The 288,358-nt window shown below is 39.4% G+C and overlaps 1 protein-coding gene across 6 annotated transcripts; it reads right to left on the bottom strand.

The window, feature by feature from the left end:
* Positions 1-271,491: 271,491 nt before the first annotated feature.
* Positions 271,492-280,238, bottom strand: LOC147608238 (very-long-chain enoyl-CoA reductase-like). Of its 6 annotated transcripts, XR_015264436.1 has the most exons (9): positions 279,911-280,234; positions 279,739-279,821; positions 279,557-279,642; positions 279,028-279,067; positions 272,984-273,363; positions 272,418-272,786; positions 272,217-272,307; positions 271,829-271,897; positions 271,492-271,712 (listed from the first exon to the last, which is right to left on the bottom strand). XR_015264436.1 is itself a non-coding variant. In XM_086788961.1 (8 exons), the coding sequence occupies exons 3-7, from the start codon at positions 279,623-279,625 to the stop codon at positions 272,239-272,241; spliced, it is 927 nt and encodes a 308-aa protein (XP_086645087.1). In that variant the 5' UTR covers positions 279,626-279,637; positions 279,739-279,821; positions 279,911-280,238; the 3' UTR covers positions 271,492-271,897; positions 272,217-272,238. The 6 variants fall into 6 exon arrangements, 5 of the variants coding, with proteins under 5 accessions (XP_086645087.1, XP_086645086.1, XP_086645085.1 ...); XM_086788961.1 differs by having other exon boundaries at positions 271,492-271,897; positions 279,557-279,637; positions 279,911-280,238; XM_086788960.1 differs by having other exon boundaries at positions 271,492-271,897; positions 279,739-279,815; positions 279,911-280,233.
* Between the last annotated feature and the right edge of the window lie 8,120 nt (positions 280,239-288,358).

The raw sequence follows: 288,358 nt of genomic DNA, 5'->3' as shown, positions 1-288,358 counted from the left end.
CTAATCAATGGGTCCGACCAACTTATTAGAGTTAAACAATCTTGTCCATACAGAGATTTGAAAGGGCTCATCCCAATACTTCGGTAATAAGAAGCATTGTAGGCTAACTCGACTAGGTGCAGATAGCTTAGCCACTTCTTGGGTTTCCTGTCCCACAGTATGACCGAAGTATATCTTCGATTACGTGGTTCATCCTTTCAGTTTGACCATCGGTCTCGGGATGGTAAGCTGTGCTGAGATCCAAGAAAGTTCCTACTGCTTCAAAAAATGTAGTCCAGAATCTTGACGTGAACTTGGGATCTCGATCACTTACTATTCTCCTGGGTAGGCCATGCAATCTGAAGATTTCCTTGAGGAACACTCTGGCCACTACCACTACAGTGTAGGTTTCTTTTACTGGAAACAGATGGGCAACTTTGGTTAGTCTATCAACTACCACAAAGATGGAGTTGTAACCTGATTGCACTGAAGGTAATCTAGTAATAAATTCCATACCGATACATTCCCACTTCACTTCCTAGGCACTTTTACTCTCTCGGCCTTGACTTTCTGACAGGTCAGGCATTGATGTACATGATTAAGTACATCCTTTTTTAGACCAGGCCAAAAGAAGGTTTTCTTCACAGACATGTAAGTTTTGATGAAACCTGGATGTCATGCAATAAGGCTGTCATGGGCTTCATTCAGAATTTCACCCTTAGCTCCCTCATCATTGGGAATGCATAGCCTGTAATTGTAATACATAATTCCTTCATCGAGGCTGTACCCTTGAACTCAGTTCAACTCCTATGGAGTTTTGCTTTCCTGTGCATAAGTAGGGTAGCAATAGGGCCAAAGAATCTATCCTACATGATCTTCTCTCTTGCTTCAATAATCAAAGGATTTGATCTTCTCTCTTACTTCAATAATCAAAGGATTTGAAACTACAGTAGTTGCAAGCAAGGAGGCTTTTCTGCTGAGGGCATGTGCTACCACATTTTCTTTGCCTGGGTGGTACTTGATTTCAAAATCAAATTCCTGCAGGGTCTGCATGCACCTTCTTTGGTGCATGTTGAGATCCTTCTGAGTGAAGATCCACTTTAAGCTCTGATGATCTGTCATCAAAGTGAATCTTTGACCCAGTAGGTAATGTCTCCACACAACTTCAGGGCATATACTACTGAAAGTAGTTCCACGTCATGGGATAGCATAATTTCTCTCATGCGTTCTGAGTTTTTGGGATTCATAGGCCACTGCATGACCTTCCTGCATGAGTGCACCTCCCAGGGCAAAACCACTGGCATCAGTTACTACCTCAAAGGGTAGAGAGAAATCTAGCAACTTTAGAATGGGATTGGTTATCCCAAAGTGGTCTTCAGCTTATCAAAAGCACTCTAGCACCTCGCAGACCATTGAAACATGATATTCTTCTTGAGAAGATTAGTCAGGAGGAAGCTATGAGAGCATACTTTGGTATAAAAATTCTATACCAACCAGTCAATCCCAAGAATCCTCTGACTTCTTTCACTGTCTTAGGTTTAGGCCAATCTATGACTGCTTGGACTTTTGCAAAATCTGGGGGAAACTCCATCTTTGGATACCAGAAAGCCCAAGTATTCAACATGGTCTCGGCAGAGAAAGTGCATTTTCTCTTTTTTGCAAAGATTTAGTGCTTCCTTAGAATCTCAAGAACTTTTTTGACATGAGCTTCATGGTCAGCTGCATTCTTTGGGTAAATCAGAATATCATCAAAGAAAACAAGAACAAAACTATCCAAGTATTCTCTGAGAATGTCCTACATTAGGCGATTGAATGTAGCTAGGGCATTTGTCAATCCAAACGGCATGAAAGTGAATTCATAATGCCCATACTGAGTATTGATGACTCTCTTCGGGATATCTTGCTCATTAATCCTGATCTGATAATACCCTGATTTGAGATCTATCTTTGTGAAGATCTAGGCTTCTGGGGATAGGATACTTATTCTTAACTGTCAGCTGATTGAGACCTCTGTAGTCCACACAGAGTCTTAGCGTTCCATCTTTCTTTTTCTAAAAGAGAACTGGCGCACCCCAAGGTGAAACACTGGGTCTTACAAACCCTTGTTCTAACAGCTGTCTAAGCTATTCCTTGAGTTTGATGGCTTTAATAACGGGAGTTTTGAGAGTATTTTTCTAAACTGGTCACACGTTCTTTCCTCGAAACCGACGGAGGAGTTTGGTCTTGGTCACAGTCTGATTCAAGGTTGAGCCGGATAAGAGTTTTCCTAAACTATCTTTCTCAAAACGGTTTGATAATTCGGTTACTATTTTACAGAATTTCTTTCTTTGAATATTCACTTAACTGATTTCTAAATTCCAGTGAGGAATAAATTAATCATTTATCTGAATATTTCGATCTCGATAGATTCCCTGATTTTCTTTTTACAATCTGTGAGAATATAAAACGATAGAAATTTCTCTCTTGGAGTATTTAATTATTCATTTATCAAATACTCATAGATTTTGAACATAGAATTTAAGAGAATTCTAATTTTGATATAAAAATTCTTTATGTATTTATTTATGCATAAAAATTGACTTGAATGGGAATAACACTTTTATAAAAAAATACTTTTATGCATCTATTTATGCATAAAATCAAATTTGATAGGAATAACACTTTAAAAATAAAAAGAATTTCTTTATGCATCTATTTATGCATAAAAAATAATTCTTATAAGAATAACGCTTTTACAATTAAAAATAAATTCCATTATGCATCTTTCTATACATAGAAATTAAATTTAATAAGAATAACACTTTTTTAATAAAAAAATTTCCATTATGCATATTTCTATGCATAAAAATCATATTTAATGAGAATAACACTTTTATAATTAAAAACAATTTCCATTATGCATCTTTCTATGCATAAAAATCAAATTTAATGTGAATAACACTTTTATAATTAAAAAAATCCATTATGCATCTTTCTATGCATAGGAATTAAATTTAATATAAGAATAACAATTTTATAATAAAAAATTTCCATTATGCATCTTTCTATGCATAAAAATCAAATTTAATGAGAATAACACTTTTGTAAGATTCCTCCCCCAGCCCCTCAAGATGTCCAGTATCTTCCCTCTTGTAATCAATCCCCTCTTCAGAATAATAAAAGATCTTGTTTCTACCTATTTTGACAGAGAGAGAAAATGTTTTGGAGAGAGGTTATTTAAATTTTAGATATTTTTGGATGAAAAAAATTATCTCTTCTTTTTAAAATAAATTCCCCCAAAATAAAAGTTTAAAAAGAATTTCAGAAGGTGCATTAGAAATAAATTATAATTTGTTCAAAAGGCCTTAGCCTAAGGGTTCAAATTTTCTGAAAATTTTGGATTAAGGTTCCTATGGACCAATAAGATTAATCCAAATGTAGGGAGGATATAAATTAAAGAATAGAAGAAAAATCTCCCAAAAATGAGTAAATACTCACATAAGATGAAGAGTTCACTAAGGTTAAGGTTATTAGTTAAAAAAGAAGATATTTAGAGGAAATGATGCATTTCTGACACCTCAGTGTGGGGAATTTCCCTCATGAAGGAGGCGCCTATTTCACATGTGTGGATGAGTTTTAAACTCACAAATAATGAGATATTTTCATCTCTCCTCTCTCCTCTCTCCTATTTCAACTAGAACCAAAAAGTAAGCTAAACTGACCTAAAAATGGTCAAAAAGTGACCAAACTGATCTGGAAAATTCTAGAATTAGTTTGCTTGGTTAGAGGCTCACTTTTTCCTATAAATAGAAGGCTCTCCCTTTGTAAAAGAATAATAGTGTTTTATGCACTGCTACTCTGTTCCACCCGAGAGCCAAAAACAGTGAATTTATTGATAATTCATTAGTTTTTGACCATTTTTCTCTTCAAAAGAATTGGTGGCCACTCTTGTTGCAAACAAGAAAAGATTCCTCAAACCATCAAGCCAAAGGAAAGCTCACAAATATTTATGTAAGCTATAAATCCTACTTTTTCTTTATTCCATTTAATGGTTTTCTAATTTTTGTTTTCTTTAAAATGAAAAATGATGTTATGCCTTGTTGGAAAGGCTTCCCCCTCTCTTCATTCTTGAATTCAGTCTTTCTTTATCCTCGATATGTAATCAAATTGTTGGAATTAAATTTTTCATATTGTTTCTCTTTAAAAAGTGGAATTTGATTAGTTTAGAATCCTTTAAACCATTTGGGATAATTTCTAAGTAACTTGAGAATGAAAAAAATTGAAAAATGGTCAGCCAAACAAAGGAGGTTACGGTAAAATTTTCTTAAATTTTGTGAAATAGGTTTTATGTCTATTTTATTCAAAAAGAGTAATCCCCTCCGTTTGTGTATTCTAAAAGTGTTATTTTCATTCTATGCATAAAAAAGATCCATATTGAAAATATTTTTATTATAAAAGTGTGATTTTTATTAGAATTAATTTCTATGCATAGAAAGATGCATATTGGAAATATTTTTATTATAAGAGTGTGATTTTCATTAGAATTAATTTCTATGCATATTGGATAATGTTTTTATTATAAAAGTGTGATTTTCATTAGAATTAATTTCTATGCATAGAAAGATGTATATTGGATAATTTTTTTATTTTAAAAATGTGATTTTTATTAGAATTATTTATTTTTATTTTAAAAGAGTTATTCTCATTAATTTTGATTTTATGCATAAAAAGATGCATATTGGATAATTTATTTTTAATTCAAAAGAGTTATTCTCATTAATTTTGATTTTATGCATAGAAAGATGCATAAAGGAATTCATTTTTATTTCAAAAGAGTTATTCTCATTAATTTTGATTTTATGCATAGAAAGATGCATAAAGAAATTTATTTTTATTTCGAAAGTGTTATTTTTCTTAAAATTGAATTTATGCATAAATAGATGTATAAAAGGATTTTTATAAAAGTGTTACTCCCACTAAAGTTGATTTTTATAAAAGAATGAAGGGATGGATAGATGTGATGTGAATCAGATAAATGTGAATGAATGAATGGATAGATGTGATGTGAATTAGATAAATGTGAATGAATGGATGGATAGATGTGATGTGAATCAGATAAATGTGAATGAATGGATGGATAGATGTGATGTGAATCAGATAAATATGTATGTGAAAGGATGGATGTGGATGTATGTGAAGAGTAGAAGTGGATGTATATGAAAGAATAGATGTGGATGTATGTGAAGAATAGAAGTGGAAGTATGTATGTGAAAGGATGGATGTGGATGTGTGTGAAGAATAGAAGTGGAAGTATGTATGTGAAAGGATGGATGTAGATGTATGTGAAGAATAGAAGTGGATGTATGTGAAAGAATGGATGTGGATGTATGTGAAAAGATAGATGTGAATGTTTATGTGATAGGTATGGATGTGGATGTATGTGAAAGATTATATGTGGATGCGTATGTGATAAGTATGGATGTGGATGTATGTGGATGTGAATGTGATGGATATGAAACGAGAATTGAGGCGATGAGATGTGATGTAAATTGGATAGATATGAATGATAAGAGATGTGAATGAATGATATGGATGTGAATGAATGAGATAGCATGTGAATCAAGATGTGAATGAATGATAAGGGATGTGAATGAATGTGATGGCATGTGAATCGGGATGAGAATGAATGGTATGGGATGTGAATGGATGTGATGTGATGTGAATCGGATTGTGAATGAATGAGATGTGATGTGAAATGGATGTGTTAAGATGCGATGTAAACTGGATAGAGGTAAATGTGAATGTGAAGTGATGAGATGTATGGGTAAATGTGAGTGGATGAGATCTGATGAGGTTAATTGAGGAAAGAAGTGTTGAGATGGAAAATGATGTGATTGGATGAGAATGTATGGGTAAATGTGAGTGGATGAGATCTGATGAGGTTAATTGAGGAAAGAAGTGTTGAGATGGAGAATGATACGATTGGATGAGAATGGGAATGCTTATAATATGAATGTGGATTAAGTAATGTAGATTGATGTGGAAAGACGAGAGTTCGTTATAGAAATTGTATTTATGACCTATTTTTAAATAACTATTTTATGTCAAGAATGCTGGGGAAGCATTTGGACCATCTTGTGAATGAGGTCGTGGAGACCTTGCTGATAAAGTCACAACAGCTGACGGAGAGTCAACGGAGGACGTCTCGCGTAGCAAGGTCACGCGTCCGAGGTCTTGACCAGCCTCGGTTCGATTTAAATGGTGAGCTTCTGGTACGGTGGATGAGGGACCAAGGAAGAGGCCTATGAGTGAAGCACTAGGTGACCTGCGAAGGATCCTAGAGGGTGCTGACCATACGGTGCTCAGGCTCTGGGTCGCCGAAGATACCCACAAGTACATCGGGGAAGATATTGGAACAAGGAGTAAGAGTTGTTTTCTGAATTCTAGCATGGATCTGGTTGATTGACCTTGCTGGTCCTCAACGGATGAGTCCATGGCTCTTTTATATGGATCCGTTGGTTGATCTTGCTGATCTTCAAGAGAGATTCCATTTTGATATGTGAATATATTGTCGGTTACTATGAGCTAGGAACTATTGAAAAGGCCCCTGAGTGGACAGGTGGTGAGCGTTCTGGTTACCAATGATGCCATAGGTACACCGATGAAGGAATGACTGGAAATAAGGATTCAATAGGAGATTTTGAGGATTATGATCAGTGACACAATGGTTTCATTAGAAGATTGTTTTTAGAAGATGCTGATTCTGTGAAAAAGGCAATTTCATATTGGGTGTGTAAGTGGTGTGACTAGTTTTAAGTTTGCATGAATATTTGGCTAGGGGGCCTCGGAACTCTTTTCCCTGGTACCAGGACAAAACCTTACCAAATTCCTAATTGGATCCCATCACTACAGTGGTTGGGCGGTTGGCTAACCCATGGGACTAGATGGGGTTAGGCTGGACTGATGGATCCCTAAATTGAGACTCAATTCTATTATGGTACGATAGATGAAGTAAATCCCGGACAAAAATTATTCTATGGAAAAGAATCAACGGTTGTGCCTCTTAATGAGGAAAAAAGTGTTGGTCTCTATGATCCAAGTGCAATTTTTTCCCTGATCTGACTATGGAACTTATGGGTTTGGTCAGATCAGTTCAATTAGTTAAGGCTTTTGACTATGTTAGAGAAAAGTTATCCTAGAGGAATTGCCCGTGCTTTCCGGGCAAGGGAAGTTTTTTCCGGGTTCGGTTTTGGAAGAACCAATGGATTAGGATATCCGTGGGCGAAGCCGCAAGTGTGGGACCCTACCCCGCGCAAGAAGTGCTACTTCCGCAGTAGTACCCCTGAATTCGTTGCGCAGTGGGGACAGGGATCTCACAGCTAGTATATCAGAGCAATTTTGGCTAAAGTGGATCAACCGAGAAGCCAAGAATGTCATAAATTTATGAAGTAACACTAAAAGGTTGGAATTGTGTGATGAAACTCATACAAATTGTTATTCAGAATGAAATTCTTAAATTGATAATTGGGTCTTCCGATGGAAGTACTGCAATTGTATGGAATCCCTGACTTGCTTGAGACCTAGACATGATGGTATTTACCTTATAGTTCCAAGGGCCATGACTACCCGTATATACCGAGGGTATAACTGCAGCTCTTTACTGGCAGTATATACGAGTAAATCTAAGACTTGAAATTATAAGCATAAATGCTATCCAGATGATGAATTTGAATGTGGTTGATATGATTTTTAAATTTCGGTTAAGAACTAATGAGTTTATTTGGATTCTGATTGAAAAATGATGATTCCTGAATTTTGGTTGAAATGTAATAAACTGAGAAAAACCACAATGAGGATGAATGGGACGAGTCTCTGTGATGATGTTCATAACTGGAATGACGTTAATGACTTCACCAAATCACTATGAGATTAGTGGATTGTGTTCACAGAAAGATGCATAAAGGAATTCGTTTTTATTTCAAAAGAGTTATTCTCATTCATTTTGGTTTTATGCATAGAAAGATGCATAAAGGAATTCATTTTGAATTCAAAAGAGTTATTCTCATTAATTTTGATTTTATGCATAGAAAGATGTATAAAGAAATTTATTTTTATTTCGAAAGTGTTATTTTCCTTAAAATTGAATTTATGCATAAATAGATGTATAAAAGGATTTTTATAAAAGTGTTATTCCCACTGAAGTTGATTTTTATAAAAGAATGAAGGGATGGATAGATGTGATGTGAATCAGATGAATGTGAATCAGATAAATGTGAATGAATGGATGGATAGATGTGATGTGAATCAGATAAATGTGAATGAATGGATGGATAGATGTGATGTGAATCAGATAAATATGTATGTGAAAGGATGGATGTGGATGTATGTGAAGAATAGAAGTGGATGTATGTCAAAGAATAGATGTGGATGTATGTATGTGAAAGGATGGATGTGGATGTATGTGAAGAATAGAAGTGGATGTATGTGAAAGAATGGATGTGGATGTATGTGAATTTAGAATTCTCTTAAATTTTATGCTTAATCTATGCATGCATTAAGCTCTATACATGCATGCTTAGTGCCGGGGTATGGTTTAGTTTAGGCTAGCGTGGCTCGCATAGTGCTTTATACATAAGCCTCATGCATAGATTTATGCATAAGGCCTCATCCATAGCTTTATGCATAGACTTTATGCATAAGGCCTCATGCATGCTTTATGCATAAGCCTTATGCGCATAAGCTTTATGCATAAGCCTTATGCATAAGATTTATGCATAAGGCCTCATGCATAAAGCATTACACTTAAAGCTTTATGCATAACACTACAAGGGATCGGGCTTATACCCGCGCTCCTAGCCGCTAAAAATGACTTGTGAAAAAAAGTAGCGGGCCCGTGTATCAGCGCATGTATCATCGCGAGCAGCCACAGACACGCGTGTAAAAGCGCGTGTACAGGACTGTTCAGACGTGCTGATACACGGGAGTATACACACGTTCTGTCAGTTCCAGCTGCATTTAGACGCGCTGATACAAGCGTCTATACACGCGTTTTGTGAATCTAGATGCACTTATGCACGCGTATTTCTCAGGTTTGACGCGTTTATACACGCGTATTTTACAGATTATCCACGTATATACACGCGATTGTTTGCAGTTCTGACGTGTTTATACACGCGAATAGAGAGCAAAAAAAAAAATCCAGAGAGTGCTATTTGGTACCTGAATGCTGTTCGTAGATGTGATGTGAATCAGATAGATATGAATGAATGGATGGATTGATGTGATGTGAATAGAGGTGATGAGATGTGAAGTGAATAGATGTGATGTGAATCAGATGAATGTGAGTGAATGGATGTGATGTGAATACAGGTGATGAGATGTGAGGTGAATAGATGTGATGAGATGTGATGTGAATAGATGTGATGAGATGTGATGTGAATCAGATGGATATGAATGAATGGATGGATGGATGTGAGTATTACTAAAGAAATGAGATATTTTGGATATAATGATTCAATTTTGACACCATGGTAAGGAGAAGGAGGGCTCTTCAAGGAGGCGCCTATTTCACATGTGTGGTGGAGTTTTAAACTCAAAAATATTGTGATATTTTTATCTCTCCTCTCTCTTGGATCAAACCAAATCAAAAGGGAGCCAAACTAGGTCCAAATCATGTCCAAATTCAGCCAAATTGAACCTGGAAAATTCTAGAAACTATTTGGACTTGGTTAGAGGCCTCTCTCACCTTTAAATAGATTCTTAGTCCTTTGTAAAAAAATATGAGGACTATACCATGCCAGTATTATACTAAAATAATGATATTTTCTATTATCCTCTAAAAATCCTCTACAAATTGAAGAGATCGGAGTTTATCTCTCTCTTCAATATTTCTTGGAGACTTCATCAACATACCAAACCAATTGATTGGTTGGGGGCCTCTACTTTGATCAAAGAATCAAGTAATCGAGGAGATAAATTGTGGTTTATGGTCTTTTTTCTTTAATCTCCAAATGTTTCTCTCTTCTCAACCCCTCTCTCAAGCTTGAGAAGCATTCAATTGAATGGATTTTTAATACAATCGAAGTTCTTTAGTGAAATGTGGTGATAAAACACATAAATTTTCATTTATGCTTAAATTAAATATTTTTTTTAAAGCATGTCTCTCTCTCCCCCAAAGAATGGTCATTCCTATGACCTATTCTATATTCAAATGAAGCTTCTCATTCATGAAGCAATTCTCTAATATAAAAGTAATTTCTATACTTGTCAAATTAGAGGCCAAATAAGTGGCTTTTTAATGCTTTTATGCTATTTAAATTATGGAGCAATTAAGAATCAAGTCCATAATTAGATATTGATCCAATTAATGGTTATTCTAATCATAGGGATATTACTAAACTTTATTCTTTTTAAATTATTCTTTTTAAACTTTACTCTTTTTAAATTATTTAAGAAATATCAGTAATAACAGCGGAGCTAAGGTAAAATTTTTGAAAAAAATAATACTTAAATCATTTTCATTCATAATATGAAAAGAGGACTTTCTACCATATTCTAGGATTAATCATACTAGATTAATTGAATGATTCTTATTATAATCATGGAAAATTTGATTTTTATGTTTATGCGTAAATAGTAATTAGCAAAAGAGGAATTTCTAGTAATTCACTTTTTTTTGTTAAAAGATGAATTCTTATGACATTTGGAATTCCATCATTGAGATGGGAAAAGAGAAATTCCTAGCATATTAGAATTAATGAGTATTTTAATTAAATTCAAAGATAGAATTTAGATAAATTTATTTTATCTATGAGAAGTATTTTTATGTTAAAAGAGAAATTCCTATGACATTTGGAATTCCATCATTGAGATGGGAAAAGAGAAATTCCTAGCATATTGGAATTAATGAGTATTTTAATTAAATTCAAAGATGAAATTTAGATAAATTTATTTTATCTATGAGAAATATTTTTATGATAAAAGAGGAATTCCTATGACATTTGGAATTCCATCATTGAGATGGGAAAAGAGAATTTCCTAGCATATTGGAATTAATGAGTATTTTAATTAAGTTCAAAGATGAAATTTAGATAAATTTATTTTATCTATGAGAGATATTTTTATGTTAAAAGAGGAATTCCTATGACATTTGGAATTCCATCATTGAGATGGGAAAAGAGAAACTCCTAGCATATTGGAATTAATGAGTATTTTAATTAAATTTAAAAGAAATTTGGGTAAATTTATTTTAATATGAGAAATATTTTTATGTTAAAAGAGGAATTTCTGTGACATTTAGAATTCCATCATTTAGATGGGAAAAGAGAAATTCCTAGCATATTGAATTAATGGGTATTTTATTTTAGATGAAATTACTTTATGAGAAATATTTGATGATAAAAGAGGAATACCCATGACATTGGAATACAATTAATTAAATGCAAAAAGAGGAATTCCCATGGTATTTGTGATCCAAAAAATTAAATGAGAAGAAGAGGAATTTTTATAATTCAATTTATGATTATTTATCAAAAGTGGAAATATGGGTAGAATTGATTTCTGTAAATCCCATGAATCCTTTTATTCAAAAGAGGAATATTGAATAAAATTCATTTGAGAAATTGAGAATGAATATGGAAATAGTCGTCGAGAGAAAGAACCTTCAATTAGGCCAAGCAGTTGTTGGCAGAAATTTAGAAAAAGTCCCATTATCGGGATCAACCTCGAAAAAGCTATTAAACAGGAATAGCATGTGAATGGATGAGATAAGGTGAAAATAGGATGGGATAAGATGTGTATGGGATGTGATAGAATGTGAATGGATGTGATAAGAGGTGTATGGGATGTGATAAAATGTGAATGGATGTGATAAGATGTGTAGGGGATGTGATAAGATGAAAATAGGGTGTGATAAGATGTGTATGTGGAAGAATGGATGTGGACGTGTATGTGGAAGAATGGATGTGGTTGTGTATGTGGAAGAATGGATGTGGATGTGTATGTGAAAGGATGTAATATTGATGTGAGTGAATAAATGAGATGTGATGTGATGTGAATCGGGATGTGAATGAATGAGATGTGATGTAAATTGAGATATATGTGAAATGAATGAGGTTTGATGGGATGTGAATATGGGTTGATGCGAGTGGATGAGATGTGATGAGAATAAATGAGAAAAGATGTGATGAGAATAAATGAGGAAAGATGTGATGAGATGGAAAATGATGTGATTGGATGAGAATGGGTATACATATGAATTGGATATGGATTAAGTAATGTGGACGGATGTGGAACAATGTGAAAGATGAGAGTTCATTATAGGAACTATATTTATGACCTGTTTTTAAATGACTGTTTTATGCTGACCAAAAAAATGCTAGGGAAGCATTTTTTACCGTATTGTGAATGAGGTCGTGGTGACCTAACTGATAAAGTTGCAACATCTAACGGAGTGTCAATGGAGGACGTCTCGCGTAGCAAGGTCTGCACCAGCCTCAGTTCGATTTAAATGGTGAGCTTCCGGTATGGTGGATGAGGGACCAAGTGGCCTATGAGTGAAGCGCTAGGTCACCTACTACGAAGGATCCTAGAGGGTGCTGACCATACGATGCTTGAGCTATACGTCACCAAAGATACCCGCACGTGCATCGGGCAAGATACTAGAACAAGGAGTAAGAGTTGTTTTCTGAAACCGGGCATGGATCTGGTTGATTGACCTTGCTGGTCCTCAACGAATGAGTCAATGGCTCTTTTTTATGGATCTGTTGGTTGATCTTGTTGATCTTTAATGGAGATTCCATCTTGATTTTTATAAGTGAATATATTATCGGGTACTATGAGCTAGGAACTATTGAAAAGGCCCCTCAGGGACAGGTGGTGAGCGTTTTGGTTGCCAATGATGCCATAGGTACATCGATGAAGGAATGATTGGAAATTAGGATTCAACTGGATATTATGAAGGATTATGATCAGTGACACTATGGTTTCATTAAATGATTGTTTTAAAGATAGCTGAATTATGAAAAAGGCAATTTCATATTGGGTGTGTAAGTGGTGTGACCGGTGTTAAATTTGCATGAATATCCGGCTAGGCGGCCTGGGAACTCTTTTCCCTGTACCCGGGACAAAACCTAACCGAATTCCTAATTGGATCCCCTCACTACAGTGGCTGGGTGGTTGGCTAACCCATGGTAGTGGATGGGGTTAGGCTGGACTGATGGATCTGTAAAATGAGACTCAATTCTATTATAGTATGATAGATGAAGTAAATCCCGGATAGTAATTGTTCTATGGAAAAAGAATCAACGGCTGTGCCTCTCGATGGGGAAAAAAGCATTGGTTTCTATGATCCAAGTGCAAGTTTCTTCTTTGATCTGACCAAGTGACTCACAGGTTCGGTCGGATGAGTTTGGTCAGTAATGACCTTGACTACGTTAGAGTACAATTATCCTGGAAGAATCGCCCGTGCTTTCCGATCGGGGGAAGTTCTTTTGGGTTTGGTTTTTTAAGAACCAAGGGATTAGTCTCTTGTCTGGATATCCATGGGTGAGTCCCTGAGTGAGGGATCCTACCCCGTGCATGCAAGAAGTGCTACTTTCGCTGCTAGCACTGAGGGGGTAGGGATCTTTCATACACCGATGAAGGGAAAATTGGAAATTAGGATATTTTGGAGGTTTATGATTAGTGATACTATAGTTTCATTAAAAGATTATTTTAAAGACATCTGAATCTATGAAAAAGGCAATTTCATATTGGGTGTGTAAGTGGTGTAAGACCATATTAGGTATTATGGGAAAAATCCCGCATTATGGGAATTTTGAAATTGAGAGGTTTCATGTATTATGGGAATTTCCCACTTAATGTGGAAAAAGTTATTGTGGAATTTCTTAATATAGAACGGAGGAAGGTAGTGTTGATAATCACCGTTTAAACCAAAAAAGTGGTATTAGTATTTGTGTATAAACATATTTGAAAGGAGTTTGATAATCATGTAGGAAGGTGGTGTTGATAAACACCATTAATATTTGATAAGCTTTAGAGCACACAAACTCACTAGATTAGAATGAAAAAATGTGTGCCAAATACAAAAGATAAATACACACCCCAAAATGAGTAGATAAGAGGGTGTACATATGCATGGGGGAAAAAACCTCCTAGTGAGGGAAAAAGTGCCCGGCGGTCCTAAGTGTGTTCACACACATCACTACCATATAATGCTACACTTCCATTTGTATTTTTCAATGAGAGTAAGAGGCAGTGATGATGAGTTGTGTGTAGGGGTTTAAGGAGTGGGGGTTGGAAATTCTCCCACATATATGCACTACAATTGACCAATCAATAGTTCACTTTGTATCTTTGATCCACCTACAACCAAGAACTATTGACCAATCAATAGTTCACTTTGTATCTTTGATCCACCTACAACCAAGAACTAGTGATTCCTTTCATGTTCTTGTAGGCATATCCAGGAAGTCTCCCACCAGGTGCTTATTATCATAGTATATGTCAGTTTGTAGTATTCCAAGTATCTTTGTATTCCTACCATTGATACCTTTCATTTTCAAAGAGGTATCTACGAGTTGAGTAAAAGAGATTAAATTGATACTAGCTTCAGTATATCAAGCAACACATTGTAGAAAAACTACCATAAGGGCTAAAAAACTCTATGGGTGTTTGAACAGATTAAATTGGTACTAGCTTCAGTATATCAAGAAACACATTGTAGAAAAATTACCATAAGGGCTAAAAAACTCTATGGGTGTTTGAAGAGATGCTATATGTGATCATATGTTCCTCCTTCAACCTCTCTGACAAAGGCTTATGCAATTTTGAGGCTAGCTTCTCATCGTTTTTACTGTCAGATTTGTTGCTCTCTTGCTTCTTGTTTAGCATGGATCCTTTTTCAACTCAGCTTTTTCCTTGAGTACTTTATCATGTGCAACTCACGATGAGGCTTCTTCGGTGTGAGAGGACCATAATACTTTTTAAATTTACTCCTATTAAGGAAACCTACTTTTTAAATTTACTCCCATTAAGGAAACCTACTGTTTTAACTCCATCTAGAGTTTCAACATGCATGGTACCTTATGGCATTTCACAAACTTTAAATCATCATTTCCTTATATATTTGAGTTTCTTTTTCTCACTTGCAGACCCTATACATAAGTATAAGATCTTGAATTTTAATTTCTTTATCCTTGAGGTTATTATGAACCCATTTTTTATGGTGATCATTTTTAGTTCATGTTTTGCACATCAATTTGTCTTTCTTCCTTAAGTTGTTCAAGAATGAACAATTGGTCTACCAACATATTACCTTCAAATCTCTCAGTTATTTCTACACTTAAGCTAGGTATCATAAATTCCCAAGGCATTACTGCCTCAACCCCATATATCATCTTAAAAGGTGTGCAACCAATTATAACTTTGTAAGAGGTGCGATAGCCCATAAAGAGCTTAAATTTCCAATCATTGCATTGAGCCTCAACAGTTTAGTTAGTATAGAAATAAGGACTTTGTTGGTGCTCTCAGCTTGACCATTTTCTTGTGGGTAGTATGGCATGGATTTATGATGTGCCATCATGAACATTATGGTAAGATGTTTAATTAAATCATTTATAAAGGTCTTCCCTTGGTCACTTTTACCATTTCAAAAAGATAGCCAAAATGGGTAATAATGTTTTTGTAAAGAAACTTAGTTGTGTGGCCCGCAACATTTGCTATCCTCAAAGCTCTTGCTTTGGCTCATTTTGTGACATAGTCTATAACTATTCAAATGTATCTTGCTTGGTTGCTACGTGTGGCCAGACTAATGGGTCCCACAAAATCAATGTCCCATTTCATAAAGGGTTCTAAAACTTAGACAGGGCAGCACAAAGGCATTATGTCCTTTTTCTGGTTTGGCACATCATTAGCAATTGTCACATTCTTTGATAGATAATGCATAATCCTTAAAAAATGTGGGCCACCAATACCTAGATTGAAGTATATTTCTTGTAGTACTGTCTGCTACTACAAAGTGCCCACCATCTACCCCTTAGTGCATTTTTTTAAAGATGTATAAGTATTCATCCTCCCTAGGCAGCATCTTAGTATTTCATCCTTGCTTCTTCTATAAAGGGTTCCAACAATTAATTGGGTAAGGCTCTGCTTCTTTTAGCAATTTCCTTGTAGATCTCACCTTAACTTCTTCAGTTTTTAAAAACCATTAGCTAGAAGTTTGATGATTTTATCACTCCACTCTCGTATAGCTTTAACCTTGAACAATTTAGCATTAGGTAGATCATTATCTACTCTAACTGGTGCTTCACCATTAGGTACGTGAGATAGATGATCAGCTATGATATTATTTTTGCCAAGTCTCACAACCACTGTAAAATAAAATTTAAGAAGGATCAACAACCACTTGGCGATCCTCTCCCAGTGGGGCATGGTTTATTAACAAGGTATAATAAGGCTTGATGGTGGTCAATGTAGAAAACAAACTTATTATATAATAGGTAATGCCAAAATTTCGTCATCGCATATACCATAGCTAATCCTTCACATTTTGTGGTGGTATAGTTTATATTAGCCTCACACAATTGTCAAGGCTAGAAAAACTTATATGGTTATCTACTAGTTTGTAATGGTCTCTTCTCACCACATTTACCTTCTTGAGATCGATACTTCTCAAATTTTCATTCTTTTTGGTACAACCACAATTGGTGAAACTCAGTCAAAGTATTCAATCTCATAGATGAATCCACATTCAATAAGCTTGTCGATCTCTTCCTTAACAATTTTAGTATACTTGGGATTCATAAGATAGTGGACAAGTCTAGTGTTTGGTACCATGGGGATTGATTTTCTTGTCCTTATCCTTGACTTCTAGATCTCGATCCACTGTTAGAACTCTCAGAGGCATTCTTTACTCCTATAACAATAAACTAACAAGCTCTTGATAGTAGGTAAGAGGGGTTACATTGCCTCATAGAGAAAGCGGGAGATAAGTATTGAAACCCAAATAAGATTCATGAAAAGTGTTAAGGGTGATTTCACCATTTCCTTGTCAAGGATAATCTTATAAATGTTGAGAAGTTGTTCTCTTAAGTCCTCCTGCAATTTGGTTGTGTTCATTCATGGACCCCTTCTGCATTATCAACAAAAGCAACTGGTGCATTTTTTTTGCTTGATACATAGTTTCTAGAGTGTTTTATACAATCATGGATGGATTACAAGAGAGAATGTGTAGAATAATAGAGCTTTTAGCTGATAAGGCAATAAATACCAAAGTTCTAGCATCATGTGAATCCCATCTTCTTTATCAGTAATAGTTTGAGGGACTTGATATTGGGTGTGTTGGCCCTTATCCCTTTGAGGAGTAGCAAGACAATTGCACAAGAGCGGGGCTCGTCTCACCACTCACAAAACTTCATAAGCCCTTTGCAACAAAGAAATTTCTAACCACCATAAAACTCCATAGGGAGTAATTCAATGAGAATTTAGTCCACATCATTTCCACTAAAGTACTACCTTTAGCTATAGGTTTTGTAGTTGTGGTGCTACTATTACTGGCAAAATAGACTTAGAAGCTGAAGTTCTGACTCCCTTTATCATCTAGCTAGATGGAATTAGCTGTGACTTAGACTCCATTGTCAGTGACCTTATTAGTAGCCACCTTGGTTGCATCAAAGAGAACTCAGAACTTTGTAGGTTCTTCTCTCTCAACTTTGTGTAGCTAATGAAGACATGATCCACAAGGCTTCTTCATGATGCAAAAACTACTTTAGGAATAACCTTCTAAGACCCATAAAGCTCAAATTCTCCTTAACTCTGAGGGTTCGATACCATCACTAGCCTTGCCACGTCTAGTGTAAGCCTAAAGGCATTGGTCTTTGCAAGCTCATTCCTCTCACCTAGGGCTTTATAAACTTGACCAAGAATGTTGAGGTGTCTTCTAGGATCACCCTCTCCATTAAGTGTCGTATGTGTGAGCTTTACAATCTGTGTAGCCTTTTTAGAGCTATTCCATCTATTATCTCTCATGATAGGTGCTATACTCTCAACTATTACTCTCCCCAATGCTTGTACAAAATCTATTGGATCATTTGGTAGTGCAATTATTGGAGTAACTAGTACAACAACAGCATGTAAGACCGTATTAGGAATTATGGGAAAAATCCCGCATTATGGGAATTTCGAAATTGAGAGGTTTCATGTATTATGGGAATTTCCCACTTAATGTGGGAAAAGTTATTGTGGAATTTCTTAATATAGAACGGAGGAAGGTAGTGTTGATAATCACCGTTCAAACCAAAAAAGTGGTATTAGTATTTGTGCATAAACATATTTGAAAGGAGTTTGATAATCATGTAGGAAGGTGGTGTTGATAAACACCATTAATAAGAAAGTGGTATTTGTTTCTTTGCAAGGACATGCGCCAATTGAGTTGTACACTGCACAAAATTTATGAAACAGTTGAACAAATAAGATAGAAACATTATTATATCAAAAAAATGTAGGAGGCACAAAGAAAAATTTCATTCAATAAGTGAAAATAAAAAATAAAGAAGATAACAAAGTACATCCCTTTTGGATATTAGAGTTATATTAACCTAAAAATCCACATTGTCAATATTGAATCCACAAATGCTACTCCTCATTGAAGGAACCATCAATATGAGCTTCATCCTCACAAGCCAAGCCTAAGCATGCTTTGCTTTACGGGCTTCCTTTTCTGGTATCTTGATTCTTTTGTATGGTGGTGGATTCCTTGGTTTCCACGACCAAAGAATTGCATCAGCATTTTCCCATACTTGTTGTTCTGCCTCATTAATTTGCCAATATCCCTTCCAACAATCAGCATAAGCTTGAGCATCTATTAAACCTTTCTTCCTTGCACAAGGTCCCCAATATTGAATCAAGAGTTTCTTGTAATTTGGTGATGTAGGCTCATCATCAATATCCTATTCAGCCATAGCAAGCCAAACTGGATAGATGTTTGTGTCATCTGGGTGCAGCATGACAAAGTGTCCTTGCTGAACATGTAGCATAGGGTTAAATGCCTCCCTTGGTTTATCCCGTGTGCAGGCCCACAATAATGATCATTATGTTCTTCAATACCTAAGAATCTTTGTGCCTGCAATTGTTCAACATTCATATCATCTAATTGATGGGACCCTCATGCTATCAATCATCTATGTGGATGACTTGATTATCACTAGTGATAGTGATGTAGGCATACATGATGTCAGGATGCATTTGAAGCAGAAGTTTGAGATGAAGGATTTGGGTGAGCTGCGGTATTTCTTGGGCATAGAGGTGGTGAGGTCACCTCATGGCATTTTGCTATTGCAGAGGCAATATGGCTTGGACATGTTGTCCAAGTATGGTATGGCACGCTATAAGCCTATTTCAATGCCATTGGGAAGAGCACAAAGCTTTCCCCCACAGGTGAGATTTTGGAGGACCCCATTGCATACAGACGCATAGTAGGTAGTTTGATCTACATGACCATTACAAGGCCAAACTTGAGCTATGCTGTTGGACTTGTGAGTCAGTTTATGCAAGCCCCTAGGAAGCCACACTTGGATGCGGCTAGACAGATTCTGAGGTACATAAAGTCCATAGTTGATTATGAAGTTTTCTATGAGGCTGGTACAGAGATATAGTTGCATGGGTACATAGATACTGATTGGGCTAGTAGTATTGTAGATAGGAGATCTACTAGTGGTTTTATGTTCTCATTTGGGAGTGCTGCTTGAGTTGGAGCAATAAGAAGCAGCCCAACAGTTGCCTTGTCGAGTACAGAGGCAAAGTACAGGGGTGCTGCTATGGTAGCGTGTGAGATAGCTTGGTTTCATAAGCTACTTGGTGACATGGGAGAGTCCGTGGATTGGGCAATTGTCATATATTGTGACAACATGAGCAGCATACAGTTGGCTACTAGTAACCCACTATATCATGCTAGAACGAAGCACATTGAGGTGCATTATCACTTTGTGTGGGAGAAGGTTCTAAACAAGAGATATAGGTCTGGTATATGCCAGCATAGAGGATCAAGTGGCTGACATCTTCACACGAAGGTATTGGGCACAGAGAAGCTCCATAGGTTTAGGAGCTTACTTGGAGTGTAGTATGTGAAGTTGAGCTTGAGGGGGAGTGTTGAGATATCGAGCTCAACTAGTTCTACGGGCGGACATTGATGACCCGCTTGGGTGATAGCTTCCGCATCTACACCAGTGGCATGGTTGGTGAGATTATGGGTGATATGTGGCCAGTGGGATGACAGGCTGTGTGACAACCATTTTGGATTACTAGAGACTGGCATAGTTATAGTGCTAGCTCATTTAGTTGGGTTCACATTATGGACCAACCCTTATATGTTGTAGTAGTTTGAGTACTAGCCCATATAGTGTGTACTATTATCTTTATGTTATGTTGGTGGTTGAGTAGAGAAGAAGAAGATAGAAGAAAATTCAGCCATCCATCTCTCTTGTGTCTTGCTCTCTCTTGTGTGTGTGTGTGTGTGTTTACTAGAGAGCCATTTCTAAGAACAAGAAGACTCAACGTAAAAGGGAAACTGGTCACTACAGATGGAAAAAAGGGAGATACAAGACTAGAACACTGTTTTGGACAAAATAGGTAATATTTCTTGAAAACAAGGAACATTTGGCATCTTTCAAAGATTCCATTACAAAAGTTCACTTTTTTACCTCTTTTTAAAAAGTGGTCTACGCATGCATATAACACTACCAAAAAACGATAATATTTTAGGCACTCTGCATTTCTTACAAAAATAGAAATGAAAAAAAGACTTCATTTTGCTTACTTTTTGAGATTATAATTGAAAATCTAACAATAAGTTTTTAAAAAACATGCCAAAATAGACACAATGTTTATTATTTCCATCTTCAATCCATTTTAAAAATGATAGAAGTATAAAAAGAAGCTATTTTCTACATATAGCTTATGGCATAGTTATGGTTCCTTATAATCATTGCTACACCATCACTAGTTGATGTGCCTTTCCTTGAGAAGGTAGATGAGGCATCCTCTTCTTCACTATCCACAAATACATTTTTTTTCTTCTATGTGTACACTTGAAGCTTAAACTCCTTGGGTTATCTACCATGTTAGCATGATTAAGGATGTGCTACAGAGTGCAACTATAAAAAATTATTTATATAATTATATTACAAAAGCGTTATCTTGATACAGTTATTATCTTAATTATAAAAACCTATTTTGGCTCTTGATGAGAGTAGTATTAAAATAAATTTTGAAGCTCTTGAGTATCACAATTTCTTAATTGATAATATATACTTTTTTTAAAAGAGTTCATTACGTACAGATAAATTTTAAAATATCATGAATAAGATATTTAAAAGTTGTCTAATTTTGAAAAATAATTACACACTCATTTTTAAAGAAGACGTGTCCTTGATGTGACAAAAAGGGGTTAAATGGTAATTTTAGTTATTAAATGAGTTTAGAAAGCATGAAAAAGCTTGCTTTAAAAAACAAAAGTTTATACTTTCCAAAATACTTTTTTGTAAAATATCAGGCAGCTTATGTTCAAATCCTAGTAGTTACTACACATGGTAAGGATGTCTTAGCTACAATATTTGCGGCCAACTTAATGCTGAGTAAGAACATCTCAACTAAGAGTTGATGTTTTTTATCAACTTGATACAAAACATCAACTTTTATGAAAATTTGATATTAAGTTGATGTCAAACATGAACTTTTCATGCAAAACATCAACGTTATATGCAAAAGATCAACTTTTTTACAATACTTGATGTTTTGTATATCAACGTTTTGCAAAACATCAACTTCCCACAAAACTTGATGTTTTGCATCAACTTTGATGCAAAACATCGATGTTTTGTGGAAAAGTTGATGTTTTGCAGATCAACTTTTTCATAAAACTTTATGTTTTGCATCAACTTTAATGCAAAATATCCAGTTTTATGAAAAAGTTGATGTTTTGCATCAACTCGATAACATCAACTTTTAGGCTAAAAGTTGATGTTTTGCATCGAGTAGATGCAAAACATCAACTTTTCCACACAACCAAATGTTTTGCATCAAATTTGATGCAAAACATCAACTCTACCACAAAACTTGATGTTTTGCATCAAGTTTCGGATGCTCCGGAGAAGAGAGTTAGAGGATCGGAGGTCAATTTTCACAAACTGCCTGTTTTAGCGATTACGTTTATACTTTCATGCTCAAACGACCTATTCCACAAATTTTGAGTACCAACACGACTATGTTTTGAATGAGATGTGCAAACGTCACAAAGTGATTAACTGCATCACTTTGTGACGTTTGCACATCGCATTCAAAACATAGTCGTGTCGGTATGCAAAATTTGTGGAATAGGTAATCTGAGCATGTTAGCATGAATGGAATCGCTAAGACAGGTCGTTTGTGAAAATTGACCTCTGATCCTGCAACTTTCTTCTCCGGAGCATCTGAAACTTGATGCAAAACATCAAGTTTTGTGGTAGAGTTGATGTTTTGCATTAACTTTGATGCAAAACATTGAGTTGTGTGGAAAAGTTGATGTTTTGCATATCAACTTTGATGTAAAACGTCAACTTTTAGGGGGCTATTTTTCTTAACTTTGAAATATTTTTACATTTTTAATGAGAATTGTTTTTATTGTTATCACCAATAAAATCTTAAAATTTAAAAAAAATCTTATAAATTATAGAATTAAAGAAAAAATATGTCGAGGATAAGGTGATATAGATAGAATATAAGTTTAGGGCTAAGGACCTGAAAAACACATATGGTAGCAAACTTTGACTACAAATTTGGGAGGAGGTCATTAAAAAAAATGTTTGTCTAACACCATGTAACCTTTGTATTATAAATAATATCGCTACATAGTAAATACCAAAATATCATGATAGTAGAAGAGCTAGATGAGATAATCCATGATGACCTCTAATCCATTGATTTTAACCCAGATGTGCAAGGCTCCATTGATTTAGAAAACCACGAGTCAATTGATTCGTCATCCTAATTTTTGTTCTACAATTCAAATTTAAAGCTGGAGAATTATAAGTAAATACACGTGGTGGGACCATCTATGTCGAGGAGGGGGTACATTGTGGAGATATCGAGCTCATGTAGTGAGACGGTGGACAACCCGCCTGGGGGATAGGCCCCACACTTACACCATTGGCATGGTTGGTGAGATCATGGGTGATATGCGGCTAGTGGGATGATAGGCTATGTGACAGCCATTCTAGATACTGGCATAGTTATAGCGCCAGCTCATTTAGTTGGGTTCACACTATAGAGAACCCTAGTATGTAATTGGTTGAGTACCTTTTCATGGTGTGTACTCTTATCTTTGTATATGATGTGTTGAGTACTGTTGTGTGAAGAAGAAGAAGATTTTCAGCCTCTCACCTTGTGTGTTCTCTTTTAGGGTTTTGTGAGTGTGTGTGTGCTTGCAAGAGCTCAAGCTCTCTTCTCCCCTGCATCTTTTCATGGTATCAGAGCCTGTTGCTAAGGGCAGAGGTGTCAGCAAGAGAAGCACAGGAAGCGGTACGAGGGCAAGAGCTTCATCTACTCTTCTCTATTTGTGTTGGCGACTACACCCTTGTCGCAGGAGCTCTACGGGAGGCACTGACAAACGATCTCTGATTGAGGAGCTTTCTTCGCGGGAGTAAAGCTATAGGGCAACTATACTGTCCTATCGGACCTATCAGATAGAAATTTTTCAAGCCAAAAACGTGTTACGTGCGCGTTAGGACCTCCGTTATTCAGAAAGCAGGCCATTTTGAGCACTGCATTAGGAAATTTTTGAGGTCATTTTTGGGCCTTGTAAGGAAGTTTGACTAGAATATTCCCTCCAAAAAGGGGGCCACCAGATAAAATTTTTGCAAACAAACTCCAAATTTCTTGGACCTTACATATTTAGATTCTACTCTTCAAAAGCTATCCATTGATATATAACACGATAGGGTTCGGAGAAGGGACAAGATAGATACCTAGAAGATTCCTTTTTTCCTCAAGAAGATTCATGTTACATATTTAGATTCTACTCTTCAAAAGCTATCCATTGATGTATAACACGATAGGGTTCGGAGAAGGGACATGATAGATACCTAGAAGATTCCTTTTTGCCTGGGGAAGATTCACGTTACATGTAACGTGAATCTTCACGTTACATGTAACGTGAAGATTCCTTTTTGCCTGGGGAAGATTCACGTTACATGTAACGTGAATCTTCCCCAGGCAAAAAGGAATCTTCTAGGTATCTATCATGTCCCTTCTCCGAACCCTATCGTGTTATACATCAATGGATAGCTTTTGAAGAGTAGAATCTAAATATGTGAGGTCCGACAAATTTAGAGTTCGTTTGCAAAAAATTTATCCAGTGCCTCTTTTTGCAAGGAATATTCCGGTCAAACTTCCTTACAAGGTCCAAAAATGACCTCAAAAAATTCCTAATGCGGGTAAGTAATCGATTCTAATATGCAGAACTCTATTTTAAGAACTACAGGAAGACAGATTGGTTGTGCAGACATTGTGTGTGCTACAACGAGGTCAACAGTTGCCATTGGGGGGGTGTATGTATGCACATTGAGGTCACTGGTTATGACATTGGAGTATAGTACAGTACCGTTGCAGAAAATACAACAGTTTGTGCAGGACAAACCAGCGTGCTGTTTCTGGTAAACTTGTGTCTGGCAGCAAGATGTCAAATGATGGCATAAACCAGATTGTTGCTGAGAAGCTTGACAAGAACAACTTCCACGCTTAGAGGTTCAGGTTGACAAATTTCCTGATGGGAAAGGGTTACTGGGACTACATAGAAGGTGAGGATGAAGAGGCACCGGAGATACCGGTGATCAATCCAATGTCATTTTGTAAGTCAAGTTTATTTTTATGTCACAGGCAGCAACAGTTTATAAATCTACAAAGGTCACACGTGTTCTCAATCTTGAAAAATATAGCAAAATTCATGTCATTTTTAAAATTATACATGGAATTCTAGATGTGTTTTCAAAAAACTATGTTTTAAAGCCATTTTTAAGATTTCACACATTTTGGGAGGGAATCTTTTTAGGTAACCCTCGTCAGTTGTTGCATATTTTGCTTGCAATAGTGTTCTAGAAAGAATGAGAGATAGACACTTCGATAGAAGGAATGTATATAGGGTGCAACCATTGTATGCTCTCAACTGATAGTTGACAGTCTGTCATAAAACTTGTTATAGTGATAATACTAAGAAAATGGTAATCTGTGTTGGGTAATTGCTCTATATTAGTATGCAATACTTTCAAGCTGTAATTAAGAGCAATCTTGCCATTTCATTATTCTGTTATATTACTCTTTGCGCTCTGTATCTTGCCATTTCATTATTCTTCTGTATTGCTCTCTGCACTATGTGTATTACGTATACAATATCTCTGTTTTACTAAACAGAGATGTGTGTGGGAGAGTGAGTGAGATGTTTAGTGGAGAGATGTGGAGTGAGAATTAAAAGAGTGAGAGTGAAGTTTTGCTCAAAAGAGTGAGATGTTTATTGGAGAGATGTGGAGTGAGAATTAAAAGAGTGAGAGTGAAGTCTTTCTCAATAGAATGGTGTTCTATGTGTCCTTGTGACCACTTGAGAGTTGGTGTTCGTACTCGAAAACTCTAGTGGGTGACTGCAAGTCTCCCATGGTATTGCCTGACTAGTCTGTCACTTGAGAGTTGGTGTTCATACTCGAAAACTCTAGTGGGTGACTGCAAGTCTCCCATGGTATTTCCTGACTGGTCTGTCACTCAAGACTATTGTCTTGCCATGCTGCTAAGAGGCAAATCACTAAGAAACACCATCCCAGTGCAGGATGCAAAACTTGTGATGTTGATACAGGAGAGCCTATGTTGAGACATCAAGCTCATCTAGTGAGGCGGTGGACACTGATGATGACCCACCTAGGGGATAGGCCCCACACTTACACCACTGGCATGGTTGGTGAGATCATGGGTGATATGCGGCCAGTGAGATGACAAGCTGTGTGACAGCCATTCTAGAGACTGGCATAGTTATAGCGCCAGCTCATTTAGTTGGGTTCACACTATAGAGAACCCTAGTATGTATTTGGTTAAGTACCTTTTCATATTGTGTGTATTCTTATCTTTGTATATGGTGTGTTGAGTGTTGTGTGAAGAAGAAGAAGATTTTCAACCTCTCACCTTGTGTGCTCTCTTTTAGGGTTTTGTGAGTGTGTGTGTGCTTGCAAGAGCTCAAGCTCTCTTCTTCCCTGCATCTTTTCATGGTATCACAGCCTAGTTCATGCTAAGGGCTGAGCTGCAAGCAAGAGAAGCGCAGGAAGTGGTAGTACGAGGGTAAGAGCTTTAACTACTCTTCCCTATTTGTGTTGGGACAACACCCTTGTCGGAAGCTCTATGGGAGGCACCGGCAAATGATCTCTGATTGAGGAGATTTCTTCACGGGAGTAAAGCTATTCAGGCCAAAAATGCGTTTCGGGCGCGTTAGGACCTCTGTTTTTCGGAAAGCATGCGATTTCAAGCACTCAGGGTAAGTCATCGATTCTTTGCAGAACTCTGTTTTAAGAACTACAAGAAGACAGATTGGTTGTGTAGACATTGTGTGTGCTGCAAGGAGGTCAACAGTTGCCATTGGGTGTATGTATGCACATTGAGGTCACTGGTTGTGATATTTGAGTGTAGTATAGTACCGCTACAGAAAATACAGTAGTTTGTGCAAGACAAACCAGAGTGTTGTTTCTGGTAAATTTGTGTGTCTGGCAAGATGTCAAATGATGGCCTAAACTAGATTGTTGCTGCCCTGAGAAGCTTGATAAGAATAGCTTCCATGCTTGGAGGTTCAGGTTGACAAATTTCCTGATGGGAAAGGGTTTCTGGGAGGGACTATATAGAAGGTGAGCATGAAGAGGCACCGGAGATACCGGAGATCAATCGGACTACTGCAGATGTGAAAGAGTTCAAGGATTGGAACCAACGAGCCAAAAAAGTTATGTATTCTCTATCAGTATACAGGAAACCATGATTGGGCACATACAAGATGCCAAGTCCACCAAGGAGGCGTGGGACACCTTGGTAAAACTCTATGAAACGAATACCAAGGCACGAAAGATACAGTTGAAGAATGAACTTCATACTATGGAGAAAAAGAGTATGTCTGTGAATGACGATGCATTGAAGATCAAGGGTATTGTGGAATCCCTTGCATCATCTATCGGCGTTTCAGTAGATGATGATGATAAGGTGGAAGTCTGTCTACGTGGTCTCTCGGGCCACATTACAAGGCATTCAAGACGTCTATTCAGACTCAGGAAAACATTCCCAATTTCACAGATTTGGTGTCTATGTTGATTATAGAAGAGAAGAGCTTGGGTGATGATCAACAGTCTTCACAAAACAAAAATAGTTCAGAGCAACAGGCCTTCTACACAAGTTTAGGAAAAGGATGAGGTAGAGGAGGCCATGGACGCGGCCAAGGAGGTGGCCGAACAGGTAATCAAAAATATGGCCATAGCAGCAGCAACAACAACAGTCCCAGAATTCACAAAAACAACAACATGCAGGTGGAAGAGGCCAATTCAAAGGCAGGGGGAGTCAAAGAGGTCATGAAAATTGGCAAAGGAAGTATAATGATACACGTGGATGCTTTTATTGTGGTAAGCCTGGACATGTGCAGGCAGATTGTTATAAGAAGCAAGATGACATGCAAAATGGGAAATTGCAGCAAAACAACTATGCATCCTCGAGCTGAAACAATGAGGATAATGAAAGGTTGTTTGTTATGCAGCATGTTGTTAATGCCACGTTTGAAAATGTTGAAGCAGCACATAAAGATGATGTATGGTACGTTGATTCAGGTGCTTCAAACCACATGACAAGTTGTGGGGAGTGGTTCAAGGAGATGAAAAACCTTGAAAGACCATGTTTTGTGGAAACAGGGGATGACACTGCTCATCCAATTGCCCATGTTAAAGATTTGCCATTGTCTATGCAGGATGGCAAAGTTAAGTACCTTGTCTTGCAGATGATTGAGCAGGGTTTTCAGGTTCGGTTTAACCCCGATGGTTGTTATATTGAAGACTTTAAAGACAAGTGAAGGTTGGTTGCAAAAGGCAACAGAGTGGACAAAATGTTTACATTGAATGTAAACATGCCTGAAGTGAGTGTGCTACGATGTTTGCAAATGGTTCAGGAATTATTGTAGACATAGACATTTGGCATAAAAGAATTGGATGTGTGAATGTGCAGAGAATGAAGTCTATGCAGACTAAAGGAATTGTGATAGGGCTGCCAAAAATTAAGGTTGAAGGTATGCAAAAAATATGTGAAGCATGCCAATTTGGAAAGCAAACAAAGCATATATTTCCACGTGACAAAAATGCACTAGATGTTGTGCATTCAGATTTATAGGGTCCTACAAAGACCATGTCTATGGGAGGCTGCACAGGTATTATGTGACATTTATTGATGACCACACAAGGAAAGTGTGGGTATACTTCATGAAGGAGAAGAGTGAGGTGTTCACTTATTTTAAAATTTTAGAGTTATGGTTGAAAAGAAAACAAGAAATATATGTAAAGTGCCTAAGGTCAAATGGAGATGGAGAGTACTTCTCAAATGGAGGTGGAGAGTACTTCTCAAATGAGTTCTCTGAATTTTTGAAGAAGAATGGTATTTGGAGACAGTTTACATGCAGATACACTCTGCAGCAAAATGGAGTTGCTGAGCAGAAAAAGAGGCACATTGTTGAGATTGCGCGAGCATTGATGGGAGAGAAGAATATGCCGTATAGCTATTGGGCTGAGGCTGTTTCTACAATAGTTTACATCATGAATAGGACTCCAACTGCAGCCATACATGATGTAACTTTAGAGAAGAGGTTTACTAGCAGAAAACCTGATTTGTCTCATCTTAAAGTCTTTGGATGCATTGCATATGTGCATGTGCCAGATGAGCTGAGAACTAAGCTGGATGCAAAAGCTGAAAAATGTGTGTTTATTGGGTATTCCCTTGAGCAAAAGGGATACAGGTGCTATAACCTTACTACACGTGAGTTGAGGGTAAGCAGGGATGTTGTTTTTGATGAGATGAGCAGCTGGTACGCTACTGAAAAAGAAGCTGTTGGGGTTGACGTGAGTGGAAATGTGGTTGCACAGAATGCAAGTCAGCAATCACAGTCTTTGAGTCAACCAGGAGAGTCCTCATCTAGTGGTTCAGTTGATAGACCATGGAGTGGCAGGCTACATCATAATACCAGTCCTGCAAATGTGATTAGTACATCACATAAAGGCAAAGAGAAAGTGGTTGAGCCCTTAGTATGCCTAACATTTCTGCAAGGCATTCTCATGCTAATGGAGAGTCTAGTGGCTTAGAGAAAGCCTTGATGAGGATCTTGGGATACCAGCTATATGAGAACACCTAGTGTAAAGAAGGCTTTGGAAGTATGAATGCAAAGCTGCGAAGATCTGGCTTAGAGAAAGCCTTGATGAGGATCTTGGGATACCAGCTATATGAGAACACCTGGTGTAAAGAAGGCTTTGGAAGTATGAATGCAAAGCTGTGAAGATCTGGGAGAGTGAAGAATCCTGTGCAGCGGTTTACCTATGATGGTTATGTGGCACATCACTATGCATACATGGCAAAAGTTGTGCACGTGTTGTAGAGCCCACATGCATTGAGGCTGTTGAAAGTGTGTGTTGGGAGAAAGCTATGGATGAGGCGATGGATGCACTATATGGAAATGAGACTTGGAATTTAGTGCAATTGCCTGAAGGCAAGAAAGCCATTGGATGCAAGTGGGTGTACAAAGTAAAACATAACAGTGATGGAAGCATAAGCAGGTACAAGGCTAGCATTAGGGGAAGGTTGAGGTCTATAGGGGCCCTTTAAGATGCCATGTGATTAAAAGGTTATTAAGGAAAAGAGCCAATCGTGTGATGCCATGTATACAAAAATGTTCGGTGATTAAAGGTGGTCAAAAGATTCTCTAGAAGATGCCTTTTTGTACTTTTCATTTCCAAAAAGTGGGGGGAAAGTTTTTGAAATTTCGGACGTCCATAACTTCTACATATAACCTCAAAATTTGTCGGAGATTATAGATCCAAAATCTACTCGTCGAGCTCTTTCCATAGATATGTCACATGATATAGTTTTGCTCGCTCGATTTCAAATTCAATTTTGGCGGAAAACTTTGAAATTCAAACTTCTAGCCGTTTGAAGAACAAGAAGGTATCTAAAGTCAAAGAAACTTAACGTTTTAACAAAAAGTCATTAAAATCATAATATGGCAGCTTAAAGGGCCCCTATAGACCTCAACCTTCCCCTAATGATTGGTAGCCAAAGGATATGCACAGACATATGGCATTGATTATGAGGAAACTTTCAGCTGAGTTGCCAAGATGGCAACAGTGAGAGTTGTGATAGCAGTGGCTGCGTCGTCAAAGCAATGGTCTTTACATCAGATGGATGTAAAGAATGCATTCTTGCATGAGGATTTGCAGGAAGAGGTGTATATGTTGCAGCCACCTGGTTATGAGGATGTGAGTCACCCCGAGCATGTTTGTAGGTTGAAGAAAGTAGCCAATGCAGATTTCTCGTTGTATGTGAGACACAGTGATAGAGGGGTTGTGATCATTTTACGAGGGACCATGATGCATAGATCTTTGATGTAAAGATCTTGCTTAGATAGAAGTTTGAGATGAAGGATCTGGGGGAGCTCAGATATTTCTTGGGCATTGAGGTGATTAGGTCACCACATGGTATTGGATTACTGCAGAGAAATTATGGCTTGGACATGTTGTCCAAGTATGGTATGACAAGCTGTAAGTCTATCTCAGTGCCATTGGATCAGAATGGCAAGTTGAGTGCAGATTCAGGAGAGATTTTGGAGGATCCTACTATGTATAGGTGCATAATAGGAAGCTTGATCTACATGACGATCATCACGCCAGATTTGAGCTATGCTGTTGGGTTGGTGAGTCAGTTTATGCAGGTTCCTCGAAAGCCACATTTGGATGCATTGAGACGCATACTGAGGTATGTGAGTTCTACTTTGCATTGTAAACTATTTTATGAAAATTGGGACAGATATATGTGTACATGGGTAGACAAATGTTGATTGGGCTGGTATCTTAGATAGAAAATCTACTAGTGGCTTCATGTTTTCTTTGGGGAGTGCTGTTGTAACTTGAAGCAATAAGAAGCAGCCTACGGTTGCTCTATTCAGTACTATACAGAGGCCGAGTACAGAGGTGCTGCTATGGCAGCATGTGAGGTAGCTTGGTTGAGAGAGCTACTTGCAGATTTGGGTCTATCAGTGGATAGACAAGTTGTCATTTTCTGTGACAACATTAGCAGTATACAGTTGGCCAAGAACCTAGTTTTTTCATGCTCGCATGAAGCATATAGAGGTCCACTACCATTTTGTCACAGATATTGGCAGGAGACATTGACCTTATTTATGTCAGCACACAGGATCAGGTCGCTGACATCTTCACCAAAGCGTTGGGTATACAAAGAAGCTCCGAAGATTTAGGGCTTCGCTTGGTGTACATGAGATGGAGTTGAGCTCGAGGAGGAGTGTTGAGATATCGAGCTCATCTAGTGAGGCGGTGGACACTGATGACCCACCTCGGGGAAAGGCCCCACACTTACACCACTGGCATGGTTGGTGAGATCATGGGTGATATGCGGCCACTGAGATGACAGGCTGTGTGATAGCCATTCTAGAGACTAGCATAGTTATAGCGCCAGCTCATTTAGTTGGGTTCACACTATAGAGAACCCTAGTATGTATTTGGTTAAGTACCTTTTCATATTGTGTGTACTCTTATCTTTGTATATGGTGTGTTGAGTGTTGTGTGAAGAAGAAGAAGATTTTTCAGCCTCTCACCTTGTGTGCTCAAGCCAACTTGTATCCATTAATGCAAGAGTAGCTACTTTGAAAGAAGCCAAGGTTTTAGTAGCCAATTCATCAGCCTTTTGATTATCCTTCCTGTTAACATGCACAAATTTACAAAACTCAAAATCTTCTTTCAACTCCATTGCCCTTTTATACAATTCTTGGAGATTAGGACTCCTTGCCTTATATTCTCCTTTCATTTGTCGGATGACCAATTGCGAATCCCCTTTAACCTCTACCTCTTTGATTTCATCTTTTATGCAATCTTCTAATCCCCAAATTAATGCATTGTACTCAGCCACATTATTTGATATAGCCTTTGGAAATTCCCTACCCTTGGCCCATACCTCTTTTCCTTTTGGATCAAATAAAACTATCCTCCCAGCCCCAGATTGCCTGGAGGGGCTAAAGGCTCCATCAAAATGCATAGTGAAAGCAGTTGGTGGTGTCTCCAAATCTTCATATACTTCTTCCTTTGTTCCTGTTCCTTCTTCCTCTTCCTTCCTTGTAAGCAAATCTGCAAGAGAGGCCCTAGTGGTGTTTTCTGTAATAAAAGTGAAAGAGAATTCTTGAAGCTCGCAAATCCACTTTGCAAACTTCCCTCCTACAGGATTGGGTTTGCGGACCAAGAATTGTAAAGAAGGTTGAGAAGTGAGGAAGAAAAAAGGGCAAGGTAACAAGTATGACCTGAACTTCTTTACTGCAAAAACAAGAGACAAACCACCTTTCTCCATTTCACCATACCTCTCCTCAGCATAGTCAGTTGTCGGCTTGCATAATACACTGGTTGCATATGCCCTTGCTCTACCTTTTGCAAGAGTATAGCACCCACTGAATGTGATGATACACTTGGGTTCACATAAAAGTCCTCCCCCCACCTAGGAGGCTGCACAATTGAACTTTGACTCATGCATTCCTTGAGCAAACAAAAAGATTGAATTTGATCGGGTCCCCATTGGAAAGAAACATTCTTCTTTGTTAACAGATTTATAGGATACATCTTCTCAGAGAACATGTCAACAAAGCGTTGGTAATACTTTTTTTTACCCAAAATCCTCCTTACCTCCCTCACATTGGTAGGCGGTGGGAGGGCCACAATTGCCTGCACCTTCTCAGGATCCATATCTATGCCTTCTTCTGAGATAACATGTCCCAAGAGAGAACCACCTTCCTTCATGCCAAGCGGCATTTTCCAGGATTAAGACACCCTTTTGCATCATCAATACTTTGCAAGGCCAACCTCAACTTTTCCAAGTGATTCATGTGGCTTGAATAAATGCAAAAATCATCCAAAAAGACCCTTATAAACTTCCCCAAGTAAGGTGCAAATACCTGACTCATGAAGCGTTGAAAAGTTGATGGTGCATTGGTCAAGCCAAATGGCATCACCCTATAGGCATACACTCCCCAAGGGGTGATAAATGAGGTTTTCCTTTGATCTTCTTCACAAATCCAGATTTGAAAGTATCCAGAATATCCATCACACACTGAATACAACTCATGACCTACAACTTGATCCAAAATCTCATCCTGAAGAAAGGGTAGAGGATAATAATCCCTCTTTATGCATGCATTCAGAGGGCGAAAGTCCACACACACACGCCATTTTCCACCCTTTTTGGGAGTGACTACAACTGGGAAAATCCACTCTGAATTCTCTACTGGAAAAATAAATCCATCTGCAAGCAAATTAGTTACCTCCTTCTTAAGCACCTCTGCTTGCACTACTCCCAAATGCCTTAGCCGCTGTACCACTGGCTTACTTTGGGGCTTGAGGTCAATCTTGTGCTCTACTAGGGTAACTTGGCGTACTTGTGAGTAGCTGTGCCAAAAGGTTAGGAAATCCATCCAACATTTTTAAGTAATTCTCCCTTTCAGTACCTGCTATGGACTCATCAAGAAGAAGTTCATTTTGTTGGTGAAGACTAGTGAGGTCCACATCTCCTTTCTTGCACATGGTTGAAGAAGCTTCCCCTTCCAAGGCTCCCTTGTCTTCTCAGCATCCCCTCGATCCCTTCCCAGGAAAAGACCAAATGCAACTCCCTCCACCTCCCCTTCTGAGATGGAATCCTCGGAGCTACCACTTGTCTCCTCTTCATCGGATGACTCTGACTCTGAACTTTTGGAAGTTGAAGGTTCACCTCTTACCACTTTGCGACGATGACTCTTGATGTTATAGTGGACCTTCTTATTCTCACCTTGTAGAATAAGATCACCTGTCTCCCACTTTTGAATTGCCTTCACTTGGCGAAGCCATGGCCTGCCCAATATCAATGGGTAAGCCCTAGCATCAGGCTTTGTAGGAATGACCTGGAAAGTTGTAGGCACAGAAATACCACATACATCCACTCCCAAATTCCTGACAATTCCTAAGGTTTTCACCCTAGTGTTATCAACAAGTTTGATGCGATAGGGAGAGTTAGAAGAAGACAACTTTAAATTGACATCTTTCATTGTTTTTTCACTCATGACATTGATTGACGCTGTGAGATCCCTGTTCCCACCGTGCAACAGATTCGGGGTACTAGCAGCGGAAGTAGCACTTCATGCGCGGGGCAGGGACCCACACTCGGGGCCTCGTCCACGGATATCTGGACAAGAGACTAATCCGTCGGTTTTTCCAAAACCGAACCCGAAAAAAACTTCCCTTACCCGGAAAGCATGGGCGATTCCACCAGGATAACTCTTTACTCTAACGCAGTCAAGATCATTACAGATCAACTGATCTGACTGCACCTTTAACGGTACTTGGTCAAATCAAGGAAGAAACTTGCACTTGGATCATTGGGATCGACGCTTTTTTCCCCATCAAGAGGCACAGCCGTTGATTCCTATCCATAGAACAATTTCTGTCCGGGATTTACTTCATCTATCGTAATAATAGAAATTAAATCTCGATTTACGGATCCATCAGTCCAGCCTAACCCCATCCGATCCCATGGGTTAGCCAACCGCCCAACCACTGTAGTGATGGGATCCAATTTGGAATTTGGTTAGGTTTTGTCCCGGGTACCAAGAAAAAGAGTTCCAAGGCCCCCTAGCCGGAAGTTCATGCAAACATAAAACTAGCCACACCACTTACACACCCAATATGAAAATTGCCTTTTTCTTAGCATCAGCTAACTTTAAAACAATCCTTTAATGAAACCATAGTACCACTGATCACAATCTTCCAATTTATCCAGTTGATTCATAATTTCCCATCATTCCTTCATCAGAGTATCTATGGCATCATTGGCAACTAGAACGCTCACCACCTGTCCACACAGAGGCCGTTTCCATAGTTCCTAGCCCATAATACTCGGCAATATAATCACTTATCAAGATGGACTCTCGTTGAAGATCAGCAAGATCAACCAACAGATCCATATAAAAGAGCCATGGACTCATCCGTTGAGGACCAGCAAGGTCAGTCAACCAGATCCATGCCCGGTTTCACAAAACAACTCTTACTCCTTGTTCCAATATCTTCCTCGACGCACGCGTGGGTATCCTAGGTGACCCAGAGCCCGAGCACCGTATGGTCAGCACCCTCTAGGATCCTTCGCAGGTGACCTAGCGCTTCACTCATAGGCCGCTTCCTTGGTCCCTCATCCACCGTACCGGAAGCTCACCATTTTAATCGAACCGAGGCTGGTCAAGACCTCGGTCGACCTTGCTATGCGAGACGTCCTCCATTGACTCTCCGTCAGCAGTTGCAACTTTATCAGTTAGGTCTCCACGACCTTAATCACAAGACGGTCAAAATGCTTTCCCAGCATTCTTGACATAAAACAGCCATTTACAAACAGCATTTACAAACAGTTTACAAATACAATTTCTATATTAACTCTAATTTTTCCACATTATCCCTCATATAATCCACATTACTTATTCCTCATTCCATTTATATGTGTACTCATCCAATCACATCATTTTCCATCTCTTCACTTCAGATTCCTTCACATCACATATCATATATTCACATCCATACATCCACATCCACATCCACATTCACATCCATACATCCACATCTACATGCTTACCTCCATTTTCACATCCTCATTTATACATCCACATCCCATATCCACATTCATACATACACATCCATATCCACATCCACATGCATACATCCACTATCACGTCCTCATTCATACATCCACATCCACATGCATACATCCACTATCACGTCCTCATTCATACATCCATATCCACATACATACATACATCCACATCCACATTCCCATTCACATCTATACATCCACATCTACATCCACATGCATACATCCACTATCACGTCCTCATTCATACATCCACATCCTCATGCATACATCCACTATCACGTCCTCATTCATACATCCATATCCACATACATACATACATCCACATCCACATTCCCATTCACATCTATACATCCACATCTACATCCACATACATACATACATCCACATCCACATTCCACATTCACATCTATACATCCACATCTACATCCATATACATACATACATCCACATCCACATTCCACATTCACATCTATACATCCACATCTACATCCACATTCACATATATCCACATCCACATTCCCATTCACATCTATACATACACATCTACATCCACATACATACATACATCCACATCCACGTTCCACATTCACATCTATACAACCACATCTACATCCACATTCACATACATCCACATCTACATTCACATTCACATCTATATCCACATCTATATTCCCATTCACATCTATACATCCACATCTACATCCACATACATACATACATCCATATCCACATTCCACATTCACTTCTATACAACCACGTCTACATCCACATTCACATCTATGCATATACATCTTCATGCATACATCCATTTTCACATGCATACATCCACACTCCCATCTCCACATCCACACATCCACATACATACATCCATTTTCACATTCCCATTCATATAACCCCATATGCCTTCATATCTAATCTTTTATATCACCTCCATTCTCACCCTATCACAACCCATATACATCTTATCTCATCTCATACACTTCTTATCTCATCCCATACACATCTTATCACATCTTAACTCATCTTATATGCATCTTATCATATCTTATCACTTCCCATATCTTTTATGCATACTTCTATGCATGAAATTCAATTATGCTAAAAGTAACACTTTTAAAATAAAATAATCATCTCTTATGCATACCTCTATGCATGAAATTCAATTATGCTAAAAGTAACACTTTTATAATAAAATTTTCATCTCTTATGCATACCTCTATGCATGAATTTTAATTATTGTAAAAGTAACACTTTTATAATAAAATATTCATCTCTTATTCATACCTCTATGCATGAAATTCAATTATGCTAAAAGTAACACTTTTGATATAAAAATTTATCCATTATGCATACTTCTATGCATGTAAATAAAAATGATAAAAGTAACACTTTTGATATAAAAATTTATCCATTATGCATACTTCTATGCATGTAAATAAAAATGATAAAAGTAACACTTTTGATATAAAAATTTATCCATTATGCATACTTCTATGCATGTAAATAAAAATGATAAAAGTAACACTTTTGATATAAAAATTTATCCATTATGCATACTTCTATGCATGTAAATAAAAATGATAAAAGTAACACTTTTGATATAAAAATTTATCCATTATGCATACTTCTATGCAAGTAAATAAAAATGATAAAAGTAACACTTTTGATATAAAAACTTATTCTTTATGCATAATAAAAAAATTCAATTTCTCTATGATTATAATGAAATTCTTTCAATTAGTCTAGGATGATAATTCCTAGAATATGGTAGGAAGTCCTCTTTTTATGCTTTGAATGAAATTATTTTATGCATAATTTTTATAAAAATTTTGCCATAGCTCCGCTGCTATGACTGATAAATCTCAATTTTTCTAAGAGATAATGCTTATTATTAAGAAAATAATTAAAATAATCTCTAATTGGATTATCAATCCATAATGGATTGAATCATTAATATATATAAACTAAAAGCATAGAAAAAGCCATTAATTTGGCCTCAAGCATAGCTTAATCTTGGGTTAAGGAAAAGCTTTATGAAAAGCTTGATTTGGATTGAGAACGGTTCATGATTATGACCATTTCTTGAGTGAGAGAGAGAATTTACATAAAAATCATTAGAATTTAAACATAAATAAAAATTAACTTCAATAGTATTATGTAACTCTTCACTACTATTCAAACTTCAATAGCATTAAAAAAAAACCATACCAATTAAACTTCTCAAGCTTGAGAGGGGTTGAGAAGAGAGAAACATTGAGAAATTATAGAAAGATCAATATTCACTAATTACCTTACAACTTGCTTGATTCTTTGTTCACGGTAGAGGCCCCCAACCAATCAATTGGTTAAGTATGTTGATGGAGCCACTAATGGGGATTGAAGAAAGAGGGAAGCTCCAAAAACTAGTGAATTATTAAATGAATTTACAGTTTCTGGCTTAGGTGGAGTAGAGTAACGATGCATAAACACTATATATTTTTCAACAAGGGGGAGGCTTCTATTTATAGGAAAAATTGAGCTCCTAACCAAACAAACTGATTCTAGAATTTTCTAAATCAGTTTGGTCAATATTTGACCATTTTTAGATCAGTTAGGCTAACTTTTTCGAACTAGACTTGAATGAGGAGAGAGGAGAGATGAAATATCTCAATTTTTATGAGTTTAAAACTCATTCAAGCATGTGAAATATGCACCTCCTTTAAAGAACTCCCCTTCCTTACATATGTGTCATAATGGAATCATTTTAATATTGCTCATAGTTTTTTTTTTACTAATAAACCTTGTACATTTTCAACTCTTCATCTTATGTGAAATATGCACCTCCTTTAAAGAATTCCCCTTCCTTACATATGTCATATTTTTAATATTGCTCATAGTTTTTTACTAATAATCCTTGTACATTTTCAACTCTTCACCTCATGTGAGCATTTACTCATTTTTGGGTATTTTCTTTTTACAAGTTGGATTTATCTCCTCCCTACACATGGATTGATGCTATTGGTCCATAGGAACCTTAATTGGACCATAGTCTAAAGATTTCTGAAAATCTAGACCCTTAGGCTAAGGTTCTTTATAGCTATTTTCAATTAATTCCAATTGCACATTGGAAAATTCTTTTTGAATTTCTGTTTCAGGGGAACTCATCTGAATTAGAAGAGATATTTTTTCTATCCAAAAATATTCAAAATCTGAATATTCTCTCTCTAGAATATTTTTCTCTCTCTAGGCTAAAACAGATAGAAACAAGGTCTTTATATTTCTGAAGAGGGATTGATTACAGGGAAAGATACTAGACATCAAAAAGGGGGTGGGGGAGGAATCTTACATTCTACCCCACTTACAAAAATACGAGATGTCCTCATCTCGCAAACTGGGATAATTTCACAAGATGCACGAATATGAGACTTAGAGAAAAATTTTAATCAAGATTAACCACCAAGATAAGTCTTAAAGAGAGCAAGATTCAAAATACGAACAAGATTTAAACTTTATTCATTCTCGGAACTTATACAGTAAAGATAGAGGAACTCTTTACACTTCCATAAGTCCGTCCATTATATGGTCACAAAAGCAGTCCTCACAAGCTGCACAAGTATAAGGTAACTCATCTATGGGAATGATTCTGTGGGTTATTGCTACGCCTATCTCAGTGGTATGAGGTGTTCTAAGAAAAGGACCTCTGAGAGGCAAGCCAAAAACGGGGTAAAGGCATATCTTCTCATGAGGAAGAAAACACGCCAGTAAGAAGACCCGCTCAGAAAACCCAGGATGCCTTGATCTCATGACGCAGTAGTATCGGGGACCCAAACCCAAAGCTTCAATAACCATGGCTAAGCGGACATTGTTACGAAAATGTTGCTGACCCCAGGGTGTTACCCTAGTTATGTCTTGATAGGTCCGCCATTTGGTCTGCGCTACAGAAGTTCCTAGGTGAGGAAAAAGTGAGCGCTCATACTGTTCTATAAAATCCTTCTTCACAGACTCACTTGCGTCTTGAAGGTGAGGAATCATTATGGATAAAACTAGTTCTTGTTGCCAAGCCATGAAGGAGATTAAGAAAGAAAGGAGATCGATGGGAGTAAGATTACTGTGAACGACAAGTAAAAGTTACGACTTATATAAAGGAAGGAGCTAGCGTAACTTAGAAGCCAACGGTAACTTGCCACTGAAGTTTTACCGTCTTTCCATGATTTGGGTTTGGCACATTTTTCTATAGAAGGCATTCAGAACTTTGAGATGAGGAGATAAAAGAAGTTCGTAAGCTAAATCACCTACTTCCTTTGGTCCACAATATCTGGGAGATAACTTCTTATACTTCCCAAGAGATAAAGAACTTCTTTTGGGCCGTACTCGAGACCAAAACCTTGATATCCAAAACATCGATTCTCACTTCTGAACTCATTGTTCTGAATCCTTAAAACAGGTGGGACTCTTGAGAAGTATTCTAGGAAAAGGGTCTTCCTTTGTTAAACAGAACTTTCTTTTATTTTAGAGAGGGAATAATTATAAGATCAGAAAGGGAGATTCTTACTCTTGTATACCTCGAAGGCTGGGGAGGAATCTTACATTCTACCCCACTTAAAAAGTGCGAGATGTCATCATCTCGCAAGGTAGAGGACAACTCTTTTTCTTAACATCCAATTTTATTTTAGGGTTCCTTATATTCTGGTCAACCCAACAGAACGCTGGGATAAATATCCCTTATATAGAACTCATCATTAATATTCAGATCATATCATTCATATCTTTAACATGATAATGGTCCATTAGACCGAAAAATTTCCTTCTGAACATTCCTCCACGGGAATTTCAGTCAAGCAAGTTCTCAATTTGTCATCCCTTAACTTGATCTACTGATCAAGTGTTAACAGTAACAATTTGACAGCACAACCCACTAATCTCATAGTGATTTGCTGAATTCATTATCATCATTCCAGTTATGAATATCATCACTGGGACTCGTCCCATTCATCCTCATTGGGGTTTTGTTCAGATTTTTATATTTCAACTAATTTCAGAAATCATCAATTTTCAATCAGAATTTTCAATCAGAATCCAATTCAATTCATCAATTCTCAAACAGAATTAAAAATCAGATCAACCACATTCGAATTCATCATCTGGATAGCATTAGCGCTTATAATTTCAAGTCTTAGATTTACTCGTATATACTGTCAGTAAAGAGCTGCAGTTATACTCTCGGTATATACGGATAGTCACGGCCCTTGGAATTATAAGGTAAATACCATCATGTCTAGGCCTCAAGCAAGTCAGGGATTCTATATAATTGCGGTACTTCCATCTGAAGACCCAATTACCAAATTACGAATTTCAGTTTGAATATCAAATTGTATGAATTATATCACACAATTACAACCTTTTTGTGTTTCTTGATAAATTTCTGACCTATTTGTCTTCTCAGTTGATCTTTATTAACCAAATGCTCTGATACCAACTGTGAGATCCCTGTTCCCACCGTGCAACAGATTCGGGGTACTAGCAGCGGAAGTAGCACTTCATGCGCGGGGCAGGGACCCACACTCGGGGCCTCGTCCACGGATATCCGGACAAGAGACTAATCCGTCGGTTTTTCCAAAACCGAACCCGAAAAAAACTTCCCTTACCCGGAAAGCATGGGCGATTCCACCAGGATAATTCTTTACTCTAACGCAGTCAAGATCATTACAGATCAACTGATCTGACTGCACCTTTAACGGTACTTGGTCAAATCAAGGAAGAAACTTGCACTTGGATCATTGGGATCGACGCTTTTTTCCCCATCAAGAGGCACAGCCGTTGATTCCTATCCATAGAACAATTTCTGTCCGGGATTTACTTCATCTATCGTAATAATAGAAATTAAATCTCGATTTACGGATCCATCAGTCTAGCCTAACCCCATCCGATCCCATGGGTTAGCCAACCGCCCAACCACTGTAGTGATGGGATCCAATTTGGAATTTGGTTAGGTTTTGTCCCGGGTACCAAGGAAAAGAGTTCCAAGGCCCCCTAGCCGGAAGTTCATGCAAACATAAAACTAGCCACACCACTTACACACCCAATATGAAAATTGCCTTTTTCTTAGCATCAGCTAACTTTAAAACAATCCTTTAATGAAACCATAGTACCACTGATCACAATCTTCCAATTTATCCAGTTGATTCATAATTTCCCATCATTCCTTCATCAGAGTATCTATGGCATCATTGGCAACTAGAACGCTCACCACCTGTCCACACAGAGGCCGTTTCCATAGTTCCTAGCCCATAATACTCGGCAATATAATCACTTATCAAGATGGACTCTCGTTGAAGATCAGCAAGATCAACCAACAGATCCATATAAAAGAGCCATGGACTCATCCGTTGAGGACCAGCAAGGTCAGTCAACCAGATCCATGCCCGGTTTCACAAAACAACTCTTACTCCTTGTTCCAATATCTTCCTCGACGCACGCGTGGGTATCCTAGGCGACCCAGAGCCCGAGCACCGTATGGTCAGCACCCTCTAGGATCCTTCGCAGGTGACCTAGCGCTTCACTCATAGGCCGCTTCCTTGGTCCCTCATCCACCGTACCGGAAGCTCACCATTTTAATCGAACCGAGGCTGGTCAAGACCTCGGTCGACCTTGCTACGCGAGACGTCCTCCATTGACTCTCCGTCAGCAGTTGCAACTTTATCAGTTAGGTCTCCACGACCTTAATCACAAGACGGTCAAAATGCTTTCCCAGCATTCTTGACATAAAACAGCCATTTACAAACAGCATTTACAAACAGTTTACAAATACAATTTCTATATTAACTCTAATTTTTCCACATTATCCCTCATATAATCCACATTACTTATTCCTCATTCCATTTATATGTGTACTCATCCAATCACATCATTTTCCATCTCTTCACTTCAGATTCCTTCACATCACATATCATATATTCACATCCATACATCCACATCCACATCCACATTCACATCCATACATCCACATCTACATGCTTACCTCCATTTTCACATCCTCATTTATACATCCACATCCCATATCCACATTCATACATACACATCCATATCCACATCCATACATCCACATCCACATGCATACATCCACTATCACGTCCTCATTCATACATCCACATCCACATGCATACATCCACTATCACGTCCTCATTCATACATCCATATCCACATACATACATACATCCACATCCACATTCCCATTCACATCTATACATCCACATCTACATCCACATGCATACATCCACTATCACGTCCTCATTCATACATCCACATCCTCATGCATACATCCACTATCACGTCCTCATTCATACATCCATATCCACATACATACATACATCCACATCCACATTCCCATTCACATCTATACATCCACATCTACATCCACATACATACATACATCCACATCCACATTCCACATTCACATCTATACATCCACATCTACATCCATATACATACATACATCCACATCCACATTCCACATTCACATCTATACATCCACATCTACATCCACATTCACATATATCCACATCCACATTCCCATTCACATCTATACATACACATCTACATCCACATACATACATACATCCACATCCACGTTCCACATTCACATCTATACAACCACATCTACATCCACATTCACATACATCCACATCTACATTCACATTCACATCTATATCCACATCTATATTCCCATTCACATCTATACATCCACATCTACATCCACATACATACATACATCCATATCCACATTCCACATTCACTTCTATACAACCACGTCTACATCCACATTCACATCTATGCATATACATCTTCATGCATACATCCATTTTCACATGCATACATCCACACTCCCATCTCCACATCCACACATCCACATACATACATCCATTTTCACATTCCCATTCATATAACCCCATATGCCTTCATATCTAATCTTTTATATCACCTCCATTCTCACCCTATCACAACCCATATACATCTTATCTCATCTCATACACTTCTTATCTCATCCCATACACATCTTATCACATCTTAACTCATCTTATATGCATCTTATCATATCTTATCACTTCCCATATCTTTTATGCATACTTCTATGCATGAAATTCAATTATGCTAAAAGTAACACTTTTATAATAAAATAATCATCTCTTATGCATACCTCTATGCATGAAATTCAATTATGCTAAAAGTAACACTTTTATAATAAAATTTTCATCTCTTATGCATACCTCTATGCATGAATTTTAATTATTGTAAAAGTAACACTTTTATAATAAAATATTCATCTCTTATTCATACCTCTATGCATGAAATTCAATTATGCTAAAAGTAACACTTTTGATATAAAAATTTATCCATTATGCATACTTCTATGCATGTAAATAAAAATGATAAAAGTAACACTTTTGATATAAAAATTTATCCATTATGCATACTTCTATGCATGTAAATAAAAATGATAAAAGTAACACTTTTGATATAAAAATTTATCCATTATGCATACTTCTATGCATGTAAATAAAAATGATAAAAGTAACACTTTTGATATAAAAATTTATCCATTATGCATACTTCTATGCATGTAAATAAAAATGATAAAAGTAACACTTTTGATATAAAAATTTATCCATTATGCATACTTCTATGCATGTAAATAAAAATGATAAAAGTAACACTTTTGATATAAAAATTTATTCATTATGCATACTTCTATGCAAGTAAATAAAAATGATAAAAGTAACACTTTTGATATAAAAATTTATCCATTATGCATAATATAAAAATTCAATTTCTCTATGATTATAATGAAATTCTTTCAATTAGTCTAGGATGATAATTCCTAGAATATGGTAGGAAGTCCTCTTTTTATGCTTTGAATGAAATTATTTTATGCATAATTTTTATAAAAATTTTGCCATAGCTCCGCTGCTATGACTGATAAATCTCAATTTTTCTAAGAGATAATGCTTATCATTAAGAAAATAATTAAAATAATCTCTAATTGGATTATCAATCCATAATGGATTGAATCATTAATATATATAAACTAAAAGCATAGAAAAAGCCATTAATTTGGCCTCAAGCATAGCTTAATCTTGGGTTAAGGAAAAGCTTTATGAAAAGCTTGATTTGGATTGAGAACGGTTCATGATTATGACCATTTCTTGAGTGAGAGAGAGAATTTACATAAAAATCATTAGAATTTAAACATAAATGAAAATTAACTTCAATAGCATTATGTAACTCTTCACTACTATTCAAACTTCAATAGCATTAAAAAAAAACCATACCAATTAAACTTCTCAAGCTTGAGAGGGGTTGAGAAGAGAGAAACATTGAGAAATTATAGAAAGATCAATATTCACTAATTACCTTACAACTTGCTTGATTCTTTGTTCACGGTAGAGGCCCCCAACCAATCAATTGGTTAAGTATGTTGATGGAGCCACTAATGGGGATTGAAGAAAGAGGGAAGCTCCAAAAACTAGTGAATTATTAAATGAATTCACAGTTTCTGGCTTGGGTGGAGTAGAGTAATGATGCATAAACACTATATATTTTTCAACAAGGGGGAGGCTTCTATTTATAGGAAAAATTGAGCTCCTAACCAAACAAACTGATTCTAGAATTTTCTAAATCAGTTTGGTCAATATTTGACCATTTTTAGATCAGTTAGGCTAACTTTTTGGGACTAGACTTGAATGAGGAGAGAGGAGAGATGAAATATCTCAATTTTTATGAGTTTAAAACTCATTCAAGCATGTGAAATATGCACCTCCTTTAAAGAACTCCCCTTCCTTACATATGTGTCATAATGGAATCATTTTAATATTGCTCATAGTTTTTTTTTTAACTAATAAACCTTGTACATTTTCAACTCTTCATCTTATGTGAAATATGCACCTCCTTTAAAGAATTCCCCTTCCTTACATATGTCATATTTTTAATATTGCTCATAGTTTTTTACTAATAATCCTTGTACATTTTCAACTCTTCACCTCATGTGAGCATTTACTCATTTTTGGGTATTTTCTTTTTACAAGTTGGATTTATCTCCTCCCTACACATGGATTGATGCTATTGGTCCATAGGAACCTTAATTGGACCATAGTCTAAAGATTTCTGAAAATCTAGACCCTTAGGCTAAGGTTCTTTATAGCTATTTTCAATTAATTCCAATTGCACATTGGAAAATTCTTTTTGAATTTCTGTTTCAGGGGAACTCATCTGAATTAGAAGAGATATTTTTCTATCCAAAAATATTCAAAATCTGAATATTCTCTCTCTAGAATATTTTTCTCTCTCTAGGCTAAAACAGATAGAAACAAGGTCTTTATATTTCTGAAGAGGGATTGATTACAGGGAAAGATACTAGACATCAAAAAGGGGGTGGGGGAGGAATCTTACAGACGCACCTCCATCAATGTATGCATTAGAAATTGTTTGCCCCTCAATGATGACATCAATCATCACAGGCACATCATCTCCTACATCAATATCCACCTTTTGAACCATAGGAGTCCCATTATCCCTCTTCTTCTTTTTCTTAGATTCCCTTGTGCTAGCCAGCTTACCCCATTTCTTTCTAAGCTTTGGAGAGAGTGCCAAAAGCTGCCCAAATGTGATTTGTGCCGTTTTCTCCCTAAGATCTGTTAAGAGGTCATAACTAAGAGATCCGTGTCCAAGAGGAAAGTCAGATTGTCCAATTTTTCTCCTAGACGACTTCTTCTTCTTCTTATTTTTCTCCTCTTCTTCAGATTTATCTTCTTGTTCTTCTTCTTCCTGACTCCTAGTTTTACGATCCCTTTTTGCCATTAACGGCATCAATGTTTCCTCTTCTTCTTCTAAGCATGTTTCCTCTAAAAGTGCTAAACTTTTATCCTCTCATTTCCTCAATTTTGGACACTCAGTGCAATAGTGCCCCTTCTCTTGACATTCATAGCATGTGACACTACTTCTATCCCTAGGTTTATCCTCAGCTCGTGGAACCCTAGGTGGCCTTGCATTGACTAAGTGTAAGTTAAACTTCAAATCAAAAAATTTTACCATAAGTTGTGCAATGATCCAAGGATGGAGCTTGTACCTGAGATGTTGAGGCTATCTCTACTTGTGGTGGGGTTGGCACACTCGGAGAAGATTGGAATGTGGACTCAATATGAAGAGTGGCCTCCTTCTTCAAAGCAATACGAAGAGCCTCTTTAAAATTAGTGGGATCTTTGCTAAGAACTTTTCCATGCAAGAAGCGGGGATCCAAATCCCTGATAAACTTGCTCATCTTAAGGTGCTCCATTGCTAAAGAACTCTTTGAATCTTCCATAGAAGGTGAAGAAGAAGAAGCAATAACATGTAAAGCAGCTTGTTGATATTTGATGAATAAGGCTTCATACCTCACTGAAAAGGCAAAAACTGACTCTCCTTCCTTTTGGAAAATTTGATCCAATTGCAATAGTAAAGCATTTGGTGACTCCACTGTCCCAAATCTCTCCTTCATTGCTTTGGTCAACCTTTCCCAATCATTCTTGGACTCCTCTGGCAAAGCCTCATGCTGCCAAGTTAAGGCCACACCCTCCAAGAGATCTTTCCACATACTCATTACCGCTAAAACCATTGGTACCTCCAAAGGAGGGCGGCAATAAGGCAAGGGCTACCTTGAGAAGTCACAGGTCTACCAAGATAATAACTCCTTATCCCACTTATCATGAATCATCAAAGAGGTCCAAAATTGGGCTGAGCATGAGGAGCTAATGCTAAATGAGACATTCACATGTAAAGAGAGTGTTTGAAATAAGGGGTTGAAGATAAGAGAATGGCAATGACACAAAATGCTCAATTGAGGAGGCTCATTCATTGATTTGAAAGGGAGAGGAGGGCTCCTTTTATAGGTGGAGAATCACCCTCTCTTCCATTGTTACAAATTACAACATAAAAATCTTCAACCCTTCAGTGACATAAGGGTAGATGTCACCGTCAATTGTCCTCTTAGGCTAAGTCTTCTATTGATTATAAAATTGAAGACTTTTTGACTTTGAAAGTGTGATGAGATAATAGCCAAGTCCAAGTGGCATGTAGGTGGAGATCCCACTTACACATGGCGAAATTCTCCTCTTCCATGTAGGCATTCTAGAAGAATCTTTCCCAATTATGCACCTACACACACTCCTCCACATGCCTTCCACACTCCCCAACTTGTAGCCTTATGGTAAATACCATATTAATAATACAATTAATCCATGTGAGCATGAAGGCCTACTTTTATTTTCCACATTACTAGCCTATCTACCATACCAAAGTATTTATCAAGCATACTTGTGGCATTTACAATGTGTGCACCCTAAATCAAGTAAAACCATTATATTTGAAGATAGAATGCTGCAAGCTTCCACCTTATTAAATTACCATTGAGAAACCATCAAAATATGCACAAAATTGAAAATGAAAGATATCAATTTTTTATGTCACACTACCCCAGGCCTTACCAACCAACCCAAGGCAACCACTGACTTTGCCAACAACTACTCTACATAATGCACCTCAACCAGGCAAATAAGTGGCCCAAAGACGAATCCTTACGGTACCTGAAATGCCCTTAACACCACCAGTTCTCCCACCTCAACCCCCATCGCCAAGAATTACACTAGCACGTCAGCTAACCCTAACAAAAATCTTCGAAGAAGGTGACGAGGGGGAAATTCCAAAAGTTCCTAACTATGAAACCCTTGAGGCAACAAGCCCACCCTCTCAAATGTACCTAGTGTACTTGGCCGCCCCAATGCCAAGGGCCAAAGACATGAATACGATGGCAAAATGACCACCTATGTAGTAATATCATTGCACAGGGCCTCATTGAGTGGTTGAGTGTCCTATCAAGAAAGGGATGGTGAGTACCTCTGTAGGTGCTCCTGCATTAACTCTCTTATGTGTTGGGTGTGGAATTCACCATATGTAAAAAGATTGTCCGCTAAGATCTAGAACAATGGGGAAGGCTCGTGAAGCTAATCCGAGCACCAGCATCAACCTACTGAGTGTGAGAGATGGCATCATCCACACGGTCCCTCTCAACGCAGTAACCCGATTACAAAACTGACAAAGAGCCGTAGTTCATACTGCAAAGCAGAGGCATCCACCTCAAGAGACTAGGGACAAGCCAAGGTCTTATCCTCAAAGAATGTACCTGAGCAAGCATGAGCGACTACACACTTAAAGAAGAAAATCGCAAAGATCGGCAAGGGAGACTATCGTGTAGTTATCCAAAGCGGTTCGGCGGAAGATGGCACGACAATGCATGCATCAACGTGAGACCTGCGGACAAAGCTCATGTATATTCTAGAGAGCTCCTAGACAAGTCACCCCCACAGAGGCCAACAAAAGCAGCACAACCCACCACTACAGCATCTTCCCCCCACAAGGGAGACCAGGTAACCGAATATCTCAAAGAACTAAGGGATGACCACCTTAAGAGAACGGTGAAAATTGATGGTTATTCCCGTGATGCTTTGCGGCATAGATTGGTCCTTTTTCTTCCTCCACTTCCTCATCTATAGTGACGGCTCTAGGTGCTGCAGTCCGAGGTGGAACTCTTTCTCTTTGGTTTTCCCAATTCTGGGAGGGAGTTCAGAGACTGCTTTGCATGGAGGCTGTAGGCTGAGTTGGCACTCTTCTGGGGTTACCTTGATTTTAGCACGGGGGACCCTGATTGAACTCATACGAAGGAGTCTATCTCTGAATTATATGACCCTAGCTTCCTTGGCCCACAAAAGGAGATGGGCAATCCTTGAGCTAGTGCCCAAACCCCTCACATCCAAAGGTCTTCCTTCATTTCTGAAACTTCCTGACTCCAGATTCTGGTTGGGACCTTGGTGTCTCATTGGAGGCAAAAGGTTGGAAGAACTTCCTGGTGTCTGGAATCTCTTAAAGGATGAGGGAGCTGGCTTTGTTGGTAGGACTTTAACGACGATGAAGGCTGTGGTTTAGCTCTAATAATTCATTCATCTTGGTTTCTAAAAATCCGGGGGGACAAAATCTCTTCCTTAGATAAGCTTTAAGATCATTCCAGGACTCGGTATTCCTATCCAGATGATTGGTGTCGCAATGGTTTCTCCATGCCACCCTGGCTGTTTCCACAATTTTTAGCCTAGCAAGAGCCATTTTGCTCCTCTCGTTGTATCCAATAACATCAAAATATTCCTCCATGGCTTCAACCCACTTCTCCACAACCTCAACCAAGTTCTCCCCTTTACCTTTGAAGGGTCCTCGTTGAGTTCTGTGAAGAGCCTTGCGAACGTCGGGGTCAAGCTCTTCCTTATCAGTGAGGGGGTCTGGCTGGCGGCCACGGTTACCTCACCTCATGATTCTGCCAAAATGATACATTATTAAATTTTTATTTTGATTTCATCCATGAGATCCTAGGACTTAAGAGGTTCGAAAAATAATTTCTTAAACAAGATAAACAATCTTATTGGAGATCTATGACATATGTCCGAGTAACAGATTTTTCTTCATCAATTCATCATATAATAAACAATCACTTATACAACAGGGATTTTTTTTTCCCACAAAACATTTCTTTATTTATATAAAGGTTGCAATACGTACATAGAGCATCTCAGCTCCAGAAAGTCAAAATCTCCTTGGGAGACACATAAGACGGGGATACTAGGCTATAGATATGCACTGATACAAATGTTCTCTTACTGTGCCAAGGGTGCTACTATCTTCTCCTTATTAGGAATAAAGTGACTAAGAAGTCTGTAGATATGGGAGGAAAGTCTGAAATCTCGAGGCGTAGGGTGATATAAAATAACACCATGTATCACTTTAAGGCTCATCAGAATCATGGCTAATGAGATATCCTGCCTTAGCATCACACGCTGGTCGCAGGAGGCGTGGACATACTGCCCTGCAAACCACTTGTGTTGCCGTCTCTCCATTGGGTCAAGGAAATATAAATCCTTGAAATGGCCTATGATTATGGCTTTGGCTCATTCGAGTTGTAGCAAAAGAGATGAGATGCTCGAAGGCGAAAGCAGTCATATCTTGTGACTAGGTGAGGTGAGGAATACCGGATAAGTGTGGAACTTCCATCTATAAAACCAAATTCTTTGATTAAAAATCTTCATTATAATGAAGCTTAAGGAATGAAAATACAATGCGTAAATGCTCTGTTTGAGTTTTTATTAGCTCCTTCGACAACATCACTGAAGAGACAATGGTGATCAAGTGCTTCTAACGAGTTCATCTGCCACTATGATCAAGCCCAAACCTTATCGTGATCACGAGACGATCAAATTCTTCAACTTGATCATCACACTGTTGGAGGCCTTCGCAGGCTGGGACCACTACCTTGAAGGCTGGGACCACTACCTTGAAGGCATGCGAGGCTTGGGCTTTGACATCAACAAAGGGCCAACACTAAAGCATATTTTTGGATACTATCAGCGCATCATGTGGATGCCCACCTGGCACCTGCAGACTTTTGAAGATATGATGGAGACAACATTTTGGACCAGCTAGAGAGTCTTCCATCGAGCACCCCCTACTCCTATCTCGCACCATAGCTTTATCCGCCCATATTTGATCCGCTATCAATAGATTTCGCCCAGCGAGGATAGACCTGAATTAGGGAGAGGGTATGTTAACCACTCTGGTTATAACATTACTTTTCAAGTGTGGGGTGGTTGCACGATCAAGGTGCCTAGTTTTGTCCAGGTAAGCACCCTGTAAACAGTTAAAAAACTAGCATTTGTTTACCTTTAGTGGCCAATCTTTCCTAGCTAACGAAGGAATCTCATTTCAAGTTGTTTTGTTTGAACATCACATGTAAAGTTGGGAATATAGTTGCATAATCTAATTAAGCATTAGATAATCACAAGTACTCATTTCCTTAGGTACAAAGTCAATGTATACACCCTATCCTAAATTTGGACAGATTCCATAAAATGCTAATATCTTTTACATATTAACTCATACGAGATTCCCACTTTTTGGACCTTAGATCTTCACATAATATAGAGCTTAACTTGATTTTTTGAGACTTTTAAGCTATTTATCTATTTTCTTTAAATATTTCAAGGTCTTTAAAGTTTTATAATATATGCCAGTTTTTGCACGCACAATAAAGTTCTACACTTAAACTTCTCAATCTTGTAGATCAAAAGAGTGGTAGATAGTGAGACATTAGTAGAATGTGGTGGTTAGGAAAAATTACAAGTCCAATGGTTGGAGTTTTAATGTTCTCTTTTTCAAAATTCTTCCAGGCTATCAGAAGACTTGCAAATATTAATAATCTAATTAGTAAAATTACATTTTTGATGTAAATCATCTAAAACCATTTTGATGTAAATCATATAAAACATATAGAGACTAGTGTACTTGTATTGGTGCATCTATGGAAAAAATTTTGGATGAGTCTAAGTTTTCAAAGATCACTTTTAATCATTTGATCATATTTTTTATTAATTAGACTAATTCTTATTAATTTACGTTATATTGGGTTAATTTGAGTGCATGTGTATTTTCTATTAGTTTCTTGATCTCAGCTAAAAACACTATTGCGGGCAAAATAGGTAACTGACGAGGGTTACCTAAAAAGATTCCCTCCAAAAATGCATGAAAGCTTTAAAATAGCTTAAAAACACACTTTTTTTAAAAGCACATCTAGAATTCCATGTGTAGATTAAAAAACTACATGTATTTTGACACTTTTTTCAAGAGAGAACATGTGGTGACCTCCATAGATTTATAAAGTAATAATGCTTGACATAAAAACAACTTAACTTTTAAATGGGATAGTAGAAGTCTCCACAACTTAAAGAAATACCAAAAAAATTTAAATTAAAAAATATTTTATAAATTTCATGAATGAAATAGACCTTTTTTAATGAACTTTCTTGGAACAAAGTTTACCACTATACATAAATATACACATTATTTAACAAGTGATAAAAAAAGATTAGAATAGATAACATCATAAGCTCTATAGTTTATAAAAACCCTACAATCAAGCTTGAATGTATTTCTAAACCTAAATAGCAAAGCCAATACAAATAATATAAAATAAACGTTCTTCATAGAAAGATGAGATGAAACTTCTTGAAGGTTTCTAGAGCAATAAACTGAAGCATGTAAAGTAGGAAAGTCATGATAAACTAAATTATGTAAAGTAGTAGACTCAAAAATCTAAACATCTAGGACTTGATCTGGATATTCCTCTCCTTCTTTATTGGATTGGTGATCATTTTCTTCTCCTTGGGGACCGGGGAGCATCAAAGTAAGATTTTCATTTTCTTTAGAGATGCTAATTCCCCAGGCTCATCAGAGAGGGGAGGCATAGATTCTTTTGATGCTGGGTGGCTAGAACTTCTCATTAGCATCAATGGAGACTGCTCCAACCTCTTGATCTTCATTTGGCAGTTCCATAGCACCCTTTACACGCATAGGAATAAAGGCTACTTGGTTCTCATCTTTTTCAACTGCAATGCAGTTTCTCTTTCTCTTAACTGCACATGTCACAGTTGTACCTACAATTTTAAAAAAATGAATATAAAAATGAATATAAAAACTAACATACAATCAATAATAAGGAATTATATATTTTAATATGATTTTTTAAAGAAAAAATAAGTGTACACTAGTTCCAGAAAACAAGTCAAGTATCCAATCATCTGGCGTAGAAAATAGGTCAATCAAATGATTAATCAGGCGTTGAGGCTTCTGGTAGGGATTCACCAAGGCTTTGGACTCAGTTGCATGCCTTAGTTATCTAGTTGTTGGGGGAAAAGAAAGCACATCGGAGCATCCACCAGACTCATTGACATGTGCTTTAACACGTCTTTGCTCAATGTCATCCCAATAGCCAACCGCCGTGATCATTTCAAAGGAACTTTTGAAACAAAAACCAGGAACATGATCTATATTTGTTTTGACCCTACAATCAAATTTAGTGAAACATAAATTTAAAGTGTTTGAATAATAATGAAAAGAAACTAAAAACATAAGTTCTTGAAACCATACCAAACAAGAGACTCCAGACCATGTGCTTCTTTTCTCAGAGCTGCAGTACTGATGTGCAGCTTGGCTAGTGCTATGAAAGATCACAAATCTCCACATATTCGATGTAGTTACTACTTTAAAATTTTGTAATATCTTTTAAATTTCTTGATAGGTATATTCTCTCTCATCATTCGTAGAACCACTAATATTAAAACCATATGGGATATCAGCAATAACAAGACTATAATCTTTCTTTGGAATGATATTCTGAAGATTATTTACATCCCCACAAATCACTTTATAGGATGCTGCTTTACTTTCCTGTCCAGGGAAAGAAAAAACTCTTCTAGTTCATCTCCTTCAGTTGGAGCAACATTTCATAGAAGGCGTCTTGTTTTCTCTTGTGAGTGACGAGATCTTTCAAGGTGCACAAGAAAGTTTTGTGGACACTCTGATTCTTCTTGAAAGAGTCCCTCTAGCCTTTTTTAGTTGGAGGCTTCTATTGTTAGTAGAAAGTTAATATAGAAGAATATAATATTTAGTGCTGGTTTATTAAGACGTAACAACAATACTTGCATACCATCACATTTGAATCTTTAATATAGAAACAAAAGAATATTACCCAATCTTTGAAGGATAAGAAAAAATCTTTCAAAACTTCCTAAGAGCTAGACTGGGGATACTCTGCACGTACGTCATCCCAAGTGGTGCAATTTAATTTTTTTATCATGACCTCTTGCATCTTCATATGAACTTTATGGCTGTAAGACACATGTAAAGACAATATAAATAACTCATTTACATCAAGAAGATAAAAAATGAATAACTAAAAACTTTTACTTACTTTTGTAGCTCCAAAGACATTTCATCAAGTCATAGCTCCTTCGAAATGACACGCGATAAGACAGAAACTAGGAGTGTTTGATCCTTCACTCCTTGAAGTGCTTGCCGTGGATTTACTCTTAACCTGGTTGATTGTGGAACAAAAATTCTAATAACTAGATCAAGGAAAGTTGATAGCCAAATCTGAGCAAAAAGAGACCATCTTGTTTGTGGAAATCTGAATAAGATGTGGAATGATGTGAAATAATGTGTTCAAAATGACATGGAATGAGGAGGAAATGGAACATTGAGTTGGAGTTGTTTTTTGAACACGGTCATGGATCTGGTTGGTTGACCTTGCAGGTCTTACGGATGAGTCCATGGCTCCTTTTTGGTAAACTCAATCTCATTGATTGATCTAGCTGATCTTCAATGGAGAGTCCATATGGATTTTATGGATAGAAATTGGAAAAAATGGAGCTTGGACCCTGGAACTGGAATACTAAGGATTATGATGGAAACACTGTGGTTTTATTGCAATTCTGTCTTGAAAATAGTTGAATGAGAAAAGGCAATTACATATTGGATGCGTAAGTGGTATGTCTATTTAATATTTTCACATGAGTGCCAGTTAGGGCTTGGGAACTTTTTTTCCTAGTGGTTGGGCAGTTGGCTAACCCATGGACCAGTTGGGGTAAGGCTGGATCAGTGGATTCCTACAATAAAGTTCAATTATGTTCAAGTTATGATAGTTGAAGTAAATCACAGGATAATTCTTGTTCTATGGGAAAGAATCAACGACTGTGCCTCACTTGAGGGGAAAAAAGCATTGATCTCTATGAACCAAGTGTAAGTTCCTCCTTTGATTTGGCCATGTGACCTGTGGGTTCAGTCAGAATACAAAGGAAAGTTAAGGCTCTTGACCCCGTTAGATAAATTTTTGTTAGAAGATTTTCCTAGAGGACTCGACTATGCTTTCTTGGCGAGGAAAGTTTTTCCAGGTTTGGTTTTAGAAGAGCCGCCGGACTAGTCCCTTGCTTGGACATTCGTGGGGCGAGGCCTCGAGTAAGTTGCTCTACCCTACATAGTCGGTATTCCGTTGCATGTATTTTAGAGTTAAACAACAGGGTAGGGGTCTTACATATATGATCTTTTTGTAGGGAGGATGAGTATGTTTTTTATGTATTCGCATTGGGAAGTGCATGCATAATGAATCTTGCAAACAAATGAAAGACAGTGGAAATGGTTCTAAGTTCACAAGAATTACTTCAGATTAAATCAATGTGTTCAAGCTTTGTTGAGGGGAATCTTGAAATTAATTCATAATAGGCTAGAATCACAAAGCAAGGAGATAATTTTGTTTACAAATGAGAAGCTTTTGATAGAAGGCCTCACACCAGAGCATGTAGCTACACTTACAAAGGAGAATGAAGGAGCAATGTTAGACTTTGTTGATCAACTTCTTCCTGATGAGCCAAACACAACATGTGTTTAAGAAACATATTTAGTTCTCATTTTATTGGTAGGATAGTGTTTTCCATTGTGATATGTAAGTAAATTTTCTAGGAATATCATGAGTTAGATTTTTATTTATGTATGGTACTTATGATCTTAACTTAGTAGAAAAACTTCTAGTTGATTTTGTAAAATTCAAAGACACTATTATTGAGCTAATTTGACTACATCATAATTTGTTCATTGTTGTAATAAAGTAAAATAATTCCATGTTCACATTAGATCAATTAGACCATGTGTTTATGATTTTTTATTGACCCCAAAACAAAGATTTGGACACATTCAAATTTAATCCTTACATATAGTTGATCGTTTGGGTATGTCAATAAGGCTACATAAAGTTTATAGTCATACATAAGATTTGGACAATTGGCCAAATCTATAGCATTTACACCCATGAATTAGATTTTAACAAGTGACTAAATCTAGAAAGTCATATCCATCTATAATATTTGACCTCTAGTATTACCCACCCTTAACATAGATTTAGACAAGTAAAATTTTGAATCAAGCCAATAACACCCATGCACAAGTAATTGAATCAAGCCAATAACACCCATGCACAAGTAATTGAATCTAGCCAATAACACCCATACATAAGATGTCTATTGTCATCTAGTGAGATTTGGACAACTGATGCCTCATGATATTCTTCGATGGCTTTGCTCCCCTGGTTTAGCTCTAAGAATTCATTCATTTTGGTTTCTAAAAACCCGGGGGGACAAAACCTCTTCCTCCTTAAATAGGCTTTAAGATCGTTCCAGGAACTCGGTATTCTTGTCCAAATGGTTGGTGTCACAATGGTTCCTCCATGCCACCCTGGCTGTTTCCATAATTTTCAGCCTGGCAAGAGCCATTTTGCTCCACTCATTGTAGCGTGTGACATCAAAATACTCTTCCATAGCTTCCACCCACCATTTCTCCACAGCCTTGCCCAGGTTCTCCCCTTCTCCTTTGAAGGGTCCTGGGGATGAGTTCTATGAAGAGCCTTGCGAACATCAAGTCAAGCTCTTCTTCTTCAGAGAGAGGGTCTGGCTGATGGCCACAGTTTCCTTGCCTCATGATTCTGCCAAAAATGATATATTATTAAATTTTTATTTTGATATCGTCCACGAGATCAAAGACTTAATAGGTTCAAAAAATAATCTCTTAAACAAGATAAATGATCTTATTGGAGATCTATGACATATGTCCCGTAACAGATTTTACTTCATCAATACGTCAATAAACAATCACTTATACAACAGGGAATTTTTTCACAAAACATTTCTTTATTTATAGAAAGGTTGCAATATGTACATAGAGTAGCTGAACTCTAGAAGTCAAAATCTCCTCTCGGGAGATGCATAAGACGATGGTATTGGGCTATGGACATGCCTTGATAACAATTGTTCCTTTACTGCCCCACAAGGGAGCTACTATCTTCTCCTTAGAAACAAAGCAACTAAGGAGTCTGTATATTTGGCAGGAAAGTTTGAAATTTTAAGGCGTTGAGTGGTATAAAATAGCACCATGTATCACTTTTAGCTTCATCAGAATCATGGTCAATGAGAGATTCTACTTGAGCATGGCATGCTGGTCGCAAGAGGCATGGACATATTGCCCTGCAAACCACTTCTGCTGTGCTGCTGTCTCTCCGCTGCTGGGTCAGGAAAATATAGATCCTCGAAATGGCCTACGAGTCTGGCTCGGCTCGTTCGAGTTGTAGCGAAAGAGATGAGATGCTCGAAGGCGAACACAGTCATGTCTTGTGACAGGGTGAGGTCAGGAACACCATATAAGTGTGGAACTTCCATCTATAAAATCAAATTCTTTGATTAAAAATCTTTGTTATTAATGAAGCTTAAGGAATGAAAATACAATATGTAAATGCTCTCTCTGAGTTTTTATTACAAATTTCTGATAAGAATTCATTTGTCCTTATTAGCTTTCAACAAAGCTCTGATACCAGCCGTGAGACCCCTGCCCCCTCCGCGGTGCCCCCTCCGAGAGGGTGCTAGCAACGGAAGCAGCATCAGCCTCTCGCACACGGCGGGGATCCACACTCGGGGCCTTGCGCACAAATGTCCAGACAAGGGACTAGCCCGACGGCTCCTCTGAAACCGAGCCCAAAAAAACTTCCCTCGCTCGGAAGGCACGGGCAATTCCGCCATGAGAAAATCTTCTATAACGGGGGAATTATTCTAACGAGTCATACTTAAAAAAAGATTCTAATTAAGCATAAATGTAAACTTTTTATGATTAATCATTAAAATTCTTTTGAGAGCTTCATTTGCATTGAAAAAAAATCATTCATTTGAATACTTCTCAAGCTTGAGACGGGTTGAGAAGTGAAAAACATTTAAAAGATTAAAGAAAAACCATAAAGTCACATCTTACCTCTTGTTTTGCTTGCTTCTCTATTCTCAAAAGAGGCCCCCAACCAATCAATTGGTTAGTATGTTGAGAGGAAAGCTCCAAGGAAGGTTGAAGAGAGAGAGAAGCTCCAATCTCTCCAAATTTAGGGGATAATAGAAAATATTTCTAATGTAATACTAGCATGATCTAGTTTACAGATGAGGATACAAAAGAATGAGGGTCTATTTATAGCTGAGGGAGGCCACTAACTGAGTTCAACTAAGTTCAAGAATTTTCCAGCTTCAGTTTGGCTGAATTTGGACAAGATTTGGACCAATTTAGCTCCCTTTTGATCCAATTTGATTTGGACCAGTTTAGCTCCCTTTTTGATCCAGTTTGATCCAAGAGAGAGGAGAGATAAAAATATCTTAATATTTTTTAATTTAAAACTCATTCACATGTGTGAAATAGGCACCTCCTTGAAGTCCCCCCTTTCCTTACCAAGGTGTCAAAATTATATGTTTACTCCAAAATATCTCATTTTTTTTAGTAATATCTCATAGTTTCTAACTAATAAATCTTGTACTCAGTCAACTCTTCATCTTATGTGGGTATTTACTCATTTTTAGGTATTTTCTTTTATTCATTGGATTTATCTCATCCCAACACTTGGATTAATCTTATTGGCCCATAGGAACCTAAATTGGACCATAATCCAAAATTTTTAGAAAATCTTAACCCTTAGGCTAAGGTCTTTTAAATCATTTTTAATTGATTCCTAATGCACCTTGGAAAATTTATTTTGATTTTTTGTTTCAGGGAAACATATTTTTTATATTTGTAAAATTTATATATCCAAAAATATCTCAATATTGAATTACCACTCTCTAGAATTTTTCTTCTCTCTAGACAAAAACAAGGAAAATAATATTTTCTTGTATTCAGAAATAGGAAATGGGATTGAAGTAAAGGCTTATTCATTATTTAGGCCGAGGAGAAATCTTAAGCAGGCCTTGAGAATGGCACCACTGCCATTCTTTGAATGTAAAGGAGTTTGGTAGTGGTGCCATTCTCCCCATGAACTGATGGGAGGCCTTGAGAATGGCACCACTACCATTATTCCTAGAATGTAAGAGAGAATGGCACCATTGCCATTATTCCTTGAATGTATGGGAGAATGGTAATCATGCGCCAATTTTCCCTTCTCAAGAGAGGTGATGGGAGGACTTGAGAATGGCAACCACTGCCATTCTTCCTTGAAAGTAAGTGAAATGGCAATGGTGCCATTCTACCCCTCAAGATGATGGGATGTGAGGCCTTGAGAATGGTAGTGGTGTCATTCTCCCCTTTCAGGTGATGGAAGGCCTAGAGAATGGCACTGGTGCCATTCTCCCCTTCAATCAAGTTTATGGGAGGCTTTTAGAATGACATCACTCCCATTATTTACTTGAATGTAAGGGGGAATGGGCCATCAAGCCTTGAATGTAAGGGGAACAACATTGGTGCAATTCTCCCCTTCAAGGTGATGTGAGACCTTGAGAATGGCATAATTGCCATTCTTCCTTTAATGTAAGGTTTAATGGCAGTGGTGCCATTCCCCCCTTCAAGGCCATGGGATGGGTGGCCTTTAGAATGGTACCACTGCCATTCCTTGAATGTAAGGGAGAATGATAGTGGTGCCATTCTCCCGATGCAGCGTTGGGAGGCCTTGAGAACGGCACCACTACCATTATTCCTAGAATGTAATGGAGAATAGAATCACTTCCATTATTCCTATAATTTAAGGGAGAATGGTAATGCTGTCATTTTTCTCTTTAATGGAGGTGATGGGAGTCCTCGAGAGAATGGTATCACTGTTTATTATTCCTTGAATGCAAGGGACAATGGCAGTGGGGCCATTCCCCCTATTCAAGGTGATGGAATGCCTTTATAATGGTACAACTACCATTCATCCCTTCAAGGTGATCAGATGGGAGGCTTTGAGAAAGACACCATTACCATTATTTCTTTAATGTAAGGGAGAATGGCATTGGTGTCATTCACCCTTTCAAGGGATTGGATGGGAGACCTTGAGAATTGCAACCACTGCAATTCTTCTTTGAATAGAATCACTAGAATGTAAGTGGTGCCATTCTATCCCTCAAGATTATGGGATGGGAGGTCTTGAGAAAGATAATGGCGGCATTCACCCCTTTCATGTGATGGAAGGCCCTGAGAATAGCAGTGGTGGCATTCTCTCCTTCAATCAAGTTGACGGGAGGGACTACTACTGATAACCAACCTTGAATGGAGGCTGTGAGAATGGGAGTGGTGACATTCTCAATCAAGTTGATGGGTGTAACTACTATTGATTAGCCTTGAATGTAAGAGAGAATGACAGTGGTGCCGTTCCTCCCCTTTCAAGGTGATGGGATGCCTTAAGAATGGCACTAGTGCCATTCTTCTTTGAATAAAAGGGGGGAATGGTAGTGGTGCCATTCTGCCCTTCAAAGTGATGGGGAGCCTTGAAAATGGCACCTTTACCATTTTTTCATGAATGTAAGGGAGAATGGAAGTGGTGCCATTCTACCATTTAAGATGACATCAAGGTGATGGAAGGCTCTGATAATTTCAATGGTAACATTTTCCCCTTTAATCAAGGTGATTTGAGCTTCAAAATAACATCACTGTGTTATTCTTTTTTAAGTCCAAGGGAGAATGATAGTGGTGCCATTCTCCCCTTCAAGGTGATGGAAGGCCTTGACAAGAGCACAACTACCATTCCTTGAATGTAAGGGAGAATGGCAGTGGTGCCATTCTCCTCATGAAGTGATAGGAGGCCTTGAGAATAGCACCACTTCCATTCTTTCTAGAATGTTCTAGAATGTAAGGGAGAATGGCAGTCGTGCCATTCTCCCCTTCAACGCGATGGTGGGAGGACTTGAGAATGGAATCCACTTCCATTCCCTGAAAGTAAGGGGGAATGGCAGTGGTGCCATTCTACCCCTCAAGATGATGGGATGTGAGGCCTTGAGAATGGAAGTGGTGCCATTCTCCCATTTCAAGTGATGGAAGGCCTAGAGAATGGCACTAGTGCCATTCTCCCCTTCAATCAAGTTGATGGGAGGCTTTGGAAACTGACATTACTCCCATTCGTCTTTGAACGTAAAGGGGAATGGGCCATCCAGCCTGTAATGTAGTAAGGGGAATGGCAGTGGTGCCATTCTCCCCTTCAAGTTGATGGGAGACTTTGAGAATGGAACCATTGCCATTCTTCCTTTAATCTAACACTAAATGGCAGTGGTTCCATTCTCCCCTTTAAGGTGAGTGATGGGAGGCGTTGAGAATGGCAGCAGTGCCATTCCTTGAGTCTAAGGGAGAATGGAAGTGCTTCCATTCTCCCCACAAAGTGATGGAAGGCTTGAGAATGGCACCACTTCCATTATTCGTAGAATGTAAGGGGGGATGGAAATGGTGCCATTCTCCCCATGACGTGATGGGAGGCCTTGAGAATGGCACCACTTCCATTCTTCCTAAAATGTAAGGGAGGATGGAACCACTGCCATTCTTCCTTGAATGTAAGGGAGAATGACAATGGTGCCATTCTTCACTTCAAGATGATGTGACGGGAGTCCTTGACAATGACACCACTGCCATTCCTTGAATGTAAGGTAGAATGGCAGTGGTGCCATTCTCCCCACCATGAAGTGATGGGAGGCCTTGAGAATTGCACCACTACCATTTTCCTAGAATGTAAGTGTGAGTGGCACCACTACCATTTTCCTATAATGTAAGTGTGAGTGGTGTTGAGATATCGAGCTCTAGTGAGGCGATGGACACTGATGACCCGCCTGGGGGATAGGCCCCACACTTACACCACTGGCATGGTTGGTGAGATCTTGGGAGATATGCGGCCAGTGGGATGACAGGCTGTGTGACAGCCATTCTAGAGACTGGCATAGTTATAGCGCCAGCTCATTTAGTCGGGTTCACACTATAGAGAACCCGTGTATGTATTGGTTGAGTACCTTTCATATTGTGTGTACTCTTATCTTGTATATGGTGTGTTGAGTGTTGAGTAGAGAGAAGAAGATTTTCAGCCTCTCACCTTGTGTGTTCTCTATTAGGGTTTTGTGAGTGTGTGTGTGTGCTTGCAAGAGCTCAAGCTCTCTTCCCCCCTGCATCTTTACATGGTATCAGAGCCTGGTTCGTGCTAAGGGCTGAGCTGCAAGCAAGAGAACCACAGGAAGCGGTACGAGGGTAAGAGCTGCAACTACTCTTCCCTATTGTGTTGGTGACTACACCCTTGTCGGGAGCTCTACGGGAGGCACCGGCAAACGATCTCCGATTGAGGAGCTTTCTTCGCGGGAGTGAAGCTACAGGGCAACTATACAGTCCTTCGGACTACAATTTTCGGGCCGAAAACGCGTTTCGGGCGCGTCTGGACCTCCGTTTTTCAGAAAGCAGGCGATTTCGAGCACTGCGGGTAAGTCATCGATTCTCTGCAGAACTCTGTTTTAAGAACTGCAGGAAGACAGATTGACTGTGCAGACACTGTGGGTGCTGCAAAGAGGTCTACAGTTGCCATTGGGTGTATGTATATGCATTGAAGTCACTGGTTGTGACATTTGAGAGTACTACAGTACCGCTGTGCAGAAAATACAGCATTTGTGCAGGAAAAACCAGAGTGCAGGTTCTGGTAAAATTGTGTGTTTGGCAAGATGTCTAATGATGGCATAACACAGATTGTGGCTGAGAAGCTGGATAAGAATAACTTCCATGCTTGGAGGTTCAGATTAACGAATTTCCTGATGGGAAAAGGTTATTGGGACTACATAGAAGGTGAGCATGAAGAGGCACCGGAGATACCGGATATAAATCCGACTGCTGCAGATGTGAAAGAGTTTAAAGATTGGAACCAAGGAGCCAGGAAAGTAATGTATTGGCTTTCCATTAGTATACAGGACACCATGATTGGGCACATTCAGGATGCCAAGTCCCCCAAGGAGGCGTGGGACACCTTGGTAAAGCTGTATGAAACAAATACCAAGGCACGTAAGATACAGTTGAAGAATGAACTTCATACTGTGGAGAAAAAGAGCATGTCTGTGAATGACTATGCGTTGAAGATAAAGGGTATTGTGGAATCCCTTGCATCTATTGGTGTGTCAGTAGATGATGATGACAAGGTGGAAGTCTGTCTACGTGGTCTCGGGCCACAATACAAGGCGTTCAAGACGTCTATTCAGACTCGGGAAAACATTCCCAACTTTACAGATTTGGTGTCTATGCTGATCATCGAAGAGAAGAGCTTGGGTGAAGACCAACAGTCTTCACAAAGTAAAAACAGTTCAGAGCAGCAGGCTTTCTACACGAGTTCAGGAAGAGGACGTGGTAGAGGAGGCCGTGGACGCGGTCAAGGAGGTGGCCGAACAGGTAATCAGAATTATGGCCAGCAGCAGCAGCAGCAACAACAGTCCCAGAATCAACAACAACAACAACAACACGCAGGTGGAAGAGGCAAATTCAGAGGCAGGGGGAGCCAAAGAGGCCGTGGAAATTGGCAAAGGCAATATAATGATGCACGTGAATGCTATTATTGTGGTAAGCCTGGACATGTGCAGTCAGAATGTTATAAGAAGCAGGCTGACATACAAAATGGGAAAGTGCAGCAAAACAACTATGCATCCTCAAGCAGAAATAATGAGGATAATGAGAGGTTGTTTGTTATGCAGCATGTTGTGAATGCCATGTCTGAAAATGCTGATGCAGCACAAAAGGATAATGTATGGTATGTGGATTCAGGCGCTTCGAACCACATGACGAGTCATGGGGAGTGGTTCAAGGAAATGAAAAACCCGGAAAGACCAGGTTTTGTGGAAACAGGGGATGACACTGCTCATCCAATTGCCCACGTTGGAGATGTGCCATTGTCTATGCAGGATGGCAAAGTGAAGTACCTTGCAGATGTACTTCATGTACCGAACATAACAAAGAATCTGGTTTCAGTTGGCCAGATGATTGAGCAGGGTTTGCAGGTTCGGTTTAACCCTGATGGGTGTTATGTTGAAGATTTCAAAGACAAGTGCAGGTTGGTTGCAAAAGGCAACAGAGTGGGCAGAATGTTTACGTTGGATGTAGACATGCCTGAAATGAGTGCTGCAATGTTTGCAAATGGTTCAGGAGTTGTTGCAGACACAGACATATGGCATAAAAGGATTGGTCATGTGAATGTGCAGAGATTGAAGTCTATGCAGACAAAAGGAATTGTGACAGGGCTGCCAAAATTTAAAGTGGAAGGTATGCAGAAAATATGTGAAGCATGCCAATTTGGGAAGCAAACAAAGCATGTGTTCCCACGAAACAGATATGTGAGCAGAAATGCACTAGATGTTGTGCATTCAGATGTATGGGGTCCTACGAAGACCGTGTCTATGGGAGGCTGCAGGTACTATGTCACTTTCATTGATGACCACACAAGGAAAGTGTGGGTATATTTCATGAAGGAGAAGAGTGAGGTGTTCACTCACTTTCAGAATTTCAGATTTTTGGTTGAAAAGCAAACAGGAAAATATGTCAAGTGCCTAAGGTCAGATGGAGGGGGAGAGTACTTCTCCAATGAGTTCTCTGAATTCTTGAAGAAGAATGGTATTCGGAGACAGTTCACATGCAGATACACTCCGCAGCAAAATGGAGTTGCTGAGCGGAAAAACAGGCACATTGCTGAGATTGCTCGAGCATTGATGGAAGAGAAGAATATGCCGCATTGCTATTGGGCTGAGGCTGTTTCTACAGCAGTATACATCATGAACAGGACTCCAACTGCAGCCATACATGATGTAACTCCAGAGGAGAGGTTTACTGGCAGAAAACCAGATTTGTCTCATCTGAAAGTTTTTGGATGCATTGCATATGTGCATGTGCCAGATGAGCTGAGAACTAAGCTGGATCCGAAAGCTGAAAAATGTGTGTTTATTGGATATTCCCTTGAGCAAAAGGGATACAGGTGTTATAACCCTGCTACACGTGAGTTGAGGGTAAGCAGGGATGTCGTCTTTGATGAGATGAGCAGCTGGTATGCTGCTGAGAAAGAAGCTGTCGGGGCTGATGTGAGTGGAAGTGTGGTTGCACAGAATGCAGGTCAGCAATCACAGTCTTTGAGTGGACCAGGAGAGTCCTCATCTAGTGGGTCTGTTGATAGACCATGGAGTGGCAGGCTGCGTCATAATACCAGTCCTGCAAATGTGATTAGTACATCACGTAAAGGAAAAGAGAAAGTGGTTGAGCCCCTTGGTATGCCTGACATTTCTGCAGGGCATTCTCATGTTGATGGAGAATCTAGTGGCTCGGATATGAGCCTTGATGAGGAGCTTGGGATCCCAGCTATGAGAACACCTGGTGTAAAGAAGGCTATGGAAGCCATGAATGAAAAGCTGCGAAGATCAGGGAGAGTGAAGAACCCTGTGCAGAGATTTACATATGATGGTTATGTGGCACATCACTATGCATATATGGCAAAGGTTGTGCAGGTTGTTGAACCCACATGCATTGATGAGGCTGTTGGAAATGTGAATTGGGAGAAAGCTATGGATGAGGAGATGGATGCACTATATGGAAATGAAACTTGGGATTTAGTGCAATTGCCAGAAGGCAAGAAAGCCATTGGATGCAAGTGGGTGTACAAAGTTAAACATAACAGTGATGGAAGCATAAACAGGTACAAGGCTAGATTGGTAGCCAAAGGATATGCGCAGACATATGGGATTGATTATGAGGAAACTTTCAGCCCAGTTGCCAAGATGGCAACGGTGAGAGTTGTGATAGCAGTGGCTGCGTCGAAGAAATGGTCTTTACATCAGATGGATGTAAAGAATGCATTCTTGCATGGTGATTTGCAAGAAGAGGTGTATATGTTGCAGCCACCTGGTTATGAGGATGTGGGTCACCCCGAGCATGTTTGCAGGTTGAAGAAAGCCTTGTATGGCTTAAAGCAAGCACCAAGAGCATGGTCTGACAAGATTTCTGAATATCTTGTCACTATTGGCTTTCATGTAGCCAATGCAGATTTCTCATTGTATGTGAGACATGGTGATAGAGGGGTCGTGCTTGTTGTCATCTATGTAGATGACTTGATCATTACGGGGGACCATGATGCAGAGATCTTTGATGTAAAGATCTTGCTTAGACAGAAGTTTGAGATGAAGGATCTGGGGGAGCTCAGATATTTCTTGGGCATTGAGGTGATTAGGTCACCACATGGTATTGGATTACTGCAGAGACAGTATGGCTTGGACATGTTGTCCAAGTATGGTATGACAGGCTGTAAGCCTATTTCTGTGCCATTGGATCAGAATGGCAAGTTGAGTGCAGATTCGGGAGAGATCTTGGAGGATCCTACTATGTACAGGAGCATAGTAGGAAGTTTGATCTACATGACGATCACCAGACCAGATTTGAGCTATGCTGTTGGGTTGGTGAGTCAGTTTATGCAGGTTCCACGGAAACCGCATTTAGATGCAGTGAGACGCATACTGAGGTATGTGAGGTCTACTTTGCATTGTGGACTATTCTATGAGACTGGGACAGAGATATGTGTACATGGGTACACAGATGCTGATTGGGCTGGTAGTATCTCAGATAGAAGATCTACCAGCGGATTCATGTTTTCTTTGGGGAGTGCTGCTGTGACTTGGAGCAGCAAGAAGCAGCCTACGGTTGCTCTATCGAGTACGGAGGCCGAGTACAGAGGAGCTGCTATGGCAGCATGTGAGGTAGCTTGGTTGAGAAAGCTACTTGCAGATTTGGGTCTATCTGTGGATAGACAAGTTGTCATTTTCTGTGACAACATTAGCAGTATACAGTTGGCCAGGAACCCAGTCTTTCATGCTCGTACGAAGCACATAGAGGTCCACTACCACTTCGTCAGAGAGAAGGTCTTGGCTGGAGACCTTGACCTTGTTTATGTCAGCACAGAGGATCAGGTAGCTGACATCTTCACCAAAGCATTAGGTACAGAGAAGCTCCGCAGATTCAGGGCTTCGCTTGGTGTACATGAGATGGAGTTGAGCTCGAGGGGGAGTGTTGAGATATCGAGCTCTAGTGAGGCGATGGACACTGATGACCCGCCTGGGGGATAGGCCCCACACTTACACCACTGGCATGGTTGGTGAGATCTTGGGAGATATGCGGCCAGTGGGATGACAGGCTGTGTGACAGCCATTCTAGAGACTGGCATAGTTATAGCGCCAGCTCATTTAGTCGGGTTCACACTATAGAGAACCCGTGTATGTATTGGTTGAGTACCTTTCATATTGTGTGTACTCTTATCTTGTATATGGTGTGTTGAGTGTTGAGTAGAGAGAAGAAGATTTTCAGCCTCTCACCTTGTGTGTTCTCTATTAGGGTTTTGTGAGTGTGTGTGTGTGCTTGCAAGAGCTCAAGCTCTCTTCCCCCCTGCATCTTTTCAAGTGGCACCACTGCCATTTGTCCTTGAATGTAAGAGAGATAGGCAGTGGTGCCGATTTCCCCTTGAAGGTGATGGGAGGACTTGAGAATGGAGCCACTGCCATTGTTCCCTGAATTCAAGGAAAATGGCAATATTGCCATTCTATCCCTTAAGATGATGGGATGTGAGGCCTTGAGAATGGTAGTAGTGTCATTTTCCCCTTTCAGGTGATGGAAGGCCCAGAGAATGGCATTCGTGCCATTCTCCCCTTGAATTCAGTTGATGGGAGGCTTTGAGAATGCCATCACTCCCATTCTTCCTTAAATGTAAGGGGGAATGGGCCATCTAGCCTTGAATGTAAGGGGAATGGCAGTGGTGCCATTCTTCCCTTCAAGGTAATGGGAGACCTTGCGAATGGCATTACTGACATTCTTCCTTTAATGTAAGGCTAAATGGAAGTGTTGTCGTTCCCCCCTTCAAGGTGATGGGATGGGTGGCCTTTAGAATGGCACCACTCCATTCCTTGAATGTAAGGTAAAATGGCAGTGGTGCCTGTATCCCCATGAAGTGATGGGGGGCTTCAGAATGACACCACTACCATTCTTCCTAGAATGTAATGGAGAATGGCACCACTTCCATTCTTCCTATAATGTAAGGGAGAATGGCAGTGATGCCATGCTCCCCTTAAATTAAGGTGATGGTGGGAGGCCTCAAGAATGGCACCACTTCCATTCTTCCTATAATGTAAGGGAGAATGGCAATGGTGCCATGCTCCCCTTAAATCAAGGTGATGGGAGGCTTCAAGAATGGCATCACTACTATTATTCCTTGAATGCAAGGGAGATTTATAGTGGGCCATTCCCCCCAATCAAGGTAATGTAAGGTCTTTAGAATGGTACCACTACAATTCACCCCTTCAAGGTGATCGGATGGGAGGCCTTGAGAATGACAACACTACCATTATTCCTTTAATGTAAGTGAGAATAGAAGTGGGTCCATTAACCCCTTCAAGGCAATTGGATGGGAGACCACCTTAAGAAGTGTAGCCACTCCCATTCTTCTTTGAATGGAACCACTGGAATGGTGGTGGTGCCATTCTACCCCTTAACATGATGGGATGGGAGGCCTTGAGAATGATAATGGTGACACTCTCCCCTTTCATGTGATGGAAGGCCCTGAGAATGGCAGTGGTGCCATTGTCTCCTCCAATCAAGTTGATGGGAGGCTTTGAGGATGGCATCACTCCCATTATTCCTTAAATGTAAGGGGGAATGGCACCACTACTAACCAGCCTTGAATGTAAGAGGGAATGATAGTGGTGCCATTCCTCCCCCTTTAAGGTGATGGGATTCCATGAGAATGGCATGATAATGGTGCCATTCCTCCTAGAATGTAAGGGGGAATGGAATTGTTGCTATTCTCCCCATGAAGTGATGGGAGGCCTTGAGAATGGCACCACTTCCATTGTTCTTAGGATGTAAGGGAGGATGGCACAAGTGACATTCTTCCTTGAACGTAAGGGAGAATGGCAGTGGTGCCATTCTCTGTTTCAAGGTGATGGGATGGGAGGCCTTGAGAATGACACCACTGCTATTGCTTGAATATAAGGAAAAATGGCAGTTGTGCCATTCTCCCAACCATGAAGTGATGGGAGACCTTGATAATGGCACCACTGCTACCATTCTTCCTACAGTTTAAGTGAGAATAGCACCACTACCATTCTTCCTTGAATGTAAGGGAGAATGGCAGTGGTGCCAGATTCCCCTTCAAGGTAATGGGAGGACTTGAGAATGGGAGCCACGGCCATTCTTCCCCTGAAATTAAGGAAAATGGCAGTGGTGCCATTCTACCTCTTAAGAAGATGGGATGTGAGGCCTTCAGAATGGTAGTGGTGTCATTTCCCCCTTTCAGGTGATGGAAGGCCTAGAAAATGGCATTGGTGCCATTCTCCCCTTCAATTAAGTTGATGGGAGGCTTTGAGAATGACATCACTCCCATTCTTCCTTGAATGTAAGGGGGAATGGGCCATCAAACCTTGAATGTAGGGGGAATGGGCCATCCAACCTTGAATGTAGGGGGAATGGGAGTGGTGTCATTCTTCCATTCAAGGTAATGGGAGACCTTGAGAATGGAATTAGTACCATTCTTCCTTTACTGTAAGGTTGAATGGTAGTGGGTGGTGTCATTCCCCCCTTCAAGGTGATGGGATAGGTGGCCTTTAGAATGGCATCATTGCCATTCCTTCAATGTAAGGGAAAATGGAAGTGGTGCCATTCTCTCCATGAAGCGATGGTGGCCTTGATAAGGACACCACTGCCATTCTTTGTAATGGAGAATGACACCACTTCCATTCTTCCTGTAATGTAAGGGAGAATGGCAGTGGTGTCATTCTCCCCTTAAATCAAGATGATGGGAAGCCTCAAGAATGCCATCACTACTATTATTCCTTGAATGCAAGGGAGAATGATAGTGGGGCCATTCCCCCCATTTAAGGTGATGGAAGGCCTTTATAATGGTACCACTACCATCACCCCTTCAAGTTGATCGAATGGGAGGGTTTGATAATGACACCACTACCATTGAACTTTCTTTAATGTAAAGGAGAATGGTAGCGGTGCCATTCACCCTTTCAAGGCGATTGGATGGGAGACCTTAAGAATTGTAGCCACTACCATACTTCTTTGAATGGAACCACTGGAATGGCAGTGGTGCCATTCTATCCCTCAAGATGATGGGATGGGAGCTCTTGAGAATGATAATGGTGACATTCACCCCTTTCATGCGATAGAAGGCCTAGAGAATTGCAGTGGTGGAATTATCTCCTTCAATCAAGTTAATGGGAGGCACTACTATACCAAACTGGCTTTGAATGAAAGGCCCTGAGAATGGGAGTGGTGCCATTCTCAATCAAGTTGATAGGAGGAACTACTACTACCGACCAGCCTTGAATGTAAGAGGGAATGGCAGTGGTGTCGTTCCCCCCCCCTTCAAGGTGATGGGATGCCTTAAGAATAGCACTAGTGCCATTCTTCTTTGAATAAAAGGGGGTAATGGCAGTGGTGCCATTCTCCCCTTCAAGGTGATGGGGAGCCTTGAGAATGGCACCTATGCCATTCTTCCATGAAATGTAAGGGAGAATGGCAATGGTGCCATTCTACCATTTAAGATGACATCAAGGTGATGAAAGGCCTTGAGAATTGCAATGGTGCCATTGTCCTCTTTAATCAAGGTGATGGGACCTTAAGAATAACATCGCTCTTATTCTTTCTTGAGTGTAAGGGAGAATGTCAGTGGTGCTATTCCCCCCCTTTAAGGTGATGGAAGGCCTTGACAATGGCACCACTACCATTCCTTGAATGTAAGGGAGAATGGCACTAGTCCCATTCTCCCCATGAAGTGATAGGAGGCCTTGAGAATAGCACCACTTCCATTCTTCCTAGAATGAAAGGGAGAATGGCAATCGTGCCATTCTCCCCTTCAACGCGTGATGGGAGGACTTGAGAATGGCATCCACTACCATTCTTCCTTGAAAGTATGGGGGAATGGCAGTGGTGCCATTGTACCCCCCTTAAGATGATGGGATGTGGGGCCGAGGATGGCAGTGGTGCCATTCTCCCATTTCAAGTGGTGGAAGGTCTAGAGAATGGCACTAGTGCTATTCTCCCCTTCAATCAAGTTGATGGGAGGCTTTGGAAATGACATCACTCCCAATCATCCATGAACGTAAGGGGGAATGGGCCATCTAGCCTTTAATGTAAGGAGAACGACAGTGGGTGCCATTCTCCCCTTTAAGTTGATGGGAGACCTTGATAATAGCACCATTGCCATTCTTCCTTTAATGTAATGCTGAATGGTTGTGATGCCATTCTCCCCTTCAAGGTGAGTGATGGGAGGCGTTGAGAATGGTACCACTGCCATTTCTTGAGTGTAAGGGAGAATGGAAGTGGTGTGTCAGGTTCCTCCTCAGCCCCTAAAGATGTATAAGTTCTCCTCTCAGTCCCTTGTGATCATCCCCCTTTTCAGAATACAAGAAAACATTGTTTTTCCTTGTTTTTGGTCTCCAGAGAGAAAATATTCTAGAGAGAGGTAATACAGTTTTGAGATATTTTTGGATACAAAGGATACAAAGTTATCCTTTAAATTTAAGATGAATTCCCGTGAAACAAAAGTTTAAAAAGAGTTTTCCCCAATATGCATTAGAAATTAATTGAATAAGTGCATTGGACACCTAAGCCTAAGGGTACTCATTTTCAGAAAATTATGGATTAAGGTCCAAAGAGTGTTCTAATGGGCCAATGGAGTTAATCCAAGTGTTTGAATAAGATAAATGCAAGAATAAAAGAAAATCCACCAAAAATGAGTAAATTCTTACATAAGATGAAGAGTTGACTACTAGTACTGGTACTTAATAGTATAAAAATGAAAATTTTGACACCTCGAGAGAGTTAGTGGAGCGCATGAAGGAGACACCTAGAATCCTCATCATTTCCTCAATTTTGAATTCAAAAAAATGATATATTTCATCTCTCCTCTCTCCTCTTCCTCCAAACTAGATTAAAAAGGTGGGCCTAACTAGTCAAAAACTTGTCCAAATCGAATCAAACCGAAGCTGGAAGCCCCTAGATCCTACTTGGGCTTGGTTAGTGGCCTCCCTCACCTATAAATAGAACCCCATTCCTTTGTATTTTCATCTTAGTGTATTTACATGCTATTGTAATTTTTATTTTAGTGTAACTCCATTATCCCTCTACCTTGCCTCTCCATTGTGAAGCTTTGGTGCTTCTCTAAGCCTCTTCTTCTCTTGGAGATTACCCTCTTCTACTTGGTGGCCAAGCCTCTTCCTTGAGAGGGCTACACATATCACTAGAGAATCAAGCCAAAAACCAAGGGTAAGCCTAAAACAATGATGTTTTACTCTCTTCTTAGATGGTAATCTTCTTCCCAACCTCTCTACGTGCTTGGGAAGCATTCTAATTCATCGTTTCTTCTTAAAACCATGCCCTTATTGATTTATGTTGTTTAAATGAATTAATGTTAATTTCTTATGCTTAAATGTATTGTTTTTTATTTGTAATCTCTATTTTTGAAAGAATACTCACTTTTATTGTTAAATAGTTCTTGGAAGGATAGTCCTTAATTCTAATCTCATTTTCTTACCCAAAACTCTAAGCCTAACAAGCTAAAGATGGATATTAAACAATTTTATGATTTTTAACCTATTTAGAATGAGGTTAATTCATTTAAGCTTGTTTTTTATGATAAGAAATTTCATATTTTTTCCATTTTATAATGAAAGAGAGATTAGGATAACATTCATATATTTATTTTCATATGGAAAGTGATATTTAGATATTTTTAAAAATAAACAAGATGCTTAGATGCAATTATGATTATATTTATGCTTAGGTTTATGCATAAAGCATTTTTATAGTAAAAGGGGAAGTACCACCATATTTTTATGCAATTATGTTTATGCATAAATTTAATAATGCAAAAAGAGAAATTTTCACGATATTCTATGCATAAACATTTTAAATATTAAAGGAGGGGTTTTGTTACATTTTTGAATATACATTTATGGATGCATAAATATCTAGATGTCAAAAGAGGAATTTTCATGATATTATATGCATAAATATTTTAAATATTAAAAGAGAAATTTTGTTATATTTTAAATATATATATTCATGGTATGTATATACATGGATATTTTTATTTATCAAAAGAGAAATTTCCATCGTATCTTTAAATAGAAATATGCATAATTAATTTTGGTATCAAAAAAAGAATGTTTCATCATATTTCTATGTAGATATTTCTGGCATGTTGATGCCTAGGTTTAAATGGAGAAGAGAATGTTTAAGAATATTTCTATGCGAATATTTTAATAAAATGATGTATGCATATTTATTAAAGGATAATTTAGAAAAAGAAATATACTTGTTAAATTCCATTATTCATGAGAGTAGAATTATTTATAATTCTATTATATCCAAGGAAGAATGAATTTTTATATTATTGGATGTTTACCTTTATAGAAATCACAGTTATTTTATGAGATAAATGGAGAAATATTTTTAGGAAATAAATCTAGGAATAAATTCAAGTAATTCTATGCTAGACCATGACCACTTGAGAAAGGTGGGTCAGTAAGATGCCTGCCCATCTCTTGAATCATAAATTAGGCCAAGAATAGTGACCATTCCCATTTCTTCAGTACGAAGAAGCAATAACTGTCTGATTTAAAGAATTTCTCCTAAAAACCTGAAATCGTCTAGAAATAAGTTAGAAATTCATTTTAAATTGTAATTGATGGATGGATCACCCGAGATACAAGATTCGTGATTTCCATTAAGGAAGTATAGGTAGTAAATGAGGGGTCTTGTGGAACCAGTACTAGAGATGTTTTCTCGTGAAATGGTTTTCGTGAGATGAACATAAACTCAATGGAAAAATCCTGCTTGCATAGAAACTCTGTTTTTGTAAAGGACTGTTTTAATGATAAAAGAGGAATTCCCATGGCATTTGGAATTCAAACATTTAAATGCAAAAGGAGGAGTCTTAACACTAGTTTGGTACCAAAACAGGACACTTGAGTGTCCTTTTTTGGGGGTTGCAAAAAAAATCAAACTCCTAATGTAGGCTTTAAAAATCAAAATGCTTCATTGGGCATGTAGAACATAACCCTATGCTTATGTAAAAAATGCTAAACATGTAAAATACCTTTTTATTTGGAAGTACATAAGCAACAAAGTAGCATATGTCTTGAAAATGAACATTTTTCAGGATTTTTCCAAATATGCAAGCATCATTCTCTCAAAAAAAAATCCAATGATATCAATAGCATTTTTCCCAAGATATTTTGATAGCATACATCAGTCCAAGGAGGTAGAAGTTCACCAAAAAAAATCATTTTCCTTTCCTAGAATTTTTTCCAAAAAAATTGCATAAAATCAGCAAAAGTAACGCATATTATCAAAACTCAATCACGCCACTAAAAAATAATGTATCCCTATTAATGAGAATGTTGATTATTGGTTTTCATGCTTGAGATGAGATAAATAAGCCATAATTTGATATGTATGACACTAACTTAGCCTCCACTTAAGTAGGTTCTTATCACCTAGTTCTAAAAAAACTATAAAAAATAAAAATGCAAAATTTGATCATCTTTTATAAAAAACTAATCATAACTATGCTTGCACAAGTAGTCTACACCTATAGTTACAACAAATAATGCACTTATATAGCTTTCCCCTTTGATGAAAATCAAAATTAGGCTCATAATTAGACATTTTATGTATTAAAAACAGGTTGCGCAAAAGGCCATGTATGAGAAGAGGCCCAAAAAGTGGCTCTAAAGTTTTGGAAAATTCAAAACAAAGTAGTATTTACCCTATATAACATGGGTGCACCTCAAGTTTTACATTATTAGCTTGCATATGGAAGGAGAAAAATTCATGCTCCACCTGTATAAAAAACGTCATTTCAATATTAGCGAGTCAAAAATTTATCCAATAATTGTCGTTTGATGATTCCAGGATTTAGTTTACATCATGGGCTTTCCATCAAGCCAAGTTTCATGATCAAACTATGTCCCTTCTAAAAGCTATGTCCAAATTACTACTATTTTGAAAACAGCAAAAATCATGCGTTTTATCAGCATGTGTCTAAGAAAATTAAAATATTGCCTTGCAAAAGCTAAGAAAAGTGCAATTTAAAAAATCTCAAGGATTTTTTGGGTCTTGAGGAACATCTGTGGATGTTAAGCATTTCAAAACTCTTAATAGATTGCCCACAAAAATTCAAGAAAAATGCTAACTTTTCAGGACACTTTAGTGTCCTCAGGACACTTTAGTGTCCTCAGGACACTTAAGTGTCCAATTACAGAACTAGTGTCAAGCATATTTAAAAAAATGGACAATTGTATTTAATTAAAAGATAAATTTTTATGGTATTTTAATTAGAGAAAGATTTAAATTAAATGTTGGTGACAAAAGAGGAATTTTCACCATAATTCCACCTAGAAAATTAGGGTTGATAATTAAATTGGTAGAAAAAATATTCTTAGATATTTTAGGTGGATAAATCACCAAATTGATATTTACCCAAAATTAGATTAATGGAAGGAGAGTATTTTTATAAAAAAACCCGATATTCTCATATAGAACCATTTCTTAGTCTATTATGGTTAGGAAGGAATGAAATCCATAAAGTTGGAATTCTCCTTACGGTTAGAAGTTCAGTAGATTTTTATCTGAAGAAAATCCTTAGGAATCAAAGTTGCGAATAATTTTGGTTAGACCACGACTGTGAGAGGGGCGGCGAGTAAACTACTTACCCATCTCTTGAATTTGAATCAAACAAAAACCTCGTGTGACCAATTGCAATTCTTGACAGAAAGAATAGACTACCATTGAATTAGCATAGTTTTCCCTTGACCGAAATCACCAAGAATCTAGCTGGAAATTCAGTCAAATGATGGGTAGATTACCGTGATGAGAGATCAACGATTCTCATTAAGAAAATCTGGATTATGGGAAAAGGGTTTTGTGGAACCAATATCGAACTGGGAATTCTACTTGCATAGAACCTCTATTTTCTTTTAAAGGACTAATTTATGCCAGAATGTTGGAGGAAGCATTTGGTATGTGATTAATTACCTTCTACAGCATCAAGACTTGTTGATTTACTAATTTCTCTCTCTCATTGACATCCATCGTGTAAAAAACTATTAAGTAAATGTTCTTACAAATTAGAGACTGCTGAAGTTCACATGTGAATACTTAGGATTTTTGAACTTGATTAGTGTCAAAGGATTCGATGATGAAAGTAGCTTCACTCGAATGGAGCCAAAGGATGTTGGGAAAATACCGGGAGAAACCCACCAAACATCGGAAATATCGGGAGAAACCCACCAAACAACCTCCAGATAGATAAGAATAGCATCATTTTCCAAACATACACACACCAACACGAAATTATATTCTAGCTAAAAACAATAACATTTAATCCAACAAATGACCATCACCCTTGAAACAAGGAAACTTGAAAGATGTTATATTCCAGTGGTCAAAGTGCACCTAATTTGCAGCTAATAACAAAAAAGGACCATTGTACAAGCCATCAAAAAAGGGACATCAACAACATCTGCACATTATGTTAGCACATTGAATCTTCTGTCATCACTCACTAATAAACACAAGTGCTTGAAACAACCCCGCCTTAGTTAGTGATGCCTAGTGCATGCAATTATGAGCTATTGAATCCAATCAAGAACCTACAAGTAATCACATTGAATCTTCTGTCATCACTCACTAATAAACACAAGTGCTTGAAACAACCCCGCCTTAGTTAGTGATGCCTAGTGCATGCAATTATGAGCTATTGAATCCAATCAAGAACCTACAAGTAATCAAAGTACAAGTTATAGCATGGTATGTATGCCAAGGGCTTGCCCTCTCATTTTTAAAAGCATTCACGCATGCACCACATAAAGTCTACTATTGACACATAGTAGCTCACACCCATTGCTCTTGACCCCTCAGTACTAACGTAAAAGATGTGGATTTCATTGCTTGATATAATGGCCCCACGAATAACCTATGCATCCAAGATTCTTCCAATTTCACCCAAGTCATCAATCATGAACAAAGGCAAGTGGTTGCAAACAAAAACTAAGGCACACCTTGTTTCTCTCCATGCTGATGCAATGTCGTTGCAGTGTCTTCCATGCTCTAGCCATGGTCCCAGTTAGCGGCAAAGCAATCTAGGAATGCATCCCCATGATCAGTGAGAACGTCCCGAGTAACCACCTGCCATAGTACAAGCTCACAATTGGCATATATATAAATGGACGACAATGTTTAAGACAATGAATATATAACGATTTCACTACTCAAATCGAGCTATAATTTTCTCGTGAAAGGCTTGCTATGCTCAACAGTATATAGGATGGGATCCTTATCTGCATCCAATTGTATGGCAAGGTTTCCTCCTATGGTTTTGGATCCAAGAAGATATCATTTGCCCACCTCAAAACCTAAACAATTTGTAGATACATCGCCTCCCCGCCTATCATACTTTGGATGACTAGACATACTCTCACTGGGGTGTGTGAAGATAGCACCAAAATAGAGACCTATGTGCACACACTAGTAAGTACGTTAGGGAGGAAATCATTGAGATTCACTTTAATAAAAACTAGAGAATCCTACACTTGCTCTTCTTAGCCATCTTCTAACATGACATACACATATTGCGGGAACTGCAAGAACAAAGTCCTTTGCAATGTGAAGTTCCAAATTCTTGCCTCCCGCTCCCCAGGTGCTCTGCATGTAGAGTGCACACCATAGTGCCTTCAACCTGTAAGAACTCTGTAGCAAGCATAAAAGACCACAAGTACCTCCCTAAAAACATTCCATAAATCTTGGCTTGGTACGTGGCATCGAACTCTGATTGCAATGCGTTTATGTTTAAGAAACATATTTCAAAATCAAAACATGGTTTGATAAAGAGACGCACACAGCTTCAGCCACTTGGATCTATTAGGTCTTCGATGAGTACGTGCTTTCTAGGCCCATGCATGATCAATGTCATTGAGCTTTGACAACAATGATTGTGGATCGGCAAGACCCACACATTGCATCATAAAATATATCATGTGTCATTGTGTTTAGCACCTAGCACATAAATGGTAGTGACCCTAAAAATTTTGCATGCATTTACATCCAAGATAATGCTCTAGGGTGCTGGAAACTAGACCATATCTGGAGTCGGACTATAATGGGAAACAATTTTATCCATGTCCACTTCAAACAATGATGCTCAATCTGGATTTTGGTTAAATATTTCTTCCTCTTCATCCACATCAACTCCTTCTAGCCAATTCAATCCTTCAGCACAAAACTGGGTGCACAGATTGTTGTAACATGTCATGGGATGCCACTTGTACTTGAACTTTCCTTTTCCAATTTCAATTGTAATCTCTCAGTTGTGTAATTATGTCTAATCTTTTCTTGCCTCACCCAATAGTATGGGGTACGATCCGGCAACTCCTTCCATCTTCAACACAATGAAAGCTACTGGGAAATCACATCTTGCTATCTAGATTTCAGAGTTTCAGATTAACCCAAGGAGCTTCACTCTTCGTTAATCTACCATTCAGATGAGGAATGGAGCCAGTTCCAATTCTTGGTTCAGGAAGCCCAGTTCTTGACGAGTTTTATCTAGTGATAATATTCACTCTAGATACACCATCAAGGACCACACCTTTGATGGTCTTTCCCTATATCTGAATGGTTACTTCTGGAACTGCCTCATCCTAATCCGCACTTGGCTGGACTTTAAAAGCAGAATGATCCTCTGACTTCAAAAGTATGGACCACTAGGGTTGGAACCTCAACAAGACAATCTTCTCCCACAAGCTTCTAGATTAACTGTGTTTGGTAATTGGGTACCAGAGATAATAATTGATCCAATGTCATATCCAACTTCATACTCTTGAGATATTCCTAGAGATCGTACTTAAAAGTGACTTTCTTTCCACATTCAAATTTTTTCTTCTTTCCAGACTACCGAATAGTATCATTTTGCTTTGGCTAATTTATCGTCACACTGAGGTCTTCTCTCCTCTGTGGTTGAAGCTTTCCACTTCCTTGCACTTGTAATCACGCCTATTTGGCGGAGTATTGTTGTTCACATCTTTCCTGCATCCTGTGAGAACTGGCACTTTTTGGCCTCCTTTCTCCAAATGGACTTCTTTTACACATTCTCGGTGCGTACTGGCACTTTCTAGCCTTCTTCATCCTTTGTCAATTCCTCTCCGAGGTTAGCTTCTTCCCGTGCCATTTCACGACTACTTCTTACATTGGCCTTCATCGGGCTTTCTAGAAGAAGGAATGACAAGCGTACTTGCCTTATTGTGCTTCACTAATGGCAAAGTTAGGCTTGCCACCACTGGAATTTGGGACAGAACCTGCTAATCATTCCGCATCACCCCTTGTGCTTCTTGCACTAACATGGCAACCTGTTCCCAAGGTCCACACAATCCATGGGTTTTTCCTTTGCCCTTGGCAGCAAAGTATTATTTTCTTTCATCACTAACTCTTATGAACGTGTCACTGCTAGTATAGCCATTTTTGGATTGTCTTCCATTAGAATACACTCAATTTGGACCATATTAATTGCCAGAGCCTAAGAAGTAGACCCCTCTGCTTGATTTTGTTGTAACCCCTCTTGATGGTGCTTCCAAACTAGACATTCAGACTTACGGGCGGTGACCTAGGGCTTTACAATGTAACACTGAAAATTTCCCTTGGGTACTCCTCCGAATCTATTGTGCCCATAGGGATGATGCATTAGTGCATTAGCATTTTCTAGATTGACGGGCACCACTTTTACTGGACAGAAACGCTGGGTTGCCGTGGACTGGCTCGTGGTGGACGATAAACATGACTGTTGTATTGGCAAACTTCTATGCTATGTGTGTTGGTCACGTAGATTGCACAATATGGGGTCATCTTGCACTCCTCCTTAGTATGACCTTTATTGGAGAACTTGGTACACCAAACTCCAAGATGAAATCTAGATCTAATCCCTCCCGCACTTTCGCTAGTGAACTTTACTAATACCGCCACCAATCATTCCATCGACTTCCTTACCAGCTTCTAGCTCCATTGCTTTTGGCTCTACTACTTGGAATCTGCATATCTAAATCCAAATCCGAGTCTGCATCCAAAGTTTCCTCCACTTACAGGCCATCATCCAAGAAATCCAAGTTGTGCTTATGCTTTCCCTTCTCAGAAGTGTGACTTGTTAAATTGCGCTCAGCACATCGGCGGGGGCGGCTTCCCTTCTTAGAAGTGTGACTTGTCAAAATGCACTCAACATGTTGGGGGCAACTTCCACTAATGCATCAAAACACCCAATTGTAACATCTTAGTTGTGCTTATGCTTTCCCTTCTTAGAAGTGCGACTTGTTAAACTACGCTCAACACATTGGGATGGCTTACACCAATGCATCAAAGCCCCCAACTATAACATCTATTGAAGTGATAGCAAGCTTCAACTTCTTGTACAAACCATTCCCCCATAAAGTTTAGTAGGCCAATCCGTAGGATCCACCCAACTCCAAAGAGTATGAAAATAAGTCGCACAATCCTCCATATAGGCAACTGCTTCTATTCCAACTAACAAAGCTTAGAACCTGAGAAGAGGTCTTCTCTTTGTGGAAATAATGAAGAAAAGCATCGTGAAGGGCCTCAAAGGTAGGAAAATGTGTAGGACCATATTGAGCATGCCAATTGGTTTTCTCTACCATCTAAAGTGCCACTAAAAGCATTCCGCTTGGTAATTGTGGTGGGAACAGTGGGTGGCATGCCATTAGCACACTAGATATTATCAAATTGGTGACATGGATGTCCCGATCTTCCTTTTTCTTGCCATTGAACTTTGGATACTTTACGAAGACCCAAAATGAGCAATTTTGATAGGTGGCAAAGTGGTAGTACTAAGGCCCAATGGAACACCAAAGCAAGAGTAGCGGTGCCAAGACCCGTTCGCATGAGGAGGAGACCGTGCACAAACAAGGCTATCTAGTCATTTGAGATAACTTCCAGATTCTTCGTTCAATGGAGTTCTCCTCCCATGCATCTTTGGGATCCTAATTATACTGGGTGACTGGCATCATCCAAAGGATCAACTAGTGAGATGAGGCAAAGTCTCTCCTGGCATGAGTGGCATAATGTTGCTCACGGTCGGTGGTCATGTAGTCCACGACGATCAAAAATCATACCCTTGCTTACCCCAAAGAGTTTCCATATCATCCAGCTCTTTTTTAGTATTTGGATCAAAGACCACATGCATGCCACTCAATAAAGGAAAAAACTAACAAAAATCATCAAACCACATGGCACAGGGAATACAATGTAAAAATTCATGGGCATTAATAACCCAACCCATTGGAAAAATGAATGGTTTTGAATTGAATGCGATCAATACCCCAATGACTAGCTAATTGGATGCTCGAGTGAATTCAGTGGGACAACGATCAGCGTATGATAATGCAAAGGCATCGACAAAACCATAATCCATACATAAACGGGGATAGAACCTAATGATGCCACATTGGGATGGATGATTTCAACATTTATGGTCTCTAAAAGGCCAGAAACTATTGTGCGCTTTTTGGCATAGGTAATCCCTCAATCAATGCTAGATCCATGCATGGAAAATAGCATGCTAACAAACAATCAGAACCAAGAGAATCAAACGGAAATCGAACAAAGTAGGATCGCCACAAAGTGTTGGGGAAAGCCAATGTACACAATTACTCATGTTAATGTATAATAGATACAGAACATCAAAAGATAACATTACAAACAAGTAAATACAAGGCAGGTAATCGGCAAACCATCAGTGACTGCGTATATTATTGCTTCTCTAAATGAATGAATGAGTGAATACATAAGCAGTGTGCTTTATGCCATAAGATGCTAACATGTGTGCTACAAAGTGTCACATACATTCACTATGTTGGTTAGATCCTCATATTCAATGAATAAGTATTGAATGACTAAGGATAAAACTACGGGTTAACAAAGGAAAAGACAAGTTACCTTTTAGTGACAACCAAGGAAGAGGAAGAAGGTGAGGAATATGACAAGGATCAAGAGAAAGATAATGAAGTTGTCAACAAGAAGATGAGGAAGAAGTTGTTGCTATAGTGAGTATGAAGTAGATGAATATGGTAGTGAGTGATGACAACCCACCATATCCCTTTAGTGTGTAGCACATGAATCACAGATCCCTAATCAGGGCAAAAAAAAAATCACATTTATTTCTCATAGTCCCAATAACATTATTATAAGCAAGAATAATATTTAATAATAATGTTTTGTATACAGAGAAGCAATGTAGTAGGTGCGCAAAGGAATAAACCTCCTAGGGTGGTTCACCATCCTCTAAGAGACTTCTTCCGAGCAAATGAGAAATTGAGCGGTGGTGGCAGGGCGTGGCGGGATCCCAAAAATAAGACCAATTTAGAAACGGGTCTTTGTTGTCCCCTTGAAGCGTCAAAATCAATTTCAATTTTAATTTTTTACACTCAAAATCAATTTAATCGCAATCACCCATTTATGGACACATACTATATGAAGAGGGCATTAACAAACAAAGTGCAATTCTAAGTGAATTCATAAGAATATTAAGCTACATCAAAAATGACCTCGGAAGATACGTCAACAAACACATAAAACCGTTGAAGTAGCTAGTAAAAACTATGGAAGACAATGTCCATAAGCTTAACCATAGATAATCATGTAGAGTCACACTCATCATCATAAACAAATGGTGGATGTGGCGTCACTCCTTATGTTCCATCTCAAATATTGGGTCATCACCTCCACATACTTGGGCAGCCAGCTTTGCATTGAATTCAAAACAAAAGTAAGTTTTAGGCATCACAAACAAGTTTGCACATGCTAATCCCTATCTCACACAACCACGCCATCAAGTTGTATCAACCATACCTCATTATAGAGATACGACCAATTTACTATCACCACATACACACAATTTACTCACAACATATCATCATTAATAAGGCTATAGTAACACAACTATGTTGACCATTCAGTGAGTCAACAATCACTCAAATCCATAATCAAAATCATAACTTCATAATCATAGGAATCCATAATGCAGACCATCATGAAATCCACTACAAGAGAAAGCCAAACAACTAAAAAAACACAAACAAATAGTCACCCCACTAAAACTATGAAGAAGGTGTAGATACTCACTAGTTGTATGGATTACCTCCCGCACATGCATCAACCTCATCTCGTGTAGCCTACAACCTGCTAGCCTCCCCATGTCTTTCCCACTTACTTAGTAAGAAGAAAAGTCTATAAGTATAATGAAACAAGTCTCTCATCCTTGTCCATAGAGGCACACCCACAGCATGTCTTCAAAGATACCTTGAGAATAGGGGTTGTACCACATCCTAACTCAAGGAAAATACCATCATGATGGCAAAATACCTCAAGGAAGCAAGCCATAAATTTAATTCTCCTCTCCCTCTCCATGAATCTCCTCCTTGATAGGCTACTGATGAGTGACACCCCTGGAAAATTGTGGTATGCCACTGAATCTAAAGGCTATATATGTAGAGCCTCAAATAGTGGCAAACTCTCCAAGCAAAACAAAGGAGGCACCATCCCTCATCTATAAACCACAAAGGGCATAGAGGAAGCATACTGCAAATTAAGAAGCACAAATTCTCAAACCAATGATAATTCCTCATTCGTGCATTAATCATAGAGTTGCAGGCAAAAGAGGCAATACTACCTTTGTCTGGAATCCTTCACTCTCATACTGCCCATACGAGGAGTGATGTATGACAACAATCCGCGGCGCCATATCTCTAGATTTGATATACGACACGACCAATCTACCCAATCAATAGTATCCCCTATAACCCAATGTGAAAAAGATGATTGCATTACAACGTCTTTCAAGTTAAAAAATTCAAAGGAAGCAGGAAGGTGGAATGCTCATGGACTACCTCCCATGGATGCGTGAGGGAGTGTTAATACATCTAAAGAAACTCTATATATCACACATGTTCCTCTGTGATAGTGTCCCAAAAAAGGAGGCCTAAATACGGAATTGTGTAGAATACCTCCAAAGGGGAGGTCCAAAAACACAAAATCCGCTGCCCAAGACACAGACCTCCCCTTTCTAGCATACTCTCGACCGTGTGCTAGCCTTGTTTTTTACATTATATCTTCACCTATCCATATAATTTTTCTCTCATCCCTATTATTATTTGGTGAAAGAATATTAGATCTCATAACATATGGAACAATTTGCATGTTATCTTCTTTTGGTGCCAGCTCATCATCCACCTCATAACTTCTACCTACCAGTAGAACCATCAAAAATTTGGCTTTGAACTTCTTCACCCACATACTCTTCTTCTTGGAAATCTATCTCTACCACTCTACTAATCTTCTCTAAACTATCTGATGGTAGAGGATCATGGTCTTTATTCGTTTCCCCTCTTTCCTTTCTCCCATGCTTGTCTCCACCTCCCCTAAATGATAGACATAATTCAAATGTTATGAACAGAATTGGAATTGGAATTGGAATGTAACATGGCATACATATCACATACATATACATTAGAGCATTCCAAGAGCTTACAACATTAAACATAAAAAGATAGGTGACATGGTTGGCAATCATGGCTACCCTTGTTCTAGCATGTAACAAGCAAGTTACAAGGCAAATCTTACTTGGTCAATATACTACAATAGTTGAAGAATCCACCATATGTGACATTTGACAATCCTTGGCCAAACTTAAATATGGATTCACTCTCTTGAACAACATATGACAAGGTAGCGGTGCAGGCTCCCTTGGCCATTTTGTTGTGGAGCATGTGCCATAGACAAGCTTTAGGTATACGCCATGGCTCTCTAGAGTCTAGAAATCAAACTTACCACCTGTTCACATGTTCACATGACTATTCCAAAACCACCATAGATAAAGAGTCACCTAGCTTAAAGAATCCCATGTCCAAACTCCAAGCTCAACACATAAGTCCTAGCCACTACCACAAGAGACAATCTAGAGCCCAAGCGCTCAAATTCAAATCTAAAAGGCTAGAAGCATAGAGAAGAAGGCTCATAGTCGCACAGTAATGATTTTGATGTAGACGAATGTCTAAATCTCAACAAGGTGGGATTGACCAATCTTGATCAATGTTGATGATTCCTTCATTATTTCTATTACATGGAGTTGCTTCAGCTTCATATGTTTTTGCACTTAATACACAAAAAAGGCCATGAAGGGGTCCGCGCAGCAAGGTGAGACTAACCAATGTTGATCAATGTTGATGATTCCTTCATTATTTCTATTATATGGAGTTACTTCAAGTTCGTATGTTTTTGCACTTAATACACAAAAATGGCCCTAAAGGAGGCCACAATGGCGTGGCCTCCTTCAGGGCCTATTTTTAATGTATTCATCGATTCTAACCCTAAAGTTAATGGAGATTTATTCCTTGTATTGGCTTGAGATAGGATCATTTTGTAGCACATGAGATTTATTCCTTGTATTGGCTTGAGATAGGATCATTTTGTAGCACATGAGATTTCTCCCTTAACAAGGCTATTGCACATGAGATTTCTCCCTTAACAAGGCTATTGCACATGTGTTGAAATATACAAGTAAATGGGTGTGTGCAGGAACAAGCCCTTAGCAAGTTAGCAAGAGGCTGTATAAAAGAGAGTCTGTAAATGAGTGGGTAGTAGTGAAAAGGTGAGTGGAATCTACTCGGAGAGAATAAAGGGTAGCGTGAGAAGATCTAGGATGTGTGGAGATATTCTCGAAAAAGTGAAGAGGTGGAGAGAATCAAGCAAAAGGTGTCCCCCCAGATGTAGGGAGGTGGCACAAATCAAGGAGACATCAATGGGATTAGATGCTTGGCATCGTGTGGATGTAAACACTATAAATTGGGGCATTGGCCTAATGAGTATTTGCTGGTTTTTGAGTATCCATGCCTACATTAAGCTATCAGTTAATTGCTTAATAATCTTATCTTAATCATCATCTAATCACTTGCTAATGATGTTGATTCTTGCATTTGATCCACCATAGCTCATCACATTGCTGAAAATTAAATGTGGTATCAGAGCCTAGCTTAGGATCCATCCAATTTTTGTGAGCCTATTTATCTTGCTAATCACCCTATTAATCTTAATCAAGAGATAATCTCATTTTTAGTAAATTTTCAATTAGTTTCTGTACCCCCAGCTGGTAGAGGATCTCCCTCTCCCTCTAGCCTTAACATTAGGCAAATCCCTCTTAGCCACCATAGATAGGTGAACTCTCTATGTTGAAGCCTAGCTCATCAGTCCGTCAAACCGCCGCGCAGAGGAGGGCATAAAATCGCAAAATCGCTGGTGCCAAAATTCTGAGGAAAATTGAAGATCCACTCTTACACAGAAGCAATTGGCCTGATTCCTCTTGGCTCCAGGGGTTTTCAAGGGTGCTCTACATGCGGGTGATCTCAGATTTGTGAAATTACTCAAGGAGAAGTGGCATCAAGCTCTGCATCACATCTAGAAGTGACTTTGGTAAAACAGAGATTAAGTATTCAATGTTTGGTCAAATATTTTATTTTTTAGCTTGATCCTCTATTAGACTGACTTCTATTATTGCCTTTGAAAGGAGTTGAGCTCATTTGAACTCTAAGGCCCTAGATCAAGCCTCCTTGCATACTCTATTTTTTACACACAAAACAGGGATTATTTTACTAATCAGTGATTAATAAGCCTCCTCGCACACTCTATTTTTTACACACAAAATAGGGATTATTTTACTAATTAGTGATTAATAAGCATGGGTTCAAATTTGCCATTGGGTATCTGATACACATCCCTGTCACTTCAGATTATGGTGATAAATATGTTGTAATCATCATTTAACACCATATTTGAGTTGTAAAAGGGTAGACATTGTCCTTGAATCTTGACGTGGATCAAGAGGAAAGACCCCCTTCACATTATCACGAGCACAACATAAGAAATAGCTAAATTTAATGGGGAGCAGTTTCATACATGGCAAACAAAGACTGTTTTTTCTCATGAGAAAAATTCTATGGGGGCTAGTTGAGGGAAGAGATGAATGCCCAAAGGAGATTTGGGAGAATGAGTGGAAGATCAAGAATGAGAAAGCATGAGGACTCATTGCACTGAGTTTAAATGATGAAATCATTCACCACATCACAAGGATACAACAGGGAAAAGTTGCATGAGATAAACTCAATAATTTTTTTGGCACTCAAGCAAAAAATTCAAAGATAAATCTGCTAATGCAATTCTACAGACTTGATATGAAGGAAAGTGAACCTCTAACCACACACTTGAACAAATACAAAAGCATTAAGCAACAACTGCAGCCATTGGTAAGAAGGTGGAGGATGATGAGGCACTAGCAGTGCTTCTGAAGAGTGTGGACAAAGGAGAATATGAAAACATTGTGGTAACCTTAAAGAATGTACCAGAATTGAAGGTACATGAGATAGAAGGAGCTCTACTAGAGCAAGAGACCAAGGTCCAAGAGAAGAAAGGGGTGGACCCTACAACTGGAGAGGAAAGAGCTTTCTACACCCGAGGAGGATTCTCACGAGGACAATGACGAGGACGAGGGGACGAGGAAGAGGCAGGGGAGGAGGAAGGACCTTCAGTTTTGCCACAACTATGGGAAGCCAAGACATATATCTAGAGACTGCTATAGTAAACCCAATGAAGAAGGATCGACATCAACAAACTTCATAGACACTCCTAAGGAAGTTGAGTCAGATCATCTTTCTTGAGAGAGAAAGAGAGAGAAACCCCACAACCCAATGTAACCTACCCCAACTGAGTAAAACCACCTCTGAGCCATCAATGATCTAGGCCATGTGGTAGTTGTTAGTGTGAGCACTTTAGTCAAGGTCACAAAGCACTTGTAAACCTTGGACACATAGAGAGAGAGTGTCAAGGACTATGAGTTAGGGACTTGATGCACTGGTCGCACGGGCTACCAAGTAAGAGGGAAACTTGGTATAGGGTCCAGGTGTGATAGGATTATTCACTTGAGGAAAGGTTGGAGAGACGGAAGACTCTCTACACTTGTAGTAAGAGTAGCATGATCCGTGTGTAGCTCAATCCAATGGGATTTTCATCCCTTTCGGAGCTAGGGATTCAACCCGTACCGGTGCACGGAAGCTTATCCACGAATGGAGAGAATGCTATGAACACCACTACCTTGACATAGACTTTACACACACAAGCTCAATCTTGCCATAGCTCATTCACTCATCATCCCACTCATTCATGCATCCAATACAAGAAGAAAGCTAAGCTAATGCATACACAAGCTCAAAGCATCCTTCATTCTCTAGCACTTACTTCCCTAGCATGCACACAAACCTTGAAGCTTAATGGAACTTGAATTAAACATGCATTCTCATTCACTACTCAAGCAATGCCTTGCCCATGGATAAGCTACAAGCTATGGAGAAGCTTAAGCTTGAATCCACTACCACACAAAGCCTAATAGAGAATCCACAAGCATCAACAAAGAAGCATGCACACTAGAGAATAGAAATGAGAAGAGAGAAAAACATCATCTCATTGCATTGAATTAGAAGAGCATTGCTCATACAATAGTGTAGATGGGGAGAGAGAAGAGCTTGCACCTCTATGAACAAGAGGGAGAGCTAGTCTCAAGAGAGCTCAAACATGAGTTTAGCCCAATGTGTCCATAAGCTCTCAAATGAGCCACTTTTTATACTAAAACTCCTAAAACTCCCAAAACTTCCCATGTGGGATTATTCTCAAGCCCACTCCCACACTCACCTACAACATGGAACTTTTTACAAGAGCCATAAATAAGAATGTCAAGTCTCTTGTTTTCCTGCTTGCATCTTTGTGTTGCATCCTTGCATTGATCACCACTCGTCACGCAACATTCCCCCCTTTCTATTTTGCGCACGTCCTTGAGCGCGTAGATGCCAAGGAAGAGTAGCATCTCCAGTGTGTACCTGCAAGCAAAACGATAGGTGGTTTGTGTGTTCTTTTTTTTTTTGAAAGCAAAAGTACTGACAGACAATAACGAAACAAGCAATTTTACTGAATAAGACATGGCAATAAACGTCCAATTAGCTAGAGGAAGGAAACATTGAAGCAGTGTAGAGATTGAATAGGTTTGTTCAAGCCTTAATAATTACTACTTGCAACTAACTAAAGTAAAGAATGTTTTATGCCAAATGTATTGTTCTTTTCCTAGAAGGCAAAGACAACAGTTAATCGAGGGACTATCAATTAGTATACCTAGCCTATGCTAAGTCAAAGATGTCGGTTCAACACTAATAAATCTAACATAGTTATGTATTGGCAGACTCTTGATATTGCTTAGTGTTAAGGTTTATTATTTTAAGCACAACGGCGACCATCCTGGATTAGACAAGCATTTCTCTTGGTGCCTTTCTGTCCTTTTTCTTTCTTTCTTTCTTTCTTTCTTTCTTTCTTTTTGGAGAGGGCTTTCTTCAAGAGTATGTTTGTGCACCCGCGGTATGGCTATTCCTTGCTACACAAGGCATTGGTCTGGGAAAGGTATAGACCTCCCTCGTCTACCATGAATAACAAGGCAATAGGCCACAAACATATACACTTTTCTTTTATTTTTGTCATGCAAATTTTTGTTATGGAAGGTTTATTAGATTGTCCCTAAGCAATGTCCTAGTAAGGGCAAGATATCCACTGACGGTCCTATGATTAATTTAGTCTCTTTGTCCTATGTCTGGAACTCTACCTTTAGCACAAAACACTAATTACTTTGTATTGCTAAACGGGTAAAAACAATTATGGTCAAACTTATACTATCAAGTCTAAAGCTACTAAAATGCTATCCCTACTCTAGACCAAAGGAGATGCATATTGCCATGCTTAGTAAAGTGAAATTTGTAAACAATCAAGCAACAAGAAAAATATAGAAAACACTAGAGATTGGCATGAGTTCACCTGTTTCTGTTAAAGCGTTGGTTGGTGAAGAATTATTTGCACTTGATTGTATGACTGTCAGTTAGCGATACTGAAGCGGAAGATGTAGTTTGGTGCTTGTATCTGTTTTATTCCGACAAAACAAACTAAACAGAAATTAAAAGGACAAAAAATAAAAAACATTGGTGCTAAACACCGGATTTGGCCGAGGGGAAAAACCCAATGGGAAAAAGTGCCCTGGCTTCTAGTTCTTATTAAGAGAGTACAAGTGCTAGTCTTGCACTGGGGGTGGAGTTTGATTAGGGAAAGAGTAGAATGCCGATGACATTCCAAATAGTTGGAGTTGTAGTAAGAACGCTCTTTCCTTGATAGTCAGGGAGTCTACTTGTGTAGGAGCCTGATTGAAAGTTGTCGGTTTTGTAAGACAAACTTTGACATTGCTTGTGTTTTGAGGAGGAATAGACTCTGAACTTGATTCGGTTGCAATGTCCTCCTTCTGATGTGTTGCCTCTGAGATAGAAGTGGGTAAAGGTACCCACTTGCCTTTTTCTTCCCATGTCAGTTTGGAGTATCCCTTCTTGTTCGAGACCTTCTGATGATGTCCGATTGATGCGTCAGCTTGTGTTTCCACCTGGACTCTCTCAGGCTTGGTAAGGCATGGTTTCCAGTATTGATTTGGTTTCTGTAAGTGAGGTGGTATTGACTGCTTTTGTTCTTGAGTAGATTCAAGAACATTATTATGTTTTGCTACAGTTGTCCCTGCATTCTTTTTTGGTAGCCACAAGGTAGTAGCACCTTCGTAGTAGCCTTGTGCTTGCAGAACCTTCTTTGGGATCCACCGTTGTTGAGTGGTCTTGTTGGAGGTGGAACTGTTGGTTTTGGTGAACCTCCTCTTTAGCTTTGTATTCCTTGGATGTTCCTTGGCAGCATTGGGTCTTGGCTTGCGAGCTGCTTTAGGTAACCAGATTTGAATTCTAAGTGCTTCCCCCCTTCCGTAGCCTTGTGCATATAAGAGAGATGTTGGCACATGTCGTCCTTGAGTATTGTCATTGTCATTATTCACCCAAATCATTGGATCTTTTGAGGTTGTCTCTATCACAGTGGTGATGGTCTCCACCTTTTGAAAAGATGGGAGTGCCGAAGCACTTGATTCAGATACCATATCTCCTAGCAATAATGATTTGTGTGCTTCATACCTAGGGGCTTCTTGAGGTTCCTCTGCATAGATCGGTCTTAGCATTCTTACGGGAATAATGTCATACCCATCTGGATCACAGAACTGTGTTTGCCTTGGCAATGCACAAGTGTCTATGGTAGCTAAAACATGGTTCCATTCTAAGGGATCTATCAAGTTCTCAGGAAAAGGTATAGGGATATACGCCTCATCCGTCACACTTCTGTCTATGGTAACATTTCCAGGTTGCAAGTCTCGACAAGATGCTCCACAGATCCATAGATCAGCTCTTCCTTCAGACATAGTTGCTCCCGATGCTTCTGAAGAAGCGGAATCAAACTCATCCACTGGAGAGTGCGTCACATCTCGATAAGCGTGGTTTTTCAGATTCACCCTCGTGGTTACATTCTCATGTCTGAGGTACAAGTAATTGTAACCCCAGTCTTGAATCATTTTGAATTGGCGCATGAATGGCCTTCCTAGGATCACTTCGGAATTTGTGTTCTTGCCGAAGTCTACGATAGCAAAGGTATGTCCGTACTCAATGCCACATGACTTGACTATAACGTTCTCAAGCAATCCTATGGGACTCTCTAGATTTCCGTCTGCCAATTGCAAATTCATCCTTGTACTTCTAATCGCAGGTTTTCCCCACATTTCCCATACAGTTTTTGTTGCTATACTCACCCCTGCTCCGCTATCTAGAATAGCTATAGATTCAATCTTGTTGATCTCCACAGGAAACGTAGTATTTCCTTCATCGTCCTCACAATGCTTGCCAACTTTGTTCACAGGAACCGGAATTGTTTGCTTAAGCATAAGCTCAGAAGCCTGCTCAGAAGCCTTTGTCTTCAACAACTCCTTAACCTGTATGTTCTGGTTCCACAATCCTTGCTCAGTTAATTGTGTAGCCACTTCTCCCCACAATCTTGGCCTAAGCTTTAAGAACTCTGCGAGTGGAATGGTACATGTAACTAGTGCCGACATTAAAGCTTGTAAACTTCCTATGTCTTGTTCCTGATGAGGTTGTCGTGTCATTGATGGTACTCGCATGATTTGGCTATGTGCCTCATACAGTCCTAAATATGAGGGCATTGTCTTGCATGTGAGCTTGTTGCTCCGAGCTGAGACAACAGTCTGAGCATCATCTGGTAGAGATAAAGCATCTAATTCTTGAACCCTTTGATTCGAGAATTCTACTATAGATAAGGGTGGTGACTTGTCAGAAGATGCTAGATCCTCAACTTGTTTTTGCACCACTTCCCACATCTCCCTTGCTACTGCTTCCTCTATTTCAGGAATTTCATCTCCAAAATCCACGGTAGTCAATGGTTTTGACTCGTCTGCATTGGTATGAGGTAAATCATCTCCTTCAGGCATTTCTGGGAAATGTAGAGATACAACTTCACTTCCCTTTTCCATGCTTGGCGTGGCTTTTGGTATCGTCTCTAAGTTAGGCTTCAGAGAAGCAGGTCCTCTTGCGTACATAGGTGGTGGGCCGTCTTGCGTACATAGATGGTGGGCCGTCTATTAGAGTCTGAGTATCCCTAATCAACTGCTTATGGATAGCCAGGTTGATTGTCTCTTCACACGAGGGTTGGGATATTCTTGCAGCTTCTTAGGGAGCTCGGTCAGAGCTGTGATCCTACTATTATACGCTTGAAGCGCTGCATCTAAAGGCTCATACACCTTGTCCACAAGGACTGATCCTCCTGAGCTTTCCTCAGACTCGGATGCTTTTCCCTTTTGCTCATTTTGAGTTTTCTCTCCGATTTGTTTCCTTTTCAACATTCCTTCTAGCTCTTTTGGGATAGAGTTTCCTCCATCAGAGCTCTTCTGCTCCTTCGACTTCTTACTCCCCTTGCTGCGTGGTTTACGTCGAGTTGATTTCTTTCTCTCTTTTCCATCTTTGGATAGAACCTTAATCTCAGAGGGTTTCTCAACAACCTCTTTGACATTCTTTTGCGCTTGGGCTCTAGTCACTACTCTTAGCGACACTAGTTTGTTCTCCTCCTCAGATGTCGTGGGTGATGGAATCACTTCAACATAGTTGAGGGGGGCGCTTTAGCTTTTTGTGCTGCCAGATCCGCAAGCTTCAACAAGCAATCCTTTGGTAGATGGTCAATGCTACACCCTTGGCAAAACCTCTCTATAGGTGGAAACGTAGATGTTGTGCCTATATTAGCTAAGAGGGGTCGTTTCTTGTTTGGACATTCTCTCGCCCAATGTGGTCCACCACATTCGTAGCATGGTCCTGTTTGTTGCGTGGGGTATAGTCTCTTTGTAGGATATGGTCCTGGATAACCTTGAGTCTTGGTTGGCTGAGATCCTATAAGCATCACAAAGAGCTTGGGTCTCCATTAAAGTCATGAACTAGGCTTGGTCCGGTTGGGTTCTCAAAGTAGGGTTCGACAAGAGGATGCTCTACTTCGATGTAGCATGGTTGAGAGCTAACCATCTCCATACCTAATTCAGGATTCTCATATTCCACATATCTAAAGGAAGCTATGCCAGGTGGAGGAGGTTGAGCTCCTAGCACCGGCCATGCTTGCTCTTGAGCAACTAAGGTTCTCTCATGGTTCACAACTTGCTGTCTAGGTGCAGAGTTGGCTACTTGTTCCCTTTGTATCCTTGCAATATGATTGCAGTCCGAAGTCACATGCATGTAGTTCCATTTACAAAGCTGGCACCACTTCTTTGTTGGTTGATTGCCAACCAATGGTGAAAAGGTTGGGCACTGCTCGATTTTATGGCTACCTCCACATCCTCCACAGACATAAGGACCTGTAGGTATAGTATGCATGTACGATGGTTGGGGTCGGTAGGAAGGTCTGTAGTATTGCCCCATCTTTTTCAATACTATCTCGGCAATCTAATCTGGATTAACCAATGGCACACTAGAGTCAGAGCCCTTCCCAGAGCTACGTTTATCATCCGGATGACTATCTTGGTTTCCCATGCCAGTCATGTCAAAGTTATCATCATAATCCATGGCATCCATGCAACACTCATTGAAGATGACATGCTTCTTTGCGTACAAGTGAGCGTGAAGCGTCTTGTTTCGTAAGCCTTCCAGGAAGATAGAAATTAATCTTCCTTGGCTTGGCTTCTCATCGTCAGGGAATGGATTGATGTACTGCTTTAGCCTATTTACACAATCTCGCACAGATTCTTGATCTTTTTGCTTAAAAGCGTAAATTTGAGCTACCACATTGTGCTTAATTCCCATTTTTGAAAACGCAGCTATAAAGCTCTTTTCCAGCCCATTGAAAGATCGCTTTGCCTCAGTCTCTAAAGTCTGAAACCATGATAAAGACTTACTCTCTAGCGTCAAACCAAATCCTTCGATCTGTGTATGCGTATCCGTGACTTGCTCCGCATGTATAGCTTACTTAAAAGCTGCTATATGGTCATATGGGTCACCAGATCCGTCATACTTCTTGACAAGCTTTTGCAGTGCAGATGGTCTCACTTTTCTAGAATATTCATCGTCATGTCTCCTATATGAGTCTCGGCCTCTAAATCTAGGCTCTTCAAATATCAGTTCACTTGGTCTATGGGGTTCTCTTGGCGGTACATATCCACTTGCTCGTGGTCTTTCTTCTCCCCTAGATTCTCTAATAGCCTCGGGTCTCCTCGTAGGATCAATCGTTGGAAAGACTGGTCCTTTAGCAGTTGTTCGCATGGAAGGTGCTGGTCGAGCCACACTTGGGGTTCTAGCCCATGGTAGTGCTAGTGTTTCTCCTCGAAAGGCAGATTCATCTGGTCTAAGGTAGACACCTCAGTGAAAAGGGGCCTTCCTTTCCATGTCATTTCCCTAACCTCTGGCCATTCAAGGGTTCTAAAGTCGTTCCCCCATCTATCATGAACATGCTTAGTGAAACCTTCTAGATGCTCTACAGTTATTGTGTGCGTGACTGGAAGCTCTAAGCTCAGGTGCTTAGTGGTTGCATAGTAGGTTTCTTCCACATCCCTATACACCTCTTTAATTGGGTCGTCTTGATAGATTTTGACTACTGGAATTTCTTTTACTATGTCCCATGGGTTTTTCTTGGTCTCTTTTTCTTTTCCAGTTCTCTCTCTATCCTCCCAATTCCTGTCGGAAAACAATTCTTCAAGTAAAGAAATGGGCGTACTAGGTCTACGCGATGTTCCTGGCACATTTGGGTCCGATGGAAGCTCCTTTTTCTGCTTTGCTTGTGCGCTAGGTTGAAGTACACCCAAAGCATCCACTTGTTTAGGATTTTTGGTGACCTCGTAGCGTACTCCATTTCTACCCATGTACATATCGTCTTGGTAGTTTACCCATGGTGTTGGTTCAAACGCAGAATGAATGTCTGCAATTTTAACAACAAACCGGCTCATTGGATCTTTGTAGATCTCACCGCCATGCGCGTTTGTATACAAGAAATGGAGTCTCATGTTGTCAATCAATTCCCCATCTAGAATTTCAAATGAATTAGAAGAATCTGCCATACCAATGGGTGTGGACGGTCTATTCATGCCAAATGACTCATTTATGTCCATTGAAATATCACTCTTGGTTCTTGAGAGACTCTCTGTTTGAGACTCCGAAGATGTCTCGAGAATGCTCTCCAAGTTGCCAACAACCGATTGAGTGCCGCTCCCTTTATTTTTTTATTTTTTTTTAAAAATATATATATAAATATATATATATATATATATATATATTTTTAAACCCTACCTAACCACTAAATGCAACTAACATGAATATGTGTGTAACTATCTATTTTTTTAATTATATTTTTTTTAAATAATTACACAAAAAATAAGAATTATGCTAAAAATACTTATTATGCAGATCACACTAATTATGCAAAAAATTTACAAAAATTTTAAAAAAATGCAGAATATGCAGAAAATATGGACTCAAAATAAAACACATAATTTACATATTTTTTTCTTTTTTTTTCTTTTCTTTTCTTTTTTTTAATTATTTTTATTATTTTATTATTTTTTTCTTTTTTAATTTTAATTTTTATTTTTTTTAAATGCAAAGAACATGAAAATTAACCAAAAAAAATACTAACCTTATCTTTGGCGCCTTATCACTTCCGGGATTTCTGCAGTCGCCTTCGCTTCCTCCCTCGTCTGCGCTTTCTTCTGCTACAGCCAACCACCACCGCCAACAACGCCTGGGCCTCCTCAGCTTCTGCAGCCGCCTCAGCTGCAACCGCCTCCTCTCCCACTACACCGGCCTCTTCACCTTCACGTCTCCTTCACGATGCATGGTTTCTTTGTGTGTTTTTTTAAAAAAATATAACAAAAATAAAAAATAAAATTTGCGACCTCTCTCCTCCTCTTTTTTTCCTCTCTCCCTTCTCTTTCCCTCCTTCCTCTCTTCCTTAAGCGGCCTTCACACTTGAGAGCCTATGGAGCTTGCATAAGCTATGGAAGAGCTTAGCAATGCACCCAATAACATTCCGCAATGCTCCATGAGAGCTACAACCCATCACAATGCATGGTTTCTTTGTGTGTTTTAAAAAAATAACAACAAAAATAAAATTTGCGACCTTATCCGGCCCCTCCTTTGTCTTTGTAATCTACCTTTTTTCTCTTCTAATCACTAGCTCCGAGATTCCACACTCGTGCTAACCCTAAACCTAAAAACAAAAAGAATTAGTGGTAGTAATGCAAGCTTCTCAACCGGTTTTGAGTCTTCTCCCCGGCAACGGTGCCAATGGAGAGACGGATGACTCTCTATACTTGTAGCAAGAGTAGCATGATCCGTGTGTAGCTCAATCCAATGGGATTTGCATCCCTTTCGAAGCTAGGGATTCAACCCGTACCGGTGCACGGAAGCTTATCCACGAATGGAGAGAATGCTATGAATACCACTACCTTGACATAGACTTTACACACACAAGCTCAATCTTGCCATAGCTCATTCACTCATCATCCCACTCATTCATGCATCCAATACAAGAAGAAAGCTAAGCTAATGCATACACAAGCTCAAAGCATCCTTCATTCTCAAGCACTTACTTCCCTAGCATGCACACAAACCTTGAAGCTTAATGGAACTTGAATTAAACATGCATTCTCATTCACTACTCAAGCAATGCCTTGCCCATGGATAAGCTACAAGCTATGGAGAAGCTTAAGCTTGAATCCACTACCACACAAAGCCTAATAGAGAATCCACAAGCATCAACAAAGAAGCATGCACACTAGAGAATAGAAATGAGAAGAGAGAAAAACATCATCTCATTGCATTGAATTAGAAGAGCATTGCTCATACAATAGTGTAGATGGGGAGAGAGAAGAGCTTGCACCTCTATGAACAAGAGGGAGCTAGTCTCAAGAGAGCTCAAACATGAGTTTAGCCCAATGTGTCCATAAGCTCTCAAATGAGCCACTTTTTATACTAAAACTCCTAAAACTCTCAAAACTTCCCATGTGGGATTATTCTTAAGCCCACTCCCACACTCACCTACAACTTGGAACTTTTTACAAGAGCCATAAATAAGAATGTCAAGTCTCTTGTTTTCCTGCTTGCATCTTTGCGTTGCATCCTTGCATACTCGTCACGCAACAGAGGTGTTGAAATATACAAGTGAATGGGTGTGTGCGGGAACAAACCCTTAGCAAGAGGCTATAAAAGAGGGTCTATAAATGAGTGGGTAGCAATGAAAAGGTGAATGGAATCTATTGGGAGAGAATAATGGGTAGCATGAGAAAAAAAGAATGTGTGGAGATATTCTGGGAAAAGTGAAGAGGTGGAGAGAATCAAGCAAAAGGTGTCCCCCCAAATGTAGAGCAGTTGGCACAAATCAAGGAGAGATCAGTGGGATTAGATGCTTAGCATCATGTGGATGTAAACACTATAAATTGAGGCATTAGCCTAGTAAGTATTTGCTGGTTTTTGAGTATCCATGCCTACATTAAGCTATCAATTAATTACTCACTAATCTCATCTTAATCATTGTTCTAATCACTTGCTAATGATGTTGATTCTTGCATGTGATCCACCATAGCTCATCGCATCGCTACAAATTCAACAACATGCTCCACAAAAATATGGCCAAGGGAGGCAACACCGGTGCAGCCTCCCCTAACTGTGTTTTTTTGTGGGGAGCACATGGCATACCCTTGTCGTATGATTCCATGTGATAGTTGAAGGCAACATAAAAAGTAGCAAAATTTGCACAATACAAAAATCTCATTATATTTTTTCATTTGTGTTAGCATATGATATTTCTCACTTAATAAGACTATGGAACATGCTCCACAAAAAATCATGTCCAAGGGAGGCCACGCCGATGATGCGGCCTCCTCTAATCGAGGCCCTGACTATGTTTTTGGTGGAGCATATGGCATAAGTGTTGTGGATCAAACACATGAAAAAACATAATGCGATTTCTGTATTATGCAACCTTTTCTACTTATTATGTTGGCTTCAACTATCACATGGAATCATGAAGCAAGGCATGATAAGGCAAGGCTAAAGGTCTTCAAAGCTGGTAAAGAAATATCGTGGGCAAAAGTTGTGCACGAATGAGTTGACGTCTAACAGAGGCTTTGAATACCATGTTGGAGATTAGTTGGTTGTGTCAGCTGCTCGAGGTTAGTTGGCCATGCAATGTGCTCCACAAAAAACATGGCTAGGGGAGGCCACACCCCGGTGCGCGGCCTTCCCTAGCCATGTTTTTTGTGGAGCACATTCTCGGGGGCTTAGCGTGGCCTCCCCTAGCCGTGTTTTTTGTGGAGCACATTCTTGGGGGGTGCACTATAAAAAAAAACATGGCTAGGGGAGACTGCACCCCGGTGCAACCTCCACTAGCTATGTTTTTTGTGGAGAAAATTCTCGGGGCTTGGTGCGGCCTCCCCTAGCCATGTTTTTTGTGGAGCACATTCTTGGGGGATGCACTATCAAAATATCCTATATATCAAGTGCGTTAAAGGAGTATTTAAAAAACCCCTTACACTTACATACTTTTATGAATAACATGACCCCTTTTTCTAAACGAACTCTCGTCTATAAATTTATGAAGAAAAAGGGAACAATGTGGAAAGATGGGAGTTCGTTTAGAAACTGTAATTATGAAACCTGTTTTTAAAAGACTGTTTTATGTCAAGAATGTTGGGAAGCATTTTGACTATCTTGTTGATTATGGTCATTTGAGAACAACCTAAGTGAAAGTTGCAACAGCTAATGGAGAGTCAATGGAGGACATCTCGCGTGGCAAGGTCGGCCGAGTTCTTGACCAGCCTCAATTCGATTAAAATGGTGAGCTTCTGGTATGATGGGACGATGGACCAAGGAAGCGGCCTATGAGTGAAGCGCTATGTGACCTGCGTGTGAAGGAGCCTAGAGGGTGTTGACCATACATTGCTCGGGCTCTGGGTCATCGAAGATACCCACGTCGAAGATACCCACGTGTGCATCGAGGAAGAAAATGGAACAATGAGTTGGAGTTGTTTTCTAAACACGCGCATGGATCTGGGTGATTGGCCTTGCTAGTCTTCAACGGATGAGTCCATGGCTCTTTTATATGGATCTGTTGGTTGATCTTACTGATCTTCAACGGAGAGTCCATCTGTATTTTTCTTATGTGATTATAATTCCGGGTACTATAAGCTAGGAACTATTGAAAAGGCCCCTGAGTGAGTAGGTGGTGAGCGTTCTGGTGTCGCCAATGATGCCATAGGTACATCGATGAAGAAATGATTAGAAATTAGAATTCAAACTAGATATTTTGGAGGATTATGATCAGTGATACTATGGTTTCATCAAAAAATTGTTTGAAAGACAGTTGAATCTTAATGATTTTAATTAGCTGTCACATCCCATATCATTCATTTACATTCTGATTCACATGACATCACATCTCATCCATTCATTCACATTTATCTTATTCACATCACATCTCATCACATGTATCCACCTCACATTCTCATCACCTCTATTCACATCACATCCATCCATCTAATCATTCCCATCTATCTGATTCACATCACATCTTGTCACATCTATCCACATCACATCTCATCACATCTATCCACATCACATTCTTATCACTTTTAGTCATATCACATCCATCCATCCATTCATTCACATCTATCTGATTCTCATCACATCTATTCTCATCACATTCATTTCCATAGAATTTAAGAGAATCCTAATTTTTGATATAAAGATTCTTTACGTATGTATTTATGCATAAAATCAACTTCAGTGAGAATAACACTTTTAACAAAATCCTTTTATGCATCTATTTATGCATAAATTCAATTTTAAGGAAAATAACACTTTTAAAATAAAAATAAATCCTTTATGCATCTTTCTATGCATAAAATCAATTTTAATGAAATTAACACTTTTGGAATTAAAAAAAATCTTTTATGCATCTTTCTATGCATAAAATCAAATTTGATGAGAATAACACTTTTGGAATAAAAATAAATTCCTTTATGCATCTTTCTATGCATAAAATCAAAATTAATGAGAATAATTCTTTTGAAATAAAAATAAATCTTTTAGAATGCACAAACGGAAGGAATTACTCTTTTAGAATAACCTACTGATAAACTTTAGTTCCACAAAATTTAAGAAAATTTTGCCATAACCTCCTTTGTATGGCTGACCATTTCTCAATTTTAACATTCAATTTATGACTTGAATAAACTAATTTGAATTCTAATATCTCTAATCTACTCCATTTTCTAAAACTTTCTAGGATTAAGAAGGGCTGAATTGTAAAGAAGAGAAGGGGGTGGCCTTTCCATGAAGGCATAGCATCAGATTTAATTCAAACATTTTCAAAGCATAAAATTTAAGAAAACCATAGATTTAAAATTCACAATAAGTAAGAATTAAGCTTACATGGAGTTTGTAAGCTTTCCTTTGGCTTGAGGGATTGAGGGTTCTACTCTTGTTTGCCGCAAGAGTGGCCACCAGTTCTTTTGGAGAGGATTTAGTCAAAAACAATTGAATTATCGAGTGAATTCAATGTAGTTGACTCTGGGGAGGAGTAGAGTAACAGTGCATAAACAATATTAACCTTTTTCAAGGGGGAGGCTTCTATTTATAGGAAAAGGTGAGCCTCTAACCAAGCAAACTGATTCTAGAATTTTCCAGATCAGTTTGGTCACTTTTTGACCATTTTTAGGTCAGTTTAGCTTACTTTTTGGATCTAGTTGATGAAAATATATCATTATTTATGAGTTCAAAACTCATCCACACATGTGAAATAGACGCCTCCTTAATGAGGGAAATTCCCCACACTGAGGTGTCAAAAATGCATCATTTCCTATAAATATCTCTTCTTTTTTAACTAATAAACCTTGTCCTTAGCCAACTCTTCATCTTATGTGAGCATTTACTCATTTTTGGGGGATTCTCTTTTATTCTTCAATTTATCTCCTCCCTACATTTGGATTAATCTTATTGGTCCACAGGAACCTTAATTCAAAATTTTTAAAAAATCTGGACCCTCAGGGCTAAGGTCCTTTTTACCTATTTTCAATTTATTCCAATTGTACACTGGAAAGTTCTTTTTGAATTTCTGTTTCAGGGGAAATCATTTTAATAAGAAGAGATATTTTTCCATCCAAAAAAATCTAAAAACTAAATAATCTCTCTCTAGAATATTTTCTCTCTCTAGGCCAAAACAAGTAGAAACAAGATCTTTTATTATTCTGAAAAGGGGATTGATTGCAGGGGAAGAAACTGGACATCTTGAGGGGCTGGGGAGGAATCTTACATTCTCTCCCACTTGAAAAACGCGAGATGTCCTCATCTCGCAGGTGGAGGATGATCTCTTTCATCTTCATCTTCTTCTTCAATTACTTCCAGCGTTACTACCTTGGAAGTGGACGGCCGATTTGGAAACAACTCTCTTTAACTTCCCCTATTCTGAGGCAAAGGTCTTGCATTACTTTGGATTGAAACTACGGGTTGGTTAGAGGGTCCCTGATTTTGGCGGAAAGAAACCTGATTACTCTGGAAGGAAGGAGCTGGAGTCTGGAATCTTGATCCCTAATTTCCCTGCCCTGAAAACCTTGATCCAAAAGGATTTGGACAATCCATACTGTGATGTCCAAATCCTTGACAGTTATAGCATTTCACTCCCTTGTTCATCAAGGGTGGAACTTCTGAAGTTGAATTCCAGGGGATTGAGTTTCGAGAAAAGAACATTTCTTCCATTCGGAAACTTCCCATATCTTGGGCTTGACCCTGATATCTCTTAGGCGGTGGAAGGTTGGAATCACCTTCTGGAACTAAAAACCTTTTGAAAGGTGATGGTGCTGGCTTCGGCGGAACCTTGACATCAAAGGCCTTGGAGAAATCCTTCGCCATCCGCACTACTTCGGCCATGGAAACTGGCTTGGCATTCTTCACCAGGATATTCAAAGGTTCGTTCAGTCCCCGAATGAACCTGGCCATCAGCTGTTCTTCATCCAGCGGTGGTGAGTATTTGAGGAGGAGAGCAAACACTTGGTGATATACTTCAATAGTTCTGCTCCCTTGGGTTAACTCTAATAATTCATTCATCTTTGTTTCCAAAAAGCCGGGGAGGACAGAACCTCATCCTTAGGTAAATTTTGAGATCTTTCCATGTCTGGGTATTCCGATCTAGACAGTTCTCGGAGTGGTTTCTCCATGCCACTCTGGCTGTGTCTACTATCTTCAGCCTTGCAAGAGCCATTTTTCTCTTCTCATTGTACCCGGTGACATCGAAGTACTCTTCCATTGCTTCGATCCACTTCTCCACAGCCTCGCCCAAGTTTTCCCCTTCACCCTTGAAAGTCCAAGGCTCTGCGAGCTATGAAGAGTTTTACGAACATCCAAGTCAAGCTCTTCCTCATCAAGTTGGGGGTTATCATCATTTCTACCACGACGACCTCGATCCATGTTTCTATCTCAATACGAAAAATCTTGTTAAGTCCCTTTATTTATGATTCAAATCCGATTTTTGATTCATCTGATTCTGGGGTTCTTTAGATAGGTCGGCTCCCCACAGAATCATGGGATAAAGATACTCGCATTATCAGATAACAATTCATTCAAAACATATCATTCATATCTTTAACACAATAATGGTCTATTAGACCGAAATTTCCATCTGAACAGTCCTCAGTAGCAATCTGTCAGCACAATCCACTAATCTCATAGTGATTTGCTGAAGTCATTAACATCATTCCAGTTTTTACGAGACGAACATCAACACAGGGACTCGTCCCATTCGTCCTCATTGTGGTTTTGCTCAGTTTATCGCTTTTCAACCAAAAATTCAGGAATCATCATTTTTCAATCAGAATAGCTCATCAGTTCTCAACCAGAATTTTAAAATCATATCAACCACATTCGAATTCATCATCTGGATAGCATTTTAGCTTATAATTTCAAGATCTTATATTTACTCGTATATACTACCAGTAATAAAGAGCTGCAGTTTTACCCTCGGTATGTACGGGTAGTCACGGTCCTTGGAACTATAAGGTAAATTCCATCATGTCTAGGCCTCAAGCAGGTCAGGGATTCCATACAACTGCAGTACTTCCATCTGAAGACCCAATTTAAGAATTTCATTCTGAATATCAATTTCTACTAGTTTCATCACATTTCCAACCTTTTACTGCTACTTCATAAATTTATGACATTTTTGGCTTCTGGGTTGATCCACTTTAGCCAAATTGCTCTGATACCAGCTGTGAGATCCCTGACCCCACCGTGCAACGAATTGAGGGGTGCTAGCAGCGGAAGTAGCACTTCTTGCGTGGGGCCGGGTCCCACACTCGGGGCCTCGCCCACGGATATCCGGACAAGAGACTAATCCATCGGTTCTTCCAAAACCGAACCCGAAAAAACTTCCCTTGCCCGGAAGCACGGACGATTCCTCTAGGATAACTTTTCTCTAATGTAGTCAAAAGCCTTAACTAATTGAACTGATATGACCGAACCCATAAGTCCCATAGTCAGATCAGGGAAAAGATTGCACTTGGATCATAGAGACCAATGCTTTTTTCCTTATTGAGAGGCACAGCCGTTGATTCTTTTCCATAGAACAATTTTTGTTCGGGATTTACTTCATCTATCATACCATAATAGAATTGAGTCTCAATTTAGGGATCCATCAGTCCAAGCCTAACCCCATCAGTCCCGTGGGTTATCCAACCGCGCCCAACCACTGTAGTGATGGGATCCAATTAAGAATTTGGTTAGGTTTTGTCCTGGGTACTAGGGAAAAGAGTTTCCAGGTCCCCTAGCTGGATAATCATGCAACTTAAAACTAGTCACACCACTTACACACCCAATATAAAATTGCCTTTTTCTCAGCATCATCTATCTTTAAAAATAATCATTTAATGAAACCATTGTCTCACTGATCATAATCCTCAAAATCTCTGGTTGAATCCTTATTTCCAATCATTCCTTCATCGGTGTATCTATGGCATCATTGGGCAACTAGAACGCTCACCACCTGACCACTCAGGGGCCTTTTCGATAGTTCCTAGCTCATAGTAATCGGCAATATATTCACATATCAAAATGGAATCTCCGTTGAAGATCAGCAAGATCAACCAACGGATCCATATAAAAGAGCCATGGACTTACCAAGAAGGTTAATCAACTAGATCCAAGCCCGAATTCAGAAAACAACTCTTACTTCTTATTCCAATATCTTCCATGACGCACGTGTAGGTATCTTCGGCGACCTAGAGCCCGAGCACCGTATGGTCAGCACCCTCTAGGATCCTTCGCAGGTCACCTAGTGCTTCACTCATAAGCCGCTTCCTTGGTCCCTCATCCACCATACCGAAAGCTCAAAATTTTAATTGAACCGAGGCTGGTCAAGACCTCGGCTGACCCTGCTACGCGAGACGTCCTCCATTGACTCTCTCTCCCTCAGCTGTTGCAACTTATTAGATTAGGTCTCCACGACCTCATTCACAAGACGGTCAAAATGCTTCCCCAGCATTCTTGACATAAAACATTCATTTTAAAAAAAACAAGTCATAAATACAGTTTCTAAAACGAACTCTCATCTTTCCACATTGCTCCACATCAACCACATTATTTAATTCCATAACCATTTCACAAGTATTCCTATTCTCATCCAATCACATCATTTTTATCTCATCATCACAACTTTCCTCAATTTATCCTCATCAGATCTCATCCACTCGTATCTACCCATATCCACATCTCATCACATCACATTCATTCACATCTCATCCATTCAAACCACATCACATTCACGCACAACTCATCCATTCATTTTACCTAACATCTCATTCAATTTCTTTGTGCATCTTTCTATGCATAAAATCAAAATTAATGAGAATAACTCTTTTGAAATAAAAATAAATCTTTTAGAATGCACAAACGGAAGGAATTACTCTTTTAGAATAACCTAATGATAAACTTTAGTTCCACAAAATTTAAATTTTTTTTGCCATAACCTCCTTTGTATGGCTGACCATTTCTCAATTTTAACATCCAATTTATGACTTGAATTAATCCAATTTGAATTCTAATATCTCTAATCTACTCCATTTTCCAAAAATTAAGAGAGTAAACAATGAAAAGAGTTTAATCAATCATTGAATTAAACTTTCTAGGATTAAGAAGGGCTCAATTGTAAAGAATAGAAGGGGGTGGCCTTTCCATCAAGGCATAGCATCATATTTTAATTCAAACATTTTTAAAGCATAAAATTTAAGAAAACCATAGATTTAAAATTCACAATAAGTAAGAATTAAGCTTACATGGAGTTTATAAGCTTTTGTTTAGCTTGCAGGATTGAGGGTTCTACTCTTGTTTGTAACAAGAGTGGCCACCACTTCTTTTGGAGAGGATTTAGTCAAAAACAATTGAATTATCAAGTGAATTCAATGTATTTGACTCTGGGGAGGAGTAAAGTAACAGTGCATAAACACTATTAACCTTTTTCAAGGGGGGAGGCTTCTACTTATAGGAAAAAGTGAGCCTCTAACCAAGCAAACTGATTCTAAAATTTTCTAGATCAGTTTGGTCACTTTTTGGGTCAGTTTAGCTTACTTTTTGGATCTAGTTGAAACAGGAGAGAGGAGAGATGAAAATATCTCATTATTTGTGAGTTTAAAACTCATCCACACATGTGAAATAGGCATCTCCTTCATGAGGGGAATTCCCCACACACTGAGGTGTCAAAAATGCATCATTTCCTCTAAATATCTCTTCTTTTTTAACTAATAAACCTTGTCCTTAGTCAACTCTTCATCTTATGTGAGCATTTACTCATTTTTGGGGGATTCTCTTTTATTCTTCAATTTATCTCCTCCCTTCATTTGGATTAATCTTATTGGTCCATAGGAACGTTAATTTAAAATTTTTAAAAAATCTGGACCTTTAGGCTAAGGTCCTTTTTACCTATTTTTAATTTATTCTAATTGCACACTGGAAAGTTCTTTTTGAATTTATGTTTCAAGGGAAATCATTTTAATAATAAGGGATATTTTTCCATCCAAAGATATCTAAAAACTGAATAATCTTTCTCTAGAACATTTTCTCTCTCTAGGCCAAAACAGGTAGAAACAACATCTTTTATTATTCTGAAAAGGGGATTGATTACAGGGGAAGAAACTGGACATCTTGAGGGGCTGGGGAGGAATCTTACAATAACCTAGCCTCAAGATAACATAGCCTTAGCTTCAAGATAACATTAAGAGACCATGGCCTAAGGCCCCTCGTGTGACCCTTGGATTCCTGACCCTAACCTTAACCCTTAAGGTTAGTCCTAACCCATGCTCGCTTGTTCCCATGCTCTCATGCTCCACTAGAGCTTGTTCCCATGCTCTCATGCTCACAAGCCTAATGTGGGTTAGTCCTAACCCATGCTCCACTAGAGCTTGTTCCCATGCTCTCATGCTCACAAGCCTAATGTGGGTTAGCCTCCTAGTATATGCACACATAATGTGCATATAACAACTGCCATTGTCCCTTACATTCAAGGAAGAATGGAAATGGTGCCATCCTCCCTTACATTATAGGAAGAATGGATGTGGTGCCATTCTCAATGCCTCCCATCACTTCATGGGGAGAATGGCATCAATGCCATTCCCCCTTACGTTCTAGGAAGAATGGAAATGGTGCCATTTGCAAGGCCTCCCATCACTTCGTGGTGGGGAGAATGGCACCACTTCCATTCTCCTTACACTCAAGGAGTGGCTCGCCTTGAAGGGGATAATGGCACCACTGCCATTCAGCCTTACATTAAAGAAAGAATGCAAAGCCTGGATGGCCCATTCCCCCTTATGTTCAAGGAGGAATGGGATATGTCATTCCAAAAGCCTCCCATCAATTGATTGAAGGGGAGGATGGCACGAGTGGCATTCTCTGGGACTTCCATCACTTGAAATGTAAGAATGGCACCACTTCCATTCTCAGGAGCTCACATCCCATCATCTTGAGGGGTAGAATGACACCACTTCCATTCCCCCTTACTGGCACCACTGCCATTTCCCTTACATTCAAGATTGGATGGCCCATCATTAGGAACTCAATGGAGTCTTCTTGGGCCCTTTTATTTGGCAGTTTAAGGGAGTCAAACCTTTTCTCTTAAGAAGAAACGTTTTCTAATTAGAAGCTTCAAAACGGCTACTTTATTCGAATTTGAATTTTGGGAGGAAAATGGAATTTAAAATCTAGCAGATAAAACCATATCATGTAACATATCTATGGAAAGCTCTTGATGCGTAGATCACGGATCTATAATCTCCGCTCAAATCGGAGCTTGTATGTAGAAGTTATGGAGGTCCGAAAATTGTAAAATTGCCCCCTCCCCTTTTTGGGGGAAAAAGTGCACCCTTTGACCACTCTTACACCTCTCTTACAAACCATTGGTTTTTGCTTACATGGCGGGCTCCTATTTGTCAAAAAGTTAAACGTTTCCATAACCTCATGGCAAATTAAAGGGCCCAAGAAGACTCCATTGAGTTCCTAATGTCCCCCTTACATTCAAGGAAGAATGAGAGTGATATCATTCTCAAAGACTCCCATCAACTTAATTGAAGGGGAGAATGACACCAACGCCATTCTCTAGGCTTTCCATCACCTGAAAGGGGAGAATGAAACCATTGCCATTCTCAAGGCATCACATCCCATCCTCTTGAGGAGGGGTAGAATGGCACCACTGCCATTCTCCTTAATTTCAGGGAAGAATGGCAGTGGCTGCCATTCTCAAGTCTTCTGATCACCTTGAAGGGGAAACTGGAAGCACTTCCATTCTCCCTTACATTCAATGGAGAATGGGAGTGGTGCCATTCTCACTTACATTTTAGGAATAATGGTAGTGGTGCCATTGTCAAGGCCTCCCATCACTTCATGGGGAGAATGGCACCACTTCCATTCTCCCTTACACTCATGGAGTGGTAGTGGTGCCATTCTAAATGCCTCCCATCACTCACATTGAAGGGGAGAATGGAACCACTATCATTAATCCCCTTACATTAAAGAAAGAATGGCAGTGGTGCCATTCTCAAGGTATCCCATCACCTTGAAAGGGAGAACAGCACCACTACCATTCCCCTTACACTAAGGCTGGATAGCTCAATGCCACTTACGCTCAAGAACAAATGGGAGTGATGTCATTCCTTCTAAAGCCTCCCATCAACTTGATTGAAAGGGAGAATGGCATCAGTGCCATTCTCTGGGCCTTCCATCACCGAAAAGGGGAGAATGGCACCCTTGCCATTCTAAGGGCCTCACATCCCATCATCTTGAGGGGTAGGATGGCACCACTGCCATTCCCCCTTACTTTCAGGGAAGAATGGCAGTGGATGCTATTCTCAAGTCCTCCCATCGTGTTGAAGGGGATAATGGAAGTGGTTCTAGGTAGAATGGTAGTGGTGCTATTCTCCAGGCCTTCCATCACTTCATGGGGAGAATGGCACCACTCCCATTGTCTCTTACATTCAAGAAATGGTAGTGGTGCCATTGTCAAGGCTTTCCATCACCTTGAAGGGGGAGAATGGCACCATTATCAATCTCCCTTGAATTCAAGAGAAATAATAGCAAGTGATCTCATTATCAAGGTCCCCCCATCACCTTAATTAAAGGGGAGAATGGCACCATTGCCATTCTCAGGGCCTTCCATCACCTTAAATGGTAGAGTGTAACCACATCAAATCTCCCTTACATTCATGGAAGAATGGCAAAGGTGCCATTCTCAAGGCTCCCCCATCACCTTGAAGGGGAGAATGAAAGCTAGGCCATTCTCCCCTTTCATTTAAAGAATAATGGCACTAGTGCCATTCTCAAGGTATCCCATCACCTTAAAGGGGGGGAATGGAACCACTGTCATTCCCTCTTATATTCAAGGCTAGTTAGTAGTGGTCCCATTCCCACTTACATTCAAGGAAGAATGGGAGTGATGCCATCCTCAAAGCCTCCCACATCAACTTGATTGGAGGAGAGAATGGCACAACTGCCATTCTTAGGGCCTTCCATCACGTGAAAGGGGAGAATGTCACCATTATCATTCTCAAGGCCTCCCATTCCATCATCTTGAGTGGTAGAATGGCACCACTGCCATTAGAGTGGTTCCATTTAAAAGAGAATGGGAGTGGCTGCAATTCTCAAGATTTCCCATCCAATCGCCTTGAAGGGATTAATGGATCCATTGCCATTCTCCCTTACATCATTAAAGGAATAATGGTAGTGGTGTTATTCTCAAGGCCTCCCATCCGATCACCTCGAAGGGGTGAATGGTAGTGGTACCATTCTAAAGGCCTTCCATCACCTTGACTGGGGGGAATGGCCCCACTGTCATTCTCCCTTGTATTCAAAGAATAATACCACTTATGCCATTCTTGACGACTCCCATCACCTTGATTTAAGGGGAGACTGGCACCACTTTCATTCTCCCTTACATTACAGGAAGAATGGAAGTGGTGCCATTCTCCATTACATTCTAGGAAAAATGGCAGTGGTGCCATTATCAAGGCCCCAAAGAACACCAAAACGAGCCCGAGGAGTCCCTCCAATCGAGGTGGAGTCAAACAGAGAAGAGCACTTTAATATACATAAAAATATAAAAAGCACATGGGCAGAAGAAAATAGAAACAGGTTCTCCTCAACAACATTTGACAAGAATCCTGCCACGCAAAGGGACATCATCGAAGGTCAATTTCTTCAAATGATGAATGTCTCAAATGAGGAACTAAGAATCACCATCTCATTTTGATGTGATTAAGTCTACATTCCTCCGGATCCTTCCCTGTTCTCTCCCATTATTAACATCTCTTAGTGTCTCCACTAACAAAAATCACATGTAACCTTGCTGATGATTGCCAAAAACAAACTGAGCTAAAAAAAAAGGCTCAAACAAATATAAAAATGCAATCATTTGCAAAAAACCCCACCTCCCACCCCATTAAGAATTCTCGATTAACCACTAATCTCTTCATTCACTAAACTAGCTTTTCTTATTCTTTCCGGAGGAACAAAGACCATTGAACATCACTCAGCATCAAAGCCATCAACAAAGCTTGTCCATTCTCCCCACACAAAAGTCTTCAACGTGATCACGAGAATGCGCCATCAGGAAGGGGAAGATGCTAACACAATTCTAGGATTAACAAGTTCTACCGCTATTATCTTACATCAAGGAGTCATGATAGATACACCAAAGGGTCATACATTCAAGATATGAAGCAATAGTGTCCAAAGCTACAACTTGGATGGGTGCCCGTAATGGTGTGACGGAGTATTTATGGCGATTCCCGCTTCAAGAGCATGTGGTAGTAAGTTAGGATGAAGTCCTAAGTGATTTACCTTATGGATATATTATGAGAGTAGTCATTGTAATAGCATTAGGTCGAGTATGAGCCTAAAGTGCCAAGCTGGCCACAATTTAAGTGAGTGTGAACACTTATGGCCATGTATATAAGTGAATATCTCTCATAATACAACATACTCTCCCATTGTGCAATTGAGTCTTACTCTTGCTAATCCTCTTTCTAATCTCTCTCCCTACTAATGCATGCTAGTGAGGGTGTGTGAGTGAACTGAGGTGAGAGGAGGGATGAGTACCTATAGTGCAACGCGACAGTGTGACAACACTCACAGGAGGCGCGGTGGAATTTCTTCTCAAGGAGTTGTAGAGCTTGGAGACCTCAAGGGTTACGAACTTGACCATTGGAAAGATCCTCACATGACAGTTGCGATTCACCAGGTAATCTCTTTTTGGATATGTTTCAAGGAGGGTTAGGGTGAGCCTTAACAGACATAGTGTGTAGTGAAGCAGTGCGTAGGTGGTATTGTGATTTGAGTCCAATACACGTTATTTTGGAAAATTGGCCTTGGGAAGCTGCAGGAAACATTGAATGGAAAACTCAAAAATTTTACAAAAATACGAAAATGTACTAGATGCATATGGCACAAACGAAGTGGATTATTAATTAATAAGCTTTGTCATGGATAAAAGCTTGACACATTAGGTTAAAATAGATAAACAAATCAATTTAATATCAAAGGTCCACTTTATATAGAGTACAATGTGTATCAGACGTGTCTTGCTAGAGACGAGTATCTTTTTGCATTTGAGTCGGTTTTTGAATTTTGTAAAGTCTTGAAAGAAGGACAAAAGACTAGTGGTGTTTGTAGCTAGGATGTAAATGGCTATTGCGAAAGACTTATAAACACATGGTTGGACAAGGAAACCCGGACAACTTATGGACCCTCCCTTACGTGCTGAGGTAGACACAAGAAGTTTTAGACTAATTCCCACTATAATTGCCCTTTTGGGGATTGCAGCAACTTTATGAGCTTGTGCAAGGGAGGCACCATGTACCTAGGTAGATCTAGTTGGGGGCACCGACTCAATGTAATCTTCCTATGGAATTCTTGATCCCAAACTTAAGGGTAGCTAAAGAGCTTGAATGGATGGGCCATGAGCTATCTGAGCGAGTTGATGATCTCGAGAAGCCAGATGAAGACAGACTACTTGCAGTCGTTGGAATCTATGCCGAGAAGCGTCGAAGAAAGCATTGGCATGACCAATATATTAAGACCGCACGTTTTCACAGAGGGGATTTGGGTCTCCTATACACTTTGAAAAAACATAAACGTAAGCTGAAAATGAGGGGACCATGTCCTTTCATAATCAGTGATTTGAGCTCCAGCAGAGTAGTGCGACTAGAAACGGTCGAGGGTGAGCAGATGGCCAACTATATCAACGGTAGAAGGCTTAAAAAATATGAGGAACCACTCACAGAAGCAATGATAGCAAGTGAAGGAGAGTACGAGAAGCTCTTTTGCAAAAACAAGCTAAGGAAGAAGCTCGGTCTAGAGCGGAAAAGATAAAATTGCGAAGACGAGGACGTATCTTGACAAGGGCTAATAGCTGTAACTCAAGCTTCAAAACCAGCGCAACCAACCAAGTTGAAGCTTGCCAAACAAAGTGGACCCTCAACCGCCAAAGACCACTCCGAAGGAAAAAGAAGTGTGGATTCAAGATGCTGATAGCTCTTCTAACATGAATGGCTGGCTAGTTAAAGAATCTCTCCTGTACAACCAAGGCTACTAAGGGGGGGAGTGCATGCTATGGCTTCCAAAGTCTGCAAGGATGGCACCACAACCAAAAACCCAACAAAAGAACAACAAGAAAGCCAAAGAGTCCATTGCAAAGCCAAATCCAAAGCAGCAAGCTCAACATGCAACCATAGAGCTACACCAAAAGAGTCGAGTGTCACAAAAAAAGGCTTCTCCAAGCATAAGGCTACTATCAAGGAGCAAGTCACATCTGGTCACCTTCTGGTCACCTAAGACGAGAGCCACTAACCCTCAAACTCCTCTAACAACTAAGGCTCCACCATATTCACCCCCAAAAACCAAGCCACCTAAAGCAGCATCATCAAGCTGAAAGCTAACAGCTGTAACTCAAGCTTCAAAACCACCGCAACCAACCAAAGAAGCTGCCACCAAGAGATGGGTAATCAAGGTGGACTATAACAAGAACAAGTACATTGTTGTTGAGGCACCTCAACCACCTCTGCCATCCACACCACCTCTAACTAGAGCTGATCAGCACCAACTTCACCAATTAACAAGAAAGTAGCAGCTCTACAACCACTACCACTAGCTCTTTTCAATAAGCTTTCGATCATGGAGACTACTGAATACATTCAAAGCCTTCTCTTCACCAAGGCGGGCAAGCTACCGACAGAGCTATACAACTGGAACACTAAAAGGACATCACACAAGGTATCGCTAGTTGCTCATCCAAAGGATGTCCAACTTAAAAATGTCAGAGTCGCAGCCAAAAATCGCTTAGAGTTTAGCCCCATTACCAATGTATTATCTACTTTAATTGTACATAGTCTCTGCTTATAGTCTTATCATCTAACGGCTATGCTATGGTATATTACGAAGCCGCAACACTGTCTCATCCTATCTAGCTCCTAGTAGGTCTAAGTATTGTAATATGCTATGTCTTCGGACCAATCATCTCTCAGTGAGGAATCTATGAGTGTTATCCTCTACAGCAAATGCCTCAACCAAGTGTGCTTAGCGCTTTAGACTCTTGCTTCTAGATGCTACTGTTCCCTCTTGAGTACCCTTAGGATTCTTACACTTCATATCTCTTGGAACATGCATTCAGTGTGTGGCATATGTCCCATTTTGGACTATGCATTAGACACCCTTTGTAGCTAACCCAATGCACACATAACAAGATAACAGACTTTCAAACGGCTCTACAAAGCCAAGGTAGGGGGGAGTCTTCAACTTCACACACAAACACTTCCTTGTTAACATAGATAGCAGGCATGGTGGAGACAGCCAAGCTTTGGGCTCCAACAGATTAGTTGGGCAAAAAATCAGGTGAATCTGAACTTAAGTGTCAAATTTTGCCATGTTTGTCCAATTTAAATCACGTAGTGCACAAAGAGGGCTAGAACACATGTAGAAATGTTGGGAAAGGTCCAAATGCTAAGAAAATGCAAAAAAATCAACTTTTTGACTCCTCGAACTTGTTGAAATATATAATGTACAAGTGATAAAGGGTGAGAGAAAGAGGTGAACATACCCCAAATAAAGTGGGCATGTGGGTCGAAAAGGGATCTAGGGTTGCTAGCCCTTTTGGTAAACCCTATATAAAGGGCAAGAGGCCTCACTTTTTGTAACACAATCAAGACATTCACAAGGTGAAGGTCAAGCCAACTTTGGAGTGGCTGAAATAGAAGGTAATATAGAAGTTTTCTATACATCTTGTGTTCTTGCTCTCTCATATATGTTGCTCTATCTTGCCATCAACTATTGCTTCCGTTGTGCATACTCCCCACAATTTTAACATGGTATGAGAGCCTTGTAAAGGCTAAGTTCTCCTTCAATCCCTTTTCTCTCTCTCTCTCTCTATCATAAGCCATTCACATCCTCATCAAGAAGGACGGTGATAGAAGAAGGTGAGAAGTAAAAAGGCATCAAGAAGGAAGGCAACATAAGAACTTCACAAAAGAGGAGATTCTCATCATCAACAAGTTCTTGTAAAGAAAGTCAGCAAATCGAGAAAGTGGGAAGAGAAGAATGGAAAAAAGCGCAAGAAAAATTGGTAAATTTTTGGTTTTTTCGTCAAGAAATTCCCTCAACTTTTTCTGTAAATCTGGTTTCGTTCGTCGACATCTCTCTTTGGAGCCTTGGAGTCTTGAAGAGGCTCCTTGTAAAGCTTTACTCACAATCAAAGAGTGGAAGACAAAGTGTAAGAAAAAAAAAAGTAGCTCTGAATTTTCGTCTGTCTACGTTTTTCCGTCTGCCACCGTCCATCAGTCTGCAAATTTCGTCGCCATCCGTCTGTGCCTGGTGCCTTATATGGTGGCTATGCGACGTGTTTGAAAGCCTTAATGGCTACAACATAGCAACACAAGCAGCAACAAGAACAAGAAACGCAGCTTCAACCAAACGCTCAGTAGCTGGCAACAAAACGCAAACATCGTCCGTCTCACAGCAACATCCATCGTCGTCCGTCATCACTGACGTCCGTCTGTAGCGTTGTCGCCGTCCATGCGAGACAGGAAACCTCTACTGCGCCTACCGTCTTGATAGTATGCATAGCCACTTCTCTGTTGCTTAAAGCAACATTTTGGCACGCACCGCACGCCCATAACACAGGCACAACAAATCAAAGACAAGCTTTTTTTTTTTGAAAAAAAAACGCTCAAATTGTTATTCCTAAGGTTTTTTTTTAATGAAAAGAACCTTTCTTTATCTCACGTTTTCAAAACCCTCTTTCCAAAGGTCTTTAAACCTTTCAAATGTTTTCTTTACACCATTTCTACAAGCCGTTTTCAAACCTTTTTTCTAAGGTTTTTCAACCTTTTTTTTCTTCAAGTCTCACAAAGCCAAAGGATTAAAGAAGGTGATTTTGTAAATCCTTGAAAATCCACTTCAAGCACATCAATCTTCAAACTTGAATTATTTGTTACCTTGTAAATGGAGTTAGACATTGCCCTTCTTTTTTGCAAGTGGTAAGACCTCTCCTACTCCTATCAAACATGATGAAGGAGATGGGAACCTTGATTGAGAAGTTTGATGGCGAGGGTTTCCATACGTGGAAAGTTCAACTAAGATATATGTTGAAGGTAAGCAAAGGGTGGATCTACATCTACATCAAAAACTCAAGCCTTTGTGATGAAACATGGTACGTCCAAATCCAACTTGAAATGTATCTTTTGCAAGAAGATGGTTTCATCAAAGCGAAGGAGCAACAAGGGTGGTGTGCACGAAGAAGCCACTATGGAAGAGATGGTACCAAAGATGTTACTAAGGTTGAGGAGAATTTTGTAAGTTCCTCAACTCTTCTAGTTGAGAAGTGAAGCATGCTTAGTAGAATTGGAAGTGAACCACATTTCTCTACCTCATCACCTTTGTAAAAGCCTAATTTATAAAGGCTACCTACCTTTTCTTCTTTTGACCTATGGTTGAGAGGGGGTCATTTTGTTCTTGTATGTCCAACATGTTGACCAACTCTTTTAGTTGAGGAGTGAAGCATGCTTAGTAGAATTGGAAGTGAACCACATTTCTCTACCTCATCATCTTTGTAAAAGCCTAATTTATAAAGGCTACCTACCTTTTCTTCTGACCTATGGTTGAGAGGGGGTCATTTTGTTCTTGTATGTCCAATTCTCACCTTGCTCTATGTTTGGCATTGTCCCATGGTGGCATTGAGAGGGAGTGTTAAAATATATGATGTAGAAGTGATAAAGGGTAAGAGAAAGAGGTGTAGAATTGGAAGTGAACCACATTTCTCTACCTCATCACCTTTGTAAAAGCCTAATTTATAAAGGCTACCTACCTTTTCTTCTGACCTATGGTTGAGAGGGGGTCATTTTGTTCTTGTATGTCCAATTCTCACCTTGCTCTATGTTTGGCATTGTCCCATGGTGGCATTGAGAGGGAGTGTTGAAATATATGATGTAGAAGTGATAAAGGGTAAGAGAACAAGGTGTGAACACATCCCAAATAAAGGGGCATATGGATGGAAAAAGGATCTAGGGTTGCCCTTGGTGAACCCTGTATAAAGGACAGGAGGCCTCACATTTCGTAACACAATCAAGACATTCACAAGGTGAAGGTCAAGTCAACTTTGGAGTGGCTGAAATAGAAGGTAATATAGAATCTTTCTATACATCTTGTGTTCTTGATCTCTCTCATATATGTTACTCTATCTTGCCATCAATTATTACTTCCATTGTTCATACTCCCTATAATTTTGACATAGTCGAGTCTCACCATTGGCTTGACTGCCTGTGGCCACCCATGAGGTAAAAGATCGTGTGACGGTGGACTTGATTGATGCTGCTGGCTCGCGTGTGGGATCGGCTTGCGTGGCTGGTTGTCTCTTGACTTCACTTGCTTCTAGAGCTCATGCCCATGTGATGGGGACCTAGGTGGTTTTCTTGTTCTTGTTGAGGGGGTTTCTTGGAGGTGCTGGTGAAGGACAGTGGCAGAATGGACAGAATGTGTTGCTCTACTGCTCTGCACAATTTGACAATGCCCGAAATCTGATGCTGCTCTGCACAAGTTTGGTAGTTGTGGCTGAAGCCGGACGGTATAAGACCATAAAATTTTTGACAAAACTTATTCCATAAAATTGACACATTAGCTGCCTAATTGGCAAAAACATTTTCCCAAATGAACACAACGATTGTCGCAACCCTTAAAAATTCCCTCTTGATGGAAATAAGCACCCAAGACTTTTTGGAATTGATGAAATTTGTAGCCGTTCACCAATTAGATGCACCACGTGCACTTTGAATCCAAAGCACCACACCATGACATGTTGGAAAAATTGACTTGACGATAATTGAACTTGACAAGAAATTGCTTTCAAAATCATTGATGAAAGCTCACCAATCGACAAGAATTTGCGCACTATGTGCACATACAAACTTGTCTAAAGGAAATTGATGAAGATCACCAAATCAACGATGTAAAGACTTGTAGAGGCTTGCACTTGACGAAACATTTTGCTTGATGGAAATTATGCTTGCCATTGATTTCCAAGTTACAATTTGTTGATAAAATTAATAACATGGCCACTAAAATTGACAAAAATTGCACACCACGTGAGCAATTAAGCTTGTAGCTTGACAAAATTTAATGACGGAGTTGTGATTGATAAAATGAACACCAAATTGAGGAGAAATTTGTGCCAAATAATGCAAAGACAAACACGCCTTGATCATTGACGGAATTTGGTAGTCTAACCTTCAATTTGATGGCAAAAGTAGCCAAAAGACGATGCAATTGGAGACAGAAGACACTAATGATGACAGAAGCCACACCAAATGCTTGACGAAAATTTCCATGAAACAAAAATTAGAGCGAAATTGCACCAAAAATGAGACTGAATTGCACGCACCTTCTTGCACTCTAGATTTTGTTGGGGAAAATCTAAGATGAAATCACTGAATTGATGAATGATTGACACCAATCTTTGAAAATCAAAACCAAATTTTGAGAGAACTAGTGCTCCCTGTCACTCCAAGCATGAAAGTGATGTGAAGCTCCCTGTCACTCCAAGCATAGCTCAACAGAAACTTAGTGGAATCCTCGATGGAATTGAAGATGAAAGTGATGTGAAGCTCTAGCTTTGCAACCTCTTGATGAAAGAGGGATTATGCAAGCTCATCAAGTGTGTGTAGACTCCATTGATGCTCATAGACAGGACTTGAAATCACCATAAAGATTCTTTCATACCAAATGTTGATTTGGTGTCACCACCACAAGGAGCTTGAACAAAATTCCAACGTTCTTGGAATTGGTAGATTTCTCTAATACCAATTGTTGGAAATAAGGATCTACTAATATGGTGATTAAACAAGTAGGTTAATCAATGGAGAGAGAGTAGCATGGCTACAACATGACACATGAAGATGTAGAGAGATCACAAAAGTATGCACACATAAGAGATGAGATTAGCATAAAAGGAGGTAAAGCAAGCATAAAATTTACAAAGTAGTCCTACTCCTAAAGAGGGGAGTACATAGGAGACTACATCTTTGCTCAACCATATTCATCCTATTAGAAAGGGGCTATTATATAGCCATATGTGTATACAAAATATAGCCCACATAAAGTATTGCTTACATTCACATTTCTCACTATTTTACTTTGACCATAAATCCCACAGATGGATGGATGGATGGATATCAAGTAGATGGATGGATGGATATCAAGTAGATGGATAGATAGATAGATGGATGGATGGATGGATATCAAGTAGATGGATAGATAGATTCAAAAAATGAATAAATAAAGAAAGATAGGTAGATAGATAGATAGATAGAAAAAAAAGAAAGGAAGGAATATAGATAGATAGATAGATATTTTTATTATTATTGAACATTAAGTCCTCACAATCAAGACGCTCATGAAAGAAAAACATGTTTGAGTAAAAATAGTATTCAATAAGTCTCTTATTTAATGTATTTTTCTAATCTTTCTCATCTAGGAGAAGTAAGTGAGAGTCTACCTTGTAAAATACGAGCGCTACTTGAAGCTTCTCCCCTGATTACAAAATATAATCAAAAATTCAAAATCTTTAAAACATTCCATGAAATGAAAAAAAAAATTTACGAAACACATATAAATAACATTGCTCTCAAAGTAATTGAAATGGTGAATAAATATGTGATTGAAGTGGCAATAAGAATGGAGTATCCAAGAAACAAAACTATACAACATACAAAGATATGGCTCTTATTTGTTGCCATTTTAGAAAGTAAATTCAAAGAGTGAGACAATTTTCCTTATAGATTATACATAAGTCATTAAGCAAATGGTGAGAGAAACTTCCTTGTGAAGGTATTGACACCTTGCCATAAACAATTCTTCTAATAAATGAGGAGAGAGTTTTTTATTTCAATAGGAAATGCACTTGATTAGGAGTCATTGAAGTTAGTGTTTTCTTAGTCTTACTTGTAGACTATCGTGTAAAGCCTATAATATATCCTATTTATCGAAGTAGATTTTTTTATTTTGCAATAAAAGTCATAAAATTATATTAGATAAAGGAGTGTACAATGAAAAAAGTTACATCAAGATTCTCAATGAATCCTAATCACCAGTGAGACCAAAAATCACAACCATGGATGAGAAGAAAAAAACATGAAGAGCTAACAAAATTAAGCTCCAAAATACAACCTATCGCTTTTACTTAGCTTTGGAGTTTTTACTCTCTTTGTGGAAAGCATTTTTTACTTGATCATGCGCTCTCTTGTTGTTCTTTTGAGCCTCCATTGGAGTGGGACTCCAAATCTCCTCTCTGAACTTGCCTATGTCTATTTGATTGCCTTCATTGAGATCACTTGCCACATCCATCTCATTGACCTCTTGTGCTGAGGTGCTCTTGTAAACCACAATGAAATCATGCATTGGGAAAATGCTTGTAGATGGCATCTTGAAAGAAGTTGATTCCATCATCTCTTTACATGTGGATCTTCTCTTCAAGATCCTTGTAAAGAGTATGAGAGAGGTGCCCCTCCTTGGGTATGTGATAATCTCAAAGATGAGGGGAGAGAGGGGAACTCCTTACTATGCATAGTAGTCCCCCATGGTTGTGGGGGGCATTGGCAGGTTACCATCCCTCTTGATGGTAGATTTCTTAAGCTTCTAATGCATTGATTTTATCTTTTAGGGATTTCTAATTTGCTTCTTTCTCTTTGAGGGCTCTTCATCAAGCTATATGCATTGTATAAGCTTGATGGAGATCATGTGAGTATGAGAGAGGCACCCGTTATTGGGTACATGATAATGTCAAAGAAGACCGGAGAGAGAGGATTTCCTTGTTATGCATAGCAGTCCCCCATGGCAGTGGGGGGGGCGTCCGACAGGTTACCATGCTTGGTGGAGATATGGCATTGAGGAGGAGGAGGAGGCAGCCTACTGAGGGAGGATGAGAGAATACGTAGCTATCACATGTTGAAGCATACAAAAAGAGGTTCACTTATAAGAAATCTTGGCTCTAGATTGAGTTGTCTAGAAGTAGATGTTTTTAGTACACAAAAGTTTCTACTATTAATTTATTAAATTTTGGGATATTTCATTACTCGAATTGTTGATTAGAGTTATGTTTATATCTTGTAAAAAAGAATAACACATTTTTATATATACACAGTACTAAGTTAAGCTTTGAGAAATCATATTAATCAATGTAAATTATTTAAATTTAGTAAATTCCTTAAAATTTGTTTTATTATTTAATGCTTAAATCACATTTGAAATGTAAACTCTTAATTAATCTTAAATGGATAATTTAATCTTACAGAATACCATCTTATGCTTTCTTGTTAACCTCCACTCAAAGTGGAGATCAAATTTGAAGTATTATCCAAAAGAGTGATATCCTAGATGCCAATTAAGTTTTAGAGGTTATATTAAAAATTGGTTTTAGAGGTCCTTGATGGTGGCAAATAAATTTTAGAGGTTACTTACGTTGTTGAAAATTGGGTTTATATCCTTAATTTCCACCCCTCAACATTTCCCTACCTTTGTTATGTATTCCCTATTTGAAAGACTAAGGATAACCACTAGAATGAATCTTGTTTGTACCATTGTTGGTTAACGCATGGCTTAGAAAGCATATTCACAATAACAAGTAGGATCTAAGTTTATTTTCAAATGGTCATGCAAGTTAAGGAACTTTTCCATAGCTTGTAAGGTCCACTATATGGCCCAGGGTAAGGTAGATATTATGTCATAAGTAGAAATGGGCTGGCAAATTTATTTTGTATATAAAGTAGGAAGTATAGAAGTATTGGGCAAATATTCAAAATTTCTATCATATATGCTGACATTTAGTAAATTTGGCAATTTTTTGTCCAAATTTTATCCAACATTTGCCATTCAGGGGCGATATATATTAAAAAAACCTTAAAATATTTGGCCTATAATAACCCTAGACTTTTTGGATACCCCGTAAAAATAACCTTTGGGATAAAATTTGACCCTATTTTTTTTCATGATAGGGATTTCTTTTTCCCTATCAGGGATTTTGTTTTATAGCCTTTAGGATAAAATTTACCCCTATTTTTTTCCTGGATAGGGGCCCTTTTACCTTGCCGCTTTTGACCCCCCAGCTAGGTATGAGGTGTTGCTTCTACAAAAGCCCATAATGTTGAATGGAAAAGAGAGAAGGGAAATGGGCCTCTTTCCAAAAAAATAACAACTACTTCTACTACTGCTCTACTGATGCTGCTGCTTCTTCTCCTCTCTCACACACACACATACACACTACTAACACACTCATCCACACACACACACACACACACTCGCATTGCACTAAGCTTAGCAAAAGTTTGCTTTATGTACCCTATTGTAGATTTTGGATTGAAAATATGTAAAATTACGCTATAGATCGAGGCTTTCTAGCTCTTACTAGCATTATCCTATGAGATAGGGACGATCGCTTCTCAATTGGCCCCATTCCCGAGGAGCGTACACTTAAGCTAGTTGAGTGATATGCTTTGCTTTATCTACAACTGTTAGAAATCTCCAATCGATTGCAAAACTGTTGGATAGGATTAGGCTAGATGTGGGCACTGGGTGTGTGATCCCGAGGGGGCACCAGCTAAATAGGATAGATTAGGAAGGTAAGAATAGAGTGATTAGTAGTGTGTGAAGTATCCATTTCACATCACTCTTTAGCAATGGAGATTACTCCCGCATCCTCTTCTTGTCTGCTTTTTACTTTTGTTTTAGGAGTAGGTTAATTAGGAAACTGTACGTATGGTTTTCCTTTTACATGAAAAGAGATGCATGTTGACATGTAGGCTATTTTGCAAGGTTAGGTACACAATCTCGAGGAGAAGGTAAGGGCCTTTGGAGGTCATATTTTAATTATTACAAAATTCAGCCTTGCCAAGTCTCGAAGTGGCTATTTATGGTTTTTTCGTTAGTTAGGGTCTCAAAACAGGTCTAAATAGGCTTGCAAGTGGGTGGAACATACTTTTCTTAGTGTGGGGCAACTTCTCATGTTCTAAAAACATTTTTGGGAGAAGTTGGTTCTTCAACCTACATGTTAATTTACCCCAAACTTGCACAATGTGTGGGGGGTACTTTCTAAAGGCCTGTGTCAAAGGTGCTAATCATTTGGGTTAATTTTGTGGCTCCTACATCATTATGTGACCGTAAAACCAACATCTTTTGTAAGCTATTTTTAGAGGTCTCAAAGCATCCAATTCTAAATTTAAGCACATGGCTATTTTCTACTAAGTGATATCAGAAGCATATCAAGTTAGATTTGAATTTGGACTAGTTCAAGAAGCCGATTCTACAGGATATATGGAATTTTTGAATTTTGACAAGACAATTGTGTTCCTTATGTTGTCCTATGTCCATACCTATGTGTATGTCAAAATTTAACCATTGTAGAAGAAGTCGATTCTGTATAAAGGAAGCCAGTTTTGTAGTTTAGGCTACTTGCACCTATCATCTTTGACATATAACTGTTGAAATATGCAATGTAAAATAAATGGGTTATTTGGTTGAGTGTGGGAACACATCCTAGAGATGGAAGATATTGTGGTAAGATAAGAATACCACATGTGATATTGTATGGTGTGAGTGTGTTGACCAAAAGAGTGGAAAAGGGAGTGCCACATGGATAATGATTTGTAAAGTGGGATAAGGCTAGAAGGCCTATATCATTGTATGGTTCATTGTGATATGCAATAGAGATCTCATGTTGAGTGTGCAATCTCTCTCTCTCTCTCTCTCTCTCTCTCTCTCTCTCTCTCTCATGGAGTTTTTAGTGTGGTATAATCCACCTTAATCTTATGCTTAATCTTGTCTATCACCATGATCAATCTCATATTAGGATTGTTAACATGGTATCATAGCTTGGGTGGGGTCTTGGTCATGGTGAATATCTATGTGTAGTTTTCTTGTTTATGAGGTTATTTGATTAAGCATTTCATTATATATTAGCATTTTAATTTTAAAAAATTATTCACACTCATATTATCATTTACATTTACATTTGTGAGGATTTGAGAGAGATTTTCATAAAAGATGGAGACTAGAAGCTTCCAATTAAAGATTGCATCAAGCGAGATGCAATGGAGCGACCGTCATCAAGATTGAAGTGAAGATTTGCATCGTGGGGGATGCAAAATAGAGTTGTCATCTTTAAGGAGAAGCTACCAAGGAGATCTGTGAGACGATATTTTGGTGATTTTTCCTCTAATTTGGTGTATGAGCATAGAAGAATGCTCTTATTTGTGAAGGGTTGCTATGTGGTAGGATTGTGATTCCTATGGCTCTTGCATTTGGCAAAAAGCATAAGTAGGTGCAGACTTATCCGAGCATAGGATAAGTGCACTACAAGGGATCGGGCTCATACCCGCGCTCTTAGCCGCTAAAAATGACTTGTGAAAAAAAGTAGCGGGCCCGTGTATCAGCGCGTGTATAATCGCGGCCAGAGACATGCGTGTAAAACCGCGTGTACAGTACCTCTCAGACGCCGGTATACACGGGTGTGTAGCCGCGTTTTTTTATACAGACGCGTTAATACACGCCCCTATACACGCTTCTTATTATATTAGACGCGCTTATACACGGGTGTATAGCCGCATCCTGCTCAGTTCCCATGTCCCAGACGCGTTTTTACTTGCGTGTATACACGCGTTTCTTTAATTTAGATGCGCTTATACACGCGTTATTGCCAGTTTATACGCGTTAATACACGCGTAATTTCCAGGGTATCCGCGTAGATACACGCGAGTTTTAGCAGTTTTGACGCGTTTATACACGCGAACAGAGAGCAAAAAAAAAAATCCAGAGAGTGCTATTTGGTGCCTGAATACTGTTCCAGCATTCCAGCACCCAATAGCACTCTCTGGTTTAGGGTTTTTGGTGCATTAGACCATCCCATTAGACCATCCACGAAGAACATATGCACGAGGGAGATTAAGACAAGAACGACATGAATGCATACATTGTCATTACACGATTCAAGACAGACATGAATGTAATACTATCGATCAATCAATTCAATATTACTATCAAAATTTCATACATGTATACAAGGGAGTCCATATCTCGAAGTAGCCCATGGCTTAAGTTTACAAAAAAATATATACAATCACATCCTAAATATGGAATGTGATACTACAAGTCTGAGTACTACTCAGACCCAGATGATGACTCGGTGCTCCCCCCATGCTCAGATGAGCTCGCATCGGTCGGAATGTCCGAGGAGTAGTGCTCACGTCCACCCTCTGCAGCGGCGGCGGCCGGTGGATCATCAGCAGCTTGTGCCTGTTCAAGTAATATATAGTATATAAGTATATATATATGCAATTCAATAAACCAAAACCATTCGTTACGAATTTTCAAGTACCTGTCGACCGTATGGTCTCATGGCCAACTCAAACTGCGCGTCCGTAAAATACGTCCCTCGGCTCTGAAGATGGCCCACGTGTCACGTCTGCTATGCCGGCGAGCATACGCAGTATCGTGGGTTGTGGGCTTCCTCCCCGTAACCCGTTCGCTGTATCATAATCAACACAATTTGTAAGATTAAAACAATTCATAGAATCAATGAATTAAGTAAACAATCAAATAAAGTCGCAGGATACTTACGAACTCTGCCTCCCATGACTCGACGCCGCCAGATCCGAAATGCGAAGATCCAACGGTCTCCATCTGGATCCGTCGTGCCTCCACATGCTGCCTGCTCTTCACGCCACCCTCTGCTCGTTTCTTTGCCTCCTTCCACTCGCGTTTGTGCGCAGTGGCAGGTTTCTCAGCAGGATAGCCACCCGCAGCTACATTTAGCCGGTCATCGTACGCGAGTTTTTTAAGGTGAGATCTTTTATTACTTAAGATCTCCCTTATTCGCGTCCTTCCCCATACATCCGAGAATGTAGCATGTGGGGGATTGGGGTACCGACTATGTACAGCCTCTATCACCTCCCCAACTAATCGGCTATTTTGATCTTTAAATTTAATAAAACAATTTCTATATGAGTTTGATACTACCCCACGCATGTACTCCATTACCTCCCTCCCCCTCGCATCCATCACTATCCCGCCCCTATCCGTCACATCATAGCAAACCACTCTCTCCATCTCTCTCATCTCCTCCTCTTCCGAACTGTCTCCTCTAACTCTTCTCCCTCTATCTCCTCTCTCACCGCGTGCCCTACTACCTCCCCCACCTCCCCCACCTCCTCCACCAAAGCACCCGCCGCATCCTCCACTCCCACTCTTCCTACTGCTGCGGGTGGAGTCACGACTGGGGGATTGTCTACGTGACGGTGGCTGTGAGCCCTGACGTGACGGTGGCTCTGAGGGAGCACGTGATGGTGGCTGTGAGGGTGTACGTGAGTGTGTCTGGGACGAGGTATGTCTCCTCGGTGGACGTGGAAGAGGAGAAGCTGCATGCCGTCTCGTCGGACTCGGAGGAATAGACGGCACTGGAGTGCCCTGGATACTCGCGGTAGGGGTATAGACACCAGGCAGGGAAGGAGGGGGATGGGCATACATATACTCTGTAAGCTCAACCGGACCAGGTTGGCGCCCAAAGTGATTCATCATCTCCATCAACCAATTGCTGTACGCAAATGGATCGGATGAAGAACCTGGAATATCCATAAAGAACCTGCAACAAACATCTTCATGTACATCATGGGCTGTCTCTAGACTCACACAAATATCATCATTCAAGTCAGTTGCCTGCAAATCATGAAATTTGAAACGCCGCAATTTTCTGTCTGCAAAAACGCGTGTATACACCCGTCAAAAAACGCGTGTATACACCCGTCCAGAAACGCGTGTATACTCGCGTGAAAAAACTCTGCAGACAGGTTACACGCGCTGCTACACGCGTTCGTACACGCGACCTGCGAAAAAAATTTCTTGAAAAGACCGACCCCCCGACAAAGACAGAATGTCCTTATAAAAGGACCAGCCATTGTCGCCCCTGTCAGGATGCAGTAACCCAATCGTGTGCAAAAAGACAAACCCAAAGAGCAAAGAGCAAAGTAAACAAATCTGACAAAAGAGACAAGGCACAGGACAAAGTGACTCACCTCTGAAAAAGTGAGTCCTCTCTGCTCCTTCTCTGCTCCCTCCTTCTCCCGTGTGTGTGCTCCTTTCTCTGCTCCCTCCTTGCTGTTGGAAGAGGCGAAAACAGGCGAAAACGCATGCACTGTTGATTTCTTAGTTCAAAATCTATATTTGGGGAAGGCGGGCTGTTTTTAGTTTAAACATACCGCCGCGTTTATATTCGCGTTTATGAACGCGGGTATATTCGCGTGTATGTGATTTTAGCTGCGTTTATATACGCGTTTTGCAGAAATTAGCCGCGTGAATACACGCGATTTTTAGGAAGTAGCCGCGTTAATACACGCAATTTTTAGGAGATAGCCGCGTCAATACACGCGATTTTGTGCTTTCATTAAGAACATATAATGATTTTGTGTTTTCTGATTTGTACACAGGATGTCATCAACCTCTTCAAGCAGTTCTGGGGAAGATGAGACAATGCGTCATCGTAATCGCGATGTGTGGTTGGGACAACGGATCAAATGTATGTGTAATCGATGTCAAGGATGCATTGTACGAGCACGTCGAATTACCTTGAATCACATCTCCATGTATGGAGAATGGAATCAAACAGGTTTAGAGGTGAGTAGATGTAAATTGATGGTATTCAAATGACTCATGGTATCCAAATTAAATTAATAGAGTTGTAACATATAATTTGATAAATTGAAGCAGGATGCAGTACCACACCCTAACATGGTACCCTACGCGCGACGAGAGCACGTAAAGCGTCGACGAGATGATGCTGGAGCTTCGGGATCTATTGTCAGAGATGAGTGGGAAAGGGACGACAATAGCCCTGCACCCCACGAAGTTGTGGAAGAGGAGGTGCTTGATGATATGGTGCGGAATCTTTTTAAGGATGATCCCAAAGGTATGGACGACGATGATATGGAACAAGAGCATCTTTATAAGGCTTCATCGACACCGGTGTTTGAAGGGTGCACATTCTCAGTTTTACGTGCTTCACTTGAACTACTTAATATACAAACAGTTTATGGATGGAGCAATGCAAGTCTTGACGCATTGTTGAAGTAAGCATTCTAACTTACAAATTTGAATTAGTGGTTTAAGGTTTAGGATTTAAGACTAATTATAATTGATAATATTGGATGCAGGCTATTATCAAACATGCTTCCAAAGGAAAATAGACTACCCACCTCAAGAGACATAGCGAGGCGCTATGTGACATCTCTTGGAGGACTGGATTATGATAAAATACATGCATGCGTCAATGATTGCATTCTCTTTCGTGGGACGCATAAGGAGGCTCTACATTGTCCCACTTGTGGTGAAGCAAGGTACAGAACAGATATGAAGAGTTTTGATGTACCTCGTAAAGTCTTGCGACACTTTCCTATAATTCCTCGCATCAAACACATGTTCAAGTGCAAATCCATAGCAGAGCTCATGTCATGGCATTCCTCACATCGATCGGATGATGGCATGTGGAGAATTCCCGCAGACACTCCTGCTTGGAAGCATATTGAAGATGAGTGGCCCAGCTTTAAAACAGAGCCCAGAAACTTGAGACTTGGCCTGGGTATGGATGGAGTAAATCCATTTGGTTTCAAAAGCACCGCATACAGCGTGTGGCCAGTTGTGTTGGTGAATTACAACCTTCCACCATCAATGGCGATCAAGAAGGGACATCTTATGTTATCCCTTCTAATTCCAGGGAAACATAAAGTCAAGCATATGGATGTTTATCTTGAACCACTGATTGATGAGTTGGAGGAACTATGGAGAGGTGTTGCGGTGGTGGACATTAGTAGGCCTCCCTCCTCTCGACACTTCGACTTAAAAGCAGTATTGATGTGGACAATGCATGACTTTCCAGGATACAGCGATTGTTCTGGTAAGAATTCTAATTACCTCCCTACTCTATTACTATTGGCTATATATATTAATTAGACGGTTTGACTTTATTATTCTAACTTTTATTTATATTTTAACAGGTTTGAAAACATCGGGTAAACATGCATGTCCTATTTGTGGCCCTTCGTTAGTACATGAGTATGCTGATGGTTTGTGTAAGTCTATATTCGATAATCATCATCGATTTCTCCCCTCAGATCATCCTAAATATGTTGCTAGTAAGAGTAACATTCCTCCACAAACACTTCGTGCAAAAGATTGGAAGCGTATTTGGGAGTCTACAACTATTCTTCCTCCAGATGGCATGAACAGGTATAGTGATGTTTTTTCAATCTTGTTTTGTGTAGTCTCTAATTGGATTAAAGGTCACATAGAGCAATCCCTTGTGCAGGTACTCCATTTTTTTCCGGCTGCCATATTGGACCCATCTTAAGATCAACCATCTTCTTGATCCCATGCACATCTTCAAGAATGTGGGATCTGGTATTTGGGAACATATTACTGGTAAACGAGACAATGTTAGCGTACGTGAGGACTTGCGGGTCGCAGGACGTATGCGTCAAGCTTGGCCACGAGAGGTGGGTGGGCACGTTCGTCTTCCGCCTGCACCATGGATTATATCAAAGAAAGAGGAGAAGCAGGTAAAGCAGGCCATCACCACTTTGCGTACTCCCACTGGATGCATGAGAACATTGAAGGGAGCCTTTACAACCACCAAGAAAAGAGGCGTTGAGCAACTATATGGGTTGAAGTCCCACGATTGGCACAAGATGCTTCAAGTAAGTGTTTTCCAAGTCTTGTACGTACGTTGAAATTAAATTTTGTAATGCCATAAACCATAAATGTGCTCTTATGTGCGCAGTTCATACTACCTACTAGAATCGACCATTGTGCGAATAAGAGTTTGAAAAAATGTATTTATAAGATGGGCGAGCTTGTGAGGTATGTAAAACCCATGCTCAGATCACCCTTCCTTATACCTTGCAAAATGAACGTGCATGAGGTATAACGTACTATTTATTTATTTTTCAGATATGTTAGTTCCAAAGCAATTGATCCAGCCACGTTGGATGATGCGCGTGTTATGGCAGTGGAGGTGGTTTGTTTGGTAAAGGAAACTTTTCCGCGAACCATTCTCACAAGTCAACTACATCTCATTGTGCATTTAGTGGACGAAATTGCTTTATGTGGTACTGTGCATGCACGTTGGATGTTCTTCCTAGAGCGCTTCATGAAGACCTTAAAAGACTTTGTGAGGCAAAGTGCAAGGCCTGAAGGAAGCATGGCCGAGGGTTGGTTGATACAAGAGTCTCTTGTATATATTTCAGAATTTCTTGGTCAGGTGGACAGCTCTTTGCCACGACTATGGAGCAATGAAGAGGACTTGAGGATGACCTCTATTGTGCCTCAAGGAAAAGGACAGAGTAAAGTAATTGACAGAACATTGATTGATGATCTCAATTTCACTTGTATCCTTAATAGTGATGTGATGAGCAGATGGGTTACAAGATATGAGGATGCAAAGACAAAAAGGCAAGCAGAAAGAGTTCTCTTTCGGAGGCAACATGGCTCTCGGAAGGCGTACCCTAAGCATCTAGCAACACTTCCGAATGATATCCATGTTGATTGGTTGCATGAGGAAATGGAGAGAGCAGAGAGCGACGAGGGGCTACATATCACGGCGGAAGAATGGGAGTATGCACGAGGATGCATGTCAAAGGTACATAGAACTAATGTTTTGCATTAGTTGTAAGTGATTTGCTTTTAATATTTATTCACATTGCTTACACAAATATTGCTTCTATTTTGGTCCAGTGCACTATGTTCAATGCTATATGGTGTGAAGGCAAGCATTTTCGAACACAAAGAATTGATGAAAAGAGAAATACACAAGATTGCGGTGTCATTAGTAGCTTTGAGGGAGCTAATGGAAAAATGGATGATTATTGTGGCATAATCCAAGACATATTTAGGCTTGACTTTCATCGCTTCTTTGTGTATGTTTTGGATGTCAAATGGCAAATGAACGTGGTAGAAAAAGGGCCTGATGCAACGATAAAACGCCATGCAAGTGGATATGTAACTATTGACTCTACAAAGTTCTGGCAAACAAAGAAAGATAGGCTCGTATTGCCACAACAATGTGAGCAGGTATGCATTTTTTTACTAATGTGTTTCATGTACATATATATCTAAGCTCGCGTACCCCTTGACTTTTGATATGCTAATTAATTACTGTACTGTGTGTATTTGAGTAGGTTATCTATCTACCAATGGTGCATGACATCAAATGGTGGTACGTCATCCCTATTGCACCACGTTCCAAAGTGATGTATAATACATTCACTGATATGGAGCATATGGAGGATGTAACAAGCCGCAATGAAGATGACGTCGAACATGCCATTGAAGATGTTGTGATCGATGATCAAGAAATAAGAGATGATCGTGATAATGAGGATGAGCATGCCATTTCTCATGATCATGAGAATGACCCTACCATTGAGGATGATGGTGATGTTGATGAGGATGATCAGGACATCGATACCATTATCAATGGAGTACAGAATATCGATAGTGGAATAAATTTAATCGTAGCCTTACCAATTGATCAAATGGATATTGATGTTGATCGTTTGGCAAGGATGGATCTTATTGAAGATGAGATCGAACCCTAACCAATCCGTCACTGTATGTTCTAAATTGATGACATTTCTATCATCTCATATGCATGATTTATTTTTGAATATATTTCATTGTTGTAAATGCATGTAGTGGGATTGTGTAATGATGTATACTGTAATGTACTATGAGATGGTTTAAGGAAAATAGTTTTTAATTTTGTAAAGGAATTCAGTTTTTCTTCAGTTTTTCTCTGCCATGCGTGTATTAATCCGTGTATAGTAGCGTGTATTTATCCGTGTATAATAGCGAGTATTAATCCGTGAATAGTAGCGTGTATTTATCCGTGTATAATAGCGAGTATTATCCCGTGAATATTATCGTGTATTTATGCGTGTATTACTGCGTGTATATAAACGCGTTTATACACGCGTTGATAAATGCAAATATACACGCGAACTTAAATGCTAAAATACACGCGCCCGATTCTATTCAAATACAAGCGCGACAATACACGCGTTCGTAATTTATCGCGTGTATGAAACGCGTGTATGGCAGCATTGTCTTGTAGTGGTGGTTATGGGCTGAGGATGGAGCCCATCTTGAGAACACCAAAAGAAAGGGGTAGCGTTGCAAATTTTCTCATTGAAGATGAGCAAACTAGTGTGGAAGCTATCGATGGCTTTCATGATGGTATGCACCTTTGGTTCAAGAGAAACCTTATTGAGAAGCACCCTTGAAGGTTCAGCATGCAAAGAGGAGAGCATGCAAGGTTATGGTGCTCACTTGAGATCTCATTAACAACCATATTGATGGTTGTGTAAACCTCAATTGGGAGGTTTGTCAAGGAAAACAAGAATTTGCAGTAAAGGAGGTGTAGCAAATCAACTTTGATTTAAGAAGCGACAACAAGAAAGGAAGCATGCGGACAACAGTAGTAGGCATAGTGTGGAGCAGGTAGACTTGACACAACAGAGGCACAACAACTCATAGAGATAGCATCATCAACAAGGTTATGGTGCTCGGAGATTATGTGTGGATGGCCTCTTCTATTGCCTCCCTCTCCTCTAGCACCTTCAGAAGCTCATCAATTTAAGAAACAACAACAAGAAAGGAAGCATGCGGACAACAGTAGTAGGCACAGTATGGAGCAGGTAGACTTGACACAGCAGAGGCACAACAACTCACAGAGATAGCATCATCAACAAGTGTATACTACACGGAGATTGTGTGTGTATTAGCGATGTCCTCTTCTATTGCTTCCCTCTCCTCTGCCACCTTCAGAAGCTCATCACTGAGCTCATCTGCAAAGTGTTTGCTGGCGAGGCACGTGTGCACTGATGGCTCCCAAGAAGGCTTCATACCTCATTGGGAATTACGATTCCCCTCCCTCGTACCTCATTGGTGAGTTTGCTAGATATTACGACTGAGACACCACTGGATTGTCTGTCGATCCTGAGACCTTCGCCCAAGAACTGGGAGCTGAAGGTGATCCTGATAATGCTGGACTAAAGGGATTGACTTAATGACAGCCGAGGTGATTACAATAGCTATGTCGGTGGCAAAGAAGACAGTGTGGCTGGTACTCTTCTCAATCAAATTGGGAGAAAGGGGGGTTGCATCAATCACCCCCCAAATTGCCAGAGCGCAACATGAGCAAAATAGTACAGGAGTTTCTCTTCAGAATTTTTGAGGGATGTAGAGGAGATAAAGGGTGGATAACAGGTGGATAACGCCACCCACCACGGCCCTTGTAGAGAACGTGGCATCTCAAGGTAGCTTTAGTGAAACGACTGCCTGCTGGTGCTACGTGGACCATTGCTATTGTTGGGGCTGTTATAGCTTGAGCACCCGATGAGAAGGGGCATGGCCATGAGATCAAAAAGAAGATGCAAAGTGACCCCATAGCTAATGACGCGTGTCTCCAACAAGCCAAAAAGATAAGGTTTTAAAAAAAAGCCATAATATATATAATGTGTGGTTAAAGGGGCAAAATTTCGCCCTTGTTCACATGGGGCTTACAAGCAATAGATGCAAGGATTATATGTGGCTAGCCTACATGATACACATTATGGAAGCATACATGCCAAGTGCCATTGGCATGAAGGTGTCCAAACAAAGACATACATGGTGTTTTAGTGGTCATCAAGAATCACAATGATTGTACATTTTTATCTCTCCTTAGCTTTGAAAATTGGGCGAATATCGGCCTCACAAAAGTCATGAATTTTGATCACATTTGTGGGTATCCTGCCCTTGCTTGCACGCATAAAAAGGATTCTATTTCTCTCACCCAAAATTATGAGGGTCCCTTGTTCGAGCCTATGGGTGCTCAAAATGGTTTGTAATATGGTGTGCATTGAGTTGTGCATGCATAGCCGTTGCACTTCATTGGTTGGTTCCCAACCGAACATTTATGTTCAAATTGCACTCAGTGGTTCCCCTGTGATCAAGTGTGCTCAAAATAGACTTCGTGTCTAGGTTGGCTAGGCACATGCACACACACTTATTGAACACTCCAACTTTTGCATTGAGGGGGAGTGTTGAGATTGGCAATGCCAAATTATTGGGGGTGAGAGATGAGTTGGTCAAATCGCGACATTGTATGCACACACCCAATTTTACATTGAGGAGGGGTGTTGAAATGTGTAATGTAAAATAAATGGGTTATTTTGTTGAGCGTGGGAATGCACCCTAGAGATGCGAGGTATTGTGGTAGGATAAGAATGCCACAAGTAATATTGTATGGTGTGTGAGTGTTGACCAAAAGAGTGGAAAAAGGAGTGCCACATGGATGATAATGTGTAGGCTAGAAGGCCTATATCATTGTATGGTTCATTGTGATATGCAATAGAGATCTTGTGTTGAGTGTGCAATTTCTCTCTCTCTCTCTCTCTCATGGAGTATGCTTCTAGATTAAGTAAGTTTGGTAATTGGGTACCAGAGATAACAATTAATCCAACGTCATATCCACACAATCCGTGGGTTCTTCATAATCATTGCTACACCATCACTAGTTGATGTGCCTTTCCCTGAGAAGGTAGACGAGGTATCCTTTTCTTCACTATCCACAAATACATTTTTTTCCTTCTATGTTTACACTTGAAGCTTAGACTCCGTGGGTCACTGTCATGCTAGCATAATTAAGGATGTGCTACAGAGTGCAAATATAAAAAACTATTTATATGATTATATTATAAAAGCGTTATCTTGATACAATTATTATCGTAATTATAAAATTCTATTGTGGCTCTTGATGAGAGTAGTATTAAAATCCATTTAAAATCCATTTTGAAGCTCTTGAGTATCACAATTTCTTAATTGATAATATATACTTTTTTAAAAAGAGTTCGTTACGTACAGATGAATTTGAAAATATTGTGCTATTTAAAAGTTTTCTAATTTTGAAAAATAATTACACTCATTTTTAAAGAAGATGTGTCCTTGATGGTGACAAAAAGGGGGTTAAATGGTAATTTTAGTTATTAAATGAGTTTAGAAAGCATGAAAAAGCTCGCTTTAAGAAACAAAAGTTTATACTTTTCAAAATACTTTTTTGTAAAGTATCAAGCAGGGACTTAGGTTCGAATCTTACTGGTTATTACACATGGTAAGAATGTTTTATCTACAACATTTGCGGCTAACTTAATGCTGAGTAAGAACTTCTCAGGTAAGAGTTAACGTTTTTTATCAACTTGATACAAAACATCAACTTTTATGAAAATTTCAGATACTTAGAATTGTAAACCAAGGCTGTCACCTTCTTTGAATTGTAGAGCCAACAAAGGCAGACGTGCCAAGCTTTGCGGTGGTGCTGCTCTACTTTGGCAGGCATGTTGGCAAGCTGTTGAGTCTCTTCCAATACTTCTAGTTGCATCTATCAGGCCTCATAGGCTACTCCAAAGTTTGGGTCTTTTGAGTTGCCCACCATAGCCGACGCTGCATTAAATTCAAACGATAACACTTCCTTTAGACTAAAATCCAGTTGAAAGGGGATGTGTAAGCAGTGCAGTAACCTCAAAGTACCCCTAATAAGGCTTGGTCCCACCGGTGAGAGTACTCCTTGGCCACTCATAACAACATCAATACTTTATTAGTGCACTTTCCATTTGATCGTTGGCCAACACGATGTCAATTACATCATTGACAAAGTGCTTACCCCTATCGCTAGTCAACTCAATAGGGCATCCAAATGGATGATACATGTGCTCGTATAAGAACTTGGCTATTGTGAGAACGGTGTTATCTCTTGTGGGCCTTGGTTTTGTCCACTTTGTTGGATAATTATGTACTTGTTACCTCCCTAATGTGACTTAGGCATGAAGGGCCCCAAAAAATCTATGCCCCAATGCTCAAATGGTTCCCATGGAGGTGAACAGTGAAGGCGGAGATGATGCTGGGTGGTTGGTTTGGATCTAACACACATCACATTCCTTCACATGTTTCTTGCAATATGAAAAGAGGGAGGGGGTATCATAGACTCGACTACATAATCTTTCTAGCTGTGATGTGTCCTACTGAGTGTCCACCCCACCTGGTCCTAAGTGGGCATCTTCCATTATCAGGGAAACCACATGTGGGTTGACACCCCACCTCATTACTACATCTTTTCCCATTTTGAAAAGCTGGCCTTCTATCAATTGGTATGGTCTACTTTTTAGCAACAACCTCCTCTTAGCCTTGGCATCTACAGAGGGAGGGAACCTGGAAGTACTGAGTAGCATGATAATATCCTTATAACATGTGGGTGTAGCATCAACTATAAATAGCATGCTATTGAGGAGGTCATCACCAATTTCTTCTTCTGAGGATTGCTTTCCACTTGGAATCCTTGACATGTGTGATATTCCAAGACATGTGTGATATTCCAAGACATGTTCTTTGCCTGGGCTTACCTGTTGGAATATATGATCAATGTCATGGTCTAAGGTTAAGGCACACAATAAAATATAAAAGGACCATGTAATATGAAGAGAATCCAGGTGAATGAAAGGGTCAAACCCCACTTGAAGTAGGCGAGTTTCTGAAGATTCTCTAGAGGCTATATTCTAGGGAGCCATGTGGGGGGAGATGGCCTTGGATGCTCTTGATGAGATGTAAGCAATGATGTCATTCAACCATGTACACTTTGGCTATAAAATGGTGGCCCTCCTAATGAGAAAAACACGAATTTATATGCTATGTGATGCTCCTTATTGTGCTGTCATTATGTTCTCTTAATCTTTGATTAAGTACTAGTTAATTACACTTTTGCTCATGTGACCACCATGGCTTATCTTGAACCACCATAGCTCTTTCATCACTCCATGCTCACATTAAGCTTGCATTATCACTCATTATGCTTTTCCCAACATTACCATAATCTTAAAGTAATATTCTTGAAAGATACCACGACCAAACTCGTTCAGAGAATTGGACCTTGTTGAGGAGATACTTCACGGCTTGGCAATCTGTAATCACCACACAAAGTGGTGGCACAATAAGTAGTGTATAAATGCATGAAATGAGTAAACAATGGCTTGGTGATTTGTAATCACCACACAAAGTGGTGGCCCAATAAGTAGTGTCTAAATTTATGAAATGAGTAAAGAATGGCCAAACCTTCTTGCTTGATGGTGGAGTAGTCACACTCTACTTTATTAAGCTGTTTATGGGTTGACCTCGGGTTGACATTTTAAATACATAGCACTTATCTGACTCATCCAAAGCTTGGTTTGGAAAATGACTACCATGGAAGAAGAACTCAAAAGAGCATTGTCTCTTCAAATCTAAAATACTAGACTTTGCACTATGCCATTTTTTTAGAAGCATGTACCATCCTTCTAAATCTACAATCTAGAAATGGATAACTTAACAATTAATTTAAAATCAAGTTGAGAATCATAATCATACAAATAAAATCTATATGGAGTTGAACTTACCTTTGACATTGAACTAGGGGATGCATGTGTTCCAATAATTGTGACTCCATGTTGCTTATATTTGATCCATCTCTTATATGCTTTCTAACATCCATTTGAATCTTCCTTGGACCACTTGTAGAGCAACCTCCGACAATGCCTCTTGCACAAGTATTCTTACTTTCCTTGGACATTGAACCAAGGGATGCATTTGTTCCAATAATTGTGACTCCATGTTACTTACATTTGATCCATCTCTTATAGACTTTCTAACATCCATTTGAATCTTCCTTGGACCACTTGTAGAGAGCAATCTCCAACAATGCCTCTTACACACAGGTATTATTGTTTGCCTTGATGTTTCTCTTTACACCTCATGCAAATGTTCTCCTTGATGTATCATCAGTGTGCTCATATGCAGGTCGTCGAGCATACAATAGTACACTATTGCATCACACATGCTTCTGTAGACAAGCTTGGTGTTATAGTAGAAGCGAGCTAGAGAGCCATATCCGTCCGATGTTAAGCCAAGCAAGGGAAGATTTTATGTGAGCTTTCCTATTATTTTAAAAAATATAAATCCCCAATAAATACACTTATCAATCAATGTTTATTGAAATTATACTAAGGTATAAAGTTTACTAGTTCATGATATTCTATTGGGTATAGTCCTACTTCCACACAAGGCATAAGTGCACTCAAACAAACCTCCACACTCTTTCAGACTATTCCATGAAACTTTACATGACTCTCCACATGTTTCACCCACCAATGGCCATCATGTGCTTTCTCCATTATTCCTTGTAGTGACAAGGATGAAGGATCAAGTACCTTAGGTAGCTCAAAATCCACATTACCATTATAAATCCATACAATCTTATCCACTTTTCAGTAAGTTTGTAGGTTAATATCCTTTTGCGAAAAACACCTACATGAGATTCCATAGATAAGAATTATTTCACCACACTCTTCTGATAGGGTGTGTCTATATATGCTTTAGAGAATGTACGAGATTCTTCTATTGTGAGATCAATAATCAGTTGCCTTGGCATGCACTTTGCATTGTTGCTTAACTCCCCTACTCATGGAATCACAAGGTATTCTATTTTATATCTTTATCAAAGATATAAAATAGGTCTCACTGATTAGATTGGTATAAGATGATCTACACCATCCTCGTTTGGTTTTATTATAAATACCTTTAAACCAAATTGAGTAGATAAACTTCAATGTAATTGTCAAGTTTAGAAATATAAAATGTCCTTGCATTGTCCTAACAATAGGATCACATTCTAAACCCCCAAACAAAAATGTGAAATGTTGTGTTCTCCATCTCAATAAAAAAACACAAATGAAAAAAGAGGAAAAGGAAATGTATTTGTAAGGAGATTTGGGTTTATAAGAACATATACTCTAGAAGTGCACAATGAAAAATAGAAAATGAATTTAGGTTTAAAAGAATGGATCCAAACAAATAAGTTAAAAAAATTAAAAAATAAATGTATAAAATAATATATTATAACTGACAATACCAGAAACATCCTTTCAGTCATTGTAAGTGGGTGTATTTTTCTGGCGAGCATATTTAAGAGCGAGTTCTTTTTTGGTGTTTAGGCAAGCGGTTTCTCTCTTTACACTTCTTGTATCCATCTACTCCTCTTCCTCTATACTATCACGCACATTGCGACTCATGGTGGGGTGATAGTAGAGGAAAGGAGTAGATGGATACAAGAGCACTACACACATTCCAACTCATTTATGACTATCATTGTAACTCGTTTACAAAGTCACCATATTAAGATCTTAAACTTCCATTATAATGAAAACTTACAAGACCACAACATTGCATGACAAACACCTACAAGACATGACATCTCATTGCTACTTCTTCACAAAGACACCATATAAAAGCATTTTGGGCCTCAACTATCATCTTGGCCTTTTCCATCTACCCTAACTCGCAAATGAAGGTGGAAAATTCAGCTCTAAGAGGATCCTCCTTTGGCTCTTCACTGATGCCAAAAGCTCTCCATATCCCAATGGTTGTTGCTGCTCTCACACCTAGCATGTTCTTGTCTACAAGGTCTATTGCTTGGCCTGTTTTGATCTACCACTTGGCCTGTTTTCCTACTTTCACCCAAGTCATCATGAACAAAGGCAAGTGGTTTGCAAACAAAAACTAAGGCACACCTTGTTGCTCTCCATGCTGATGCAATGTCATTGCAGTGTCTTCCATGCTCGAGCCATGGTCCTAGTTACCGGCAAAGCAATCTAGGAATGCATCCCTGTGATCAGTGTGAGTAACCACCTCTGCCATAGTACAAGCTCACAATTGGCATATATATAAATGGCCAACAATGTTTAAGACAATGAATATGTAAGGATTTCACTACTCGAATCGAGCTCTAATTTTCTCGTGAAAGGCTTGCTACGCTCAACAGTATATAGGATGGGATTCTTATCTGCATCCAATTGTATGGCAAGGTTTCCTCCTATGGTTTCGAATCCAAGAAGATATCGTCTGCCCACCTCAAAACCTAAACAATTTGTAGATACATCGCCTCCCTGCCTATCATACTTTAGATGACTAGACATACTCTCACTGGGGTGTGTGAAGATAGCGATGACCGAAATAGAGACATATGTGCACATACTAGTAAGTATGTTAGGGAGGGAAATCATTGAGATTCACTTTAATAAAGACCAGAGAATCCTACACTTGCCTCTTCTTAGCCATCTTCTAACATGACATACACATATTGCGGGAACTGCAAGAACAAAGTCCTTCGCAATGTGAAGTTCCAAGTTCCTGCCTCCCGCTCCCCAAGTGCTCCACACGTAGAGTGCACACCATAGTGCCTTCAGCCTGTAAGAACTCTGCAGCAAGCACAAAAGACAACTCCACAAGTACCTCCCTAAAAACATTCCATAAATCTTGGCTTGGTACGTGGCATCGAACTCTGATTGCAATGCGTTTATGTTTAAGAAACATATTTCAAAATCAAAACATGGTTTGATAAAGAGACGCACACACACCTTGAAAACTAATTGTGACACGATTGCCATGGGAAGCTTCAGCCACTTGGATCTATTAGGTCCTCGATGAGTAAGTGCTTGCTGGGCCCATGCATGATCAATGTCATTGAGCTTTGACAACAATGATTGTGGATCGGCAAGACCCACACATTGCATCATAAAATATATCATGTGTCGTTGTGTTTAGCACATAAATGGTAGTGACCCTAAAAATTTTGCATGCATTTACATCCAAGATAGTGCTCGAGGGTGCCGGAAATTGGACCATATCTGGAGTCGGACTATAATGGGAAACAATTTTATCCATGTCCACTTCAAACAATGATACTAAATCTGGATTTTGGTTAAATATTTCTTCCTCTTCATCCACGTCAACTCCTTCCAGCCAATTCAATACTTCACCACAAAACTGGGTGCACAGATTGTTGTAACATATCACGGGATGCCACTTGTACTTGAACTTTCCTTTTCCAATTTCAAATTGTAATCTCATCAGTTGCGTAATTATGTTTAATCTTTTCTTGCCTCAGCCATAGCCTACCCAATAGTATGGGGTACGATCCGACAACTCCTTCCATCTTCAACAGAATGAAAGCTACTAGGAAATCACATCTTGCTATCTAGATTTCGGAGTTTCAGATTAACCCAAGGAGCTTCACTCTTCGTTAATCTACCATTCAGATGAGGAATGGAGCCAGTTCCAATTCTTGGTTCAGGAAGCCTAGTTCTTGACGAGTTTTATCTAGTGATAATATTCACTCTAGATACACCATCAAGGACCACACCTTTGATGGTCTTCCCCTATATCTGAATGGTTACTTCTGGAACTGCCTCATCCTAATCCACACTTGGCTAGACTTTGAAAAGTAGAATGATCCTCTTTGACTTCAAAAGTATGGACCACTATGGTTGGAACCTCAACAAGACAATCTTCTCCCACAAGCTTCTAGATTAAGTAAGTTTGGTAATTGGGTACCAGAGATAACAATTGATCCAACGTCATATCCAGCTTCATACTCTTCAGATATTCCTAGAGATCATACTTAAAAGTGACTTTCTTTCCACATCCCAATTTTTTCCTCTTCCAGACTACCGGATAGTATCATTTTGCTTTGGCTAATTTATCATCACACTAAGGTCTTCTCTGCTCTCTGGTTGAAGCTTTCCACTTCCTTGGACTTGTAATCATGCCTATTTGGTGGAGTATTGTTGTTCACATCTTTCCTGCATCCTGTGAGAACTGACACTTTTTGGCCTCCTTTGTCCAAATGGACTTCTTTTACACATTTTGTGCGTACTGGCACTTTCTAGCCTTCTTCATCCTTTGTCAATTCCTCTCCGAGGTCAGCTTCTTCCCATGCCATTTCACGACTACTTCTTACTTTAGCCTTCATCGGGCTTTCTAGAAGAAGGAACGACAAGCGTACTTGCCTTATTGTGCTTCACTAATGGCAAAGTCAGACTTGCCACCACTGGAATTTTGGGCAGAACCTGCTAATCATTCCGCATCGCCCCTTGTGCTTCTTGCACTAGCTTGGGAGCCTGTTTCCGAGACACAATTTTGGTCCACACAATCCGTGGGTTTTTCCTTTGCCCTTGGCAAAGTATTCTTTTCTTTCATCACTAACTCTTATGAACGTGTCACTGCCAGTATAGCCATTTTTGGATTGTCTTCCATTAGAATACACTCGATTTAGACCATATTAATTGCTACAGCCTAAGAAGTAGACCTCTCTGCTTGATTTTGTTGTAGCACCTCTTGATGGTGCTTCCAAACTAGACATTGAGACTTACGGGCGGTGACCTAGGGATTTAAAAATGTAACACTGAAAATTGCCCTTGGGTACTCCTCCGGATCTACTGTGCCCATAGGGATGATACATTGGTGCATTAGCATTTTCCAGATTGACAGGCACCACTTTTACTGGACGGAAACATTGGGTCGCCCTGGACTGGCTCGTGGTTGACGATAAACATGACTGTTGTATTGGCAAGCTTCTATGCTATGTGTGTTGGTCACGTAGATTGCATAATATGGGATCATCTTGCACTCCTCCTTAGTATGACCTTTATTGGAGAACTTGGTACACCAAACTCCAAGATGAAATCCAGATCTAGTCCTTCCCGCACTTTCGCTAGTCAACTTTACTAATACTGCCACCAGTCATTCATCGACTTCCTTACCAGCTTCTAGCTCCATTGCTTCTGGCTCTAGTACTTGGAATTTGCATTTGAATCCAAATCCGAGTCTGCATCCAAAGTTTCCTCCACTTACAAGCCATCATCTAAGAAATCCAAGTTGTGCTTATGCTTTCCCTTCTCAGAAGTGCGACCTGTTAAATTGCGCTCAGCACATCGGGGGCGGCTTCCCTTCTTAGAAGTGTGACTTGTCAAACTGCACTCAACATGTTGGGGGAAGCTTCCACTAATGCATCAAAGCACCCAATTGTAACATCTTAGTTGTGCTTATGCTTTCCCTTCTTAGAAGTGCGACTTGTTAAACTACGCTCAACACATCGGGATGGCTTACACCAATGCATCAAAGCCCCCAACTGTAACATCTACTGAAGTTATAGCAAGCTTGAACTTCTTGTACAATCCACGGACAAACCATTCCCCCATAAAGTTTAGTAGGCCAATCTGTAGGATCCACCCAACTCCAAAGAGTATGAAAATAAGCCGCACAATCCTCCACAGGCAACCGCTTCTATTCCAACTGACAAAGCTTAGAACCTGAGAAGAGGTCTTCTGTTTGTGGAAATAATGAAGAAAAGCATCCTGAAGGGCCTCAAAGGTAGGAAAATGTGTAGGACCATATTGAGCATGCCAATTGGTTTTCTTTACCATCTAAAGTGCCACTAAAAGCATTCCGCTTGGTAACTGTGGTGGGAACAATGGGTGGCATACCATTAGCACACTATGAGCCATTTTCATAGGTGGCAAAGTGGTAGTACTAAGGCCCAATGGGAACACCAAAGCAAGAGTAGCGGTGCCAAGACAACCCGTTCGCATGAGGAGGAGACCGTGCACAAACAAGGCTATCTGGTCATTTGAGATAACTTCCAGATTCTTCGTTCAATGGAGTTCTCCTCCCATGCATATCTGGGATCCTTATTATACTGTGAGACTGGCATCATCCAAAGGATTGTCATCAACTAGTGAGATGAGGCAAAGTCTCTCCTGGCATGAGTGGCGTAATGTTGCTCACGGTCGGTGGTCATGTAGTCCATGACGATCAAAAATCATACCCTTGCTTACCCCAAACAGTTTCCATATCATCCAGCTCCTTTTTAGTATCTGGGGATCAAAGACCACATGCATGCCACTCAATAAAGGAAAAAACTAACAAAAATCGTCAAACCACATGGCACAGGGAATACAGTGTAAAAATTCATGGGCATTAATAACCCAACCCATTAGAAAAATGAATGGTTTTGAATTCAATGCGATCAACAATACGCCAATGACTAGCTAACTAGATGGCAGAGTGAATTCAGTGGGACAACGATCAGCGTGTGATAATGCATAGGCATCGACAAAACCATAATCCATACATAAACAGGGATAGAACCCAATGATGCCACATTGGGATGGATGATTTCAACATTTATGGTCTCTAAAAGGCCAAAAACTATTGTGCGCTTTTTTGGCATAGGTAATCCCTCAATCAATGCTAGATCCATGCATGGAAAATAGCATGCTAACAAACAATCTAAACCAAGAGAATCAAACGGAAATCAAACAAAGTAGGATCGCCACAACGTGTTGGGGAAAGCCAACGTACACAATTACTCATGTTAATGTATAATAGATACTGAACATCAAAAGATAACATTACAAACAAGTAAATAAAAGGCAGGTAATCGGCAAACCATCAGTGACTGCGTATATTACTGCTTCTCTAAATGAATGAATGAGTGAATACATAAGCAGTGTGCTTTATGCCATAAGATGCTAACATGTGTGCTACAAAGTGTCACATACATTCACTATGTCGGTTAGATCCTCATAGCTATTCAGTGAATAAGTATTGAATGACTAAGGAGATAAAACTACAAGTTAACAAAGGAAAAGACAAGTTACCTTTTAGTGAGGACAAGGAAGAGGAAGAAGGTGAGGAATATGACAAGGATCAAGAGAAAGATCATGAAGTTGTCGACAAGAAGATGAGGAAGAAGTTGTTGCTAGTGAGTATGAATTAGATGAATATGGTAATGAGTGATGATAACCCACCATATCCCTTTACTGTGTAGCACATGAATCAGAGATCCCTACTCAGGGGCAAAAGAAAAAAATTCACATTTATTTCTCATAGTCAACACCATATTGGGGAATATGGGAATTTCCCAGTAGTTTGGGACACATGGTTAAATCTTTGGATTAATCATAACTTGAACACCGTTACTCCAAATTGAGCGCTCTATAGCTCACTAGATTCCATTTTCCAAGCGCTTTCCAACAATAGGTCACATGATATGGTTTTGAGAAACTTATAGGCATGTTATCCAGGTCCCACCTTTTTGGTATTCAAAAAATGGGAGTTGGGAAATTCCCAAACTCACGAATATAGTGTTAGTCCCAATAACATTATTATAAGCAAGAATAATATTTAATAATAATGTTTTGTATACAGAGAAGCAATGTAGTAGGCACGCAAAGGAATAAACCTCCTAGGGTTCACCATCCTCTAAGAGACTTCTTCCGAGAAAATGAGAAATCGAGTGGGACATGGCGGGATCCCAAAAATAAGACCAGTTTAGAAATGTGTCTTTGTTGTCCCCTTGAAGCTTCAAAATCAATTTCAATTTTAAATTTTTACACTCAAAATCAATTTAATTGCAATCACCCAATTATGGACACATACTATATGAAGAGGGAATTAACAAACAAAGTGCAATTCTAAGTGAATTCACAAGAATATTAAGCTACATCAAAAATGGCCTCAGAAGATACGTCAACAAACACATAAAACCATTGAAGTAGCTAGTAAAAACTATGGAAGACAATGTCCATAAGCTCAACCATAGATAATCATGTAGAGTCACACTCATCATCATAAACAAATGGTGGATGTGGCGTCACTCCTTATGTTCCATCTCAAATATTGGGTCATCACCTCCACATATTTGGGCAGCCAGCTTTGCATTGAATTCAAAACAAAAGCAAGTTTTAGGCATCACAAACAAGTTTGCACATGCTAATCCCTATCTCACACAACCACGCCATCAAGTTGTATCAACCATACCTCATTATAGAGATACGACCAATTTACTATCACCACATACACACAATTTACTCACAACATGTCATCATTAATAAGGCTATAGTAACACAACTATGTTGACCATTCAGTGAGTCAACAATCACTCAAATCCATAATCAAAATCATAACTTCATAATCATAGGAATCCATAATGCAAACCATCGTGAAATCCACTACAAGAGAAAGCCATAAAAGACAAGCAACAACTAATAAAACACAAACAAATAGTCACCCCACTAAAACTATGAAGAAGGTGTAGATATTGCCTCCCGCATGTGCATCAATCTCATCTCGTGTAGCCTACAAAACCTTCTAGCCTCCCCATGTCTTTCCCACTTACTTAGTAAGAAGAAAAGGCTATAAGTATAATGAAACAAGTCTCTCATCCTTGTCCATAGAGAGGCACACCCACAGCATGTCTTCAAAGATACCTTGAGAATAGGGGTTGTACCACATCCTAACTCAAGGAAAATACCATCATGATGGCAAAATAACTCAAGAAAGCAAGCCATAAATTTAATTCTCCACTCCCTCTCCATGAATCTCCTCCTTGATAGGCTACTGAGTGATACCCCTGGAAAATTGTGGTATGCCACTGAATCTAAAGGCTGCATATGTAGAGCCTCAAATAGTGGCAAACTCTCTAAGCAAAACAAAGGAGGCACCATCCCTTGTCTATAAGCCACAAAGGGCATAGAGGAAGCATACTGCAAATTAAGAAGCACAAATTCTCAAACCAATGATAATTCCTCATTCGTGCATTAATCACAGAGTTGCAGGAAAAATAGGCAATACTACCTCTGTCTGGAATCGCACATGAGATTTCTCCCTTAACAAGGCTATTGCACATTGAAATATACAAGTAAATGGGTGCGTGCACGAACAAGCCCTTAGCAAGAGGCTATATAAAAGAGAGTCTGTAAATGAGTGGGTAGTAGTGAAAAGGTGAGTGGAATCTACTCAGAGAGAATAAAGGGTAGCGTGAGAAGATCTAGGATGTGTGGAGATATTCTCGAAAAAGTGAAGAGGTGGAGAGAATCAAGCAAAAGGTGTTCCCCCAGATGTAGGGGAGGTGGCGCGAATCAAGGAGACATTGTGTGGATGTAAACACTATAAATTGGGGCATTGGCCTAATGAGTATTTGCTGATTTTTGAGTATCCATGCCTACATTAAGCTATTAGTTAATTGCTCAATAATCTCATCTTAATCATCATCTAATCACTTACTAATTATGTTGATTCTTGCATTTGATCCACCATAGCTCATCACATTGCTGAAAATTAAATGTGGTATCAGATCCTACCTTAGGATCCGTCCAATTTCTGAGCCTATTTATCTTGCTAATCACCCTATTAATCTTAATCAGGAGATAATCTCATTTTTAGTAAATTTTCAATTAGTTTCTGTACCCCCAGCCGGTAGAGGATCTCCCTCTCCCTCTAGCCTTAACATTAGGCAAATCCCTCTTAGCCACCATAGATAGGTGAACTCTCTATGTTGAAGCCTAGCTCATCACCCCGTCAAACCGCCGCGCAGGAGGGCATAAAATCGCAAAATTGCTAGCACCAAAATTTTGAGGAAAATTGAAGATCCACTCTTACACAGAAGTAATTGGCCTAATTACTCTTGGCTCCAAGGGTTTTCAAGGGTGCTCTACATGCGGGTGATCTCAGATTTGTGAAATTACTCAAGGAGAAGTGGCATCAAGCTCTGCATCAAATCTAGAAGTGACTCTGGTAAAACAAAGATTAAGTATTCAATGTTTGGTCAAATATTTTGTTTCTTAGCTTGATCCTCTATTAGACTAACTTCTGTTATTGCCTTTGAAAGGAGTTGAGCTCATTTGAACTTTAAGGCCCCAGATCTAACCTCCTCGCACACTCTATTTTTTACACACAAAACAGGGATTATTTTACTAATCAGGATTAATAACCACTATTCACTGTATTTTGGTGCAATTGAGGGTTCAAATTTACAATTGGGTATCTGATTCAGATCCCTATCACTTCAGATTGCAATTCGAAGATGGTTTAATATCCCAACCATTCACTACAGCTTTGCTTTATGTAATTTTTGGTGAATTTATGGTGATAAATATGTTGTAATCATCATTTAACACCATATTTGAGTTGTAAAAGGGTAGACAGTGTCCTTGAATCTTGAATTGGATCAAGAGATAAGACCCCCTTCACATTATCATCATGAGCACAGCATAAGAAATAGCTAAATTTAATGGGGAGCAGTTTCATGCATGGCAAACAAAGACCATGTTTTTGCTCATGAGAAAAAATCTATGGGGGCTAGTTAAGGGAAGAGACGAATGTCCAAAGGAGATTTGGGAGAATGAGTGGAAGAGCAGGAATGAGAAAGCATGAGGACTCATTGCACTCAGTTTAAAAGATGAAATCATTCACCACATCACAGGGATACAATGGGGAAAAGTTGCACTCAATAAATTATTTGGCACTCAAGCAAAAAATTCAAAGATAAATCTGCTAATGCAATTCTACAAACTTTATATGAAGGAAAGTGGACCTCGAACCACACACTTGAACAAATACAAAAGCATTAAGCAACAACTGCAGCCATTGGTAAGAAGGTGGAGGATGATGAGGCACTAGCAGTGCTTCTGAAGAGTGTGGACAAAGGAGAATATGAAAACATTGTGGCAACCTTAAAGAATGTACCAGAATTGAAGCTACATGAGATAGAAGGAGCTCTATTAGAGCAAGAGACCAAGGTCAAAGAGAAGAAAGGGGTGGACCCTACAACTGGAGAGGAAAGAGCTTTCTACACCCGAGGAGGATTCTCATGAGGACGAGGACGAGGAAGAGGCAGGGGAGGAGGAAGGACCTTCAGTTGCCCCACAACTATGGGAAGCCTGGACATATGTCTAGAGACTACTACAGGAAACCCAATGAAGAAGGATCGACATCAACAAACTTCATGGACACTCCTAAGGAAGTTAAGATCATCTTTTCTGCTGAGAGAGAAAGAGAGAGAAACCCCACAACCCAATGTAACCTACCCCAACTGAGTAAAACCACCTTTGAGCCACCGATGATGTAGGCCATGTGGCTGATGTATGTGTGAGCACTTTAGTCAAGGTCACTGGCACTTGTAGTAAGCCTTGGACACATAGAGAGAGAGTGTCAAGGACTATGAGTTAGGGACTTGATGCACTGGTCGCGCGGCCACTAAGTAAGAGGAAAACTTGGTATAGGGTCTAGGTGTGATAGGATTATTCACTTGAGGGGAGGTGTTGAAATATACAAGTGAATGGGTGTGTGCAGGAACAAACCCTTATCAAGAGGCTGTAAAAGAGGGTCTAGAAATAAGTGGGTAGCAATGAAAAGGTGAGTGGAATCTATTGGGAGAGAATAATGGGTAGCATGAGAAAAAAAGAATGTGTGGAGATATTCTGGGAAAAGTGAAGAGGTGGAGAGAATCAAGCAAAAGGTGTCCCCCCAGATGTAGGGGAGGTGGCACAAATCAAGGAGATATCAGTGGGATTAGATGCTTAGCATCATGTGGATGTAAACACTATAAATTGAGGCATTAGCCTAATAAGTATTTGCTCGTTTTTGCTGGTTTTTGAGTATCCATGCCTACATTAAGCTATCAGTTAATTGCTCACTAATAATCTCATCTTAATCATTATCTAATCACTTGCTAATGATGTTGATTCTTGCATGTGATCCACCATAGCTCATCACATCGCTAAAAATTCAACAACATGCTCCACAAAAATATGGCCAAGGGAGGCAACACCGGTGCAGCCTCCCCTAACTTTGTTTTTTTGTGGAGCACATGGCATACCCTTGTCTTATGATTCCATGTGATAGTTGAAGGCAACATAAAAAGTAGCAAAGTTTGCACAATACAAAAATCTCATTATGTTTTTGCATTTGTGTTAGCATATGATATTTCTCACTTAATAAGGCTATGGAACATGCTCCACAAAAAATCATGGCCAAGGGAGGCCACGCCAATGATGCGGCCTCCTCTGATCGAGGCCCTGACCATGTTTTTGATGGAGCATATGGCATAAGTGTTGTGGAGCCAACACATGAAAAAACACAATGCGATTTCTGTATTATGCAACCTTTTCTACTTATTATGTTGGCTTTAACTATCACATGGAATCATGAAGCAAGGCATGATAAGGCAAGGCTAAAGGTCTTCAAAGCTCGTAAAAGAAATATCGTGGGCAACAGTTGTGCACGAATGAGTCGACGTCTAATAGAGGCTTTGAATACCATGTTGGAGATTAGTTGGTTGTGTCAGCTGGAGGTTAGTTGGCCATTGAATGTGCTCCACAAAAAACATGGCTAGGGGAGGCCACACCCCGATGTGGCCTCCCCTAGCCATGTTTTTTGTGGAGCACATTCTCGGGGGCTTGGCGTGGCCTCCCCTAGCCATGTTTTTTATGGAGCACATTCTCGGGGGCTTGGCGTGGCCTCCCCTAGCCATGTTTTTTGTGGAGCACATTCTTGGGGGGTGCACTATAAAAAAAAACATGGCTAGGGGAGACTGCACCCCGGTGCGACCTCCACTAGCCATGTTTTTTGTGGAGAAAATTATCGGGGCTCGACGCGGCCTCCCCTAGCCATGTTTTTTGTGGAGCACATTCTCGGGGGATGCACAATCAAAATATCCTATATATCACATGCATTGAAGGAGTATTTAAAAAACCCCTTACACTTACATACTTTTATGAATAACATGACCCCTTTTTCTTCATAAATTTATAGTTTTTTCTAAAATTGGTTTGAAACCGCCTCCTGTAAATGCAACTTACACACACATAATGATGTGTATTCACACTAAAGTAAACCTGGACTAAATGTCCACACACTCCGGCCATCTGGGGTCGGCCATTATTGTCCACACACTAATGTCCAAGTGTCTACACTCTGCTAATGATATCAATCTGGCAGAGTTGAGCTTGATATCTCAACACGATGCATCAAGCTCAATGTCCTTAAGACCGACTACAATAGGTGCCCTGGGCTGATACCCATACATAAGCATAATCATTAATAAAAGTTTCTTTGGGTACAACAATGTTTCCCGTAAGAGTAACAAGGTTTCCATTGTGATGGAAAGATATCAAATGTTTGACCTAATCAACAAAAAAAATCCTTAATTTTTCGATGAAACCATTCCATCCCTAAAATGATGTCTACATGACCCAAGCTCATAACATGAAAATCAAGTCTATCTGAGTACAACTGGATGTCTAATGATAGTTTTGACACCTTCTTGTCCCAAAATTGGGCTTGTCCTCTAGCCATCCTGACCTTGTACATGTGATCATTCTGTGTGGTTTTCAGCTTCATCCTCTGTATCACAATGTTGTCACAATAAAATTGTGAGTACTACCAGGATCAAACAAATTATGAACCTGATGTCCGTTTAGTGATCCATAAATACGAAATAATTCATTTAGACCAAAAACGACTTTACTGAAAATACAATCTGAACATTGGCTTCCTTCAAGATGCGTAATATTAACTTCAAAAAATTTACCATGAAGCTCTATAATGTGTATAGATTTCTTTGGTATGAACTTCTTCGGTGCTGCCTTTTGTCTAGGCAACCGAAGGTGCTGTAGCTCCATTTAAAGGATATAATTTCTTCGTGTGTCCCTTTTCCTTGCATTTGAAACATGTGATATCATAGCTACTCACAAATTTCTGCTTCTTGTTAGCGTTATCAGAATTTTTTGGTTTTGGTGTGAAAACCAACTTTCTTTTTTGTCCACTATTTGAAAAAGTGAACGTGGATTCATATTCATTAGACGAAGGTTTTGAAGTGTTGGTGCCGACTATAGTCTTATGAAAAAACTGAGCTGCCTAAATAGCATCCTCAACTATTTTGACCTTACATTTTTTTACCTCATACCGATAGTCACAAGCTAGACCATTAATGAAAATGCCACACAAAGTATAATCATCAGACTTGGCTTTGGCAGCCAATTGTCTAAACTTCTACACATAATTATCAAAAGACTGATTTTCCATGCTATTTTTAACAAGCTTGGCAATGATTTTGAATTCATCCTCTGGTTGGACAAACTCTTTTTTGAAAGCTTTCTCGTCGAAACTTTGCCAAGTGGTAGGAATGGAATCTTCTTTGATATCCTTCCACCAAGTTAATACCTTCCCCTTTAATCACCCCTGTGCCATGTAGCTTTTGGGCATCAGTGAATGGACAAAAGGCAAAGTGTGTAGTCCACCTATTGAGCCTGGCATTTACACAATCCTAAGTCGTCTCCTTTTTCTCACCGTCATACATTTTTGGTGTGCAAATGATGGAGAAACGGCTTTGGTAGGGGCAAGAGATACCACCAAAAGAGGTTTTTGCAAAGTCAAGATCTGCATCCTTAGTGACTCCATCTGGTCATGGTATTTGGCAATAGTTTCTTCCAGACGCTCTATCACTTCCATAAGTTCACTCTTTCCGATAGCCTCCTCTTCTTCAACTTGGAATTTAAGATCTTCCCTACCTTAGTTGGGATGATCACTCATCTCATCGACATTATCGTTGACTGAGAAGTCAATATGAGCCATGGTAACAAGGATCTTTAAAAAACGTGATTCACTTGAATCAACTTCACTTGCCTACCCTTGACAAAAATGATCTAGCAAATCAATTCACTAGAATTGACTACACATAAGAGAAAATGCTTGCATTAGTATTTGGTGGCTAAACAATGGTAAAAAATCATGAAAACACCATCTAGAATTAATCCAAACGAAAATAACTACAAACATGAGGCACACTTGCATTAATTATATGTAAATAACCCACATCTATCTAATGTCAGTATGTAAAAAACATACTTCAACACTTAATAACCACTGAAAATATTAAATTCTCTTAAAAAAACAATTATCATGATTTTTTTCTAATTTTCTCTATTTTTTTAGGGCCTCAAAATTTACCAATTTAAAAATCCACCAAATTCTATCTTATGGCACTCCAAATCTAAAATTTTAGCAATAAAAGTTGCCAAAATACAATTCATATTTTGAAAATACCAATTTTTAGGAATTTTAAAATAATTTCTAGAATTTTCCTAAGTTTGGTAATTATTTAAAAAAATTACCTTGAGAATCCCATCGATCGTGAAATTTTCAATTCTGCCCGATAATTCTCAAATCCAATTAAAATCTCCAATTTTAATGGAATTACTAATTTTTTGAGCAAAAAAATAGATTTTTTAAAGGAATTAAAACAATCTCATGAGCGACCAAATGGACACACCACATACCTAGATATTCCAAAAATTGGAAATAACCTTTGCCTAATTTTTTTCAAATTTTTAGAATTTGTATTATACCCCGAATGCATTGGAATACGAACGGTCAAAAAATTTCGGGACCCGAAGAGTCGCCCTGGAATGCAGACAGCCAAGGGTTGCGAAAAATGAAGAGACAATTTGAAAGGTCAAAAAAATTGGACCCCAAAGGCCAAAGGGCTCAACATGATTTTTTGGGAAAAAAATCATGAATTTGAAGATTTTTTTATGTTTTTTAAAAAAAGCTTTATCAAAGCTTTTTAAAGTTGTTTTTTTTTTGAAGAATTTGGGGGGGGGGGCACACAGCCGTGGGCTAGAAAAAAAATCCCCCCTCCCCCCCGATGCATAATTTCATGAGAGGGAGAGAGGAGAATATAAGCTGCTCTTTCTCTTTCCCATCTCCATCTTAACATCCTCAACCACCATCTCCTTCTCAACTCCTTCCTCTCTTCTCTGATTAACAGAGAGCTTATGGCTTAACTTTGATTATACACTAATCAAGATTATTCACTGATCGTGATTTTTTAACTAATCAAATCTACCCATATAAGGGGGTGTTCACACACGTGGGAGAGAGAAAATGAAGGAAAATGCTGATTAGAGAGATGGAAAAAATTGTTAGAATTCGTGGTGCTCATGCTAGATTCAAACATGTGGAGGAGAGAGACTCCAAAATACAAGAAGAGATCTTGCTTATTAAGTTGCTTAGAAATACAACTTGGCTTTTGCACTCTACCAAATGCCTTCTAGCTTTGCCTTTAAATAGGTGAGCTAGTGGACCATAAGTCCATTCACACACACACCCTTCTCCTACCCTTTTACATGACCTTAGTCTTTTAATACCCCCCCTCAATACCAACTATGAATAAAATTGGAATAGGCGGTATTGGACATAGGTTGCCTTTATAACATTATGCATACAAGGTTTAGGAATATAGGTGTTGTTACATTGAGATTTAAAATGATTTCTCAGTGGAGTTAGAGGCTGATGCAAAGTTAGCCTCTGACTCTTTGTTAGGACATTTAGAAGTGATATGCCCCATTTGTTTACACTTGTTACATTTCATCCTATTGGGATATTTGATCCAACAATTATTTGCCAAATGACCTACCTTTTTGCGATGGGTACACCTTACTTTGCTCACTTGATGTGACAAAGCTTGTTCGATATTCAATGAAGTCGATGCATTTGAAGATTCAGCTCCTCCCTTTGGCCTCTTTTCTTCATCAAGGCAAGATTGAATGACTCCTTCAAGGGTGGGATTAGGTATGTTCTTCAGGGTGGTAAACTAAGGTGGGGTACACCTTCTTGACTGCTTTTAGCAAAAAGCCACTGCATCATCTTCATCCATTCTTCCATTCACTGATGCAAGCTGAGCCATAAGGCCCTTCAAGTGAGAGATAAAGGCTCCAATGTCGTCTCCCTCTTTGAGCTCCAAGCTAAAAAATTCAATTTTAAGTGAAATCTTGGAATTCTTACCAGACGAGCTCCATAGAGCTTGTCAAGCTCATCCCATTTCTCCTTTGCAGGCAGTCGGAAGCTAGTCCACATGGTGAATAAGAGCCTCATCTGTTGAGATATCGAGCTCTAGTGAGGCGGTGGACACTGATGACCCACCTGGGGGATAGGCCCCGCACTTACACCACTGGCATGGTTGGTGAGATCTTGGGTGATATGCGGCCAGTGGGATGACAGGCTGTGTGACAGCCACTCTAGAGACTGGCATAGTTATAGCGCCAGCTCATTTAGTCGGGTTCACACTATAGAGAACCCGTGTATGTATTTGGTTGAGTACCTTTCATATTGTGTGTACTCTTATTCTTGTATATGGTGTGTTGAGTGTTGAGTAGAGAAGAAGAAGATTTTCAGCCTCTCACCTTGTGTGTTCTCTATTAGGGTTTTGAGAGTGTGTGTGTGTGCTTGCAAGAGCTCAAGCTCTCTTCCCCCCTGCATCTTTTCATGGTATCAGAGCCTGGTTCGTGCTAAGGGCTGAGCTGCAAGCAAGAGAACCACAGGAAGCGGTACGAGGGTAAGAGCTTCAACTACTCTTCCCTATTGTGTTGGTGACTACACCCTTGTCGGGAGCTCTACGGGAGGCACCGGCAAACGATCTCCGATTGAGGAGCTTTCTTCGCAGGAGTGAAGCTATAGGGCAACTATACAGTCTTACGGACTAAAATTTTCAGGCCGAAAACGCGTTTCGGGCGCGTCTGGACCTCCATTTTTTAGAAAGCAGGCGATTTCAAGCACTGCGGGTAAGTCATCGATTCTCTGTAGAACTCTGTTTTAAGAACTGCAGGAAGACAGATTGACTGTGCAGACACTGTGGGTGCTGCAAAGAGGTCTACAGTTGCCATTGGGTGTATGTATGTGCATTGAAGTCACTGGTTGTGACATTTGAGAGTACTGCAGTACCACTGTGCAGAAAATACAGCATTTGTGCAGAAAAACCAGAGTGCAGGTTCTGGTAAAATTGTGTGTTTGGCAAGATGTCTAATGATGGCATAACACAGATTGTGGCTGAGAAGCTGGATAAGAATAACTTCCATGCTTGGAGGTTCAGGTTGACAAATTTCCTGATGGGAAAAGGTTATTGGGACTACATAGAAGGTGAGCATGAAGAGGCACCGGAGATACCGGATATAAATCCGACTGCTGCAGATGTGAAAGAGTTTAAAGACTGGAACCAAGGAGCCAGGAAGGTTATGTATTGGCTTTCCATTAGTATACAGGACACCATGATTGGGCACATTCAGGATGCCAAGTCCCCCAAGGAGGCGTGGGACACCTTGGTAAAGCTTTATGAAACAAACACCAAGGCACGTAAGATACAGTTGAAGAATGAACTTCATACTGTGGAGAAAAAGAGCATGTCTGTGAATGACTATGAACTGAAGATAAAGGGTATTGTGGAATCCCTTGCATCTATTGGTGTGTCAGTAGATGATGATGACAAGGTGGAAGTCTGTCTACGTGGTCTCGGGCCACAATACAAGGCGTTTAAGACGTCTATTCAGACTCGGGAAAACATTCCCAACTTTACAGATTTGGTGTCTATGCTGATTATCGAAGAGAAGAACTTGGGTGAAGACCAACAGTCTTCACAAAGCAAAAACAGTTCAGAGCAACAGGCCTTCTACACAAGTTCAGGAAGAGAACGAGGTAGAGGAGGCCGTGGACGTGGTCAAGGAGGTGGCCGAACAGGTAATCAGAATTATGGCCAGCAGCAGCAGCAGCAACAACAGTCCCAGAATCAACAACAACAACAACACGCAGGTGGAAGAGGCAAATTCAGAGGCAGGGGGAGTCAAAGAGGCCGTGGAAATTGGCAAAGGCAATATAATGATGCACGTGAATGCTATTATTGTGGTAAGCCTGGACATGTGCAGTCAGAATGTTATAAGAAGCAGGCTGACATGCAAAATGGAAAAGTGCAGCAAAACAACTATGCATCCTCAAGCAGAAATAATGAGGATAATGAAAGGTTGTTTGTTATGCAGCATGTTGTGAATGCCATGTCTGAAAATGTTGATGCAGCACAAAAAGATAATGTATGGTATGTGGATTCAGGCGCTTCGAACCACATGACGAGTCATGGGGAGTGGTTCAAGGAGATGAAAAACCCGAAAAGGCCAGGTTTTGTGGAAACAGGGGATGACACTGCTCATCCAATTGCCCACGTTGGAGATGTGCCATTGTCTATGCAGGATGGCAAAGTGAAGTACCTTGCAGATGTACTTCATGTACCGAACATAACAAAGAATCTGGTTTCAGTTGGCCAGATGATTGAGCAGGGTTTGCAGGTTAGGTTTAACCCTGATGGGTGTTATGTCGAAGACTTTAAAGACAAGTGCAGGTTGGTTGCAAAAGGCAACAGAGTGGGCAGAATGTTTACGTTGAATGTAGACATGCCTGAAATGAGTGCTGCAATGTTTGCAAATGGTTCAGGAGTTGTTGCAGAAATGTGCAGAGATTGAAGTCTATGCAGACAAAAGGAATTGTGACAGGGCTGCCAAAATTTAAAGTGGAAGGTATGCAGAAAATATGTGAAGCATGCCAATTTGGGAAGCAAACAAAGCATGTGTTTCCACGTAACAAATATGTGAGCAGAAATGCACTAGATCTTGTGCATTCAGATGTATGGGGTCCTACGAAGACCATATCTATGGGAGGCTGCAGGTATTATGTGACTTTCATTGATGACCACACAAGGAAAGTGTGGGTATATTTCATGAAGGAGAAGAGTGAGGTGTTCACTCACTTTCAGAATTTCAGAGTTTTGGTTGAAAAGCAAACAGGGAAATATGTAAAGTGCCTAAGGTCAGATGGAGGGGGAGAGTACTTCTCCAATGAGTTCTCTGAATTCTTGAAGAAGAATGGTATTCGGAGACAGTTCACATGCAGATATACTCCGCAGCAAAATGGAGTTGCTGAGCGGAAAAACAGGCACATTGCTGAGATTGCGCGAGCATTGATGGAAGAGAAGAATATGCCGCATTGCTATTGGGCTGAGGCTGTTTCTACAGCAGTATACATCATGAACAGGACTCCAACTGTAGCCATACATGATGTAACTCCAGAGGAGAGGTTTACTGGCAGAAAACCAGATTTATCTCATCTAAAAGTTTTTGGATGCATTGCATATGTGCATGTGCCAGATGAGCTCAGAACTAAGCTGGATCCGAAAGCTGAAAAATGTGTGTTTATTGGATATTCCCTTGAGCAAAAGGGATACAGGTGTTATAACCCTGCTACACGTGAGCTGAGGGTAAGCAAGGATGTTGTGTTTGATGAGATGAGCAGCTGGTATGTTGCTGAAAAAGAAGCTGTTGGGGCTGATGTGAGTGGAAGTGTGGTTGCACAGAATGCAGGTCAGCAATCACAGTCTTTGAGTGGACCAGGAGAGTCCTCATCTAGTGGGTCTGTTGATAGACCATGGAGTGGCAGGCTGCGTCATAATACCAGCCCTGCAAATGTGATTACTACATCACGTAAAGGAAAAGAGAAAATGGTTGAGCCCCTTGGTATGCCTGACATTTCTGCAGGGCATTCTCATGTTGATGGAGAGTCTAGTGGCTCAGATATGAGCCTTGATGAGGAGCTTGGGATCCCAGCTATGAGAACACCTGGTGTAAAGAAGGCTATGGAAGCCATGAATGAAAAGCTGCGAAGATCAGGGAGAGTGAAGAACCCTGTGCAGAGATTTACATATGATGGTTATGTGGCACATCACTATGCATATATGGCAAAGGTTGTGCAGGTTGTTGAGCCCACATGCATTGATGAGGCTATTGGAAATGTGTGTTGGGAGAAAGCTATGGATGAGGAGATGGATGCACTATATGAAAATGAAACTTGGGATTTAGTGCAATTGCCAGAAGGCAAGAAAGCCATTGGATGCAAGTGGGTGTACAAAGTTAAACATAACAGTGATGGAAGCATAAACAGGTACAAGGCTAGATTGGTAGCCAAAGGATATGCGCAGACATATGGGATTGATTATGAGGAAACTTGATCACCGTTGCCAAGATGGCAACAGTGAGAGTTGTGATAGCAGTGGCTGCGTCAAAGCAATGGTCTTTACATCAAATGGATGTAAAGAATGCATTCTTGCATGGGGATTTGCAAGAAGAGGTGTATATGTTGCAGCCACCTGGTTATGAGGATGAGGGTCACCCCGAGCATGTTTGCAGGTTGAAGAAAGCCTTGTATGGCTTAAAGCAAGCACCAAGAGCATGGTCTGACAAGATTTCTGAATATCTTGTCACTATTGGCTTTCATGTAGCCAATGCAGATTTTTCATTGTATGTGAGACATGGTGATAGAGGGGTTGTGCTTGTTGTCATCTATGTAGATGACTTGATCATTACGGGGGACCATGATGCAGCGATCTTTGATGTAAAGATCTTGCTTAGACAGAAGTTTGAGATGAAGGATCTGGGGGAGCTCAGATATTTCTTGGGCATTGAGGTGATTAGGTCACCACATGGTATTGGATTACTGCAGAGACAGTATGGCTTGGACATGTTGTCCAAGTATGGTATGACAGGCTGTAAGCCTATTTCTGTGCCATTGGATCAGAATGGCAAGTTGAGTGCAGATTCAGGAGAGATCTTGGAGGATCCTACTATGTACAGGAGCATAGTAGGAAGTTTGATCTACATGACGATCACCAGACCAGATTTGAGCTATGCTGTTGGGTTGGTGAGTCAGTTTATGCAGGTTCCACGGAAACCGCATTTGGATGCTGTGAGACGCATACTGAGGTATGTGAAGTCTACTTTACATTGTGGACTATTCTATGAGACTGGGACAGAGATATGTGTACATGGGTACACAGATGCTGATTGGGCTGGTAGTATCTCAGACAGAAGATCTACTAGTGGATTCATGTTTTCTTTGGGGAGTGCTGCTGTGACTTGGAGCAGCAAGAAGCAGCCTACGGTTGCTCTATCGAGTACGGAGGCCGAGTACAGAGGAGCTGCTATGGCAGCATGTGAGGTATCTTGGTTGAGAAAGCTACTTGCAGATTTGGGTCTATCAGTGGATAGACAAGTTGTCATTTTCTGTGACAACATTAGTAGTATACAGTTGGCCAGGAACCCAGTCTTTCATGTTCGTACGAAGCACATAGAGGTCCACTACCACTTCGTCAGAGAGAAGGTCTTGGCAGGAGACCTTGACCTTGTTTATGTCAGCACAGAGGACCAGGTAGCTGACATCTTCACCAAAGCATTGGGTACAGAGAAGCTCCGCAGATTCAGGGCTTCGCTTGGTGTACATGAGATGGAGTTGAGCTCGAGGGGGGGTGTTGAGATATCGAGCTCTAGTGAGGCGGTGGACACTGATGACCCACCTGGGGGATAGGCCCCGCACTTACACCACTGGCATGGTTGGTGAGATCTTGGGTGATATGCGGCCAGTGGGATGACAGGCTGTGTGACAGCCACTCTAGAGACTGGCATAGTTATAGCGCCAGCTCATTTAGTCGGGTTCACACTATAGAGAACCCGTGTATGTATTTGGTTGAGTACCTTTCATATTGTGTGTACTCTTATTCTTGTATATGGTGTGTTGAGTGTTGAGTAGAGAAGAAGAAGATTTTCAGCCTCTCACCTTGTGTGTTCTCTATTAGGGTTTTGTGAGTGTGTGTGTGTGCTTGCAAGAGCTCAAGCTCTCTTCCCCCCTGCATCTTTTCATCATCAAGATGGAGCATGATGATGGCTTGTGCCCTCTCATCATCTTCAATATCTTCAGCTTTAGCTCAATCAATAACCTTAGTGCTGGAGATGAATGGCCAAAAACCTTTGGACATCATCTTGTACTTGACAAGAACTTGCCAAGTGTGGAAGCCCTCTCCTAAGAACTTCTTAATTTGGGTGTTTTCCTTTGACATTGGGTATTAAAGGAAGATTACAAGAGTGTAATGGGCTGATTTATGAAGAAAAAAACCAGAAAATTTGTGATGTTTTGGCTTAAGTAGAAAGAGAATGGCTTATGAGAGTGCAACAACCCTTAATCAAGCCAAGGATGTTGCATAAAAAGGAGATTAAGTTGATGAAGCTTATGGTTTAGCACTTAGGGTTTGTGCCCAACCACTAATTCTGATAGAGATGAGCTTCATTAGTGTCAAAGAACACTTTCTTTGGTGATTAAGATCACTGTTAGTGTTTAGCAACACTATTAGTGCTTAAGAGCACATTTTTAGCGTCTAATGACACTTGCATTGATTAGATTCATCATTAGTGTTTAAGAACACACTTAGTGTTTAGAAACACTCTGAAATAGCTCCCCTTTGGTGGATTAGTAGATCATTAGTGTTAATCAACACTATTAGTGTTTATGAACACTAATATCAAGCTCTTGAGCAAGCTTTCATGGTGGAGAAATTCAGTAGCTGCCTGGACTTTTGCCTCTCCCATGCACAATTCAGGCTGCCATTAGGGCTGAAATTTGAGATGTTAAGCCCTTAATTCAGGCCGCCATTAGGGCTAAAATTTGAGATGTTAAGTCCTTAGGTCATGGGCTTTAAAAGCCCTAACATGCCTCAGGCCAATGGTACCCACACATGGCGAATCGCTACGACATCAATAGCGCAGAAAAACGGGCACCGGCCTGCTCAGTGCTTAGCGACGTAGCTCAGTGAGATGAAAACCAGCAATTGCGTGTACGAATCTGAGCGCCCGGAGGTATTCTTCAACTTCCTAGTTGAAAGCACGCAAAGATACGACCTCCACAAGTAGCTGGAAGGCCTCCACTGGCTGGGGGTAGATGATATGCACTCAAAAACCACTTTTTTGACCTAGTATACACCTTGCAAGTTGCCTAGCTCTAGATACCATGTTAGAATTCGTGGTGCTCATGCTAGATTCAAACATGTGGAGGAGAGAGACCCCAAAATACAAGAAGAGATCTTGCTTATTAAGTTGCTTAGAAATACAACTTGGCTTTTGCACTCTACCAAATGCCTTCTAGCTTTGCCTTTAAACAGGTGAGCTAGTGGACCATAAGTCCATTCACACACACACCCTTCTCCTACCCTTTTACATGACCTTAGTCTTTTAATAAAAATGCTGCCCACATGGGAGAGAAGCGGATGCATCAACATGCTACCCCCTACTGAAATTCAGCAGAAAATCGGCATAAATTTAATAACATGCCCACGAGAAACCCACAAAAATGCATTAAAAATGCCTTTTTTACCATAAAAATGCTCTTAAAATTTTCTAAATAATTAGGAAACATTCCTAAAAATTACAGAAATTTAGGGAATCCTTTCTACCAAAAAATATCCACAATAGCATGTGTGTTATTTTGGTAAAAAATCTGTAAAATGCTTATTTTAACCATAAAAATAAGAAAAAAATAGCATTTTCACTCACAAAATTTCTCCACAACGTCGATACGTCCATCCAAGTCAAGAAGGATCACGTTACGACCGCCATATTAATGTTCCTAATGCATAGGCCACCAAAATAAACCAAAAAATAACATTTTTTGCGTAGTAAATGTTAAAATTTACTTTAAGAATGCTAATAATTTGGAATAATGAGAGAAAATTAACAGGAGAAAAAATATCAAAAATTCTGCATAGTTAAAACCCTAAATATATCTCTAGCTAATCACTATGCATAAACCAAGTATATACTCATTCACCCGACCACCCCCCCGAGCCCAAGAGTGTACACATTAATACAATGAAGTACCACATACCTAACCTTGGTGTCCCATACCACCAAGAGATATGACTTCAATCTAGCAACACATAGGTCTAGCATGAAATGTCAAGAGAGTAGATACAATGCTCTACATAAGAGAGAACATCCCTTGAGAGTTCCCCATGCCCCTAAATATATAGGAGGGCCCTCAAGTGACTCTTGACTCTCCATTTCCATGTGTGACCCTTGGTTGCGTGACCCTAACCTCAACCGAAGGTTAGACATAACCCTTGCCCCACTAGAGCATGCTCCCATGCTCACATGCCTAGAGTGGGTTAGTGTATGCGCATATAATGTGCACATAACAGTAGGTGGGACAGTTGGTTGGGGGATAATGCCAGGGGTAATTTTCAGGGGCTATATGTATGGTCCTCCATCCACAAATGTGCATGGATATGGTTATGCAGGTGGATATGCAAGTTATAAGAAGGAGCATATTGGAGATGGGCAGGCATCTTACTGACCCACGTTTCTCTCGTGGACATGGTCTAACACCAAATTACTAGAATTTATTCCTAAAGATATTTTCTGAAGATAATTCTCCATTTATCTGATAAATTAATCGTGATTTCTAATTATAAGGGTAAATATCCAAAATTATGAAAATCCATTCTTCCTTGGACAAAATAGAACTAGAAATAATTCTATTCGTAAATAATGGAATTTAACAAAGATGTTTCTTTTTTCCATGATCCTTTTTGCGAATATGCATACATCATTTATTTAAAATATTCACATAGAATTATACTAAAATATTCTTTTCTCCATTTGGACCTAGGCATCAACATGCCCTAAATTATCTACGTAGAATTATGATCAAACTTTCTCTTTTGATAACAAAACTAATTTATGCATTTTTTCTAATTAAAGGAACAATGAAAATTCTACTTTTTAATATATAAAAATACCCATGTATATACCATGAATATACCTATTTTGAAATATGACAAAAATTTCTCTTTTAATATTTAAAATGTTTGTTCATAGAATATCGTGAAAATTCCTCTTTTTGTATCTAGATTTTTATGCATACACATATAAAAATAAATATAATAAAAATTTCTCTTTTCTCCATTTAAACATTTATGCATAAATACTATAAAAGTAGTTTCAAAAAATGTAACAAAAATCCTTCTTTTAGCATTAAAATGCTTATGCATAGAATATGATGAGAATTCCTCTTTGTGCATTATCAATTTTATGCATAGAATTAAATTCATTTTTTTAAGGATAAAAATTTTGCCACAGCTTTGTTGCATTTTCTAAGAATACTCAAAAATTCTACTTTTAATATTTACTCCTAATTATCTAAAATATGGTGGGATTTTCTCTTTTAATCTAAAAATTCATTATGCATACCTAAGCATAATTATATTTAAACCTCTTGTTTATTTTTAAAAATATCCCATTATCATTTTGATATGAAAATAATTACAAAAATGTAAGCATAAACTCTCTTTCAACTTAAAATAAATAATTATGAATTTTCTAATCGTAAAACAAGCTTGAATGAATTAATCCTCATTTTGATTAGAATAAAAATCATAAAAATGCTTAATCTCTATCTCTAGCTTGTTAAGCCTAGAGTTTTGGTTAAGAAAATGAGATTAATACTAAGATCCATCCTTCCAAGAAGGATTCAACCATAAAGATAAGTAATCTTTCTAAAAGAGAGATTTACTAATCAAAAACATTATATTAAAGCATAAAAGATTAGAATTAAACCATTTAAACATTATGAATCACTAAAAGCTTGGTTTTAAGAAAAAATCATTGATTAAAATGCTTCCCAAGCATTAGAGAGGTTGAGAAGAAGATTACCATCGAAAAAGATAGAAAAACACCATTGATTTAAGCTTACCCTTGGTTTTTGGCTTGATTCTTAGAGAGAAGTGAAGCCCACAAGAGAAAGCTTGGCCACCAAGAAGAAGAGGGTAATCTCCAAGAGAGGATGAAGACTAGTGAAGCTCCAAAGCTTCCCAAAGAAGAGGCAAAATAGAGGGATAATAAAATTACACTAATTTAAAGATAATACTGGCATGTAAATACACAAAGATAAAAATACAAAGGAATGAGCGTCTATTTAAAGGTGAGGGAGGCCACCAACCAAGTCCAACTGGGATCTATAGGCTTCCAGCTTCAATTTGATCCATTTTAGACCAATTTGGCTCACTTTTTGATCCAATTTGAAAGAGGAGAGAGGAGAGATGAAAAAATCTCATTTTTTTGAATTAAAAATGTGAAGTAATGATGTGAATTAGGTGCCTCCTTCACTGAGGTGTCAAAAATTCACTTTTTTACTAATAAACCTCATTTTTTAAAATCATAAAAATGCTTAATCTCTATCTCTAGCTTGTTAAGCCTAGAGTTTTGGTTAAGAAAATGATATTAATACTAAGATCCATCCTTCCAAGAAGGATTCAACCATAAAGATGAATAATCTTTCTAAAAGAGAGACTTACTAATAAAAAATATCATACTTAAGCATAAAAGATTAGCATTAAACCATTTAAACATTATAAATCACTAAAATCTTGGTTTTTAAAAAAAACCATTGATTAAAATACTTCCCAAGCATTAGAGAGGTTGCGAAGAAGATTACCATTCAAAAAGATAGAAAAACACCATTGATTTAGGCTTACCCTTGGTTTTTGGCTTGATTCTTTAGAGAGAAGTGAATACCACAAGAGAACGCTTGGCCACCAAAATGAAGAGGGTAATCTTCAAGAGAGGATGAAGATTAGTGAAGCTCCAAAGCTTCCCAAAGAAGAGGCAAAATAGAGGGATAATAAAATTGCACTAATTTGAAGATAATATTGGTATGTAATACACAAAGATAAAAATACAAAGGAATGAGGGTCTATTTAAAGGTGAGGGAGGCCACCAACCAAGTCCAAGTGGGATCTAGAGGCTTCCACCTTCAGTTTGATCCATTTTAGACAAGTTTTGGACCAGTTTGGCTCACTTTTGATCCAGTTTGAAAGAGGAGAGAGAAGAGAAGGAAATATCTCATTTTTATGAGTTAAAAATGTGAAGTAATGATGTGAATTAGGTGCCTCCATGAGCCCCCTCCTTTCTTTTTTTTAACCTATAAACCTCATTTTTTAACTAATAAACCCAGTACTTAGTCAACTCTTCATCTTATGTGAGAATTTACTCATTTTTGAAGGATTTTCTTTTATTCTTTGCATTTTTCTTATTGAAATACTTGGATTAATCCTATTGGCCCTTTAGAACACTCTTTGGACCTTAATCAAAAAATTTTGAAAATGTGGACCCTTAGGCTAAGGTGTCTAATACACATATTCAATTAATTTTTAATGCATATTAGAAAACTCTTTTTGAACTTCTGTTTCAAGGGAATTCATCTTAAATAAAAGGGATGACTTTATATCAAGAAATATCTCAAAACTGTGTTATCTATCTCTAGAATATTTTCTCTCTCTAGATCAAAAACAAAGGGAAACAATGTTTTCTTGCATTCTGAAATAGGGGATAATTACAAGGGATTGAGAGGAGAGCTTGTACATCTTTTAGGGCTGAGGAGGAGCCTTACATCCTCTCCCACTTGAAAAACGCAAGATGTTCTTATCTCGCAAAGTGGGGGTAGACCTTTATCAGTTCTTCTTCTTTCTCCCAAGTGGCATCCTCTAAAGGATAGAGCTTCCACTTGACTAGAAACTCTCTAAGGACTCTTTTTCTGAGAGCCTTTTCCCGAACATCAAGGATTTCTTCGGGTTGGAGTTCCATCTGGCCTTGAGTCTGAGAAGTCAACTGTTCATCATCCAGCACATGAGGCGGGCTAGGTACATACTTCTTAACTAAGCTAACATGGAATACATTATGTACTTTAAGATAGGAAGGTAGAAGAAGTTCATAAGCTAGATCTCCTACTTTCTTAGTAATGGCGTACGGCCCACAGTATCTTGGAGATAGTTGTTTATACTTTCCTAGAGATAAAGAACTTCTCTTGGGTCGTACACTAATGAAGACCATATGTGATTCTTCAAATACTCTATCCGTTCTTTTCTTGACTACATACTGCTTTTGTCTATCCTAGGTAGCCTTATTATCTTTGCGGATTGCCTCCATTTGCTACTCCATATCATCAAGCATCTATCTAGACATCTCGGCCCTGATGAATGGGTCAAACCAAGTTAATGGTGTGAGGCAATCTTGTCCGTACTATAGAGCTTTGAATGGGCTCATCCCAATACTTCGGTGATAAGAGGCATTATAAACAAACTCCACTAGATGTAAGTAGCTTAGCCACTTCTTGGGTTCTCTACCACAGCATGACCGAAGAATATCTTCAATTACTTGGTTTACTCTTTCAGTCTGGCCATCTGTCTCTCGAGATGATAAGCTGTACCGAGATCTAAGGAAGTTCCCTCATTAGGAATTTTTCAGACCCAAAGAGGGCCTCTAGGATTAACTTTTGATTAGGAATGGACCAATAGGAAGAGGGCTAGGTGCACATTTTTAACTTCTTTGACCCTAGGGGACCTAGGCTTTGGTTTGCTAATGGGGCCTAATTACTGCTCTTGTCCCCCTACCTCCTGGGCCCAAACTTAGAGGTCCCCCCACCTAGAATCGCGTAGATTAAAAACCCTAAAAATTAAAAAAATTTAAATTTTTTTTCAAAAGTGTGTTTTCCCTCTCAAACTTTCCCCCAACATACTCTAGGTTTGGAAAGGTCATTTTGAACCTCTTTCTTCCTCTTCTAAGCTCTCCATTGCTACAAAAACTCCATACCTTTTAAGCTCTCCCTCCTTGTCAAGCTCTGTAAGGTTCCCCCCTTCCACAAATAGGGGAAACACTTAAGATAGTCCGCTAAGTCTTATCTTAGAGAAAATTTCCTACTCATCGACACCTTGACCATACAGAGATTCAAGGATACGATTCATAGGTAAGACCTAGTTCTATCCCGCAGGGGGAGCGTGGTCTTCTAAAATCAAATCACCCATAGGGAGGGTAATTGATCACATAAATTGGGCAACTACAAGACTTGATTTCTAGAGGCAACGCTTTTTTCCTCATCCATGCAAGGCACAGCCCGCTGGCCTAGTCTTCTAGAATAGAGTTGCCCGAGAACTTATTTATCTAGCGTAGGGCTTTCACTTAATCTGTTGGAAAGCTACCCGACTAATCGGGTCCACCCGTCCGTAGGATGGTGCCGTCGGGGCATTCCATCCTCCCACTTTCTACCCTACTCACGCGTCAATTTGTTTTCTAATTAATCCTACCACACTGTTTGACATAAATAAACATGTTCCTTAATTAAGGCCCTTTTCACAAGGTTTGTTAAAACAACCTTTTTCTACAATACAATCATACCAAAGACAAGATTTATAAAAACAAAGTTTAAACATGAATCAATTTCATACAAGCCAAACCAGCTCTCTTATTCTTTTCCTTTATACCGCCGATGATCTAGAATTCGGCCTTCCAGCCTCTACATGCTGGGCAAAACCCTACGGGACCATACACCTCATCGTCGGCCGCTGGCGAGGACTCAAGCCGGCCTGTCGCCCTCTCAGGCTCCATCGCTCGATCCTCCCGTCCCTCAGAGGGATGTCTGCGCACTAGGGTGGGCTAATTCACTGCACTAGCCTGGGCCCTCAGAACTAGGCAGCATCACAAATCACTCGTCTCAATCGGCAAACCTCATTCTCCCAATGGTATGAGGGATACCATGGGCCAACTCCGGGCCTTACTAACGTCTCCGCCGTCCGGCTACACAAGCACAAGAACGGGGCAGTGTCAAGGCAGGGAGAAGTTGTACCTGTACCTTAATTTAACCAAGATAACAATGCATTTACTCACTAAACCATATGACTAGGATCCATGTCACCTTCTTTAAGAAAACAATCTTTTTCACAAAGATTTTAGCATTTCAACTTGAGATTACGATAAGACATTCTTTATTAAGGCATATGCTATTGCTTAAAAGAATACAAACTTTAAATAGTAAATCAATCAAATAGATCACTATTAACAATTAATAGAGAAGCCGGGGCCATACCTCAACCCCTAAGAATGATATATAATTGAAAAACAAAATATGTATATACCTCATAGAAATTTATCGTTTATCGTTGCCTTTGCTCGTTATTAACAAGAGCTTTAGAATATAAAGTCTTCTAATACCTTCTCTTATGATTGAAATCATCCAATCATCTCCAAGCTTTATCTCCTCTTACTCATACTGTGACTCTTCTCTCTTTCTAAGATCTATGGCAAAATAGCCTTCTCTTACAGGGCTACGGCATACTCTTTCTCTAAAAGAAAAGCTATGGAGTTTTGGTCTCTTCCTCCGAAAGACTATAGCAATCTAAGCTTCTTTTCTGAGATATTAGATAAGAATGAAGGGATATATGCATCTCAAACTCTAGGATTACCTTGAGGCTACTTGCTGTCTTCTCACAGTTTTCTCTGTATAGAGACCCTGACAGAAACAGAAAATTGTTTCAGCCATAACTCTCTGATGAAAACTCAGAATATGGTCATATAACCAGTCAAAAGAACGGGAAGACATCTGGTCTACAAGCCAACGTGGGCAGAATAGGCAAAACCGTGTGTATATGGCCACAAACGCGCCATCTTCGAAAACGCATTGTTTTTTCACATTTTTAGTATGCATGGACTCTAAATATGTAAAAGTACTCTAAATATGACCTCTTATCATCTAAACTCGAAATTCTATTTTTGGGAATACTTATCTCTTATTAATAGAACTATTCTTATGTTCTTATTTCTTTTAGGATTTTTGGAGCTAATATTTTTATTCTAACACTTTCCTAATGTTTCTAGACTTGTTGTCTCACTCTTCTCTCCTTACTGAATTCTATATTAAAAGAGACACATATATACATGGCTTGGGAGGGACCTTACAATCTCCCCCACTTAAAAGATTCGAGATGTCCTCATCTCGCGAGCTGGGGTAGTATCTAAGTAAATCCTCCTGTCTCTTTCAAGGTGGTGTCCCCACTAGGTAGAAATCTTCTAAAGTTAATTGGCCTTATTATCCTAAGTTCATGCATCCATATATCTCTCAAATGCTATGAACCTTCGAATTCCTTATTTTATACCCCCATGTAATATGGTACTTAATAAATTATAATAGAAAAACGTAAAGAAATCAATCTATTACGCAATCTAACCTATGATAGCAATTTCATAATCTTAGTATCGTCGTGTAGAATACCTCTATTCATCATGCACACTACTTCACATGAATCTTGCACCAATCCTCTTCTATTTACTCATAGAAATACTTGTTGAATTTGATTATCTTTAACCCTGCTATCTCTATTTCTTGACCTAATTTTTGCTCTAGCTCATGATTCCTTGTAGACGCCAGGGGTGGGCTTGACATTCATCTTGAATTAGGAGACCTCTTCTTGATTAACATGGAAGGACTCATGTCCTTCTCGACACTTTCTATATTTTTTTTTTAAAAAAAACCTTTATCACAGTCTCTGGCTATAATTATGGCTTCTAAAATAGAGAATAGTTTTACATTCTTGATGAGGTTATTCAAAGGTAGATTAAGCTTCCAAATGAATCAATGGAGAAGAGTTACCTCATCCATCTTTGGAGCTAATCGAAGAATTTTAACAAAAGTTTGGTGGTATTCTTTTAGGGTCTTCCTTTCATGGCATCTCATAACTTGATTCTGGTTCTAGTGGGTTAGATTGACAACAGTGCTTCTAACTAATTTGGCATTTCTTACGATTTTTAAACGCGAGAAAGGGTGAGCTTGCTTCTTTCATTATATCCATTAAAAGTTCAAAACTATCAAATACTTATCATAGCACCACATTTGAAGGCAGTCAAGATTAATACATCTAAGATCTTCATTTTTTTTAGAATTACACATCTGGTGCCTTGGGATTGACACATCCAAAGATTATTAGGATTAACACGTATGAGATGATTAGTTTTTTGAAAATTACACATCTAGTATCTTGGGATTAACACATCTAATAGCATGATCCTCTGGGAATTACACATCTGAAGTTAGACCCATGTTTGTCTGAGATGGGTTCCAGATCTTGGATGATCGTCCTAGTGTAAAGCATCCAATGGATGGCATTCACACGTTAACTATTCAAATCTTAATGGAATTATAATCTTAATAATTTACAATATGCAAGTTAATGAGATATATCCTGAAAATTTCTCTAAACAAGTTTCGGTCTATCCTTCTAGTCATTCAGTCTCTCACTAGTTTCTTAATTTGATCACCCTATGTTTTTCCTCACAAAAGGTTTTCTCTCCAATCTTATTTCTCAAGTTTATTGTACAAATATCTTGCGTGTGCACCCCCAAGATACAAGCACAATTTCATAGGATGATTGTCTCAACATGTGAGGATATTCAAATCACTTCTATGGCCAGTAGAGATGATTGATTCGTCCTCATATGATAAACAATCACTTGTTTTAATCCCTTTGATAGTTAACCTTTGAAAAATAAATCCTAGAAACTAAGATCGGCTCTGATACCACTTGTAAGGTTCCCCCCTTCCACAAATAGGGGAAACACTTAAGATAGTCCGCTAAGTCTTATCTTAGAGAAAATTTCCTACTCATCGACACCTTGACCATACAGAGATTCAAGGATACGATTCATAGGTAAGACCTAGTTCTATCCCGCAGGGGGAGCGTGGTCTTCTAAAATCAAATCACCCATAGGGTAATTGATCACATAAATTGGGCAACTACAAGACTTGATTTCTAGAGGCAACGCTTTTTTCCTCATCCATGCAAGGCACAGCCGCTGGCCTAGTCTTCTAGAATAGAGTTGCCCGAGAACCTATTTATCTAGCGTAGGGCTTTCACTTAATCTGTTGGAAAGCTACCCGACTAATCGGGTCCACCCGTCCGTAGGATGGTGCCGTCGGGGTATTCCATCCTCCCACTTTCCACCCTACTCACGTGTCAATTTGTTTTCTAATTAATCCTACCACACTGTTTGACATAAATAAACATGTTCCTTAATTAAGGCCCTTTTCACAAGGTTTGTTAAAACAACCTTTTTCTACAATACAATCATACCAAAGACAAGATTTATAAAAACAAAGTTTAAACATGAATCAATTTCATACAAGCCAAACCGGCTCTCTTATTCTTTTCCTTTATACTGCCGATGATCTAGAATTCGGCCTTCCAGCCTCTAGATGCTGGGCAAAACCCTACGGGACCATACACCTCATCGTCGGCCGCCGCTGGCGAGGACTCAAGCCGGCCTGTCGCCCTCTCAGGCTCCATCGCTCGATCCTCCCGTCCCTTAGAGGGATGTCTGCGCACTAGGGTGGGATAATTCACCACACTAGCCTGGGCCCTCAGAACTAGGTAGCATCACAAATCACTCGCCTCAATCGGCAAACCTCATTCTCCCAATGGTATGAGGGATACCATGGGCCAACTCCGGGCCTTACTAACGTCTCCGTCGTCCGGCTACACAAGCACAAGAACGGGGCAGCGTCAAAGCAGGGAGAAGTTGTACCTGTACCTTAATTTAACCAAGATAACAATGCATTTACTCACTAAACCATATGACTAGGATCCATGTCACCTTCTTTAAGAAAACAATCTTTTTCACAAAGATTTTAGCATTTCAACTTGAGATTACGATAAGACATTCTTTATTAAGGCATATGCTATTGCTTAAAAGAATACAAACTTTAAATAGCAAATCAATCAAATAGATCACTATTAACAATTAATAGAGAAGCCGGGGCCATACCTCAACCCCTAAGAATGATATATAATTGAAAAACAAAATATGTATATACCTCATAGAAATTTATCGTTTATCGTTGCCTTTGCTCGTTATTAACAAGAGCTTTAGAATATAAAGTCTTCTAATACCTTCTCTTATGATTGAAATCATCCAATCATCTCCAAGCTTTATCTCCTCTTACTCATACTGTGACTCTTCTCTCTTTCTAAGATCTATGGCAAAATAGCCTTCTCTTACAGGGCTACGGCATACTCTTTCTCTAAAAGAAAAGCTATGGAGTTTTGGTCTCTTCCTCCGAAAGACTATAGCAATCTAAGCTTCTTTTCTGAGATATTAGATAAGAATGAAGGGATATATGCATCTCAAACTCTAGGATTACCTTGAGGCTACTTGCTGTCTTCTCACAGTTTTCTCTGTATAGAGACCCTGACAAAAATAGAAAATTATTTCGGCCATAACTCTCTGATGAAAACTCAGAATATGGTCATATAACTAGTCAAAAGAACGGGAAGACATCTGGTCTACAAGCCAACGCGGGCAGAATAGGCAAAACCATGTGTATATGGCCACAAACGCGCCATCTTTGGAAACGCGTTGTTTTTTCACATTTTTAGTATGCATGGACTCTAAATGTGTAAAAGTACTCTAAATATGACCTCTTATTATCTAAACTCGAAATTCTATTTTTGGGAATACTTATCTCTTATTAATAGAACTATTCTTATGTTCTTATTTCTTTTAGGATTTTTGGAGCTAATATTTTTATTCTAACACTTTCCTAATGTTTCTAGCCTTGTTGTCTCACTCTTCTCTCCTTATTGAATTCTATATTAAAAGAGACACATATATACATGGCTTGGGACGGACCTTACAATCTCCCTCAGTCTCAAGCTCCCTCTCCCTCTTTCTTCCTTTCCTAAGCTCTCCATTGCTGCAGAAACTCCATCCCTCTCAAGCTCTCCCTCCTTCTCAAGCTCCCTCCCTCTCAATCTCCCTCTCTCTCTCTCTCTCAAGCTCCCTCCCTCTCCATTGCTGCAGAAACTCTATCCCTCTTTAGTCTACTCTAGGTTCAGGAAGCCTATTCTCAAACTCTAACCCTCTTTTAATCTTTCCATTGCTGCACTGAAAACCCTGAACTTTCTCTCCTTTCCACTCCTCTGTTGTAAAAAACAAGCTTTTCTTTTCCCTTCTTCTCTTTTCTTACCACCATGGCCTCTTCCAATAATGTGCGAAGACCTAGGGAGAAGGTGGAAGAACTTGTGCTGCATAACACAAGAGATGAGAATGGAGTTTGGGCTCCAACAAGATTCAGGGTTGGGGCTTGGGTCTACATGCAGCCAAGCTCTAAGGGACCACATCGAGTGCGTCAACTGGGGAATATGCTACATCTTGGAAGGGGCAGCTACAAGGCTTCAAGCATACTAAGAAGGAAGGACTGGTTGCCATAGTGCAACATGTGTATACCCTTGGAGACCTGTACATTCAAGGCCAACGACCAAGGTTTCCTTCAAATTGTTAGTGTAACATAAACATAGCTTTAACAACATGCTAATATTAGATTTTTTGTTTCAAATTTTCTTATGATTCTCCATTTTCTAATGTCTCTCTGCAGATATTTTCCCCTCTATGAGGAACAACCACTCAAAAGCCTCACTGGAGTTTTCTATGCTATGCATGCATCCATTGGAGAGGCAATGTTTGTATCTCAAAGCCCAAGTGATCTTGTACAGAATAATATCTTTTTCTTTTCTCACTCATATTTTATAGATAAAAAACCAAGTTTATTTGGCAAGCTAGAGGAGATCCCCAACCCCCCTCTTAACAATCCCAAATGGCTTAAACCTGATGCCTAGACCATCTTATGCTTAAAGTTTAAGATGGTAAGTGATATCAAGACATCACTCAAGTTTTCAAAGGCATCTAGGTCAGTAAGGCTAAATTAGTTTTGTCCTTTACATGTTTTTGTGCACATGTTCAATTCCATTCCAATGCACCAAACAAAAACAATGTATATTTGTAAGGAGGTACGGTCTGACCTCATTCAAGGATTACTAGGGGAGGGTTGGGAGGTTAATGAGGGGTCACATCAAGCTGATGTGTACAAGTGCAACGTAGTAGATTCTACAGTGTCTTTTAGGTTCTTGAAGGCACGCTCTATTTTGTACATGCATCTGCACTACCAAAGATGGATGCAAAAGCACGGGACATGGATCCCACTTCAAGCCTCAGAAGAAGAAATTATGCTTATTGTAAGATTCCTCCTCAGCCTGAATATCAAATAAGCCTCTACTTCAATCCCTTGTAATCATTCTATGATTCTGAATACAAGAAAATATCATTTTTCCTTGTTTTGCATAGTGAGATAAAAAAAATTCTAGAGAGTTAAATCAAAATTGGGATATTTTTGGATAAATAAATTCTTCATATATCAAAAAAATGTTTCCCTGAAATAGAAAATCAAAATAGATTTTCCAAGGTGCAATTGGAGTTAATTAAAATTGATTCAAAAGACCTTAGCCTAAGAGTCCAGATTTTTGAAAAAAATTTGATTATGGTCCAATTAAGGTTCCTATGGAGGACTAATAAGATTAATCCAAGTGTTGGGATAAGATAAATCCAAAGAACAAAAGAAAATACCCAAAAATGAGTAAATGTCCACATAAGATGAAGAGTTGACCAAGTACTAGGTTTATTAGTTAAAAATTATGGTTTACTAATAAAAAATGAGATATTTTGGAGTAATCATGCATTTTTGACACGTGTAAGGAAAAGGGAGACCTTCAAGGCGCTGCCTATTTCACATGCTTGGATGAGTCTAAAACTTAAAAATAATTAGATATTTTTATCTCTCCTCTCTCCTAAATCAAACCAAATAAAAAAGGAAGCCAAACTGGTCTAAAACTTGTCCAAATTCAACCAAACTAAAGCTAAAAAATTCTAGAACTCAGTTGGACTTAGTTAGTAGCCTCCCTCTCCTATAAATAAACCCTCATTCCTTTGTATTATTATCTGTGAACTAAACTATGCCGGTATTACTCTAAACTAAGCTTAATTTATATTATCCTCTAAAAACCTCTACAAAATTGAAGAAATTGGAGCTTCTCTCTCTCTTCAATCTTCCTTGGTGACTCCTACGACATACCAAACCAATTGATTGGTTGGGGTCCTCTGACTAAAGAATCAAGCATTTTAGGAGGTAAAGAGTGGATTATGGTCTTTTTTCTATAATTTCTAAATGTTTCTTTCTTCTCAATCCCTCTCAAGCTTGAGAAGCTTTAATTTGAATGGCTTTTGAATATTATTGAAATGTTTTAATGTATTGTAATAAAGAAACACATAAATTTTTATTTATGCTTAATTTTAATGGTTTTTAAGCATTTCTTTCTCTCCCCCAAAGAAAGGTCATTCCTATGACCTATTCTCAATCCAAATGAATCTTCTCATGGAGCATTTCTCTAATCTGAAAGTAATTTTTATGCTTGTCTAATTGGAGGCCAAAATAATAGCTTTTTAATGCTTTTATGATATTTATTTCATAGAGAAATTATGAATCAATCCATAATTGGATAATGATCCAATTAGTGGTCATTCTAATCATATTAATAATATTAAACTTCATTCTCTCAATTAAATTGAGAATTATCAGTAATAGCAGAGCGAAGCTATGGTAAAATTTTTGTAAAATAAACACATAAAATATTTTTGTTTATAATATGAAAAGAGGACTTCCTACCATATTCTAGGAATTATCATCCTATATTAATTGAATGATTCTCATTGTAATTATAAAAAAGTTTATTTTTATGATTATGCATAATTAGTAAATTAAAAAAAAGAGAAATTTTTGATAATTTATTTTTATGTTAAAAGAGTAATTCCCAAGACATTGGAAATCCATGTATTCCAATGATTTAGAGAAAAAAATTGGAATGCTAAAATAATGTATAATTTATGAAAGATTTTAGTTAAATTTATCTTTTTGTATAAATAAATTTTTATGATGAAAGAGAAATTTTCACCATATTGAAATTCAAATATTTAAATAAGAAAAATATAATTCCTAGTGCAAAGGAATTAATGAAGATTTTTATTTAATTTTTAAGAGAAAATATAGTTAAATTTATCTTTTTGTATAGATAAATTTTTATGATGAAAGATAAATTCCCACCATATTGGAATCCAATTAATTAAATAAATAAAGTATAAAATCCTAGTGCAAAGTAATTAATGGAGATTTTTATTTAAATTTTAAGAGAAAAAAATAATTAAATTTATCTTTTTGCATAGATAAGTTTAAACGATAAAAGATGAATTCCTACTATATTGGAATTCAAATGTTTAGATGAGAAAAGTGGAATTTTTAGCTTAAAAGAATTAATGGTTATTTTTATGTAATTTTTAAGAAGAATTTTAATAGATTTAATTTAGGGAAAAGAGGAATTCCCATGATAATTGGATTGCACTCATCGAAATGAGAAAAAGAAGGATTTCAAGTTTATTCAAAAAAATAGGTATTGATATTTTAGTTAAAAGATGAGTTTTCATGATAATTGAGAAAAGAATTAATGGTTATTTTTATGTAATTTTTAAGAAGAATTTTAATAGATTTAATTTAGGGAAAAGAGGAATTCCCATGATAATTGGATTGCACTCATCGAAATGAGAAAAAGAAGGATTTCAAGTTTATTCAAAAAAAATAGGTATTGATATTTTAGTTAAAAGATGAGTTCTCATGATAATTGAGAAAAGATGGATTTGATTTAAATTCTAATGTCAAAAGATGAATTTCCTGTTACCATATTATAGTAGTGATGTGTGTGAACACACTTAGGACCGCCGGGGCACTTTTTCCCTCACTAGGAGGTTTTTTCCCCCGTGCATTGTATATACGCCCATTATCTTCTAGGGCTTGTTATCTTTCATTTTTGGCACTCATAATACACTACTGTGTTGTGCTCAAGCTTCCTCATCTTCTTGAAGTTGTGTGTGCATTCCTGCAACCCTAATTCCAACAATTGGTATCAGAGCAGGCTTCCTCCTCCCGGGCAGCATCACCGGCACCTGCCGCTTCACCTCCTCCGATTGCGACGAGGTTTCACGAGCGTCTGCAGGTTAGTATATGCCGTGGGAAAGCCCGTTGGGCTTGTTCGTTTCAGAATTTTGATCTGAAGTCATTTCGCCCTCCGTTTTTGCATTCCAAGTACTGCGCAGGCAAAATCGTCCTACTGTGCAGATTTTCTGTCAAGATTAAAATCTGCAGGACAGGTGCCCATTCGTCTGTTTTGGGCTGTGCTACATAGCACAGGTCGATTTTATACAGGTTTACCTCTTACAGACAGCATTTACATCTAGTAGTACAGTCATTGGCCATGGCTGACAACAATGATGTATTCCGCATGTTGGCTGCTGAGGATAAGTTGGATGGCACCAACTATCCATTGTGGGCATATATGATGCGACATGTATTGGTAGCAAAGGGGTTATGGAACATTGTGCAGGGTATTGATGCACGTCCTATTGTGGCTGGGAATGCTGCAAACACATCAGAAACAGGTACTGTTGATGATGGTGCAGGCACAAGTGCTGTAGCAGCTGTTCGAGAACCACCACTTTCAGCAAAGCAGATTCGTTGGGATGGTAGAGATGCGCAGGCTCATGCCTTGATTGCGCTGTCTGTCAAACGTACCATTATCCCACATATTCGCTCCTGCAGGACTTCTAAGGATGCTTGGGATGTACTTGCCACATTGTATCAGGCAAGAAATGAGGCTCGTGTTGCTTACCTCCGAAAACAGTTGGAGAGTGAGCATATGAACGAAGGTGATTCTATGGATAGCTTTTTGACAAAGATCAAGGATTTCAAAGAGCAGCTCTTTTCTGCAGATGAAATCCTGTCAGACAGTTCACTTGTGCAGACTGTTTTGAATGGTCTACCAGATTCTTATCAGGGTTTTGCTTCCACTCTTCGCTTGATGATGAAAGGCAATCCCAATGCCTTATCATTTGAGGAGTTAGTTTCTGTTTTGCTGCAAGAAGACCAGTCAAGGCAAAACAGGAATATTATGCGTGTCGCAGATCAAGCTTTCGTTGCTAGTCAGAGAAGCGGGAAAGGTAAAGCTGGCTTTTCTTCTAGTAAGCAGAAATCTGCAAATGCTGCGCAACCAAAGAAGGAAGACAAAGATGAGAAGAAGGGTGACAAACAGAAGACATTTTGCAAGTACTGTAAGGGAAATGATCATGTCATCAAAGCGTGTCCTAAGCTGGCTGCGAAAGAGGCTAAGAAGAAAGAGGCAGGTATGGCTGTTGCAGATGCCTCTCCTTCTAACAATGAATCTGCTAATGTTGTTCAAGATACAGAATGGGCATTCAATGCGCAGTGCAGTTATGACCCATCTTTGCATGACACATGTATGTCTGCAGTAGATTCAGATGTATGGTACTTTGACAGTGGTGCCACTAAGCATATCACCTCGCAGCGCAGTTTATTCACTTTCCTTGAGTCTGCTCCCACAGGGAATACTGTCACTTGTGCCAATAACTCCTCTTATCCCGTTAAAGGAGTTGGACAGATTGTGCTGAATGTTGCAAATTGCAACACCTTTACACTTTTTGATGCATTGTATGTGCCAGGGATCAAAAAGAATCTGCTGTCAGTCTCCGCATTTGCCAAAACAGGTTTGGTTGTAAAATTTGTGGATGACAGATGTACTGTTCATGATCTCTCTTGTGGTGACATCATTGTAGCATCTGGTTCACTATGTCGAGGGCTGTATAAGCTCAATATGGATGGCAAATGTGTAGAGGATTCAGCATGTGCTATTATGGATACGCAGGCTATTTCAAATGCAAAACTGTGGCATGCACGTTTTGGTCATCTGAATTTTGCAAGTTTGCTGCGCCTGCAGAAATCTGAAATGGTGTCTTCTTTGCCTAAGCTTGAGGCACCTGTCAAGCATGTTTGTGAGGGCTGCATATTGGGTAAAATGCAGCGTGCTTCCTTTCCCAAAGATGGATCAGTGAGAGCTGAACGCAGATTGCAGCTTGTTCACAGTGATGTTTGTGGTCCCATGCAAACTCCATCATTTGGAAACTACCTTTACTTCGTGACTTTCATTGATGATTTTACCAGGCATGCATGGGTATATCCTTTGAAGGCAAAGTCCGAAGTATTTTTGTGCTTCAAACAGTTTTTGGTTATGGCTGAAAATGTGTCAGAAAGTAAGATGGGCACCCTCCGTTCAGATCGAGGGGGGGAGTATATGTCTTCAGAATTTAATGCATTTCTGGCTGAGCGTGGGATAAAACACCAATGTACAGTGCCGTATACACCACAGCAAAATGGTGTGGCTGAGAGAAAAAACAGGTCTCTCATGGAAATGGCAAGATGTATGGTTAAGAGTCAAAGTCTACCACATGGTTTTTGGCTTGAGGCTGTCATGTGTGCCACTTATGTACTAAACAGGTGTCCCACCAAAGCATTACAGGTTGTCACTCCATATGAGGCTTGGCATAGCCGCAAGCCATCTGTTGGCCATTTACGTGTTTTTGGTTGCCTGGCATATGCATTAGTGCCTGTGCAACATCGCAGAAAATTGGATGACAAAGCTGTCAAATGTATTTTTGTTGGATATAGTGCTGAGAGCAAAGGCTATCGTTTGTATCATCCACAGACAAAGCGCATTTTGGTTAGCCGTGATGTTGTATTTGTGGAAGATGCAGTTCAGCCCTTGGTTTCATGTACTAAGGAGACAGATATCAGCTCACGTGATGTCTATGATACATTGTTGCCTCTTTTCAGTGGTGCACAGTCAAGTGCAATACCTCATGAGGCAGTTTTTCAGCCTATGCAGGTTTTAAATGATGGCACAGATCAGCCTATATCTGATGCAGATGTGCATGATGCACTTGAGGATGAGAGACAAGAGATTGAGGGCTCTAGGAACATGCCTAGATGGCTGGTGCAGACTTTGCGTGACAGCAAGTTGGATGCCCCTTTGTCTAGTCGCACTCGTTCTGGCTCTCATGGTGCCTCTTATGCGTCAGATTGTTATGCATTGGCTGTTTCTAGTATGTGCGATGAAAGTGAGCCTGTTTCATTTGATGAGGCACAAAGTTCAGAAAATTGGATGGCTGCTATGCAAGCAGAATACGATGCTATTATGAAGAATAGTACATGGTCTTTATGTGACTTGCCCCCTGGCAAGAAGGCCATTGGCACTAAGTGGGTATACAAATTGAAGCGTAAGCCTGATGGCACAGTGGATCGCCATAAGGCTAGGCTTGTTGCAAAAGGTTATGCTCAAGAGAAGGGCATTGATTTTGATGAGACTTTTGCTCCCACATGTCGTATGACCACTGTTCGTAGCATCTGTGCATTAGCAGCTCATAATGGTTGGAATGTACATCAGCTGGACATAAAGACTGCGTTCTTAAATGGAGATTTGCATGAGGAGGTGTATGTATCGCAGCCTCGTGGTTTTGTTCAAAGAGGGCAGGAAAACAAAGTGTGCAGGTTAAAAAAGGCTTTATATGGTTTAAAGCAAGCTCCACGAGCTTGGTATGAAAAAATACATGCATATTTGACTGCACATGGGTTTCAGAATAGTCCAACAGAAAGCACTTTGTATGTTAAACGTGTGGATGGTGTACATCTAATCATTGCTCTCTATGTCGATGACATGCTGCTCACAGGACCAAATGAGAGTCATATTGCTGATTTTAAGGCTGATTTGAATGCCTCTTTTGAGATGTCAGATTTGGGGCATTTGCATCATTATTTGGGGATACAATTTAAGCAGTGTGATGGAGGTATTGCTTTGTGTCAGACAAAGTATATTGAAACATTGTTGCGGAGATTTGGCCTTGAAGACTGCAAGCCTATTGCTACTCCAATGGAGACAGGTTTGAAGTTGAGTCTTCATGATGCTGGAGATCACTTTGATGTCACACTCTATCAGACAGCTGTTGGTTGCCTCATTTATGTATGCATTACGAGGCCAGACATTCAGTTTGCAGTCTCACAGGTGAGCAGATTTATGCATAGCCCAGGCATTAAGCATTGGCAGGCAGTGAAGCGTATCTTTCGCTATTTGAGTGGTACTCGGCATCTTGGGTTGTTTTATCCCAAGGGGGGATCATTGCCGCCAGATTTACATGTTTTTTCAGATTCTGACTGGGCTGGTTGTTATGACACACGCGTGTCCACGAGTGGTTTTTGCTTCATGCTTGGAAGCTCATGCATATCATGGTTGAGCAAGAAGCAGCCTACTGTGGCCACTTCTAGTTGTGAAGCTGAGTACAGGGCAGCTTTCACAGCTACGGTTGAGTGTGTGTGGCTCAGACGCCTTATGGCTGATTTGGGTGTTGGGCAGCCATCTGCCACCACCATCTTCACTGACAGTCAGAGCGCATTGGCAGTTGCGCGGAACCCAGTGTTCCATGCTCGTACGAAGCACATTGAGGTGCACTACCATTATGTCAGGGAGAGACTCTCTGCAGGAGAGATCAGTTTGGCTTATGTGCCAACACAGGATAACCTTGCAGACCTTTTCACAAAGGCTCTGCCTCGTGAGAAGTTCGAAGCTTTTCGCAAAGCTTTGGGCTTACTCCCTTTTGTGGATTCGTCCACATAGCTAGACACTTCCCTATACATGAGTGCTAGCTCTTGTTCACCGCATCACTCCAGGGGGGATTTGTTACCATATTATAGTAGTGATGTGTGTGAACACACTTAGGACCGCCGGGGCACTTTTTCCCTCACTAGGAGGTTTTTTCCCCCGTGCATTGTATATACGCCCATTATCTTCTAGGGCTTGTTATCTTTCATTTTTGGCACTCATAATACACTACTGTGTTGTGCTCAAGCTTCCTCATCTTCTTGAAGTTGTGTGTGCATTCCTGCAACCCTAATTCCAACATTTCCATCATAATTCTACCTAATGAATTAAGGTTGAGAATTTATATGTGGAAAATAGAAAATCTTGGATAATTAAATTGGTAAAATCACTAAATGGATATTTACCCAAAAACTAGATGTTTAGTTGAAAGTAATCTTGGTAGAACTAAACTGAATGAATTTAGTTAGACTATGTGAGGTCGGACAGTAAACCTAATTGTCCTTCTCTCGATCTGAATCAGACAAAAACTTCATGACCAATTCCAGTTAACTAAATCCAAAGAATAGACTGCCGGAACTAATCTAGTTTTTCCCTGACCAATCTCACCAAGAATCTAGTTGTATAAATGGATAAAATGACGGGTAGATTACCCTCATGAGAGATCAAGGATCCTCATTATTGAAACTGGGAATTATTGGAAAAAGGGTTTTTGGAACCAATCTCAAACTGGAATCTCACTTGCATTGGAAACTCTGTTTTTCATTCAAAGGACTGTTTTACACCAGAATGCTGGTGGAGGAAGCATTTGGCTTATGTTTTTCTAAAGGAGGTTCGTTGGAACAGCTGGCGGGGAGTCGTCAAGGGACGTCGCCCTGCGGCAAAGCCTGCCGAGGTCTTGACTAGCCTCGGTACAGTTAAAATGGTGTGCTTCCGGTACGATGGGCGAGGGCCGACGAAGCGGTCCCTGAGTGAAGTGCTAGGACACCTAAGGAGGATCCTAGAGGATTCTGACTAGGCGATGCACGGGCTCACGGTTTGCTAGGACACCCAGCCTACGTCGAGGAAGATATCTGATGAACAAAAAGGAAGGTTTTTGGGAACAAAATTTTGATACTGGATCTCGTTGGTTGGCCAGCTGGTCTTCAACGAAGAGTTCAGATGATGCATTTTTGTAATACAATGGACTTGGAATTTTGATGATGATCGGAAATATTATGATTTTATTCAAGGATTGTCTTTTAAAGCCAGTCAAATCTGTTATAAATGGCAATTTCATATTGGGTGTGTATGTGGTATGCCTATTTAATTTTTGTATGAATCATCGGCTAGGGGACCTGGGAACTCTTTTCCTCGGTACCCGGGCAAAAACCCAATCAAATCTTTATAAAGGAATCCCACCAATTCAATGGGGTTGGGTGGTTGGCTAACCCATGAGGCGGATGGGGTTAGGCTGGATCGAAGGATTCCTGAGAAACAACTAGATACAATTAGTTACGTTAATCAGTTTAAATCCTGAGAAGACCTTGTTCTATGGGAAGGGATCATCCGCTGTGCCTCAGAAATGAGGAAAAAAGCTGTGATTCCATGGACCAAGTGCAAGTCTCTTCTTGATTTGACCATGTGACTTCACGTTGGTCAGATCAGTTTAATTTAGTTAAGACTTGACTCGTTAGAGTAATCTCCTAGTTAAAAGATTTTTCACCTTCCTGGCGGAATCGCCCGTGCCTTTCGAGCGAGGGGAGTCTTCCAGAGCTGAGGTCTCGGAGGGACTGTCCCCCGGGCTAGCCTCTCGTCCCGAACATCCACGGGCGACGCCTCGACGAGTGTGCAGGACCCCCGCCCCGTGCGGGAGGTCGACGTCACTTCTGCCTCCAGTAGCAAGAGCCCCGAAGCGGGCGGGCGGGGACTTCATAGCTGGTAGCTAATAAGGATAAACAAATTCTTATTAGAAATTGATAAATAAAAACTCAGAAAAATAATTTTTCATAATGTATTTTCATTCTGTAAGCTTCTTTAATGAAGAATTTTTAATCAAAGAAATTTTTTTTATAGATGGAAGTTTCCTATTTATCTGGTATTCTCGACCTCACCCAGTCTCAAGATATGACTGCGTTCGCCTTCGAGCATCTCATCTCTTCCGCTTCAACTCAAACAAGCCGAGCAAGACTCGTATGCTATTTCGAGGATTTATATTTTCCTGACCCAGCAGAGAGACGACAGCATAAGTGGTTTGCAGGGTAGTATGTCCATGCCTCTTGTTGTTGCGATCGACGTGCAATGCTAAGGCAGAACCTCTCATTGGCAATGATTCTATTAAAGCTGAAAATGGTGCGTGGTGTCATTCTATATCATTCAATGCCTCGGATAGACTTTCATGCCAAGTCTACAGACTCCTTAGTTGCTTTATTCCTAAGGAGAAGATAATAGCTCCCTTATCAGTAAGTGAACGTTTGTATCAGGGCATGGCTATGGCCCAGTACCGTCGTCTTATGCATCTCCCGATGAGATTTTGAATTCTGGAGCCGAGCTGCTTTATGTACATATTGCAACTTTTATATAAATAAAGAAATGTTTTCTGGAGAAACATTCCCTGTTGTATAAGTGATTGTTTATGGACGAATTGTTAAAGAAAAATCTGTTATCAGACATATGTCATAGATCTCCAATACGATCATTGTCTTGTTTAAGAAATTATTTTTCAAACCTCTTAAGTCTTAGAATCTCGTGGACGATATCAAAATAAAAATTTAATAATATATAATTTTTGACAGAATTATGAGACAAGAAAACCGTGGCTGTCAGCCATACCCTCTCTCTAAAATGATGAGCTTGACCCCAATGTTTGTCGCAATGCTCTTCATAGGACTCAGCCAGGACCCTTCAAAGGAGAAGGGGAGAACCTGGGCAAGGCTATGGAGAAATGGGTGGAAGCCATGGAAGAATATTTTGACGTCACAGGCTACAATGAGTGGAGCAAAATGGCTCTTGCCAGACTGAAAATAGTGGAAACAGCCAGGGTGGCATGGACGAACCACTGTGACACCAACCGTCTGGACAAAAATACTCAGTCCTGGAACCGACCTTAAAACCTATTTGAGAAAGAGATTTTGTCCCCCTGGATTTTTGGAAACCAAAATGAACGAATTCTTAGAGCTAAAGCAGGGGAGCAAAACCATCGAGGAATATCACCAGGCCTTTGCTCTTCTACTCAAATATTCACCACCTCTAGATGAAGAGCAACTCATGGCCAGGTTCATTTGGGGAATGAAGGAACCCTTGGATACATTGGTCAAAAATGCCAAGCCAGTGTCCATGGCGGCAGAAGCTGTCCGAATGGCGAAGGACTTTGCCAAAGCCTTCATCGTAAAAGTCCTGCCAAAGCCAGCTCCCTCATCCTTCAAGAGATTTTAGACACCGGGAAGTTCTTCCAACATTCCGCCTCCAAAGAGACACCAAGGTTCTAACCAGAATGTGGAGACGGGAAGCTTCAGAAATGAAGGAAGACCTTTCCCTCGAAGTACATTCTCAGGAACTCTGGCTCTCTCCAGAATGCAAAGGGAAGACCTTCGAAGCGAGAACATATGCTTCAGATGTCAAGGACTTGGGCACCAACGCAAGGATTACCCATCTCCTTCTGTGGGCCAAGGAAGCCAGGGTCCCAGAGTTCCGAGATAGACTCCTTCATATCAGTCCAATCAGGGTCCCCAGCACCAGAGTCAGGGTAACCCCAGAAGAGTGCCAGCTCAACCTGCAGCCTCCCTGCAAAGCAGTCTCCGAACTCCCTCCCAGAATTGGAATAACCAAACAGAGAGAGTTCCACCTTAGACTGCAGCAGCCAGAGCAGACACCATAGCTGAGAAAGTGGAGGAAGAGAAAGGACAGATCTATGCAAAGCAGCAATTGAGCATCAGCAGAGGAATAACCATTAATTCTCAGTCCTCCAGACTCCAACAGAGTACCAGGGTAAGAAATTCAAGCTTTTGATTGATTCAGGCAGTACTCATTCTTTTATTTTCCCAGGATGTCTACGTAAATTAGTCCTAAATCAAAAATCAAGGAAACCTATCAAGTGAAATTAGCCAGCGGGAAGATTCTTTTCACTCACCTTGAGACTGACCTTATTCAGTTTAGCTTAGATGGGAACATAACAGAGTGCCAGTTCAGAGTCCTACCCCTGGGAATATATGACGGAATCCTTGGAATGGATTGGCTCCAAAAGAATCAGGCTGACATTCATTCACATAGGAACCATCTCTTTCCTAGACCTTCATGACGGGAATAAAGTTCAAGGAATTGGAATTTTCGGATCCCCAGTGCTGCAATTAGTCAAGGCTTCCAAATTATTAAAAGGGCTGGCTCAGAAAAAGGCAAGCTCTGTATGTCGTTAAAATGAATCCGGTAGACATAAAATGCAAGGCTAAAGAACCACAGTGGTTAAGTGAGTATGCAAATGTATTTCCTGAAGAGTTGACTGAGATGCCTTCGTCTCCTGAGGTAGATCATGAGATCGAATTAACCCCCGGAGCTCAGCCCCGTCGGTAGCCCAGCGTGCATACAAAATGCCAGTCCCTGAAGCCATAGAACTTAAGGAGCAGTTAAGATAACTGTTAGAGTAGGGATTTGTCAAACCCAGTGTCTCACCTTGGGGTGCACTCGTTCTCTTTCAAAAGAAGAAAGATGGGACGTTAAGACTCTGTATTGACTACAGAGGACTGAATCAATTAACAATTAAGAATAAGTATCCTATTACTAGGATTGATGAACTTCTGGATCGGTTAAGTGGTACCCAAATGTTTACAAAGATAGATCTCAAATCCGGGTACTACCAGATCAGAATCAAGGAGCAAGACATCCCAAAGACAGCATTCAATACTCGCTATGGGCATTATGAGTTCACAGTCATGCCGTTTGGATTAACTAATGCCCCGGCGACATTCAATCGTCTTATGCAAGATATCATTAGGGGAAGGTTGAGGTCTATGGGGGCCCTTTAAGCTGCCATATTATGTTTTTAAGTACTTTTGCTTAAGGACTCTAAGCAAACTTTGACTAGGCCTGAAAAGAGGATCTTTATGCAATCATTATTTGAATTTCTATTTTTCCAAATATATATTTGCTTGAGCTAAATTGCGGGTAACTTTTTGGTTTCACCAAATTCAAAATGGCTGAAAAGCCTTCCCTCCACTTTTAGGACCCCCACCACTTTCTTTCTCTACATCCTCTCTCTAAGATGCCCTCATCTCACTAAAACTCTCTTTCTCTTCCACTTTCTCACATTTGGGCGTGCCATGGCCAAGCATCTCTGATTAGTAAGCTTCCATAACCTCTGCACTTCCAAATGCTGATATCTCACACTCTCTCATCCTCCATGCCTCATCTTTTTATCATTTTCTGCTCTCTCTCTCTCTCTCTCTCTCTCTCTCTCTCTCTCTCTCTCTCTCTCTCTCTCTCACATGTCTTTCCCACATTGAAGTGCAGAAAATCCCTCTATCAACCTCCATAGCTTCAGAGCTTACCACTTTCCATTCTTGCATTGTTTAGCATACATATCCCCTACTTTCGTCTACATTCTACATCTCTCTCTCTCTCTCTCTCTACTGTATTATGCTGCAAAACCTCAATCTACCATCTTCTATGCCTCTTGCCATCTTCCTTGTCCTTTCTCCTATTACCTAATCACTATCCATCTATGATCTTCTAATATTTTTTACAGCAAAACTTCATTGCACTCTCCTCAGAATACCCTATCCTCACTCTCGCATTGTGTTCTACAAGAAGCACTTTTCAGCATTGCCTAACCCTAAAGAAAATGCCACTTGAAGATATATCTAACAGAGCTCCAAAGTTTAGGTTACATGTAGATTTGGCTGCTGAGTATGCTACCATCCGCAGCTTGAAAACAAGTGGTGTGACCAATGTGCCATTGGGTACTCTTCGATCACAAGGGCGAAAATGTATTGACCTCTGGACGAATGGATTCATATACCCTATTGACCCTCTCACCAATGCTCCACCTCATTTTGTTAATATCACTACATTTCTTGCATATGTAGGTGATGGAGCTAATGGTCTATTTGGCTATTGTAGAAGGCTTTCTTTTGTTGTTGCAGCTCAGGAATCGCATTCAAGAGTGCATTTTTGAGGCTTATGGCATGAGTTGCAGTAGCAACACAAGAAGAACATTGATAGGCGTGAAGAAGTGGTGAACTTGAAAACTCAGAATCAGGAGCTCCAGAAGAACAACTTGTTGCTTAAGCAGGCCTTTGATATTGAACGGGACAAGATGAATGCAGCCAAACAAGATGCACGAAACAAGCAACGACACCTTGCAAGCCTGAAGAAGCTTCCAATAGGCTTTCGACAACAGAAGAGAAAGCGTCAGTCCCTAGAAACCTTGGCAACCCTAAGTGGAGCAAGAAAACGACATGTACGAGCAACAAGGTAACTTCTATTCTTGCCATTGTTTTGCAGGCCATTTTGTTTTGTGAAACATATTGATGTTATTTTGTATTTATGTTCCATGTAGAGATATTGCTGGGGATATGATGGGATATGAAGGTGGTGCTGAGGAATGTAGAGCAGGCATATTGAAACATGTTGTTAAGTTATCAGACATATCAAAGCTGCTAGAAGATTCCACATGCAAAATAGCTAAGCAAATCCGAAACAAAATTTATGGAGAGCTGCAAAATATGGTAAGCCCCATACAGATCATGGATGCATGTGATAGTGCTGGTGTTAGTAGGAAGGGATATGAAGCCATTTACAGGGTGTTTACACTAGGTCATCGTGCTAAAGGACTTCTACGACCCATGCTACCAGCTCCATACAGTGTAACCATGGCAAGAAAAAGTGCAAACTCAGACATTGAACATGTTAGGTGGCTACCATCATGTGGAGGATGCTCTGCCTGTATGTACTTCTAAGGTATTTGAATACAACAAGTACAACAATGTCTTTATTGATTTAAGGACCCTTCAAAGAGCTATGATTTCTTATTATGGTCTACGCATTGAGGAGTGCCAAGGTCAGGCTGTGTTTGTGTTAAAGCTTGATGAGTGTCAAATTGTAAAAGGACGAAAATTAGAAAGAGTCAGCCTAACACTTATGAACAGGGCTATCAAAGGAAATCCGGAACAAGATGATAATCTTCTTGACTGTAGTGCACAAGCCTCAAATTCCAACACGGGAAGGCAATCTCAGGGAAAAGATTACTATGGAGTGCAATCAGAAAAGAATATAACGGTGGTTGTCAGCATTTGAGCTTCCACAGGAGACGAATGATACATTGCGATGGTACCTTACCCGAACAGGCATCCCAAACGTCATATCATTGCAATCAAAAGGAGAGACTTTGCATGTGGAAGATGTAGGAACATTTACAGTTGAATGGCACATGGCAGGGGATTTAAAGACATTGAAGTGTATGCTAGGATGCAAGCTAGGAGCAAATACTTTTTTTCCATGTATTTATTGCTGCCATTTAAAATCAGAGTATATTGAACGCGGTAAAGCTTCAGGCAAGGTTGCACAGCCACCAAGACAACCAAATCTCATGCAAAGGGCAAGAAAAATGTAGAACCACCTTCAATGAGTACAACTCAAAACAAAGATCCAAAGAAACCTATGCAGTGGGTTAATGGCATTATGAGTTGTAATACCAATTGTCTGCCTAATCGTGATCAAGAAGATATCTCATGAAGCCCTTCCACTTTCCCCTGTTCATATTTGCACGCTTCATGCTAGGTTACGCATAATGGACAAATTACTGAAGTTATATATCAATTATGCATGGAATATGGAGCCTGAACATCTTCGCCAACGAATGCATCAGTAAGCTGGAAGATGTCCTTTCAAGCGTGGGGCTTCATGGTGGTGCTGTAAAGTCAGGATACTAAAAAGTCAGGACCGGGTCAGGATAATCCAAACAAATATGCATGGGTGGGTCCAAAGCTAGACACCTTCTCTCAAATTACGAGGGGTACAATAGTCACACAAAATATGAGATACGGAAGGCCATTTGTGAATGCACCACTTATCATGGGAATAATGCAGAGCTTGGTCTCAAGCGTGCAAGGCTGTGGGAGTCACTTGATAAAATGATTCAATTGCTAGAAAAGGCTCCACTTGTTTTGCTGAGGAGATTACAAACTTAAAGACTAATACATACATTTACTCAGCAAATGGTTGATGCATGGGGAGAAACACATATCACCCACTATATGGTATTTACCTTTCTATCTATTTACTGATATTAATCGCCAAATAGTAAAATTTTGATATGATCTTTGTTGCAACACATTATATTTGCCCACGCACAGTTTTTTCTTGACCAATATGGTCCAATGGCAATTTGGAGCACCCAAGGAATGGAGCGCTCTCATTATCAAGCTAAGGCAGCATACTTTAAGAACACGCGACATGGTGGAGGTGGTAAGGAAAAAAGCAATGCCTTGCATGAGATGTTTAATTTGTTTTATCGCAGTTTGGGAGGTCGACGTCGACAGAAACCAAACGGGCAGGTGTCATTTACTATGAAAGGTTGTAAAAAATGTCAATCTGCAAAACGAGTAATTGCATGGCGAGCATCAAGTGCCATGCATGGGATGCAAGGGTGGTTCGGTGCGCGTAGGCATATCGGTCGAAAATGGGTTCCATATTAAAAAATTATACCTTTTTTAAGTCAGCTTTTTTTTTAATTTCTAGAGATATTTTTTTTATCAACTATATAAACCTGTAAAAGTCAGTTTTAAAAGTACATTTTCACATTCATTCACTCGTGTAAGTCAATGGATGGCTAGAACTAAGCACACATTCATTCACTCATGTAAGTCAATGGATGGCTAGAACTAAGCACACTGCACGCAAGACTGAGAACCCAAACATACCGTCTCGTGCACACAATTTGATACAGGCAGTCGAGGCATTTCAACAAGTGCAAAAACGCATCAAAAAGAAGCATACAAGCATGGACAGAGAGGTAGAGACTCAACAGGAAGGTGTACAGCAGGATGTGTTTTCAGGACTGGACAATATTAAGGATGTCTCCAAGCAACCTGGAGACACCGGCTCATTTAGAGCCACGCATACACCATTCTCCCGACCTCTCTCTGAGGCTGAGCAGCATCAGCGTGTGCTAGAAGAGTAACAATGCCAGATTGATTAGGAGGCGCATAGAAGAAGAGAGCAAGAGCAAGCCCTACTTCCTCAGCAGCTAGAAGAGGAGCTAAGGGTCGCATTTGAGGAAGACCAGGAAGCACTTCTCTGTACTGAGCAAGAGCAGTATCAACAAGCTACTGACTTCTATGAAGCAGAGGAAATAAGCCGTCGTGAGAAGCAAGATAGGCTCTTAGCACAAACACTACATGAGGAACTTGAGAGGTGTCAGCCCCAGCCTCCACCTAAAAAACAAAGAATAAAGATTTGTGTCAAGAGAAAGAAGGAATGTGCAAACAGGCAGCCAGAGGTGGAGATGGAAGAGGAGGAACGACGACAAGAAGAGGAGCAAAGGGAGAGGGAAAGACAAGAGCAGGAGGAGCAAAGGGAGAGGGAAAGACGGGAGCAGGAGCAACAAAGAATTCAAGAAGCATGCAGATTAAAACAAGAACAAGAAAAGAAGAAGGCAGAAGCAAGTAAAAGAAGACTAACTCTAGATCCAGCCGAGCAAGAAAGGCGAAAAAAATTAGAAATGATAGACAACCATGGGAAGAGAGGTCACATCCACCACCATCCCTTGTAGCCAAAAAGAAGAGAAGATGGAAACAGGGGAGCGTGGCTCTGCGAGAAATCAGAAAGTACCAAAAGAGCACAGACCCCATCATGGCGAAGGCCCCTTTTGCAAGAGTTGTAAAAGAAGTCATCGACAAGTACAGTGACAGGGTCACTTGGGTCTAGAGTACGGCACTCGAGGCCCTCCAGGAGGCGGAAACAATTTTGGTCTCTCTATTTCAAGATTCGGTGTTGTGCCATGCTCACGCCAAAAGGGTGACCCTAAAGCCTGTTGACATGGCACTTGCACTACGTCTACGTCAGAATAAAGTGCTCCATAGGGAAGGCTTTATTGGATAGGATTAAGCTTTTATGCGGCCTTTGTGCCTTTTGTAATCTCCAACATTGTAATACATTTTTTGAATATATAAGATATTATAAATGACTCATTAACCAACGTTTTTTATTTGTTTCAACTGTGTTATAAAAGCAGACATTTCATTAACCAACGTTTTTTATTTGTTTCAACTGTGTTATAAAAGCAGACATTTCATTTCATGTACTGTGGTTTGAATGGGTAAAACTGTTGATCATGTATTAAGTGCTTTAGTCAAACAGGAACAAAATTTGTATTATTGATAAGGTGATTGTGAAAACAAATATAAAATCTGATTATTATCTTGTTATACGTGGTATTGTTGTTGGCATTGAATAAAGGATCCTTACATAGTGCAAAAACAAAATTAAACTGAATTTATTTTAGGACCAAAAAAAAGGCTTAATGCTCAATAAGGCCTCAGAAAAGCTCAGGGACAAAAAAAAAAGCCATTTGGGGCTCAAAATCACCTGGTGAAGTCTGGCAGTACATACAACATTTTTAAAAAAATCAAAAAAAAATCTTTTTTTTTATGTTTGTAGGCAGATTAATCATCAAAAAATTGTACACAATGCATGAATGAGTAGAAAAATTTAAAAAAAAAGGCCTGTGCGCTACGACGCGAAATTAAGCCTTTCTTCATATTTGAAATGCTTAAATTCGCGCCGCACACAGGCCTTTTTTTTCATTTTTCTACTCATTCATGCATTGTGTACACTTTTGTGATGATTAATCTGCCTACAAACATCAAAAAATGTAAAAATTTTGATTTTTTTTTTAAATTGTTTAGATTTTGAACTGCCAGATTTCAACTGGATGTTAATTGACAATATTTGAACAAATATTTGATCATTATCAATGAAATTTCCTACACATTCACATGGCTGCCAATAGTTTATAGGGCACAGTGATGACACAACAAATAAACAAGAGAAATGGTTGAGAATTCTTAAAAACATTACAATTAAAAAAGTATACATTTTGTATTGAATTCGTAGAGAAAGAAAATTACAAGTTCCTGAGAAGATTTCTTAGAGCTTCTTTATCTTGGTCACTCTGCGTGGCTTTCTCACCTAGGCTATTAGCTATAATACTAGGATTGGTTACACTTTTGGAGATTGATGTAGCACAATGGCTTAGCACATGGCCGGTGTAGTTGCCTGCAAATGTATACATAGCTGCCTCCCTACTAAGTATACATTTGTTTGCATTATTTGCTAGCCCATCTTTGGTGAGAACCCCACTTAGAGCTTTACACTTGATGAGCTCTGCTTGTGCCTCCTCAAAGTACTCTAAATGGATTACTCAAATAAATGATGGAGAGAGGCTAGGAAGGTAATGAATCAAGGAGGTGTCTCGTCCATCGGATTACACATGAACTCCACCTCCACGTGCAGCAAACTTGTCAAAAATATAAGCTTTCTACAAGAGAAAAAGTTTAGGTGTTAGTAACAACTCACTTACAAAAATGAAGGCACGGCTTCTTAGAACTTTGATTTAACCCAACCTCAATGTCATCATCACATTGGCTTGTGCGTGGGTTGCATATGTCTATACTGCTTCCACGCTGCTCAACTGATGTATCTACATGCAAGCGCTTATGTGGTTGAAATGCTTCTTGAGAGACACTTTCATACTCTGCTGCTACATTTTCTATAGCAACAAGAGCATTGGAAACAGTTTCCTCAATTGTACATTCTGTATCATAACCTTGGAATGCTAGCGCTTTGGTAAGATCATGGTCATCAAAATCTATCTGTACACCTGCAGTCTGTTGCTCAAGTGTGTCTTCTTGCAGAAACCAGACCCAATTGCTAGTATGCTTAGGGCCTCATCCTCCCTTAACCCCAAGGACTTACAAATGTCATCAAGGAAAAGAAATTCCTTGTTATCCATGATGATGGGATTCAAAGTGGTTACATCCAACTCAGGGATCTCTTCCACAATTTCATCCCCCTCGAGGTCACGATGAGGCTCTTCATCCTCAGTTGACCCTTGTTGGAGAAGTACCAAGGCCATGGACGCTTCAGCTTCATCTGAGAAAACCTCTTCCACCTCGCCTTTGGATTCCTTCACAAGAGCTACTTCTTTACTCATTGCCTTTCCCTTCTTTTTTCCTACATCGCTGGCTTCTTGCAGAAACAGTGCTAACGTCATATCCCATGAAAGGAAGGTGGTGCCTACATTATCAACCTGCAATTCATAAACAGTGTCATCATCTTCGACCCTGTAATTGCTAGATGTAAGCCCTTTCAAAAATTGATTGAGCTTGAATCGGAACGACTTGTCACCATATGGTACAGATGCCTGATTAAGTCCACTAGAACCCATTTAGTGGTGGACTCAGGTAATTGCACGACATATTGTGCCACTACATCATTCATGTACTGGACCTGCTCTTGAAAAGCCTCTGCATGAAGGTCTATAGTTCTCTGCATATCAATCACCCCCTCAAAAATGGGGATGTTCTGACCTGCACCTGTTGAGAGCCCAATTTTCTCAAGCTTTGTGCGTAGCGAGTTAGAGCTTGAAGCCACATGGTGGGATATTGAAGGGAAATAGAAATTGTGAGATCTTAAGAATGAAATGAGCTTTAGAAACCAAAACCTTTTCTTATAAACATTTAATAAATTTTTAAAACATACTTAAAAAATTTAAAATTAACAAAATTAAAATCCAAATTGGAGTGAAATACAGAGGACATTGGGGCTATGGTGCAATCAAAATTTTTGTATTCAAAAGTACACCACTACAAATTATCGACAAAATTCACTCAAAATGTTACCTAAGTCTGCAACTTAATAGTCTTTCAAGCTAAGGACCCTAGGGGGCTCCAATGACACACAGAGTGTATGTTTCTCTGACTTGTGACGCATAGGTCGATTAGAAACAACAAACTTGAATTGGTTCCTTACATTAAAGGACATGACAATACGATCTCTCAACTGAGCAAAATTCCAATCATTAACTACCACTGTATGCTCCTCTCCTGGGTAAACTTCAATATGAAGTTCTACCTCCTCCCTAGCATAGAGATCAGAGTCCAAAGCTTCCCATTCACCATGCGAGCATTTCCACCTTATAATTGTGTACACCATAGTTATATTTTGCTTGCCTATCTGATACCTTCTTCTTACCATTGACATTACCGCTATTACATCGCCCTGATGTTCTGCCACCTTGGTGGTCCAATCGCCTTTTAGAAATGTATCTAGAGCTTCAAAGGCCCCATCTTTGCTTATCCACATTGTTGGGGTGTGATGGAACTTGCCTACTTTGAAAATAGCAATAAACACATGTAAAGGCATGAAAAGAGATACACTTATCCTGTGGGATCAATATGCAGCCTTTAGATGTCATGGAAAATCCTGTGCTGAAAGCTCTCCATTGTGGTGGGGTCTGGAATGGGCCATTCTGGGCTATTTAGTGCAGGAGGAGAAATTGGCTCAAGTGCTCCAAACCTTCCCCTCTGTGGCACAACATATGTTGCAGCAAAGAAAAATACTCCTCTATTTGCAAGTTCGGAACTTGTTTCCCCAGTATACATAAGCCTACCTAGATCAACATGACATGCTTCGAACGTCCCTGTAAAACATTCTAGAGGCTGCCATTCCACACATGTTGACGGGAAAACATCTGCATACAATAGAATACATTGGAGTTGAGAGAGAGAGAGAGAGGCTGATAACAGAGCTTTCTCTGAGTAGCTGGTAGCAAAGAGCTTTCCTCAAGTTGGAGATGAAGATAGGGCTGCAAGTGAGGGTGTGGAGAGTGGTAGATGGGGAAAGTGGGTTAGTCTAAAAGGGAGGAGAGACTAACACGCCCCTACTTTTGGAGGGAAAAGGGACGTGAGGGGGGGTAACTTTTTAAAACTTTTCCTTTATAAAAATATAAAAAGAAAAGATATTGAAGATTTTCTTTGCTGCAGATCTAAAAAAGGTAAGATTCTACCTTTGACCACAAGATTTAGGTTCTTAATCAACCCAACATTTTTGTACACATGTATTTTTCCTATTGGCCTTCACACTAATTATCTCTTTAATCTCATGGCAGCTTAAAGTGCCCCCATAGACCTCAACCTTCCCCTAATGTCTCAGAGAATACTTGGATGATTTTGTTCTTGTCTTCTTTGATGATATACTAGTATACTCGAAGAATGCTGTAGACCATGAAGATCATTTGCACAAAGTCCTAGAAATCCTAAGGAAACACCAACTCTTTGCAAAGAAGAGCAAGTGTTCATTCTCTATTGACCAAGTGGAACACTTGGGATTCATAGTGTCAAAGGATGGGATTTCTCTTGACCCCTCAAAGATCCAAGCAGTAGTTGAATGGCCAAAACCCAAGTCAGTAAAGGAAGTCAGAGGACTCCTAGGGTTAACTGGATGGTATAGGATCTTTATACCTAGGTATACTCAGATAGCATCCCCTTTAACTAACCTTCTCAAGAAAAGTACACTTTTTCAGTGGACTACAATATGTCATAGTGTCTTTGACAAGCTGAAGACAGCCTTAGTAACCAACCCTGTCCTTAAATTGCCAGATTTTACCAAACCCTTTGAGGTAGTTTACTGATGCCAGTGGATTTGCCTTAGGCGGTGCTCTAATGCAGAAAGGTCATGCAGAGTGGCCTATGAATCCAGAAAACTCAGAACACATGAGAGGAATTATGTCGTCCATGACTTGGAGTTACTCTCAGTAGTGTATGCTCTGAAGTTGTGGAGACATTATCTTTTTAAGGACAAAGATTCACCTTGATGAGACATATCATCAAAGTCTGAAGTGGATCTTCACCCAAAGGGATCTCAACATGCGTCAAAGGAGATGGATGCAGACCCTGCAAGAATTTGATTTTGAAATAAAGTATCGACCAGGGAAAGAAAATGTGGTTGCAGATGCGCTCAGCAGAAAAGCCTCCTTGCTTGCAATTACAGTGGTGTCAAATCCATTGATCAATGAAGCAAAGGAGAAAATCATGCAAGACAAATTCTTTGCCCCTATTGCTACCCTTCTGATGCAGGAAAGCAAGACTCCTCAAGAAATGAGTCGAGTTCTTGGATACAAATTGGATGAAGGATGCATGTATTATAATAATCGGCTATGTATCCCCAATGATACGAGAATAAAGGGAAGAATTTTGAGAGAAGCCCATGATAGCCTGATAGTAGCTGGACATCCAGGGTTTATAAAAACCTATATGTCTGTGAAGAAAAGCTTCTTCTGGCCAAGACTCAAAAAGGATGTACTTGATCATGTAAGGAAATGCTTAATGTGCCAAAGAGTCAAGGCAGAGAGAGTCAAGATGCCAGGGAAACTGCAGCCTCTAGGCATTCCACAGATGAAGTGGGAATGCATCAGTATGGACTTTGTCACTGGATTACCTTCAGTGCAATCAGGTTACAACTCCATTTTTGTGGTAGTTGATAGGCTAACCAAAGTTGCCCATCTGATTCCAGTGAAAGAAACATACTCTGCAGCAGTGGATGTTGCCAGAGTTTTCCTTAAGGACATCTTCAGATTGCATAGTTTACCCAAGAGGATAGTAAGTGACCGAGATCCCAAATTCACATCGAAATTCTGGAGTGCATTCTTTGAAGCAGTAGGAACTTTCTTGGATCTCAGCATAGCCTACCACCCCAAAACAGATGGCCAGACGAAAAGGGTGAATCAAGTAATTGAAGATATCCTTCGGTCATGCAGCAGCAGCAGGGAACCCAAGAAGTGGTTAAGTCATTTGCATCTGGTCGAATTTGCTTACAATGCTTCTTATCATCGAAGCATTGGGATGAGTCCTTTCAAAGCTTTGTATGGACAAGATTGCCTTACACCGTTGACTTGGTCTGACCCATTGATCAGAGTCGAAATGTCTAGATAAATGCTTGATGACATGGACCAGCAGATGCAATCAATCCGTAAAGATATAAAGGCAGCCCAAGACAGGCAAAATCAGTATGCAGATAAAAAGAGATCCGAGAGAGAGTTTGAAGAATCAGATATGGTCTTCATTCGAGTACGACCAAAAAGAAGTTCCTTATCCTGTACAAGAAGCTCTCTCCCAGATACTGTGGGCCGTATGCTGTCATAAAGAAAGTGGTAGATCTAGCCTACAAACTTCTTCTGCCTCCCCATCTCAAGGTACATGATGTATTCCATGTCAGTTTGCTTAAGAAGTATGTATCTAGCCCGAATCATGTGCTTGATGATGAGCAATTGATCTCTCCAACTCAAGGCCAGATGGTACTCCAACCTAAAGAAATCCTTGACGTTCGGGAGAAGATTCTCAGGAGTAGAGTCCTCAGAGAATTCTTAGTAAAGTGGAAGTTCTTCCCTCTAGAAGACGCCACCTGGGAGAGAAAGAAGAAGAGTTGGCAAAGGATTACCCTCACTTTGCGAGATGAGGACATCTCGCGTTTTTCAAGTGGAAGAGGATGTAAGATTCCTCCTCAGCCTAAATATCAAATAAGCCTCTACTTCAATCCCTTGTAATCATTCTATGATTCTGAATACAAGAAAATATCATTTTTCGTTGTTTTGCCTAGTGAGATAAAAAAATTCTAGAGAGTGATAAATCAAAATTGGGATATTTTTGGATAAATAAATTCTTCAAATATCAAAAAAATATTTCCGTGAAACAGAAATCAAAATAGATTTTCCAAGGTGCAATTAGAATTAATTAAAATTGATTCAGAAGACAGCCTAAGGGTCCAGATTTTCAAAAAAATTGATGGATTGGGAATTATTGGAAAAAGGGTTTTTGGAACCAATCTCAAACTGGAATCTCACTTGCATTGGAAACTCTGTTTTTTATTCAAAGGACTGTTTTACGCTAGAATGCTGGAGGAAGCATTTGGCTTATATTTTTCTAAAGGAGGTTCGTTGGAACAGCTGGCGGGGGGAGTCGTCAAGGGACGTCACCTGCGAAACAAAGCCTGCCGAGGTCTTGACCAGCCTCTGTACGGTTAAAATGGTGCGCTTCCGGTACGATGGGCAAGGGACGACGAAGCGGTCCCTGAGTGAAGTGCTAGGACACCTAAGGAGGATCCTAGAGGGTTCTGACCAGGTGATGCATGGGCTCGCAGTTGCTAGGACACCCAGGTGTACGTCGAGGAAGATATCTTAGCAACAAAAATTTGATACTGGATCTCGTTGGTTGGCCAGCTGGTCTTCAACGGAGAGTTTAGATGATGCATTTTTGTAATACAATGGACTTGGAATTTTGGAAAATGATGATCGGAAATATTATGATTTTATTCAAGGATTGTCTTAAAAGCCAGTCGAATTTGTGTAAATGGCAATTTCATATTGGGTGTGTATGTGGTATGCCTATTTGATTTTTGTATGAATCCCCGGCTAGGGGGCTTGGGAGCTCTTTTCCTCAGTACCCGGGCAAAAACCCAATCAAATCTTTATAAAGGAATCCCACCAACTCAGTGGTTGGGTGGTTGGTTAACCCATGGGCCCGATGGGTGGTTGGTTAACCCATGGGCCCGATGGGGTTAGGCTGGATCGGAGAATTTATGAGAAACAACTAGATACGATTAGTTATGTTAATCAGTTTAAATCCTGAGAAGACCTTGTTCTGTGGGAAGGAATCATCGGCTCTGCCTCGGAAATGAGGAAAAAAGCCGTGATTCCATGGACCAAGTGCAAGTCTCTTCTTGATTTGACCATGTGACTTCAGGTTGGTCAGATCAGTTTAATTTAGTCAAGACTTGACTCGTTAGAGTAATCTCCTAGTTAAAATATTTTTCACCTTCCTGGCGGAATCACCCGTGCCTTCCGGGAGAGGGGAGTCTTCCGGAGCCGAGGTCTCGAAGGGACCGCCCCGCGGGCTAGCCTCTCGTCCCGGACATCCGCGGGCAAGGCCCCGAGTGTGCAGGACCCCCGCCCCGTGCGGGAGGCCGACGCCGCTTCCGTTCACTGGTGGCAGGAGCCCCGGGCGGGCGAGGACTTCACACTTATTGAGGTAGCCGTGATGATGCAAAATGGATGGATTGAGCGAGTGGCAGCAAGCATTGGAGCCTAGCAGACCTACATCAACACTTTAGCATCATGGGCTTTGACAACGTGGAAGAGTCAAGTTTCAAGTTGATGAGAAGAAAGGATATCTGATTCCACTACATGTCTAGAATCAACCCTTACACTTTTTGGTTATTGTGCCACTTTCTATATTTTTACAGATTGGGAAGCATAAGGAGGGGACAACAATGGTCTCAGAATCATGGCAAATGGGGGACCTTAAATTTTCAACAGCAAGGTGCATAGCCCTACCAACACATAGTAGGCATGTGGAAGAGCTTGAAGATGAACTGAGTATATGGGAAAATAGCCTCTGTTTTGATGCATGTGAGGGACAAGAGTTTCAAGATCGAGGTGAAGGCAATGACAAGCTTTCAAGTCAACAAGGAGATGGAGATCAACATGAAATGTCACAAGAGGGGCAAAAAATGAAGACATTATAACAATTTTAGATTAGATGACATGCTTGTAATTTTGTAGCAGGCTCTTTTTTAACCAATCTTTATTTAATTGAAATCTTAATATTTTTGCAAACTGTAATTTTTTTGTCTAGCGGTCTAGTGTGAAAAGGCCAAACTTTAAATTTTAACTATAAATAGCCAAAAGTGCCTTCTTTCTAATTTTCACGCGATAGAAACCAAGTACGAGCTCACACTATCTCTTTGCATTCACATGGCTACCCACTTTGACAACTTCTGTGAGTTCCTCTCCACCACCCCGTGGGCAGGCAAGAGCGAGCTCTTTGTCATGTTCTCTCGTGAAGTCAACTTTGAAAAGTTTCTCGCCCTTACGTCCCAACATTATGAGATGCAGATTGCATACATGGAGGAGCAATACTTGGCTCCCCACTCCATCTCCTTTCCCCATTGCCCCAATGATCGATGGGTGCCTGTTGAGCTGCTTAAGTACATTCAACAATATGCCCGCCCCTACATCTAGCGCCTTGAATGCTTCATCATCGACATCTGCATCCCCATAGGAGCTTACTATACCTTCAATAAGCAGGAGGTGAAGAGGTTGGGGAAGGAAAATTTAGGAACTAGGTTCCTCTCGTGGCACGCCACTTTTGCATTCCTCATCAGCGAGATGAGGATTCGGATGAGGAGGTAGAGATGCCTGCATTGCAGTTGGCAGGGTATTTGAGGGATGACAAGGAAGTGAAGGCAGTAGGAAGGAGTGCTGGTGTAGAAGATCAGCTTGCATCAGAGCACTTTCTAGAGGGTGCACAATACCTCAGTCCTCACCTAGATAGTGCTATATTACCCCTTGTAGAATATATCGTAGAGATAATTGCTTTGGTCAAGGAAATTGTGGTTGAGACCGCAGAGCAAGCCCTAGTTCCAGAGGAGGAATTCACAACCTTACAAGACAAGCTAGAGGCTGAAAAGGATACCCTTGCTACTACTGGAGTGATGGAGGAGACCAAAGCACCAAAAAAGGATGAGGCTAAGTCCTCGATTGACCTCTCCACCCCCCACCAGCACTTTGGAAAAAGAAGACATTGAGCAAGAGGTAATAATCGACCTTTTACAACCTAGAAACATTTGTAATTATGTATAGGAAAATATTTTGATTTTTCCTTTGACGCATTTGCTGGGAGAGGCGGCGGCAGCAGAGACCACACCAAGGTCCATGGACATGATGCTGCACTGGCGCACTATTTTGGTTGACTTCCTGTGGATGGCATCGCCATTATCCACAAGGACTACACCCCTCAATCTGCCTTCACTCTCTTCTTTTTGAAAGCCCTCTCTAATGTGCTCTGTTTAGCCTCTATGGCACAGAGCACCAAATGTATAGTTCTGATTAAAAAATCCCTTGCCTTTGATGTTTTTGGTTCTGGATTTAGGGGTAAGCTTCTTGCTCGTATAGGTTAGCCAAAAGCATAGGCATAGAGGATCCTCAAGAAATAGCCCAATCACTCCTTGAGCACACTCTGCCCAATAATAACAAGAGAAGGAAGCTCAATATTGTAAGAAAGCTTTTGTAAAGATGATGTATCACTTCTTAATATGAATACAATACAATTTTTTCAAACTTATTTTCATCAAGTATATCATTGTTTTTTCTAGTTTATACTATCAATGTTTTTGTGAATGCATCAGAAATGACCCTGGGAGCCTAGGGGAACAGTGCCAGAATAGTGCGAATTTTGAGCCTGCACCGCTGCTGTAGAGCCCAAATTCGCACTGTTTTGGCACAGCTTTCCCAGCCCTTCAGGAGCAATTCTGATGTATTGGATGACAAATAAGGTATTTTTATACATGATTAAAGGTATTTTTATCTTGTAAATTCACCATGCACATAAACTATGTACTGTACACATGACAATAGAATTTAATTAGAAAAAGTCAAGGTTAAAACACCAGTTTATTTTTTTACTGTACAACTTACCATATAGTGTGTTACTTTACTCTCTCCCCAAGCACCTAGCACACTTTTGGTGAATTCTATGATATGATGTTGGAATGATGCTCAATCTTGGGCAGTTATGCTACTTTGATTCATAATACGAACCATGTTATTGAAATTTATCCAAAGCTATTTGCGCATATTTACAAGAGCTGGCATTGGACAATCTACATTTGTGGTGATTGCACACAGGTCTCTCCAGAGTCCCCAAGTCTTCTTTGAATTCTCTGTTTTTGCTGGCTTCTCCAAAAATCTCCTTGCCTTTGATCCAGTCATCATGGAGACCCTTTGATCCAGTCATGGAGACCCTTTGAGCAACCTCGTATGACATACCAGAGGCCTGCTTATTCACTTCAATTTTCACGTTTCCGCCATGGTGGCAACGCCCAAAGAATTCAAAAGATGCTCTAATTTACCAAGGGCTGCAACTTTCCTCTCTTGTGTAGGCATTGTGAATGCATAATCGATATGGCACTTAAGAAATCGATCAAAGATTCTCATGAATGCATGAAGTGTGCAAAAGTGAATATTCTTTAGTAGAAAATTAATGATGGGGCTCCAATTTGAATTCCTGTTTGGTTCTCCTAGCATATCACGAGACATGACACCTTCCACCCATCTTGAATTTGGTTGTTCCTCATCTTCATCATCAGTTGACTCGGTTGGATCTACTACATCTTCTTGTTGCTTCTTTCCTTTCTTGTTGGGACCTTTCGAGGCATCCTTTCCAATAGAACCAACCTCTTGTATACCTTTTCCATTTGTCTTTTTCTGCCTAGGAATATCAATCTGAGCATTGCAGTATGGACAAGGCCATCTTGATGTCGCGCCTTGAGCACAACCCATCATGCATTTAATTATCTTTAAATCTCCCCCAAGATGCCAATCCACCTTGAACTTTCCTATGTTTTCTACATCTAAAAGTTGACCATCAATTTGCTTTTTGATTACATCTATTATCCAGGGAGTCCTTTCAAACATCCATGTCAATACCTCATGTGTCTCCTTCAGTACCTCGAATGCACCAAGCCACCAAACCTCTTTCTCAGATTGCACACTAAAACTTGGTTTGGTAGTCTTTTCCCATGCACAGATCGTGGCCTCATTCATGACCGTAATGCTCATACATTCCAGCTTCCAACCTTTCACAATTTGGCACTCATCTAGCTTGAGCACAAATGAAAGTGTGCTCCCCAAAACTGCAATGGGGAAGCCAGAGAGAGAGAGTTTCACCCCGGACAGTAGTAGCCAGAGCTGTCACTATAGGTGATGTAGTGGAGGAAGAAAGAGGACAGATTTATGCCGCCATTGAAAATCAAGGGTAGAATCGCCAGTTCTCAGTCCTTAAGACTCTAGCAGAATACAAGGGTAAGGAATTTAAGCTTTTGATTGATTCAGGCAGTACACATTCTTTTATTTCCCGTGGATGCTTGCGTAAGTTAGTCCTAGATTAAAAAACAAGGAAACCTATGCAAGTAGAATTGGCTAGTGGCTACATTCAGTTTAATCTAGATGGGAATGCGACAAACTGCCAGTTTAGAGTCTTACCCTTGGGAATCTATGACAGAATCCTTGGAATGGATTGGCTCCACAAAAATCAGGTATGTCACAATGGAGCCATCTCGTTTCTCGACCTTCACGGAAATCAAGTTCAAGGAACTAGAATTTTTGGATCCCCAGTTTTGCAGTTAGTCAAAGCTTCTAAATTACTGAAGGGACTAAAAAAGAGGCAAACTGTCTATGTCATTAAAATGAATCCAGTAGACAAAAAATGCAAGGCTAAGGAACTAGAATGGCTAAGTGAGTATGTTGATGTATTCCCAGAAGATCTGACCGATGCCTCCGACTCGTTAAGTAGATGATGAGATAGAGCTAACTCCCGGAGCTCAGCCAATGGCCCAGCGTGCATACAAGATGCCAGTTCCAGAAGCCATATAACTAAAGGAGAAGTTAAGAGACAGCTGCTAGAGAGCAAGGATTCATAAGACCTACTGTTTCACCTTGGGGTGCGCCCGTTCTTTTTCAGAAAAAGAAAGATGGAACGTTAAGACTCTGTATTGATTTACAGAGGATTAAATCAGTTATTAACAGTCAAAAATAAATATCCTATTCCTAGGATTGATGAACTTTTGGATCGGCTAAGTGGAACCCAAATGTTCACAAAGATAGATCTCAAATCTGGATATTACCAAATCAGAATTAAAGATCGAGATATCCCCAAGACAACCATCAATACTCGATATGGGCATTATGAATTTACAGTCATGCCATTCGGATTGCCAAATTCCCCAGCAACATTTAATCGCCTCATGCAAGACATCCTCAGAGAATACTTAGATGAATTTTTTCTTGTCTTCTTCACTGACATCCTGGTATACTCCAAGAATGCAGCTAATCAAGAAGATCATGTGTGCAAAGTCCTGGAGATCCTAAGGAAACACCAACTCTTTGAAAAAAAGAGCAAGTGCAATTTCTCTACTGACCATGTTGAATACTTGGGATTTATAGTACATAAGGATGGGATTTCTCTTGAACCCACTAAAATCCAAGCAGTCGTGGATTGGCAAGAACCCAAGATAGTGAAAGAAGTGAGAGGATTCCTAGGATTAACCGGGTGGTATAGAATCTTTATACCCAGGTTTGCTCAAATAGCATCCCCTTTGGCTAACCTTCTCAAGACGAGCACCCTATTTCATTGGACCGCTATGTGTCAGAGTGCTTTTGATAAGCTGTAGATAGCTTTAGTAACCAACCCTGTCCTAAAATTGCTAGATTTTTCCTTACCCTTTGAGGTAGTGACAGATGCCAGCGGTTTTGCCCTAGGAGGTGCACTTATGCATGAAGGTCATGCATGAATCCAAAAAACTCAAAACGTATGAGAGGAATTATGTTTTCCATGACTTCGAGCTACTCTTAGTAGTTTATGCTCTAAAGTTTTGGAGACATTATCTCTTGGGAACAGAGATTTACCTTGATGACAGATCATCAAAGTTTGAAGTGGATCTTCATCCAAAGGGATCTCAACATGCGTCAAAGAAGGTGGATGCAGACCCTGTAGGAATTTGACTTTGAGATAAAGTACCGACCAGGGAAAGAAAATGTGGTAGCTGATGTGCTCAATAGGAAAGCCTCCTTGCTTTTGCAGTAACATTAGTGTCAAATCCATTAATCAGTGAAGCAAGAGAGAAGATCATGTAGGATAGATTCTTTGCCCCTATTGCTACCCTACTGATGTAGGAAAGAAAGACTCCTTAGGAAATGAGTTGAGTTCTTGGGTACAAATTGGACGAAGGATGCATGTATTACAATAACCGGCTATGCATTCCTAATGATGAGGAAACAAAGGGAAAAATTCTGAGAGAAGCCCATGATAGCCCGATAGGTGGACATCTAGGGCTCATAAAGACCTACATGTTTGTAAAGAAGAGCTTCTTTTGGCCAGGACTCAAAAGGGATGTACTCAATCATGTACGTGAGTGCTTAACATGTCAAAGAGTCAAGGCAGAAAGGGTTAAGATGCTAGGAAAGCTGCATCCCTTAGACATTCCACAAATGAAGTGGGAATGTATCAGTATGGATTTTATTACTAGATTAGCGTCAGTGCAATCAGGTTACAACTCCATTTTTGTGGTAGTTTTGACAGATTAACCAAGGTTGCCCATTTGATTCCAGTAAAACAAACCTACTCTGCACAGTGGATGTTGCCAGAGTCTTCCTCATGGAGATTTTTAGGCTGCATGGCTTACCCAGAAGAATAGTGAGCGACAGAGATTCTAAGTTCACATCAAGGTTTTGGACTACATTCTTCGAAGCAGCGCATTAGGAATTTTTTGGAACCAAAAAGGGCCTCCTAAGGATTCCTAATTTTAAGGGATTAGAGCTTAAAAAGCTGAGCTTAAGGGAGACAAAGGCTATGATGTATTAAGGGACTAAGGTTATGTAGAAGGGAAAGAGAAGGGTGTGAGTGTGAATAGACTTAAGGTCCACTTGCTCACCTATTTAAAGGTGGAGCTATGAGGCATTTTAAATCCATTCACACTCGCACACTTCTCTTCCCCTTCTACATAACCTTAGTCCCTTAATATGATGACCCTATTTTTTGCCTTGCCACATCAGCCATACCCCCCTAGTTTCACTTTTTTAAAGGGAATATTCTTATACTCTCTCTCTCTCTCTTACTTTTTGACTTCTCATACTTTCTCTCTTACTTTTTGAATTTTTTATCTTCATTCTCTATAAATTGAATCTTTCTTGTCAGTTTGAAATCTCCTTTCTCATTAACTCCCACCATATCTCCCTTCCACATCAGCAAAACATTCTCGTATTTAGGTGGGCCCCAAAAAGTGATTTTTTTTTCATTTTGAGGTGGAAAAAACACCACCCAACCAATATGTATGATGAAAATAAAATTTTCCCTCCAAAAAGCTTGTAATTCAAGGGTCACGTCAGAAGCCTGTCAGGAGCCAGTACATCCATAACTAATTGCCAGGTCCCCACAACCCCATAAACATAACTAACTGTCAGGAACCACTACATCCATGAGATCCCTAAATTGTGGGGACCCCAAAAATTATTATTTTTTATTTTTTCTCATAAATGTAATTTATTGATGAAAAACCCCATGTTAGTATATTTGTATATCAAAAATATCATTTTCTACTTAGAAAAATGGATTTGTGTTAAACCTGCAACAGCAAAGTTTTAACAGTCTCTCTCACTCACTCCCCCCCCCCTCTCTCTCTCTCTCTCTCTCTCTCTCTCTCTCTCCCCCCTAATGAGGATCTCTCTGCTTTAGCTTCTTCCTCTGATTAGCTATGGAGCCTTTGTAAGCTGTGTGTGTAGCCCCTTGTGAAGCTAGAAAACGGAAGGTTGATTTACACATTCGTATTCGTGAAGAGTATGGCAGCTCTAAAAAAACCCATCCTACTGATGCACAATCTGTCCAAGCTTGTAGGATAGCTAAGGAGAAAAATGTAGATCTTTGGGTTGATGGGCATCTCTATCCAATTGACCCTCCATTAAGAGCAAACCCTCCTTTCCACAATTTATAATCTTTTATGCAATTTGTTGGTGAAGGAGAGCTTGGCTTGTTAGGATACTGCAGAAGATTGACTACAAGTGGAGCTTGGCAAACACATATTCTCCAATCTCAATTGCAAAGCATCACAATTCAGCCTTTTACAATGTCAAGAAGGACTTAAAACATCATCAGATAAAATCAAAGAGATCCTTGCAGAGAATGTGGAGAAGGATGCAAAGATTCAAAGGCTAGAGGAACTTATCAAACGACTCAAAGCAACGCCAAATGGTGCTCGTGAACGTAAAAAGACATTGGTTGGTATAGAATCTCTTGCGTTTAAAGGTGGAGCATGGAAGAAAAGGATTCGTACAACAAAGTAAATAACATAAACTTTCATTATGCACTCAGTGATTTAAACAAAATAGTCATGATTTCTGTTCTGCCAAGAATTTTCTGCAAGAGGTGTGTGGTTCTAATTAAGAGGGATGGAAGGATTTGGTCAAAGCCATTCTGAATACCAAGGATATTCTCTAAATTATTACTGACCCTCATCATCCTAAAATACGCCAAGCTGTTGTCAGCAATGTAGTGAGCGAGATTACCATCTCCATCGGTTCTTCATTAATTCAACATGCTTGTGATGCGGCTGGAATCAGCATGAAAGGGTACCAAAGCAATCCGTCAAAAGATGCATTTCTAAGACAAGGAATCACTGGCACTTTGTTTCCTACACTCAAGGTGATTCACAATGTCAAGCATATCAATAATGATAATGTGCAGCGAGCTATAGGACAGTTTTATCACGTTGAGGGCACACTAACATTAGACATAGGGTTGAGCAAAAAGAAAATCAAGACAACAAGTACAGAATTTCACTATGATGTTTACAATAACATCTTTGTTCATATTGAGAGACTACAACAAGCTATGGTGAAGTTCTATGGTCTTTCACCAGAAGGTGAGAACTTGCAATTGCTACTATTCATGTTTTCAATAGAAAATGAAGACGATTATTTTGTTTTGAATATTGTAAATTACCGTTTATGTGGGAGGGAGTTTTGAGACTACTTTGCATTGAGGTTGCAGGCTAAGCTGGCACTCTTCTGGGGTTGCCCTGATTTTGGTGAGAGGGACCCTGATTAGGTTGATACGAAGGAGTTGGTCTCGGCATCCTAGAACCCTGGCTTCCCTGGCCCATTGTCATAGAAGGAGTTGGGCAATCCTTGAGCTTGTGTCCAAAACCTTGACATCCAAAACACCTGTTCTCACTTCGAAGCTCATCATTCTGCATCCTGGAAAGAGCCAAAGTTCCAGAAAATGTGCTCCAAGGAAAAGGCCTTCCTTGCATTCTGAAACTTCCCATCTCTTGGTTTTGATTGGGACCTTGATGTCTCTTAGGAGGTGGAAAGTTGGAAGTGCTCCTGGAGTTTGGAATCTTTTGAAGGACGAGGGAGCTGGCTTTGGCAGGACCTTGACAACAAAGGTCTTGGCAAAATCCTTCCCCATCCGCACTACTTCAGCCATTGAAACTGGTTTAGCATTCTTTACCAAGGTATCCAAAGGTTCATTCATTCCCCGAATGAACCTGGCCATCAGCTATTCTTCATCCAGCGGTGGCAAGTATTTGAGGAGGAGAGCAAATGCTTGGTGATATTCTTCAGTAGTTCTGCTCCCCTGGGTTAGCTCCAAGAATTCATTCATCTTAGTTTCTAAGAAGCCGGGAGGACAGAATCTCTTCCTGAGGTAAGCTTTGAGATCATTCCACATTTGGGTGTTCCGATCCAAACGGTTTGGGGTCACAGTGATTGCTCCATGCTACTCTGGCTGTTTCTAGCGTGGCAAGAGCTACTTTACTTTTCTCATTGTATCCAATGACATCAAAGTATTCTTCCATGGCTTTGATCCACCTCCACAGCCTCGCTTAGGTGTTCCCCTTCACCTTTGAAGGGACCTAGCTGAGATCTGTGAAGAGCTTTATGAACATCAGGGTCAAGCTCCTCCTCATCCGTGAGTGGATATGGCTGTCTACCACGATTCACACGTCTCATGATTCTACCAAAATGATACATCGTTAAATTTCTATTTGTCTTCATCTCGAGACCCTAAGGCTAAGAAGTTCAGAAATAATTACTTTAAACAAGGTAATCGTTCTTACTAAAAGATCTATAACATACATCCGAGAAAACAGATCTTATTTCTTTAAACTCGATATCTGGTAGTCAAAATCACTTAAACAACTGGAATTTTTGCAAAACATTCTTTATTTACATAAGATTTGCAGTATATACATAGATCAAAATGGCTCTAGAAAATCAATGCCTCAATGGTATACGCATGAGACGGCAATATTGGGCTATATGGACATGCCATGATACAATTGTTCCCTTATCTATTGGTGCTACAATCTTACTTCTCAAGATAAAACGGCTAAGAAGTCTAAAAAGATGATAAGTAACCCTAAAATCTCGAGGTGTGGGGTGATAAAGGATAAAACCACGTACCACCTTTAACCTTAACAAGACCATGTGGCTAATGAGACGTTCTACATCAACATCTAGCATTGGTTGGAAGAGGCGTGGATATATTGTGCTGTAAACCACTTATGATGTTATCTCTCAGCTAGGTCTAGAAAATATAGCTCCTTGAAATGATTAGCAAGTCTTGCCCTGCTCGTTCGAGTCGTGCGGAAGAGAGGATATGCTCAAAAGTGAAAGCAGTCATATCCTGAGTTTGAGTAAGATCGGGGATACCAAATAAATACGGGGTGTCCATCTATAAAATCTAATTCATCAATGAAGCTTAATTTGAATGAAAATACAGCATGTGAATGCATCTTTCTAGGATTTTATTATAAAATTTAGATAAAGTTCATCTTTGATTCTTGAGCTTTCAACAAAGCTCTGATACCAGCTGTGAGACCCCTGCCCCCTCTGCGCATTGAACTCTGCAGTGCTAGCAAAACGGAAGTGGCAACCTTGCACGTAGAGCAGAGCTTCCCACTCGGGGCCTCGCCCACAAATGTCCGGACAAGAGACTAATCTAGTGGTTCTTCCAAAACCGAACCCGAAAAAAACTTCCCTCGCCCAGAAATCATAGGCGATTCCTCCAGGAAAATCTTCTAACGTAGTCAAGGGCCTTGTCTATCCTTTGTATTCCGACCAAACCCGCAGGTCACGTGGCCGAATCAAGGAGGAACTTGCACTTGGTTCATAGAAATCATCGCTTTTCTCCCCTTAAGCAAGGCGCACAGCCGTTGATTCTTTCCCATAGAACAAGAATCTTCTTGGGACTTACTTTAACTACTGTAACTTAATCTTAACTGAATGTAGTTGTAGGAATCCACCGATCCAGCCTAACCCCAACTGGCCCATGGGTTAGCCAACCGCCCATGGGTTAGCCAACCACTGTATTGGTGGGATTCCTTTTTATAAAAAATTGGTTGTGTTTTGTTCCGGGTACTAGGGAAAAGAGTTCCCAAGCTTCCTAGCCGGCACTCATGCAAAATACAAAATAGACACACCACTTACACACCCAATATGAGATTGCCTTTTCTCAGATTCAACTATCTTCAAACAAAATTGGAATGAAACCATAATGTTTTCATCATAATCCTCAAAATTCCAGTTCCATTGTTTTACAATCAAATTGTCATCCAGACTCTCCATTGAAGACCAGCTAGTCAACCAACGAGATTCAAGTTTCCAGTTCACTTAGATAATTTCTTGCCAATCCATGAATATCTTCCTTGACATACACATGGGTGTCCTAGCATCCCGCAAGCCCGTGCATCGCTTGGTCAGATTCCTCTAGGATCCTCCTTAGGTGTCTTAGTACTTCACTCAGGGACCGCTTCGTTTGCCCTCGCCCATCGTACCGAAAGCACACCATTTTTAACCATACCAAGGCTGGTCAAGACCTTGGTAGGCTTTGCTATGGAAACGTCCTTCGATGACTTCTCGCTAGTTGTTGCAACATAACTCTCCTTAGATTAAACCATAACCCAAATGCTTTCTCCAGCATTCTTATGTAAGATAGTCCTTTTTAAAAAAACATAGTTTCTATGCAAGTAAGAATTTCCCATTGAGTTTGGTTTCACAAGACTCCCTTATTTCCCATTGAGTTTGGTTTCACAAGACTCCCTTATTTTCAACCCAGGCTTTCTTAATGAAAATCACGAATCATGTATCTCGGTGATCCATCCCTCAATTACAATGAATTTCTAACTTGTTTCTAGACAATTTTGGGTCTTAGGGAAAACTTCTCTAAATCAACCGGTTATCCATTCTTCGTAGTACTGAAGAATTGGGATTGGTCATAAGTCTTGATACAAGAGATGGGCAGGCATCTTACTGACCCACCTTTCTCTTGTGGACATGGTCTAGCACCAAATTACTCGAATTTATTCCTAAAGATATTTTTGTGAAAATAATTCTCCATGTATCTGATAAATTAACTGGTGATTTCTAATCATAAGGGTAAAATCCAAAATTATGAAAATTCATTCCTTGGACATAATTGAACTATAAATAATTCTATTCGTAAATAATGGAATTTAACAAGGATATTTGTTTTTTCCATGATCCTTTTTACGAATATGCATACATTATTTATTTAAAATATTCACATAGAATTATACTAAAATATTCTTTTCTCCATTTGGACCTAGGCATCAACATGCCCTAAATTATCTACATAGAATTATGATGAAACTTTCTCTTTTGATAACGAAATTAATTTATGCATTTTTTCTAATTAAAGGTACGATGAAAATTCTACTTTTTGACAAATAAAAATACCCATGTATATACCATGAATATACCTATTTTGAAATATGACAAATATTCCTCTTTTAATATTTAAAATGATTGTTCATAGAATATCGTGAAAATTTCTCTTTTTGCATCTAGATTTTTGTGCATGCACATATAAAAATAAATATAACAAAAATACCTCTTTTCTCCATTTAAACATTTTTACATAAATACTATAAAAGTATTTTCAAAAAATGTAACAGAAATCCTTCTTTTAGCATTAAAATGCTTATGCATAGAATATGATGAGAATTCCTCTTTTTGCATTATTAATTTAATGCATAGAATTAAATTCATTTTTAAGGGTAAAAATTTTACCATATCTTTGCTGCATTTTTTGAGAATACTCAAAAATTCTAATTTTAATATCTACTCCTACTTATCTAAAATATGGTGGGATTTTCTCTTTTAATCTAAAAATTCATTATGCATACCTAAGCATAATTACATTAAAACCTCTTGTTTATTTTTAAAAATATCCCATTATCATTCCCATATGAAAATAATTACAAAAATGTTAGCATAAACTCTCTTTCAACTTAAAAATGAATATTTATGAATTTTCTAATCATAAAACAAGCTTGAATGAATTAATCCTCATTTTAATTAGAATAAAAATCATAAAAATGTTTAATCTCTATCTCTAGCTTGTTAAGCCTAGAGTTTTGGTTAAGAAAATGAGATTAATACTAAGATCCATCCTTCCAAGAAGGATTCAACCATAAAGATGAGTAATCTTTCTAAAAGAGATATTTACTAATAATCAAAAATATTATATTTAAGCATAAAAGATTAGCATTAAACCATTTAAACATTATGAATCGCTAAAAGCTTGGTTTTAAGAAAACAACATTGATTAAAATGCTTCCCAAGCATTAGAGAGGTTGGGAAGAAGATTACCATTGAAAAAGATAGAAAAACACCATTGATTTTGGCTTACCCTTGGATTTTGGCTTGATTCTTTAGAGAGAAGTGAAGACCATAAGAGAAAGCTTGGCCACACCAAGATGAAGAGGGTAATCTCCAAGAGAGGATGAAGATTAGTGAAGCTCCAAAGCTTCCCAAAGAAGAGGCAAAATAGAGGGACAATAAAATTACACTAATTTGAAGATAATACTGGCACAAAGATGAAAACACAAAGGACTGAGGGTCTATTTAAAGGTGAGGGAGGCCACCAACCAAGTCCAACTGGGATCTAGAGGCTTCCAGCTTCATTTTGATCCATTTTGGACCAGTTTGGCTCACTTTTTGATCCAGTTTGAAAGAGGAGAGAGGAGAGATAAAAATATCTCATTTTTTTGAATTAAAAATAAGAAGTAATGATGTGAATTAGGTGCCTCCCTCATGATCCCCCTCCCTCCTTATTACTGAGGTGTCAAAATTTCTTTTTTTTTAACTAATAAACCTCATTTTTTAACTAATAAACCTAGTACATCTTATGTGAGAATTTACTCATTTTTGGGAGAGTTCCTTTTATTCTTTGCATTTTTCTTATTGAAACACTTGGATTAATCCTATTGGCCCTTTAGAACACTCTTTGGACCTTAATCAAAAAAATTTGAAAATGTAGGCTCTTAGGCTAAGGTGTCAAATACACATATTCAATTAATTTCTAATGCATATTAGAAAACTCTTTTTGAACTTCTATTTCAGGGAAATTCATCTTAAATGAAAGGGATAACTCTATATCCAAAAATATCTCAAAGCTAGATTATCTCTCTCTAGAATATTTTCTCTCTCTAGATCAAAAACAAAGGAAAACAATGTTTTCTTGCATTCTGAAATAGGGGATGATTACAGGTGACTGAGAGGAGAGCTTATATATCTTTTAGGGCTGAGGAGGAACCTTACACATATGAACATGTGACATGTGACAAATATATATATTTTTTAAAGAATAAGACCAGAGGGCTCTGAGATGAGTTTTCAGAGTTTTCCTGCATCACAAAAACATAAAACCCACACTAATTAGTAAACTAATCAACTACATTTTAAAATCATAAAATCAAATTAACATGGAGAGATTAGAGAGAGCAAAAAAGGGCTTACCTCTGAGAGATTAGGGATAGATAGTAAAGATATGCAACTTGCAAAAAAAAAACCCTAAAAAAGAAGATTAGAACACTATGCAAGTGTAAGAAAACTTGAAAGCAAGAAAGATGGTGGTGTAGGAGAGTGCAGCTCTCAGGAGAGAGAGAGAGAGAGAGAGAGGACAACCAAAAGGTCACGTGGGGAAGGGGGGTTTGAAGATATGCAACCTACAAAAAAAACCCAAAGAAAGAGATTAGAGCATTGAATCTGTAAAAGAAATCATGAAAGGAACCAAGATGGTAGTGTAGGAGAGTGTAGGGATGTAGGAGAGAGAGAGAGGACATGCAAAAGGGGGGGGGAGGGAGGGAAGGTGGGGAGAGATGAACTTACCGGTGCACAAAAGGAGACAATCAAAATGAGAAAAACAAAGTCCGCATTTCGACTTTGTAATTTGTTCCAGTGTCGGAATAGGCATCAAAAAAAAACATCGGTATAAGCATCTATAAAAACGTCGCAATCATAGTTGGAAAGTGTGTCCAAAAGAAATGTTTTTGACATTTTTTGTGACATTATTTTCAATGAATATAACAACATTATTTTTTATGGTGAAAGATATTATATAGCAAAAATGAAAAAGATGTGGATTTGATGGTGATTTGTGTGAGATTTGTTGTAGAATAGCTCTCTTTTTTGTTTTTGAAAAGAATGCTTTTTGCTTAATTTTTAGATTAATTTATTATTTTTGTTGTTGTTTTTATGGTTTTTCATGTTCTTAGGACTTTGTATTAGGCTTAGTTTGCATCCATTGCATCAAACAATGCAATAGAATGCAATTCTTAGTAGTGAATGTTGGACATAGATCTAAGATCATTAATTCTAGTTTAATTGTGTTTTTTTTGTTGAAGTTCTTTGGATTAGAGTGTTAGAAAGCATTAGGAGTAGCTTAACCTTTCAAAAAATTTCTTAAAACCATCAAAAAATTCTTGAATTTGACTAATTTCTCTTAATGGACTGGTTTTTGTCATTAAGGGTGATTAATCTTGTTCAAGAGGCCGAAAATTTAGAAAATGTGTTAATTGGGATCTTAATTGATCATATGCGTAGTCGAAATTGAGGTTTTTGAGTATTTTGAGAGCATCTAGATGCATCAAAACACCTAATCACATCAATTTTTTGATCAATTGGAGAAATTTGACTCTTTGCTTAATTTTGCCTTAAAGAGAAGACTATAATTAAGAGTCTAATTAATCTCTTAATTTATATTAATTTACACAATTATTGATTCACAAAGATTAGTTTTTCCTTGCTCTATCCAATGATGTGCTCAATTGTGTGAATTAATTAGGAATTAGTGGTTAATTACAATCCTTCATTAGTGTAAAAGATGGAAAGATTAGTGAAAGGATTAATCTTGGATTAATTCTTAATCACTTTTTTACACGACTCATTATTACTAATGAGCATTCAGTGAGTAGATGCTCATGAGTTGTCAAATTTGTCCATTTTGGGAGTCATTTTTATGAAGGGTGTAAGGTGTGTCAAGGTTGACTTTTTTGATTCCCACTTACCTTTTTGGGAAAATGCCCATACCCTTTTCATTTTAAATTCAAAAATATTCTCTCCCAAAAAAGAAAATTCGTGTTTCCCACTAGATTCTCAAAAAAAAATCGTGAAAAGCCAGGCCGTGAAAGACCAAGCTGTGAAAAGGTCCGGCGCATAAGTGTAGACCGTGAATGGCTTAGCACGTGAACGGCTGGCGCGTGAACGGCTGGGACGTGAACGGCTGAGACGTGAATAGCTTGGGCATGAAGGACTTGGGATGTGAACGGCTTGGGCGTGAACAACTTGGGACATGAACAGCTGGCACGTGTGAACGGCTTAGCCTGTGAAAAGGTCCGCCAAAAAGAAACGATTTTAATATTTTTATTTAACAAATAATTTAAAAAAAAACTCTTGAAAACACCCCTGTTTGGAGGCCCGTACTCCTAAACCATATATCCGATGAAGGCGCTCTAGGGTGATGAAAAACAGGTAGAGGGAGAGAAGACACACACACACATAGGAGCAAACCCTAATGTATTATCAAACCCTAACCATAGAGGGAAGTCATCTCCCTTCTCACACAATGCATAAAGCCATAATCCATAACACCCATGTGTCCACACAATGCATAAAGCCATAATCCATAACACCCATGTGTCCACACACTACTAACCCTAGCTAATGTCCACACACTATGACCAGTTGGATGCGTTCATTTATGTCTCACACATGTTACTACCTAACATGCCAGTACATAGTGCAACTGGCACAAGCTGACATCGAGCTTGAATCTCAACAGCCCCTCTCAAGCTCATAATGTACTGCCATAGATGAAGATGTAGATGAGCTTGGGCTATCAAAGCTCTCAACACTCCCCCTCAAGCTCATCCCATGTACTCCCAACATAGTACGGAAGTACTCAAACTTCTCCCTACTAAGTGGCTTTGTAAAGATGTCGGCCACCTGCTCTTCAGTCTTCACATAGTGCAAATCCACTGTACCATCCAACACTTTCTCTCTGACAAAATGATAGTGGACCTCTATGTGTTTGGTCCGCGCATGAAAAACTGGATTCTTGGCCAACTGTATGCTGCTCATGTTGTCACAATGAATGACAACCTTGCCATCAATAGGCTCACCCAAATCAGCCAAGAGACTCTTTAACCATACTCCTTCACGTGTAGCAATGCCTACACCCCTGTATTCAGCCTCTATACTAGATAAAGCAACAATAGGTTGCTTCTTACTTCTCCAACTCACCACTGCACTTCCAAATGTAAAGGCATAACCACTAGTAGACCTCCTATCATATGAGCTACCTGCCCAATCTACGTCTATGTAGCCATGTACATCCAAGCCTTTACCATGCTCATAAAGAAGACCATAATGTGCACTGGTCTTTACATAGCGCATAATGCGTCTCACTAAATCCAAATGAGGTTTTATGGGGCTTTGCATAAATTGGCTTACTAGCCCCACAGCATAACTGAGATCCGGGCGTGTAATAGTCATGTAAATAAGACTGCCAACCATCTTTCTATACATAGATGGATCATCCAACTCTTCACCAAAATCAGCCCGCAGCTTCACATTCTGCTCCAAAGGTGTACTCACATTGGCTTACACCCTGTCATCCCATATTTTGCCAACATATCCAATGCATATTGGCGTTGCACTTACCATGTCCCTGCATGGTCTTTGATCACTTCAATCCCAAGAAAATATCTCAATTCACCCAAGTCTTTCATATCAAACTGCCCACTCAATGCCTTCTTGACATGCATAACATCTGTAGCATGATTTCCTGTGACAATCAAGTCATCCACATAGATGACAAGTAAGACAATCCCATGATCTATTTTCTTCACATAGAGTGAAGAATCTGTTGAAGAAACCTGAAATCCAAGGGAGATAAGATATCGGCTTATCTTATCACTCCAAGCACGAGGTGCTTGCTTCAAACTATATAATGCTTTCCTTAATCTGCATACATGAGTGGGGTACCTCGGGTGTACATATCCTTCTGCTGTGCCATATAAACTTTCTCTTGTAAATCACCATTTAGAAATGCATTTTTCACATCCATTTGATGCATTTCCCAGCCAATTGTTGCAGCCATAGCAATGACTGCTCTCACTGTTCCCATCTTTGCAACTGGACTAAATGTTTCATCATAGTCCAAGCCTTGGGTTTGTGCATAACCCTTAGCTACCAACCGCGCTTTATGGTGCTCAATGGAACCATCTGATTTGCATTTCACCTTATAAACCCATTTGCAACCAATGACATTTTTGCCTTGTGGTAAGGCAACCAAATCCCAAGTTTCATTTTGAACCAATGCGTTCATCTCAACATCCATTTCCTTCTCCCATACATGCTTCCCAATAGCTTCTGTAAGGGGGGACTGTTACGATCCATGTTAATCAAATATCTTTTGACATTCAAAATCCTCAAGAAGATGCAAAATGGATGCCGAGAAATTTTTCCGAGCTTATCCTGAGATCCTTCGTTCTTTTCAAACCCAGCAAACCTGCAATTGAGGACAATTGCAAACTCAAGCAAGAGGGATGTTATGAGAATATATTTTAAGTTCTCTTTAAGAATATTATTTTTCCCTCTTCAGTAATTTGGGGACGCCTAGGTTACTCTTGCGTCATGCCGGCTAGGTTAATATCGTGGGTGACACCACTATAAATATTAATACGTGCGGTATATGATGTATGCTTGGGGCCATCTATGATTATTTCAGTTAGGTTTGTATTGGCAGGGTGATCCCTGGAAGTACTTATGCCTGGTAGTCATGAGTTGGTTATGGTTTGTGCCTGTTTAATATTTGTGAGATTAATTTAATCATTAATTGAGCTTATATTTTCAGGTGAAGAAGATTACGAGGATTGATGAATAATGTTGAGGAGAATGTTTCTTATATGCATCACATTTATTTTTACAAGCGTAGCTTGTAACCTTAGTAGTTGATTTTTTCATTTTGATACATTGGAAAAAAAATACATTTATAGTGTTGAATTTATTAAAGCCCAAAGGCTTTACCCTAGCCCCAATTTTTGGGACACTCTATTTTTGTTGAGAAAGAGTGTCATCCTCTCTAAAAGCACACTTTGTATATTTTTGGGGGCTATGGCCTATTTTTTATGGAAGCTAATAAAAATACTCTTGTGTGGGGGAAGGCCACGCACAAGGGAGGGGGGAAGATTGCACCCAGTCTTGTGTTGCCTTGTGTTGATGGTGGTGATGTTTTTCTTTCTCTTGCCTTATGTTTTGTTTTATGCTTTAATTTTCAATTTAATTCAAGTAGTTGTCTTAATATTTGATATATTTTATGAGTTTTTGATTATTCTCTTCAAGAAGATTAAAGGGTCCCGTTTCAGTGTTCCACATGCTTCACCAAAGAGGTCATATATGCGTAATGCATAGCAAAGTCATGATATGTCAACCTGTCAACTAGATACCTGACCCTTTGGGATCTCCGCAATGCGTGTGGATCACTCTAAACACCTGTCACTCTAGCATGTGGAGGCACATATCTATCATGCCTTGCACCTGGTGTGCGTATGAAAGATCCCTGCCGCCCCATCCGCGCAACGGATTCGGGAGTGCTAGCAATGGAAGTAGCACTCCTTGCGCGGTATAGGGTCCCTCACTCGAGGCCTTGCCCATGGATATCCGAACAAGATACTAATCCCTTGGTTCTTCCAAAACCTAACCCAGAAAAATTTCCCTCGCTCGGAAAGCACGAGCGATTCCTCCAGGATATTTTTGGCTCTAACGCAGTCAAGGTCATTACTGACCGAACTGATCCGACCGAACCTGAAAGTCGCTTGGTCAGATCAAGGACGAAACTTGCACTTGGATCATAGAGATCAACGCTTTTTTCCCCATCGAGAGGCACAGCCGTTGATTCTTTTCCATAGAACAATTACTATCTGGGATTTACTTCATCTATCGTACTACAACAAAATTGAGTCTCATTTTACGGATCCATTAGTCCAGCCAACCCCATCTAGTCCCATGGGTTAGCCAACCGCCAACCATTGTAGTGATTGGATCCAATTAAGAATTTGGTTAGGTTTTGTCCCAAGTACCAAGGAAAAGAGTTCCCAAGCCCCCTAGTCGGATATTCATGAAAATTTTACGCCAGTCACACCACTTACACACCCAATATGAAATTACCTTTTTTTCACAGATTCAGTTATCTTTAAAACAATCCTTTAATGAAACCATAGTGTTAGTGGTCATAATCCTCCAAAATATCCGGTTGAATCCTAATTTCCAATCATTCTTTCATCAGTGTATCTATGGCATCATTGGCAACCAGAACGCTCACCACCTGTCCCTCTGGGGCCTTTTCGATAGTTCCTTATAAAAATCAAGATGGAATCTCCGTTGAACATCAGCAAGAGCAACCAACAGCTCCATATAAAAGAGCCATGGACTCATCCGTTGTTGAGGACCAGCAAGGTTAATCAACCAGATCCATGCCCGGTTTCAGAAAACAACTCTTATTCCTTGTTCCAATATCTTCCCCAACGTATGTGTGGGTATCTTCGGTGACCTAGAGCCCGAGCACCGTATGGTCAGCACCCTCTAGGATCCTTCGCAAGTGACCTAGCGCTTCACTCATAGGCCGCTTCCTTGGTCCCTCATCCACCATACCGGAAGCTCACCATTTAAATGAAACCGAGGCTGGTCAAGACCTCGGTTAACCTTGCTTACGCGAGACGTCCTCCGTTGACTCTCCGTCAGCTGTTGCAACTTTATCAGATTAGGTCTCCACAACCTCATTCACAAGACGGTCAAAATGCTTCTCCAGCTTTCTTGACATAAAACAGTCATTTAAAAACAGGTGTCATAAATACAGTTTCTATAATGAACTCTCATCTTTCCACATTGTTCCACATCAATCCACATTACTTAATCCACATCCATTTCATATGTATTCCCATTCTCATCCAATCACATCATTTTCCATCTCATCGCATCTTTCCTCATTTATCCTCATCAGATCTCATCCACTCGTATTATCTACCCATATTCACATCTCATCACATCACATTAATTCACATCTTATCCATTCGTACACATCTATCCCGATTCACATCCCATCACATCACATTCATTCACATTACATATCATCCATTCAGATCTATCCCAATTTAAATCACATCCATTTCACATCACATCTCATTCATTCACATCCCGATTCACATGACATCACATCTCAACCATTCACATCACATATCATTCATTCACATCCCACTTCACATGACATCACATCTGATCCATTTACATCCTGATTCTCATCACATTACATCTCATCCATTTACTCACATCGACATCACATTCTCTCGCATGCACATCCACATCCATTCTTTCACATACACATCCACATCCATTCTTCCACATACACATCCACGTTCATTCTTTCACATACACATCCACATCCACTCTTCCACATACACATCCACATCCATACATCCACATACACATCCACATCCATTCTTCCACATACACATCCACGTTCATTCTTTCACATACACATCCACATCCACTCTTCCACATACACATCCACATCCATACATCCACATACACATCCACATCCATTCTTCCACATACACATCCATACATGCACATCCATTCTTCCACATGCACATCCACATCCATTCTTCCACATACACATCCACATCCATACCCACATCCATTCTTCCACATGCACATCCACATCCATTCTTCCACATACACATCCACATCCATTCTTTCACATACACATCCACATCCACATACACATACACATCCATATATTCACATCCATTCTTCCACATACACATCCACATACACATCCACTTCCACATCTATGTACTTCCCATCTCACCCTTTCACATATCCTCTCATCTCATTATTCACATCCACATCCATTTCATTACATCACATCCTATTTTCATCTTATCACATTCATTCACATCCTATTGCATCCCCATACACATCTTATCACATCCATTCACATCCCATACACATCTTATCACATCCATTCACATGCTATTCCCATTTAATAGCTTTTTCTAGTTCGATACCAATAATGGAATTTTTTCTAAATTTTTACCAATTGTTTGGCCTAATCAAAGGTTCTTTTTCTCAACGACTATTTCCATATTCCTTCTCAATTCTTCAATTGAATTATATTCAATATTCCTCTTTTGAATAAAAGAATTCATGGGATTTGTAGAAATCAATTCTACCCATATTTCCACTTTTGGTAAATAATCATAAATTGAATTATACTAAAATTTCCTCTTCTTCCCATTTAATTTCTTGGATCTCAATTACCATGGGAATTCCTCTTTTTGCATTTGATTATTTGCATTCCAATGTCATGAGAATTCCTCTTTTTCCGTCAATTATTTCTCATAAAATAAATTCATCTAAAAAAAATATCTATTATTTCAATATGCTAGGAATTTCTCTTTTCCCATCTCAATGGTAGAATTTTCAAATGTCATAGGAATTCCTCTTTTAACATTTAAATATTTCTCATAGATAAAATAAATTTATCTAAATTTCATCTTTGAATTTAATTAAAATACTCATTAATTCCAATATGCTAGGAATTTCTCTTTTCCCATCTCAATGATGGAATTCCAAATGTCATAGGAATTTCTCTTTTAACATTTAAATATTCCTTATAGATAAAATAAATTTATCTAAATTTCATCTTTGAATTTAATTAAAATACTCATTAATTCCAATAAGATAGGAATTTCTCTTTTCCCATCTCAATGATGGAATTTCCAAATGTCATAGGAATTCCTCTTTTAACATTTAAATATTTCTTATAGATAAAATAAATTTATCTAAATTTTATCTTTGAATTTAATTAAAATACTCACATTAATTCCAATATGCTAGGAATTTCTCTTTTTCCATCTCAATTATGGAATTCCAAATGTCATAGGAATTCCTCTTTTAACATTAAACATGAATTACTAGAAATTTCTCTTTTGCTAATTACTATTTATGCATAAACATAAAAATTAAATTTTTCATGATTATAATGAGAATCATTCAATTAATCTAGGATGATAAATCCTAGAATATGGTAGGAAGTCCTCTTTTCATAATATAAATGAAAATGATTTATGTGTTTATTTTTTAAAAAATTTACCATAGCTCCGCTGCTATTACTGATAATTCTCAAAAGAATAAAGTTTAGTATTATTCATGTGACTAGAATAACCACTAATTGGATCATTATCCAGTTATGGATTGATTCTTAATTTTACCATAAATTAAATAGCATAAAAGTATTAAAAGCCATTATGTTGGTCTCTAATTAGACAAGCATAAAAATTACTTTTAGATTAGAGAAATGCTTCATGAGAAGCTCCATTTGAATTGAGAATAGGTCATAGGAATGACCATTCTTTGGGGGGGAGAGAGAAATGCTTAAAAACCATTATAAATTAAGCATAAATGAAAATTTATGTATTTCTTCATTACAATACATTAAAGAACTTCAATAGTATTCAAAAGCCATTCAAATTAATGCTTCTCAAGCTTGAGAGGGGTTGAGAGAAGAGAAACATTTGGAGATTTAAGAAAAAGAAGACAATAATCCACACTTTACCTCCTAAATTACTTGATTATTTGATCACAGTAGAGGCCCCCAACCAATCAATTGGTTTGGTATGTTGTTGGAGTCACCAAGGAAGATTGAAGAGAGAGAGAAGCTCCAATCTCTTCAATTTGTAGAGAGGATAATAGAAAATATCAATATTTCAGTATAATACTGGCATAGTATAGTTCTCATATATTTTTACAAAGGGCTTAGGAACTATTTATAGGTGAGGGAGGCCTCTAACCAACTCTAACTAGTTTCTAGAATTTTCCAGGTTCAGTTTGGCTGAATTTGGACAAGATTTGTTGGCTCCCTTTTGATTTGGTTTGATCTAGGAGAGAGGAGAGATAAAAATATCACAATATTTTTGAGTTTAAAACTCCACCACACAAGTGAAATAGGCGCATCCTTGAAGAGCTCCCTTCTCCTTTACCAAGGTGTCAAAATTGAATCATTATACCCAAAATATCTTATTTTTTTTAGTAATACTCATAGTTTTTGACTAATAAACCTTGTCCTTAGTCAACTCTTCATCTTATGTGAGCATTTACTCATTTTTTGGGGGTTTTTCTTTTATAAATTTGATTTATCTCCTCCCCACACTTGGATTGATCTTATTGGCTCATAGGAACCTTAATTGGACCATAATCCAAATTTTTTTAAAAATCTAGACCCTTAGGCTAAGGTCCTTTATACTTCTTTTCAATTAATTCCAAATGCACATTGGAAAGTTCTTTTTTCAGGGGAAACCATTTTAGACACTAGGAGGATTTTTATATCCAAAAATATCTCAATTTTAGATTACCTCTCTCTAGACATTTTCTCTCTCTAGGCCAAAATAGGGTAAAACAGAATCTTTCTTTTATTTCAAAGAGGGGAATAATTACAAGATCAGAAGGGGAGGTTCTTACACATGTACACCTCAAAAGCTGGAGGGAGGAATCTTACAGCATAAAACTGGTATGCCAAGTTCCTCATCCAAACTTTCTGAACTTGACGACTCATAACCTGTAATGCCAATTCCTTCAACCTTCTTTTTCCCTTTATCCACAACACTACTCCCAGTTCTCACACTCTCATGTCTCAAGCGTCTTGACCATGGACGTATAGTGCTACTCTCAGACTCTACTAGCCTAGACATAGAAATAGAACTTGCTTGTGGCAAGTTCACATGCACATCAGCATCAATGGAATCAATGACACCCTCATCCTTTGCCTTGTACCAACTAGCAAGTTCATCAAACACCACATCTTGTAAGATAACCACTTGCCTAGTTTGTGGATTGTAACATTTATATGCCTTGCGATCCTGTGCATACCCCAACAAAAATGCACTTTTCTACCTTAGGATCCAACTTCCTCCTTCTCTCGTCTGGCACATGCACATAATCTTAGCAATGATGTCTACTAACTCCATGTAAAAGGAATTAGACCAATTGTTTAAGTTGAGAGAGTAATTAGCTGATTAATGACCCTTTGTTTCACTAATCACTGTAAACAGCTCATAATCAGCTCCATAATGCATAATTTCTTCAACCAACCACATAGTAACCTTCTCAAGTGTGTGTACCACAAAAATGCTAAGCAAATTCTGAATTTAATCAATCACCAAAGTAGAATTTAGCCTCCACATTTCAAAATATTAAAAAAATGTTTCTTCACTTCTGTCTGCGCCGCCTACTGTAGGGGTGATTTGAGAGGTTTGTTGTGTTAATTGAGGGCATATATAGTTACCCAACACTCCAAGGCATGTGCCTAATCCAACAATTAGTTGATTTTTGCAAAAAGACTAGCTCCAATTTCATCAACAATGGACCCCTCTTCACTGTTTTTGCGAGGACTTCAAAACAGTGAATTTCCACTCACTTAAATGCATTAAACTTGCTCCAAATCCATTGTAGGGCTTGCACATGAGTTGCCAATACATTCCCATTTGCCAGATACATGATTCTTTGTCAGACTTGCAACTATTTGTCATACATTCACCACACTCAAGCTTCAATGGAGAGCTTGCAAAACAGAATTTTTCTTTGCTTTGGGCAACTCAAATCTGGTGTTGTTTGTGTTTTTTGCACCTGCAATCTGCTCAAAGATGTTTAGTAGTCCTTACCCGCCGGTAGGCCAAGCTCTCAGATTTGATGAAAATCAGTGTGCTCCAAGCTTCACAGCTCCAATGGCAAGCTTCACAGCTTTTCATCAGAGCTTCTTCTCCCTCTTCTCTCACTCACTCATAAACCGTAATAGAGAGCACCAGGCTCTGATATACCATGATGAAAAACAGTTAGAGGGAGAGGAGACACACACACACGAGCAAATCCTAATGTATTATCAAACCCTAACCATAGAGGGAAGCCATCTCCCTTCTCACACACAATGCATAAAAGCCATAATCCATAACACCCTACATGTGTTGTGTCCACACACTACTAACCCTAGCTAATGTCCACACACTATGACCAGCTGGACGCGGTCATTTATGTCTCACACATGTTACTACCTAACATGCCAGTACATAGTGCAATTGGCACAAGCTGACATCAAGCTTGAATCTCAACATAGGGCTCATCGGAAAGCTGACATCGAGCTCTTTAACTTTGGACTCGGTTGTGCGAAGTCAAAAACGACCATTTTGGCCTCCGACCAGCAGCCTCAAAATTCAACCCAAAAATCGAGGCAAAAAACAACCCAAAACCACAAAAAATCACAAAAAACAGCGTGAAAATGACAACAAGCCATATTCGGGCTACTTTTTGAGGGTCTAAATGATAAAATCACGGACGACTCAGGGAAACAAAGTTGTAGTACTCCAAAAATACTACAACTCCCTCATACATAGTTTTTTAGAATTCCTTTTGGAACACCCTCAAAAACGTGCGAAACAGGGAAAACACTTGAGAAAATTTTTCGTCTTGAGATAGTGATGGAAAATAGGTTTTAGGACCTCCTCTTCCATTTGAGAAGTTCCTAGAATATGCTTTTTTAATTAGGGCAAACGGACACCTATTTGATCCAACGAAGAGTATGCCAAACCTCTTGAGGCTGTAAACAGGCTGTGGGAAGTATAAAAAGCAAAAAAAAAATACAAAAATAAAAAAATAATATTTAAAAAAATTGTAATTGCTCATCAAGGAGCATTTAGGCACTCCGACATGGCCACAATAGAGGGAGTGCCAAGGATCACACAAGGACTAAACCCAATGGTTGTCATCTTCAAGCCATTGAGATCTATGCCACCAATTCACCTCCCCATGCCATTGGCCATGCCTATAACAAGTGTGTCATCTAGTTTTACACCCCCATGACTTCGATCCCACCAGGCTTTGGTCCCTTGCCTAACATTCTCGCAAGTCCTATCTTCTAACAAGAGCACTCACATACGGCCTCAATGATTCATACAAAAATACAGCCGTACAAATTTCTAAAATTATGGGCAAATATGACAGAATAACAGACCCTGAACAGAGATGTGAAGCCTTTGGAAATCCCAACTTCCCCACTAAGGTACATGCGTTGAACTTATGCTTAGAGGAAAAAGCTAGTTGATGGTTTATCGCATTGATGCCGCGGCAATCAAGACCAACTTCAAAACCTTGAAATCAACCTTTATACATGGCTTTTCCAGACAAGGTGATCGACGGAGTGCAGTAATAGAACTCTATTCAATTGAGTGTCAACCAAATGAATCCATTAGAGATTTTATCCTTCGGATAAAACTCTTAGACTCACGTTGTGAGTCATGGGAAAAATTAAATAATGCTTAATTGAGGAGATGTTTCATGATGGGCTTGAAGAATAACAGCTTACACAAGTTGATCATTGTATCCAATCTAGAAACATTCGATCAATGTTTTAAAGAAGCAATACATTTAGATGACAACATGCTAGAAGATGAGCATGCTACGAGGTGTTCCTCATCTAAACCAAGTGAAGCAATGGAAAAAGAAAGATCGATCTCGGAATTAACATTCCCCGAATTTTATGCAGCCTTGTTCAAAACATTACAGCAGACATCTATAAGACAGGATGAAAACCTTCAAAACCAGACATCCTTAATGCCTCTAAAATGGAGGAGAAAAATGCCTTGTGTTAATTTCAATCACTCTACGACCATCCCAATCCTCATTGTGCATAGAAGGCACCTGTTCTTCTATACTGCACATATTGTAAAACCATTGATCATGATACTAAAAAATGTCCCGCTTCATCTACAAAATGTACTCAAAACCTCCATCTCCCATGCACCAAACAGAAACAGTCCAAAGGGTAGAAACTACTCAGGAAGCAATTAATCGAACACTTCAAAGTTTCTATTGTCGTGGACCTCACAAGGTGGCAGACTGCATAGTTTGTAATACTTACATGCCCATAGTCACTGACACCTTGTGGACCAATGTGTGAACAATGTGGCATTGATCACACGTTCCAAGATTGCCCAAGACGAGTGGCTTCAATGCAACTTGTCTCACAAAATACAACTCTTAACATTTTAAGTGTACAAAACGGGCAATTGTCCATGGTACCCTTGAATGTGCTTACACCCTTACAGGCCAAGGCACGAGAAATAGTCAAAAGGAAAGCACAAGACAATACGAACATGCTTAAAACAGAACCCAAAAGAGAAAACAAAACCTTCTAAACCCAAGAAAGACAAAGGACAACAAACTGTCAAAACCAAGGTCGAATTAAAAGACAGGGAAAAGGAGTCTATAAAGGACATAAACCCAAAAAGGGACATAAACACAAACGAGCCAAAAGCTATACATGATGCAGAACCATGCACATCAAAGACTACCACACAAACCTCAACACCCATATGTACGACACATAATACCAAAACCCAAAAGAAAACTCGATCTCCTTGCATGGGTAAACATAAGGAGAATGAAACAAGTTCTAGTACATCACTAAGTGAGGATGAAGCAAGTTCTTACTCTTCACTCAGTGCACCACATAGACCAATCAAGAAACTAGAACCCACCCAACCACCCCAAATGGATAAAAATGATCACATGACATATGCAGAACACAAAAAGCAAGCTCAAGAGAGCATGCTTAGCTTGGTTGAATGTCTTACATGGGCTTGAGAAAGCACATGAGGAATTTGATAATTCCCTTACAAGATTAAAACAATCTCTCAAAACCTCATTTGGAGGAATGCTCTTCTCTGATAATAAAGCCAACATCACATCAACACTTGCACCTTTTAATGCCTCAACCAGAGTTATACAAGGACATAACGAACTACATAAAATAGGACTATTAGGATTCACAAGTTTCCAAATAGCCCTCATTAAGAATTGTCAAAGGGCAAGTGTGCCTGTACGCATTGGGTACTCTTGAAAAAGTTGAGACCCAAACAGAGGATGAAAGTGAATGGGAATATGAAACAGAAATCGGATCTAAAACCGAGTCAATAACCGAAACATCCATGGTTCTTGTGGAAGATTCTATTATGGTATGGTTGGATTTCCCTACAGGCAATGATGTTCAGCACAAACGCGCATTGATTAGCCCTCAAGCTAGTCATAACATCGTGACAATAGACACTTGGGTGTCATTGGGACAACCTAAACTCATCCCTACAAGAAAAAGTCTTGCAAGAGGAGCCAATGAACAAAACATTGAAGTTTCAGGTTCCTTTAGATACACTACTCAAATAATCGATGCGATATGGAATTTACATTCCATGTTACCCTAGAATTCCTTGAGTATGATGTCATCTTTGGTGGACCTTGGATAAGTGAATCGTTGTATTCACTAGATGAATCCATGCAAACAGTCACCTTGAACACTCCTACAGGGAATCTACAATTGCTTATGGGGGGAAGTAACCTTGCAAGAGCTTGAACTTCTAACATATCTTATTGAAAAAATCCCTAGGATTTTGGTTGGATTGGAAATTGCAAATAAAATCACCACACTCAAGCACAGCTTTATCCAACACGAGAACACAATCTCATGACCCTCGAGCTATGGGATTTGTTAGGTCAACCAACACTCTCACGGCACATTCTAAAAGGATTACCTTTACACAAGACTTGAACATCCCATGTATGGGATAACATACAATGTATATTGAAACTAACCCCCTCACTTGCAAGTTTTTTGTGGTTGAGTATTTGTTGGAAGTAGATTTAATCTTGGGGGTTATAAATGGATTGTTGCTACCCAAGCACCATTGTGCTTTGCTAGCGATAGAGTCATCATGATATGTTCAACGAACAAAAAGTTGACAATAACATACTACCAAGAAGAGGATCCAACTTTAATGGATATCTATGATGCTGAATGCAAAAGGATACAAGCCTCTTCCACAAAAGCACCTCTACACAATGACCTACCATTTGCATCAACAACCAACTCCAATAAAGCCTCTACTCCTTCAACCCCATCCTCACCTATGAAGTTCAATGCCAAAACCTTGCAATCAACATCTATTCCTGAAGAAGTTCCCACATCCAAACCATCTATCTCTAACAAGGAACTCAAAGGAAAGACCCCAGAGCCTGTGCATCTTCATCGACAAACCTCACCAAAGGAGACAACCACATGCTCAAATGCCTCGTCTCATCGATAGCCACTCCATAAGAGACTCTAACCTCATCATCATCAACAATGCCCATGAGTCTCAAACCCGCAGCCCCACCAACCAAAGTCAAGGAGGGCCCCAAGCCTTCCACATCAACCCCAACGAAAACTCCACCACAACAACCACAATCAAGGTATCTTAATAGTATAAAAATGTGGTGGAGAAGCAGTTACTTGTAGCTCAAGGCTACTATGAAGATGCCAATCAAATTTGGGTGCCTCGACAATCAAAACCTCTTCCTCAACGTAGCACTCGAAAGCCAAGGAAAAAGAAAAGAACTCCACAACACCGTCCATAAAAGCCTATGCAAGTTCCTCAAAGAAATCCACCAATGCAACAAGTGTGGATACTAAAAACACTGTTGCAAGCACAAGGGTACTACCAAAGAAATACCAAATCTTGGGTCCCCAAGCGCATAACAAAGTCCCCTAAGCTTGCTCAAAGAAGAAGCCTCAACAGCACTAAGCGCATAACAAAGTCCCCTAAGCTTGCTCAAAGAAGAAGCCTCAGCACTAAGCACATCGGCCACCAAGTTATAGTGTTGGTCAAAGATGGGTGCCTATGCATGTACTTCAACAACAAGGATACTATGATGGTAATTCCATCATATGGTTGCCAGAATCAAACAATGTGAAGAAAACCTCACCACAAACTCCAACCCCAACAACTTCACCTAAAGTTTGACAAGAATGGAGGCCCAAGAAACAGTAAACAAATCACTCAACCACTCTCTACATTCAGCACCAACACAAGAGCTTGTCTATTCAAGCAAACAATCAGTAGTCTTCCCTACTGCCTCAATATCATTTCAGCCAACAACAAATTCAAGAAGCAATACGGAGACTTAGGAGCACATCAAGAATAGAATAACAATGCTCTTGTCACCTCTCTGGAAGTAAGAAATGAGTGCATAAGAAGCTGTTGCTTGCAAATCATGACATAGATGACCTATAAAATCAAAAAAAAGGGGGGTCAAAATCTACAAATTCATAAAATTCCATCTCACAGAATTACAATTCACGGAGTTCCATCTCACGGCTTAAGAACCTACACTTTCACAATTTAAGCCTCATCACACGAATTAAGCCAGATCATGCAATAGCCACTATATATTTGTTAAGCTTATTGCTTACTATTCTTTTGTCTAAATTAATGTAGCAGCTGCTCCATGAGTACGTATCCATACTCATGCACTGCAGAACATTTGCACCAAAGCCTCACCATCGACAACTTCCAGGTACATCTCTAGATGGGGGGGCCATGGTGGGCGAAAGCCTGGTCAATGGTACAACCCATCGCCAAGAAAATTACAAAGCTCTCCAAAAAGGACTCCACAATCTTCACAAGTCAATGATCTTCAATCCTTAGTGAAGATATCTATATTAGCCTCGCAAGTCGACGTAATTCTTTCAATCCTCACCAACAAGTGGCTACTTCAACACAGAGCAGTTCAATAAGAGTCTATATGACTCAATTCTTGTACTTTATGAAAATCTGCTTCTAAGAGCACTTAAATATGCATAAAAACATAAAAAGCACATGGGAAAAAGAAGACAGGATCAGGTTCTACTACTCAACAACATTTGACAAGAATCCTGCCACACAAAGGAACATCATCACAAGCCAATTACTTCAAATGATGAATGTCACTTCAATGAACTGAGAATCACCATCTCGTTCTGAGGATTAAGTCTATGTTCCTCCATATCCTTCTCTCTTCTCTCCCACTATTAACATCTCTTAGTGTCCCCACTAACAAAAATCACATGTAAGTGAGCCAAAAAAAAAGGCTCACACAAATATAAAAATGCAATCATTCACAAAAAACCCCACCTTGTTAGGAATTCCCAATACACCACTAACCTCTTCATTCATTAACTAGCTTTTCTTATTTCTTTCGAAGGAACAAAGACCATTGAACATCATTCAACATCAAAGCCATCGACAAAGCTTGTTCATTCTCCCCACACAAAGGTCTTCAATGCGATCACGCGGACGCAATCGTCATCAGGAAGGGGGGAATGTTAATCAAATTCTAGGATTACCAAGAGCTACCACCATTATCTGACATCAAGGAGTCAAGGTAGATACACTAAAGGGTCATACATTCATGATATGAAGCAATAGTGTCCAAAGCTACAACTTGGACAAGCGCCCGTAAAATTGTGTGACAGAGTATTTATGGTGATTCTCGCTTCAAGAGAATGTGGTATCAAGTTAGGATGAAGTCCTAATAAGTGATGTACTTCATGGATATATTGTGAGAGTAGTCATTGTAATAGCATTAGGCCTCTTATGAGACTAAAGTGCCCAGCCAACCATAGAAGTTTAAGTGAGTGTGAACACTTATGGCCATGTATATAAGTGAATTTATCTCATAATACAAGGGACTCTCCCATTGTGCAATTGAGTTTTGCTCTTGCTAATCTCTCTCCCTAATGCATGCTAGTGAGTGTGTGTGAGTGAAGTAAGGTTAGAGGAGGGACGAGGACCCGTAGTGCAACGCGGCAGTGTGACAACTCTCACCGGGAAACGTGGTGGAATTGCTTCTCAAGGAGTTGTAGAGCTTGGAGACCTCAAGGGTTATGAGCTCGGCCATTAGAAAGATCCTCACGATAGTTGCGGTTCACCAGGTAATATCTTTTTGGATGTGTTTCAAGGAGGGTTAGGGTGAGCCATAACATCTGCTACCTCCCTTTGCTCTTATCCAATCGAATCCTCACACACTATGCCGTCTTCTTCTCTGTAAACTAGATAAAACTGCACATACACCAACCTACTACTATTGATAGAAGTATAGGAGACCACTGAACTGCAGTCATGGTTCCTCTCTCTCTCTCTCTCTCTCTCTCTCTCTCTCTCTCTCTCTCTCTCTCTCTCTCTCTCTCTCTCTCTCTCCTGTGGTAAGATGAGCCACCTCCGCTTTGAGAGTCCTTGACAAAAACCAAAAATCTCATACTTGAACCCCATTGCCGCCTCAACTTCCTTCTAGAAGACTGCGTAGCCCGGCTTACTCGTTCCTCCACACTCTTTCTATTTTCATTTGTGCACCTGCGCTTATCCACTCGGCCATGCGTTGCCTTTTGCCACCCTGGATCCATGTCACTCCATCCTATGGACCTTTCATACATCTACACCCCATGTTTAGGATGGGCTCATTATGCTCCTCAAATATAGCCCATCCCCGTAGAGTGAAAACATTCTTTTTTTCATTGTTTCCCTTATGCTCTCAACTTCTCTACTCCACATCACACTCTATACAACCTTATATGCATCCACAGGGCACCATCTTAGATGTCAATATCCTCTTGGGTCAAATGGATACAACACTCTCCTCCAAAGGCATCCAACTGCATTGAACCAACTACCTGGGTCAAATGCTTGCACACTATCCTCAGATACTCCCTTAGCATTGCCCCCATCATTTGGATGCATCTTACATGAAAACTTACTATCCAACCCTCTTCTTTCCTCTCCTAAGATCTCTACAGAACTCAGGATACTTCGCAACTCTCTGTATTTCCATCACACTTTCACACATACTTCTATCCAATACATCCTCAATATCACACAAAAAACTCCTAAACCGGACCATCCTTAACTCCATCAAGCAAAGAGCACACATTTGCAACTTGTTGCTCTTCCTAGTCAGCATCCTTGGCCTCCTCGTCCCACAACCTGCTAACAAAAACTCATCTCATCACACTGACAAATACTTCAGCATCCTCATAGGTATTATCCTGCACACCATCATCTATGTTCATAGAGTCTTCAAACAAAGCATGGACGCCCTCCAAGGCATCTTCCAACAAAGCATCCATATCCACTCTACCATCCAAACTTTCATGCACACAAGCCTGCTGAACCATGCTGGCACAATCACCACCTGGTTTAACAAAAAAGGCAATTTTGACAGGCTCCCTTATGTGCATCCAAACAAACCTGTAAACTCTTCATTGGAAACTTTTGTGAAGCCATTCTCGACTCAGGCTCCCACAATATTTCTAGCACCCTCCTAGGGGTCACCTCCCCCTACATAACAGTCTCACTAGCCATTGAACAATCCTCCATCCCTTGGCCACACAATCTATACTTTCTATGACTGTACAAACACTCTGATCCAGGGTCTTTGCATCCTCTGACACCTCATGTACACAAGGATCCACAGTCTGCACATTTCTCCTAGCATGACTCACTTCAAACAAATCAAACATGGCCACTCTACCAGGCCTAGTGGGTGACACATATAAACCGACTTTCTGCCTCATCTTCGTCTTTTGATACACAGTTTTCTTAACAACGTCGCACAAGTGAATGGATCTTTTAACTCCACCTTCTCTATGATCCTTCCATTCAATCCTCCAATAAACCTATCCTTCTTTAGAAAATCAAGAGGAACCTGATTCCCTCCCAAGGTCTTTGGCATTTTCCTCCATCATGTAGCTTTCAACCTATCTACAAAGTGTGACATTTCCTCATCCTCTCCTTGGCTCAACCTAGTCAGCTTTCTCCACAAGTCCTCTAAGGTATCCACCTTTCCACATCTTCTCTTTAGGGCTTCTCTCAACCCATCCCAGCTTCCTCTCTCAGCATCTGTGGCTTCATACTCAAACCAATCCATGGTTGCATCCTCAAGCAACCGACTCACCATCTTTAACTTGTAGGAACCCTCATCTATGTTGTTCCTCAAGGCTACCAACTAAACACTCCTAAGAAACTGTGTGACATCCTCACCCATCTCACCTTTGAATATCCAAAAAAAAGCCATTGGCATTGCGTTTACCAACAAATGGACTCCAACCTACTAACCAAATCCCTAAATAAAATCCTTTCAATCCTCAGTGGGGGCACCAAATGATGTGTGGTGGATGGGTGTGATTGCCTTTACTGTACCACCAATAGGCACACAAGAAGAAGACACCGTGGGATCAGAACTGGGGACACCCAATTCCCGGCTCCAACCAACTTGGCTCTTCTCCCCGGCCCTCCAGCTAACTCAATGGGACACATCTACACCCTCCCAACCTCCCTCTTTGGTCTAGCTACCATCTCCAGCTGTCCTCTTAGGTCAGCACTGACCTCCAAAATCCCTAACCATCAATTCAACAATCCTCAAAAACTATGTGACATCCTCACCCTTCTCACCTCTCAACACATCATATCCAAAAAAATCCATTAGCCTTGAGTTGATCAACAAATGGACTCCAACCTACTAACCAAAGCCCTAAATAAAAGCCTTCTGATCCTCAATGGGGGCATGAAATGATGTGTGGTGGTTGGGTGATGGCCTTTACTACACCACCGCCGATAGGCACACAAGAAGTAGACATTGTGGGATGAGAACTTGGGACACCCAAATCCCATCTCCAAGGGCTTCAACCAAGTTGGCTCCTATCCTCGGCCCTCCAGCTAACTCAATGGGACACATCTACACCCTCCCAACCTCCCTCTTTGGTCCATCTTATTGAGATATCGAGCTTAACTAGTGCTACGTCAGAGGGGGAGCCAAAGAGGCCGAGGTGGTTAGCAAAGAAATCAAAATGCAAATAACATAGAGTGCTATTACTGTGGCAAACCAAGACACATGGCAAAGGACTACTATAAAAAGTAGAATGGCATTAAAAGTAAGAAGTTACAGCAAGGCAACTATGCATCATCTAGTAAACATGGAGGTGGTGACAAAAGTGAGTAGCTGTTTGTGATGCAACACATGCTTAGTTCCATTACAAGGGATGTGTCAGGATCTCAAGATATATGGTATGTGGATTCTCGTGCCTCTAACCACATGACTAGTCATGCTGAGTGGTTTAAAGATATGCACAAAATGGAAAAACCAGGTTATGTAGAAATAGGTGATGATACTGCGCATCCCATTGCGCATGTTGCTAAAGTGACATTGTCTATGCAAGATGGAAAAATGAAGTACTTGGCTGATGTACTTCATGTTTCAAATATTACAAAGAACCTGGTTTCTGTTGGACAGATGGTTGAGCAGGGTCTGCAAGTGAGATTGAATCCTCAAGGATGTTTTGTGGAAGACTTCAAAAATAAGTGTCATTTGGTAGCAAAGGGTACAGAAATGGCAGGATGTTTACTTTTTGGATGTGAACATGCTTGAGATAAAGGCAGACACATTTGCGCATGAAATAGGTGTCATTGCAAATATTGAGGTATGGCACAAGCGCATTGGTCATGTGAATGTACAACGTCTGAAGTCTATGTAGGCCCAAAATATTGTTTTGCAGGTTTGTATGCATAAGGTATGTGAAGCATGCCAAATTGGTAAGCAAGCCAAACATGCTTTCCCACATGAAAAGAATGTCAGTGCAAGGCCATTAGATGTCATACATTTAGATGTATGGGGACCAACCAAGACTGCAACAATTGCAAGTTGCAGGTACTATGCTACATTCATTGATGACCACACTAGGAAAGTGTCGGTTTATTTCATGAAGGAGAAAGTGAGGTGTTTGCTCACTTTCAGAGATTTAAAGCCTTGGTCACAAGAAGGAAAAAGGCATGCAAATAAAATGCCTAAGATTAGATGGTGGGGGAGAATATTTCAATGAGTTCAAGCAGGGAATCAAGAGGTAGTTTACGTGCAGGTACACTCCGCAACAGAATGGTGTTACAGAAAGGAAAACTAGGCACATTGCAGAAGTGGACACATGTACATGATGCAAGCACCAGGTTATGAGAGTGATGCACATCCAGATTTTGTGTGCAGGGTACGCAAAGCCTTGTATGGCTTAAAGCAGGCACCTAGAGCATGGTCAAACAAGATCAGGGAGTATCTTGTTACGATTGGATTTTAGATATCCAATGTAGATTTTTCACTATATGTGAAAAAGACAGATAGAGGGATCATGCTATTAGTCATCTATGTGGACTTGATTATCATCACTGGTGATAGTCATGCAGACATACATGATGTCAGGATGCTTTTTAAGCAGAAGTTTGAGATGAAGGATTTGGGTGAGCTACGGTATTTCTTGGGCATAGAGGTTGTGAGATCACCTCATGGCATTTTGCTATTGTACAGGCAGTATGGCTTGGACATGTGATCCAAGTATGGTATGACAGGTTGTAAGCCTATTTCAGTAGTGCCATTGGAACAGGGCACAAAGCTTTTCGCAGATACATGTGAGCTTTTGGAGGACCCCACTACATAATACAGGCGCATAGTGGGTAGTTTAATCTACATGCCCATTACAAGGCCAAACTTGAGCTATGCTGTTGGACTTGTGAGTCAGTTTATGCAGGCCCCTAAGAAGCCACACTTGGATGTGGCTAGGCGGATCCTCATGTACATAAAGTCCACAGTTGATTATGGACTTTTCTATGAGGCTGGTACAAAGATATAGTTGCATGGGTACACAGATGCTAATTGGGCTGGTAGTATTGCAGACAAGAGATCTACCAGTGGTTTTATGTTCTCATCTCAGAGTGCTGCTGTGAGTTGGAGCAGTAAGAAGAAGTAGCCAACAGTTTCCTTGTCAAGTATAGAGGCAAAGTACAGGGGTGCTGCTATGGCAGCTTGTGAGGTAGCTTGGTTTCAGAAAGAGTAGTATTAAAATCCATTTTGATAAGAGTAGTATTAAAATCCATTTTGAACCTCTCGAGTATCAAAATTTCTTAATTGATAATATATACTTTTTTTAAAAGAGTTCATTATGTACATATGAATTTTAAAATATCATGAATAAGGTATTTAAAAGTTGTGTAATTTTAAAAAATAATTACACACTCATTTTTAAAGAAGATGTGTCCTTGATGTGATAAAAAGGGGGTTAAATGCTAATTTTAGTTATTAAATGAGTTTAGACTGCATGAAAAAACTCACTTTAAGAAACAAAAGTTTAAACTTTCCAAAATGCTTTTTTGTAAAATATCAGGCAGGTGTAAGATTCCTCCCCAGCCCCAGCATCTTCCCCTATAATCAAATCCCTCTTCAGAAATATAAAAGATCTTGTTTCTACAAGTTTTGACCTAGAGAGAGAAAATACTTTGAAGAGAGAATATTCAGATTTTAAATATTTTTGGATGGAAAAAATTCTCATCTTATTAAAATAAGTTTCCCTGAAATAGAAGTTCAAAAAGATTTTCAGAAGGTGCATTAGAAATTAAGTATAATCTGTTCAAGAGGCATTATCCTGGGGGTGAAGATTTTTTTGAAATTTTAAATTAAGGTTCCTATGGACCAATAAGATTCATCCAAATGTAGGGAGGAGATAAATGAAGAAATAAAAGAAAAATCCCCCAAAAATGAGTAAATACTCACATAAGATGAAGAGTTGACTAAGGACAAGGTTAATAGTTAAAAAAGAGAGATATTTAGGTGAAATGATGCATTTTTGACACCTCTGCATGGGGGAATTTTCCTCATGAAGGAGGCACCTATTTCACATGCTTGAATGAGTTTTAAACTCCCAAATAATGAGATATTTTTATCTCTCCTCTGTCCTGTTTCAACTAGATCCAAAAAGTGAGCAAAACTGACCTAAAAATGATCAAAAATTGACCAAACTGATCTGGAAAATTCTAGAATCAGTTGGCTTGGTTAGAAGCTCACTTTTTCCTATAAATAGAAGCCCTCCCTTTTGTTGAAACTCAATAGTGTTTTGCACTGTTACCCTACCTCTCCCAAGTGCCAAAGACTGTGAATTTTACTCATAATTCACTAGTTTTTTACCTTCCCTCTTCCAAAAGATTTTTGGCCACTCTTGTCTCAAACAAAAGTTGAACCCTCAAACCATCAAGCCAAAGGAAAGCTCCCAAATTATCTATGTAAGTTGGAGATTCTTCTCTTTTCCATTCCTTTTATGGTTTTTTTTTAATGATTTTTGTCTTCTCTACATTACAAATGATGTTATGCCTCATTTTGCAAAAGGCATTCCCCTCTCTTCTCTAGTAAATCCAACCATTCTTTATCCTAGGTGAATGATAAATGAATAAAATCAAGTTTTTCATAATATTTCTCCTGAATAAGTAGAAAAATGTTACTTTAGAATGATTTAAATATTCTTGATACATTTTTAATTAATTTTAGAGACTTAAAATTGAAAAATGGTCAGCCATACAAAGGAGGTTATGGCGAAATTTTTCAGAAATTTGGAAATAAGTATTATCTTTCATTATTCTAAAAGAGTAATCCTTATGATTTCTATATTCTAAAGTGTCATTTTCATGCATAGAAGATGCATTTTGATTATTTGTATAAAAGAAATTTAGTTTTATTATAAAAGTATTACTTTTATTATAATTAATTTTTATGCATAAAAGTATGCATAAAAGGTTATTTTTTTTAATTATAAAAGTGTTACTTTTATCATATTTGATTTTCATGCATAGAAGTATGCATAAAAGATTATTTTTTTATTATAAAAGTGTTACTTTTATCATATTTGATTTTTATGCATAAAAGTGTGCATAAAAGATTATATTTTTTATTATAAAAGTGTTACTTTTATCATATTTGATTTTTATGCATAAAAGATTTTTTTTTATTATAAAAGTGTTACCTTTATCATATTTGATTTTCATGCATAGAAGTATGCATAAAAGATTATTTTTTTATTATAAAAGTGTTACTTTTATCATATTTGATTTTTATGCATAAAAGATTATTTTTTTATTATTATAAAAGTGTTACTTTTATCATATTTGATTTTTATGCATAAAAGATTTTGTTTTATTATAAAAGTGTTACTTTTATCTTATTTGATTTTTATGCATAAAAGTATGCATAAAAGATTATTTTTTATTATTATAAAAGTGTTACTTTTATCATATTTGATTTTCATGCATAGAAGTATGCATAAAAGATTATTTTTTTATTATTATAAAAGTGTTACTTTTATCTTATTTGATTTTTATGCATAAAAGTATGCATAAAAGATTATTTTTTATTATTATAAAAGTGTTACTTTTATCATATTTGATTTTCATGCATAGAAGTATGCATAAAAGATTATTTTTTTATTATAAAAGTGTTACTTTTATCATATTTGATTTTTATGCATAAAAGTATGCATAAAAGATTTTTTTTATTATTATAAAAGTGTTACTTTTATCATATTTGATTTTTATGCATCAAAGATTTTGTTTTATTATAAAAGTGTTACTTTTATCTTATTTGATTTTTATGCATAAAAGTATGCATAAAAGATTATTTTTTATTATTATAAAAGTGTTACTTTTATCATATTTGATTTTCATGCATAGAAGTATGCATAAAAGATTTTTTTTTATTATAAAAGTGTTACTTTTATCATATTTGATTTTCATGCATAGAAGTATGCATAAAAGATAATTTTTTTATTATAAAAGTGTTACTTTTATCATATTTGATTTTCATGCATAGAAGTATGCATAAAAGATAATTTTTTTATTATAAAAGTGTTACTTTTATCATATTTGATTTTCATGCATAGAAGTATGCATTAAAGATAATTTTTTTATTATAAAAATGTTACTTTTATCATATTTGATTTTTATGCATAAAAGATTATTTTTTTATTATAAAAGTGTTACTTTCATCATAAATGATTTTTATGCATAAATGGTTGTATAAAAGAAATTTTTATATTAAAAGTGTGATTTTCATCATAAATGGTTTTTATGCATAAATGGGTGCATAAAAGATATTTTTTTATATTAAAAGTGTGATTTTCATCATAAATGGTTTTTATGCATAAATGGGTGCATAAAAGATACTTTTATTAAAAGAGTGATTTTCATCATAAATGATTTTTTTATGATGATAAAAGTATGACTTTCATCAGAATTACATAATTAGATGCATATAGAATCTTTATAATTAAATAAGGATTCTCTTTAATCCTCTATTAATGTTCGTAAAAATTGGAAAAATGAATAAGTAGATAATATGTGAGAGGAAAGATGGTAATGAGAAAATTCAATTAAACTATCGAAGTCGGAGATCGAGATAAATGATTATTTTATTCCTCATAAGAAATTCATGTTTTAGAAATCTGTAAGCAAATATTCGTCGAACGAAATTTAGAAAAAGAGATTGAAATAGTACCTTTCAAGAAAGATAGTTTAGGAAGAACCTTTCCAGACCCAAACTCTGACTCTGACTATTGACCAAGATCTTATTCCTTCGTCAATAACGACGTGCTCAGTACAGAAAAAATGCACTCAAAACACCCACCGAATCTGAAACTAAGTTAAGACTTTTGATTTTGATCTGAGGATCAAGTTGACAGAATTCGAGGAATTTTGTTTGGAATTCAGACCTGGATCTAGAAGTATTGAGATACGGATTTAAGATTATTCATGGTTTTCAAACAAAAATCAAAACTAAAAACTTGCATAGAAACCCTGTTTTCTTAAAGGACTGTCTTACGCCAGAATGCTGGGGAGGGAGCATTTGGCATATATGTTTATCTAAGGGAAGTTCGGTTGCAACAGCTAGCGGGGAGTGTTCGAGGGACAGCTCACGCGGCAAAGCCTGTCGAGGTCTTGACCAGCCTCGGTATGGTTAAAATGGTGCGCTTCCGGTACGATGGGCGAGGGTCGACGAAGCGATCCCTGAGTGAAGTGCCAGGACACCTAAGGAGGATCTTGGAGGGTTCTGACCAGGCGATGCACGGGCTCGCGGTGCCGAGGACACCCATGCATATGTCGAGGAAGATATTGTATGACAGACCAATGTTATTTGTAATCTATCACTGGATCTCGTTGTTGACTCGCTGGTCTCAACAGAGAGTCCAGAGTGATACTGTTTTGTGAGAAACAAAGATTCAATGGAAATTTTGAAGTATGACATGTGTAACCAGTAAATTGTTTGTCAATGGATTGTTTTTTTATATTAAAGTTTTAAAGAGGAGTGTGTGCGTATCTGTTTTCTAAAGCTAAAGTTAAGAAAGGCAATTCAATTATGGGTGGGTGAGTACTTGTTTGGTTCCATCCATTCCAGTGGTAGGGTAGCGGTCAGCTAACCCATGGGCCGGATGGGGTTAGGCTGGAATCAGTGGAGTTTTAATAATCAAACTGAAAAATCTTAGGATTACGCTAGGATTCGAGTAGATAGTTAATTCCCTGATAAATTACTCGATTGAGTGGATCAACGGCGGCTATGCCTAATCTGGATTAGGAAAAAAGCGTTGAATTACTCAAATGATCAAATTATATCAGTGATAGTTTCCTTCTATCTGTTTATTCAGGTGGAGGATAGTTTAGATTTTGATCTCGTTAACTCGTTAAGAAAAATTCAAAAAGGTGGAATCGTCCCCGCTTTCCGAGCATGGAAAATTTTCCCGATTTCGGTTTTCGGAGTGACCACCAGCCTAGTCTCGTGCCCGGACATTTGTGGGCGAGGCCCCGAGTGAGAGACCCTGCCCCGTGCATGAGGGGGCTGCTAGCTACCGGGAGTCCGATGCGCAGAGGGGGCAGAGGGATCTCACAGGCAGGGGCTTAGGTTCGAATCCTACTGGTTACTACACATGGTAAGGATGTTTTAGCTACAACATTTGTGGCCAACTTAATGCTGAGTAAGAACTTCTCAGCTCTAAGAGTTGATGTTTTTTATCAACTTGATACAAAACATCAACTTTTATGAAAATTTGATATTTTGCATTAAGTTGATGTAAAACATCAACTTTATATGCAAAACATCAACTTTCTATGCAAAAGATCAACTTTTTTACAATACTTGATGTTTTATATCAACGTTATGCAAAACATGAACTTCCCACAAAACTTGATGTTTTGCATTAACTTTGATGCAAAACATCAAGTTTTGTCGAAAAGTTGATGTTTTGCATCAACTCGATGTAAAACATCAACTTTTTCATAAAACTTGATGTTTTTCCTCAACTTTGATGCAAAACATCGAGTTTTATGGACAAGTTGATGTTTTGCATCAACTCGATGCAAAACATCAACTTTTAGGCTAAAAGTTGATGTTTTGCATCGAGTTGATGCAAAACATAAACTTTCCACACAACTCGATGTTTTGCATCAAAGTTGATGCAAAACATCAACTCTACCACAAAACTTGATGTTTTGCATCAAGTTTCAGATACTCTGAGAAGAAAGTTGGAGGATTAGAGGTCGATTTTCACAAACGGCTTGTTTTAGTGATTCCATTTGCTATGGCATGCTCAGACGACCTATTCCACAAACTTTGAGTACCAACACGACTATGTTTTGATGTGATGTGCAGACGTCACAAAAAGTAATTTACGGATGCAACAAACCGCTTTGTGACATCTGCACATCACATCAAAACATAGTCGTGTTGGTACTTAAAATTTGTGGAATAAGTCATTTGAGCATGCCCTCATGATCGAAATTGCTAAAACAAGCCATTTGTGAAAATCAACCTCCGATCCTTCTCTAGAGCATCTGCAAAACATCAAGTTTTGTGGTAGAGTTGATGTTTTGCATCCACTTTGATGCAAAACATCGAGTTGTATGGAAAAGTTGATGTTTTGTATCAACTCGATACAAAACGTCAACTTTTAGGGAGCTATTTTTCTTAACTTTGAAATATTTTTACATTTTTAATGAGAATTTTTTAAATTTTTATCATCGATAAATCTGTAAAAGCTCATCCCAAATAGTAGATAGTAGTCAATAAAATATTTAAAAATTTTTAAAAATCTTATAAATCATAGAATTAAAGAAAAATTATGCCTAGGATAAGGTGATATAGGTAAAACATGGGTTTAGGGCTAAGAACCTTTGTATCATAAATAATATCGCTACATAGTAGATGCCAAAAATTCATGATAGCAGAAGAGTTAGATGAGATAATCCATGATGACATGTAATCCATTGGTTTTAATCCAGATATGTAAGGCTCCATTGATTTGGATATTCTACAATTCAATTTTAAAGCTGAAAAACTATAAGCAAATACACATGGTGGGACCATCTATGTTGAGGAGAGGGGTGCATGTGAGCCTGGACTCTGCCATGCCTATGTGCAGTAGTATGATCTCTATAGCATAGGGGACCTTGAATCTACTGTCATCGTGAAAGCTCCAAGCTCTTCTCTACCACCATTCCAGAAGCCCTCAGCTCCTCTCGTTTCTCTCTGTACACAAAGACAATGTCGCAACAACCAAAGATTGCATCTCTCAGCATTCTTCGCATGTCCTCCAAATAATTATAACTAGAGTTCATTCTACACTACCCTTAGACATACCATCTCTCAACATCCTTTCACATGTACTCTAAATAATTATAACTAAAGCACATTCCTACACTACTCTTAGATATACGATCACCTACATTCATGATAATGGCTATCTGGATCAAACATCAACATATGCATACTATGAATGTTTACCACCACCACATATGTACATGATATAGGCTACAATTTCTTCCCGCCACCCTTATCCATATTTCATAACAAGAGTTTCCTTCATGAAAACAAATGCCTATGTGGGTTGAAATTTACACCCATAGGCTATATGATGTCTACCTCTAAAATTGTCCTGTCAAAAAAATATTTCAATTTTCTACTATTTTAACATGCTTAGGTTTACTCAGAGCCTCCGTAGTTCCATCTTTTACATATATGTATGAATAGAAGTCTACCTTTGCACACACATAAGTCGACCTCTTTAAACTCTTAGCATTGGTTGTATATCATGCCCACTATCTGCTTATAAATAATAGAGCAAATAATTATGTCATGCAAACTATCAAGGTAAGTATATACTAAAGGCTCTCCTATTTGGATCTAGAAATAGACTCAAGGATGTTTGTAGAATTTTTCATAAATTATGGACCTTATATTGTTATGCATTCTAATATTTTTTGAGTGCTTGTCAAATAATGTCCATATTTATGCATAGTGGTAAAATTTGTCCCAAGAAAGTCCATTAAAAAAAGTGTCTTACATTCATGAAATTTATAAAATAAATTTTTATTTGAAAAAGATTGATATTTCTTTAAGTTATGTAGACTCCTCTATCATTTTGTAAGTCAAGTTTATTTTTATGTCACTAACAACATCAGTTTATAAATCTACGAAGGTGACACGTGTGCTTAATCTTGAAAAAATAGCAAAATTCATGTAATTTTTAAATTTATACATGGAATTCTAGATGTGTTTTCAAAAAACTATGTTTTTAAGACATTTTTAAGATTTCACACATTTTGGGAGGGAATCGTTTTAGGTAACCCTCGTCAATTACATATTTTACTCGTCGCTCGCAAAACAGTGTTTCTTAATCAAGTAAGCTTTGAGGAGCCTATTGATTACCAAGAATATGATGTAGATGTTAAACCCACCCCCACCTCTTTGAGGACCCCACAGAGCTTTATCCTGACTATTATTTAGTGGATGGAAGAGGGGGAGTCAAGCTAGCTTACAAACTTGCTGCAATGGGAAGGGCAGTTGTCATATATTGTGACAATATGAGCAGCATACAGTTGGCCTGTAACCCAGTATATCATGCTAGAAAGCGGCACATTGAGGTTCATTATCACTTTGTGAGGGAGAAGGTTCTAGCAGGAGATGTAAATCTGGTGTATGTCAGCACAGAGGATCAGATGGCTGACATCTTTCACGAAGGCATTGGGCACAGAGAAGCTCCACAGGTTTAGGAGCTTACTTGGAGTGTAGTGTGTGGAGTTGAGCTCAAGGGGGAGTGTTGAGATATCGAGCTCACCTAGTGCTACGGTAGACATTGATGACCCACCTGGGTGATAGCTTCCGCATCTACACCACTGGCATGGTTGGTGAGATTATGGGTGATATGCGGCCAGTGAGATGACACGCTATGTGATAGCCATTTTGGATTACTAGAGACTGGCATAGTTATAGCGTCAGCTCATTTAGTCAGGTTCACATTATGGACTGACCCTTGTATGTTATAGTAGTTGAGTACTAACCCATATAGTGTGTACGCTTATCTTTATGTTATGTTGGTTGAGTAGAGAAGAAGAAGATAGAAGAAAATTCAGCTATCCATCTCTCTCTTGTGTCTTGTTCTCTCTTGTATGTGTGTGTTTTCTTGATAGGGTTTGAAGCTCTCACTCTCCCCACATTCTCTTTACATTTGCCATCTCCGACTGTCCTCTCAGGTCACCACACTGACCTCTAAAATCCCTGACCACCATCACTGCTTGGCCCCCTCAGTTGACCATAGCTTACTTCTAGTAGAGCAGGCTGACCAAAACAAGTCTTAGCTAACACAGAACTGTCTAATTCTGCCTCTGAAATCCTCCTCTAGTACCTAGTGAGAAACATGTCCTCCAGGTTCCTCTACAATCCTCCAATGCTAGATGACCTCAAAACCTTGCTCCAAAACCTCTATGCACTTGTCAGCACCCCTCAGCTGACACTCCTCTGACACCCTTCTAAATACACTATCTAAGACAAACCCAGTTGTCCAAAATAGAGTAAATTGATCTGTGTGTTGTAAGACCTCCTCTCCTTTCTATCCTCTGACACCTCTAAACCCTCAGAAGACTTCAACTAGGCATAAATCCAACCTCATAACCACTTAGCTAACTTCAGCTACTTGACACATAGCGGACACGCAGAAACCAATCACACCTCAAACCCTTATGTGACTGCTGACAAAGCTGACAGCTTTGATTGTTAGATCAGACTCACAAACACTTTAAGCCATCCCAAGATCCCCACACTTCCAGCAGCTGATGATTTTGATGTTCAGCTATGACACAGAATTGACCCTGTCACCTCTCAAAACAAAAGATAATTGAGTTAGCACTGACTCAGCAGTCTATAGACTTGCACTCAGAGGTTCTATGATCTCACTCAAAACATCTCAAACAAAGCTCTATGGCACAAGAACTCATCAAACCACAAAGAACTCAAGCTCAACACACTCTTTCTTCATTGAAACAAACAAAATAGTGTCAACATCCCTGAGACTTGGGGCTTCAAGGAAAAAGAAGAAAATAGAGAGAACTCTTGAGGGTCCTCCACAGATAGATGAAAGTGATAGCTCTTCATAGCATGGTCTTCTCTCATGATGACAAACCAGATTCCAACTAACAAGCCACAGTCAAGTAGTTCTAATCTGGGATCATGTCTCTAATAGAGGTTCTGCTCAAAGAACCCAGTGACCTTGGCCAATTCTCTGATCTGTTGCCTCCCTCTGCTCTTATCCAACCAAATCCTCACGCACTCCGCCATCTTCTTCTCTATAAATCGGATAAAACTACAGGTACACCAACCTGCTACTATTGGATAGAACTGCAAGAGACCACTCAACTATAGTCTGGGTTCCTCTCTCTTTTGTGGTAACACGAACGACCTTCGCCTTGAGAGTCCTTGAAAAAAACCAAAAACTTCATACTTGAACCCAGTCGTCGCCGCCTCGACTTTCTTCTAGAAGATTGCACAGCCCGGCTTACTCGTTCCTCCATGCTCTTTCTATTTTCATTTGTGCACTTACGCTTATCCACTCGGCCATGCATCACCTTTCGCTCCCCCCTGGATCCATTTCCCTCCATCCTATGGAACTTTCATACATCTACACCCCATGTTTAGGATGGGCTCATTATGCTCCTCACAACGTGTTTTGGAAAAACTTTGGCCAATCCAAAAAAAAAATTAAAAATATTTTTTAAAAAGAAAATTTTTAAAAATTCCCAAACTTGTCTAGGGCATCTATAGGACCTTCTTGTACCCTATAATCACATGCACCTACAATCTGGGCATGTATTAGAGGCCAAAATAGACGATAGTGCATCTATCAAACTAGGTACGTAACTAGCATACACTGGGCTCAGGAACTTGGGTTGAAACCTAGTTTAGCATTGTTCAAGGACCTATACTAGGGACCAATTATACATCATCATATTTCAACGCAATGGAAGAATCCCAACCCCAAGAAGTGAGAACCCTAACCAAGTCTCACTAGCTAAGCCATGTACTAGCCTTTTTGGCTACGTAGCTAGCTACCTCAGAGGTCCAGCCTCAATCGCTACCTCTAAGCCAAACCATATGACCTAGAGACCATATGATGAAGCAGTTGAGGTTAACTCTAGAGAGACACTTAGTGTACTCTCATCGTTGCAAGCAAGGAGCGTTTGTGTTGATATCCCAGTCGAGTGTCCAGTCCTAAGGGCATGCTATAATGGTAATTGTACTTTTTATGGACGTTATGGTCATGAGGCTTCAGAGTGCCGCGCACACATTTACAAACCCTTGCTAATGCCTCTAGGCCTCAACAATTGACTTTACCAACCCCATCACAGCCACAAGCCATAATGCCTCCAGCAACATCTGAACCCAATCCGGATCAAACGACACAACAACCCATTGTAAGGGGGATTTACAATGCACAAAATGTGTCGTTACCTCCACCAATTTTGGTACCTCAACCACCTCCCCTGAGGATCACACCTCTTAACACTATTGCGGACAAAATAGGTAATATTTCCTAAAAACGAGAAACGTTTGGCATCTTTCAAAGATTCCATCAAAAAAGTTCAGCTTTTTACCTCTTTTTAAAAAGTGGTCTACGCATGCGTACAACATTATCCAAAAACGATAATATTTTGGGCACTTTACACATTTCTTACAAAAATTGACATGAAAAAAAAGACTTCGTTTTGCTTACTTTTTGAGATTATAATTGAAAATCTAACAATAAGTTTTCAAAAAACATGTCAAAACAGAGACAATGTTTATTATTTCCATCTTCAATCCATTTAAAAAATGATGCAACTGTAAAAAGAAGCTATTTTCTAAACGTATAGCTCATGGCATAGTTATGATTCCTCATAATCATTTTTGCTACATCATCACTAGCTGATGTGCCTTTCCTTGAGAAGGTAGACGAGGCATCCTCTTCTTCACTATCCACAAATACATTTTTTTTCATCTATGTGTATACTTGAAGCTTAGACTCCTTGGGTCATCTACCATGTTAACATGACTGATGATGTGCTTATAGAGTGCAACCATGAAAAAATATTTATATGATTATATTACAAAAGCATTATCTTGGTACAGTTATTATCTTAATTATAATACCCTATTTTGTCTCAGTGTTAAAATCCATTTTTAAGCTCTTGAGTATCAAAATTTCTTAATTGATAATATATACTTTTTTAAAAAGAGTTCATTACGTACATATGAATTTTAAAATATCATAAATAAGCTATTTAAAAGTTGTGTAATTTTAAAAAATAATTACACACTCATTTTTAAAGAAGATGTGTCCTTGATGTGACAAAAAGGGGTTAAATGGTAATTTTAGTTATTAAATGAGTTTAGAAAGCATGAAAAAACTCGCTTTAAGAAACAAAAGTTTAAACTTTTCAAAATGATTTTTTGTAAAATATCAGGCAGCAAGGGCTTAGGTTCGAATCCTACTGGTTACTACACATGGTCACGATGTTTTAGCTACAACATTTGCGACCAACTTAATGCTGAGTAAGAACTTCTCAGCTCTAAGAGTTGATGTTTTTTTATCAACTTGATACAAAACATCACCTTTTATGAAAATTTGATATTTTGCATTAAGTTGATGTAAAATTTGATATTTTGCATTAAGTTGATATTTTGCATTAAGTTGATGTAAAACTGATATTTTGCATCAAGTTGATGTAAAATTTTAACTTTGTATGCAAAACATGAACTTTTTTACAATACTTGATGTTCTGTATCAACGTTATGCAAAATATCAACTTCCCACAAAACTTGATGTTTTGCATCAACTGTGATGCAAAATGTAAAACATCAACTCTACCACGATTTCTTATGACATAGAGAGGGGCTACATGTCCAAAAGGAAGAGTAGACCCAAGGGAAAAGCAGTGATCAGAGACATTAGTTCTTATGGAATTGTGCATGCATTTGATCTTGAATTTGCATAATTAGCATTGAGAAATTGGCTCTCTCATTCATTTGATCAAAGACATGAATTCTTATGGAATTGTGCATGTATTTGATCTTGAGTTTGCATAATTAGCATTGGGGATTGTGCAAGGCAATGCTTGTAGCTGTATATTGGCAAGCAACCATTTGGAATTCACCTTTGCAAGCCTCACTATATCGGCATTCAAATCTTGTATTGAGATGGATTATGTTGGAATACAATTATAAGTGCCTATGTTGAAAATTGAACCCTCACATACTTGATTGCAAGCTTGTGGTTATATACAAATCTCAATTACAAAAATGCTTGTAGAATCTAGTATATTAAGAGGATACCTTTGGCATAGGTGAAGAGGCCAAAAGGGATCATGGTTTGAATCTGTATATTCCGTCGAGTGCCTTGCAAAAGCATATAGATGGAGGATTAGGTACATCGGTGTGAAGACTTGGCCTCAATCCTTTGGCATAGGTGAAGAGGCCAAAGGGAAGCATGGATTAATTCTGTCTATTCGTGAATGCCTTAGAAAAGCAAATAGATGGAGGATTAGGTACATCGGTGTGAAGACTTGGCCTCAACCATTGCCATTGGATTTTAAACTTTGGTAAGGAGGTGAGAAGGCTTGGTTGAGAGATCGACAAGCATAAAGCTCTTCTTCAACATAATCTTCTTTGACACCATATTTGATTGGGCAAAGATAAAGGTCATATACATGTCAATGGAAATGGAAATCAATTGAGATTGAGATAAAGTTTATGGCATTGGCTTTGAAAAAATGGTTTATTGCATTTTGAGCTAAGTTGAGATCATTAGGAAAAATTTAAACTCAAATTGAGCCCTTTAAGGATTGCTACACATTCTCTCTCTACAAAAATGGGTGCATGGTGAAATTTTGCAAATCAACTCAGAAGTGAGTGGAGTTTGGACATTTAGAATCTACTCTTTGAGACCTTTCCAATTATTTATAGCATGATGGGTAATTTTTCATATTTAAGATATACATGTCAATGGAAATGGAAATCAATTGAGATTGAGATAGAGTTTATGGCATTGGCTTTGAAAAAATGATTTATTGCATTTTGAGCTAAGTTGAGGTCATTAGGAAAAATTTAGACTCAAATTGGGCCCTTTAAGGATTGCTACACATTCTCTCTCTACAAAAATGGGCGCATGGTGAAATTTTACAAATCAGCTCAGAAGTGAGTGGAGTTTGGATATTTAGAATCTCGATTCTCTTCTTTGAGACCTTTCCAATGACATATAGCATGATGGGTAATTTTTCATATTTAAGATATTCATGTCAATGGAAATGGAAATCAATTGAGATTGAGATAAAGTTTATGGCATTGGCTTTGAAAAAATGGTTTATTGCATTTTGAGCTAAGTTGAGGTCATTAGGAAAAATTTAGACTCAAATTGGGCCCTTTAAGGATTGCTACACATTCTCTCTCTACAAAATGGGCGCATGGTGAAATTTTACAAATCAACTCAGAAGTGAGTGGAGTTTGGATATTTAGAATCTACTCTTTGAGACCTTTCCAATGATATATAGCATGATGGGAAATTTTTCATATTTAAGAAGTCTCCAAATTTGAGTTGATTCATAAAAGTTTTACCATGGGCCCATTTTTATATAGAGAAAATGTGTAACAATCCTTAAAGGGCCGAATTCAAGTCCAAATTTTTCCTAATGCAAGATTTTGTTACAATGCCTCAGGGTTATGGCATAATTTTTACAAATTGAGAACACATTCTGAGTGCAATTGGACAAAAGTGCTGCATTGGATGTGCAAATGCTTTGGGGAATGAGGTTTGATGGTTTGGATGCCAAGGACATGATAAATTTTCACCAAATCCCTCTTTAACTATTTAAAAAAAATCATAATTCAGTCAAAAATCCTAATTGCTGATTTGAAACCAAGCTTAGAATCTTATTCCTTACACTTGGGGCTACTTGTCAAGCTATCAAGCATTCAAATCAGAGGTCAGAGACTTGGTCAAAGCCTAGCTATTGACTTTTCTAAGAAGTCAAGTTTGGTCAATAGGGGTTCACTTTTTCAAAGTGGTTTCTAAATATATCTAATCTACTTATCAAGATCTACACGGCAACATAAAGCATGCACAAATCGGAGTTTGTTTGAATAGTGTATCGAAAAGTGGACATCTGGCACAGAACCCAAAATAGAGAGATATAGCACTTGTCAAGACTGAGATCAAGGGTGACACAAGTGCTCATCTCGACATTACGAAAGTGTCAAGATATAGCACGCTAAATTTTGACTGTGTTTGAGCCATTTACACCACCTAAATTAGTGCTTTTCAACCTTTATGAACATGGGGAATAGAGGAAGGTCAAGCAAAGCATCTCAAGATCCAAGGCCAATGGAGGATCATACTAATATAAGTGCCAATGAATTCAGGTTCCCTAGGATGGTCAAGTGTAAGGTGAAGCACCACATGAGGAGCCGACTTTGCCAAATTCTGCTTTTAATCATGTGTATGTTTCAAATGACTTACAAGCTATGCAAAACATGATTGCAGGCATGTTTAATTGATTTGATAGGAGGCAAGAGTATATTGCGCAAGAAATCAAGGGTGGATTTGCTTATCGTGGTGGTGAGGAATTCCACAAGGTCAAAGTACCTCCTCCAATTGTGTCTCTAACTCTACATGGCAAAGGTAAAGGGCTGATAATTGAAGAACCGATTTGCCAATGGTACTTGGGATAGAAGACCTGTTGAGATATCAAGCTCAACTAGTGCTACGGCGGCGGACATTGATGACCTGCCTAGGTGATAGCTTCCGCACTTATGTCACTAGTATGGTTGGTGAGATTATAGTCGATATGCCGCCAGTGGATGACAGACTGTGTGACAGCCACTTCGGAGTACTAGAGTTATGGTATAGTTATAGCACCAGCTCATATAGTCGGGTTTACACTATAGATCGACCACTTTGTATGTTGTAGGAGAGTACTTTCCCTTTATGTATGTACTCTTATCTTTTAGTTATGTTGTTGTAGAGAAGAGAAGAAGATAGAAGAAAATTCAACCATCCATCTCTCTTGTGTCTTGAACTCTTTGTGTGTGTGTGTGTTTGCTTATAAAGGAACTTAAGCTCTCTCTCCCACATTCTCTTTGTGTGTGTGTGTGTGTGTGTTTGCTTATAAAGGAACTTAAGCTCTCTCTCTCTCTCCCACATTCTCTTTAAGATCAACCAATGTCCGTGTGAATTTAGGTAACCAAAGGGGAACTAACCAAATGGACAATGATGAATTCAAAGGAGTGAAAGACAAAGTTAACTTCACCAAGTTTGATGGTGAGAGCATGTCCAATGAATATTTTAAAGAATGGGCCAACAAATTGGACATGTACTTTGAGATTAGTCCAAAGTTGAAAAGATGCAAGGGAGAAGGGAGCTTGAGCACTTGCAAGCACACACACACTCTCACAAACCCTAGAAGAGAACACACAAGGTGAGAGGCTGAAAATTATTCTTCTTCTTCTTCAACAAAAGAGGTCTACAAAGGAGATAAAGTGACTAACACACATACTAAAGTATATATAAGTTGTCCATAATGTGAACATGCTAAAGTGGAGTGGGTAGGTGTGGACTAGTCAGTGTAGTCCAGCTATAGAATCTTTGGCGAAGATATGTTGGTGCCAGCTACCAAACCCGTCGGTGATGTAAATGTCAAACGGTCACGCAAGCGCCTCGTGAGTGTTAGCTCATGTTGAGCTTGAGATCTCAACACTCCCCCTCAAGCTCAACTCCATCTCATGAACTCCATGCATATCTTAAAATCTGCGGAGCTTCTCAGCTCCCAAGGCCTTCGTGAAGATGTTAGTGACCTGATCCTATGTGTTGACATAGGCCAAGTTGATGTTGCCTGCTCTGCTGCCAAGATTCTCTCCCTGATGAAGTGGTAGTGTACCTCTATGTGTTTTGTTCACACATGGAAAACTGGGTTCCTGGCCAATTGTATACTACTAATATTGCCACAATATATGACAACCTTTCTCTCCACATGCAACCCCAAATCAGCATGTAGCTTGCGTAACCAAGCGACCTTACACGCTGCCACCATAGCTCCTCTGTACTCTGACTCTATACGCGACAAGGAAACTGTGGGCTGCTTCTTGCTTCTCCATGTCAAGCAGCACTCCCCATGAAAACATAAATCCACTGGTAGATCTCTTGTCTAAGACGCTACACCTGCCGAATCTGCATCTGTGTACCCATATAACTCTGCATAAAACAATGGATAATCAACAGTGGCAATTTTTTACGGCGTGGAACCTACATAAACTAGGTCTCTAAGCCAATAGTGTAACTTAAATCTGGCCTGCTAATCGTGACATAGATCAAACTCCCCACAATCTTCATGTACATAGTGGGGTCCTGTGTAACACATAACATGCATCCGTATTGAGCTTGCCATTTTGATCTAATGGCACCGATATTGGCTTACAACCACCCATCCCATACTTGCAAAACATGTTCAATACATACTATCTCTATGTGACACCCAAATACCGTCAGGTGTGTGAATGACCACAATGCCCAAAAAGTAGCGCAAATCTCCCAAATCCTTCATCTTGAACTTTCTTTTGAGAAGGCTTTTCACATGCTCAATCTCTTCCAAGTTATCACTCCTAACAATAAGATCATCTACATAGATGGTGATGATCACAATACCCTTATTACTCTTGCGCACATACAAAGAGTGATCGGCCATATGAAAACCAATAGTGACAAGATACTCAACAATCTTGTCATGCCATGCTCATGGAGCTTGCTTCAGTCCATACAAGGCCTTACAAAGCTTACAAACATACTCTGGGGGTGACCTGTATCCTCAAAACTAGGTAGCTGATCCATATACAATTCTTCATGCAAGTCACCATGAAAGAACACATTTTTTACATCCATCTGATATAAAAACCAGCCTTTAGCTGTAGCCACCACAATCACAGCTCTCACAGTTGCCATCTTTGAAACCGGGGCAAACATCTCCTCATAATCAATCCCATGTGTCTGCGCATATCCTTTGGCTACCAATCTAGACTTGTACTTGCTTATGCTACCATCACTATTATGTTTCTCCTTATACACCCACTTACATCCAATAGCTTTCTTGCCTTTAGGCAACGACACCAAATCCCAAGTCTCATTTCCATATAATGCATCCATCTCCTCATCCATAGCTTTCTCCCAATACACATTTCCAATAGTATTATCGAAACATGTGGGCTCTAAAACCTCCATAAATTTTACCATGTAGGCATAGTGATGTGCCACATAACCATCGTAAGTCAACCTCTGCATAGGGTTTTTGACTCTTCTAGATCTTTGTAACTTTGCATGCATGGCTTCCAAAGCCTTCTTTACACCAGGTGTCCTCATTGCTAGAATCCCAAGCTCCTCATTAAGGATCATCTCCGAGCAAGCCACGACTCTCCATCAACAAAAGAATGTCTTACAGAAATATCATGCATACCAAGGGGCTCAACCACTTTCTCTTTGTCTTTATGTGATGTACCAACTACATTTTTGGGACTGGTATTATGACGCAGCCTGCCATTCCATGATCTATCAACATAACTTCTGCATGAGGACTCTCCTAGTCCACTCAATGACTGTGATTTTGCTGACTTGCATTCTGTGCAATCACATTTCCACTTACACCATCCCCAACAACATCTTTCTCACAGTAGCATACCAGCTACTCATCTCATCAAATACAATATCCCTTCTTACCCTCAATTCACGTGTAGTAGGATTATAATATCTATATCCCTTTTGCTCAAGGGAATACCCAATAAACACACATTTTTTTGCCTTTGGATCCAGCTTAGTACACAACTCATTTGGCACATGCACATAAGCAATACAACAAAAAACTTTCAAGTGAGACAAATCAGGTTTCTTGCCAGTAAACTTCTCCTCTGGCGTTACATCATGTATGGCTGCAGTAGGAGTCCTGTTCATGATATAAACTGCTTTACGACCTCAGCCCAATAGTTATGCAACATATTCTTCTCTACCATCAATACTCGTGTTATCTTTGCAATGTGCCTGTTTTTTCACTCAGCAACTCCAATTTGCTGTGGAGTGTATCTACCTGTGAACTGTCTCTGAATTCCATTCTTTTGCAAGAAATCAGAGAACTTATTGGAGAACTATTCTCCCCCTCCATCTGACGTTAGGCACTTCACATGCTTTCCTATCTTCTTTTCAGCTACTATCACTCTGAAATTCTAAAAAGGATTGAAAACTTCACTCTTCTACTTCATTAAATACACCCACAGTTTCCTTGTGTGGTCATCAATGAATGTTATATATAGTACCTGTAGCCACCCATAGACATAATCTTCGCAGGACCCTATACATCTGAACGCACAACATCTAGTAAATTCTTGCTCACATTTCTGTCATGTGGAAATACATGCTTTATTTGCTTTCCAAATTGATATGCTTCACATAATTTTTGCATACCTTTAGCCTTAAACTTAGGTAGCCCTGTCACAATTTGTTTAGTATGCATAGACTTCATTCTTTGCACATTTACATGCCCAATTATCTTATGCCAAATGTTTGTATCTGCAACAATTCCTGAACCATTTGCAAACATTGCAGCATTTGCTTCAGGCATATTTACATTTAGTGTAAACATTCTTCCCACTCTGTTCCCTTTTGCAACTAGCTCTAGCACTTATCTTTAAAGTCTTCTACATGACAACCATTAAGGTTAAACCGCACACCTGCAAACCTTGCTCAATCATTTGGCCAACAAAAACTAGATTCTTTGTAATGTTCGGAACATGAAGTACATCGACAAGGTACTTCAGCTTACCATCCTACATAGACAATGGCATATCTCCAACATGGGCAATCGAATAAGTAGTGTCATTCCCTATTTCAACATAACCCGTGCGAGCTCGGATAGCCATGAAACATGGCGAGCGAGCCTACCCACCCTTGCCAATTTTCATGGCCATCAGAGCTTTCATGGGTTGGCGGGTGTGCCAGATTCCCTTGTTTTCGAGCTCCCACCATTTTTTGGGGCCAAGAGTGAAAACTGCAATTTTGACATACCCGCCAATCCGTGCAAGCTCGGATGGCAATGAAACTTGGCAAGTGGGACATAATGGGCCCCTACCCACCCTTGACAAGTTTCATGGCCATCCGAGCTTGCACAGGTTGGCGGGTGTGCCAGATTCCCTTGTTTTTTAGGCCCCCACCACTCTTTGGGGCCATGAGTGAAACTGTGATTTCGACGCACCCACCAAGTTGTATGAGCTCCAATGGCCATGAAACTTGCCGTGCCAACATGGGCCCCCTACCAAACCTTGCCGTGCCAACATGGGCCCCCCTACCAAACCTTGCCATGTTTCATGGCCATCTGAGCTCGCATGGGTTGGCAGATACGCCAGATTCCCTTGTTTTTGAGCCCCCACCACCCTTTGGAGCCATGAGGGAAAACTGCGATTCCGATGCACCCACCAACCCATGCGAGCTTAGATGGCCATGAAACTTAGCGAGTAGGCCAACATGGGACCCCTACCCACCCTTGCCAAGTTTCATGGCCATATGAACTTGCACGGGTTGACAGGTGCTCTAGATTCTCTTATTTTCGGGCCCCTGCCACTCTTTGGGGCCGCCATGAGTGAAAACTATGATTCCGACGCACCCGCGAACCCGTGCAAGCTTAGATGGCCACCCATGAAACTTGGCAAGAGGGCCAACATGGGGCCCTACTCACCTTTGCCAAGTTTCATGGCCATCCGAGCACGCACGGGCTGGCGGGTGCGTGAGATCCCTCTGTTTTTGGTCCCCTGCCCCCTTTGGGGCCACAAGTGAAAACTGCGATTCCGACGCACCCGCCAACCCATGCGAGCTCGGATGGAGAAGAAACTTGGTGAGTGAGCCAACATGGCCCCCCTACCCACCCTTGCCAAGTTTCATGGTCATTCGAGCACACACGAGATGGTGGGTGCGTCAGATTCCAGAGGTTTTGGGCCCCCACCACCCTTTGGGGCCATGAGTGAAAACTACAATTCCGATGCACCAGCCAACCTGTGCGAGCTTGGATGGACATGAAACTTGGCAAGCGGGCCAACATGGGCTCCCTACCCACCCTTGCTAAGTTTCATGGCCATCCGAGCACGCACAAGTTAGCGGGTGTGCCAAATTCCTGTGTTTAAAGTAAATCGCACATGGACAAATATTATAAACACATGGCTAAATGTGGACAAAACTTATGCAACAACAAAATTTGAGGTAAATCGCACCAGTAATATTGCAAATACTGTTGCAAGCAAAATAGATAAGTGACAAGGGTTACCTAAAAAGATTCCATCCCAAAATGTGTGAAATCTCAAAAATGGCTTAAAAACATAGTTTTTTGAAAACATATCTAGAATTCCATCTATAAAATTAAAAATTACATGAATTTTGCTATTTTTTTCAAGATTGAGAACACGTGTGACCTTCACAGATTTATAAAGTGCTGTTGTTTGTGACATTAAAAAAACTTGACTTACAAAATTACATAGGAGTCTACATAACTTAAAGAATTATCAATCTTTTTAAAATAAAAATTTATTTTATAAATTTCATGAATGTAAGACACTTTTTTTAATGGACTTTTTTGGGACAAATTCTACCACTATGCATAAATATGCACATTATTTGACAAGCACTCAAAAAATATTAGAATACATAACAATATAAGGTCCATAATTTATAAAAAAATCTACAAACATCCTTGAGTCTATTTCTAGACCCAAATAGCAAAGCCTTTAGTATATACTTACCTTAGCAATTTGCATGATATAACTATTTGCTCTATTATTTATAAGCAGATAGTGGGCATGATATACAACCAATGCTAAGAGTTTAAAGAGGTCAACTTATAGGTGTGAAAAGGTAAGACTTCTATATTCATATATATATGTAGAAGATGGTAACTATGGAGGCTCTGAGTAAACCTAAGTATGTTAAAAGAGTAGAAAATTGAAATATTTTTTCGGTAGGACAATCTTAGAGATAGACATAGCCTATATCATGCACATATGTGGTGGTGGCAAAAATTCGTAGTATGCATATGTTGATGTTTGATCCAGATAGCCATTATCATGAACATAGGTGATGGTATATCTAAGAGTAGTGTAGGAATGAGCTCTAGTCATTATTATTTAGATTACATGTGAAGGATGTTGAGAGATGGTATGTCTAAGGGTAGTGTAGAATGAACTCTGGTTATAATTATTTGGAGGACATGCAAAGGATGCTGAGAGATGCAATCTTCGCTCGTGACATTGCCTTTGTGTACAAAGAGAAAAGAGAGGAGATTAGGGCTTCTGGAATGGTGGTAGAGAAGAGTTTGGAGCTTTCACGTTGACGGTAGGTTCAAGGTCCCCTATGTTGGAGAGCATACTACTGCACATAGGCATGGTAGAGTCCAGGCTCACATGCACCCCCCTCCTCGACATAGATGGTCCCACCATGTGTGTTTGCTTATAGTTCTTTGGCTTTAAAATTGAATTGTAGAACAAAAATTAGAATTAGCAAATCAATCGACTCGTGGTTTTCCAAATCAATGGAGCCTTGAACATGTGGATTAAAACCAATGGATTACATGTCATCATGGATTATCTCATCTAGCTCTTCTATTATCATGAATTTTTGGTATCTACTATGTAGCGATATTATTTATGATACAAAGGTTATATGGTTACATAGACATTTTTTTTAATGGCCTCCTCTCAAATTTGAAGTCAAAGGTTGTGACCATATGTGTTTTTCAAGTCCTTAGCCCTAAATCTATGTTCTATCTATATCACCTTATCCTAGGCATATTTTTTCTTTAATTCTATGATTTATAACTTTTTAAAAAAAAATTTGAGATTTTACGGCTGCTATCTACTATTTGGAATGAGATTTTACAGATTTATTGGTGATAAAAATTAAAATAATTATCATTAAAAATGTAAAAATATTTCAAAGTTAAGAAAAATAGCCCCCTAAAAGTTGATGTTTTACATCAAAGTTGATGCAAAACATCAACTTTTCCACACAACTCGATGTTTTGTAGCATCAAAGTTGATGCAAAACATCAACTCTACCACAAAACTTGATGTTTTGCATCAAGTTTCAGATGCTCCAGAGAAGAAAGTTAGAGAATCAGAGGTCGATTTTCACAAACGGCCTGTTTTAGCAATTTTGTTTACGTTGGCATCCTGAGATAACCTATTCCATAAATTTTGAGTACCAACATGACTATGTTTCTACTCGATGTGCAAACGTCACAAAGCGATTTGCTGATGTAGTAAATCACTTGCTGACGTCTGCACATCGCATCGAAACATACTCGCCTTGGTACTCAAAATTTATGAAATAGGTCGTCTGAGCATGCTATTGTGGACGAAATTACTAAAAAAAGCCGTTTGTGAAAATCAACCTCCGATCCTCTTTCTGAGAGAGAGAGAGAGAGAGAGAGAGAGAGAGAGAGAGAGAGAGAGAGAGAGAGAGAGAGAGAGAGAGAGAGAGAGAGAGCATGAAAACCTCCCCAAGAAGAGAACCTAATTAGAGAGAAGAATCAGCAACACAACTAAAGCCGACAAAAGCTCAAGAATCAACTAGGCTACCCATCCCTCTCCAAAACATTCGTCCAACCATGCTAAAATTAAGCGAGGCAGAGACCAATGTAAAGCCACATGCCATGGTTGGCATTGCTTGGCAACCTGAAATTTCACTCCAAAGCTGTGCAAGCTTTATAATGCATTGCTTCTTTTTGCCACCAACGCCATTCTTCAAATATGGGTCCAAATTTTGTTTTCCATTAATTAATTAATGGAGAGAGTGCACGACCTTAGGTGATAAAATTTTTAGAAGAAGGTGGACGACCTTAGGCGAGTCAATAAAATTATGGATTGACAAGTTGCAGTTCTGGAGTGTTCGGGTTTTGGAGCCTTCGAGCGAGTGAACATAATCCTTATGCACGTTGCAATTTTTGGATTTTATTTAGTTTTGGCTCTTCGTAGGTGTGAGCCAAAGTTAGAAGCATGATGGGCTGAGGTGTGGAGCGAGGCCTGTTTGATGGTAGTAGGGAGGCCTAACGAGGGAGGGTAAGGGTGGTGGGTGCCGTCAATGTCATGGTCACGAGCCTACCAAAGGAGGAGGAGGGCGCGCATGTCTAATGGAAGTAGGGAGGCCTGACGAGGGAGGGCAAGGGCAGTGAGTGACGTCAATGTCATGCTCGTGGCCTTGGCGAAAGAGGAGGAGGCGTCGTCTGTGGGTTGGTGCGTGCTCGTCTCTGGCTATTGCAAGCAAAGGCATTTACCAAACCTTAGGATATGCTAAGGCATTAATTTATTAATGCCCACAATAGTGGGCATTAATAAATTAATATGGGGTATAGAGTGAGTGGGCCAAGTAGACAGCAACTGTTTAAAAAGAGGCTCAAGCAACACCCAGATCCATTTGACCATGTTTGGCAAGGCACTCATAGCTTGTAGTTTACCAATATCCATGCCATACTCGGTGTGTCCTATGAACAACCCAACCTCATTCACACTCGCCTTATTAGCCAGCCTCGTTACACATCAACAACCAATACCCTATCTCAAATCATTTGTAAGAGTCGAAGAAAGCAAACAAATAAATGTTAAAGAAGCAATATGTTGGATTTTTCATGAAAAGGAGCTTCTACACAAGCAACGCATATTTTGCCCCATGCCCATGCACGACACATATGCAATATACCCACGGGCTCTACATCTAGTAGACACTTCAAAGGCACTAATATCTCAAGCACCTACATGAAGTCTCATCACCTGGACTTTCCTCAAATCAGCAAGAACCTTCCACAACCTCTTCTTCAGCCCCATCACCCATTGCTCCACATTGTCTCTATCGCCAATGCTCACTACTAATGCCAAATCTCTGGAGCTAAAGAGACCACCCAACTCCATTGCAGTTATGGGAAAAGTTCCTTTTGCCACACATCGACAATCTAACAATATTGACTCCTCAAGAAAAGGGATGTCAAGTAAAATCAACAAAGCAACAAAAAGAGTCAAAGAAAGTAGTTGAGTTAGAGAAATCTTTGATTTTGGAAGTACACAGGACACACCTTTCGCCCATTATCCATGCACGTCACTTGCATATATCATTATGGGCATCATAATTTTTCCCCCATATCTCGCACCTCACAGTATGCATGTAGACATGCACTTGCAACTAACCTCCTTGTAGCCATATTTGGTAGTGATGTGTGTGAACACACTAGGACCCAGTCGGGGCACTTTCTCCTTCTTTAGGAGGTTTTTTTCCCCATGCTAGTATACACCCATCTTGGGGTATAGTTATCTTCTTTGTATAGCACACATTCAATATCTATCTATCATCTCATTATGTTCTCTCTTGAGCTTCTCCACTATCACAGTGTGTGTGTGTGTGTGTGTGTGTGTGTGTGTGTGTGTGTGTGTGTGTGTGTGTGCGCGCGCGCATTCTTGTAACCCTATTTCCAACATTTGGTATGACAGCATTTGCTCCTTGCTCCTATGGTACTGCCTACCCCTCACCCTGAGTCACCTGTCTTCTTGAATCGGATCAAGGAGCCCTTTTGGGAGAAGAAAGAGGACCAAGAAGTGTTTAGTACTTTGTACTTATCTTTTTCAGTCAAATTTTTATTTCAGACGTGTTTTGGGGACCGTTCCAGTTTTTTATTTTCTACAATCATCTTTGGGACTAGATTTGCACTGTTTTTCATCGGATTCTAGAGTAGTTTTGTTAGATCTACTATAGACGGGTGTGCAAATAAGAGAAAGCATCTACGGGCTTCACTTCAACGGCACCGATCTCTACATCTTACGAGTAAAATTTCTACTCACTATACTCTGCATTTCTTTCATACACCTTGCAGGTCTCCATTGTCAGGCAACCTTGTTATCAACCACCTTGGTTGCATTAAAGAACACTCAGCACTTTGCAGGTTGCGTGATTACTTGCTTGGGTATTATCAGAAATGGCAGACACAATGATGTATTAAGATGAGGATAAGCTTGACGGGACTAACTATAATCAAGGATTTTAAGGAGTAGTTGGCCAATGTTCATGAAATATATCCTAACAGTTCATTATTTCCTACTGTCTTGAATGTGTTGCCGGACTCGTATCAAGGTTTTGCTTCTACCATCAGACTTATGATGATGAAAGGCAATCCAAATGCCTTGAAGTTTGAGGAGTTGGTTTCTGTGCTCTTGCAAGAAGAGCAATCCAGGCAAAACAGATCTATCATGCGTACAAGAGATCAGGCTTTTGCTGCCAGTCTCAACAAAGAGGTAAAGGTAAATCCTTTCCTTAAAGTAGTTATAAGCCAAAGTAAGAGTCATTGGTGGGCAAGCCTGCAGCAACAGACAAGGAAGGTGACAAGCCCAAAAAAAAAAGGACAAATGCAACTATTACAGGAAACCTGGTCATTACATTAATGAGTGCAGAAAATTGACGGAGAAGGAGAAAAAGAAAGACTCAAGTATGGATATAGCTGATGCATCAGCATCCAATATAGAAAACAAAGAATCTGCAAACTATGCACATGATGATTGGGCTTTCATTGTACAATCTAGTTATGACTCTTTTCATAAGGATGTATGCACGGTTGTGCATGTCTGGTATTTTGACAGTGGTTCTAGTAAGCACATTGCTTCTCATCACTTGAATCTGCTCCACAGGAAAACACTGGAACATGTACAAACAACTCCTCATATCTTGTAAAAGGAGTTGGTAAAATTGTTCTCACTACTACAAATGGTGAAACAATCACACTTTCAAATGTATTATATATAGCAGGGATCAAGAAGAACTTGTTATCTGTCTCTGCCATTACTAAGGCTCGCTTAGTGGTTCAATATGAGGATGACAGATGTATTTTCCATGATCGCAGTGATGGCAAGACAATTGTTGCTTCTGGTACTTTGTCTCTCATCATGGACTTTATAGGCTAGATGCATATGAAAGACAATTGTTGCTTCTAGTACTTTGTGTCATGGACTTTACAGGCTAGATGCATATGAGAGACAAAGGCATGTTGCATGTACAGTTTCTGCCACAAAAGCAATGGGTGATGCTAAGTTGTGGCATGCACGCTTTGGTCACATGAACTTTGGCAATTTGCTGTGTTTGCATAAACATGACATGGTGTCTCAATTGCCACATCTTGAAGCCCGTATATCAAAGATGTTTGTGAGGGCTGTATTCTTGGAAAAATGCAGTGGGCATCATTTCCCAAGAAGGTTTAATTAGAGCTGTCCAAAAGTTACAGCTTTTACAAAGTGATGTATGTGGTCCTATATAAGGACACCATCTATTGGGGGCTACCTCTATTTTGTCACATTCATTGCTTATGATTATTCCAAACATACCTAGGCATATCCATTGAAATAGAAATCATAGGTTTTTATGTGATTTAAGCACTTTGCTGCTATGGTTCAAAATGTTTCTACATGTAAGATTGGTACCCTGTATACTGATCAAGGGGGGAGTATAAGTCTCATGCATACATGACTGATAATGGGATAAAACACCAATGTGTTGTGCCCTATACACCTCAAAAAAACGGTAATAATAACTGAACATAAAAATAGGAATCTCATGGAGATGGCACGTTGTATGGTCAAAAATCTGGAGTTTCCTCATGATTTCCGGCTAGAGGCAGTCATGTGTGCAACATATGTTTTGAACAAGTGTCCTACAAAGGCTTTGCATACAATTATGCCTTTTGAAAATTAGAATGGCAGAAATCCCTTTGTAGCTCACTTATGCATTTTTGGTTGTCTTGCATATGCACTTGTGCCTGAGCAACTTTGCAACAAGCTTGATGATAAGGCTATTAAATGTATTTTTATGGGATACAGCTTGGAAATTAAGGGTTACCATCTCTATCATCCTGCTACCAAGCGGATTCTTGTGAATAGAGATGTTGTATTTGTGGAAGATGCAATTTAGCCCTTGCTTTTATGAAAAATGTATGTTCATAGAACATATTCAACACTCTCCTTCCATTGTTCAATGCAGGACACATTGATATAGAGAATTTGGGTAATCCAAGGAATGCTAAAAATTATCCCACGACACAGATTACAAATCAGTATGTTTTTCAGCCCACAAATCAGCCTATTGATGAGGCAAATGTGGATAATGCAGTTGATGAAGAAAGAAGGAAAATTGTGGAGTCAAAAAGTATGCCAAAATGGCTAGTGCAAACACTACGTGTCAACAAATTGGCCACTCCTTTGCCTAGCAGAACACGTGCATATTCTCATCATACATCTGCTGATGCAGGTTATGCTCTTATTGCCAATTTATGTGATGAAGAGGAACATGTCTCCTTTGATGAAACAAAGGAATCTAAAAATTGAATGAGTGCTATGCAATTTGAGTATGATTCGATACTCAAAAATGATACATGAGATTTTGGTAGACTTGCCTTTTGGCAAGGCCATTCGTACAAAATGGGTTTACAAGCTCAAACATAAAGCGAATACTAGAATTTGAGCGATACAAAGCTAGGCTTGTTGCAAAGGGTTATGCACAAGAGAAAGGCATTTGACTATGGTGAAACCTTTGCACACCCACATGTCGTATGACTACCATGTGAACTATCATTGCATTTGAAGTACATAAATAAAGGTTGGAATGTACATTAGTTGGATATCAAAACTGCTTTCTTGAATGGAGATTTGCATGAGGAGGTCTATGTATCTCAATCTCGTAGTTTTGTTCAGAAAATTCAAGAATCAAAATATGCAGATTGAAGAAAGCTTCATATGGTCTTAAGCAGACTCCCAGAGCATGGTATGAAAAGATACATGCAGACTTGGTTGCACAGGGTTTTTGCAACAACCTAACTGATAATACCCTCTATATTAAGGAAACTAAGGATGTTTTATTGGTCATCGTGTTATACATTAATGACATGCTACTCATAGGCCCTACTAATGATGATCATATTTCAGCTCTTCTATAGAAGATTTAGAGAAGTCTTTGAGACGTCAGATCTTGGACCGATGCACTATTACTTGGACAGCATTGAGTTTTGACAGTGTAATTATGGCATTGTTATGCTGTAGAGGAAATACATAGATGCATTGTTGAAGAGGTTCAATCTTGAGGACTATAAACCTGTGGTGGCGAGCTAGGTTTACGACTAAGTCTTGAAGTTGCAGGTGACTCTTTTGATGCTGGCTTGTATCAAGAAGCTGTTGGATACCTTATCTTTTTGTGCAACACCAAGGTTGACATTCAATATATGGTCTCAATATTGATCAGATATACACATAGCCCAAGAACAAAGCATTGGCAGTCTATCAAACAGGTGTTCTATTACCTAAAGAGCACTATGCACTTTGGTTAATTTTTTCCCAAGGGAAGTAATCACAACTGCAAGCATTTACAAGCTCAAACTGGGTTGGATGTTATGACACAAGAGTGTCCACAAGTGGTTTTTGCTTTCGCCTTGGTGATTCATGTATATCATGGCTCAGCAAGAAGCAACCGACTATGGCCACTTCTGATTGGAACTGTATTGCTGATTATTCATGCCATGATGGTTATCTTTTCTTCTAAAAAAGATTATGTATTACACAACCTTTCAAACAATTCATACTGGAGGAAATGCATCAACCACCATACATGAGTCATCGAGGTGTTTCAGCTACTTTACAATTAGTCTCTAGATAATTCTTTTGGCCCCATCTTAAACAAGATATACCAAAATTTATGGCTGAATGTTCGGTTTGTCAAAAAATTAAAAGCTACAAAGATAAAACCCAAGAACTCCTTACCCCTCTACCAATTTCTAATGATACTTGGGAACAAATATCCATGGACTTCATCACAGTTTTGCCTACTACATCGAGTTATAAGGATATGATTTGGACAATAATTGACCGTTTAAGTAAGCAAGCATATTTCGTACCTTGTAAGAAAACTTTGACTTCTCAACAAGCCACGAATATGTTTATCAAACAAATCTTTATACATCACGGATTGTCAAAAGTCATTGTTTCTGACAGAGATTCAAGATTTTATAATAACTTTTGGATCACGCTATTCTCCAACTTATACACTAAAGTAGATTTCTCCACAACTTTCCATCCGAAAACGAATGGACAAACTGAGGTTACTAATGGTACTATCTTGATTCTACTCAAAGCCCATATTTCCCAACAACCTAACTCATGGAATAAGTACATTCATCTTCTCCAATTTGCTTACAATAATACTTCTCATCAACTACTAGTCGAGCACCTTTCGAAACTGTGTATGAAAAACCTTTGCCTATTCCGACAACTAGACTTTCTCACAAAATTAAAGCTGCTGATCAATTCACTGTCAATTTTTAGTAGCATTCTAAATGATGTAAAATATTCTATTGCTCATGCTCAAAAAAAGTATATGAAGAAAGCAAATCGTAAACGTAAAGCCATATCTTTGAACTTGGAGATTATGTACTTTTAAAAAGAAAACCAATATAGCAATTATTTAATAACTTTCCAAAATCATCCTCTCGTGAAGATGCAAGATGGAAGCTTGAGAAATACTTTCGTGCCTTCCTTGAGATCCTCCGTTCTTTTCAACAAACCGACAATTAAGAGCAATTGCAACTCAAGCAAGAAGGATTGTTATGAGAATATATTTTAAGCCCTCTTAAAAATATTATTCTACCTTCTTAGATAATTCAAGAATGCTTGGATTATCTTTGCGTCAAGCCAAATTATGTTAATATCATGGGTGATGCCATTATAAATATTAATACGTTTGATAAATATTAATGTATGTTTGGGATCTCCAATGTTTATTTCAGTTGGTTCGTATGTAGGGGTGATTCTCAAGTTACTTACACCTGACAACCATGTGTGATTATGGTTTGTATGCTTATGGAATATTTATTTCACCAATTTATTGTTGGTTATTTTATAAGTGAAGAGGGTTCCAAAGATTAACGAGAAGTTACACAATTTTATTACTTGGTACACCATTTTTATAAACAAGCTTTGTATATACATGTGCTAGCTTGTGCACATTTTGATTTATTTTAAAAAAGCCATAGTTTATCAAGCATAGACTTGATCTTTAATATTTTATAAAGCGTGATATTTTTTTAAACCCAAGCTTCAATTTATGGGCACTCTATTTTTGAAGATAAGAGTGTCGTGCAAGAAAAGCACCTTTTTGTATTTTTAGAAACTAGCCTAAATTAAAATAAAATATCTCATAAATACTCATGTGCGTAGGAAATAGACTATATACAAACTATTGCACCCAATCCTGGAGCCCTGCTTTGAGAGCTAAGTATTTTTATTTATTTTTCTTTCAATTATTGAATATTTTAGAGCATGTGGCATTTGATGAATTATTTGTATTAAATCAATTCTTGCGAGTTTATTTAAATTTTGAATTAAATCAATTCTTGAAAGTTTATTTAAATTATATCTCCGTAGAAAATTAGATCCATGACAACCATCTTGGAATATACTCATCTTCATTTTGTGTGTACACACGCGCCCGCATATGTATGCGTGTGCGTGCACGCGCATTCTTGGAACCCTATTTCCAATGCTCCTCCTCAATGCCAAACCCTCCACATACATATCTAGATAGGAGGACCATGGCGAGTGCAAGCCTAGCCCTTGGTATGACCCATCGCCTAAAGAACCCTCAACCTTGTAAGTACCTCCAAAGAGCTTCAACGCATGCAACATCTGCTTCAACTCCAATTCAACACCAAACACATCGTCTCAACCAACGTATCGCCACGAAGAAGCCCAATCTCTAGACATCACTATGAGCTCAAGATACAATATCATGCCATGCCAAGAAGATCTAGATCACCATCCATCCTTGCAAATCATTCCATGGTGGTCCGAGCACTCATTCTACCAATCACAACATACATTCCACTTCTATGAACTACCTAATTTTTAAGAGTCCCATCAATTTTTACCATCAATTTTTACCAACAAAAGGAGGCCTCACATATGAAGAGCTTTTACATCGCATATACCTTTCAGGCCACCCCGATAAGCTACCTACCATTAGGGCTACTAAAAGCTTCTTACCAAATATGCCTTGCTTCTGGCTATAGATTGGTTCCAAACCGTATCACTTAACCTCACATGCCAACTTCATAGCATACCATCCATACCTTTCCAACACATCAATAGCCTCACCACAAACTTAGGTGACACAAGAACATGTTTACCATTAGAAAGGAGAGTATTTTAATCGCTCTGCAATTTAGTGTGAAAACTAGTCACTTAAATATTATACACGTCATTTTTGACACTAAGCCACTTTAAAATCACAATCATTCCTTTACAATAGAATACAAAATCATTTTTTGCACTTAACAATACACAATCATTCCCTTGCAATAGAATACTTATGAGCTCTTCTCTTCCCTACTCTTGCTTGCATGTATGCTATTGGATCTTGCTTGCTTGATAGATGCCTATTGAATGCATTTCCAACTTTAAAGCAAGGCCCAACAACACATGCATCAACAACAATAAGGTAATCTTTTGACTTGACCAAGCATAAATTCCTTCTATCTACCATCGATTTCTACTAGCATTACCATATTCTACGTGCTAGGGTTAAGCTCACTTTACGGTAGGTTCTTCCGGCATTCCAACTTCCAACGTGAGTTTCTCTAGAATGTGTTATTTCGACCATGTTGCATTACAACCCTTCCAAATCCCCCAATCAACCTAATAAAGCCTCCTTTGGGTCTCCATACTCTACTTGGAGTACACTTTCGAGGCTAATATGCTCTTTTTTCAATGGGTGGGAGAAGGGGGTACCCCTAAAGTTTAACATGCATATCTTCCTCCTATTTAATTATCCACACATCTGTGACCCCAACCATCGTCTTGTAGGTCTTCTACCTCTAAGCTACTTCTTGAATCAATCTCATATGTATCGTCTCCTCTCCCGCAAGCTTCTATACCCTCTTGTCTAGCTTAACAAAGGTGAAATCGACTCGATTTATCAAGTTTAAGAATGCCATGAAATCTTAAAAAGCTTCCACTAGGGTATCCCATGAAGCAAGTGCCTATGAACCAATCCTTAAAGAGTAGCCAGGGACACCAAACCCCACTATCAACATAGTTGAAAGTACACAACGTTCTCTCTTCACATCTTCCAAGTCATTTTGTGGGTAGAAAACCACGAAGAGAATTGAATCACTTTATATTACATAGGATTGAAGATCTACAATGACTTAGTGGAGGTCCAGAGAATATCAACATGCTACAATATGGTTTCTCGGTTTCTTGTATTCACGAGGTAAAAGAATTCACAATTTGTACAAGAATCTTGCAGAGCACCCACTACTTGCGACTCAGAATACTAACTCCTACCAGGCTAAATGCAAAAGATCTCCAATATGCAGACACCATGTGCATGCAGTGGGTTAACCAACAATGCAGATTTCACATTAGAACGCCAAAACATAAAACCCTATCAATAAACTAGTAGCAACCAAAACCATATAAGATTCCATATAATCACTATACCTTGCACTAATTTGTTTTAAGGCTTTTCTCTTTAACTTTTAGAAGAGACTGGCCAACTCTTATGAAGAAGTGATGCATACATACACCATGGAGCAATCAATGACATGGTTATGAATTTTGACCACGTACTAATTCCTATTTGAAATTAATCAAAAAATAAATAAATCCCATTTGGAGCAAGAAAAGACCCTCGTAAAAAGTACAAAGCAATGAGTGAGGAGGAGGCTTTCTCCTAGAACCAGAAAAGGAAGCTTGCTAGCAATTTCCCAAACTTTGCACCATGTCGGGAACAAAAGAAAACCAAACAAATGATGGATCATTTTTTGTTTTTAAGAGAGATTCTTACTTGTATTTATATATATGGGTGAAATGTTTTTTTTTTAATGGAGTTTCACACCAAGACATTGACCTGTGTAGGGTCTATAAGCCTGGAGATGGCAACAGAGTTCTTCAAGCAAACTGCCCAACAGAGAGTCTGAATCAAAGACTCCTGCAGTAATCTTCCCAAATCTCCTGCAGTAATCTACATCAATGGGAGATACTCAATGACAAGACGGACATTATCGGTAGTTGATAAATGGCCAATACGGAAGATTACTGCTCATATTACGATATGCATACAAAAATTTTGTAAGGACTATTTGTGTGACAAGCTGAAGTTTGGGCACATTGTAATACCCGCTCTATTAAAAATTGTTACGAGATTAAACACAGTTTTGATTAAATGAAATCATGGCATTATGACATCTAATCTATGAACTGCAAAGCCTAGGTCTATTTTGTGATCCCACTAACCCAAGCATCACACCGATGTAGTTTCGATGGAGCTATGTGAAAACGATGACAGAACTGAAATTTTAGTATTCTATGATCAGTAGAAATTTTGAACTAGGATTTTCCCCAAAGTCTGTACGTTCTCTCTCTCTCTCTCTCTCTCTCTCCACACACACACACACACACACACACACAAATCACAAACAAGACCAATATTGCATTTTAAACCCACTTGTTTTCTTCTCTCTATTACTCACATACATACCTTTAGCCAAGACTTTTCTTGTTTTATATTCAACTTCTACAAGTAAAAATATAAACTCGATTAATCATAGTGATTAAAATACCAATTAAATCAGGGAAAGAAGCTTAAGGTAGAGTTTGAAACAGATTGTTCTGCCAGTCAGACAAACGCATGCAACTATCTATGTTGGGCACGGACTCACAAGAATCGCTGGTCTAAATTCACGTGGGGCGGGCATTATATCTGCAAGGCCATATATCATCACTCTATCAAGTCATAGGTTGCTCAATTTGAAACGGTCTTCACCAAAATTCATTTCAAATCCACCCAAATGATATTCCTATGTGTTGCAACCATACCTCAGCAATACTTAGAAGGCCCTACTCTGATGTGGTGACGTGTAAGGCTCAGGCTCAGACAAAGGCTTCCTACAAAACATGATTCAAAAATAACAAAGTTACCACTCCAAAAGCTAAAACTAACCTTGCCATCCATGTTTGAAATGAGACGTCATGTAAAAAATGGCAATTTTGAAACAATACTCCCGAAACTGAACCTTGCAGAACCAAAAGTTGAACACCCTTAAAGACCTATTTTGTCGTTTCAAACAAAAGCTCCACAATACACCCTAGCACGCAGTCTTGGAAAAAATCTCGCCATACCAAACACACAGCAGCTTTCTATGAACACTGAATTGATAGGCTTCATGGAAGCAAATCAAAAAAGAGTTGTGGCTGCAAAACTCACTAGGCTTTTCCATCAACACCGCCTACAAGAAAGGAGGCAGAACGACCCATCTGCGTGGGTACTTGGGACGGCCTTCTTTCCCATCAAAGAGCTGCAAAGGCCAAATAAAGCCCGTTGGTTAGAACCAATCTCTACCCATCCATGTTTCAAACAAGCACAAAACCATGTCAACAGGTAGATATTGGCAGAAGCCTTACTTACCTTTCTCAGCCGGCGGTGCTTGCCAAGAGCCCAATCAGTCATTATCAAGGCAGCCACCACCAGAAACGAGTATCCGGCGAGCGTCTGTGTGGCAATGTTGAACCCCAACCATTGATAAATCTCAGTTGTGTAATTTGCACAAGTGACATAATTGAATAGGAATCCCCTTGGAATCTGGTAGCCTCCCTTACCGTCTGGAGCCCTCAGGTTCTTCAAGATGATGTGGCAGTAGAAATTGGCTAGCTGGCACACAATACCGAGTCCAAATCCAATGTACATTTGTTTCTCACTAACAGGTGTGTAATAGGGGTGATTTGCAAAGTAGGCAATAAAGACGGCAAATGACCAGTAGTAGCAACAATTGCGGAATCATCGGGCTGTAGCTCAGTTGTTAAGGTGTTTCGTTGTCAAAACCCAGGTCATGGGTTCGAACCCTGCTGGCTACCCCGATTGATGCCTCACCCTTGTATACCGATTGAAGCTTGCCCCTGCTTTGTGGGATAAGGGGGGTCCCATGGGTACTAAGCCCGCTTCCTAACGCCCAACTTTTGAAAACAATTGCGGAACACATTACTTAATGGGGAAGTTGCATGACTGAATCTATGGACGAAAAAGGTCTCCATAATCCGCTTTAAGTAATGAAAACACCAGTAGATGGTGGCATAGGTCTGGACAGGATGTATCACACGCTCTGCAGGTAGGCCAACGTACTTGTACACCGGTAGAAAGTAGAAAAGAGGATAAATGAAAAGCGGACCGACATACTCAAAAAAGAAGAGGGTAGAGTACTTGACTTGAAGGCCAAGGTCTTTCAAAATAACCTTCTGATCGGAACCCTTGGAAAAAAACTCACTAATCTTTTTGTCTCCATCTAGGACAGTAGGGCGAGTCTGCCCAGGTGCCAAGGGTAGAGTTAGACGCTGCCTCTCAGGATACAACTTGCCAGCTGCAAACAGTCAAGTCCAAAACATGTTTCTGTATTCAGTTAACCATAAACATAGGATACAAAACATGTTTCTGTATTCAGTATCCATAAACACAGGATCAAAATAAAATAATCAACTGAATTGAAAAAGGTCATAAAAGGTCATCGTGGAAGTGCTTGTAAGATAGGATGGGTCTTCAACTCTATGAAGTAAGACCCCTTTGTGCTAATCTATTCAGTATAAGTAAGTGTACTTATTCATCAGGTGAGGCAGCTTCACATATGTCCGCAAATGTTTCGACAGGGGGGCACCATCAGATGAGTGCACCTAGGCACCACAAATTTTATTTTATTTTCCAACTGGCCTTAGGCCCAAGATCCTCCCATAGTTATCACTCTCCACCGCCTGTTGGCAATGTTTCATCCGCCCATAGGCACTTTTTTACCCGCCCATAGGCGATGCTGCTGAGGAAGCACCTTGAGGCATTTTGAACCCAAGACCTCCTAGACAAGCACCTTTACCACTTGAGCTATGACCTTATTGGCTTGGCACCACAAACTTCACTCAGAATCCAGCAAGAACAAGACACTGTCTGATGTGCAATCCTGACTTGACAGGTTTCCATGAAATCCATCCACCATCTCCATCCTGGACTCACACGTCTGATACCATACCCAAATTTGTGACCTCAATCTGCAGGCGCAGTTCTGACAAGGTCAAACTGGCTAACTTGCAGGGGCTGAGAGCTTGACATTGCAGGGTGAGCGGGTGAGCTGTGTGAAGTTGGCCTAGGGCCAGACAGATCAAATCCCCTCCCCTAAGGGTGGATTCACAAAGGTCCACCTAAGGGCAACCTTTTCTTGCTTGGCAAAAGGCGACCAAGCGCAACTTCTTGTCTGCCAGGTACTGTTTTTACAAAGTCTGCAGACAGCTAGAGTAAGGCATCACCCATCATGCCTAGTGGCAGATCCAAAGTGCAAAAACCAACCAGCCTGGACAATTGTTAGAAGTCATCTCCTGTCTACTTTTATACACCAGGGCCTTTGTTGTGGGTGTGCCCGCCCTTATGAGGTGTTTTATCATTTTTCCTCACTCCCCGTATTTTTTCCCTATTTTTCCCATTTTTTCCAGTGGTGTGGAGGGATGCCAGAGGTTGGCAGGAGCACCTAGTGGCTGGCCGACTGTCCCATCTGCAGTCTTGTGGCTGGCCGACTGCCCAGACATCAGTCATGGAGTACTTCACTGCTGGCCGACTGGATGTATGCAGTCGTGGACTTCTTTATTGTTGGCCGACTGCTCATGCAGTCGTGGAGGGCCACCAGTGCTGGCCGATTGCTCACATGGGGCATATAAATAGGCCCCATGCCCCCACCACTTCCTCATTCAGTTTTCTGCAGGATCTTGTGTATAGAGAAGAGTTTACACACCTATCTCTCTGTGTTTCTTGTGCTGTCTATTTTCTGCATTCTACTTGCTCTTGTCTACCCAAGTTTCTTGTGCTGTCTATTTTGTGCATTCTACTTGCTCTTGTCTACCCAAGTTTGGTTATCATTTCCGTTGCATATTCTGACATGGTATCAGAGCCCTAGGCTCGTGATAGATCTTGGGAGTTTTTCTGAGCAAGAGGGGGAGCGTTAGGCTGCTGATTGGTGGACTGTTTTGGACTGTACGGGAAGAGAAGGTGCAAGAGAAAGGCGGGCCAAAGGTGCTGGACAGCCACTTGCAGGTTTTACAGATTTTTATTTCCCACCCGCCCACCCTTTCAGTTTTCTCCCCGCGATGGCAGATTTACTAGAGATGGCTGAGAAGCACATGAAGATTCCGACTCTCCCCACGTTCCCAGTGGATCGTCAGTTGGACGGATCCAATTACGGCATCTTGAAGGTCATGATGGAGTCTGTGCTGGAGTCATATGACCTTGCTGATTTTATCATCATCGGGGTTCCACGGCCGGAAGCAGAGGAAGGGGAGTTACTGTCGACGAGGAAGGACCGAGAGGCACATGCACACATGTGGGATCGTGTCAACGCCATGGTCCGGTCGTTTATTTTCCTCAACTGCACACCACAAGTGATCAATCATGTAAAGCACATGACGCTGGCGAGAGGCATATGGGAGCACTTGGCTTCTTTGTATAACAGGGTATCACCCATGAAACGGATCTCCTTGGAAGTGCAGATGCGGGTTATGAACCCTGCAAAGTCCTCGACGATACGGGAACACATTAACAAGCTGCAAGCCCTTCAGCAGGAAGTCCTACAAGCTGGGAAAGAGATATCATTTGAAGACATGGCCATCACTTTGCTGTCCCACTTGCCTGCTCAGTATTCTACTTTCTATTCCTCATTGATTTTACGAGTGGCAAGCTCAGCACCATTACCTGGGAGGAGCTTGTGCCAATGGTCTTGGACCAGGAGGAATGTTTCACGAACCCTCCTCACGGCGGAGGTTCGAAGGCCTTAACTGGCCAACGATCGAAAGGCCGCAATAACAACAAGGGCAAAGGGAAGGCTTCACCAAAGAAGTCTTCTGAGAAGAAGTCTGATTCAAAACGAGAGAAGCTGAAGGCCGAAAGATCCTGTAATGATTGTGGCGAGAAAGGCCACTATTGAAGGAAGTGCCCTAAGCGGACAGGGAAGAGTGCTGATTCCTCAACCTCAGCTGCAAAAATTCCGGCATTTGTGCACTTAGAGATGGTGGACTCCGACGATTCATCATCTTCGAGCAAGGAGGCAGTTGGCTTCACCGCGAAGGATACCCGGGAATGAATTCTCGACAGTGGTGCTTCCAAGCACATGACTCCATCCCGTGACTTCTTTCTGGATCTGAAACGGCAGTCAGGTCGCATCTTTATTGGCGACAATTTCACTATCCCGATACATAGTGAGGACCGGATGGAGATTATTCCCGACGGCAAGGGGAGCTAGCATGCTTCCCGTGTTCTTTATGTCCCTGCTCTGGGTTTTCATCTTCTGTCAGTGCATGAAGTATGCAAGACTGGATTTCGGGTGGAATTTGAGGAGCATTCAGTTGCTCTAAGGGACCGTGAGTTTGGCCAGGTTGTTTGGGAAGGCGATGTTGGTATCTACAAGCTCTCTGCACTCTCCTCATTGACAGGTTCTCAGATCGGCGATTTGTGGCACTTTCGTTTTGACCACTTAAATGTGGATGCATTGAGGCGAGCTTTCCGAGACCAGATGGTGGTTGGCTTGCCAGATGTAGGTAGTAGGCAAGGGCGTTGCAGTTCTTGCATACGTGGTAAGCAGCACAGGAAATCCTTTCCAAAGCAGGCTTCCAAGCGGGCTTCGAAACCATTGGAGTTGATTCACACTGATTTGTGTGGACCTCAGCAGACACAAATGGGTCTTTAAGACCAAATATGCGTCTGATGGATCGGTGGACAAACACAAAGCCAGACTTGTGGCTAAAGGTTATGCTCAGCGGCCAAGCATCGACTACGAGGATACCTTTGCACCGATAGCGCGGATGTCCACGATTCGGACCGTTCTAGCCCTTGCTTCTTCTCAGAGGTGGCCCGTGTATCAAATGGATGTAAAATTTGCGTTCCTTAATGGTGACCTGCAGGAGGAGGTGTATGTTGAGCAGCCTCCAAGCTTTATTGTTTCAGGATCTGAAGGGATGGTTTACAGGTTACGTAAGGCCTTGTATGGTCTTAAGCAAGCTCCTAGGGCTTGGAATCAGAAGATTGATTCCTTCTTTATTCGGACTGGATTTCAAAGATTGGTTGCAAATCCAAACCTGTATCTCTTTCGGGAATGCGGCATGGTCACGCTTATCATCCTTTATGTGGATGATCTCATTCTCACTGGCGATCATGTGGAGCACATTAGAGTGACGAGGCTGCCTTGTCAAAGGAGTTTGAGATGACCGACTTAGGCTTACTCCACTTCTTTTTGGGATTGGAGATCTGGCAGACCCAGAAGAGGTTTTTCGTCTCTCAGCAGCGGTATGTTCATGAGTTGCTTGAGGCCTTTGGGATGGAGAACTGCAGGCCTATTACTTCGCCGATGGACCCGAACACAAAGTTAACCGTTACTGATCCTTGTGAGCCAGTTGATGCCTCGCAATACCAGAAGTTGGTTGGTTCATTGATCTGGTTGCTGAACACCACATTGGACTTGAGCTTCTCCATGGAACTATTGAGCTCTTTTATGCAGACGCCATTGAAGACTCATTGGGACGCAGGATTGCGGATCTTGCGGTATCTGCAAAGTACGAAGGATCTAGGACTCTTTTATACAGGAGTAGATGGAGTCAGGCTCCAACTCAGATTGGGGAGGAGATCCAGACACGAGGAGATCTACTTCAAGATACAATTTCACCCTCGGCTCAGGAGCAGTTTCTTGGAGCAGCAAGAGACAGCCAACTATTACCCTTTCTTCGATAGAGAGAGTACCGGACTGCTTGTGGTGCTGCTTGTGAGGTTGTATGGCTGCGAAGGTTGCTAGGCGAGATTGGGTTTCCACAGAAGGAGCCCACAGTCATCCAGTGCGATAACCAGAGTTGTATAGCTATTGCTCGGAACCCGGTCTTCCATGCCCGGACCAAGCATATAGAGATACAGTATCACTTTGTACGTGAGAAGATCTTGGCTGGTGACATCTTGCTACTTTATTGTTCGACGGAGGACAATGCGGCAGACCTCTTCACGAAGTCTCTACCTCAGGCTACGCTCAGGCGGCACTCCAGCTCCCTTGGGTTGGTTTCACAGCCAGGAGCTGAGAGGGGGTGTTAGAAGTCATCTCCTGTCTACTTTTATACACCAGGGCCTTTGTTGTGGGTGTGCCCGCCCTTATGAGGTGTTTTATCATTTTTCCTCACTCTCGTATTTTTTCCCTATTTTTCCCATTTTTTCCAGTGGTGTGAAGGAATGCCAGAGGTTGGCAGGAGCACCTAGTGGCTCGCCGACTGTCCCATCCGCAGTCTTGTGGCTGGCCGACTGCCCAGACATCAGTCGTGGAGTACTTCACAGCTGGCCGACTGGATGTATGCAGTCGTGGACTTCTTTATTGCTGGCCGACTGCTCATGCAGTCGTGGAGGGCCACCAGTGCTGGCCGACTGCTCACATGGGGCATATAAATAGGCCCCATGCCCCCACCACTTCCTCATTCAGTTTTCTGCGGGATCTTGTGTATAGAGAAGAGTTTACACACCTATCTCTCTGTGTTTCTTGTGCTGTCTATTTTCTGCATTCTACTTGCTCGTCTACCCAAGTTTGGTTATCATTTCCGCTGCATATTCTGACAACAATCTGGGTGAAGCACAGACAGAGTGAGAAATATGGGACCTGACAAGGGTCAAATCTGCAACTTCCTCCAAGCAAGCCAGGAGCTTTAGCCATATGGCCCGCTTTACTTTGTTCAAAACAAGAGTTAAGTTCAAATTATAGAGGGTGTCTGTCCACTCCTTGTAAAGAGCAAAGTGAAGACTTCTTCCCGGACACTATCACCTCTCTGAGATGCACAAAGCCCCCCTTACACATGATGTCAGTCAAAGCTCATTGCCTGTTAGTCCAATTTGATGTTACAGAATCAGTGAGAAATTGCAATCTCATATCAAGCTCCCAGATTCATAGATGCTACAAAGCACACTCAGCCAGAATTTTCAAACAATGGACGCAACAAAGCAATACACTAAACCTTAAGACCCATAAAGTACTTACTTCGCTTGTAGAGTGCAGCTTTGAGATCCTTGACAGTGGCCTGATTAAGAAGACATACGAAGCAAACATAAATTCATAGGCTGACCCTTAACATAAATTAAGTTTCTCATTCCATATCAGATGATTCAGATCAAAACACTCCGCTAGCAAAGCCTACAAAGAGAAGTGCACTAAACCATGCTCCAATCCACAAACAAAATTGCTCAGAATGCTACCCAAGAAATTGCATTGGTGGATCCTTTTAGATCCGATGTATGTACAGAAAATTGATGTAATGCAAATCATCGTGCGTACAGACAGGAGCTGCAACGCGAATCAATGTAAATAAAGCCGCAATCCCCATTCGTCTGTGAATATGGATGACCTTGCAATGCAAATGGAGTGCACATACATGAGGTTGAAAAAAATCTGCATTTGTACGTGTATGAGGTGCAATACAACTCGATGAATGGACGCGCATGAGTACGGCACACCCGAATGTATTCGTATACACCAGTTTAGGCATATACTTGCGGCAGATGAAACTCACACTGTCACGAAGCTCAATGCCTCCTTTGACGATTTCTCTTCCACTCCGCGAAACCACAGTCACCAACATGGCGATGCCCCTCTGCTCTGTAGAGAGACAACAAACAGTCTTCAAAACCCTACTTGCAGAATCCTAGAGCACAGAATCTGGAACCCTAGCAACAACAGTGCAGACCACAAAACCTTATGATATCCGCAGATGTTGGCTATGGCGATGTGCAAGAGGACTTGCTTCAGCAACGAGGCGGCATTGAGAGGTACTATAGCTAAGACAAAGAAACAACGGCTTACACAGGAAGCCAACCCTAAAACAAGCGCAGGAAGAAACCCTATAAAAAACACAGAAGAACTGTACCTGTGTGTAACAGTGTGCGTGTCTGAGTCCTGAGCTCCGGTGATGGCGTAGATCTCGAGAGGAAAGTAGTCGGATAACAGTAGCTGCACCGCTGAATTGGGCCCTGTTTTCGGATCACCGGCTTTAATAGCTGCCTCCTGGGGCGGCCCAGAACTTTGAAGAATGTACTCCACCATTAAATAAAAAATAAATTTCAAAGTGTTACAGGCTTTTCCCATGCACACCAGCAAATTCGCCATTGCATTCCCACCAAAAAGCTATTTTAGCGGTAAGGGACGGGGTTGCCTTCTGCGCGGATGGACACGATGGGTCACCTCACACGTGGATGAAACCCAATCAAGTTTGAAACTGGAGTTTAATTTTCTCTTCGGCTCTTCCCCTGCACAAGTTTGTCTCCTCTTCCCCTTTGCACCAAGCCTCAAGTGTGAAACGCTTTCCTCTACAGTTGTGCTACACGTAGATGGGTTCAACTGCTGCTGCTGAGGTTGGTGCACATTCCTTCATCAATTCTCTCCTTTGTTAGCAAAGTTGTACTGCCTTCCTTTTTTTTTAGACCAATAATATATATATTATAAAAAGGAAAAAGAAAACTTTACATCAGACCCACAGTCAGCCACATCAACAGCAGCATCCACCATTAAGCAAGCTACACACCAAATCCCATCTATCATCCTCTGAAACAAAAGAAGACTCATCCCAAGACAACTAGTACCTAAGTAAAATACAAGCCTCAATCAAGGCTTCAGATGCAACTAGTACCTAAGTAAAATACAAGCCTCAATCAAGGCTTCAGATGAGCAGCCCCTCATACCCTGTTTTTCCAAGACCTCACCCTTCACCTCCCCTTTCTGAAACCATATTTTAATTGTTGGTCTGGTCCCCACTGGATTCTCAATAAATGCCACGAAGATGTAGCTTGCTTGTTTGACCTTCTTATACCATCTCTTTGTTCTAGGTCCATACCAAGCTGTCTTAGTCTTCACCCCCTGCTTTCTGAGACCCTGCAAATTAATACACTTGACAATTAGGCACAACCCAATATGTCTGCAAACTGACCCCCCATGGAGAAGGCTCAGATGATAAAAAACTGCAAAGATTGAATCAACTAAAACAACTCATCTCCACTCATTTTGTTAACCAAGTATATAGACCAGCACATACAAATACATTTATGCATCAATCCCTGTATTACAAGCTTTCTGAAACACAATGCAGTTTCTGGAATTCCAGATTTCCCATAAACAACAGCACCTGATAATATTAAAGATCATCAACATGTTCATCATTAGCTGTCCATATGCCAAACAGTCAGTCCCTCCATTGACCATGCACCCCTAAACAGCTCTGGACCCATTTCCCAATCTTAACCCAAGCTCCTCTAATAGCAGGGCAAATCCCAAAATGTATGTTTCCCATCTTCCAAGGCAGTCCTGCATCTAGGGCAGCATCCACTTGTAAAGTTCCTTTAAACCAATTTAGAGCCGAGAGCCAATGGGCAAAGCTCTCATACAGACTCTCCACAGAAAAACCTGAGATTTAGTAGGTATTTTCATTTTCCATATTGCCTTCCACTTCGTTCTCCAACAGTTAGAGCTCCAATTCACTTTCCATAATCTGCTACAATAAATGGCATTGTCTTCACTTACTCTCAAAGCACTATACAGAACTCTGGTTGTGCCTCTATCCAACTTAGAACCATTAAACCAGGACCAATTCCTAATCCAGCAAGTATCATCCATAACAGTGGATGTCCAGCCTTTCTGCACCTCCTCCAACACATGCCTAACCAGTTGTGCTTCTTTATTGGACAAAGCAAGATCCATCTCCAATTGCTCAGGCTCTTTCCATTCCACTAATGCTTCATCCCAGCAATCCTTAAATCTCCTCAACCCCTTATTGTTCAGTCTTTTGGCTATTATGGGGTCTTGTAAGTCTTTTGGCTATTATGGGGTCTTGTAAGGCTAAAGGGGGATTGAACTTATTAGTCCACCATATCCCTAAACACAATAAAGAGTTCCCTGAGGCTCTTTTACATCCATCCCATACCATGAGTTCCAACACCTCTTTCCATTTAGTACACAGCATCCTGCACAGTGGGGACCCAATCATTTTGAGAGGGGCAAGAGAAAACACTTTGAAAGATCCCTGCCCCCTCCGCGCAACGGATTCGGGGGTGCTAGCAACGGAAGTAGCACTCCTTGCGCGGGGCAGGATCCCTCACTCGGGGCCTTGCCCACGGATATCCAGACAAGAGACAAATCCCTTGGTTCTTCAAAAACCGAACGCGAAAAACTTTCCCCTACTGGAATCCGTTGAGGACCAGCAAGGTCAATCAACTAGATCCATGCTCGGTTTCAGAAAAAAACTCCTACTCCTTGTTCCAATATCTTCCCCGACATACGTGTGGGTATCTTCGACAACCCAGAGCCCGAGCACCGTATGGTCAACACCCTCTAGGATCCTTCAGAGGTGACCTAGTGCTTCACTCATAGGCCGCTTCCTTGGTCCCTCATCCACCGTACCAGAAGCTCACCATTTAAATCGAACCAAGGCTAGTCAAGACCTCGGCCGACCTTGCTACGTGAGACGTCCTCCGTTGACTCTCCATCAGCTATTGCAACTTTATCAGATTAGGTCTCCACGACCGCATTCACAAGACGGTCAAAATGCTTCTCCAGCATTCTTGACATAAAACGGTCATTTAAAAATAGGTCATAAATACAGTTTCTATAATGAACTCTCGTCTTTCCACATCAATCCACATTACTTAATCCACATCCATTTCATATGTATTCCCATTCTCATCCAATCACATCATTTTCCATCTCATCACATCTTTCCTCAATTATCCTCATCAGATCTCATCCACTCGTATCTACCCATATTGACATCTCATCACATCACATTCATTCACATCTTATCCATTCGTACACATCTGTCCCGATTCACATCACACTCATTCACATTACATATCATCCATTCACATCTATCCCAATTTAAATCACATCCATTTCACATCACATCTCATTCATTCACATCCCAATTCATATGACATCACATCTCATCCATTCACATCACATATCATTCATTCACATCCCAATTCACATGACATCACATCTCATTACATCTCGATTCTCATCACATTACATCTCATCCATTTACTCACATCGACATCACATTCTCTCACATGCACATCCACATCCATTCTTTCACATACACATCCATATTCATTCTTCCACATACACATCCACATCCATTCTTCCACGTACACATCCACATCCATACATCCACATACACATCCACATCCATTCTTCCACATAAGCATCCACATTCATTCTTCCACATACACATCCACATCCACATCCATACATCAACATACACATCCACATCCATTCTTTCACTTACACATCCACATCCATACATCCACATACACATCCACATCCATACATTCACATCCATTCTTCCACATACACATCCACATTCATTCTTCCACATACACATCCACATACACATCCACATTCATACATTCACATCCATTCTTCCACATACACATCCACTTCCACACATCCATGTACTTCCCATCTCACCCTTTCACATATTCTCTCATCTCATTATTCACATCCACATCCATTTCATTACATCACATCTTATCACATCCTATTTTCATCTTATCACATCCATTCACATGCTATTCCCATCATTTAATAGCTTTTTCTAGTTCGATACCGATAATGGGACTTTTTCTAAATTTCTATCAATTGTTTGACCTAATCAAAGGTTCTTTTTCTCGACGACTATTTTTATATTCCTTCTCAATTCCTCAATTGAATCATATTCAATATTCCTCTTTTGAATAAAAGAATTCATGGGATTTGTAGAAATCAATTCTACCCATATTTTCACTTTTGGTAAATAATCATGAATTGAATTATACTAAAATTTTCTCTTCTTTCCATTTAATTTCTTGGATCTCAATTACCATGGGAATTCTTCTTTTTGCATTTGATTATTTGCATCCCAATGTCATGGGAATTCCTCTTTTTTCGTCAATTTTTTCTCATAAAATAAATTCATCTAAAATAAAATATCCATTATTTTAAATATACTAGGAATTTCTCTTTTTCCATATAAATGATGGAATTCCAAATGTGATAGGAATTCGTCTTTTAACATTTAAGTATTTCTCATAGATAAAATAAATTTATCTAAATTTTATCTTTGAATTTAATTAAAATACTCATTAATTCCAATATGCTAGGAATTTCTATTTTTCCATCTCAATGATGGAATTTCAAATGTCATAGGAATTCCTCTTTTAACATTTAAATATGTCTTATAGATAAAATAATTTTATCTAAATTTCATCTTTGAATACTCATTAATTCCTATATGCTAGGAATTTCTCTTTTCCCATCTCAATGATGGAATTCCAAATGTGATAGGAATTCCTCTTTTAACATTCCTCTTTTGCTAATTACTATTTATGCATAAACATAAAAATTAAAATTTCCATGATTATAATGAGAACCATTCAATTAATCTAGGATGATTAATCCTAGAATATGGTAGGAAGTCCTCTTTTCATAATATAAATGAAAATGATTTATGTGTTTATTTTTCAGAATATTGCCATAGCTCCGCTGCTGCTATTACTGATAATTCTCAATAAATTTGAAAGAATAAAGTTTAGTATTATTCATCTGACTAGAATAACCACTAATTGGATCATTATCCGATTATGGATTGATTCTTAATTTTACCATAAATTAAATAGCATAAAAGTATTAAAAGCCATTATTTTGACCTCCAATTAGACAAGCATAGAAATTACTTTTAGATTAGAGAAATGCTTCATGAGAAGCTTCATTTGAATTGAGAATTTCTTCATTACAATACATTAAAGAACTTCAACAGTATTCAAAAGCCATTCAAATTAATGCTTCTCAAGCTTGAGAGGGGTTGAGAAGAGAAACATTTGGAGATTTATGAAAAAGAAGACAATAATCCACACTTTACCTCCTAAATTACTTGATTCTTTGATCACAGTAGAGGCCCCCAACCAATCAATTGGTTTAGTATGTTGTTGGAGTCACCAAGGAATATTGAAGAGAGAGAGAAGCTCCAATCTCTTCAATTTGTAGAGGATTTTTAGAGGATAATAAAAAATATCATTATTTCAGTATAATACTAGCATAGTATAGTTCTCATATTTTTTTACAAAGGGCTAAGGATCTATTTATAGGTGAGGGAGGCCTCCAACCAAGTCCAACTAGTTTCTAGAATTTTCCAGGTTCAGTTTGGCTAAATTTGGACAAGATTTGGACCTAGTTTGGCTCCCTTTTGATTTGGTTTGATCTAGGAGAGAGGAGAGATAAAAATATCACAATATTTTTGAGTTTAAAACTCTACCACACATACAAGAGAAATAGGTGCCTCCTTGAAGAGCTCCCTTCTCCTTACCAAGGTGTCAAAATTGAATCATTATACCCAAAATATCTCATTTTTTTAGTAATACTCATAGTTTTTTACTAATAAACCTTGTCCTTAGTCAACTCTTCATCTTATGTGAGCATTTACTCGTTTTTGGGAGTTTTTCTTTTATAAATTAGATTTATCTCCTCCTATCATGAGAATATATTTTAAGTCCTCTTTAAGAATATTATTTTTCCCTCTTGAGTAATTTGGGGACGCCTAGGTTACTCTTGCGTCATGCCGGCTAGGTTAATATCGTGGGTGACACCACCATAAATATTAATACGTGCGGTATATGACGTATGCTTGGGGCCGTCTATGATTATTTCAGCTAGGTTTGTATGGCAGGGTGATTCTTGGGGTACTTACGCCTGGTAGTCATGAGTTGGTTATGGTTTGTGCCTGTTTAATATTTGTGGGATTAATTTAATTATTAATTGGGCTTATATTTTTAGGTGAAGAAGATTACGAGGATTGATGAATAATATCGAGGAGAATGTTTCTTATGCGCATCATATTTATTTTTACAAGCGTAGCTTGTAACCTTAGTAGTTGATTTTTCCATTTTGATACATTGGGAAAAATACATTTATAATGTTGAATTTATTAAAGCCTAAAGGCTTTACCCTAGCCCCAATTTTTGGGACACTCTATTTTTGTGGAAGAGTGTCGTGCTCTCTAAAAGCACACTTTGTATATTTTTGGGGGCTATGGCCTATTTTTGCTTGAAAGCTAATAAAAATACTCTTGTGTGGGGAAGGCCACGCACTAGGGGGGGGAAGATTGCACCCAGCATGTTTGTCTTGGAGCTAAGTATTATTTTTAATATGCTTTTGTTTAAATTATTTGATTTTGTTGAAACCTGCAAAGCATGTGTTTTCATGGTTGAATTTACGTGTTGAATTTCTCAATTGTTCCACAAATTATCCTAGAGAACGATTCCATTTTCAATGGTATCAGAGCTTGGGCTAGGAGATTTGTGGAAAGGTGGGAAAGCTCTTCATCAACACAACTCTCAAGAAAGTTGCATGCTTTTAACCAGTGGGCAAAAGAAGGGTTTGTGGTCTTTAACTAAAAATTCAAATTCTCAAACTAGCTCTACTTCTCAAACCCAGTTACCTCTTCCCAAAACCATTCTTCTTTATCAAAAAGTGGTTTTGCTCAAAGCTTCATGAATTTTAGATCTAACCGTACAGATGGATTCCCCATAGCCAAAAACCTCATGTGGTTTGCTCAGATTTTGCAAAGATTCAAGCTGCAAAAATTCTATAATTGACGGTCTGGATGTTTTGTGAGCTACAAGCTTTGTATATTAATCAAAAAAAAAGGAAGCCAAGCAAAAGCGATGCGCCAAAAAGCAACCTGATGGGCGGGAATTACCACCGTGTGTTTTCCAAGTGATAAGCTCACAAAAGAGCTTAACATAGTTAATTAAGCCAAATCCTCCTTAACCCAATTCTACTTTTCCCAAGCCCAATGCATGTCACATCAACTTTTGGAGCTTTCACACTACCTATTTTCCTATTTCAAGGGAAATTCCAAACAATTGCAATTTTTAGATTTTTGGGTGCAAAAATTTGATTTTTCAGGGTTCAAAGAGGCTTAAAAAGGCCAAATAAATGCTAAAAATTTCTAAAATAATTTCTAAAAATTTCTAAAAATTCTCAAAAATTATTACAAAGGTTTGGCCAAGTTTTCAAAATTGTTTGAGCAGTGTTCAAGGTGCAAAAAATTATTTCTTCAGCATTTCGACTAGCCCAAGTCTCCTAAATCACTCGGAATTGCTCGGGACTTGTGCGAAACGAAGGGAATTCGACCCAACCATTGAACCAAAGTCTTTGTTCAGTTTCAACACAAATCGAATTGCGGGAGAATTGAGATAAGTACAATCATTTGCTTTATTTACATACATCAAATAATATCAATTTTACTTATTTACATTGTTTGCATGAGCACTATGGCAAATTTTCCTATTTCACCTTCAATTCAAGAGCAACTCCAATCTCTACAACAACAAATTGTAGAAGAGAGAGAGATGTGAATTGAATTGGAGCGACAGCTCACGAGTCGAAGGCATAAGCATGACTCTTTGCCATCTTATGATGACGAAGATGACACCATCCAAAGAGCTGTCAATGCTACACTTCAAGCACAAAATTCACGGAAAGATTCTAAAATCAGTCGTAAAGCTTTTTTATTTTAGAATTATGATGGCAAGAAAGATGCTCGAGTCCTTTTGGCATGGCTTAGTCAATTGGATGACTACTTTTTAGGGGAGAAATTTTTCGAGAAGGACAAGATCAAATGTGCGGCTAATCACATGGTGGATAGTGCGGCTTTATGGTGGAGCGTCATCAAGCAAGGACGTGACAAACCGGATTCATGGAAAAGATTTCAAAGGCTAGTGAAAAAGCATTTCTTACCTTCACAATTTAAAACTAAAGCTAGGCATCAATGGGATACATTGCATCAACTTGAAAAAGAAAGCATGTCTCAGTATGTGGAGAAGTTTTGGAATACATTACTACAGGTACAAGTTGTGGAGAAAGTCAATGAGAAGGACCAAAAGAGGAAATTCATTTCGGGGCTTAAGTCTACAATTAGGGCCGATGTGAATATGTTTAGACCTCATTCACTTTCTATAGCTATATCTTTGGCAACAAATTCCGAACGCAAAAATGGTTTTCCTAAAGAGGCCAAGTCATTTGAGAGTAACCACTCTAAACCTTTTTCTAAACCTTTTCATGTTTCAAGAAATGTTCATAAGCCAAGGTTTGACAAAGACAAGGAGATGGTCAAAGGCGAATCAAATTCAAAGAAAGTCAACAGTGGCAAGCCCAAAGGTCCTCCAATCAAATGTTTTCGATGTCATAAAGAAGGACATATAGCACCAAATTACCCAGATCGTGCAAAGAATCAGACACCTGCAGCACGAGTCAATATGCTTGAAGGCGACGACAATGAAGACGAATCGCT

The sequence above is a fragment of the Cibotium barometz genome, chromosome 53, assembly GCF_041138505.1.
Source record: "Cibotium barometz isolate CiBa-2024 chromosome 53, ASM4113850v1, whole genome shotgun sequence".
In the NCBI taxonomy this organism is placed as follows: domain Eukaryota; kingdom Viridiplantae; phylum Streptophyta; class Polypodiopsida; order Cyatheales; family Cibotiaceae; genus Cibotium; species Cibotium barometz.
Note: the sequence above shows the minus strand (reverse complement) of the source record. Positions and strands in the feature narration are given on the sequence as shown.

What these genes read in the sequence shown, in the direction of transcription:
- LOC147608238 (XM_086788961.1), bottom strand. Translation starts at nt 279,625, where the DNA reads ATGTTGGTGACTGTGGTTTCGCGGAGTGGAAGAGAAATCGTCAAAGGA. An exon ending in GCATTGAGCTTCGTGACAGT is followed by an intron (nt 279,068 to 279,556) that starts GTGAGTTTCATC and finishes CTTCTTAATCAG; the next exon opens with GCCACTGTCAAGGATCTCAA. An exon ending in AGCTGCACTCTACAAGCGAA is followed by an intron (nt 273,364 to 279,027) that starts GTAAGTACTTTA and finishes GACTGTTTGCAG; the next exon opens with CTGGCAAGTTGTATCCTGAG.